At 40.0% G+C, this 254,191-nt stretch overlaps 4 protein-coding genes across 15 annotated transcripts in view; 2 read left to right on the top strand and 2 right to left on the bottom strand.

Moving 5' to 3' along the window:
- Positions 1–35,596, bottom strand: part of LOC108716231 (E1A-binding protein p400) — an 81,759-nt gene extending 46,163 nt beyond the window's left edge. For 3 of the 6 annotated variants that reach the window (XM_018262356.2, XM_018262367.2, XM_041567188.1), the window contains exons 1-22: positions 35,441–35,596; positions 31,220–32,569; positions 25,020–25,104; positions 23,509–23,595; positions 23,068–23,136; positions 21,787–22,109; positions 19,107–19,388; positions 18,776–18,961; positions 18,330–18,470; positions 18,134–18,212; positions 17,417–17,454; positions 16,595–16,637; positions 16,272–16,450; positions 14,333–14,510; positions 14,105–14,241; positions 13,240–13,409; positions 12,609–12,780; positions 10,733–10,869; positions 3,332–3,518; positions 2,977–3,143; positions 2,530–2,696; positions 1,181–1,345 (exon numbers count right to left, since the gene is read on the bottom strand). In XM_018262356.2, coding sequence (XP_018117845.1) covers positions 1,181–1,345; positions 2,530–2,696; positions 2,977–3,143; positions 3,332–3,518; positions 10,733–10,869; positions 12,609–12,780; positions 13,240–13,409; positions 14,105–14,241; positions 14,333–14,510; positions 16,272–16,450; positions 16,595–16,637; positions 17,417–17,454; positions 18,134–18,212; positions 18,330–18,470; positions 18,776–18,961; positions 19,107–19,388; positions 21,787–22,109; positions 23,068–23,136; positions 23,509–23,595; positions 25,020–25,104; positions 31,220–32,533 — 4,306 coding nt within the window. In that variant the 5' untranslated portion in view covers positions 32,534–32,569; positions 35,441–35,596. Of the gene's footprint in view, positions 1–1,180; positions 1,346–2,529; positions 2,697–2,976; positions 3,144–3,331; positions 3,519–10,732; positions 10,870–12,608; positions 12,781–13,239; positions 13,410–14,104; positions 14,242–14,332; positions 14,511–16,271; positions 16,451–16,594; positions 16,638–17,416; positions 17,455–18,133; positions 18,213–18,329; positions 18,471–18,775; positions 18,962–19,106; positions 19,389–21,786; positions 22,110–23,067; positions 23,137–23,508; positions 23,596–25,019; positions 25,105–31,219; positions 32,570–34,904; positions 35,390–35,440 lie in introns of those variants that run through there. The other 3 variants (XM_018262373.2, XM_018262381.2, XM_018262360.2) reach the window with 2 other exon arrangements.
- Positions 35,597–40,924: 5,328 nt separating this feature from the next.
- On the bottom strand, positions 40,925–46,180 carry pus1.L (pseudouridylate synthase 1 L homeolog; the record flags this gene model as incomplete). The annotated part of the gene is given in 4 exon segments (NM_001095519.1): positions 40,925–41,337; positions 43,297–43,399; positions 43,593–43,730; positions 45,916–46,180. Coding segments are annotated over 4 exon segments (504 nt in total). The 3' UTR covers positions 40,925–41,290.
- Positions 46,181–82,441: 36,261 nt separating this feature from the next.
- ep400.L (E1A binding protein p400 L homeolog) lies at positions 82,442–190,140 on the top strand. Of its 6 annotated transcripts, none has more exons than XM_041567169.1 (56): positions 82,442–82,668; positions 89,377–89,440; positions 103,115–103,199; positions 115,218–116,575; positions 121,033–121,143; positions 129,901–129,988; positions 130,466–130,573; positions 130,801–131,204; positions 131,963–132,256; positions 134,493–134,678; positions 134,947–135,087; positions 135,411–135,489; positions 136,626–136,675; positions 137,198–137,252; positions 138,220–138,309; positions 138,581–138,691; positions 138,772–138,977; positions 139,701–139,878; positions 140,406–140,542; positions 140,730–140,899; positions 141,388–141,562; positions 143,347–143,483; positions 144,289–144,475; positions 150,435–150,601; positions 150,872–151,032; positions 156,830–156,994; positions 157,422–157,589; positions 158,137–158,225; positions 160,416–160,705; positions 161,139–161,341; positions 162,972–163,141; positions 164,028–164,224; positions 164,338–164,449; positions 165,073–165,216; positions 165,706–165,861; positions 166,915–166,998; positions 167,993–168,124; positions 168,274–168,318; positions 168,554–168,707; positions 168,954–169,195; positions 170,575–170,748; positions 170,853–170,900; positions 171,187–171,323; positions 171,812–171,868; positions 172,389–172,467; positions 174,416–174,622; positions 174,996–175,041; positions 175,594–175,703; positions 178,454–178,646; positions 180,370–180,524; positions 180,613–180,846; positions 181,743–181,908; positions 182,126–182,259; positions 183,923–184,096; positions 184,773–184,894; positions 186,996–187,110. In XM_041567169.1, exons 4-55 carry the CDS (start codon positions 115,253–115,255, stop codon positions 184,875–184,877), a joined length of 8,928 nt encoding a protein of 2,975 aa, XP_041423103.1. In that variant the 5' UTR covers positions 82,442–82,668; positions 89,377–89,440; positions 103,115–103,199; positions 115,218–115,252; the 3' UTR covers positions 184,878–184,894; positions 186,996–187,110. The 6 variants fall into 6 exon arrangements, with proteins under 6 accessions (XP_041423103.1, XP_041423099.1, XP_041423100.1 ...); XM_041567165.1 differs by having other exon boundaries at positions 82,443–82,668; positions 167,996–168,124; positions 184,773–184,865; positions 186,996–190,140; XM_041567166.1 differs by having other exon boundaries at positions 82,443–82,668; positions 168,960–169,195; positions 184,773–184,865; positions 186,996–190,140.
- A 5,760-nt stretch (positions 190,141–195,900) lies between these two features.
- Positions 195,901–205,885, top strand: noc4l.L (nucleolar complex associated 4 homolog L homeolog). Of its 2 annotated transcripts, NM_001091223.1 has the most exon segments (15): positions 195,901–196,156; positions 197,512–197,632; positions 198,247–198,353; positions 198,630–198,737; positions 198,815–198,964; positions 200,213–200,315; positions 201,305–201,339; positions 201,426–201,476; positions 201,569–201,680; positions 201,855–201,915; positions 202,070–202,180; positions 202,255–202,415; positions 203,294–203,376; positions 204,810–204,923; positions 205,679–205,885. In NM_001091223.1, coding segments are annotated over 15 exon segments (1,578 nt in total). In that variant the 5' UTR covers positions 195,901–196,009; the 3' UTR covers positions 205,793–205,885.
- Positions 205,886–254,191: the final 48,306 nt, after the last annotated feature.

Below are 254,191 nucleotides of genomic sequence, written 5' to 3'. Positions count from 1 at the left end.
TTCCCCCATGACAGTATCCCTTTAAGGACTGTGGTTAGACTGAATTTGTTGGACTTTTATCAGACTGATCATGAGTCAGCTTCACTCACCAATGACTGGGTGTGGGGTTTGTGGTTTTAAATCATTTCTTGCATCGTTGTAATGACACAAACTCCTATTTCTATTGGCGCGTCTTCACTATGTCTATTTACACAGGCTGCGGTGGGAAACCTGGTTCAGAGGTCGTGGTGGTGGTGGTAGTTCCAAGGATTTCCCTGAGTCAATAGGTGCAAGCAGCTCTGAGTGCAACTTTACACAAGTGCAGGAGCGTATGTTGACACAAGTAATATAACTGAATGCTAGCAAAATGCGTGGGCCTGCAACTCATATTTGGTTAATAATTGACCCCCCTATTGTGTGATCTAGAAAACACTCCACATAATTCTGCAAGAAGGTCATACTTTTAATTATTTAACTTGTTTTTAGTAATTTTGTGCACCCTAGGTGGAAGTTACCAAAGAGAATAAAACCTGCACCGTTTAGCAAAAGTTCAGCTTTCTATAAATGATATACTTATACCATAAATACGGCGTGTCAATTTGTTTTGCCAAAACCAAATCATAATATAACAGATGGGATATGGGAGCTCATAATGAAGGCTGTGACCTAATAAAAGTGCAGCTAATGAAGTATAATAAAAGAGGCTGAAATAGCACAGGAATAGGGTGAACAAAGGAAGGGAAACAAGCGAAAAAACAATAAAGGGGAACGATTAAAATGTTTTAGGACCATTCCGACACACAAATCAATCATCGATATGACTATTTCAGTGGCCATTTAGGTTTGTAGCCCCGTTTACTGAATAACTCAGTGATTAAAAGCACAACCTACTGAATTCTGTTATTTGTATGTCACAAAAAGTCACAAAGAAGCTATTAAATGTAATTAAAAAGACTAGATTAAAAGAGAAAATGAGTATGAGGATTATCATCATACAAAATACAGAAAAAGGATGGCTAGTTTAAAAAGCAACTTGTAATCTGGGAGAAAGAGAGCGGACACAGCACTAAGCACAATTGCAAAAGTAAAGTTATACATAATGGAAAGCAACTTGGAGTGAATATAGTATTGCTTAATCATTTCGATTATTTTTTTTTCTCCAAGGAATGCAGACTATAAAAAAAAGTTATGACCCACATACTTGGCAATCGTGCCTGAGAGCTGAGAACCAGCCTTGGGGATGGTATGCTCTGCTGGGGTGGCTGGCTTAGCTGCCTTACTGGGGCAGCTGTGGCAAAAGCAACTGGAGCTTGAGGTCTTGGAGCTCCCACTTGCACATGAGGAGTGGAAATCTGGGTGGCAGGTGCTGAAAATAAAATCCTCAGATTAGTAATAAAATTATATGGTGAAAATATTAAAATAAAACGTGAGTGTGTTCTCAAAAGTCAGCATCCAAGAAACCAGAGCACAACTGTGCTTATAAAAGAGCTATAGCCATTTTTATAAAAATAGCAACATGGAGAATTTTGTGTATTTAGTAAATGTTTGGAACTTCTCACAATAGATTATCTGGAGAAAGAAAAGTATAAAAGCACAGTATACTTTGTTTTGAAAGTACACCCAACCACAACTTTCCTGCTGACTTTAGTTGTGTCAAGAGCGCTTCGCTTTGGATGAAATATGGAGGTGCACCATGGCGGGTTATGTCATTGTGACGTGAAAACTCAAAATAAAAGGACGACATAGACCCAAGTTCAATGCCCAAATATAGTTTCTACTCCTGAGTGTTCCTGGTGAGCTATAATTCTCTATTGACAGATTGCTGGATCCTAACTTTCTTGATTTGATTCCTGACCTATTGTGACTTATTCTCTGACTGCCCTGATCATTTGCCTGGATACTACTATGAACTTTCTTTACCATTTAGATATCATGACTTTCTGTATACAGCTTCCACCTTGGTCCCAACGCCAACCTTACAAGAGCCGCTAGGCCCTGACAAGTTGGTAGGCAAAATATCACAATGCAATGAAATGTGTAAAAGTAACTGATCCACCTGCATATAAATTGTCAACAAGGTCAACGTGTCACTGCTCCATTAGCATCACACTAGGCACTAGTCATTAATAAATGATCCTGATGGCAGAAGAACCCCGAGTTGTAGTCTTACCCTTCAGTGCGGCTGGAAACCCCCTGCTAACGCTAGTCTTTATCAATGCCCCTCAAAACCTCAAAACGTTTTGCTGCAGCATCAACAAAAAATCTCACTCATTTCCATGATCAGACTAGTGAATTGTCAGAGGGACAGTCAAGAGAGGAATATGTATGCCTCCCATTTAGTGCAAGGTGTCTAAACACCACTTTCCTGAAATGTGGAAGAAATGGCCGTTTTACAGAGCAAAGAATTAAACATTCACTAGAGGAATAAAAAACAATGAAATCTTGATTTATAGATAAACAAATTAGAGAACATAAAAAGCAACATAAAAAAATGATGTTATCTATACACAAATGCTCTGACTTCCAAATGGACTAAGAAACTAAAAATACCTTTAGCTCCCTGAGGTACAGCAGGTGTTGTGACTGGTGATCGCCTAACTTGTCCTTGCTGGGAGACAGTGGTTGTTGTAGGAGTTACTGTGCGTGTCTGTGAAGCACTTGGGAAATTAACTGTCCGTCCTTCTGGTTTTTGCCCATACAGAACTGGCTCAAACAGCCTACAATTAGAGAACATCATTTAAATAAATATTGAAAAGTTGCAGCTGCTTGGACTGGGTATAAGGTGTTAAAACTAAAACCTTGTTTGCTCTCAGTAACCCATTTACTTACATGTGCTAGCCTCTGATCAGCCACTGGTAAGTAAAGGGGGCTGCTTTTGCAACCTTAGATAGGTGTTAATTATGTTTTATAATCAGATACGGACACATTCCTGTAAAAACCTGGGAAGTGTATGACAAAATTTAAATAAAATCCTCGTAAAAACTAAGAATTAAATACCTGCTTGGTTTGATTTTAACATGACCGAGTCTAACTGCTGGATCAGGAGAATTATAGATCTCCTGAATCAATTTCCTGGTCACTTTCTGCTTAGGAAGCACTTGTGATTCATAACGAGTCATTTTATTCTCCATCCCAATCAAAAGAAACGAGGCCAAGTCCACATTCTAAATTTGAAGAGAAAGAAAGACAACTATCATGCATGGGACAATTAGAAAATATTTATATACTGAAAAACAATAAAATAAGCATGGGTGTGAGCCCATTTATTTAATCTACTCTCGAAAGACAATTCAGTTCCAATACTAAGAAAATATCAATTATTTATTTTGTTGTAGAATGTAAACTTCCCCACCTTCCATGGATCATGCAGCAATGCACGTAGTATCAGAGACGCTGTTTTGTATTTAATGGCTTCAGAAGCATAAGAGGAATGTTTAAGGCGGGGGTCCACTAGCTCTGGGTGGTTGCAAATTCTCTGCAATTGCATTAGAACATGGAGAACACTGACAAAATGCCCTCCTTTCAAAGCATCCTGTGTCCTATTTAATATAAAAAAAAAATTGTATTTATAAAGAACACACAAAGCAGTCAAACCAATTCCGACAAAACTGCAACATTTAAAAACGCAAAAAAGGAGATTTTGTGATACTCACCTCTTAAATCCTTTTCTCTTCAGATGTCTGTGGGACACAGGGACTGTAGGGTATAGCATCCACCACCAGGAGGCAGGACACTGAAGAAGCAGAAGACTCAACCCCTCTACCCTGTGCTACTAACATCAGTTTTGTTTAACAGATAACTATTAACTATATACAGTAGCAGGGACTGTGGGGTATAGCATCCACCACCAGGAGGCAGGACACTGAAGAAGCAGAAGACTCAACCCCTCTACCCTGTGCTACTAACATCAGTTTTGTTTAACAGATAACTATTAACTATATACAGTAGCAGGCTATTATACCTTGACTAAAGGCAACAGAGGGTCCGCTTCCAGGGAAGGGAGGCCCTGTGTCCCACAGACATCTGAAGAGAAAAGGGTTTAATGGGTAGTATCCCAAAATCTCCTTTTCTCTCTCAGAAATCGGTGGGACACAGGGACCGTGGGGACATACCAAAGCTGTCCCCTATTCTACGGGAGGGAGGAAGCGAGGCCTATGCAGAAACTGCGGCCTGCAGTACCTTCCTGCCAAAGTGTGCGTCAGATGCTGCAAAGACCTCAAAGTGGTAAAATTTTGCAAAGGAATGCAGGGACGACCATGTCGCAGCTCAGCAAACCTGGTCTCTGGAAGCACAGTTCCTGAACGCCTAAAGGTGGCCATAGACTCAAAGATCCGCTTGTTTGGCGACATCGCCGAACGAGCGGATCTTTCCCCGATATGCCACTAACGGCATGGCTATATCGGGGGTAATCGGACGTTCGTCCGTATGGCCAAACGATCGACTTACGATGCGCCAAGGGGCTTTGACGGGTCGGTTAAAAATCCAACCTTCCCGATCGATATAGTGGCCAGATATCGATCGGGAAGACCCGTCGGAAGCCCCCATACACGGGCAGATAAGCTGTCAAATCGGTCCAACCGACCTATTTCGGCAGCTTTATCTACCTGTGTATGGCCACCTTAAGATGTACTCAGTCCCCAACTGGAGTGAGCCTTAATGCGGAGCGGGGGGTTTTACCCTGTGCCACATATGCTCTACGAATGGTTTCCTTGATCCACCTAGAAATGGTGGCTTTCGACCCCAGTGAACCCTTCTTGCTCCCGGAGGGTAAGACCAGCAGTGTAGAGGTAGATCGAATCTCCTTAGTGCGGTCCAGATACAACTTAAGAGATCTCACGGATCTAGCGCATGAAGTGCTAGTTCCTTAGGATGTTTTGGCTGTGGACAGAATGTAGGAATAGTGATCTCCTGATTAATGTGAAACTCCAACACTACCTTCGGAAGGAAGGAGTAGTGCGTAGTACTGCCCTGTCTGAGTGAAAGATCAGGAACGACGCCTGACAAGAAAGTGCACTGAGTTCAGAGACTCGCCGTGCTGAGGAAATGGTGAGAAGGAAAGTCGTTTTCCATGTCAGCCATATGAGCGGAATAGAAGTTAGTGGTTCAAATGGAGGCTTCTGGAGCACTGAGAGGACCAAGTTGAGGTCCCAAGGTGGCAGAGGTTCCCGATAGGGGGGAACTAGGTGTGCCACCCCTTGGATGAAGGTACAGATATCTGGAATGATGGCCAGACGTCTTTGAGCAAGGACAGATAGAGCTGAAAGTTAGGACTTAAGAGATCCCAGAGATAGCCCTTTCTCCAGGCCATCTTGTAGAAATTGCATTATATTAGGAACGGAACATTTGTGGAAGGGGACGTTGTGGCAAGCACACCAGTCCCTATAGCAATTCCACACACTATAATACGCTTTAGAGGAAATAGGTTTCCTGGCAGTCACCATAGTTCGAGCGACAGATTCGGAGAACCCTTTGCGCTGTAGGGTTAAGAGCTCAAGAGCCATGCCGTCAAACACAACACGTTGGGTTTGGGGTGTAAAATTGGTCCTTGTGCCAGATTTGATTTAGCGTCACTAGGTCTGAGAACCAGGCCCGTCTCGGCCAGTGGGGAACGATCAGGATGATTGTGCAGCATTCTTTTGAGCACTCTTGGAGTGAGTGGAAGAGGAGGGAATAGGTAGGCTAGCTAAAAATCCCACGGTATCAAATTGCGTCTGCCTCTAGAGCCAGCGGGTCTCAGCAGCGAGCCATGAATTGAGGAACTTGGCGTTTGACCCCAGATGCCATGAGATCCACTTCTGGGAGCCCCCACTTGTGGACTATGGCTTGAAAGACGTCCTGTTTGAGAGACAATTCTCCTGGATCGAGTTGTTGGCGACTGAGATAATCTGCCTGCCAGTTTTCGAGGCCAGGGATGTAAATGGCCGTCAGAATCACCTTGTGATTTTCAGCCCACTTGCCCTGATGTCAGTGAGACAAACACTGCTCCCCATCCTTGTAGGCTGGCATCGGTTGTGATGAATTGCCATTGAGGTCCCTGCATCGGTTTGCCTCATGCTAGGCTCTGGTGGTGAAGTCATCAGGTGAGTGATCTTCATGTAGAAGGGGACAGAACTATTCTCTGTGTGAGGTTGACACGCTTCCATGGGGATAGTATATTCCACTGTAGTTCCTTGAGATGAAATTGGGCGTATGGAACTGCCTCGATAGAGGCCACCATGGAGCCCAGAACTTTCATTGCAAATTGGACTGAAGGTTGGTGATCTTGAAGGAGCTGTCGAATCTGTGTCTGAATTTTCACAATCTTGTCTTGTGGAAGGAAGAACTGCTGAGTCTTGGTGTTGAACACCATGCCAAGGAATGGCATTTGGTGGCTCGGCGTCAGGTGCGACTTTGCCAGGTTGATCTTCCAACCCAGCGTGGTCAGAGTCTGGATTGCCAGTGAGAGTTGGCGTTGGGCTTCTGGAATGGAGGGACCTTTGAAGAGGAGGTCGTCCAGATATGGTGTGATGGAGATTCCCTGTAGACGTAGTGCGGCTGCAGCCATCACCTTGGTAAAAACTTGTGGAGCCGAGGTGAGGCCAAAAGGTAGGGCTGTGAATTGGAAGTATTTGTTCTTGAAGGAAAAAACGCAAGAACTTTTGAAGCGGAGGGAAAATGGGGATGTGGAGGTAGGCGTCCCTGATGTCCAGTGCTGTGAGAAGATCCCCTGGGTTCATTGCCGCGATGACTGAGCGTAGAGACTCCATTTTGTGTGAGAATCGGATAATGGCATTGAGATATTTCAGATCCAGGACTGGTCTGTACGATAGGTCCTTTTTTGGGAAGATAAAAAGGTTGGAGTAGAAGCCTCAAAACCGTTCTCCTCTGGCAATGGGTATGATGACTTGCTCTTGAAGCAGATTTTGAACCACCGAAAGGAAGGCTGCTTGTTTTCTTGGCTCTGCAGGTATACGTGACATGAAAAAGCGAGGAGGGGGAGTGCTGATGAAATCTATGTGATAGCCTGAGGATATTAGATCGTGTACCCAGGGATCTTAGGTGAGGCTCATCTAAGCTTTCTGAACGTTGTGCAATCTTCCCCCTACTGGCTGGAAACAGTCATGCACTGGGAGATTTGTCAGAAGTCTTGGTTTGGGGACGCTTTCCTTGCCAATTAGGTCTAGCTCGGTGTTGGAAGTGATTTTTGGAACCAAATTGATTGGTGTAATCTCTGTCCGATGAACTCTTGGCAGAGTAGTGCCCTGCATTCTTGAAGGGACGAAAGGAGCAGCCCAGTCAAAAGTTCGTGCGGGACTTGGTTTGAGGAAGCAGAGTACTCTTGCCTCCAATAGCTTGGCTGATGATTTTGTCTAAATCGGGTAGAACTTGCCCGAGAAGGGGATAGTAGTTAAGGATTTGTTGGAACATAGATCAGCTGTCCACAGTTTAAGCCAAAGAGATTGGCGTGCTGCCACCAATAGGGCGGAAGTGCAACTCATCACCTGTGCTGCGTCTAGGGAGGTCTCTGAGATGTAGTCGTTTGCTTCTTTGATCTGTACGGCCAGGTTGAGAAATTCTTGTCTGAGCATTCCCGAACTGATTCCATCCACCAGGGTGGTGGACCAAGATTGTACTGCCTGGCTGACCCATGCCGAAGCCAAAACGGGGTGTAAGGATTTGCCTGTAGAGGTGAAAATAGAACATAGGAACCCCTCCAGTTTCTTGTCCATAGGGTCCTTGAAGGATTAGGCATCAGGCACTGGAAGCGCTGTGTTCTTTGAGAGACGAGAAACCGGTGCGTCTACTGCCGGAGGAGTCGTCCATTTCTCAATAGTTTCTGGTGGGAAGGGATAATGGCGTTTGAATCAGCGGTTCGACTGAAAACGCCGTTCAGGATGATCCCATTCGGATAATATTTTCCAATTGGGTGTGGGATGGAAAAGTGGAATAACTCTTCTTATGTCGCTTGAACAGTGCTTGTGAAGTTTTAGCATCTGTGTCTGCACTCTTAAGATCAAGACAAGTCAATACCCCCGATATTAGGGCGTCAATGTTGTCTGGGGTGGAATGGAGAGCATCCTCACCTTCCTCCGTCTCATCTTTAGATAGTTCAACTTCACTTAAGGACTGGTTATCCCACGAGGGGGAAACTCTAGGGGAAGTAGGTACACTGCCCTCATCAGAAGATGAAGGGGCTGGTCGCTTAGAGGGCCTAGCTCTGGATTCTATGGCCCCATGGTCAAGTTTGTCTAATAATTTATCAAGGCAGGTTGTCAGATTGGGAATGCCAGTGGACAAATTAACTGCCCAGGTTGGAGGATCCTGACTGGAAGCGGAGGGCTGGGCTATTGGGCCTGGTGAAGGGATAGCCTGGGGCCCAGGGTTAGCCTGCAATGCATCTTGAGACTCAGGGAGTGCTTCAGCAGAGGGTTTGGAACAAGCTGTGCATAATGGCTCCTTGCGTCCAGATGGGAGGCATTTACAGCATTTAGTGCATGCCAAATATCTTATTTTGGACTGAGAATGTGCCCCTCTGGTAAAGGGACCCTCTTGATTGTCATGGTATAATGCGTCTAAAGACTCAAGAGTTAGGGACAGGTTGGCTACTTTAAGGCAGAGTGGGATCCCTTGCCTTACCTACTACCTCAGTGTGTGCCTCCTGAGGAAGAAGCTGTTCCCCGTGGTACCTGTGTAATAGGAATGCTCCCTGCGGGAGATGACCTGTGCTCCGGTTGGCGAGTGATAACTGACTCTGCTTCAGGATGGAGAGCGGGAATGGCGCAAAGCTGATGTGCGTCACTCAACATAGGCGGGAAGTGACATAAGCGCTAGAGGCGCGAATAGGAAGTAACCACTGAGTTCCGCCCTGAAGGCATGCGGTTCCCATAGATAGTGTGTGTGCCCTTCCTGAAGCAGAGTTCTAACTGCCGCTGTTACCGCTTGCTACCACTGTTACCACTCGCTACCGAGTAACTGTGGGAGCTGCAGGGGGAGTATTGCGGCGCTTGTCGCAGTGCTTACCCATAGTTGGGAGTCAGGCCATTGCACTATGAAAAGCAGGGGCTTTCCCAGTTCCTTGTGTTGGCTAGTGCGGGTGGACAGCAATACTCCATATAATGAGGGATATGCTGGTTGCATGTAAGCTCTAGGAGCATCTCCCTCACCGAGCACTGCTAATCCCATGTAGGGGGAAGCCTCTATGGAGTGATTCCTCAGTGGAAGCTCTGGGTCAACCCCTAGTGCCAGAATTGGCTGTTGTGTCAATAAATCCTTGAGGACACTGAAAAAAACTGAAGTTAGTAGCACAGGGTAGAGGGGTATAGCCCCAGGGGAGGAGTATTCTGCTTCTTCAGTGTCCTGCCTCCTGGTGGTGGATGCTATACCCCACGGTCCCTGTGTCCCACAGATCTCTGTGAGAGAAAAAACCTTCAACAGATTCACCACAAAGCTTAAAAAATTAGAACTGCAAATGTAATAATCCTGTCCCTGGTGCAACAAATTATGTTAACTGTGGATTTACTGATTTTATATTGGGATGAATACAGAACACTCCACACAAAAATATTCAAAACCTAGTTTTAATATAGCAGGTATGGGGTTTATCATATTGAACATTTTAGGGACTGGTATGGTCTAATAAAAGGGTCTTTCTGTAATTGGGAGGACTACAACTTAAACTACTAAACAGATCAAAATCAAATAATTGTTGGATTGTTCAGCCATCAAGTTCAAGGTACTGTATCGTCATTAAAGGGATACTGTCGTGGGAAAATATGTTTATTTCAAAAATGCATCAGTTAATAGTGCTGCTCCAGCAGAATTCTACACTGAAATACATTTTTTAAAAGAGCAAAGAGATTTTTTTATATTTCATTTTGAAATTTGGCATGAAGCTAGACATATTGTCAGTTTCCCAGGAGCACTCAGGTCATGTGACTTGTGCTCCCCAACAGCCAATCGGCAGCCTGTCAACAGAACAATGGGCAGATAAACAGATAGCAGCTGACAACCTCTGCTGAAGGATTTGTTTGAATTGCTAAAACCTCATCTTTTTTTGTGCTTGGGTGATATTCTCTTGTCTACTACTAGGGGCTAGGGAGCACAACCCATATTACAGTGAATTATTTGCATGTAAACAGTGGAATTTAGAAATAAAAAGTAAGCATAAAAATCATGACAGTATCTTTTTGAAGGGAAAAACATATGAAAAAAACGGATTGTTTCAACAGGAATTTCCGATAACATATCCTTTGCCTGTAGCATGCACATGTAATTCTGAAAGTGTACAGTAAACTTCCTCTCTACTGACATGACCTACACTACAAAGTCATGATAATAATTGTTAAATTTAACAAAATGTTTCTAAATCCTGGAACAAATTCAGAATAACACATAAAAAAAGGAAAGTGTTTTCTATGCATTTAAATATAATTAACCATTACCCTGCACTGGTAAAACAACAGTATTATTGTTTACATAAATAAGAAACCATGTCCATGGGACAGCCATTCAAGCTGAATAGGGCATAAAAAGGAACATTTATGTGGCAGATAAGTTGTATAAAATACAATGGGCATGGGTAAACCAGCATTCATTGCTCTCTACAGGACTACATACTGGAAAATCTCTCTTTGTTACTAAAAATTGGATTATTTGAAGGTGATGGATACTTTAATTTTTTTTATTGTTACTGGCCCTTTAACTGCAAACATGGCCTTTTCAGAGTATCAAAGAACCTGTATTTCTAGCATTCACATTTCTTAGATGGTCTTACCCTGGCTGCATCATAACATCTTCATACAGGGCTCGTTGGCGGTTAGACAACTGGCACTTGAGAACATGCTCAGATTTCTTTGTTAATTGCCGTTCTACATCTCTCTTAGACCGGCGTAGTATAAATGGTTGTGTAGACTACAATTAGGAACACAAAAATATAGCACTGGTTAATAAGTTTAAATAAATGACTGCAGGAAGGGGATTCAGAGGGTAACAGGGTAACAGAGGGACCCTCACCCATGTGACATTACATTATGTGGGTCACATAGGGGGTGGTCCCAAAAATGTATTTTCATTTAAAGGAGCAGTTCACCTTCAAATTGATGCAACAAAAGTCAGTCAATTAGGCAGAATCCAGGGATTCGGTGCATTCCTTTTAAATTTCCAAAATCTGAATTGCATGTCCACCCAAATCAATTTTTTGCATAAAGAAAACGTAACTCTAAACTGTATTCACTCTTTGTTCTGACTCTTGAAACAATGTAACAGTAGTCCATTCTCCTCTGGATCTGCCATTGCCTACTGCTACATTGTTGCCAGAGCCAGAAGTGCAGAGAATACAATAGATATATACAGTCAGCCAGATACTGCTAATTGCATTTAAAAAAACTTTTAACACAATTGAATTTTTTACAAGTACAAGGAAACCCTAAGTTACTGGAGAATTAATCCGTTTTTCCCTGGGTTGTTGTACATTTGTGGAAAAAAAGCAGTTTCAAACTACCATCTTTGCCGTCCCTGCCAGGGACGTATGCGCAGTAGAGAACAGTTTTATTCTGTGCGTAAAAAGTCCCACAGGGAAATCGAATAAAATTCGCAAAGAGCAAAACTCTGCAAAAAAAAAATTCAACTATTTACCTTTTTTCAGGACAAAATGAGTTGTCAATAAATGTAACTGTTGATGGGTTTTTAAGAAGTAAAAAGTTCTTCAGCTGAAAACATTTTGAGAACTGAATTTATGAACTACAGCTATGTAACTAGGGTTGCCACCTCACCCCTTTAAAACCGAACACATATGGAATAAACAGTCTGCATGGCTAATAAGCAATTCATTTAGATGCATGATGCATGGCTGCACATAAAACAGTTCAGTCTGCAGAATGCATCTAAATGAATTGCTCATTAGCCATGCAGGCTGTGGATTCCATATGTGTTCAGTTTTAAAGGGGTGAGGTGGCAACCCTATATGTAACTGATCTTCTTCTGCTTCTTTTACATTCTATTTCTTAGGGAGAATGAAAATAGCAAACAAATTTGCTGGGAGACTAGATTTTTAAACTGTATTTATATAGTGCTGACACATTTACATATTATTATTACAAAAACAAGCTACAGAATTTATGTTAATATAAAATATATAAAGACAGCATGAATATAGAGTAGATTTCTTTTGATTTTTCACATTTACATAGTGGTTTACATAAACTGTTCATCATTCACATTAGTCTCTGCCCCAGCAGACCTTACATTCACAAATACATCAAATTATCACAACAAACTATGGTTAATCCCACCAGAAGATCCCTATACATGTACCTATCATATCACTTATACTTTGAAGGTATTCATTAACTGACTGGTTCTTCCAGGAACTAACCACCATTAACTATGTGATATCAGGGTAGCTTAAAGAATGCTAACACAAGGAGACAAGCATCTAATAATAAACTACATTTTTGCTTTAAAAAAAGAAAAAGTGTACTTAAAACTTTCACATTGTTAATGCAAATTTGTATATATGTTCACTTTAACCCACTAAGTGGCACTGGCACTTAAGTTATAGAGTACCAATACCATAGATGCTATATTTCTGGGTTACAGATTATTCATTTTAGTATGAATTCACAAGAGCACAAGTGCATGCTTTTATTTACCCTGTGCAATCGAATAGAAATTGTGTGTCTGTAGTCGTGATCTTGGTCACTGTCCTTCACTGGGAAATCCAAGTATGCCCTGGACAAGCCGGGAATGACGAAGTGCACCATGGTCCACAGTTCCTTCCATGTGTGGGGCAGTGGGTTGTCCCTGAGAAGCAGTCGGCGCTGACTATAATAATAATAATAAAAAAAAAAAAGTTAGGTGTTTTTTTTTTTACTTCATTTGAAGGTAATTTATGACTTTATGCCTGATGCATATATCAGTTTTATAAATTAAAATTTTCGTATTGCTAATTAAGGAAAGAATATTTTATTTTGGAATTTAATTCATTACAGATCTGTGCACACAATGTATGCTTTTCTTACTTTAATCACGCTGACAGGTACAACTAGAGACACAGGCCTGACCAGCATGCTGGGGGGTAGTGGGATCAGCTAGGCGAATTAACCTCCAACAGCAGCACTGCAGGAAGCCTAATTGTCCACATTCATTTTCCATCTGGCACTAAATACTTACTTTTGGCAACTTGCATACATAAAAGGCTTTGACACAGTCTTTACATTACTCTTAAATTCAATTTAAAAGGCTATTGATAAATAGTGAAGACAGATAAATATACCATCGCACCTTGGTAAATTTAAGATGGCTTCCCAGTGCTTTTCTGTCATGTTTTTGATCTGGTGTACTTCATCCAGAACTAAATATTTCCACCTCATTTTCATGAAAGCCTTATGGCCCTTGAAGAATTGCTTGTATGAGGTAATACAAACATTGAAGTTGTTTGGCTCATTCCACATCTGTACCAAAGGAGAATAAAAATACCGCATTATCATACAATTACTTTTTACATTTTTTTTTACTAAGTGACCTCTCATGTAAGTGGTTACTAAGCTCTGCTCAGTGCAGGAAGCTCCTTAAACTCAACCAATAGCAATGAGCCAACAATGATGGTTGTGATTTTAAAAGCTGCCCTATAAAGTGCTATTTGCACTAGGAACTTCAAAGGTCTGAAACACATCAATCTGAAACACAAAGTTTGCATATAAAAAACATCAGTTATTATCAACCATTATTTTAAATTACTATTTTATATTGCACCATCTAATTCAGCAGAGTTTTACAGAGATCACTCATCTGTCACATAAGTCACTGCCCTATTGGATCCTACCCGATTAAATTCACACAGCCCTGCAGACAATTTCACCTGGACAGGCTGGAACTGAACCCAAGATCCCATGTGGGCAAGGTAGCAATGCCAACAACATGCTGACCATGATTTTACTCAAAAGGAAATTAGAACAAACACCAAATTATGAGAGGACTGTTCTTTTTAAAACATTGACATGGCTAAGAGTAAATAAAATACTCTTTACAAGAACAAAAGTGACCAAGTTTTCAAAATAAGTTTCCCAGAGCCTGCAATAAATATTACACATTGTTTTTGGGACAAATAGATTTTGAAAAAAAGCGTTCTTTAAATATAATGCTCTACCTGTCTCTTTCTTCTGAGTTCACTCTGACTGCCAAAATACAAAAGAATCTTTAGTGATGGACACCAGCGTTTGAGTTCCAACTCCCATTTTAATATCTTACAGCTGCGTGCTACAATTAAGTAGGGTCCCCATACTCCTAGAAAAAAAAATTTAAAACCAGAATAAGAAAATGTTCTCTTGTATGCATATGAGCACAAATGCAATTTTCAGTATTACGAATTCCTCACCTTCATTACTGGCCAGATGTGCAAACAGTGCAATCACCTGAATGTTCTTCCCAAGACCTGTTTCATCAGCCAGGATCCCATTGAGGTTCTTCTTGTACTGCTTTACTAACCATTCCATCCCAACTTGTTGATACTCACGGAGGATGCCATGGAGTAGAGATAGCTGGCTGGTTTTCACCTTAGTTACAGACAAGCCAGAACAAATGTGTGTGATTGTGTGAAAAGCAAATTACCAGAGCAAATATTTGTCAAATCAGTCCTTAAAGGGATACTGTCATGGGAAAACTTTTTTTTTTTTTAAACGCATCAGTTAATAGTGCTGAAATCCATTTAATTTTGAAATCTAACATGGGGATAGACATATTGTCAGTTATTCAGCTGCCCCCAGTCATGTGAATTGTGCTCTGATAAACTTCAGTCACTCTTTACTGCAAGTTGGAGTGATATCAAAACACCCCCCCCGGCAGCCAAACAAAAGAACAATAGGAAGGTCACCAGATAGCAGCTCCCTAACACAAGATAACAGCTCCCTGGTAGATCCAAGAACAAAACTCAATAGTAAAAGCCAAGTCCAACTGAGACTGATTCAGTTACATAAAGTAGGCAAAATAGCCTGCCAGAAAGTAATTCCTTCCTAAAATGCAGGCACAAGTCACATGACTTGTCACAAAATGTCTATCCCCATGTCAGATTTCAAAATTGAATATAAAAAAATCTGTTTGCTCTTTTTAGAATTGGATTCCAGTGCAGAAGTTTGCACGATTAACTGATGTGTTTTTAAAAGTTTCCAAGTTTGATGTTTTCAAATCGCGATCACAGATTTAAAAAAAAACATTAAACCCCAGATATATACAGGTACTACCTAGCTAGAAGACTAGAGGCCATTTATTCATATACATGCCCCAACAGGGGAGCCATGGAAAGAAATTAGGAATCACTTCACAGCCCCACTACAATTAGCTCATTTATTCTGGGCACTCAAGGCATCCAGGGAAACCGCAATAGACCTCCTACCACATCGCAGCAAGCAATAGACCTGTGGGACACCACAATAGACCACCTATCACCATCTCAGCAAGCAATAGACCTGTGGCAACTCAGTAGCTATCAAGATGAAACTAAGCACCTCTAACAGCAGATACAGAATCATCTTCTATAATAAAGATTTCCCACCAGGCTGCACGCTAACAGACTTCAAAAATGGGAAGATGACCTAGACCTTAGCAATCTCTGAAAAGTTCTGGTCATACCTGTGAGATACGGTCAAAAAACATTGAATTTCAATAAATAAGTACTATCTTGTCAAAAACTTTCTATTGCATTGCGCACCTCTAGAAATAGTGTCTTTTTTACTGCTTTAATGAAAATCTCAAAAAAAAAAAACACCCCTTTAGCACATGGCAGCCATTCCACTTCCTGCTGGTTGCTTTCCCAGGTCATATTTCAAAAGCCATAAAACAGAAAACATGCACAGGCGGCCATGGTCAGGCCTATAGTCTTATTGTGTTACCATCTAAATCTGACTAAAAATAAGATAAAGCAAGCAGAGAGATGACAAAACCAAACATTTAGTTGCTCAGTCTGTACAATAATATATTTAAAACATTTGTTGCACAGTATTTCTTGTCCTAAAGGACATCCTCTTTGATATGGATCTCATGCTAGAGACCAGAGTTTGTTCCCCTGTGGTAAATCCTTGTAACCCTGGACATGTGTCTCAATCTCCTTGTGTCCCGGCATAATTAGTAAACCTATAATGGCCGTGTTGTTTTCTGTAAAGAAATTTGAATCCCAAGGGAGACAAGCACTATATAAACGATTCCCTTTTAGTTCCCTGTACAAAACAAGGCTTTAGCTTTCACTGTGTATTTTGGTATGTGCTAGGGCCCCTTATTTTTAATTAAGTTCAATTAGTACATAGCCTTCTGAATATACTTACAAGACAAGAGATGCGAGAGCTGCCCCGTGGAAGTAAAAGTTCAGCAGCAGCAGCAACCTCAGCAATGTCACGGCTATGTTTTCTTGCTCCTAGCTGAGCTGTATTGGTTCCTTCAATAGTCAAAAGGGCCTCAATTGAAACCACAGCTTTCTGGTTTGCATCCACATTCACAGCATTCTCTAAACATAATTAAAACAGTGGATTATCACAATTATGGTATGACTGTATTGAAAATTATATGAAACAAGTTACAAGCTTCTAAAGGCTTTACATATGCAAAGAAACATTTTCAACACATAGAATTTATAATAAAAGGTTCAAACCATTATTCTCTACATTTATCTTTGCCCCCGAAACAGCTGCATCCTAAAATGACAGAATGTTCAGTTAGTAAACGAGAAATAAAGTGTAAGAGTACATTTACTATAAAATGAAATGTGGCATTCTTAAAGGTTTGCTTTGAATAATTTCCACAAAAATTTTAAACATGGCGATTCCTGTAATCGTTAATGTCAAGGTATTTTCAGGTGCTTTGTTGCCCTTGAGGTTAACACTTTGGTGACAAAGCACCCTAATCAGACACTGCCCTAAGCAACAAGGGAAGGAAAGATGATTCAGGGGAAGAAACATTTTTCATGATTCAGTGCACGCGCCTATTTGTTGTCTTTTAGTCTTGTATAGTTCCTATGTAATCTTTAACAAGCTTGCTACTCCCCTTGCTGTAGATGTAGCATAAATAGCGTGAGCTCTGGAGCAAACTTTGTTCTGAAAACCCCTAACCATCCAAAAATCCATCTACCCGCAATGCATGGGAATTTGGGCAAATGGAAAGACAAAGAAAGAGGGACAGGAAATGCTGCTTGCATATATGTTTTTATTAGGTGGGGAGACAAGGCCTTTCAGCAGTTCTCTTGACAACTTTCAACATAATTTACTATAACTTCTCTGCACATTGTACGACATTTGGAACACAAAACATAGCGGGCAAGTAAGGAACAATCAACAACTTGCTGACAAGTGCAAATGCACAATGCAGTATTTACTGGTTATACAAATTATATATTCATTTTAAACTTAAAATAAGCTAGAAATTACAGTTATTAATACTAAGCACAAAAAAGACTCAAAAATGAATGAAAACTCACCACAATAATCTGTGAATCAAGCTTTTTAGGTTCAAGACCTAGAAAACAGAACATACAGAAAATTGTTTTCAATATAATGGTCAAATGTAATATATATTATAATATAGACAAAAATGTGTTAATCATTAGCACTGCTTGTATGTTATAAGGAAAAACTTAGTTAAATGTTAGACTTATTGCATCTGTCTTCATACACATAATACAATAGAGACAAAATAATATTTCTGCATAGTCTGAACTGTTTCTGTGTTTGCATTTATGAGTAGTTGGTGCAACAGTGGGTTAATAAACAGATGGCCAGTCAAATCTGATTCAACAGATTCAACATATAGCTGCCAACAAGGTGTGTTAGTTTGGTTACTCATTTTTGAAGACGTGGCTTTGTGTTTTCAGATTATTCAGGCATAGACTGTGCATTAATGACCCTTTCCAAATCTACGTTCTAGCAAATTAGTCTTGATTTTAGCATTACACAAAAGTAAAAGAAAAAAATATTTCTGGTTATTTTTTGTAATCACTCTCTTTTTATATTGGCCTGCCACTGTACTGCAGTGGAAATAGGGGAACCCCAAATCTCTGCCTTTTATGAGCACACACGAATACTCTAGCTTGACATCGAGGCAAATAAACTGCTAAGGAGAAATTTTATCTAAGCCTTAAACACGTGTTATAGACACCCCTATGAGAGAGACACACCTAAAGAGAAAAACACACTACCTTTTTGAGTTTTTTTTTGTGCGGAGAAAGCTCTTTTCATCTTTTCTTGTAATTCTACCTGTAGTTTTATCTCAACCACCTATTTAAAAAGAAGCCAAAAAGAAAAAAAAAATATATATACCAGCATTGAAATATATATACCAGCATTGAATACAAGTTCATGGTCTACTTATATGTTCTCAAAAAGACAATTTACCTGTTCAATATTGGACCAAAAGTACTGTATTTCCCGGGCTGCTAGCCATGCTATGCGTCGCAATCGGTCTTCATCCTCCTTCTTGGCTCTGGCATCCTTCTGCTCTTTCTCCTGGCAATGCCTAGCAGCTGTTCTGACCAGCTAGAAAAATGCAATATCATACTAAATACCCATGCCACACTAAAATCTCTTATGACTGACAAGTACCAACTTGAATAGCAGTGCAAATAAATATTATGAAAAAATTAAATGCAATGCAGGTCTACAACAGATTGCACTGACATATTGCATTTAATATTTACAGGTGTGTCTTGGCCTCTAGTGTTAGAACTTTAAGGTGCTGAATGGATCAAACATAAATATATCTCACTCCCAACTGTGTATCAGATACTTTTAATATTGGATTTTCCTCTTGTACACTAATGGAAATGAAAATTTCTAATTACCTTCTTTGCACAAGCCTGCTTCCAAATCCTCTCTTGGGCGAAATCTGCAGCCATCCATGACATTTCCTCCAGAAGATAGTCCCAGTGAGACTTAGTTCTACAAGGCTCTTGAAGTCTGGGCAGTCTTCTTGGAGACCACATGCCTTCCTTTCGCAGCTCTGCAATTCGCTGATGGATATAGCTTTCCTGCAAAAAAAAAAAAAGGGCCTCTTACCTCTAAGGAGCAACTGAAACTATTGAATCCAATAACCTTTTTCATTCCTAATGATTTTTTTTTTACTTCAAAACAAGTTTATAATTTTTTACTTGTAGTAAAAAGTAGTAGTTTTACCTGTTCTACTGGTTTTGGAATAAGAGCTTCTTGCTGAGCATCCCCAGGAACTGGTGCAAGGCTCTGAGATTCCTGAGACTGGGGCCCTGCCAATCCAGGGGACCGTGAGGCAGGAGATAATGCTTTGCTGGCACCAGGTGATAATATCCTCTTTGGTGAAACAGCCACAGAAGGTGGTAGAGAGTCAGGAATGCTGGGTGAGGAGGATGTTAAAGAAGCAGGTTTCAAACCTACAGGAACTGTGGTTTTAACGGAGTCTGACCCCATCTTAGATGCGGATGCCTGTAGCAGAAGTAGAACATTGATTTAGTTACAGTAATAGACTTATGGGGTTATGTAATAAAATACACTAAGTTTGCCCAGGTGCAGTAACCTATAGCAACCAATCAGCAGGTAGCATTTACTGGTCACCCATTTAAAAGCAAATGTAATTCCTAATTGTCCAACCTATAGTGCCTTGCAAAAGTATTCACCCCCTTGGCTTTTTACCCATTTTGTTACATTCCAACCTGTAATCTAAATGTTTCCTAATCTTATTTTATGTGATGCATCTGCACAAAATAGTCTAAGTTGAAGTGGTGAAGTGAAATGAGAAAAATATATATGAAAAATAATTTAAAAAAATAAATAAAAAACTGAAAAATGGCATGTGCAGATGTATTCACCCCCTTTGCCATGAAGCCCCCAAAAAATCCTGGTGCAACCAATTACGTTCAAAAGTCACATAATTAGTGAAATGAAGTCCCCCTGTGTACAATCTAAGTGTCACATGATCTGTCAGTATAAACACACAACTTTTCTGAAAGGCCCCAGAAGCTGCAACACCACTAAGCAAGAGGCATCACACCATGAAGACCAAGGGGCTCATGGGACAAAGTCAGGGACAAAGTTGTTGAGAAGTACAAGTCAGGCTTGGGTTATAAAAAAAATATACAAATTCTTGATGATCCCCCAGAGCACCATCAAATCCATCATCTTCAAATGGAAAGAACATGGTACCACAACAAACCTGCCAAGAGAGGGCTGCCCACCAAAACTCACAGACCGGGCAAGGAAGGCATTAATTAGAGAGGCAGCACAGAGACCAAAGGTAGCCCTGAAGGAGTTGCAGAGTTCCACATCAGAGACTGGAGTATCTGTCCATAGGACCACAATAAGCCATACACTCCATAGAGCTGTGCTTTATTGAAGAGTGGCCAGAAAAAAGCCATTACTTAAAGTTTAAAATAAGAAGGCACATTTGAGTTTGCCAAAAGGCATGTGGGCAACTCCCTAAATGTATGGAGGAAGGTGCTCTGGTCAGATAAGACTAAAATTGAACTTTTTGGCCACCAAGGAAAATGCTATGTCTGGAGCAAACCCAACACATCCCATCACCCCAAGAACACCATTGTCTCAGTGAAACATAGTGGTGGCAGCATCATGCTGTGGGGATATTTTTCAGCAGCAGGGACTCGGAAACTGGTCTAAGTCTAAGGGAAAGATGGATGGTGCTAAATACAGGCATAATCTACAGGGAAGATTGCTGTTCACAAGGGAAAACCATCCAATATGAAGGGGCTGGAGCAGTTTTGCCTTGAGGAATGGGCAAAAATCCCAGTGGCAAGATTTGGCAAGCTCATAGAGTCTTATCCAAAGCGACTTGCAGCTGTAATTGCTGCAAAAGGTGGCTCTACAAAGTACTGACTTTAGGGGGGGGGTGAACAGTAATGCACGCTGAAAATATCTGTTATTTTGTCCTATTTGTTGTTTGATTCACAATAAAAAAACAAAAAAAAAACATGTTCAAAGTTGTAGGCATGTTCTGTAAATGAAATGGTGCAAACTCTCAAACAATAAATTTTAATTCGAGGTTGTGAGGCAACAAAACATGAAAAATGCCAAGGGGGGGTGAATACTTTTGCAAGGCACTGTATATGAACTCTAATTGGGAATAATATAAGCTTTTTAGAGCATAAAGGAAGCTAATGTAAGCCCTAATGTCACAGCTCATTCTACTCAAGAGAGCCTTCATTTGTGTATTTTTTTTCTGTTGATGTATTAAATGCAATGTGGCAGACTGTACCGTTATACTTTAGAGCAGTGACTCCCAACCAGTATCTCGTGCACAACATGTTGCTCACTAACCACTTGGATTTTTCTCTCAGTGGTTTCAAAGCTGGTGCTTATTTTTGAATTTCTGGCTTAAAGGCAACTTTTGGTTGCATAAAAAATAGATGTACAGTTCTACGAAATATGTTGGGTGTTATATAAATACATGTTAATAATAATGTACTACTAAAAACAGCCTCCTGTAGGCTGCCAGTCTACATATGGGCTACCAAAAGCAAATCAAAGCACAAATCTAGCATCCCCATGGAGTTTTTTTTTAACGCTAACTTTTTAGAGAGAGAGAGAGAGATGGATAAAGCCAACACAGAACAGCAACATAAAAAATGAAGGGAATAAACTAAATAGAAGTAAAAAAAAAAAATAATGCTCTAATTAGCAAAAAACAATGTTATAAATGTTAAAATGTAAAATAAACCATGCTTTCAGTAATAAACCCACAAACCTAACCATATCAATCAACAACTTAAAATTCAGACATCTGGGTCCATTCTATTATTTGTTTTACTACTTCTTCTGAATTATTTGCCTCTACAGAATGTACCAGAGCACCCTTTTCATTCTTTCGTACCGGCACTGGAGGCGGCTTCAAGGAGGAGAAATGGTCTACCATCTTCTCTTGAGAAGGCTGAGAGTTTTGAGTGTGCAACAGTGTTTGGCTGACAATGCCAGGAGATTGCTGTTTTGCTATTGTATGGGACTGGGCCTCTGTAATAAGCTGTTGCTGCTGTGCAAGATGCATTGTAGTCTGCACAGAAGAGACTGGTGTTGTAGGCAGCTGGGTTCTGAATGGAGATTGTGCTCCGGCAGCATTCTGCAATATGGAAACTTTTGTTGGGTCCTTTAGTTTGCTACCAACAGAAGCAGATGTCTGTTTAGAAGGCGACATTCCAGCTGTAGAAGAGAAAGAACGGTATATCAAAACACAGAAAGTAAGATTGCAAACTAATCCCAAAAGTCAAAACTGGACATGCATTACTTACTAACAGGCTCGTGGCTGCACAATGCAGCAACAAATGAATCAACAAAAAAGGATAAATATCTTTTATTATCAGTTATTTAAAGTTAGGGTTGTGATTTAATTATGTCAATGGTTTTACTTTCCTATGTGCTAAATAGCAAAGTTTGGTGGGGCTTACAGCAAATTTTACCAGAAGCTGCAATAGTCTGTAGTTGTAGTGATGTACCTCAGTTTGAGGTGGGTGGGGTTTGCTTAGCTGAACCTGACACAGACTGTATAAATACTACCCCCTGGGAGCCCTCTCCTGTGAATAGCCACTTTGTAACGTGTTTAAAAAAGTCAAAAGAAAAAAAACAAGAGTTAAAGAAAAAGGTTTCGTTTTTATTTTCTGTTTTGTGCACTGTAACTAGGATAAGTGATAGCAAGATTGAACGTCTGACTCAGTGCACAGATAGCGATTTGAATGCAGATTTGGAACTGGAGTTCAAGTTAGAAATCTAGAACAGCAAAGCTAAAGTTGACTGACAATGTTGAGTCTCTTGCTCACTGAACAAGACCTAGTTGGATTAAATAGTATAGGGGATGTAGAAAATCAACAACATGATATACTAGAGAGGAGAACAACAGCAAGGTGATGAGGCAGCCAGTTGAGTAATAGTAAGAAAGCCTAGTGTGGGGAAAAAAAAAGAAAGAAGGCTGATCCGGGATTTGTGCATCCCAAGAAATTTGCCAGATTATGATTTACCTAATAGCTGGGAGACCAGCATCTCTAGTAGTGCTGGGGAAGAGAGCTAGTTTTAAACATATTGTTGTTATAGGGGATTTATTTATTAGAAGAGAATATGGTTATCTGTCATCAGGATTGATACAAGTAAATAGTTTGTGGCCTACCTAGTGCCTGGTACCTGTAGTTGATCAAATTATTGTGTGGGGTGGGGCATGACCCTGCAGGCTTGGTACCTATTGTTATGAATGACAAAAAAAAAAAAAACAGATTCTACCGTCTAAGACTTGAAGAACTGACCATGCATTTAAGCTCAAATGGTGAGAACACCATGAGGGCAGTGAGGTTTTGGAACATCATGCTGGGTGCTTCTTCTTCTTCAACAAGTGTATTGGACTATGTTGGACGGGTTTATTAATATATATGTATATAAACTGGTAGTCATTTGGAAGGGTTGAAAATAAAATTGATTACCTTTTGACCCAACACTTCCGTAATCATGATGGTGTGTTAAATACTGCACAAAGTTTATCTTTGAGAAAACAATTTTTCAGAAAATAATTTCCAGATGTATAGATCCCTATTTACTTTTTCTTTCATCAACTTACCATCCATGGCATTTCGGCCTGTAACAGGTGGAAGGAGAGGAAGACCAAGAGTTACCATTGGTGACTGGGACTGCTTCATTGCGGGATCTAGGAGTTTGTTATTAGATATTAGTTAGAATTGCCTTCATAGAAGGTTACTACTTTCATTTTGCTATAATAGTTCAGAAGAGATAGGAGTTTGTTATTAGATATTAGTTAGAATTGCCTTCATAGAAGGTTACTACTTTCATTTTGCTATAATAGTTCAGAAGAGATATAGTGGAACTGTATGGAATCTTTCCAAAATGGAGAGAATGGAAAACATTGTAGAGAGTTCATGATCAGTTTTTTAGTCAATAACCAGCAGTCCTCATCCATCCAACCATAACTTACTTATTATGCAGATCAAGGGAGGAGGATGCAACTATACACTAAAGGGGTTGTTCACCTTCCAACACTTTTTTCAGTTCAGTTGTTTTCACCAGAAATTTTCTATTTGTGACAGTGTCTCTAATATTAAAGTTTGAAGTTTTATTTTTCACCTTCTCATGTCTTCGTGAAGCAGCTTGGGGGGGGCTTGTGGTGTCATTGACTCTGTAAACAGTTCCAAATTGATGCATTACATTTTTTATTTGTTGTCCTTGCTGAGCAGAATCCCTTAGTTTCATTAAAGGCAGCATTTATAATTGATAGCAATTGAAACAGCCTCTATTTCTGGTGAAAAATCTGAAAACAACGGATAAGAAAAAAAAGTGTTTGGAAGGTGCACACCCCCTTTAAACGCCTGAATTAGGGGTTAAAAATTAAAAATTTGGGGGGGTTAAAGGTTATTAGGGGTGGCTTTTTGCTAATTAGTAAAGCTCCACCTGAGGGCAAGTTTTCATCTTTACTCATCGTAAAAAAACAGCAGACAAAAACAGATATTACAGACACATCCAATAACTCTTAATTAATAAGATTACTTCAGTAATTTAAACTTTTATTAGAATAATATATAGTACAGCTAAGGGGTTAATCTTAAACCAACCTCAAATAGCTAGTCTGTATTTTTTCTTTTTTTGCTTTCATAACAGTAGGACTGCACGGACGATTTTGGAGCGATCCGACATGGTGCGCAAAAACGCAGGCGTCAAATTGGATGTAACGGAAATAAGTAAGTGAATGCATTGTGGGATGAAGTCACAGTGTCAATCTGACGCGCCGCGACTGTCAGATGCAGACGCAGCACACAGCGTCGGATCGCTCCAAAATCTTCCGTGTAGTCCTTCACTTAGAGTTATAGGAATGTGATTATCTGAGAAAATGCCTTACATGCGGCTAAGAATTTTTTAAACTGGGTATGCTAATTTAATCAGTTCTTGTAATCTCTCTTATAGTTCCTTGCAATGTCTCCAGAACCTTTCTATACAAAAAGAATTATGAGAACATAAAGTAGTATGCAACTACCCATGCAAGACAAGGAAACATACTAAGCAACAAACATGTAAACTGGTGTAAAAGGGTATTATTAGGAATGCAAGAGCATGCATTACCACTTGCAGTCTCCAGCATATTGGAGACTTGGATTTCCATGTCAGCTGGAGTTTCTATCACCGAACTTGCAGAAGGATCTGGAGTCTAAAAACAAATAAGAAATGATTAGCTACAATTATATTCACACAAGGTAATTTATCATATTTTTAAATTTTTTTCAAACGCCCAGAAATATTAATTTTGTTGGGAGAAGGGAAAAGACAACTATTATACTATATTTATAAATGGGCGGTATATGAAATTGTTCAACAGGAGTACAATGAATAGTGCTTGAGCAAAACATAATTTTTTGCATACTACTTAAAAAGTAAAAAAAATCTATGGTTTAAAAAAAAATCTATTGTTTTTATTACTTCTTGAGATCAACAGGACTTAAAGCTACTTGCGAGGTAGAAAATTAGTCGACTACAGCAAAGAGACATAACAAATCGTGAAGGAAGGCAGGTGTAAACTAGTCATGTAATATTGTGTCACTGTTAACCAAGAGCCTATGTTGTTTTACATAAGTGAAATTGCACAAAAATTCCAAAACACAATGACTGCTTAGGCTGTCCTGAAAAATAGTTTTCCTAGGTAAGCTAAGGGACCCAGCTCCGTCCCCCAGGAAATGCCCTTAAAGGAGAATTCAACCCGTAGTTCGCGACAGCAATCTTCCTTTCTTCGTTAAACTTTGGAAGCAGAGCGGAGATTCGGTGTATGCGCAGTTGGAGTAATATTCCGGTCCTGAACAACTGCGCATGTGCCGAAAGTCATGAAAACGTACGAAAACCTTTTCTGAAAACTTTCGGCGCATGTGCAGTTATTTGGGACCAGAATATTACTCCAACTGTGCATGCGCCAAAAACGCTGCTCTGCTTCCGAATACGAAGAAAACAAAGAAAAAAGATGGCTGCCGTGAACTACAGAGGACAGAATCTGCACCGAGGGGTAAGTAAAAAGAGGTATTCGCCCGGGATGGCAGCAAGTCTGGGGGGGGGGAGGAGGCCTACATGGGGTAGGAGGATAGGGGTTTTTAATGATACGGATTGAATTCTCCTTTAAAGTAAAAGAGCACAAAATCTTCAGTGTCTGGCAGTATGCATAACCGGGATGCAAAATTCCTATGGCAGTGGATGAGTCTCTATTCATCTCTGTACAAACAAAGTTACAGTGACCTCTTAGTCCCATGGAAACTTCAACGGGGAACTACACAAAAACATAACTTAAAGGGGTGGTTCACCTTCAGGTTAACTTTAAGTATGTTCTAGAATGGCCAATTCTAAGCAAGTTTTCAATTGGTCTTCATTATTTATTTTAGTTTTTTAAATTATTTGCATTCTTCTCCTGTCTCTCTAGTTTTCAAAAGGGGGTCACTGACCCCCTGTAAAAACAAATCTTCTCTAAAGCTACATATTTATTGCTACTTTTATTGCTAATCTTTTTCCCCCATTAATATTCCATATTCTCATTTAAATCAATGCATGATTGCTAGGGTAATTTGGACCCTAGCAACCAGATTGCCGACACTGCAAACTGGAGAGCTGCTGAATAAAAAGCTAAATAACTCAAAAACCACAAATAATAAGAAATATAAACCAATTGCAAAATGTATCAGAATATCACTCTCTGTATCATACTAAAAGTTATCTCAAAGGTGAACAACCCCTTTAAAGCTTACAGGGGTTGTTCACCTTCCAAACACTTTTTTCAGTTCAGTTGTTTTCAGATTGTTCCCCAGAAATAAACACTTTTTTCAATAGCTTTCCATTATTTATTTTTTACTGCTTTTCCAAAATCTAAGTTGAATGTCCCTGACTCTGGTGTTTCAGTCTGACAGCTCAGTAATTCAGGTGCAGACGCTAAACTATTACAATTTTGCAACATTGAGTCGATACAATTCTCAGCAGCATCTCTGGAGTATTAGCAACTATTGTAACAATTCTAATGGCTGCCTTTGATGAAACTCAAGAGATTCTGCTCAGCAGGGACAAAGATAAGAAATGTACCCACTAAATGTATCAATTTAGAACAGTTTACAGGGGTCGGCGACCCCACCTCCAAGAGCTGATTTAGAAGGTGAAAAATTACACTTCAATATTAGAAAAACAGTCACATACAGAAAATAGAAAGTAATTGGAAAAAGTCATTATTTCTGGTGATCTATCTGAAAACAACTAGTTGTTTGAAGGTGAACAACCCCTTTAAGCTTTTTGAAAAGTAAACATAATTTCAAGCAACTGTGCAATATACATCAGTTAAAAAATATGCAGACTTTTTATGATTTTTAATGTTTTCTGACAGTTCCCTAAGTCTAGCCCCCTGCTCTCCTGCTCTTTCGGACTACTTTGTTTAGCTGGTCGACTACTGTGCTGAGCTGGCTGACTATTGTTACTTTGCATCAGCAGCCAGCTGTCCTCAGCCTGTATCCTCCAAACACCACAATTCCCTGCACACGTGATTTCAATAAAGAAAGAAACATCACAGTGTTTAGTCCCTGTTTCCCTGACAGGATTTCAAATGATGCAGAAAGAGAAGAACTTCTAACCAGCTGGATTTCAGTATAGAAAATGGCCTTTATTCATACTTTTTGAAGAAACAAGCAACTGTGATAGGTATATGTAGCACAGTGGATATTTTCTAATTTGATTAAATGATTTACAATATATATATCTGATTTATAGTGAATCAAACCTTAAGTTTGGGATAGTTATTTGAGTCCAATGTCCATGATGTAGTTATATTGCTGGGCAAACGTTCTATAGCAAACATAGGCACTGTTGCCCAACAAATATCTTTAAGAATGAATAAACAGACAGCAGACAGACAAGACAGAGTAAGAAAATGAGTCTTGGTGAAAGAGAAAGAAAGTTCTTGCTGATCTTTTAGAAGACCTAACAATATTACCTAGGTCAGCATTCAGGGTTAAAGGTCAGTTTAACTATTGGTTATAAAGCACACCTTCATTTTTGGATGGGTAGCTTTGCCTCTGACCCATGAGTGGGTGCCAGGATTTGGATCATCGTTTGATTATCGGGAACCTGAGGGTGATGAACCAAAGGTTGTGGGGCTCCCAGATTGTGCTGATTTGATGCAGAGCTGGCTATTCTTGTAATTACCATCATACAAAGCTAAGTAAATGTTTTTAAATTCTACTTTACTAGTGTGTGTGTGTAAGTTATTGCTCACAAGCAGTATACCAAAAGGTTTAATTATTGATCCTTATTGATCCTGTATATTTGTATTAATAGTTTTATTAATATTAATTAATACAATTATTATTATTATTGATAAAGGTTCACCCCTTTATTACAGTTTATTAGGGGATTCTGTGTTATGAGGGCCTCTTTATCAAATTTTAGTCTGGAAGCCGGAGTTCCCCTTTAAGTGAATACTGTACACTAATATATTACCATATAGAGTTCTGCTAAAAAAAAAGTCAACATTGAAGGAATCTAATAGGACTGTTTTGCCACAAATAGATTCATGCAGCTAAGTTACTATTAAAGGAGAAGGAAAGTCAAAACCACTTTAGGAGTAGAGTGGAAAGGCCGGCTTTTATTCTGTTAATGTTTGGCTTTTTTGAGTTAAAGTACTTTACTTTCATTTGCATGTGTGCACCCGCACAAAGAAAGAAGCAAGATTAGGATTCCTCCTTGGAGTTTACTGGAAGCACTCGGGCCAGGGATGATAGGAGAACCGGCCCGGGTAAGTGAATACAACCACTAGGGGGGTGTCTGATTTTTTTTTGGCACTGGGATCATTGTCTTTAATTCCCCTTTAAGTACAAGATATTCTTCTTATTACAGAACAAAAGGAAATAAGTTTTAAAAATGTTTGATCCCTTTCTATTTACCATTAAGCAATAATATATATTAGAAGGATGATTATTAAGAAATAATATTTATCATTATTAAGCAATTGGTAACTAGAATTATTTTGTGTTAGCTAACATAATCTGCCATTTTTTCCCCAAAGTCACAATAAACAGAATTTGTGTGACCATTAGATAGTAAAGGTCGGGAGAAATTTATAGCGATCAGTGCTATTTAGTCTGTTATGTGGGGGGGTCACATCTCATATGTGACTATCCAGCGTACAGATCAATCATCAGAATGAAACTATTGACCAATGCATGGACAACTGTGAAAGAAACTCATCTTAATTCAGCCTAATGAAGACTGTACATGCTAGTTCAAGTACCATTACTTCAAAGATGACCAAAGCTCAACAAATGTTCTACCCAATGGTTAAGCTGGCCATAGACTCAAAGATCTGATCGTACTAATCGAGGATTCATACGATTTTCGGACCGCGTGTGGAGAGTCCCGTCATTTTAGTGGCAGGTCGGGAGATGGGGAATTCCTTTGCGTCTATGGTCAGCTTAACTCAAGTACTTCTGCATGGGTTGTTATTCCAACAAAAATCAACCCAAAAATATGTGTCGTCTATAGAACTGAACATCCTAGGTAAAAGAATTTCTTCTATTTGTAATAGTACAGCTGCTCCAACAGCCAACTAATAATGCCTTTGGAGCAGTAAGGACACTAGCCACTTTTCCTATAATTCAGTGCTATCCAATAATTTTTATGCTATTCCCTACTTAACATGTTTGTAAAACAGATTATTTTAAAACAAAGATATTCTACAAATAGCTCAATGAAGATCTATGGAATACTGGGGGACTTTTGAACAAGTCTGCCCTAGCTTATAAAATATGTTCACAAGTTGGGGGCCACAAAAACAAAAAAAATGGGTTCTCAACCTAAAAAATCAGTTTGGGTAAGATTTAAGGAAAATGCTTATGTTATGTCATGGATAACATAAGAATGGAGAATTTTGACTTAAGAAGAATGGAGAACTTTGACCTAAGAATCAGTTTTGTGCCCCAGAATTGGATTAGTACTTATGCAACTAGGTTCAATTTCTATGACCGGTATCTATTATAAGAGGAAAATTTACTGTATTCGGGGGGGGGGGGGTCCTACTGGCCCACCCAAAACAGCACAGGACTAATTTGCGGATCCCAACCCACAGGTTAAGTATCCCTGAAACAAAAGGTACCGGAACCCAAACCTATATCAGTGATTAGCTTTTTAAAGCCAGCTGAAAGCAAAACAATGAATGCTATAGTTTGATTGGTTGTCATGGGTCTCTGCCCGTGGGCAAATTTGCCCAGTGTTGATAAATAAGCCCCAAGGTGTCTTATGATTTCAGCAACCAGCAAGAGCACTATTTTTTGCAGTTAAATTATTCTGTTATTATTAACATGTATTTATAGGGTGCCAACATATTGCGCAGCACTGAAGTGTTTTCCCGGTTCGGCTTTTCTGTGCCCACTGCTGTATAAATGATTTATATAGTGAATAAAGTACCCCCTCTTGTAAAATATAAGGATATTATAAGTTACCGAGGAGTTTCACGACCATATAAAAACACAAGGCCGAAGGCCGAGTGTTTTTATACAGGTTATGAAACTCCGAGGTAACTTATAATATCCTCATATTTTGCAACTGGGGGTACTTTATTATTATACACAAGTTTCAGTGAGTCATGTGACAGAAATGACATCAGAACTCACCGTTTATAAGGATATAATTTATAAGATATTCATGGCTTTTGTGAATTATATACATATAATACACAAAAGCCATGAATATCTTGTAAATTATATCCTTATAAACGGTGAGTACTGATGTCATCAGTTAAAAACGGTGAGTAGTGATGTAATTTCTGTCTCACTGAAACTTGTGTACTATAATAAATAAAGTATGCCCTGTTGCAAAGTATTAGGATATTAGAAGTTATCTTGGAGTTCCATGACCTGTATAAAAACACTCGGCCTTTATCCTCGTGTTTTTATATGGTCATGAAACTCCTTGGTAACTTATAATATCCTTATAATTTACAAGAGGGAGTACTTTATTCACTATATAAAAATATATATATACACACACACACACACATTTAACCAATGAACATAGCAAGACGAGATGTTCCATAACAATATATCTCTATAAATGGTCACTGTGTGAAATAGTTTGCTCAAATGCACAAATATTATGGAAAATAAAAATATAAAAAAATTACAGAAATGCTTCCTATAGCATCCTACTGCCTTACCAACACTACCTTTTTTGTACATCAAGTGTATACAATTAGAGCAAGTGTTCTTAAACAGTTATGTTATCTATGCACAGCACCCAATTTCCTGATAACTTACCTGCATATATATAGCCCGAGAGGAATTCTTGTCTGCTTCTTCCTCATCTACTTCCATATCCAAGTCATTTTGTCTAAGAAAGTTCTGATATATGTTGCGCTTCTTCTTAAAGGGCAAAAAATCCATCATGTTGCCTTGACAGTGTTGGAGGAAGAACAGCTCTATCAAATATTCAGTATAGGTCTCCTTAAGAGCTTGCATTTGTTGGTGATGATAATCAAAACAAAGCTTCCTTAGTAAAGCATCTTCTTGAGTAGCAGGTGGTATCTCCTCAAGCTTTCTTGCTTGCCTTTTCAATGTGGTGCCCAAGGTTGTAGTTAAGGGAAGACTAGAACGTGCCTGAGGACCTGTCACTCGTGATGGACTTGTTGGAGTAGCTGCAGACGTTATCCCAAAAGCCGATGTACCAGTAACACCAGCTATCATCCCACTGGAAGTCCCATCAAAGCTGAATGTTCTGCTAACCTGCTGTCCATGGAGTACCTGCTGCTGCTGTTGTTGCTGAATAAGCTGACCCTGGATAATACTGCTTAGCTGCTGTGATAAGTTGGTGGTTAATTGGCTTGGAGTTGATGGAGATTGTACATTCACTGAGCCTGTCACTGAATTTTGTGAACCAAACTGATGCACAGGGCCAACTGTTGGTGAACTGGAGTGAAGCAGATTGTGTGCTGGGACTGTCGGAGTTCCAGGTGAAAGATGTACCTGTGCACTTTGTGCAATCTGTGTTATTCCAGAACCCTCCTGAATAACAAAGGTCCCAGTATTAGAAGGACCAAGGCTAAGCTGCCTTACCAGTAAACCAGCATCCACAAAACCACGAGTAGGGCTCTGACTACACATACCCAAACTGGCTGATGAAGTTCCTGTTCGGACACCCTGTAGTGCTTGTATAGGCACAGTATTGGGTTGTGTAGAGTTCTGAGTCTGGACCTGTTGAGACACTGGTGAGGTAACCTGGATGTAAGATGGAGAACCATGCTCAAACCTTCTGGGCTGTGTGTTGAACTGGAAGCCTGGGGAAGCTGGACTGGTTATTGGCAATGAAGTAAGTGTTATCTGCTGGCTTCCTGGTACCACAGGACCTACATTCTGTAGGGTGATATTTACATTCTGACCAGGCATCGAATTCCTGCTCATTATGAGATGCTGAATTTGGTAACTCGGTGACTGTGGTGCAGGTGAGCTGACTGTTGGTGTAAACGACTGGGCAGGAGACGGTGGAGTAGTTTTCTGAGTCCTTTGCTGGTCTCCATCATTTCCTGAGCTGGGCTTGGGAGCTGGCTGGGTATCCTGGCCTTTGCCATGGAGCATTATAACCCACAACTACCACAAGTTTCTTTCGTGAACCTGCAAAAATGAAAGAAAGAAAATTAAAATCTGGCCCGACCTCCTCCAATGTTATTTAAGGGGGTAATTTCAAAGCTTAAGTGGTCCAACATTTGCATTAGACAATCAAAGTGCAATTTTGGCCCCTTTTGCTTAGGACGGTGTTTGAAGCTTGGAACAGTGAAAAATTATGCCGACAAAGGAACAAATAAGTTGAAAGTAAAGCAGATCAAATTTCGGTTTGGTGTGTGATTTTGGGGTGTGTGTATGTACAGAAAGAGGTTCAAACTCAGCAAGTGTTTCTGAGGGATCACACAGAAGGATTGAACTTGATGCACAATTATCTTTTTTTTTTCAACCCAAATTAGCAGGACTGTTTATGTTTGCAGAAACACCACTATACGCAATTATTTCTTATATATTTACTGAATGAGCATTCCCCCATGACAAGTCCATTAGGTAATTGATGGAAATTTGCTTATGTTGCATTATATAGGCTAAAGCACAACTCAACTTTGGCAATATTACACCATCAAAATACAGTAATGTAACAATTGTCAGTGCAACCACATTAAAAGCATTGTGCACATGAATAAAATTATGATTGTGTGATGCACCCTTCCAAGAATATCACATCTCCATCTGTTTGATTCTTGGCACAAGTCAAATATCAAAATTTGCCACCAATTCTAAAAAAATATATATATATATATATATATATATATATAATATTTTTTTTTCTTCGTCTTCTTTCTAATGTCATTGGGGCTCATTTATAAACACTGGGCAAATTTGCTCCTGGGCAGTAACCCATCGAAACCAATCAGATGATTGTTTTCAGTGTTCAACCTGCAGCTGACTGATAAAAGCTAATCACTGATTGGTTGCTATAGGTTACTACCCAAGTGCAAATTTACCCAGTGTTTCTAAATGACCCACAGAGTGTTTTGCCCACCAATGCCAACTACCAGAAAGCAGCATCGGTCAAAATACCCCTCTGCTTCCATCATCTCTTAAAACCAGTGAATTTAAGGTGCCCAATGAGATGTGCACAGAGCAGTGACTGGTGGAACTCAACAACAAAACGCCATGGCGCTGAGGTCCACTTGTCACCACATACCTCCCAACTGTCCCGTTTTCATTGGGACAGTCACGCTTTTGACAGCTCAACCCCTCTGTCCAGGGCTTGTAGTGGAAAGTCCAGATTTTCTGTGCACTGAACAGCTAAAAAAATTACAATATTTCTAACTTAATTGGCTTTTGGCAGAGAGCCCAGAAGAGCCACAGGTGCAGATAAGATACTTTTGTAACAAATTTGAGCTAAGCAAATAAGTAACTGTAACACTTTAAATAACAGGTCACATTGGAGAAGTTAGACTCACAGCTTAAAGGGTAATTCACCTTCATTAGCAAAACTGTAATAACTGGAAAAAAACCACAGAAATATGTTCAAACTTTCATAACCTGCCAAATTTTGTAAAATGAACATGGTTCATTAGGGGGTGTGGCCACAAACATAGGCATGGTCAAAAATTTAGAAAATGTTGGGATGTATGTCACCACTCTGTATGGGTCAGAGGGACAGACTCAGTGCAACAAAATTACAAGACATGGAGAAGGGAATTTTGTTTAGAAGTGTTTTTGATGGATGGCAATGGAGGACAAACTGCTCCATGTGACATAGCCCTAAGGAAACAGACTGATATAATACTTCTATAACAGAGAACAATATGGATTTACCAGAAAAGTTGCAGTCTGAAGAATAGGGTTATGCAACGGTGGAGTTTATTCTGTTGTTAATGATGTTAATGTTATAGATGGTGGCCAGATAGCTGCACTATTCCAGGACTACATTATGTGAATTAGCTTGTGTTAGACAAGATTTTGTTAAGATTTGTATCTCATCCCTTGTCATAGATTCAGCACCTCCTGTATCTCATCAAACGTAGGGGGTTCTTCACAGTCAGGACAGTGAGGTTGTGGAATGCACTGCCGGGTGATGTTGTGATGGCTGATTCAGTTAATGCCTTTAAGAATGGCTTGGATGATTTTTTGGACAGACATAATATCAAAGGCTATTGTGATACTCAACTCTATAGTTAGTATAGGTATGGGTATATAGAATTTAATTAAAAGTAGGGAGGGGTGTATGTATGGATGCTGGGTTTTCATTTGGAGGGGTTGAACTTGATGGACTTTGTCTTTTTTCAACCCAATTTAACTATGTAACTATGTAAATTGCAGTAGATTCAGCACCTTCAGTAACTCATCCCCTGCCATAGATTCAGCACCTTCTGTATGTCATTCCCTGCCATAGATTCAGCAATTTGCTGGCAAATAAACAGCGTTATTTTACCTCCTGGGGAATAAGCGATTAGGGCAGCAAATGAGGCAACGCTTTACTATTATATCATCTGCCACTGAAACGCTGCCCTCCCATCTGTGGCAGAACTGCAACTCTTAGCTGTGAAACGACCGTCTGTACAGAAACGCAGCTATTTTGTCGCATAGTCCGCATAGAAACACTTCCGCGCCCAGTTCGGGCTCCGTGCCCGAGAAGCAGTCATTTGCCAATGCAGGTACAGTCTGACGCTTCCCCAGTCCCAGTTGCTAGAAGTAGTGCGTGTAGAACACTGAATATAGTCGCACTCCTCCACGACACAATTATACCTCCAAAGCGAGGAGGCTGAAAGGCGCCGGCCCAGTAGGCTTTGGTTGCTCTCAGCCTGCACTACATGCGGGAGCGGATACACTCTACAAGGGGCAGCGGGACTTATTACTCCACCGCTTCCAAGTTTCCCACCGCCTCCCTCTTTAGTTCCCCCTACCCGAACCTCCCCCCAAAAACAGTTCTGGACACCCCAAACGAGGCAAAAAAAAAAGCACACTTACCCCAGGAAATAGTACGCCGCAGCTTCCGCCACCCTTTCTGTTCACAATAGACATTCACTGGCTGAAGCTATCCCCCGCTTACGGTGGCCGAGGGGAGTCAATGCTGATCAAAAGGCGGAGTTGCACTGTTCCAGTTATCTCGGCTGCCTGTAAGGGTCGCTGCGTAGGTATTTTCACTTGGTTTTGTGCAGACACTTATGCGTTCGTAAGTGCAGTGGAAATGCAGCACGGAGATGCAATTGAGAATACTCTGCTCCCGGTCACACGGTGCCAGTCAGGGAAAAAGAGAAGAGGTGTCCAGGGGGTCGCAGTTCCTCCCCTCCAAGCACCTCCTGTCTAGCCCGTATATAACCAGCCCTGGTCTCGGGTCACGTAAATAAATAAGAGATTGGTAGATGATTGGAGAGGGGAAATAACAGAAAAATCTGTAATATTAAAGAGATACCACAGAAGAAATGAAACCTTTTTTTAGCCATTGCATGCTATTTTTAATTTTGCTATAAAAGTATTTGACCAATGCTTTTACATATTAGGGTTGCCACCTTTTCTGCAAAAAAAAATATATATATATATATATATATATATATATATATATATATATATATATATATATATATATATATATATATATATATATATATATATATATATATATATATATATATATATATATATACTGGCCTTCTTATATATTTATCTTTTTCCCATATCAATAACATTGGGATCAACCATCATTTTTTACCGGCCAGGCCACTAAAATACCAGCCAGGTGGCAACTCTATTTACATTACCGATCTGATCCTCCATGTTCCTCTGTGAGAAGGCTGCCATATTTGAGCAGCAGTAATCCGTTAGCATGAGAAACTCTGACAGGTCAGTTTTTTTAGTAATTGTTAAGGCCCCCATACAAGTGCCGACAGACTGAGTCGGCAGCTTATTGGCCCATCCGACAGGCTTCCCCGATCGATCGATATCTGGCCATTTCAATCGCACAGGTTAAAAAATCCCGTAGGATCGCGGCCGCATGTGTGCGTTGATGCGGTCCCGCTATCTGACCACCCGTATCTCCTCCATTCTGATCCGATTGCTGGGCCCTAGGGCCCATGATGGGATTGGCCCGATATTGCCCACCTCAATGTGAACATAAAGGGAACGATCCGCCTATGGCCAGCTTTTCATGAAGATCCTAAACCAGACTGTTTTTCCAACCCGACCTACCAGTGAAAAACAATCAACACGACCTTTAGGCAGGGCTGCTCCTGCCATGAGTCAAGCTGAAAACCTTGCCTCAGGCAGCAGCGAGCAGCTAGTTACCAGTGACAGCAAATAAAGTCACCTCCTGTAACGTTAAAGGAGAATTCAACCCTAAAGTAGAAAAAAACCCTACCCTACATAAACTACCCCCAGCCTAGCTGATACCCCTGGCAAATGCCCCTACTTCTTTACTTACCCCTCGGTCGGATTCAGGGATCATAGTTCACGGCAGCCATCTTCTGGGTCTTCGGTAATCTGAGGATGCGAGCAGTGTATTGGCGCATGCACAGTTGGAGCAATTTCCCGGTACGCGACAACTACCCATGCACTGAAATTGACAGAAATTGCCGCAGCACCAGAAGACGACACAAAGATTACTGAAGACCCGAAGATGGCTGCCGTGAACTCTGATCCCTGAATCCATTTGCTAGGGGTAGCAGCTAGACTGGGGGGGAGGAGGGTCTATGTAGGCAGGGCCGCCATTAGAAATCACGGGGCCCCATACAACAATTTTTGGGGGCCCCGCCCACCACGGCCCCCAAGCCCCACTCCAGATCCCGCCCATTCCACCCACAGTAAAAAGACCACACAGACATCAGCGCAAATAGAGGTAACCCCCCCCCACACACACACACACAAGTTATAAAAAGCTATTGTTGATCAGGGCTCCCTTATAAGTTAAGAAAAACTGTGGTGCCAGGGTCCCCCATAAAAAGTTTTTTTTTTTTAAAAAAAATGGTGATCAGGGCCCCCCTACAAGTTAAAAAAAATAATTGGTGACCAGGGCCCCCCTATAAGTAAAAAAAAAAAACATTGGCAACAGGGCCCCCCATAAAAGTTTTTTTTAATAACATTGGTGCCAGAGCCCCCCTTACAAGTAAAAAAAAATTGGGGCCACAGAGAATATTTTTTTAAAAAACGTTGTTGGCAGGGGCCTATAGAATATTAAAATAATACATTGGTGGCCAGGGGATTAAAAAAAATTCAACTTCACCTCCTCTCGTGGCTTTGGGTTTTTTCGAAAGTTTCAGGACTTTGGCTGTTCGGCTTTTTTGGCACATCCATATTTCGGCTGTTCAGGACTTAAGAAGGAAGCAGCACGGCTTTGGCACTGTCAAGGGGGGCCCAGCTCTCTCGAAAAGTTCAGCTCTGCCGGGCCCCTCCAGTCCTGGGCCCCCATGCTTTAAAGCTTTCCATTTTCAAGGAATATCCTATAAGCTGAACTTGCCTCTGGCTGTGCTTAAAAACAGTGGGTTGGTGCTGATCTGATCCCAAAACAAATTAAATAAAATGTAAAAATGCAATGACATAAAACTGCTTATATTTAAAGGTGGCCAAAGACTTAGAAATCGACTCGTTTGGTGCTGTGGATCTCTCCCCAATATGCCCACATTGAGGTGAGAGATATCAGGCTGATCCGATCATGAGCCCGAGGGCCCAACAATCGGATCATAATGCATCTGATGTGGCCGCGATCCAACTGGATTTTTTAACCTGCCCGATCGAGATCTGGCTGACTTTCGGACAGATATCGATCCGGGAAGCCCGTTAGATGGCCCCACACACGGGAGTAGTAAGCTGCCAACTCGGTCCGTCTGCAGCTTTTATTGGCCCATGTATGGGGGCCTTAGGTTTCCTGGCACTTTTGATTAATATGCTAATCAGAAATCCTATTCAATTCAGTAGAGAGCTATGTGAGTGTGAACTGCACTTAACGAGTTGCAGAAAAGGGAAAAAAAAAACTGCGCATGCTATAGCTCATGTCACATAAGTGTATCGACCACTGCAGTTTCCATGGAGAGAAGTATGCACATTGCCTACTTCCCTCCACTGCCTTGAATGGGAAAGGCAAAAAAAAACCAAAAATCTGGTACAACAAAAGACAGCCTGTGACTGGGGCTTGATTACATCTAGATCTAGCTGCTGCACAGAGCATGGGGGCAGAGTCAGGAAGCGAGCAGGAACTTTCTGCACAAATCTCAGAGACTGTAGCTGTGCCTGAAAACTGAAGAAACAGCAATCCTAAGGGTAGGACTCCACAAGCTATTTTGTCGCAATCCGACGAGCTGCAACAAAACACATGCAAATTGTCGCATGCGACAAAAATAAGGTAAGAGATAGAATTGTCGCATGGTGTCGCATCGTTGATCCGACGCGACACGACTGTCGGATGCAGACGCTGCAATAAGGTAAGAGATAGAATTGTCGCATGGTGTAGCAGCGTTGATCCGAAGCGACTCCGACAGTCGTGACGCTTCGGATCAACACTGCGACACCATGCGACAATTCTATCTCTTACCTTATTTTGTTGCATGCGACAATTCACATGCATTTTGTCGCAGCGCGTCGGATCACGACAAAATCGCTCGTGGAGTCCTACCCTAAGGCTCACAGGTGGCAAACATCTCAATTTCTTGGTGAGGAGGGGTGCATGTGTTTGTTTAAGTATGTTTGGGTAGTAAAGGTGTAACTTCTAGTGTGAAATAGATTGTCCTATTTATAGCAACTTTGCAATTGGTCTTTATTTTTTAAGTGCTTTTTTTTATATATATATTTGCTGCCTCTTTCTGCTTTCAAATGGATGGTCACTTTCCCCAGCAGCCAAAATACTACTGTTAGATAAGGATATTAGAAGTCACTGAGGGGTTCTGTGACAATATAAAGGCACAAGACTGCAGGCTGAGTTATACAGGGAACTCTTGAGTATCACTTGCATAATATAAGAAATAATTTACCCCCTACTGTAATGGTAAACTATTGAATCCTTGTCATTTTTAAAGAAGATATTCAGGGCTTTTAATAAATGGCAAATCAACAAAATTGTTAATAACACACTAGATTTGTGTAGTGCCAGTAAAGAATATTTTACTGTACTGTAATGTAATAATAATTAATAACTGTAATATTACAGTTAAGCGAGAAAGGCAACTCTTTATGCCCATAGTTTTTGCAGTTTTACACCAATATATGTGTGGATGAGTACAAAACCATCGTAGGTTTACATGTGGGATGCTTTTTACTCCCAGTCCGGCCCTGCCCTGGTTTATACTATAGATATGCAGGCCCGGATTTGTGGCGAGGCCACATAGGTCCGGGCCTAGGGCGGCGAAAATTTTGGGGCGGCACGCCGCCCAGCCGCATCTTTGAAGCACTGGGGACTTAACGCTCCCCAGCACTTCTGCCTCAGCGAGCGCCACAGCCGGCGATAGGACCCTGCGCACACAGGGCAGTGCGACCGGAAGCATCAAGGGTATGGATCGTGCGGCCTTGTGGAGCCGCTTCGTTAAATCCGGCCCTGTAGATATGTAGACTGCTGATGGGCTCTAGCAGCAAAAATAAGCAACACAATACCACAAGAGAAGGTGACATTAATACACTGGTTGTAATTACAGACATACAGGGTGTTAGGACAGCAAGGAGGATAGAAAAGGTCAAAATGTCCTGGATGGGGGTGGGGGGGTGAGCAATCAATCGATCTCCATCGAATGTGGTACAGCTTCCCTATAATATAAGGGGATATCAAATGTGGGACCCATTATTCAGAATGCTCGGGATCTGTATAATGGATCTTTACATAATTTGGATCTTCATACCTTAGGTCTACTAGAAAATCATGGGAACATTAAATAAACCCAATAAGCTGGTTTTGCTTCCACAAAGGATTAATTATACCTTAGTTTGGATTAAGTACAAGGTACTGTTTTATTATTACAGAGAATTTTTAAAAATGTGGATTATTTGGATAAAATAGAGTCTATGGGAGACTACCATTCCATAAATCAGAACTTTCTGGGTAACGGGTTACCGGAAAACGGATCCAATACCTGTACCGATTTTTTTTTATGAAGCATCTAATCATCCTTATATCTGGCTAAATCCATAGGCTCAGCAATATTACAGCACATCTGTATTTTTGGGGGTTCAAGTGAACACAGAATCTTCCAAAAACCTGAATCCAAAACATAGTTTGTATTTTAAAAATTGAGGTAAATACCCAAAAATTGCATCCTCTTAAAAAAACAGTCAATTTCAGCTGTGCTATACTTTAAGTTACATGACAATTAAAGAAATTTGTTCAGCTATACAGAAATAACTCAGTCTAGAAAATAGTGCTGAAACTTAGGCAAAGTCCATACTGGATTTTGTTTTATCCCGAAGCAGACACTGGATTTGTTTTGTCCCTAATGCTATTTGAATTACTTTACAAGTACCTTCTGTTACAGTACTTTGTTAAAGTAGAATTATCTTTATTGCATAATATTTTACCTTTTTGTTTATGAAAAGCTATACTATTTTTTACTTCCAAGCCAATACAATAAAATATATAAAATATTGACAAACATTCCTTCTGTATGTCCATGAGACGTATAAAAAGCTTAAAAAAAAAAAAGTTTGAATGACATAAAATCAATGTAAAAAAAATGTCATCCTCTCATCAGTGTGGAAATGCTGTGCAGACAAATCACACAGTATTGTTAATGCACGTCAAGCAGACAATATAGTAAATAGTAGTAATAGTAGTAATAGTAAAAGTAACAGCAGCTTTGACTCCTTGAGCATCTCCAGCTTCTTAAAACAAAAAAAGCCAAACTGAAATCAATCCGATTCTTCTTCTTCATCACTGATTCCAGGCATTGCTCCTACTGCCGGTAAACAAAAGAGTTTTATATAAGAAAGACGTCCCAAAGAAACCCTCAGCTTGATATTTCCTCTTTTAACAATAAAAAAAAAAAAACTTTCCTAAAAGTGTGAATTTATGAACAGCCCATAAAGTTCAAAGCTGAATACCATTCTATTCTATTTATAGGGTTTTTAGCTGCACTGACAACTAAAACTCAATCTTTATTCCTGATGCAAATTGTAGACCAGAAGACCAAGAATTTGCACAATTTGTTTGTGGTGACAAAATCACAGATCTTTTTACCCCCATTTCCTGCATGACCTGCAACAGAACAGTTTAATACAGTAGAAACCAGATTTTACATTTTCCCAGAATTTATGCCTTTTACATGGTCCCATACTGACAAGTGGCATTATTGGGTTTTTATTAGCTGGTAAGCATACATACATGTTCTTAAATTCATATATCCTTATCTCAGGCCTAGCCTCTTGTTATGTTGTAAAGATGTGGCATCATTATCATGGATGGGCAGAGTGGCAAGCCAAGTAAGCATAGACTTCTCTTTAACAGTCTGAATAATAGTGGGGTAAATGTGCTCCTTCTTAAAGGCCTCAATTTTTTCTTCTTCTTCTGCCCAATTTAGAGACTCATGAAGTCCATCATTCCCAAAGTGCCTATTGTATTTTTCAAAGTGAACCCTCTCAAATACCAGACCTAAACCAGGAGCTTTGGGAATGTCCACTTTTTCTTCTCCCCAGCTACGTTCTATAATGGATGTGGGAGCATAGCCCTTCACCACAGCAATGACCAATCTGATCATCTTGCGGATCTGGTGCATCATAAAGCTTTGGCCTTTCACCTTGATCACTGCCAACACCAACCCTCCCTGCTGGAAGGGAGGCTCACAATGCATTTCCATGATATAACGCTTTGCGCTAGGATCCCTTGGTCCTTTCTGTGAGGTAAAGTTGTGAAAGTTGTGAGTGCCTTTGTAAATAGCAAGAAGCTCATTTACTCTGTTTAAAGTTTCTTGGTTCAGTCGAAAGTTGTCATCTGGTGTCTATTTGTCTTTATGTGAGAAAGCGAAGGTTGGCAATGTGTAAGAATAGGTGCGAGCATCACAGGAGTTCTTTGACTTAAACTTGCCTGTCACCCTCTTCAGTCCTTCGAGGGGTAAGTATAAAGTATGGGGCATTTCCCCGGGGGATGGGGCAGTTAGGCTGGGGGGAGGAGGGGTCTACGGGTTTTTTTATTACAGGATAAACCATTGGAACATGTATATGGTTATCAGACAAACAAACATGCACAGAATGTCGCTACACTGCTCCAGGATATGGTTCATCATATCAGGAATAGCCCTGTGACTTTTCTTGAGATGGAGACTAATGGCATTGACAAGTCTACTTCAACAACATACACAAAATAGGCATCCTGTGACTGTGTAAGGCCCAAAGGCTTCAGGAGTAGTGAGGACCAGAGGAGGAGGTAGCAATGTCCAAGTTCGCAGTACAAATTAGGATGAGACGAGAGAATGGTCAAACAGGCAACAAGATCAGTCCAGGCAGAAGAGGTTCAAGGTCGAGGAATTCAGGCAAAAGGTCGGTACACAATAGCAAAGTTTCACAAGATCACACCCAGGAGTAGCAAGCTAAAACCTATAATTGGGCACTGATGAATTTCCAGAGCTCCTTAATAGAGGCCTAGATTTGGCGCCAATTTTGGACGCATCGGCGTCATGACGTGTGCGCGGACGCGCTGGCGTCAGCGACCGACGCACTGGCGTCAGCGACCGACGCCGGCGCCGGCGACCAATCAGAGTGCGGGAAGAAGCAGGCATCATCCGGCTGCGTCCGTGAGGAACCAGGGAGCCACCATCTTGGACGCCATCTTGGGAACTGTTTTCGGATTCCATTACAGACTGTTCCTTATTGTGCAAAAAAAAGGTATAATCATATCGGCTATACATTCAAATGTTACTTACCAAGTATCCTGATATGAGAGGGCAGATTTTCATTGATCTTTTCAACTACATTGTCTATCAACCAAATCTTTAGCGATACAACTTGCCCAGCAGCAGAAACCCCCTGGAAAAAGGCAAAATGATATTAAGACAAATCATCTTGGTGTACTTTTTCTAATTATAAAAAAACAAAAAAAAACAAAGTGTAAACATGTAATTATGTATTAACATGGTAATTTGAGTATTAACAAGGTTCTGTCAAAGATCTGCTTCTAAGCAAGTCTGCAATTACAGGACAAACCATCCAGTTTACTTACCTTATCTGTACGAGCACAACGCTGAAAAGACATCTTCTTCATGTCTTCTGCATGATTGTCAGGAATACATTCTGATAAAACCAATGCTTGAACAAGTTCATCCTCTATGGTCTTGAACTGGGAGGTACCCACATTTCTCTGCAAAACATACAGTCATTATACAGATGTCAGAAAATATTCAGTTGCTCAATCAATAGGGGAACATTAACTAGCCTATAAGGTATTGGGCTACCCTCCATGAAATTGCAAGCAAAAAAGATATCCGGCTAGTAGTAACAAAAAATAAAACTGCACTACATGTAGCTGCACAATTTTTTATTCAAAAGTATCTATACAATATTTCTGTAGGGTTTTACACATAATTGACTCACTTTTAGTCTGCACTGAACATGACAAACTGAATGGAACTTTTAGGCAACAGATGAAAGATATCTGCACACAGCAAAGCTTTTTCTTCTTTACAGTTGTTGACTATATTGGGAGTCCCTCAACAAACATTTTTGCAGCAGCAAAACGAATGCGGCAAGTAGCTGAAAGTTCACAGAAGTCTGAAGCTGGGCATACTTTACAAAAGGCAAGGTCACCATGATGTGGTCACCATACAACACCAACAAATCTGATCTTTAACCAATATGGCCATCAATACACTGAGCCAATTAGGGTTAACCATAATGGGGACCTAGGGAAACCTGTTGGGAGAGAACAAGATCAATGCGCGGATATAGTTCTCACTCATCCATAATCCACCCAACAGATATCTAACAGCCAAATTCAGCCCCATACATGGACCAGTAAGCTACCACCATGTCTGGAAGTGCCAAGTCGGTAGTTTTAATTGGCTATTGTATAGCCCACTTAACTCTATAATGGCAGCATTAGTCAGCAGTTTGTAGTGCACTGATGACACGTCTGTAGCAGGGAAGAATGTTTAGCTTGACAAAGCATACTAATAAACCAATCCAATCTCTAAAATAAGAAATACAATTTTAAAGAAGTAAATGTTAAAACTAATTAAGCTTTATCAGAAAGGTCTATATAAATACACCAGTAAATCCTCAAAATAATGCTGCTCTGAGTCCTCTGTCAAAATAAACACAGTATTTCTTTCCTTCTATTGTGTATACGTGGGCTTCTGTATCAAACTTCCTGTATTTAGCATGAACCTCAAGGGCTAGGGCTTGAGCATGCTCTGTTTGCTACTTTCTCCCTCTTCATTTCCCCCCTCCCTGCAGATACCTGAGCCCAGGGCTATGAGTGAACAGGGAGAGACTCAAGCAGAAAGTGATGTCAGACCAAGCTAATATGGCAGCTGTTATCCTAAACAAACAGAAAGAGCTTCAAGTGCTTTTTACTCAGGTATGGTAAAGCATTCTGCAGAATAAATATAGTCTTATAGCTTGCACTATTGTGGCTAATCTATTGGCAATAAACTGCTTCTGTAGCTTTCCTCCTCCTTTAAAACATATTATTAAAAATTATAAAGTACCCTACAGTTTAGCAACAATCAATGACAGCGCTACTTGAGGGTCTTAAAGGAGAAGGAAACCTCCTTGGCGCTAACCCCCCACCCCCCCTCCCGTGTATTGCCCCCCCTCCCTCCTCCCCCCTGGCCTACCCCTCCCGCTGGGCAAATGCCCCTAACTTGTTACTTACCCTTCTGCGCAGGTCCAGTCCAGGGAGTTCACAGGCGACATCTTCTTCCACGCGATCTTCTTCCTCCTTTGACCGGCGTTTTGGCGCATGCGCAGTAGGAGCATTTCGCCGGTACGGATCTACTGCGCATGCGCCAAAAGTCACGCGCATGCGCAGTAGATCGGACCGGCGAAATGATCCTACTGCGCATGCGCCGGTCAAAGGAGGAAGAAGATCGCGTGGAAGAAGATGTCGCCTGTGAACTCCCTGGACTGGACCTGCGCAGAAGGGTAAGTAACAAGTTAGGGGCATTTGCCCAGCGGGAGGGGTAGGCCAGATTGGAGCACCGGCCCGGGGTTTCAGGTAAGTCAATACAATCACTTGGGGGTGCCTAACATTTGCCACCCCCAAGTGCTAACAAACTTTCCTTCTCCTTTAAGGGGGTTATGTAATCTAAGGTTCCTGCACATTTTTTTTATATTACATGCGGGTTAAAATGCTTCTAAACAAATGAAAAATGAAATTAAAAAATTTTAAACGGTACAAAGATAATTGGCAATATAATGATTAAGCCATACATGCATATACATATAGAGCAGCCATGTGTATTTTAGAAAGGTTATTGTAAGGATAATCTTTTAAACCTGTAATATAATTCCAATACATTAACACATTTTGCTTTTCTTCTTACCTGCATGCCATGGTAGCCTTTCCCAGAGTAGGCGATTAAGAAGACTACTTTCCATTTAGGATGCTTCTTACTCAGCTCCTCTTCGTCTCCCATAAATTTCTTAGCTTGGTGTCCATTTTCTTTCTGTGCACCTGACCCCTCCAGAAGAACACACACCTTCCGGACTTCCCCTGGGGTAACAGTTTCTAACACAGACTCTTTCTCAAGATCATCCATGAGAACTGATTAGGCTTTTCGTACTACACAAAAATGCAGATGAGACCTGACCAAGGAAAAGAATAGCATGTTATAAAAGCAGCAATGCATTATAAGCACCAGGGTATATTCTGCCAGTTTTTAAACTATCTTTATGTCTTGCACAAAGATGCACTTCATGCAACCCCACCACCCTTGTGCTAAACATACTTACCTTTTATTTTAAGTGAAAAAATATGTATGAGTTTTTATTGTGACGTTACTTTCAGTTGCACATTTTGGCATGTAAATAAAAAAACAAAACATAGATATATCCTATTTATCCTATTTAAAACAATAGGCAAAAACTTATGGCAAGGACAATCCCTATTAACTAAAATCATTTTGAAATCGGGGTTCTATTATTCTGAAGTGGTTTCATATGCAGTACCGGTGCCAGTGGAACCAGCGTTAGGAAACTATCCTTTATGTCATGATTCAGTCATGGTTTTCACATTAGTAAGTAGAGAGCTGGTTGAGGGACATAGGGGTTTAATATATAAGCTGCAAGCCCTTTCTGTACAGGGATATCCCATACCTTGTCTTTAGTGCAGTCTCTGGTGAGAGAATGGTGATGTACCGTAAGCATCAATTGAGATACCCAGTAACAATGCACACGTCCGTGCTTACACTTTGCAGAATCAAGCTTAATGTGATCGCCAATCATATGCTGGTATGATAGCGCAGAGGGCACACAGGGATTGTAAGGGGCAGACTGCCGGTTCAATGCATTGCCGAGGCACATATCAAATCACACGGGAAATATGAATGGAACACTCAGATAAATATATGCCTCTTTCTGTGATAACAGCCTCCCTCTGCTACCCTCCCTCTGTTCCCCTTTCAAACAGCCACCACCAGCTTGTATTTTCCATCTGGCTTCAACAAGTGGGAAAGACAGTTCTCACTCTTGAACACTACGGTTCCTGCAGTGAGTCAAACTACGCCCAACCTCATAAAGCGCACAGTGGGCGGGTTCTGACGAAGTAGAGCTACTTGTGTGGCAGAGTTAAGCTGGCCATAGATGTTGAGATTTTTAAAAGATCCAATCCTTATCGTGAGACAACTTTTATCTCGGAACGATTGTACGAATTGTTCATCAACTAGAAAGATCAATTTGCCAGGAAAACAAAGGGTAGCTGCCTGCTTGGTCCTGCAAACATAGATAGATTGCACTGGGGCCGACAAAGACCTGGCCAATCAATTTCCTGACAGACGTCGGCCGAAAAATCGTTGGAATCCCACTAACCGCACGATAATTTCGAAGGCTTGGTTGGACTTCGCTAAAATCTTTGCGTCTATGGGGACCTTTAGTCGTGGTCACATGCATGGAGATAAATGTTCACATATATTTTATATTAAAGGGGTTGTTCGCCATCACGTTAAATTTTTTTTTGTTCAGGTAGAGTTTATTTACAGTTCTGGAGTAACCATGTCTGGACTGAAAATCAAAATTGGTGCTGGCATTTCAGGCAGACAGAGGTCCAAACAGACCACACAGAGGCCCACACAGATGGGCGCGCACCGAGTGCTCAAAAAATGTTTTTAGCTGCTACCTCTGACAAAGGGGGTCGCGAAATTAAGAAGATGTGGGTGCGGACCTGGGCCAGCGGGGCCCACAAGAGTCTGGGGCCCACAGGGTTTTTTCCGGTGCCCCGCCGACTCAGTCCGACCCTGCACACAGAGGGGCAAATTCACTAAGATGCGAAGCGCCGAACGCTAGCGTTAATTCGCTAGCGTTTGGCATTTTCGCTACTGCGCAAATTCACTAACGAACGCTGGCGTAGTTTTGCTAGTGTTACTTTGCAACCTTATGCCAGGCGAAGTTTCGCTAGCGACGAAACTACGCAAATTAACTAACTTGCGCAGTGTACTGAACGCTACCTTTTACGCTAGACTTCCTTCGTCACCTCAGACCTGGCGAAGCGCAATAGAGTAGATAGGGATTGTTTAAAAAAAAGTAAATTTTTTTTCTAAGTCCCAAAAAAATGCTGGCGTGTTTTCTACATGATGGCTGATAGGCTGAAAAAGATCGAAAAATTTTTGGGGCTCCCCTTCCTCCCCCCTACATTTCCTGACTCATGGCAACTTACCTAGACAGTGGGCACATGTGTAGGGCAAAATAAAATTTTTATTTGCAGATTTGAAGGTTTTCTAGGCATTTGTAGTGCAGATACGTGTTCCTCCATTGAAATTTGAATTTCGCGCCGTATGCAAATTAGCCTTCGCTAGCGTAACTTCACTTTATATAGCGAATCAACGCTAGCGCAACTTCGCAACCTTACGCTACCCCTGTGCGCAACTTCGGATTTTAGTGAATTTGCGGAGCCCTGGCGAAACTACGCCTGGCGAAGTGCGGCGAAGTTCCGCCTGGCGCAACTTCGCATCTTAGTGAATTTGCCCCAGAGTCCCCACAAGCCCACACAAAAGAGTCCCCCACCAGCCCAATAAATAGTGACTGTCTACAGCGACTTACAGCAGCCCATCTGGTATTTGCCAGAACTCATAGATTGCCAGTCCAGGCCTGAGTGTAACAACATTGAGAAGGTAATGCTACAACATCCAGTAAACAGTAAGGTTTGGATAGCTGTGAGTCAGCACTGAAAGCTCGGGGAAATAAGCACATAGCATAAAGATAACATAGTGTATTATGTTATATAACTTTATAGCGTGGTTCTGCAACTCCAAACACCGCTAATTTACACTACCATGGGGTATACACTCTCTGAACACACCATTTACATTCAACATATACAGGTTTTTGATGGATACTCAAAGTTTTGCCTAAAATCTTGCCTACATCGAAGGATCAAACTCAAATTGCCAGAAGTTGCTTTCTGCTGTTGTAAAATATACAGAGCGCAAAAATAGTGTAAAACCTTTAGTACATAAACAGATTTGTTTAAAATTACACTCACAATTGTGTTTAAAATGGCACAGTTCAAATACATTCAGCATTTACACTTTATTGCATTATGGTCAGTAACGTAGCTAGAGGGGGGCGGACCCTGGCGTGGGACGTGCAGCCAGTCCCCCCTCGTACGCCCAGAAACACCTGGAATTACAAAGAAGTCAGTGGCGTCCTGGCCCAATCGCACCCCCTGCCCCCCGGTAGTTACGCCACTGATTATGGTTCCCCTTAGGTGAGTACGACGGAGGGAGTGTGCCTGGTTACTAGGGTTGCATTGGAAGAGAGTCGCACAAACACCATATATTGACCCATTGTGTGACTGGTGGGGCCTCTGTCTCTCCAGTTTAAGATTATGAGCCTCCTCGTCTGAAATAGGGCCTTGATTAGAAATGCAGCTGTTGTGGAGCAGTTACCTTTTGGGAGCTCTAGTAACAGGATACAGACCTTGGGGTCTAGGGAGATTTTTCCAGGTAGGAGATCATTCAAAGTAGAGACTATTTTAGTGCTGTGCATTCCCACATGGTGTGAATATGGTTGCCACCTGCCCAGTATTTTAAATTAAGCTTGATCCCAATGTTATTAATAGGGAAAATGCATAAAAATACAAGAAGGGCGGTATCTTTTTCAAGAAAAGGTGGCAACCCTGGGTGTGAAGCAGAGTGCCAATATGTGATTTACACCAAAGTCAGTATGGTGAAATCTCTGGATCTCTTGAGTGTAATACACCCTATGTATAAGGTATAGCTGTAGAATCATATGCCTACAGTTAATTGACAATTGTGTGGGAGAGGATCTCTTTACATTGTGAATCTGTGCGATCCCCAGCTCCTTTTCCCATCTTTCCCTGCCCTTGAAAGTAGATGTATTATTTATATACTCCTGGATACATTTATACTACAGTTAGATCTTACATTTAGAATGACCTTTTTTCACAAGTGCAACAAGGGGTTTTCCTCCATTTTATGGAGGGCAGCTTCTGAAGATTTTCTCGCTGTTACCATAATGGGATTAGGTTGTGGTATCACCGACTTGGAGGGGTGCAGGAGATTTTGATAGCCAATATCTCCGGGTTAATGAGGCCCAGGTCTCCCGCAGGGCTGTGCAGGGGCTGTTCGGGGTAACAGAACTAACCTCTGCAACTTGGAGGGTTGCAATGCCAAGTGACTTCTCCCTGTTCCCCAAATACATTTTTTGAACAATGACTTTTGGAAGAATAGTTGTGACATGCCAGAAATTATACATCTGCTCAATGGCAGGCCAAGCTGACCGTGTGCCCTAGGCAACCGGTAGTGACTAGTTCCTATCCCTGGAAAGGACCTAATGGCTCTAGTAGTGAGGTACAAGGAAAGGATAGGAATTAGTACAGTCTATAATGACAAAGCTAAATGCCATCCAGTACAAGGACCTTCAAAGCAAGGTCCCAAATAAGTATAGAGTCTCGTCTGTTTTTATAGAGATAGCTATTTCCCATCCTTATAAAGGCCCTAAGAATTTATTAACCTTTTGGTATGTTAAATAGATAACTAATTTGCAACTCATTAAATAACCTATTTCTGCTATCTTTAGAGATAGTACTTTTTCATATATAAGATTATAAGATGTGTGAAATCCATCATCCTGTGTTCAACTGTTTTACTACTTCCTATGAGGTCCAGTATAGGGATAGAAACTAGTCAGTTCATAAGAAGCAGCTAATTTCTATTCTGTCCTTCTCTAACAGTACAGGAACTATCCGTACTGGGCACTTAGCTGACAGGTCCAGTCAGTGGCGGAACTAACGGGGGAGCAGGGGGTGCGAGCGGGCCAGGGCCCGCACCCCCTCAGAGCCCCCCAGCAGCCCGCTCGCCACTGACAAATGCGGCCAAATGCAGCCGTACGGAGGGGGGTGGGGCCCAGCTGCGCGTCACGCACCAGGGCCCGCCCCCTCTAGTGACGCTACTGGGTCCAGTACAGGGATAGAAACTAGTCAGTTCATATAGGAACAAGCTAATTCCTATCCTGCCTAAGGACATTTTTTAACAGTACCGGAACCATCTGTATTAGGCACTTACCTGACAGGTCCAGTATAGGGATAGAAACTAGTCAATTTGTATACTGTAAGAAGCAGCTAATTTCTATCCTATCTAAGGACCTTCTCTAACAGAACAGGAACAATCTGTATTAGGCAAATACCGGACAGGTCGAGTATAGGGATAGAAACTAGGCAGTTCATACAAGGGCCCGCACCCCCTCAGAGCCCCCCAGCAGCCCGCTCGCCACTGACAAATGCGGCCAAATGCAGCCGTACGGAGGGGGGTGGGGCCCAGCTGCGCGTCACGCACCAGGGCCCGCCCCCTCTAGTGACGCTACTGGGTCCAGTACAGGGATAGAAACTAGTCAGTTCATATAGGAACAAGCTAATTCCTATCCTGCCTAAGGACATTTTTTAACAGTACCGGAACCATCTGTATTAGGCACTTACCTGACAGGTCCAGTATAGGGATAGAAACTAGTCAATTTGTATACTGTAAGAAGCAGCTAATTTCTATCCTATCTAAGGACCTTCTCTAACAGAACAGGAACAATCTGTATTAGGCAAATACCGGACAGGTCGAGTATAGGGATAGAAACTAGGCAGTTCATACAAGAACAAGCTAATTCCCATCCTGCCTAAGGACCTTCTCTAACAGTACAGGAACTACATTGCCTCCTGTTCCACCCGAGCAATTGTTTTCTAATCTCCTGCAACATTTGAACGCGCAAGGGTTGGGCAAATTTTTTCACCTTGTTTCGCCTCAAAAATGACGCCCATAGACTTGTATGGCGTCGTGCGTAAAAAAAAAAAGGCGTGCGTCAAAACAATTTCACTGCGCGTCAAAATTTTTTTGACACCCATAGACTTTAATGGGCATCAGCGACATTTCGACGGCGGTGAATTTTTGGCGAAACTAAACGGGACAAATTCGCCCATCCCTAAGAATCAGGATCAAATAGTCCAGTTCATGCAACTCCGAACTGCTTGTGTGGGTGCCTTGCAACAAGTGCCTGAAGTGCCTGCCATTTTAGAGCTAGAACCCAAGATTCCCTTTCCCAGTTTTTTGCATTCCAACCTATAAGTTTTTAAGTATAAGTTATTTCAAATTACAGGATGATCCGTTATCCGGAAAACCGAAGGTTCAGGATAACAGGTCCCATACCTGTACTTTGACATGTGTAACATTCTGGGAGCTGAGGGAAGTACGAACAGAGTCTCCATATTCCTGAAAGATTTGGTACAGGAAACTTAAGTCTTAAGTGCCCGGACAACGTCCAAGCGATGGAGCTTTTTTATATACAATGTAAAATAAAGACTTTTTTCTACTATTCATAATTTTAAGCTTGTCCTTTTACCTGAATTATACATGCTTCCTATGACTCTTATGTGTAAACTTTCATGTGAGAAGGCAGAGGTCAACCGAGTCAAGTGGTTTGAATGGAGGGTCCAGTATGGCATTAAGGACCAGATTGAGGTCCCAAGGAGCAAACTTCCTGATTTAAGGCCAAACGCTTCTGAAAGAGCACAGAGAGGGCGGAAATCTGGGATTTCAAGGACCCAAGACAGAGCCCCTTTCGACAATTCAGATTGTAGGAACTGTAGGACCAAGGAGATAACAGTCCCACGTTCTGTGGTAGATCTTGGAGGTGGCTGGCTTGTGATCATGGTTAGGATCACGTCCTCTGAAAGGCCTTTTTCTCTTAGGATGGTGACCTCAGGAGCCATCCCGTTAAGGTGAAGAGCTGAGGGTTGTGGTGCCGAATTGGCCCCTGTTAGACAAGGTCATCTCAGGGGGGCAGGCCACTGGAGGTTCCAGGGACAGAGCCAGGAGATTGGAGTACCAGGATCTCCTGGGCCAGCACAGAGTGACTATGATGACTGTGGATGTGTCTCTGCGTATCTTTTTGAGAAGCTTATGGAATACATAGGCGAAAGTGCCAAGGGATGGTCATGGCATCTGCTCTGTCTGCCATAGGGTCCCTGTACCTTGCGAGGATCAGAAGAAGCTTGCGATTGTGCCTGGTGGCAATGAGATCGATCTGCGAATCCTCCCATTCTCCAGCAGCCAAACGGTGTCTAGCAAGAAAATCTCCCTCCCAGTTGGACATGCCGGTGATGTGGGTGGCAGACAGGTGTGGAATATTGTGTTCCGCCCAGGTCAAGATAGGAGTCATCACCACATTCACTGCCGAGCTTCATGTGCCGACCTGTCTGTGCATTGTCTGTCCGTATGCACACTGGTTTGGGTTTGAGGAGGCCCTGCCAGAACTGGAGGGCCAGGCGTATTGCTAGAATCTCAAGAAGGTTTATTGGGAGTAGGGATTCCACGGACCACCTGCCTTGAGCGACCGCCCCTGGAAGGTCACTCGTTAGCCGTAAAGGCTAGTGTCTGTTGTGACTATCTGCCGGTTCTGTGAATGTCAGGCCTTGTGAGAGGTGGTTGGGAGTTAACCTACCTATTCAGAGTCCTTCTGACTCCAGTTGATAGTGAGATCCGTTGGAGCAGGGAGGTTTTGCGCCGTCTGAGAATCGTTGCTTGAAGCAAGCGAAAGGTGAAATTGAGCGAATTGCACAGCCTCCATGGAGGAGACCATCAGGCCCAATACCTTCATACAGAATTTGCTTTTCTTCTTCTCTGGCAAGAACACCTTCTGTTGAAGCGTTATGAATCGGAGTCCCAGAAAGGTCATGTCCTGACTGGGGAATGGAGTTGACTTCTGGATATTGATTTTCCAACCTAAGTCCTGGTATGTGTGGATACACCACAGAGAAGGGCTGCCATGATCTTTGTGAATACCCGCGGTGTGGATGACAGGCCGAAGGGCAGGGCAACAAACTAGAAGTGACAGTTCTGATATGCAAACCTTAGGAACTGATGATGTTAAGGAGCAATTTTTACATGGAGATAGGCGTCTTTGATGTCCAGGGATGCCAGGAACTCCCTGGGCTCCATGGCCCAGATGACGGAGGCAGGGATGACATGAAAAAAATGACACGGGGGAAGACTGTGGAATTCGAGCCGGTACTTGGAAAAAATGGTTTTGAGGACCCAGGCGTCATTGGTGTGACAGGCCCAGGTGTCTGTAAAAAGGCGAAGTCTGCCCTAAAATTCTGGGAGAACGGCCTCCCCATGGCATAATCAGGAGGAGAAGACCTTGTCCCCAGTGGGTCTGAACTGGATGTCCGTGACTACCAAGGGGACTTGCCATTGTTGGAGAACTGCAGCTTGAAGTAGGAGCAGGAAGGCAAGCCGGTCTTGTAACTGCGGGCTCCCTGATTGCAAAAGGAGCTGCCTCTCCTGGGAGCAAATGTCGATTATGGCTTGTTATGGGGAAGCTGTGTGCTCTTTCCTCCCGTTGCCTGTGAGATAATCTTTTCCAGTTCCTCTCCAAATAGCTTGGAATGAGAATCAGTGACTTTTTAGAACTGAGGTCTGCTGACCACAGTTTTAACCAGAGGGATCTGCAGGCAGCCACGGAGAGGGCAGAAGACAGAGCGACTGACTTGGCTGCATCCAAGACCACCTCCCCTATGAAGGCATTGGGCTCCAGTATATATCAGACCAGCTGGGAGACTTGAGGTGATGCATCATCATCCTGAGTCAGTTGGAGGAGGGAGTTGATCCATGCGTCAATGGCCCTGCTCACCCACACAGATGCCAAGATCTGGAGAAGCGCTGAGCCGGAGGCTGAGAAGGTGGTCCTGAGGAAACCTTTGAGTTTTTTATCGGTGGGGTTTTTAAACGCCAAAGCGTTGGGAACCAGCAGCGTCGTGGCTTTGGAAAGCCTAGATACCAGGGCATACACTATGGGAGGAGTGCTCCATTTGTCAATAAACTCCCTGGTAAAGGGATGCTGTTTGGTGAAATGCCTGGTAACCTGAAATTTTCTTTCAGGTGCCTGCCACTCTGCGTGTTTCTTAGAGAGGTTTTTAGATGTGCTCTATGCAAAGCCTTCAATTTGTAATACCTCCAAAACCACCCCTATAAGGTGGTCGACATTGGAGGGGGGCTCAAGGGAGCTCTCAACCCCTTCAGAGTCTGAATGGGTCAAAGAAACCACCTCCCCTTCACTGATCTCGTCCTCAGAGGGGGAAGGACTGAGGGAAAGGGACTTAGGAATGGCGACCTTTCTACCAGCATCATGCTTACGTTTGGTTGCGGGAGCTGGGGCTTCTGCCAGTCTGTGTAGCATTTTATCAATTGAGGAAACTAATTGTGGAATACACGGCAGACCTTATGGAGAAAATGAGACTGCCCATACTGGTGCATCTGAGGAGGCCTGATCCAAAGAGGCCCCTGTGTGGGAAGCACATGCAGTGGGCTGGTCTGAGGTACCCACTGAAGACAGTGGTCTGTTTGGTACGCAGGCTACAGGTTGGGCAAAGTGGGTTAGCTATAAAAGTTGTATAATAAAAGTCCATTTCAATTTAAACAAGAAACCCACATTCTTTTTTTTTATGAAAGCATTCATAGCTGTTGTAAACTCATTTAAAAATCTCAGCTGTCAATCAAATATTGCCTGCCCCTCCTCTATGCCTTAGCCCTTAGGGTCAGGAAAAACCTCTTCCTTTAGAGACCACTCGTCTGGGTCTAGGGATTGTCTGCTGAGGAAGTCTGCTTCCCAATTTAACAGCCCTGGAATGTAAAAAAGATTGAAAAAAGACACATGTCCATCAAGTTCAACCTTTTAACTTTTTTTTTACCTGCCTAACTGCTAGTTAAGAGGAAGGCAAAAAAAAACCTCTCCTGAAGCCTCCCAAATTTGCCTCAGAGGGAGAAAAAATTCCTTCCTGACTCCAAAATTGTAATCGGACTAGTCCCTGGATCAACTTGTACTATGAGCTATCTTCCATAACCCTGTATTCCCTCACTTGCTAAAAAGCCATCCAATCCCTTCTTAAAGCTATCTAATGTACCAGCCTGTACCACTGATTCAGGGAAAGAATTCCACATCTTCACAGCTCTCAATGTAAAAAACCCCTTCCGAATATTTAGCCAGAACCTCTTTTCTAGTAATCAGTAGGGATGTAGCGAACGTCGGAAAAAAAGTTCGCGAACATATTCGCGAACTTGCGCAAAAATGCGAGCGGTTTGCGAACGGTTCGCGAACCCCATAGACTTCAATGGGAAGGCGAACTTTAACATCTAGAAAAGACATTTCTGGCCAGAAAAATGATTTTAAAGTTGTTTAAAGGGTGCAACGACCTGGACAGTGGCATGCCAGAGGGGGATCAAGGGCAAAAATGTATCTGAAAAATCTGCCTGTGTGTGCTTGGAAGAGATAGTGTAGGGGGAGAGCTGTTAGTGATTTCAGGGACAGATGATAGTAAGTTTGCTGGCTAGTAATCTGCTTGATACTGCTCTGTATTGGAGGGACAGAAGTCTGCAGGGATTTGAGGGACATTTTAGCTTAGGTAGCTTTGCTGGCTAGTAATCTACTGTTCTCTTTAAACAACTGCCATACGTTGACCTTGTAGGCATTGTTTGCCCAGTTTTTTTGGACGCAGCCACTGAAGCACAGTTGCCAGAAAAAATATGCCATATAAATGCTGAAAATAGTCATTTTTCGCCATACGTTGACCTTGTAGACATTGTTTGCCCAGTTTTTTTGGACGCAGCCACTGAAGCACAGTTGCCAGAAAAAATATGCCATATAAATGCTGAAAATAGTAATTTTTCGCCATACGTTGACCTTGTAGACATTGTTTGCCCAGTTTTTTTGGTTGCAGCCACTGAAGCACAGTTGCCAGAAAAAATATGCCACATAAATGCTGAAAATAGTCATTTTTTGCCATATACGTTGAGTCAACGTATGGCAAAAAATGACTATTTTCAGCATTTATATGGCATATTTTTTCTGGCCTCTGTGCTTCAGTGGCTGTGGCCAAAAAAACTGGGCAAACAATGCCTACAAGGTCAACGTCGTTGACCTTGTAGGCATTGTTTGCCCAGTTTTTTGGCCACAGCCACTGAAGCACAGAGGCCAGAAAAAATATGCCATATAAATGCTGAAAATAGTCATTTTTTTGGTCGCAGCCACTGAAGCACAGTTGCCAGAAAAATTATGCCATATAAATGCTGAAAATATAAATTTTTTTGGTTGCAGCCACTGAAGCACAGAGGCCAGAAAAATTATGCCATATAAATGCAGAAAATATGCATTTTTTTGGTCGCAGCCACTGAAGCACAGTTGACAGAAAAATTATGCCATATAAATGCTGAAAATATAAATTTTTTTGGTTGCAGCCACTGAAGCACAGAGGCCAGAAAAATTATGCCATATAAATGCAGAAAATATGCATTTTTTTGGTCGCAGCCACTGAAGCACAGTTGCCAGAAAAATTATGCCATATAAATGCTGAAAATAGTAATTTTTTTGGTTGCAGCCACTGAAGCACAGAGGCCAGAAAAATTATGCCATATAAATGCAGAAAATATGCATTTTTTTGGTCGCAGCCACTGAAGCACAGTTGACAGAAAAATTATGCCATATAAATGCTGAAAATATAAATTTTTTTGGTTGCAGCCACTGAAGCACAGAGGCCAGAAAAATTATGTCATATAAATGCAGAAAATAGGCATTTTTTTGGTCGCAGCCACTGAAGCACAGAGGCCAGAAAAAATTAAACCAGTAGGGTTTGCACCCTAGTTTGTAACGGTGGCGGAGGGAGGAGGAGGACGCTAAAGGACAGCTGTGTGTGGAGTCATGAGGCTTGAAGAGAAGGACAGCTGCATAGAAGTCAGAACAAGTCTTCCGGCGTGCAGTAACCCTCCGAGATCCACCCCTCATTCATTTTAATAAAGGTCAGGTAATCGACACTTTTGTGACCTAGGCGAGTTCTCTTCTCAGTTACAATCCCTCCTGCTGCACTGAAGGTCCTTTCTGAGAGCACACTTGAGGCTGGGCAAGACAAGAGGTTCATGGCAAATTGTGACAGCTCTGGCCACAGATCAAGCCTGCGCACCCAGTAGTCCAGGGGTTCATCGCTCCTCAGAGTGTCGATATCTGCAGTTAATGCCAGGTAGTCCGCTACCTGCCGGTCGAGGCGTTCTTTGAGGGTGGATCCAGAAGGGTTGTGGCGCTGCCTTGGACAGAAAAACATTTGCATGTCTGACGTTACAGACTGGCCAAAGGGCTTTGTCCTTGCAGGTGTGCTCGTGGCAGGATTACTGGCACCTCTGCCCCTGGAATGTTGATGAGTTCCTGAAGTGACATCACCCTTAAAAGCATTGTACAACATGTTTTGCAGGCTGGTTTGTAAATGCCGCATCTTTTCGGACTTGTGGTATGTTGGTAACATTTCTGACACTTTATGCTTGTACCGAGGGTCTAGTAGCGTTGCGACCCAGTACAGGTCCTTCTCCTTAAGCCTCTTGATACGGGGGTCCTTCAACAGGCATGACAGCATGAAAGACCCCATTCTCACAAGGTTGGATGCAGAGCTATCCATCTCCGCTTCCTCATTATCAAGGACTGCATCATCCACGGTCTCCTCCCCCCAGCCACGTACAAGACCAGGGGTCCCCAAAAGGTCACCACTTGCCCCCTGGGAAGCCTGCTCCTGTTGGTCCTCCTCCTCCTCCTCCACAAAGCCACCTTCCTCCTCTGACTCCACTTCTGGCACCTCTCCCTGCGTTGCAGCATGTGCCTGGGTTCGTTCTGGTGATTCCGACCAGAAATCGTGCGCTTCCAGCTCCTCGTCACGCTGGTCTACAGCCTCATCTGTCACTCGTCGCACGGCACGCTCCAGGAATAAAGCGAAGGGTATTAGGTCGCTGATGGTGCCTTCGGTGCGACTGACCATATTTGTCACCTCTTCAAAAGGTCGCATGAGCCTGCAGGCATCGCGCATAAGCACCCAGTAACGGGGGAAAAAAATCCCCAGCTGTGCAGATCCAGTCCTACCACCCAGTTCAAAAAGGTACTCGTTGACGGCCCTTTGTTGTTGCAGCAGACGTTCCAACATAAGGAGCGTTGAATTCCAGCGAGTCTGGCTGTCAGAAATCAAACGCCTGACTGGCATGTTGTAGCGCTGCTGAATGTCAGCAAGGCGTGCCATGGCTATGTAGGAACGTCTGAAATGGGCCGACACCTTTCTGGACTGGGTGAGAACGTCCTGGAATCCTGGGTACTTGGAGACAAAACGTTGGACTATTAAATTTAACACATGTGCCATGCAGGGCACATGTGTTAAATTGCCTAGTCTCAACGCTGCCAACAGATTGCTTCCATTGTCACACACCACTTTTCCGATCTGCAGTTGGTGTGGGGTCAGCCACCGATCGGCCTGTGACTGCAGAGATGACAGGAGTACAGATCCGGTATGGTTTTTGCTTTCCAGGCACGTCATCCCCAAGACAGCGTGACAACGGCGTACCTGGCACGTCGAATAGCCTAGGGGGAGCTGGGGGTGCACAGGTGTGGAGGAGGAGAAGGAGGACCCAGCAGCAGAGTAAGAAGAAGAAGAAGACGAGGTAGAGAGCGATGGAGGAGTAGAGGTGGTGGCAGAACCGCGTGCAATCCGTGGCGGTGACACCAACTCCACTGTTGTTGTTGAGCTACCCATTCCCTGCTTCCCAGCCATTACCAAGTTCACCCAGTGGGCAGTGTAGGTGACATACCTGCCCTGACCATGCTTGGAGGACCATGCGTCAGTAGTCATATGGACCTTTGGCCCAACACTAAGTGACAGAGATGCGGTAACTTGGCTCTGCACATGTTGGTACAGGTGTGGTATTCCCTTTTTAGAAAAAAAATTGCGGCTGGGTACCTTCCACTGCGGTGTCCCAATTGCTACAAATTTGCGGAAGGCCTCAGAGTCCACCAGCTGGTATGGTAAAAGCTGGCGGGCTAAGAGTGCAGACAAGCCAGCTGTCAGACGCCGGGCAAGGGGGTGACAGTCAGACATTGGCTTCTTACGCTCAAACATGGCCTTCACAGAAACTTGGCTGGTGGCAGATGACTGGGAATGGGAACAGGTGGTCAAGGTGGAAGGCGGAGTGGAGGGTGGTTCAGACGGGTCAAGGAGAGCAGAGGTAGAGCAGTAAGATGCTGGACCAGAAGGAGTGTGGCTTTTAGTTTGCCTGTTGCCTTTGAGGTGTTGCTCCCAAAGTGCTTTGTGCTTGCCGCTCATGTGCCTTCGCATAGAAGTTGTACCTATGTGGCTGTTGGGCTTACCAAGGCTCAGTTTCTGACTGCACTCATTGCAAATTACAATGCTTTTGTCAGAGGCACACACATTAAAAAAATCCCACACTGCTGACTTTTTGGAAGTGTGCGATCTGGCGGTAACAGTAGAAGTTGGCGGAGTTGGCGGTATTGGCGGCAATGGCGGGTGCGTTGGCCGGCTGAACACAGGTGCCGATACATGTTGTTGCCCTACTGATCCCTGCGGGCTGTCCTCCCTGCTTCTTCTAAGTCTTATTCTCCTACTGCCTCTCTGACTCTCCGTCTCTCCATCTGAACTACCCTCCTCTTGCTCTCTTCTACTAGGCACCCACAAAACATCAATCTCCTCATCATCATTCTCCTCAGATGCATCAATTTCTTCTGACACATCACAGAAGGAAGCAGCAGCGGGGACCTCCTCCTCATCACTCATTATGTCCATCTCTATCGTGTTCTCTGCCAGAATTAAATCTGGTGTAAGGTCCTCATCTCCTTCATCTTCTTCTGGCAATAATGGTTGCGCATTACTCAGTTCAAGAAACTCATGGGAAAATAACTCCTCTGACCCCAGTGAAGAAGGGGCACCGGTGGTGGAGGAAGTGTTACGTGGGGTGGCCATAGCAGTGGAGGATGAGGAGGATGTTGTGGTAAAGTTAGAAATGGTAGAGGATGGGGTGTGCTGTGTAAGCCAGTCAACTACCTCTTCAGCATTTTGGGAGTTCAGGGTCATTGGCTTTTTAAAACTGGGCAATTTGCTAGGGCCACAGGATTGCATAGCAGCACGGCCCCTAGCACGGCCTCTGCGTGGCGGCCTGCCTTTGCCTGGCATTATTTTTAAAAAAACAACAACAACAACAAAAACTCAGTTGGTTTTTCTGGAAACGATAATACACACAGCTAGATGGCGGGTTGAAGAAAACACTGTGCAAATAATGCCTACAAAGTCAACGTATACACTACTACAGCGGTGGATACGGATTACGTAAAATATATGAATGCTGCTTGAAAAAAAGTAACTCAAGTGGTTTTTCTAGAGACGATAATATTATCAATATTTAGACAAAATGTGAACAAGGTCACACAGCTCGATGGCGGGTTGAAGAAAACACTGTGCAAATAATGCCTACAAGGTCAACGTATACACTACTACAGCGGTGGATACGGATTACGTAAAATATATGAATGCTGCTTGAAAAAAGTGACTCCGGTGTTTTTTCTGGAGACGGTAATATTATGGATATTTAGACAGAATGTGAACAAGGTCACACAGCTCGATGGCGGGTTGAAGAAAACAGTGTGCAAATAATGCCTACAAGGCCAACGTATACACTACTACAGCGGTGGATACGGATTACGTAAAATATATGAATGCTGCTTTAAAAAAGTGACTCCGGTGTTTTTTCTGGAGACGGTAATATTATGGATATTTAGACAGAATGTGAACAAGGTCACACAGCTCGATGGCGGGTTGAAGAAAACAGTGTGCAAATAATGCCTACAAGGCCAACGTATACACTACTACAGCGGTGGATACGGATTACGTAAAATATATGAATGCTGCTTGAAAAAAAGTAACTCAAGTGGTTTTTCTAGAGACGATAATATTATCAATATTTAGACAAAATGTGAACAAGCTCACACAGCTCGATGGCGGGTTGAAGAAAACACTGTGCAAATAATGCCTACAAGGTCAACGTATACACTACTACAGCGGTGGATACGGATTACGTAAAATATATGAATGCTGCTTGAAAAAAAGTAACTCAAGTGGTTTTTCTAGAGACGATAATATTATCAATATTTAGACAAAATGTGAACAAGGTCACACAGCTCGATGGCGGGTTGAAGAAAACAGTGTGCAAATAATGCCTACAAGGTCAACGTATACACTACTACAGCGGTGGATACGGATTACGTAAAATATATTATGGCTGCTTGAAAAAAGTGACTCCGGTGTTTTTTCTGGAGACGGTAATATTATGGATATTTAGACAGAATGTGAACAAGGTCACACAGCTCGATGGCGGGTTGAAGAAAACAGTGTGCAAATAATGCCTACAAGGCCAACGTATACACTACTACAGCGGTGGATACGGATTACGTAAAATATATGAATGCTGCTTGAAAAAAGTGACTCCGGTGTTTTTTCTGGAGACGGTAATATTATGGATATTTAGACAGAATGTGAACAAGGTCACACAGCTCGATGGCGGGTTGAAGAAAACAGTGTGCAAATAATGCCTACAAGGCCAACGTATACACTACTACAGCGGTGGATACGGATTACGTAAAATATATGAATGCTGCTTGAAAAAAGTGACTCCGGTGTTTTTCTGGAGACGGTAATATTATGGATATTTAGACAGAATGTGAACAAGGTCACACAGCTCGATGGCGGGTTGAAGAAAACAGTGTGCAAATAATGCCTACAAGGCCAACGTATACACTACTACAGCGGTGGATACGGATTACGTAAAATATATGAATGCTGCTTGAAAAAAGTGACTCCGGTGTTTTTTCTGGAGACGGTAATATTATGGATATTTAGACAGAATGTGAACAAGGTCACACAGCTCGATGGCGGGTTGAAGAAAACAGTGTGCAAATAATGCCTACAAGGCCAACGTATACACTACTACAGCGGTGGATACGGATTACGTAAAATATATGAATGCTGCTTGAAAAAAGTGACTCCGGTGTTTTTTCTGGAGACGGTAATATTATGGATATTTAGACAGAATGTGAACAAGGTCACACAGCTCGATGGCGGGTTGAAGAAAACAGTGTGCAAATAATGCCTACAAGGCCAACGTATACACTACTACAGCGGTGGATACGGATTACGTAAAATATATGAATGCTGCTTGAAAAAAGTGACTCCGGTGTTTTTTCTGGAGACGGTAATATTATGGATATTTAGACAGAATGTGAACAAGGTCACACAGCTCGATGGCGGGTTGAAGAAAACAGTGTGCAAATAATGCCTACAAGGCCAACGTATACACTACTACAGCGGTGGATACGGATTACGTAAAATATATGAATGCTGCTTGAAAAAAGTGACTCCGGTGTTTTTTCTGGAGACGGTAATATTATGGATATTTAGACAGAATGGGAACAAGGTCACACAGCTCGATGGCGGGTTGAAGAAAACAGTGTGCAAATAATGCCTACAAGGCCAACGTATACACTACTACAGCGGTGGATACGGATTACTTAAAATATATTATGGCTGCTTGAAAAAAGTGACTCCGGTGTTTTTTCTGGAGACGGTAATATTATGGATATTTAGACAGAATGTGAACAAGGTCACACAGCTCGATGGCGGGTTGAAGAAAACAGTGTGCAAATAATGCCTACAGGGCAAATAATGCCTAAAAGGTCAACTTATACACTACTACAGCGGTAGTAAAATAAAAAAAAGTAAAATAAAAAAAAAATGAATATTAAAAAAAAAAAATTAAAGTTGGTGCTGCTGAACTACTAGGAGCAGCAGATTAGCACACCAGTCCCACTCCCCAACACTGCTAGACTAATAGCACTGGGCTCTTATAGTAGTAGTAGTAGTAGTAGTAGTAAAACAACAAAAAAATAAATAAAAGCAGTCCTTACAAGGACTACTGTTATTGCAGCAGTCAGCAGATGAGATCAGAAGCAGGACAGCTGCCCACTACAGCTACATACAGAGCACTGCAGTAGAAGGTAGATTACTAGCCAGCAAAGCTACCTAAGCTTAAATGTCCCTCAAACCCCTGCAGACTTCTGTCCCTCCAATAACAGAGCAGTATCAAAACGATTACTAGCCAGCAAACTTTCAACTGTCCCTGAAATCACTAACAGGCAGCAGCTCTCTCCCTACACTATCTCTTCAGCACACACAGGCAGAGTGAAAAAACGCTGCAGGGCTTCGGTTTTTATAGGGAAGGGGAGTGGTCCAGGGGAGAGCTTCCTGATTGGCTGCCATGTACCTGCTGGTCTGGGGTGAGAGGGCAAAAAAAAGCGCCAACAATGGCGAACCCAAAATGGCGAACGTCGCGCGACGTTCGCGAACTTCCGGCGAGCGCGAACACCCGATGTTCGCGCGAACAAGTTCGCCGGCGAACAGTTCGCGACATCTCTAGTAATCAGAATGGATGACCTTGTGTCTGCTGGAAAGACCTACTGGTAAATAAAGCACTAGAGAGATTATTATATTAACCCCCTTATGTATTTATACATAGTTGTCCTATCACCCCTTAAGCGCCTCTTCTCCAGCTTGAACATCCCCAATGCAGCCAGTCTTTCCTCATAGTTAAGATTTCCCATACCTTTTACCAGCTTAGTTGCCCTTCTCTGTACCCTCTCTAATACAGTGATGGAGACCAAAACTGTACGGCATATTCTAGACGGAGCCTTACCAGTGCTCTATAAAGTGGAAGAATGACCCCCTCCTCCCATGACTTTATGCCCCTTTTAATACAGCCCAAGACCTTATTTGCCCTTGATGCTGCTGATTGGCATTGCTTTCTACAGCCAAGTTTATCATCCACAAGGACTCCAAGGTCCTTTTCCATAATGGATTTGACTAGTGCAGTCCCATTAAGGGTATAAGTGGCTTGGATATTTTTACATCCCAGGTGCATGACTTTACATTTATCAACATTGAATCTCATTTGTCACTTAGCTGCCCAGATTGCCAGTTTGTCAAGATTCTGTTGCAAGGATGCCACATCCTGGATGGAATTAATTGGGCTGGATAGTTTTGTGTCATCTGCAAACACCGATACATTACTTGCAATACCCTCCCCATAGTCATTAATGAACAAGTTAAATAAAAGTGGACCCAATACTGAGCCCCGAGGGACCCCACTAATAACCTTACTCCAAGTAAAGAATGTATCATTAACAACCACCCTCTGTACCCGATTATGTAGCCAGTTTCCTATCCATGTGCAAACAACTTAAGCCCAACAGACCTTAGTTTAGAAAGCAGTCGTTTGTGGGGCACGGTATCAAATGCTTTGGCAAAATCCAAATAGATCACATCTACTGCCCCCCCACTGTCCAGCATCTTACTTACCTCATCATAAAAAGCAATCAAGTTTGTCTGACATGACCTATCCTTCATAAAGCCATACTGATTGCTGCTCATAATGCTATTCATTAGGACAAAATTTTGAATGTGATCCCTTAACAAGCCTTCAAATAATTTGCCCACCAAAGATGTCAAACTTAATGGCCTATAATTGCAAGGCTGAGATCGAAATCCCTTTTTAAATTTTGGATTGACATCAGCTTTTCTCTAATCCATAGGCACCATATCAGATGGAAGCGAATCTGAGAAAATCAGAAATAGGGGCTGGTCTAAAACTGAACTAAGTTCTCTTAGAACCTGGGAGTGTATGCTATCAGGCCCTGGAGCCTTGTTTACATTAATTTTTATTAAAGCTTTATGAATCTTATCCTGAGTCAGCCACTGAATAGATTGAATTCCCAGGCTCACTTCATAGCTGCACTTATGGCTCAGCTGTTACCATACTGGTACCATTTTTTAAAGGAGCAACACTCTTAACCTGCATCTTTTTAATATTAATATATTTAAAAAAAACTTTTTGGGTTTAGTTTTCGCCTCCTCCGCAATGCACTCTTCATTTCCTTTCTTTGCCTTCCGGATTGCTGATTTACATTTATTATAGTGTTTATATTCATTAAATGCAGCTTCTGTCCCAACAGACTTGTAGTTTTTAAATGCCTTTCTATTATTTCCTATTAACTTTTTTACTTCTGTATTAAGCCACATAGGGTGGTTCTTAGAGCTTCTACATTTACTCCTTAAGGGAATAAATTGAGAACAGTTATGATTTAATATCATTTTAAATGACAACCATTTATTTTCTGTGTTTTTAGCTGAAAAGCCCCAAATCCATGCTGTGAAGGGCAGCCCTCAATGCCCTAAAATGAGCTTTTCTGAAATTCATGGTTTTTGTTGCCCCAGTATATATTTGTTTTTTGCACCAGACATGAAATTATATAACATTGTGGTCACTATTACCCAGGGGTTCTATGACTTGTAAATTTGCTTTGAGTTCTGGGTCATTTGAGATCACTAGATTCAGAATAGCATTTTTTTCTGGTTGGCTCCTCAACAACCTGTGCCATAAAATTGTCATGCAACAAGTTTATAAACTTGTTCCCATTAACTGACCTGACTGTTGCTCCAGTCAACATCTGGGTAATTAAAATCCCCCATTATCATAACTTTACCCAAACTAGCAGCCTTTTCTATTTGCATCAGGAGCTTAGCCTCCTCTTCCTCACTTACATTAGGGGGTCTATAGCATACCCCTACAATTAATTTGCTGGACTCTTTACAATTGGTGAAGAACCCATACGACTTCTGCCCCCTCATTTTGTAACATAACCTCCTCCTTTATATAAGCTTTTAAATCCTGCCTAACAAACAGACATACCCCTCCTCCTTTTCTATTGCCTCTGTCCCTTCGAAACGAAGTATAGCCGCTGATATTAACTGCCCAGTCATGCAACTCATTCAGCCATGTTTCGGCCACACCAATCACATCATATTTTCCCTCCAGCTCTCCCATTTTGCCAGTCAGTATATCACTGACAGTTACATCTGGTGTGTTTCTGGCCAGTGAAGTATGAGCCCGACCTCGTTTAGTGCCCTCCTGCTTCATGTGCCCTATTTGTGATTTATGTAGGCCACCGCTGTGGCATTGTCGGTCTGCCTGTCGCGAAAGGTCTTGCTGCCAGTGGAGTAAGCCATGGTGGACAACTCGAATCTCTAGTAGATTGATAGGAAGAAGGTGTTCTTCTGGGGACCAACGACTTTGTGCTGAGCGCCCCTCCAGCACTGCTCCCCAGCTGAAGAGGATTGCGTAGGTTGTAAGAAGGCACCACTGGGGATCCCCCAGAGGTCTGCCCCCGGATAGGTGGTTGGTTTGCAACCACCATTGGAAAGATGTTTATGGCTTGAGAGAGAGACAAATTTCCTGCAATAGGGATTTTCTCTTCCAGACTGACCATATGTTCCACTGTAGTTCTTTGAGGTGGCGTTGTGTAAATGGCACCGCTTCCATGGTCGAGACCATGACTCCCAGGATTCTGATGCAGAATTTGGCTGTGTGAGTCGGTCTCAAAAGAAGAGACTGAACCTGTGCTAGGAGATGAAGAACCTTGTCTGGTGGGAGAGAGACTGTGTTTGTCTGAGTATTGAAGTGCATTCACAGGAAATCCATAGATTGGTTCGGAGTGAGGAAAGACTTGTCCAGATTTAGGCACCAGCCAAGGTCTCGCAGCCTTTATATGGTGACATGAAGGGCCTGTCTGGCCTCTGCAAGGAAAGGTGCTTTGATTAGAAGGTCGCCTAGATAGGGAGTTATGGAAATATCAGAGCTGCGCACATGCACTGTGGCTACTGCCATTATCTTGGTAAAAGACGCTGGGGGCTGAGGTCAGGCCGAAGGGAAGAGCTGTGAACTAATAGTGGTGTCTTTGAAAGGCAAATTGCAAGTATTTCTGATGTGGAGGGAAAATAGGCATGTGTAGGTAGGCGTCTTTTATGTTCAGCGAGGCCAGGAACTGATTGGGTGACATTGCTGCAATGAACGACCTGAGGGATTACATCTTGAATCTTCGAGGGTGAATGAGCTTGTTGAGCTCTTTTAGGTCGAGGATTGGGCGGGCAGAGCTGTCCTTCTAGGGAACTACGAATGAGTTTGAATAGAAGCCCTTGAATCTTTCTCCAGGAGGTACAGGAGTGAGTAATTCTGATTGTAGCAGATTGGATATCACTTCTTGGAAGGCTCTTCGCTTGTGACTTTCCTGGGGAAGCCTGAAGATAAAGAAATGGTGGGGAGGGAGGAAGTTGAATTTTAGAGGATAGCCTCGGGTCACCACCTCGTATACCCAGAAATCTTGAGTTAGGGTCAGTCATGCATGGCCGAAATGACGGCCATGCATGACTACCGCCACTTTGATTGAGGGTGATGTGACACCGTCATGCTGAAAAGGGTTTACCTGCAGGCTTGAAGGAGGGCTTCCAGTTCTGCCAGGAGAATCTGGGCTTTCCTCCAAAGCATGGTTTTCCAGAGGAAGAGTGTAGTGGTGGTGAGGATCTTGTGCTTTTATTCTGGGGGCCATGAAAAAATTTTCCTCTGCGGAAAGATGACCGTGCCTTGGGCTGTGGAGAAGGGTACAAATTACCGCCGGTAACTTGGCTTATGATCTTGTCGAGATCTGGGCCAAAAAAAAAAGTGAAGTCTGCTGACCATAGCTTTATCCAGAGGGACCTGTGGGCTGCCACGAGAGTGCTGAAGTACTGCTAATCACCTGAGCTGAATCAAGGGATGCCTCACAGTCGTTTGCTTCTTTGAACTGTAATGCCCATTGTGATAGCTCCTGACTGGAACCCCCTGAGAGGATTGCCCGACACAAGGAATCAGACCAGGATTGGATAGCTCTACTCACCCAGGCTGTGGCTAGGACTGGGCAGAGAGAGGTGCCAGTGAACAGAGAGCGAAGAATACCCTCTAGTTTCCTAACCATAGAGTCCTTGAAGGATGCTGCATCCAGGACAGGTAGAGCTGTGTTTCTGGAGAGTCATGATACCGGGGCATCCACAGATAGAGGTGGAGTCCACTTGTCTGTAAACTCAGATTGAAAAGGATATAGCTTTAGAAAATGTTGGTTTGCTTGGAAGCACCTCTCTCTGGCTTGTCCCATTCCTGTTGGATGATTTGATCTAGTTGGGCATGCGTTGGGAACATGGGAGAGAAACTGCTCTGATGCTTAAACAGAGTAGAGGAGGAATTAGCACTGGACTCTGGTTCCTGTAGGCGAAGGGTTTCCAGGAATGAGATGATCAGGGCATCAATTGCCTCAGAAGAGAGTTTAGTAGGTTCATCATCTTCTGGATCTGAACTGTGGGATAGTTCACCATCTGAAAGTGCCTGCTCATAGTCTGGGGGCAGAGGTGATAAATTGGTGGAGTGTCCCTCGCTCTCGGAGTGGGAGGGTGCACTGCATTTAGAAGGTTTGTCTTTAGGGTTGTCTAGGTGGGACAGGAGTCTGTCTAGTGAAAGGGACAACTTTGGAATACCGGCTGCCAATTGGGCTGCCCACTCAGGGGCAGGTTGTGCAGGGTCCTGGGCTGGACGTGATGGGTCAATCCGTGAAGGGAGACTAACCTGAGAGAGAGTAGGTCCTAGAATCTCCAACCCTGGGTCCACAGGTTTGCAAGAGGAGCAAAGTGTGTCTGTATGGCCTGGTGGCAAACATTTGCTGCATTTGGAGCAGGCCATAAACTTTACCTTATAGGAGAAGGAAAGCTACTGAAGCAGTTTATTGCCAATAGATTAGCCACAATAGTGCAAGCCTAAGACTATATTTATTCTGCAGAATGCTTTACCATATCTGAGTAAACAGCTCTAGAAGCTCTCTCTGTTTGTTTAGAATAGCAGCTGCCATATTCCCTTGGTGTGACATCACTTCCTGCCTGAGTCTTTCCCTGCTCACTGATAGCTCTGGGCTCAGATTACAGCAGGGAGGGGAGGAGGGAGGGGGAGCGGAGCAAACTGAGCATGCTCATGCCCTGCCCTGGAGGTTTAAGCTGAAAACAGGAAGTCTGATACAGTGTACACAATAGAAGGAAAAAAAATGTGGTGTTTCTTTTGACAGAGGACTCAGAGCATCATTACTTTGAGGGTTTAGGTGTATTTATATAGACCTTTCTGATAAAGCTTACTTAATTTTAGTCTTTTCTTCTCCTGTAAAGGAAAAGATAAGGGGTGTGCTCAAAAAAAAAACCCTGTGGAAAAAAAGATACTGTGCCCAGAGTACTGACCTGCAGGTGGCAGAGGGGAGAAAAGGAGCTATGGGAATGTCTGCTGATAAATGGCACAGGTAATCCCAGATGCCTTCATTGCTGTGGCACTTAGTTCCCAGCTAGTGAGGCCGGGCCTGTGTAACAGCAGGAATGGCGCCAACCGAGCCGTCTGCGCTGAAGCTGAGAGGAGCAGGAGTGACGAGAGTGCTAAAGCAGGGCCAGAAGCCCCTAGATGCAAACTGGCGGAGGAGAGCTAGTTCCCTTCTTTTTCATATTGTGTCCTGCCTCCTAGTGGTACCAGCTATACCCACAGTCCCTGTGTCCCCCAAGCTTAAAATGGAAAAAGCAGAATCACCTATCTTAGTGGAGGGGATATTCCGTGAAGGGGGCTGACACCTGGAGCACAGGCCAGGTGCTCACACCAGTTGTCAGTGCTAAGCACCAACCAAAGTTATCCTTGTATAGGGCCTTACTAAAGGCAAGTCCTAACCTTCTGTACAAGGACACTGGTATTACAAATTTACCGGCAATGTAGTTGAAGGTAATTTGTAATACCCTTAAAGGAACAGTAACACCAACAAATTTAAGTGTTTTAAAGTAATGAAAATATCATGTACTGTTGCCCTGCACTGGTAAAACTGATCTGTTTGCTTCAGAAACACTACTATAGTTCATATAAACCAGCTGCTGTGGAGCAATGGCGGAAATTGAAAAACGGCTATATGGCACAGGTTAACTAATGGATAACAGATAACAGCATTAGACAGACAGAGCTTATTTGCTATCTGCTGTGTAACTTGAGCTTTTTCTCCTTTAAATGGCTGCTTATTTATATAAACAATAGTAGTGTTTCTTAAGCAAACACAGCAGTTTTACCAGTGCAGGGCAACACTGCATTATATTTTCCTTACTTTAAAACACTTATTTTTTGACGTTATTGTTCCTTTAAGAAAAAGCCCTTGGCCCGCCCCCAATTCGCTCAGTACTTACCTTTTTTTTCAGGTTTCTGTCCAACGCATGTTGCTCTGCCCCCTTTTGCGTCACTGTGGGTGACTCCGGCCCTTTTACGTCACGGCCCACCCCTTTTATGTTCCCGCCCCCCACCGGCTGGTAAATTTTTTTAGGTGTTCGCATTTAGGACAAATCGGCTGGCAGGGAAAGGGATAAGAGACCCCACCTCATGGACATTAAGAGGCACAGTGACCCCCCTCAAGAAGGGAAGATGTAGGCTAGATCGAAGTGGCAATTCTGAGTCATGGCATCCACCCCTACTGCAAGGGGATCACGTGAGCGTGAGAAGAATTCCTTCACCTTGCGTTTGGTTCTGGAGGCCATCAGGTCAATCTGGGCACACTTTTATTTACAAAATTGGCGCCACTTTAGCGCAGGTGTTGTGAAGCGGTGCGCATCGTCTGATGCTGCGCCCTAACTTCATTGCGCTGGCGCCGCTACCCACGTGGCGGCCATTGGCGTCGCCATTTTGGGAGCGACGCCGAAGAGAGGAGACGAGCTCCGGGCGGCGCTCGTGACAGTACCCCCTCCCCACAGGGGGCCACTGGACCACCAAGACTAGGCTTTTGAGGAAACTTCTTCAGGACCGAAGCCCTTCCACTTGATGAGGTATTGGAGAGATCCCCTGGAGAATCTAGAATCTAAGATCTTTTCTATTTCATATTCCTGTTTGCCGTCCATGGAAATGGCAGAAGGAGGAGACTGGTTAGAAGAGAAGCGGTTGGAAACAACTGGTTTCACCAGGGAGACATGAAACACATTGGGAATTTGCATCTCAGGGGGAAGTTGAAGCCGAATAGCCACAGGATTAATAATCTCAGAGATGAGAAAAGGACCAATGAATTTTGGGCCTAATTTGGGAGAAGGAATCTTTAAACAAATGTTCTTAGAAGAAAGCCACACTTTGTCCCCAACTTTATATGGTGGTGAGGATCTTCTTCTGCGGTCTGCAAAAGTCTTATGCACCAAAGCACTCTTTTCAAGATTAGATTTGGTTGCAGCCCAAATAACAGACATATGGGCCACGTGATCAGCAGCAGCTGGGACGTCAGATAGTTCTTAGAAGAAAGCCACACTTTGTCCCCAACTTTATATGGTGGTGAGGATCTTCTTCTGGGGTCCGCAAAAGTCTTATGCACCAGAGCACTCTTTTCAAGATTAGATTTGGTTGCAGCCCAAATAACAGACATATGGTCCGCGTGATCATCAGCAGCTGGGACGTCAGATAGTGAAGTGAAGTGGAGAGAGATACCCAAAGCTTTGCATAAGGAACGCCGGAACCTGGATATGAACTGGGATCCTCTGTCAGAGACTATTTCCACAGGAAAGCCATGTAGTCGGAAAATATACTGGATGAAGAGCTGGGAAAGGTCCATCGCAGAGGGAAGTTTTCGCAGGGGAATGAAATGTGCCATTTTGCTAAAGCGATCAATAACTACTCAGATCACAGTGTTCCCTCTTGAGGGAGGTAACTCTACGATAAAGTCCATTGCTAAGTGAATACATGGACGAGAGGGAATGGATAGAGGTTGTAATAACCCGCTAGGGCGAGTATGGCTAGCCTTGGAAGTGGCACAAATGGTACAGGCTGCAACAAAGTCTTTGACGTCTTTACGGATAGTCGGCCACCAAACTAGATGTCGTAGCAACTCTAGAGTCTTTTCTTTACCAGGATGTCCAGCTTGTCTGGAACAATGAGTCTGTTGTAGGATGGGCAGACGAAACTCAGAGGGTACAAACGCCATCCCAATGGGAGTATCAGCAGGAGCAGAAGACTGGCCAGCCAAGATTTGTTCAGCAAATTGAGGAAACAGGGATGCAATGATCTTGACAGGAGGAACAATAGGTTCTTGCTTTTCAGAACAATGATCAGCCAGGAAGAAGCTTCGGGAAAGAGCATCAGCTTTACGATTCTTAGCGCCAGGGCAATAAGTCAGGATAAAGTTGAAGCGGGAAAAGAAGAGAGCCCACCTTGCCTGTCGAGGATTCAATCTCTTGAGAGCTTGTATGACCTCTAAATTCTTATGGTCAGTATATGGTCAAAGATCCTTCAAGGAGGTGACGCCACTCCTCGAGAGCAAGCTTGATTGCCAAGAGTTCACGATTCCCCACATCGTAATTCTGCTCTGCAGGAGAAAACTTTTTGGAGAAATAGGCACAAGGGTGTAGTTTCCCATCGGCAGAATGTCTTTGGGACAGGATAGTGCCAGCTCCAACTTCAGAGGCATCCACCTCAATGAAAAAGGGTAATTCTGTATCAGGATTACGGAGGACTGAGGCAGAAGTGAAGGCATCCTTCAGGGACTGAAATGCTTCTACAGCCGACGGGGGCCAAGAGTTAGGTTTACCCTCTTTTCGGATAAGGGTAAGGATAGGTGCAATGCGAGAGGAGAACCCCTTAATAAACTGTCGATAATAATTGGCAAATCCAATGAATCTCTGAATTACCTTAGTACTCAGCAGAAGGGGCCACTCCTGAATTGCGGACACTTTGATGGGATCCATCTCGAAACCCTCTGGGGAGATGATGTAACATAGAAAAGGGATCTTGGACACCTCAAATACACATTTCTCCAGCTTGGCAAAGAGAGAGTTCTTCCTCAGATGAGAGAGTACTTCCTTTACCTGGGAGCGATGGCTTTCTAGGTCCCTGGAGAAGATCAGGATGTCATCTAGGTACACAACCACGGATTTTCCCAAAAGATCCCAGAATATGTTGTTCACAAATTCTGAAAGATGGCGGGGGCATTACAGAGTCCAGAGGGCATCACGAGATATTCATAGTGCCCATCTCGAGTGTTGAAGGCCATCTTCCATTCATCACCTTCACGAATGCGGATGAGATTGTACCCCCCATGTAGATCGAACTTTGTAAAGATTTTAGCCCCTTTCAGCTGGTCAAAAAGTTCTGCAATCAAAGGCAAAGGATATTGGTTTTAACCGTAATTTTATTATGTCCACGATAATCAATGCAGTGTCGCAGACCACCATCCTTCTTCTCCACGAAGAAGAAACCAGCCCCTGCCGGAGTGGTAGAAGGACGAATAAATCCCCGCTGGAAATTTTCTTGAATATAATCCTTCATGGCGGTAGTCTCTGCAGGAGAGAGCTGATAAGTGCGACCTCTGGGGGGCATGGCTCCAGGAAGGAGATCGAATGGGCAGTCGTAGTGTCGATGAGGATGGAGAAATTCTGCAGACTTTTTACAGAAAACGTCAGAGAATTCCTTGTAGACAGATGGCAGAGTTTTCAGATCCATCGAAGAGACATTCTCCAGGAACCTGACGTCATTACGCCGGCGCCACTACCCACGTGACGGCCATGGGCGCCACCATTTTGGGAGCGACGCCGCAGAGAGGAGACGCGCTGCCCGGAGCTCGGGGCAGCACTCATGACATACGAGTAGCTACGGATAGTGCTGATGTGCAAGCGACAATCTACGCAGCGTCCAGGGTAGCGTCACACAAATAGGTTGAAGACTCTGCTATTGCCTGTGCCGTGGGGAGAAGTTCAGATCTGGGAACTCCGTCTTGAATGTCCTTCAGAATTCGGCCCATGTCTGTATGGCCCTGGATATCCAGGTAGATGCTAGTACCGGGTGTAGAGTGGATCCAGAGGATAAATATATTGCTCTCAAGAACCCCTCTAGCCATCTGTCAGACGGATCTTTAAATGTTGCCGCATTTGTGTGGTAGGGCTCTGGTCTTGGAAATTCTGGATACCGGTGCATCAACCATTGGTGGCATTGACCACTTGTCCACCAATTCCTTGGGAAAGGGATAAGACTTAGAAAATTTATGAGTAGTTTGAAATTTTCGTTCAGGTGAATTCCACTCGCCACGAATGATAGTTGATCATGAGAAAAACTGTTGATGATTTATGTTGTCTTTTGAATAAACTCGTAGATTGAGCTTGTTGATCAGTGGAGGAAGAAATATTTAGAACCTCCAGTACACCCTTGATGATACGATCAATATCATGTTGTGGCTCACGGCCTTTTGAATCCTCGCTTTCCTCTTCACCAGAAAAAACGTTGGATGGTGGGAGTTCGCCCTCTAACTGAGATGACTCCTCTCCTGCTGACGAAACCTCTGAGGGAGTATGTATAGTGTCCCCTTTTGAGGTGTCCATTCTTTGCGTTTCCCGCTGGTCTTCTGGCCCAGTTTGGCTAAGGCATTACCTAAATTGTCTGCGATGGATGGCAAGCTCTGCAGGGAAGCCAATGACTGTGAAAGCTGGACAGCCCAAAGGGGTGGTGGTGGGTCTGTGGAAGTGCCAGCTAACTCGTCATGAGGATTGTTGTCTGGGGAGAGGTTGTCAGACTGTGGGAATGGGTATGATCCCTGGGCTGGTGCAACTCCCTGCCCCATAGAACATGATCTACAGAGGGGCTCGGCCTGACCCCCTGGAATCTTAGAATTGCAGTTACATAGTTACATAGTTAGTTACATAGTTAAATTGGGTTTAAAAAAGACAAAGTCCCTCAAGTTCAACCCCTCCAAATGAAAACCCAGCATCCATACACACACCCCTCCCTACTTTTAATTAAATTCTATATACCCATACCTATACTAACTATAGAGCTTAGTATCACAATAGCCTTTGATATTATGTCTGTCCAAAAAATCATCCAAGCCATTCTTAAAGGCATTAACTGAATCAGCCATCACAACATCACCCGGCAGTGCATTCCACAACCTCACTGTCCTGACTGTGAAGAACCCCCTACGTTGCTTCAAATGAAAGTTATTTTCTTCTAGTCTAAAGGGGTGGCCTCTGGTACGGTGATCCACTTTATGGGTAGCTTCCGTGCTCTCATTCCGTGCTCTACATTCCTTGTAAAGTGTAATCATGTCCCCTTGCAAGTGCCTTTTTTCCAGAGAAAACAACCCCAACCTTGACAGTCTACCCTCATAATTTAATTCTTCCATCGATCTAACCAATTTAGAGCTGTCCGCCTGTCTCTCCCTTCCCTGCTTACCTCGTCATTTTGAAAAATTTTGCGCCGAATACAGAGCACATCCTGCCTGAGCGCTGCCAAATAACCTCCTTTTGGGCTCAACGGTAAGACGGTCGCGAAGACCCTAAGGCCATCTCCTCACTCATCCTCAGGGCAGGAGCGCTTATAACCATCGGTATCAGCTTCTCCTGCACAACAAGCATCAGGGCAAAAATCATTCCCGCACCTACCTATCCTATTCAGCAGGTATTCTAGACACTCTAATGGCAGAAGGTAAATCAGGGGGTTTATTGGGGGAGAGCACCAGCAGAGGCAGCAGCACAGATCACTTATTTCAAGTGTGCTGCCAATTTGCAGAGTGATTTGTCTAAACTGGAAAGCTGGGCAGCAAACTGGAAAATGAGGTTCAATGTTGATAAATGCAAGGTTATGCACTTTGGCAAAAATAATATAAATGCAAGTTATACAGTTATAAGGGGTCTATGTAGATAACACGTTGTCTAATTCTGGGCAGTGTCATTCTGTGGCTACTAAAGCAAATAATGTTCTGTCTTCAATCATGGGATATGGAAATCAGAGGCAAACAGCAGAATACCTGCTAATCAGTGCTTTATTGTGCGTCCACACGACATGTTTCGGGCAGCAAAAGGCCCTTTTTCAAGTGTGTACAAATCACAGTGAAAGGTTGCTTTAAAGATCCACACAGGAAGTCCCACCTCTTAATTAATCAATCAATGTATCACATTTAACCATTAAAATTATTACAATTGGCTCTTAACAGTATCACCAATGCCTATCTGGATATATAACATATAAAAAGTGTTGTAAAATCCGTAGAAAAAGTTGCAATGGTGTTAAAAAATTCTGCATTGTGTTCCAGGAAATTCCCAATGGTGTAATAGAATCAACCTGTATATACAATAAAAACAGTAAAAATAAACACCTGAAGGAACTGCTCACAAAAGAGCCTACCTATAGAGTACCTTGTTACAACTGCCCTTTTCATATTACATTGTTTCAAATTGCTCATATTTACCAGTAAATCTTACCCTTTAGACATTTTCTAAAGTCGCTGCTCGCAACTATGTATTCTAAATCAGGGCAGTAATCAGTATCTGTGAAAGAAAGAGGTACATGTATCAATCATTTAGTTACAAAAAGGGATATAAGCTCCAATAGTCATTCAAACCCAAAGGGGCCATTGTATTCATTTTTTTAATCCAGTATGCCTCTCGTTGTCCCAGTATTTTTTTCCTATCTCCTCCTCTTTTGGGCTGGACTATATTTTCAAGAACCAGCCATCTGAGTTGGCTTAGATTGTGACCTTGATTATGGAAATGTCTGGAGACGGGTGTGTCAGTAGCTGTATCCATTTTAAAGTTTCTGATGTTATTCCTATGCTCTTTAATTCGCATCTTCACCGATCTAATAGTTTGTCCTATATATGCCATGCAGCATGGACATTTTAACATATACACAACATATTTGGTATCACAGGTAGAATAGTCATTTAGCTTAAACGGGGTACCTTTAGTAGGATGGTTAACCATATTACCTTTAAGAGCAGCAAATGCAATTTGTCCCTCTGGAATGCTGCCAATCGTAGCCCTCCTCCACGCTGTACTCCTCTCTCCTCTCATGCGTCCCCCCGTATCCGGGAGGAGAGAGGAGTACAGCGTGGAGGAGGGCTACGATTGGCAGCGTTCCAGAGGGAGAGCACGGACCAGACTGCCTGCCCGACAGTGGAGACCACGCCAAAAGCAAAACTCCCAACGCAGAGATTGGAGGGATATGCCTAGCAGTAGCGATGAGGCAAGTTCCTCTCCTTCCCCGCACCATTTTTTAGAACGGGACTCAGAGGAGATAGGGCGGACAACGCAACACCAGTACAGGAAACCCCGAGCCCCGATACCCCGCGAGGATTATCCCCAGAGGACACGCACCAGCAGGAGGTGAATGACTTATGCATTAACATTTCCTCCCATATTCTTACATCAGCTGAACGTTCGGTGCTGAATAGAGGTCTAGGTTTTGTTCCCTACTATGAGAACGATTATACCAGTTGGGAAATTGAGTTTCTTAAGTATATTAGGAGATTGAAACTCAAAATGCATTTTTTAGGGGAGCCAAAAGTGGATACCTTACAGAAACCTAGTACCCTAAAAAAGCCCAGCACCTTTTCACCACAAATTGACAACCCTTCTATTATTACATTTGAGAATGTTGTAATCAATGAAGTGTCACATATTTGGGATGCCCATCATAAGCAGGTTAAACGAAACCTTACCAATTCAGAAAAAGAAGCATTATCTATCTTAAAAAATAATAAAGAGATAATTATAAAACAGGCTGATAAAGGTGGGGCTATTGTGATCATGAATAGACAGGAGTATATGGCAGAGGCTTATAGGCAATTAAGTGTGGTTGAAAACTATGAGAAAATTGGGCAGGATCCAGTGTTTGAGATCAAAAGGGAAATAGACTGTTTAATTAATGATGCAATGCTTAATGGGGTAATTACTAAATACGAGCAAGAATTCTTATGTACAGAACATCCTCGCACCCCAATATAATATCTACTCACCAAAGTACACAAAGCACTTAAGAATCCACCGGGAAGGCCTATTATTTCACACATTGGCTCAGTTCTTGAACCCTTATCGAGGTTTGTTGATCAGTACTTACAACCCCTAGTGTTAAAAATACCTACTTGTTTAAGGGATACAACAGATCTATTAAATAAACTGCAGGATACTACACTGCCACAAGGGGGAGTCTATCTATGTAGTATAGACATTCAAAGCTTATATACGTCCATACCACAAAAAGAGGGTATTGATTGTATTGAGGAAGCCCTTTTGGAAACCAATTTATCACACCATCTTATATACTTTTTGCTGGACTGTTTAACATTGGTCTTACAAAAAAATTATTTCAGATTTGATGAACAATATTTCTGGCAACGCCAGGGCACATCGATGGGGGCAGCGGTCGCCCCATCATTTGCAAATATTTTTGTTTATAATTTGGAACAAAAACTATTCATAAAAGGACCATATAACAGTCACATCATCAAGTATTGGAGGTTTGTGGATGATGTCTTGGTCATTTGGAAGGGAACGGAGATGGAGTTCCACCAAATGATTGATGAAGCCAATCAAAAGCATCCCACGATTAAGTTTACTAGTGAGATCTCTGCCTCCTCCATTAATTTCCTTGATGTAAACATAAGTATTTGTGATCAGCAGATTGTTACGCAAATGTTCTCTAAACCCACAGACCGCAACACTCCGCTTTCGTATGATAGCTTTCATAACCCTAGCATTGTAAATGCGATCCCCAAAAGTCAGTATATAAGGGCGAGACGAATTTCCTCAGATAATGGTCGATTTCAGTCTTCCATGCGAAATTTGACTAAGAAATTCCTCACTAGAGGGTATAGAATGAAGAGATTAGCACCGCTGATGGAGGAGGTTAGCCAATTAGATCGGAGTGAGCTTTTACGGACCAAAAAGAAGGAAAGAGGTGATTTGGAAAGAGTGCCTTTTGTAACTAGATTTGGAAAACAAAGTAAACAAATTGAAAAAATTATCAAACAATACTGGCCAATTTTGAGACAAGATCCCCAATATGGGTGCCTATAGAAACAACCCCCCCTTTTTTGCTATACTAAAGGGCGATCAATAAGAGACATAGTATGTCCCTCTGACTGTCTTAGTAAACCCACTAAGTATGTAGGAAAACCTAAAAAAGGCACCTTTCCATGTCTAAATTGCATTTGCTGCTCTTCGGTCATTAAAGGTAATATGGTTAACCATCCTACTAAAGGTACCCCGCTTAAGCTAAATGACTTTTGTACCTGTGATACCAAATATGTTGTGTATATGTTAAAATGTCCATGCGGCATGGCATATATAGGACAAACTATTAGATCGGTGAAGATGCGAATTAAAGAGCATAGGAATAACATCAGAAACTTTAAAATGGATACAGCTACTGACACACCCGTCTCCAGACATTTCCATAATCAAGGTCACAATCTAAGCCAACTCAGATGGCTGGTTCTTGAAAATATAGTCCAGCCCAAAAGAGGAGGAGATAGGAAAAAAATACTGGGACAACGAGAGGCATACTGGATTAAAAAAATGAATACAATGGCCCCTTTGGGTTTGAATGACTATTGGAGCTTATATCCCTTTTTGTAACTAAATGATTGATACATGTACCTCTTTCTTTCACAGATACTGATTACTGCCCTGATTTAGAATACATAGTTGCGAGCAGCGACTTTAGAAAATGTCTAAAGGGTAAGATTTACTGGTAAATATGAGCAATTTGAAACAATGTAATATGAAAAGGGCAGTTGTAACAAGGTACTCTATAGGTAGGCTCTTTTGTGAGCAGTTCCTTCAGGTGTTTATTTTTACTGTTTTTATTGTATATACAGGTTGATTCTATTACACCATTCGGAATTTCCTGGAACACAATGCACAATTTTTTAACACCATTGCGACACGATGGATGGATTTGGAGGCCATTATATGTATTTTTCACAATAATATGAACTTTTAACGTTTAACTTTTTCTATGGATTTTACAACACTTTTTATATGTTATATATCCAGATAGGCATTGGTGATACTGTTAAGAGCCAATTGTAATAATTTTAAGGGTTAAATGTGATACATTGATTGATTAATTGATTAAGAGGTGGGACTTCCTGTGTGGATCTTTAAAGCAACCTTTCACTGTGATTTGTACACACTTGAAAAAGGGCCTTTTGCTGCCCGAAACATGTCGTGTGGACCGACAATAAAGCACTGATTAGCAGGTATTCTGCTGTTTGCCTCTGATTTCCATATCCCATGATTGAAGTATTCTTGTGGTGACTTGACGGAACACCAGAGGGAATCAAGGCTTGCAAATAATGCTTGGCGTTCTGTGTGTTACCCTGTGAGAGATAAAGTTCTGTCTTGCATAAAAAAGGGCATTAACTCAAGGGATGAAAACATAATTATGCCTCTTTATAGGTCCCTGGTAAGGCCTCATCTGGAGTATGCATTGCAGTTTTGGACTCCAGTCCATAAGAGGGATATAAATGAGCTGGAGAGAGTGCAGAGACGTGCAACTAAATTGGTTAGAGTGATGGAAGAATTAAATTATGAGGGTAGACTGTCAAGGTTGGGGTTGTTTTCTCTGGAAAAAAGGCGCTTGCAAGGGGACATGATTACACTTTACAAGTACATTAGAGGACATTATAGACAAATAGCAGGGGACCCAACATGCTATGTAGTATGCCTGACGCGACTACTTACATTGACTTCACACCAAGAGGTCCTCTGCACTCAACCCATTAACAATATATTTAAGACAGCGACATTTTGTGCATACTGCTACTGAAAAATGCCTTACCCTTTAAACTAAACAGGGATTGTTTGTCCATATATTGAAATATATTTAAGCTGGCCAACTACATCAGTCATCCCATATCTGGCCAGTCCTACACTCAATTTTATCTGATTCATTAAGAATTCTATTGCTTCATTATACATTTTACAAAGGGACTAAGTTTTACCTGCAACTTACTAGCTGCTTTCAAAGTAAAACTCCAAAACTTGGCTGCCCTTTTATTAGACACAAGTGGGATCACCTGACTATAGCTGGGAAGGGTGGGAGCTACAACATGGAGCTGGTCACTGCTCCTGTATAAATTATAACAAACAAGGGAAAGTTGTGCTCACCACTAATTTTTAAAACCATTAGGCGGGGGTGCAATGAGGGTGTGACCACAAAATACATATAGACAAATACAAGAGTCCTCTGCACTCAACCCATTATCAATATATTTAAAACAGAGACGTTTTGTGCATACTGCTACTGAAAAATGCCTTACCCTTTAAACAAAACAGGGATTGTTTGTAATTTTTCAGTAGCAGTATGCACAAAATGTCTCTGTCTTAAATATATTGATAATGGGTTGAGTGCTGAGGACCTCTTGTAGTTGACTATATGTATTTTGTGGTCACAGCCTCATTGCACCCCCACCTAATGGTTTTAAAAATTAGTGGTGAGCACAACTTTTCCTTGTTTGTTACTGTCTTCACACCAGCCACTTCTGCAACCCTGTCGGGAGCAGGCACGTCATGGCTATCCCACGAAAGAGGTCCCTTTAGGATACAGGTAACCCTGTTGCTAAGGGACTTCTCGTTGCCAGCCTGTGCTGTTGAGGATAGGCTGTCCGACCTCCTAGCATAGGTTGGTGTAGCACCGGGTTAAGCATTACCTTGGGTCACGCCCCTTTAATAAATGATCCAAGTGTCCTGCCTCCGGAGGGTGGAGCTTAACCCCCAGCTGTTCCCTGTGTCCCCCAAAGATGACAGAGAAAATGGGTACTGCGCAATGGAGCGGTCACATGGTAATATCACATGACCGTGACGTCCCGGAGGTCCTTTCCGAGGATAGGAACTAGCCGCTTCTGTTTAAAGCAAGCTGCCTGGGTTTGGAACTTCTTTCTAAGGCTGGTGCAGCGGAGTGATATGAATCAGCCCGACGCCTAGCGGAGGTATCCTTTACGTGCTTTCCTGTCAGCCCGTCCCCATAGAGACCGCCCGGATCCATCGCCGTGCAGTTAAGTGACCGATTTTATGTCTGTCCTTCGAGTCCCGTCACCTCCTAGTTGCTAGACCTGGCGGGCGAGAGAGATAAGGTGGCGAGACTAGGTCTTGTGGCTGGGGGAGGGGGCATAATTATTAATAACACACATATGTTTACTTATATGAATACATCCCAGAGAAGACGTAGTGCAGAGAGTAGGCGCACATAGCACAGGGCGCAGTGCAGCGACATTACCGTATATACTGCCAGTGTTCCTCTGGGCGCATGTCACAGAGCCTGTGTATGTTGTGCGGGCATGGCTTAGGTACGGACATTATGCGGCCCTCCGGCTATTGGCTGAAGACAAATTCAAGCAATCTCGCACTGTCCTTAGTTGTCGGTGTTGCTGGGAGTTACTCTGTGTAGTAACAGCTGGAAGGCCGCAGATTGGCTATCTCTGGTCCAAGGGAAGAGCAACAGGAATGTGCAGCCTGATGAGGAAATCCCTTAGTTGGAATCTTGTTCTGTCACAGATTTTAAGAGTCTGTGTGTATTGTCTGCACATCTTTTTCATCTGCCAGACTGGTCTTCGCTATTGGCTGACGTGCCTGCTAGGAATGAAATGTTTAAAGAGAAATCATATTTACAAAACAGGCTTTCTATCTGCAGGTGACGATACAGGAGAAAGAAACATTTCACTCACTTGTATTTAATCTCTCTGTTCATGTTAATTGTTGAGAGGAATCCCCCCCCCCCAAATGTCTAGTAGTATTCCTCTGTGTCTGCAGTGCACTTACACTCACCAGTGACATGAACTTGTATTTGGGGGAATGCCAAGGTGCCTGTGTCTTATGTAATGTAATCATCATGTGGCAGTAGAGGCTAAGCAAGATGGTTGGTCAGTTTAGGTGATTGGCCCAAGTTGGGCATTGCTTCTCTATCTGTGGGCTTCCCAGCAAACAGTTGGACTCACTCATGTTAGAAGAAAATGGACAAAGCAACTGTAAATCTTGTTCATGGTTTTACAAAATAAATTAAAAAAAAAAAACAAAAAAACTACCTAGTACATTATAATATATCTAAAGCACTGCGTAACTTGACAGCGCTATATAAATAAATGATAATGATGATGATGATTATCCTCCCAAAAAAAAAAATATATATAATTTGGATTCACCTAATGCAACTGCAGTCATATGGATAAAAAATGGTAGAGAACAGACCAATCAGATCAGTAATATATTCCATCTGTTTGCATGGTTGCCTAGCTCACAATTTGTCATCCTGCGTTAAAGGGATTCTGTCATGGGGAAAAAAAAAATATATTTTTTTATATTTAATTGTGAAATCTGACATGGGGCTAGACATATTCAGTTTCCCAGCTGCCCCAAGTCATGTGACTTGTGCTCTGATAAGCTTCAGTCACTCTTTACTGCAAGATGGAGTGATATCCACCCTCTCCCCCCCCAGCAGCCCATCAGCAGAACAATGGGGAGGTAACCAGATAGCAGCTCCCTGACACAAGATAACAGATCCCTGGTAGATCTAAGAACAGCACTCAATAGTAAAAGCCAGGTCCCACTGCATCACATTCAGTTACATTGAGTACATTAAGACAACAGCTTGCCAGAAAGCAGTTCCATTCTAAAGTGCTGGCTCTTTCTGAAAGCACATGACCAGGCAAAATGACCTGAGATGGCTGCCTACACACCAATATTACAACTTAAAAAAAAATACACTTGCTGGTTCAGGGATGAAATTTTATATTGTAGAGTGAATTATTTGCAGTGTAAACAGTGTAATTTAGAAATAAAAAATACATAATAAAAATCATGACCGAATCCCTTTAAGGGAAAAGTTGCAACTACGTAGGATCTAATGATTTGAATGACAAGGAACACAAAGTACAAGTGAAATCTTTATTTAAAGTGTGCCTGGCATATTATCCACATGACAGGTGATAGTGTATACACAATATAAAGCTCCATAACATCCCCACAAAGCTACTCTTTAATGAACAGCTGGGTTCATTATCTTTTCTCCGGTGAACAGTACTGCCAATTGGTGCATTAATAGTGCATTCTAATGCCTGTGCCCAGAGCTATACATGTGATTGGTGAACAAAAGAAGTAGGCTGTGCCATTGGTAAGAGGCCAAACTGTTACCCTGAGCTGAATGCAATATTTAATCTGCTGTATGTCCTTTATATTTTTCGAACGCAACATAGGTTCTCATGGTTTGCAGAATAAAGGCCTTATTTTCCCATGTTCTGTCGGTGTACTTTTTTCCTTGGACAATGCCTAATAATGTGTGTAGCTGATTGTATGAAGCCAATTCTTTTCAATTTACTAATGAAACTATTTAATTACAATACAGCAAGTAAGGTGTAACAAAAGCCTTTTATGCTCCTAGGTGTTGGCCAAGTGGTTATAGTGTGTTTTGCTAACAACATGGCTAGGCCACTTTTCCAGGCAATAGTTGCTAGATGTGTGCAGTTTCAAGGACCAAGTGGTTTCCATACAAGTCCCTGGAGGGGCAATTCCCAGCAAATAAATGAATTTCCATTTGCATTAAAATGAACCCTAGGACTCATTGGAGTAATTTGCTTTCTAATTAATTTCTATGGGATTTTTATAGGCGTATTTATCAAAGGGTGAACTTTCACTTTCACCCATTGATAAATACGCCTTTCAAAATCCCATAGAAATGAATTGAGAGCTGCGGAATTTCACTCTAGTGGCGGAACTTCACTCTTTGATAAATTTACCCCATTGTACCCACAGTCCAACTTTTTAAAGTCACCTGCTCTTCAGGGTTATTTTAGCACTGTTTGTGCCAGTGTACATTTCTGCTCTTTGTCATGGATGGGGAAGCATTGGACTTGGGCATTGTTCTGCAAAAAATAAAAGCATGACTAATGCATAGAGTGTCAAAATAAATGCTAAATGGTCATTGATCCAACAGCCCTGTAATCTCTACTACTGGTTCTTATAAAGTCAAATATCATATGCTGTCACAGTGTACAAAGCAAGGGTAGCTTCATCTACTATTTAATGTCTCTAATGAAGGCAACTTCGATAATTCTTTACGATCAAAAAAAGGAGGGCACTCCAGAAAAAAGCAGGTTTATTGCAGTATCCTGCGAACAACAATCGCCTTACCGTAAGTTCGCCAGATACTGCAATAAACCTGCTTTTTTCCGGAGTGCCGTCCTTTTTTTTGATCGTGGAGATTGTGTGGACGCTGTGGACAGAGCACCCGGAGTCTTAATGGAGAGCAGCCAAGGGAGCGTGAGTTTTTGAGCGGTGCCTTTATATTTTTCTATAATTCTTGCTCTTGAAGTTAAATTGTAATAAATGTCCCTTATGCATCCTACTCACAAGGGCCATTTCAGTTGACACTTGGAATTTGTAGGTCAGTTTGTGAACCCATACAATACATTGCAGGTAGAGAATGCATGAGGTAGGCGATTGAGTAGTGAAATAGAGATGCCAGTTCATGTCACAAATCAGGTAGTGTTTGTCCCTGGACACCTCCCAGTGCAACCAAATGTGTGGTTTAGAATTGTTCTTTAAAATAGGATGCTCTTGATCGTAGGGGGCAGATTTACATAGGTTCGAATATTGAGGGTTAATTAAAATCGAATATTGAAATTGAAGGATTTAGCGCTATTCCTACGATCGAATGATCGAAGCAATAATCGTTTGATCGAATGATTAAATCCTTCGAATTGAATGATTCGAAGGATTTTTTAATCCATCGATCGAAGGATATTCCTTCGATCAGAAAATTGTTAGGAAGCCTATGGGGACCTTCCCCATAGGCTAACATTGGCCTCGGTAGGTTTTAGGTGGCGAACTAGGGGTTGAAGTATTTTTTAAAGAGACAGTACTTCGACTATCGAATGGTTGAATAGTCGAACGATTTTTAGTTCGAATCGTTCGATTCAAAGTCGTAGTCGAAGGTCGAAGTAGCCATATTCGACAATTCGAAGTATTTTTTCTTCTATCCATTCACTCGAGCTAAGTAAATGGGCCCCTCAGTGTCACACTCATTTCGTATTGCACATAACCGAGCCATTTAGAGCAGACTTTCCTCTCTGCAGCCACCAAATGATTGCAGGCACTAGTGAGTTTGCTAGTGACCACTGTCAGCGTCTATTCAAAGCACCCAATTATTTATTTTCTAACATAGTCATTATACAGAATGCTGCTCAGCTTGTTGCTAGACATGCTGGCAGTGTGTGATGGGAGATTGCCAAATGGAATGTCTCTGCAAAATGAATCACAAGTGCTTTGCTCATCTCTAGTCACAAACCAGTACAACAGTGGTCACCCACTCTGTGAGTTGCTCTAAACTGTGAGCTGCTCTAAATTGATACATTTAGTTGATTCATATCTTGTCTTAGTCCCTGCTGAGCAGAATCTCTGGTTTTTATTACAGGTAGTTGTTAGAATTGATACAATAGTTGCTAATATTAGAGATGCTGCTGAGAAATGTATCAACTAAATGTTGCAAAATTGTAACAGTTTAGAGTTGGTGCCTGAGTTACTGAGCTGCCAGACTCAAACACCAGAGACACGAACATTTAACTTTAAACTTAAATTTTGGAAAAACAGTTAAAAATAAATAGTGGAAAGTAATTGAAAAAGGTCTTTATTTCTTGGGAAAAACATGAAAACAGCTGAACTGAAAAAAAGTGTTTGGAAGGTGAACAACTCCCTTAAAGAGCCGGATTATACCGAAATGATGTCTCGAAAAAGATGGTTCATTTTGTTTTTGGATAGACTAGGGGCCATAAAGATCAACTGCAGGAAAATTGTGGTCAGGCTTGCATTGGTATAGTAAAGTACTCTAAACCAGAATTTACCTTAGACCGTCATATGAACAATGACTACATTTTGACTATACTTTTATAGTCTCTACTAGACCTGGTGAAATTACAGGTACTGTACTCAACTAGCGTGCTGAATGTAGATGGTGTCTAGACAAAAAAGTTAAGAGATGCATTTGGTACAGGAATCCAGGGAAGACCTAGCATCAGCAATCACAAAGATGTTGCACATCAGACATCTTGCTATTTTGTTCTATATAGGGAATACTGTACTCCCTGATGTAAATTATATTATATGTCACATAAAAGTTCCATGATCATATTAAGGCACAAAGCTATATGCTGAGAGCTTGTATATACAGGTCATGGAACCATGGAACAGAGGGTACCTTAGTTTTTTATAATACACACGTTTCAGTGAGTCGTGTGACATAAATTACATCACATTATCCTGTCAGGAAACACAGTTGCATATAATAGTTTTTAAGTTAAAGGAAACTTAGATATATTTTACAGTGATTCCCATCTTACTTAACTAGACAATAATTGTGAGCCTGCATTGGATGTAGTAAGCAAGCTATGTCTAAGGATCTGCTGAAGTTTCAAAGCAACCCTGATGCTGTCCTGTGTCTTATAGCAGGGATAGGAATGATGTGTCACTGTGCACACAGATGCACAACAAGTAATTTTTATTTATTGTGGGATAGGAGAGGTTGTATCTATTTTTTATATATATATATATATATATATAATTCAATATATGTATAATTGAATATATATATATATATATATATATATATATATATATATATAATATTGAATCTAGTAAAGTTTAATTTTTCACTTTCTTTTGTCTTTCTAAAGCAGCCGGCTATGCAACTGTTCTAAATTGAAAACATTTAGTTGATACATTTCATCTTTAGCCCTGCTGAGCAGAATCCCTGAGTTTCATTAAAGGCAGCTGTTAGAATTGATACAATAGTTGCTCATATTCCACAGATACTGGTGAGCAATGTATCAATTAAATATAGCAAAATTGTAACCGTTTAGTTTCTGCGCCTTGAATTAATGAGCTGCCAGACTGAAACACCAGAGACAGGAACATTCAACTTAAAACTGAGATTTTGGAAAAACTGTAAAAAATGCAAAGCAACTGAAAAAAAGTCTTTATTTCTGGGGAACAATCTGAAAACAATTGAACTGAAAAGGTGTTTGGAAGGTGAACAACCCCTTGAATTCATACACACAAATAACTTGCACCAGGAATACTCTGAACTTTAGTAAATATCTTCAGTAATAACAATGTCATGGTCTTTAGTTAAAGGAGAAACAAACCCATAATTAAGAAATACCCTACCTCCCTACTCTACATAGACCCCCCTCCCTCTTCCCCCCCAGCCTAGCTGCCCCCCCTGGGTAAATGCCCCTAACTCTTTACTTACCCCTCCATGCAGATTCTGTCCAGTGGAGTTCACGGCCACCATCTTCGGCTGATTCGGTACTCTTCGGAATGAAACCGGCGCTTCTGCAATTTTTGTGAGTTTTGGAGCATGCGCAGTTGTTGCGCCAATACATCGGTCTCATTCCGAAGATTACAGAAGAGAAGATGGTGGCCATGAACTCTGCTGGACAGAATCTGCATGGAGGGGTAAGTAAATAGCCAGCTAGGCTGGGGGGGAGGAGGGAGGCGGGGCTATGTAGGTTAGGGGAGGTAAGGTTTTTTTTATTACGGGTTTGTTTCTTCTTTAAGGGGAACAATCACTCTTATAACACTATTCCACAACTACAGTAGATGCCTCAGATTTTTTTTAAAATTAATATCTATTTATAATTTTTCTTATTAGTTATATGTGTGCTTCCTCAACCTATTTGTTTTTTTTATAATTAGAATTTTTATTTATTTTCAGATAACATCTAAGGTCTCAGGATAGAGAAGTAAGAAGAAGGAGAAGAAGTACTGAAATGAGGAAGGTGAGTAGAGAACTGGGAGAGAGGGGGTTATTGGGAGGGGTTGGGAGTTATGATTGTCCATTGTTCAATGAAATATGGTTGGGGGGCTTTGACTGCTGAAGTTTTGTTGCTGATATTAAGCTTGCCATAGACGTAAATAAACGATTGTACGAATCGCGGATTCATACGATTTTCAGGCGGTATGTGGAGAGTCCCGTAATTTTTCGTCCCACGGAGATCGGTCGTTTGGTCGATGGGCCAGCTTAAAAGATTTCTGTTGGCTGCTGATAATATCTCTGCATGTATTGCCGATCGGACGATTTTCAGTGGGAGACTTTCACCAGCTTTGTCGGACATAACTTTCGTATAATTGCTGTCAGGGGCAGAACATCTGTTCTTTTACTACTTTATTTAATCGGAATGGTTAGTGGCAGGTTGGGAGATGGGGAAGTCCGATCGTTCGAGGATTTGAATGATCACATCTTTGCATCTATGGCCAGCTGAAGGCTGAGTATTTTAAAGTTCATTCCTTGTAGGCTCTGTTGGTTCTTTTTCTTTATAGTTGCATTAGGTTATTTGGTGCTTATGTTTCCGTTATTGCCATAGCTGGTAGGTGGATAGATCTTTAGTTATTTGGGTGAGAGTTGTTGCTACATGTTTTTCAAAGGAGAGGTTGGATTCTATGAGGTTAGTTAGGTTATCTCTGTTGGGTATTTCTGTAGATTTCCAATGTCTTGGTATTAGGAGGTGAGCCGAGGTGAGGATATGGAAGGTTAGCTTCCTTATTTCAGGGGCTGTAATCCATGTTCAGTAGTGCCATTGTTGGTGTTTGAAATACTTATGAAAATACTTTCATAACCTCTTGCCAAAATGGGGTTCGCGATTGGCAGCTCCACCAGATATGTAGCATATCTGGTTGCATCTCCAACATTTGTCCGATGTGTTTTGGAACATTTTGCTAAGTGTCAAGGGTGTTTTATACCACCTGTATAGTATCTCCTTTTAGTTGTCTATATGATTAGTAAATTATGTATATTTGGAGGCTGTGTATGCTAGTTGAGACCATTGTGGTAGTGCAAGTTCTATATTGAGATCTTGCTCCCATTTTTGAATGTGCTGCGGTTTTAGATCATCTAGGCCTGGTGACATGGTGACATGGCTTACATGGTATACTTTAGATAAGCCTTTTTTCCTCCCTGCTGCTTGAAAGAAAATTTGCTTGAAAGGTGTCTGGAAATATTTCCTAAATATGGGATTAGAAAGTGCCTGTCCGTGTATGTTTTCAGTCTGTTTCAGTCCGTGTATGTTTTCAGTCTGTTGTGTGAAAACAACTGTGCTATTTTTTTAAGTCCAAGTGTTTCCCAATTGTTTAGGTAGAGGTCAGGAATTATTGTTCCCATTGTTTTAGTGGGTGAGTTTTTTGCTGGGAATACGTGAATATGTTGGTTCCATATTCTAAGGGCTGTTGTTGTAGTATGGTACAGGTTTTCTGTTCTTGTTAGTTGCAGTGGTGATTGGGACCACATTAGTTGCTGTAGTGTTAGTGGGTGTGTTTGTTCCTGTTCTATCTGCAGCCAGTGTTTGTGGCTTGTTGGACGGTTCCATAAAGTTAGTTGTTCTAATATAGAGGCTTTGTAGTAATTTTCTATATTTGGGACTCCAAATCCTCCCTCTTTTAAGCCTTGTTTTTTTGTCCCTCCCCAGATGAATGTGTCTAAGGCTTTCTGCTTCTGTTGGAGGAAAGTTTTAGGTATTGTGATCGGAAGAGTCCTAAATAGGTATAACCGCTTTGGTAGTGACGTCATCCTTTTTTTTTTAAATTTTTTTTTTTAACTTTCTCTTTATTGGTATTTCACATTTTCATTTATAATAAAGCATTGGATTTTTCACATTTTCTTTTACAGTAAAGCCTTCATTTTACATCCTAGAAGCTTATATCTATTCGCTGAATGGTACAGTCAAGAGGTATTTGTCATTACCAAAGACATAATCAGGCAAACAACCAAAAATGATGAGTGAGCCATGCGTGCTCAAGTATCGGCAGCTAACTCAAAATAGAAAAATGTAAACCAACAGAAATAGGGCAAAAACTCTTCCTTGGGCAAGTTCCTTACAAAGGTATAGCTGTGGTATTTGTTCTGAAATATTGGTGGCTATAGCTATGGCTCCCCCCCATAGTTGGCCCTCTCCATCCTGGATCTCGTTCCGTTTGATCATGAATGTCGAAATGAAAAAATGACTGAACAATTGGTCCTGGCCAGGTCTGTTCCAGTAAGAGCCCTATATGGTCTGAGTAGAGTCCCATGCAGACCTAGTGACGTCATCTTGATTGTGGCTGTTCTGCCCATCCAGGCTATATATAGTGGTTTCCATTTTTCTAGCTGCGTTTGTATTTCCCTCAAGATTTTTGGGAAGTTACTGCTGTAGGTTTTTGCCACCGTGTTCCCAATTTCTGTTCCTAGGTAGGTGATTGTTTCTTGTCTCCACTGGAATGGGTGTGCCCTCTTCAATTCTTCCTTCTTATCTTTTGTAACGTTTAGCAGAAGGGCTTGTGTTTTGTTTACGTTCAATTTTGTAATATGTGACTTGACTATAATTTGCTAGTATTCTGCAAATTTGTCTACTATTGCTTTGGGGTTGGTTATTATACCATTGTTTTTGTTAAGTATGTGGTCTATAACTTGGGTCTTCTGTTTATGCCTGAGTATATTTGCTAGTAGTTTTTTTTTAACTTTTATTTACCATTTTGACAGTATGTTGAAAAAGCAAAATAATCATTACACCTGTATCTTCAAGCATTGGAATACACATACTGTGTCTGCAAGGTGTATCAAATGTTAGTTTACCGACTGTAATATTAAGAACAAAAGAAAAAGAAAGTAAGAAAAAGAAAGAAAAGAAGAGAAAGAAATTCAAGTAGTGAAAGAGAAGAAAGAAAAAGGAAAGAATATAGGGAAGGAAGAACGAGGGGGGATACGACTCACGCCGGATAAATATACATATTTACTAAGTGCTGTATTAAAGTTTATATAATCATCATAATTATCATGCTGAAACTATTTATAACATTATTATTTGCTAGTAGTTTTGATGCTTTATTGCCTTTTGTGTAGTGGGTGAATCGTAGACGTTGGAGATGTTTGGTGTTTCTAGGTCTTGCAGTTGTTTTGTTATTTCTCTCTGCTATTTAATTAGCGAGCCAATCACTGCTTTGTGTGCGCTCCATACTGTGGTCGCCGGAACCTCGCCATTTGCATTAAGAGTAAAGTACTCCTGTATAGTTTGGCTACATTGCTGGGTTACTTCTTTGTTGAGTAATAGGGATTCATTTAGTTTCCAGTGGGTAGTGGTCGGGGTAGTTTTATTTAGGTTGCTTATAATGGTTACAGGTGCATGGTCTGTCCATGTTATCAGTCCAATTTTAGCTTGTTCTATTGTTTGAAGGGAGTTTTTGTCTGTGAAGATATAGTCTATTCTGGAGTATTTTGCATGTGTGTGTAAATAGTGTGTCAAGTCTTTTTCTGTTGGGTGATGTGTTCTCCATGAGCCGAAGAGATTATGGCATTTTAAATGGTTCTTTAAGTTTGATGCATGGATGAGGGTTTTCTGTGTTTTTGGTTCCTCTCCTATTTAATGTCCAAAGTGGTATTTTAAAGGGATCCTGTCATCGGAAAACATGTTTTTTTCAAAACACATCAGTTAATAGTGCTACTCCAGCAGAATTTAGCACTGAAATCCATTTCTCAAAAGAGCAAACAGATTTTTTTATATTCAATTTTGAAATCTGACATGGGGCTAGACATTTTGTCAATTTCCCAGCTGCCCCTGGTCATGTGACTTGTGCCTGCACTTTAGGAGTTCTGGCAGGCTAGTGTTTTTCCTTCTCAATGTAACTGAATGTGTCTCAGTGGGACATGGGATTTTACTATTGAGTGTTGTTCTTAGATCTACCAGGCAGCTGTTATCTTGTGTTAGGGAGCTGTTATCTGGTTACCTTCCCATTGTTCTTTTGTTTGGCTGCTGGGTGGAAAAGGGAGGGGGGTGATATCACTCTAACTTGCAGTACAGCAGTAAAGAGTGATTGAAGTTTATCAGAGCACAAGTCGCATGACTTGGGGCAGCTGGGAAATTCACAATATGTCTAACGCCAGATTTCAAAATTGAATATAAAAAAATCCGTTTGCTCTTTTGAGAAATAGATTTCAGTGCAGACTTCTGCTGGAGCAGCACTATTAACTGATTCATTTTGAAAAATGTTTTTTCCCATGACAGTATCCCTTTAAAGTCACCTCCTATTATCACTCTGTCTTGCTTTATTAGTCCAGTGCTCTGAAGAAGGTGCGATAAAAGGAGGATTGTTTTTCTGTTGGAGCATATACTGATGCTGTAATGTAGAAAATGAACAGCACCATCGATTTGGATGTGGTTTAAAAAGCCTTTATTTGTGCTCTTGTGGGCATCCCCCGCGACGTTTCAGGCCATGTGGCCTTTTATCAAGCTTACTGACCAGTATTTCCATACAACCATTTATACCCTTTAACTCCATCTAGTGGTCAATAAAGTGCATCAGTTATTTTTAAACAAAAAACAAAACAAGCAATTACAATAATTCATAATATAGTGAAAATTACCAATTACATCAATCGAGTGACACCAATAAATAGAAGCTTGATACGATAAAAAATGTCATAGTGTATCTGTAAAAGAATAAAGACATAGATCATAATTAAAACCCATAATCAATTAAATATAGAATAAAAGAGCCATTCAAGATCACCTAAAAATGGGACTTAAATCATATTCTTTATTCAATCCCCATGGCTCTAAAGTTTCCAATTTCCTAATCCAGAATGCTTCTCGATACAATAGATCCTTGTGTCTATTACCTCCTCGTTGTTTTATATCTACTGTCTCCAACATTTGGAATTTCAATTGGTTTACTCTATGAGAATGCTCAATAAAATGGCCTGCTACTGCCTGATCTCTTTTTCCAGTATTAATAGCGGACTTATGTTCCCTCATGCGTTCACGAACTGTTCTTTTTGTTTGACCCACATATGCAAGCCCGCAGGGGCATTTGATTATATATATATAGCATATGTTGAACTACAGGAATAACGATCTTTGATCTTTATAGGGTATCCTTTCCTAGGATGAAAAACCACATCTCCCTGTTGAACATTGGAGCAACAGTTGCATTTATAGCAGGGAAAAGTCCCTGCTTTACTGTTCCTGCTCACACTCCTTTGTCTCATATCGGTGTGAACCAGCATAGAGCCTAACGATCTACCCTTTTTGTAGGCTATTATAGGTGGTCTAGTGAACGCATTAATTTGGGGTAAATTGTTTTTTATAAGCGGCCAATGATGCCGTAAAATATTGGCAATTTGTTTACTCAAGGTATTATATTGAGTAACGAAAGTAACATTGTTCTCTCTGTTTTTTGGTTTACCTTTTAACATTTCCTTTCTACTTTAATTTTTAATTTCATTCAATTGCGTCCTAAGGAGGTTATCTGGATATTCTCTTTCACGAAATTTATTGCACATTTCATCCAACCTTTTATCCACTATATCTTCAGATGCGACTATACGTTTAACTCTGCTTAATTGTGATTTCGGCAGAGCTTTCTTTAGCTGTGGTGGATGGAAGGATTTATAATGTAGCAGCAAATTGCGGTCTGTCGATTTTGTATATAAATCAGTTAATAAACCCCCCTCTGCTTTGTATACCTTGGTATCCAGAAATGGAATTTCATCCAAATGTGAGTTTAGGGTAAACCTTATACAGGGTAAGGCATTATTGATTTCCTGAACGAATAATTCAAGGGTCCAAGGTGGCCCCGCCCATAACGCAAACACGTCATCGATATAACGCATCCATTTCTTGCAATATATTTTAAATAATTCATGTACATAGACAAATTTTGTCTCAAATTGATTCATGAATATGTTTGCGTAGGCGGGGGCCACATTAGACCCCATTGCCGTACCACGTATTTGCATGTAGAATTCTTCGTCAAATTGGAAGTAATTGTTATGAAGGAGGAGTTCCAAACACTGGATCACAAATTTTTTTTGAGATCCATCAAGACTTTCGTCCTTTAGTAACTCCAATGAGACTGCCTCGACACCCCCATCATGTGGGATGGAGGTGTAGAGGCTCTCTACATCTAGAGTCACCAACCATACCCCTTCCATATCTTTAGAAAAAACAGATATTTTGTTTAAAAAATCACTAGTGTCTCTCACATATGATACATGCGCTTCCACATATGGTCTGATGATCTTATCAACAAAAATAGCAATAGGTGATAGAACAGAATCCACACAGGACACTATAGGTCTCCCGGGGGGACTTTCAAGATTTTTGTGAATTTTGGGAAGTATATAAAATAAAGGTGTTAGAGGAAACTGTTGCTGTAAGAAAACTGCCAATTTTCCATCTATTATCTTTAATTGTGTGGCTTCATCCACCAAATTTTTAATTTTCGTTTGAATTTCAATCAACGGATTGTTTCTTAATTTGTGATATGTAGTATTATCATCTACTTGGCGTTTTATTTCAGCAACATAATCATCTCTATTCATAACAACCAGTGCGCCCCCTTTATCTGCAGACTTGATGATAATCTCTGTATTATCCATTAAATCCAACAGTGACTGATATTCTGATTTACTTAAATTATTCGGAAGTACATGTGTATCACCTCTACGATATTTATCTTCTAACATCTTAATTTCCCTGGTTACATGTTTAATATACGCTTCCACAAAGACATTATCACATTTGGGCATATATGTACTAAGGGGTTTAAGATCTAATTGATCACCACAGAAGGTATTTATAGAGTGAACTACACCTCCCACCTCTTGTTTGTTGTCAAATTGGGCCTTCAATCTTAATGTCCTGAAAAGTCTAAACAGTTCTAGATCTAGTTTAAAGAAATCGGGTTTGTTCACCAAGCTGAAAGAAAGTCCCTTATGCAATACCTGCAGTTCAACATCGGTAAGCGTTCTGCTGGAGATATTCACCACCGCATCCGTCGGCGTTTGTATTGTCGGTGCTGCTTGTTTCTTGCGGTGCTTGCGGCCCCCTCGTTTGCGTCTTCTGGGTCTGCCGTGAGTGAACTTTGTGATCCACCTAAAAAAGGCAGGGAAGTATCTTGCGAGTCGGAGGTTTCAGTCGATGCACGGACTCTTCGCGTCTCCCTGGGTTTATTACGGAATCCTCGTGGGTCCCTCCCTTGGAAGCCTCCTCGGTCATTGCGGTTAGTTTCCCATCGGTACACTGCACCCTCCTCGTAATCAGCCGCATCGCGTTGAAACTTTGTGCGTTTGCGCGCCTGCAGCTCCATGCGGAAACTTTGTAGATGGTCCGCCAGCTTTCTCTTTCCCTCTGTAAACACCTGAGGGCTCGCCTGGTTCCGCAACTTTGTTTCCATTTCGTTTCCGCTCTGTGATACTTTTGGTAACTCTTTATGTATCTCTTCTATAATTGCCACCATAAGATCAATCGAGCATTTATTCAGGATAGCTTCCCATTTATTACAAAATTGCTCATTATTGGAAAACATTGTAGGTCTTAAATGTGAACGCAGGCCTCGTGGAATTCGTTTGCACTTAACATATTCTCCCAATGTTTGTGCATGTAACTCATATGCAATGAATTTACGTTTGGTTTTCTCCAATTCTTTGAAGTCAATCGTTATATCCGGCTGATTCAGGAAATTATCGGTTTGTCCAATCATGCCAGTAATTCGGGTGATGTCCTCATCAGTATATGCAAAAGTCATTTTGAATCTCTTTTAAGTGTGCAAGACTTACGTGGAACAGTAATTGGAGAACAAATTTAGTCAGCACACCGATTCTTAGTATCTTGCCTTGATGGTGCACGTTCTGCAACGACCACTTTCCATTGACAGACCATGTAATGTAGAAAATGAACAGCACCATCGATTTGGATGTGGTTTAAAAAGCCTTTATTTGTGCTCTTGTGGGCATCCCCCGCGACGTTTCAGGCCATGTGGCCTTTTATCAAGCTTACTGACCAGTATTTCCATACAACCATTTATACCCCATAAAGAATATGATTTAAGTCCCATTTTTAGGTGATCTTGAATGGCTCTTTTATTCTATATTTAATTGATTATGGGTTTTAATTATGATCTATGTCTTTATTCTTTTACAGATACACTATGACATTTTTTATCGTATCAAGCTTCTATTTATTGGTGTCACTCGATTGATGTAATTGGTAATTTTCACTATATTATGAATTATTGTAATTGCTTGTTTTGTTTTTTGTTTAAAAATAACTGATGCACTTTATTGACCACTAGATGGAGTTAAAGGGTATAAATGGTTGTATGGAAATACTGGTCAGTAAGCTTGATAAAAGGCCACATGGCCTGAAACGTCGCGGGGGATGCCCACAAGAGCACAAATAAAGGCTTTTTAAACCACATCCAAATCGATGGTGCTGTTCATTTTCTACATTACATGGTCTGTCAATGGAAAGTGGTCGTTGCAGAACGTGCACCATCAAGGCAAGATACTAAGAATCGGTGTGCTGACTAAATTTGTTCTCCTGCATATACTGATGCTGTCATATAAATTTGGTCTTGCATCTCTATTATGGCGATGATATATCTGCCTTGTGGGTCAGCTTGATTAGTTGTTGAGTGAAACCTAATCGCTACTCCATTTTTCTTTATGGGACTGCTCGTCAGGTCGGACTGGCCCAGCAGGACACTGGGAAAAAACCCGGTGGGGCCAGACCCCCTCTCCTGATAATTCTATTTTGGGGAAAAAAGTTTTCGGCGATGCGCAATGTCTTCTGCGCATGCGCGGTGAGCAACACCGTTCATGCATTCACATGGTAGCGCAGAGGTCATGGTGTTGCAGTAGGGGGCCATGGGGCCGGAGGGGTGGGCCCCTGGCCCCCCAGTCCGACCCTGCTGCTCGTGTATAATTGTAATGGGTACTCTTTACAGTCAAGTCTAGTGGGCTGCCCTGTGTTTCCTTTAGGCACAATATGGTTATTTTCGCTAGTTTGGCCCACATTATTAGTTGTGATCTTTTATTGGGACTGTTTAGCCCGTTTACGTTTGAAGTTGTTATTGAGACTGCCATTTTGTTATGGTGTGGGTATGATGTTTTTGTATGGTACTCATTCTTTGTAGTTTGATGCAGGTTGTCCTCTGTAGTGGAGTGTGGTTAGTATTCACAGTTTTCTTGGTTTCTTCTTTGTGTGGTCTCAGCGCAGCCCAAGTTGTAGTAGCAGTCAGAGGCTGGTTGGAAGTGTGTGTGTGTGGGGGGGAAGTGTGAAAAAGGTGTGAAAAGTAAGGAAGAAAAACAAAGTTAAAGATATCAGTATCATAACGTTTACAAATTTAGGGTCTGGCCACACAAGCAGATTCAGGGAGATAAGTCGCCCCAGCGACTCTTCTTCGGGGTGACAATCTCCCCGAACTGCCTTCCCTGTGCCCTCCGCTGGCTTAATTAAAAATGTCTGCGGCAGTGCACACACGGCGTTTCGTTTTCTGAAGGCGCCCGAAGTTGCCTCACGAGGAAACTTCGGGCGACTTCGGAAAAGAAGCTCTGCATGTGCAATTGCCACAGGCGATTTCCATTTTAGCTGGGGGAAGGCAGTTCGGTGACCCTTAAACTTATTTACAGCAATACTATTTATAGCATCATGTGGGGTGGCTTCGTGTTATGTATGTTTGCTTTTATCCTTTTTTTCAGTTATATTTGTTGTAATCGTATTGTGAAGCCATGGTCGTGGGTAGGTATTAAAAAAAAAGCAACTTTCAGGGGGTTAAAGTTCATTTGAAGTTAATATTGTCAGGTTTGGATTCTTGTTTGACATTGTCTATTGACATACGACTATTGTAACAGTTCAGGTGTTGTCGTTGGGTCCCGTTTCTGCATTGTCATGTGCAGCATTTCTGCTTGTCCTGCGATATGTGGATTTTCTCATTTGCTCTTGTGGAAGTCTGGGCATTTTGGTAGATTTTTTTGTGTGATATGTTGTCATTTTTTTAACCCTTGTAGAATGTCACATTTTTGGTTACGCGAAATGCCAGCCGTTTTTAAGCATTTTGTTCTTGTTCAGTTTAACCAGGTTTTTTTTGTAGGAAAACCTCCATGAAACTAGGAAAATTATATATTGTTTTTTGTTGTTGCAAATTGGGCTTTGAAATGCAAGTGGAATTTTGCAACTTTTCTGGAGAATGAATGTGTATTTTGGGTAAAATATGTAAAACTAAAATAAAGTTATTAAAAAATTGTCTATATTGAGGTTTTTTTTCATAAAAAAGTACATTTTACATTAAAATTTTGCATTTTGTGTTTGTAAAAACCCTGATCCTGCCAAGTCCAGGTTATAAATGATAAAACCACAGATAATTTGAAAGACAAACTTCCCCTGAATAAAATGATACCCAATAAGTATGAATACACATAGAGACGCAGCCACCAAGCACCCCAAAACAGGAGCAATGCATAAGGACAAATGCACTTGAAAATCTGGGGGCTGCGCTCTATGTGTACTACTTACACTTTTTCGGTCTAAACAACCCCAAACTGTGAAATAACTCCCACATACCATGTATTTACAAAAAGTACACTTCTTCAGCTATTCAAAGATTCCATTCTCACTTTTCTACACTGAGAATTGTGGACACAGTCATTCGTAGAAGTCAGCAATTTGGTCTGAAATAAAGGAGAAAAAGTGATCCAACGTTAGATTTTTCCCTAAGTTTCCATAGCAACTAACAAAAACCTGCTCAATAACAATCTGCATGCTCCCCTGAATAAAACAATACCCCATATGTATGGATACACGTAGAGATGCAGCCACCAAACACCCCAAAACAGGGACAATGCGTAATATTCGAGCTCTGAATAGAAGTGCATGTATCCATATTTCATCCTAAACCGTCCATTACAATGAAATAACCCCCACAAACTATAGATTTCTTGAAAATAAACACCTTCAACTATTCAGAGATGCCATTCATGCTTTACTACGTGGCCACATTCCTTTGCAGAACTCTGTGCTTTGGTCTGAAATAAAGAAAAAGACAATATACAAAGTTAGATTTATCCCCAAGAATTCTCCCGGATAATTTTGTTCTACTCTATGTGGGTGTTTTTGAGTTTCATCTGTCCTGTGGTGTTACAATGCCAATTTGTTTACTTCTTCATACATTATTTCACCAATGACAAAATCTGTACCACATTTACAAATATATTTACAAACAGAATCCATAGTAAATTTGGCCCATAAAGTATGCAGGTGTCCAAAGAAGTTTAGGAATTTAGGTGGCAACAATAAGGATTGGATAATTAACAGCTGAGATAAAATCATGTACACCAGAAGTTTGTAAAAAAGCTGGTGCCCCACTGGTGACAGGCATGGCACGTGATCAAAGTGCTATTCCTATTCAGAGAGCCACTGTAACTTTTCAGGAAAAAAATGCTGAATGCCTACACTAAGAACAAATCTAAATGGAAGACCATAGTGTTTTGGTCACCCTGTGCTCAAATACCTTTACTACTCAAGAAAACTGAAGACATACTACCCACAAATCCAGAGATGCCTAAATCTGCAAAAACAAATGAAAATGTTGCCCAGAAATACAGACACACCTATAGATAACTATGCTGATAGATGAGCTTTTGAGGTGCCAGTAAAACAAAAAAGACTTGTGGCATCAGCATTAGAGATGCACATCATCCCATGTATTCATCACGCACCACAAGTTCTATTGTGCGCCCTCTCGGCCAACCAGCACCTCAGTTCGCTATACCACCAGCGTAAAACAAGTGCAATCCATAACACTACAACTGGCCTAAAACACCATAGCTCAACACAAAGCTGAATGCCTAGACTAATGAAAATGTTGCCCAGAAATACAGACACAACTATAGATAACTGTGCTGATAGATGTTGAGGTGCCAGTAAAATAAAAAGACTTGTAGCATCAGAATTAAAGATGCACATCATCCCACATATTCATCACGCACCACAAGTTCTATTGTGCTCCCTCTTGGCCAACCAGCACCTCAGTTCACTATACCTCCACCGCAATACAAGTGCTATCTATAGCACTACAACTGGCTTAAAGCACCATAGCTCAACACAAAAGCTGAATGCCTAGACTAAGAACAAACCTACGTACAATTGTTTTTACTGCTACATTGCACAAAAAAATTGCTCACCCTGTGCCAAATCCTCCTACACCATAAATCAGAGATCACTACTATACAAAAAAAAACTTCCAACTTTTGGTGTGTCAAACTTTTTTTTTATTTTTTTTATTACCAAAATCTATAACTTGATTATAAGCGAAGTAAGGACCTGCCAAAATGTTAGATCTCAATGGGGGGGGGGGGGGACTTGAATCTAAAAAAACACTGCACAAAAAAAGCATTACTTTGCCAGCACACCTGACCAGTTACTGCTTGCAAGTGCATAAAACCTAGAGCGTGAAATGTTAGATCTCAATGGGGGACTTGAATCTGAAAAACCACTGCACAATCACAACTTCAAAAAACACAAAATAAAAAGCATCACTTTGCCAGTATACCAAACCAGTTACTGCTAGCGTGTATAATAACCTAGAGCATGCCAAGTTTACTATACAGATTTACTAAATCCTTTTACCACTAACAAACCCAAAGAGCCCTAACCTACCAACACAACACAGAAATCCTCTCGTAGTGTACCACAGTATGGTACACCTCAAAACAGGGTTGGAAACACAAAGCAGGCTTGCTATGACACTTGGGACAAAAATACCGTACATCTTTCCTAAAACCCCTGGAACGGCAAACCTTACAAGCTCGTTGGGCATATTTTTTATTAGGAGTTGGTGGCAATGAAATTCTTACCCACCATTCGGGCAACATTGTCATTGTCAGGCACATCTGGAACCTCCTCAACAGTGGAGTTATGAGCTCCAAGACAATTCTACCACTGGCAATCAAATCAAGGGGACAACCGGGAGGGGGGTCCACATTAGAGTCCTTTCCCTCATAGAGCGTGAAAAAACTAGTATAGCCTGTGCGGCTTTTGCAGAGTTTGTAAAATATTATTCCATAGCGAGCCAGCTTATTAGGGATGTATTGGCGAAAACTTAGCCGCCCTTTGAAGAGCAAAAGGGACGTATCCACACAGATATTTTGGGAGAAATCTCTCTGAAAGGCAGCAGGAGGGCTCCAGCATTGACAAGTGCTCAGCAGCAGTGAAAGAGGCGGTGTTTGGGGGGTGTGATTTATTGGGGGAGGAGTGGAGGCGTCATCAGTATCTGCCACGTGTCTCCACTGCCCCCATTGCATGCTGGGAACCGATCTCTCACCGGATCGGTGCCTAGGGGGATCTGCAGCCGTTAGAAGCGATGCACCGCTTTTTAAGGCGCATCACTGTCTGCAGGGAGGAAAATGCTGCAGGTCGTAGAATCTACGATCTGTGGCATTTCAAGAGACTTTGCTGGAAAGATATCCTGCATCATGCTGTTTAGGTATTGGTATAGTTCCTCCATTTTCACTAGCTCTGGTATTCCTCTCAACCTGATATTATTCCTTCTATTTCTGTCCTCTATATCCACCATTTTATTATAAGTTGGTGTATTTCATGTTCTAGTGCAGTATTTGAGTCTATTAGTTCCGCTATTTTGTTTTCTAGGTGATCAGTGCGGCCTCCTATCTGTTTAACTTCTCTATGAAGTTCTGCTCCTCTGATGTCTGCCTGGAGATCAGACCTTAACGTGGTAAGTAGATCTTTGAGTATAGGCAGAGTTATGGCATGTGGGGATCGTGCATCTAAATGTATTCGCACTGCTGTACCTGCCTCTTCCCATGTGCGCGTTGGGCTGCTATTCCCGGACTCAGCGCCATCTCGGAGGGAGAGAAGCGCGCCCATCCCCCCCCCAACCTGATATTTTTTTAGTGGAAACATATAAATCAGCTACAGTACTTGCCCATATTTCAAATGAGGGATGGGCAAGCCTCATTTTGCCCAATACTTACAAACCCCCAGGTTTTTTCCTGGTGTCCCTCCGGCCCCGTCCGACCCTGATTGCTAATTATTTCAGTAGTCAGCTCTCCTTCAGCCAAAACTTCAATTCCAACCATGCCTTGTGTGTTCTGTGGTTATCATACACGCAAAGAATAAGAGGCTAGAGGTGAGTTAATTCCTGATAAGTTGTTTCTGTAATGGCAAAATGATAGAGAAAGGACAGACAGAAATGACTTTGAGTTGCATTTTTATTTACAAATTCTAACTGAATTTTTAAATAAATATATATTGCTTCATTGTGCAAAATCTCCCCCTTCCCCCTTTTATTACACAATTTTTAAATTGTGTAATAAAATGAAATGAATGATTTATTACAAAAAGAACATGTTGAGCAATTCTTCATAGGTAAAGATGTAACAATCATTTAGATTTATGTTTATGGTAATGATAACAGTAAGTAAAGAAAAACAAAAAAGAAGAATGATTTTGTTTTAGCTGGAAGGTGAGGGTATTTGAAATGTAATTTTCTCCAATTTAAATAGAAATATAAATGTATTAACCATGGGCTCCATTTTTTTGTGTAATGTACTAGATTTAATATCCATCACTGTTTTTCCTGTACAGTCTTGAGTTTACTGTTCCTTACCATAACAAAATTAATTCTCACAAGTATGGAACACATGGTCTAGTGAAGGAGCCCAGAAGATGCGTGAAATTAATAAATAGGAATGCTCTGGACCAACATTTATTTCAGGATTCAATCCAAGATTTTTTTTTTAAATTTTAATATGCAAGTTTGACTTTGATGTTGGCTTGGCCAAATCCTTTGTGAACAAGTCAGTATTCAGGCGAGTCCAAATATTATGGATTCAGTGCGTTACCTATAATAAAATAGATCAATGTGAAGTCAATGCATACCTATAATAAAATGGATCAATGTAAAGTATATAATATAATGTTGCAGTTTATGAGTTCTCCCCATGCCTGTGTATGTTTCCTCCCACACTCCAAAAAAGCAGGTTAATTAACTTCTAATTGAAAATTGACCTGTGTGTTAAAGGGATACTGTCATGGGAAAACATGTTTTTTCCAAAACACGTTAATAGTGCTGCTCCAGCAGAATTCTGCACTGAAATCCATTTTTTAAAAGAGCAAACAGATTTATTTTTATTCAATTTTGAAATCTGACATGGGGCTAGACATGTCCGTTTCCCAGCTGCCCCAGTCATGTTTTCCCATGACAGTATCCCTTTAATGTGACAGGGATTAATGTGAATGATGTATAATCTCTGTAAAGCATTGTGTCAGTGCTATAGAAATAACAGATAATAATGCTTGCTCAAAGGGTCAGTTTTAACTGTTAGTGTTTATTGAAAACCCACTAGTGAGCAGGGCAGAAAAATGAAACTGAACATTGACTTACATCTACCATTTATAACCACCTGTACCGCAATCTACAAAATATTTCAGTTTTTTTTTTATCACATCCCATTCAAAGAAAGGAAGTGGATGAAAACGACAAAGGATACAGCCTTTCTCATGATGTGCAATCCTGGGGTCGCCACCACCACCCTAACTTGCATAGGTAGTATAGCTAAACGCTGCACTACCTGAGCTTTGGATTAAATAGGTTTTTTACTTATATTTTATTTGCAGTTGATAGTAATTTAATCTAAATTTTCCATTTAGAAACTAAACCAGCATTGTCATTCAATATTAAAAACAAGTTCCCTCCTGCTATACACAACTGCACTGGTATACAAGCAATGTCCATATTGCTGGGTATTAGAAGGGGATCACTGTAGTTCTGCAGTCCTATGACAAACTGGCCTTTGTTCTGATTGAAGCAGAGCAGCTAATACTTAAAAATTTATCAAGTCCTGCAAAATAAAAATAAAAGTAATCTAATAGTAAAAGTAAACTAATCTAAGAGAGATCCCAAATCCCAGCTTTTTACAAGTTAGAATTTTTGTAAAGAAAAAAACAGTAACATTTTGGAATCTCTTTATTTGTATGATTTGTATTCAAGGTTATACATTTTTACTTTTACATTCACACTGTATGTCCTGATGAAAGTGTTGTCAAGTTGACAATATTATTTAGTGCCCATAAGGTACGGAACGCATAAGACTACATCATTTGAGTTGTTTTTTGTTCAATAAAATATACTTTTAAATTGCATCAAGCATTGGAGTGAAGTCCAGTTTGTGCCGTTCCTACTACGAAAATTATATTGCATTTATTGCCTCCCATAAGATGAAGGTCTGGGGCTTTTGCACCTGGACCACCATCTTTATTGGTAAATCAACCCTGATATACACTAATACCATCACTGGATATTTGTCTCTACTTGCTTAATAATACATTTCAACCCTGTACAGTATATGACGGATCGGCCCAAAAGCAGCACTCCTCTTAACTTCATCATGTACCGATGTTCCATACACTGACAGTGATGCATCAGATTAAACCAATTATTGCACAAATATCCACAGTATATGAATATTTGTTGCGGGCCATTATTTTGCAATGTAGATAATTATGGAGAAGACACCGGACTGTTAGTTTAAAAATTGAGAATTTGCGTGTTTCGGGCACAACTGCCCTTAATCATAAGCATGAACAAGAGCACGTTAAGAACATTGTTTATATAGTATGTACTGACAGTGACCCCTGATGGCAGAATTAAGTAATGAATTCCTAAATGAATGGATAACTATAATAAAGTGAATAACATACTACCCTATTGTAAAATATAAGGATATTATAAGTCACAGACGAGTTCCATGACCATATAAAAGCACGAGGCCAAAGGCCATTTAACTCTGAGGTTACTGCTAATATCCTCATGTTTTCCAACAAGGGGTACTTTATTTAGTATAATACACAAGTTTAAGTGAGTCATGTGACAAAAATGACCTTCTCACCGTTTATAACTGATGACATCACTAGTCACCATTTATAAGGATATAATTTACAGGATATTCATGGCTTTTGTGTATTATATAGTGAATAAAGTACCCCCTCTTGTAAAATATAAGGATATTATAAGTTACCGAGGAGTTTCATGACCATATAAAAAAAAAACTCAGAGTTAACTTCTAATATCCTGATATTTTGCAACTGGGGGTACTTTATATATTATAATACACAAGTTTCAGTGAGTCATGTGACAGAAATGACATCAGAACTCACCGTTTATAACTGATGACATCAGAACTCACCGTTTATAAGGATATCATGGCTCTTGTGTATTATATACATATACGCCTCATATGGCGTGATGACATTTGCTCTACGGGAAACTCGGAAAAGTCCATCTATGGACTTCAATATGGACACAAGCACTCTGGACTATAGGAAGTCAAAAAACTACAAACCTCCTATTCAAGGACGAATGTCTACCGAAACAGAGAATAAGTCAGCCAAATGGAGAAGGGGGAATTACGACAAGACAAGGAGAGGAGGAAAGAAACACCACGGATACAAGATAACATCTAGGAGATGCTCGTCCCGGGAGGGGGAGGAAATATTAAATGTGGTTAACCTGTCTTCTTTCCCCCTTACAGCCAATCAACAAGAGGTTTTAAGTAAGGTCTTATCTTTTGTGCCAGACTGTCACTAATGTTTTCCATACACTTATTGATGTTAACAAATTGGTAAGGAAATTAACATTACGCAGACATTTTTATAATGACTCTGTAAGTGATACACATCTGGCCATACCAGATATGGATTCTCTTGTCACTCCAGTCTCTGATAATAGGGGTGCAGATAATGATAGTTTGTCTATGGGGTCTGATCAGCTTAACACTGATTTATTTGATTTCTCTGGTCAAGTATGTTTACAAAACTTAGAAGATATATATTTTGAAGGAAATAGCCCTAACCAAAATACCATAACACAAATCTCATTAGGTTTAAGATCGAAAAGTAACTTTTACCCTATTAATTCTCGTTGTCCATCTATGGATATTTTCCAGGACCTGATTGAACAGGACCTATGGAAACTGTCTAAATATAGGGGCAAAAATCAGTCCCCAAACTTTAACATAAATGACAAAAAGGCACTGAAACAATTATACGATAATCCAAATATCACTAAAAGCCAAACTGATAAAGGCGGATCAGTGGTAGTGCTTAATACTGGGGATTATATTATGGAAGCCACCCGCCAATTATCGGATGATGATAACATATCTTAAATTGACTAAAAATCCAATTGAGAAGTTCCAATCTGAGTTTGTTAATTTGGTCAAATTTGGTGTATCCTTGTGGGTGGTAGATCTGAAGGATTTGCCCTTTTTACTTCGGGATTTTCAGTTTACCCCGGTATTCCATCATCTGACAAAAATCCACAAATCTCTAACATACCCCCAGGGTAGACCATTAGTCTCAAGTATTGATTCCCTGAATGTGTGACTTTCAATCTGGATTGACCAGTGTCTTCAACCAATAGTAAAAAATGTAAAATCTTACCTAAAGGACACGGTCATTTATTATCAATTTTAAAGGACATACCATGGTCCAGTAATTACACTTGGTTAACCATGGATGTCCAATCATTATACTCTTCTTTCTGTCATCTCAGGGGGACACAGGGAACGATGGGGTTAAGCTCCATCCTCCGGAGGCATGACACTTGAATAAGTGGGCGTGGCCATCTGGCTTACCCACACACACAATATACTACCATAATTTTTTTTAAGTGTCCTGCGCACGGGAGGATGGACCTGCACGAGACAGAAAGAGTCTCAACAGACTATCTACGTTCAGCTTCGGCTGATACTCTGGGTAATACCCAAGGCAGGGCCACCTGACTTGAAGAGGTTAACCCCCCATTCTCTGCAATCTCAGGTGGGCGTTTTAAAAGAGCGTGAATGAGAAACCGTCTGGGCGCTCGTCATTGGAACCCACGCTGCGTGTCAGCTGCCATTGCTTGCAGGTTTTCTCCAGATACCTGCTAGAGCGCAGAGGGGACATGGAGTACCAGCTGGTGAACTCTGCACACTTACCTCACATTCCTAACATGGCAGAAGTTGGGCCAGTGGCTTTTTTCACCAGGGCGGGGGGAAAAGTCTCCGCTACAGCACAGGTGAGGTATTTGGCCTGTACCAAGTGTCAGCATATGTTTTCAGGGGGCCAAGGTGAGCCGCTGTGCAGGTCATGCACCATGGAGCAGCTAGTGCTTCAGGGGGGCCACCAGAAACCCAAGCAGTTAATGTCGCAGACTAGTTCCAAGGTCAGCCCTCACAGCCAAGGGTCTGGGACTTCAGTAGAACCCCCTCCCCCACTCTGAGCAGTGCAGCTTTCCCAGTCTCTCGCCTCCATACAAGGATCACCTGCCATCGCAGATAATTTGGGAAAAGCAAAGCTTAGCCACAAATCCTCTGGTAAGCGCAAATGGGGAGAAGATGCAAAAGGCTATACTGCCAACCTGTCTAACTCTGAGGAGTCTTCTCCTGAACAACCCTCAAAGACATACAAGATGGAATTCCCCAACAGGATCTACTAGCATCCACACAATCAATCGCTGAGGCATCCAGTTATCTCTGTGACCTCGTTAGACACATCGCAGATCACAGCTCGCACTTCCGCATTATCCATAGTGGCAGGCAGAACACTGGCTCAAAAACTGGTCGGCGGACTTGAGTTCTAAGAAAGCACTAACATCAATTTTAAGGGCCAACGACTGTTTGGGGAAGAACTGGAGAAAATCATCTCCCAAGCAACGGGAGGAAACGGGAGTACCTTCCTCCCACAGGCCAAGAGCAGAGCCGCCACTAGTAACTGAAGGGGAAGATTTTTTCGAGGTTCTCGAGATGGAACAATTCACCAAAAAGGTCTCACTTTCGTTCCAAAGGCGGTGAGAAGAACCGTACCCCATGGAAGACCAACAGGCCACATAACAAGCCTTCAGGAGAGAAGACTACTTCAAAATGATGGAGCACCCCCTCCGGAATCGTTGCAGCAAATGGGGAAAATTGTGACGATTCCAGGAGGTCTGGATTCAGCATTCTTCAGATGCATGGGTCAACAAAACTGTTACGGAAGGATATCATCTTGACTTTATAACCACCCCTCCTAGGAAGTTCATAATGTCCAGGGTTCCCACCAACCCCAGAAAGAATCAAGCCTTTTTGGATTGCATGGAAAAGATGGTGACAGCTGGAGTAATCGTCCCCGTTCCGTCCTGTGGAGAGATTCTCTGGTTTTTACTCCAATCTGTTCACAGTACCCAAGAAGAACGGCTCATTCAGACCAGTGCTTGACCTCAAGGGCCTCAACAGATTTATTCGATCAGTATGGTTCAAGATGGAAACATTGCAATCAGTGATCCGAGGGATGGAGCAGGGACAGCTAATGATGTCCTTGGACATCAAGGACGCCTATCTACATGTTCCAATATGGCCCCCTCATCACCGGTACCTTCACTTTGCCTTCTCGAACATATACTATCAATTTGTAGCACTGCTGTTCAGACTATCGTCTGCCCCCAGGGTGTTTACCAAATTAATGGCAGTGATGGCAGCCACACTGAGGATACAAGGGATCTCTGTGACACCGTACCTGAACGACCTCCTCCTCAAGGCCAGATTCAAAGTGAGAGCCGATTAGCCTACTTTAGGACTTCGGTTGGACCATCAATTTGTCGAAATCCAACCTGAGTCCCAGTCACAGAATGACATTCCTAGGCCTAGAATTCGACACAATGACTCCTACCTCAGGAAAAGCAGTGCAAAATCAGAGAGCAAATCAGCTCTCTAATCAGCAACCACAAAACGACAGTACACACAGCAATGCAGGTACTGGGAACAATGGTGTCGGCAATAGAAGCAGTCCCATTTGCTCAAATACACCTCCGTCCACTTCAAGCCAGCATCTTAAAAACATGGAAGGGGGACCGTTGTCCCAACCTCTAGTCCTACCTCAACCGACAAGAACGTCACTGCAGTGGTGGCTGAAGCCGAACAATTTAGCCACAGGCCAATCATGGGTGATGTCCACAGACGCCAGTCTCCAGGGCTGGGGTGCAGTATGGGAACATCGGTCTGCACAAGGTCAGTGGTCTCCCAGGGAGTCCAAACTGCCCATAAATATACTGGAACTAAGAGGCGTAAAACTAGCGTTAAACCAATGGACGCAGGTACGCCAAGGGGGAACGCAAACTCAAGCGGCGCTGGCGGATGCCAGACAGATTCTTTATGGGGCAGACCTCAACCTAGTAAAGTTGTCTGCAATACACATCCTGGGAGTGCCCAACACAAAGGCGGACTTCCTTAGCCAAAACCAGCTAGACCCAGGGGAGTGGGAATTCCACCCAGAGATGTTCAAACAGCTAGTAGATCTCTGGGGACAGCCAAGCATAGACCTATGGCATCCAGATCCAATCGCAAAGTAAAAAGATTTTTCGCTCGCTACCATGACCCCATAGCAGCAGGGGTGGATGCCATGACACAACATTGGCAGTTCAACCTCGCATACATTTTCCCTCCTCTTTCTATGTTACCATGAGTCCTCAAAAAGATCAAGCAGTCTCGATCCACAATAATAGCAGTGGCCCCATTTTGGCTGCGGAGGACCTGGTTCACTGACCTTCAGGAGATGTCAGTGGCACAACCAATCCGGCTAGAGACCAGACCTGCAACAGGGACCGATACTTCATCACAATCCAGGACTGTTCACTTTGACAGGATGGCTGTTGACACATCCATCTGGCGAAGCTGAGGTCTAGCTGAAGATGTTATAGGCACATGTTAAAAACTCGCAAGCCTTCATCATCCAAATCATAGGGTATGACACTCTTATTTCAAATGGTGTAACAAGTCTGGATTTCCCTTCCTTGAGCTTGAGATCTCCGTGCATTAGTATGTGAATCATCCCGGGGTCACTGCTAGTGGTGCTATGGTCTGAGGTCGATGTGAGTGGTGCTGGATCATTATCACCCTCATGACTTGTATATTTCCATACCAGCAAAGAGAAGGAACCCATTCATATCTGCTTTCAGGCATGTATGGGCAAAGGTAATGGCTAATTGTCTGCTGTGGGTTGTTCCATTTTTGGGCAATTTTTTAACCAGGATAGATTTGATGCCCCAGTTCATGTCACACTGCCTCTATAGCCACTGCATTGGCTTTTTAGAACTTACCAAGTTTCTCTGTGTCTTGGGCTGTTGGAGTGTTCAAGGGATACTCAATATGTAGTTCCTCACTACTGCACGACTAATATTATAAAATATTCCAATTCTGCTCACACTGAAACAGGATCTGTGCCCCAAAACTGTTTCTTTTATTCTTGAATATCTGTTGAGTCCCCCCACACCCACTGCAGACTCTACATGGTATGATCCACTAATTTAGCAATGTTGCCAAATGAGCAGAATTTCCCCCCATTTGGACAGCAGTACCGTGGACCAGGTCAGAACAAATGGAAAATAAAAGCGAAGACCAATTGAGAGAGGGCAGTTTCAGGGCAGTTTCAATTTGCTGTGCTCCTCCCCAACAGGACTTTCAAACTTGCTCAATAGATATCTGCTAGAGAGAAGCACTAAAAGAACCCAAACGCAAGCCAATAAGCTGCTAACAGCCTGCAGGGGCTAAGTGGGCAGTTTGTATCAGCCTGTGTAAGGCTAGCTTTACACCCCATGTGTAAGTTATTATTTAGAGTTAAAAAATGGGGTTTGTGTTTACTGGTAACACACAATGCTGTTTTAGTTGTCATTTTTTTCTAAGAAGAAATTCGTATTACTGATTTACAGCCTATTGTCAACCAGCAACACGATTTACCTTACAGTTGAAAAATGTTCTAATGTTGCTAAATGTGATCATTTGTAATACCCATTCCCTCACAGTCCTTATCCAGGCATGCAAATGTTTCTGCTTTTAATAACATTACATTTCTATTCCTGATTGGGGATCTTTCTGTAATTTGGTCATCCATGCTTAAAGTCAACAAAAAATTAATTTGAACATTAAGTAAACTCAATAGGTCTTTGCTTCCAATAAGGATTAATTATGTCTTAGTCTGGATCCAGTACAAGGTACTGTTTTTTATATTACGGAGAAAAAGGAAATACTTTTTAAAAATTTTAATTATTTACATGTTTCCCTATAACGGATGCCATATCTGTATATCATATAATTTTAAAGGGAAATTTAAGAAAATGCAGTTGTAAGCAACTTTGTAATGTACATCAATTAAAAAAAAAAACTAAAAGTTAACTTTTAGTATGTTATAGAATGTATCTAGCAATTTTGTAATTGGGCTTCACTAGCCCCAGCAGCCAAAAAACGATTCCTTTGCGAGGTCACAATTTTATTATTATTGTTACTTTTTATTACTTATCTTTTTTTCAGTCCTGCGTAATTCTTACTCGGTCATAATCCAGTATATCATTCACACAGCTACCTAATTGCTAGGTAAATAAGACAATAGCAACCAGATAGCTACTGAAATACCCGACTTCATAGCTGCTGAATAAAAAGCTAAATAACTGAAAAAACACATAAGATAAAAAGTTGGTGAATTACCTCTTAAAGGGGACCTGTCACCCGAAAAAATATTACAAATCCATTTTATCACGTTAGTCAAGCAAAATAAACTTTGATTACACTATATAAATTATTTGAATATTGTTTCCTTCAGTCTGGAAATGTATAATTATAATTTGCAAGCAGACAGAAGCCATTTTGTGGACACTGTTATTAATGCAAGCCTTGTTATCATCTTAAAATCGTTTGTGCACCAGTATGGGGGACCTGACATCCATTCCCATGCACTTGCTACACAATTAAATGGTAAAAAGAGAGGGGGACTGTGGGGAGTGCAGTAACATCTAGGAAGTACTGAATGGAAAGTGCAAGTACTTGCCTAAGGCATAGAGGAGGGTAAGGCAATATTTGATTGACAGCTGAGATTGACATCTATGAATACTTTCATAAAAAAACTAATTTGGATTTCATGTTTACGTTGAATAGGACTTTTATTATGCAACTTTTTATATCTGGGTGAGTGGTCCCCTTTAAAATTTTACAAAGATTTTAAAGTTATTCGTAAATGTAATTACTTAAGAAAATATCTGTCTGTCCTTTGTTATTCTGTCTACTGCTTTTCTTTACATGTACCACTGAAGCAATCTAGCAGTGGTCAGCTCTCCTACAGCTAAGACTCCACCTCCCACAGTGAACATAATCACATGCATGCATACATTCACACTCTCTCTCTTTCTCTGTCTCATCTGCTTGTACCAGGTGACTGGTGTACCCTATGTGCATGTGTGCCCAAAGGAAATAATTCCAATATTTAACATGCTTATTTAAAATTGACTATTTACATTGGGGCTCATTTATAAACAGTGGGCAAAATTGCACCTGGGCAGTAACCCATAGCAGCTAGTCAGTGATAAGCTTTTTAAGCCAGTTGCAGGTTGAGCACTGAAAGCATCTGATTGGTTGTCATGGGTTACTGCCCAGGTGCAAATTTGCCCACTGTTTATAAATAAGGGTATCAAAGTAATTAAATTATAATGTACTATTGCTCTGCACTGGTAAAACCATGGGGACAGCCATTCAGTCGCAGTTGTTCTATGTAGGGTTGAGGGGTAGGGTTTTTTAAATCAGGGGTTGAATTCTCATTTAACTTAAACAATTTGTGTAACGTATGCATAAACTTCTGTATCAAACAATGACATTCTCAGGAAAGAGTGTAGGGCTTAAATGTAGGGGGAGTTCCAATGACCTCCAATGAGTATTTCAGAGCATTGGGTCCCTAAATATATGCAATTTACCTAACTTATGGAATCAGTGTCAGTTTTAAAGAAACTTATCTAGCTTGAGTATCAAACAATGAGAGCTCAGAACAGAGTGACATCAACTATTTAAACAGGTATGGAACCTATTATCCAGAATTCTCAGGACCTGGGGTTTTCTGGATAATGGATCTTTCTGTAATTGGTTCTTCATACTTTGTCTATTAGAAAATCATGTAACATTAAATAAGCCCAATAGGCTGGTTTAAATTAAAACTTAGTTTGGAGCAAGCGCAAGCTACTGTTTTATCATTACAGAGAAAAAGGAAATCATTTATAACATTTTGGATTATCTGGATAAAAGAAAGGCTATGGGAGACTGCCTTTCCATAAGTTGGAGCTTTCTGGATAACAGGTTTCTGGATAACAGATCCTATACCTGTATTGGGATCTGTTTACTGAATAATATGAGTATATCCTACATGAATTTTTATCAATGGAATGACTGTTTATTGGGCCACGCAACAACATCATTGGGCCCCTAAACTTTGGCAAAAGATTATGAACATATATTGCAGCTGCTTATCAGTCTCACATGACTCCGTATAGTTTCTTGGCTCCCGCAGTTGCAGTTTACTCTATAGTTATACCCCAAATTTTCAGTAACGTGAGTTTGTATCAGAGTAGCTGTGGTTGAGAAAAGTACATTCAAAATTTTGGCCCTGCAAAACCTCCCTACTTGTTAGATGGTCATTTGTGTAGCACTCACAAAGGGTGTGACCTATTGTTCTCTCTGTGTTGGTCATGTTATGTATTTGGGAATACCTCCCCCACCCACCAAGTTCACTTAGCAAACTTGTGGCAATAGCAGTGGTAAATAGTGAATACCGCAGTGAAAGGACTTGTATTTTATTACTTACTATTCAGTTCTGTTGATGATAGTAACTTATATTCTAATTATTAGTATTATCTTTTTTAAAACTTCTTTTTAAAACTCTTTTTTTGTTTCTTTTTTTGTGTAAGAACTCTGCACACGTTAGATAAAAAATACAACAACAATGCATCATGGAAATGGACCAACGTCGACCCCTCGCCAGTTGCAGAGGTCCAGATCCTTCACAGGAAATGAAGGGGAAGAAGCAACCATGCAGACAAGTTTACCCCAGTCACCTGCTCCATCATTTACCCCGGCTGTTAGTTCTCCTGCACCCCAGTCACCAAGTTACCAAATACAACAACTAATCATGAGCCGGAATCCAGTGGCTGGTCAAAATGTAAATATAACTTTACAAAATGTAGGGCCTGTGGTTGCAGGAAACCAACAGATTACACTTACACCACTGCCAATTCCTAATCCTGCTTCACCTGGCTTTCAGTTCAGCTCCCAGCCAAGAAGATTTGAACATGGTTCGCCATCTTACATTCAAGTTACCTCCCCAATGTCTCAACAGGTACAGACTCAAAGCCCCACGCAACCCAGTGCAATGCCAATTCAAGCATTACAGAGTGTAAGGACTGGGACTGCAGGGGCTAGTTTGAGCATGTGCAGCCAGAGTCCTACACGTGGGTTTGTTGATGCCAGTGTGCTGGTGAGACAGATAAGTTTAAGCCCATCTAATGGAGGACATTTTGTTTTTCAAGAAGGCACTGGTATTGCACAAATTGCACAGGGGGCCACAGCACAAGTACAACTTCCTGCAGGAGCGACACAGGCTACCATGCATGAACGCAGACTTTCCCAGCCCCATTCTCAAACAGGTGGAACCATCCATCATCTTGGACCACAAAGTCCTGTAGCAAGTGGTGCCAATATGCAGGCTTTAGCTACTCCTAGCCACATAACAACTACCAACTTACCACCACAGATAAGTAGCATAATTCAGGGTCAGCTAATCCAACAGCAGCAGGTGCTTCATGGACAGCAGCTGGGCAGGGCTATCAGCTTTGACAGAACTGCTGGAGGGATGATAGCTGGAGTGGCTGGTGCATCATTTGGAATGAGCACACCCCCTACTCCAACAAGTCCATCCCGTGCTGCAGGTCCCCAGGGTCTTTCTAATCTTCTCATTACCACAACAGTGAGCACCACTCACAAAAAACAAAGTAAGAAGCTGGAAGAAATCCCCCCTGCTACTCAAGAGGATGCTCGAATGAGGAAGCAATGCTTGGATCATCACCAAAAAAATATGAAGGCCCTAAAGGAAAACTTTAAGGAGTATCTGATTGAGCTTTTCTTCCTGCAACACTTTCAGGGGAACATGATGGATTTTCTGGCATTTAAGAAAAAGCCCACCTTGGGTCTCCAAGGTTACCTTCGACAGAATGACTTAGATGTAGAAGAGGAAGAAGAGGAAGAGCAGTCAGAGGTTATCAATGATGAGGTAAGATGCATATTTTCTTTTTTTAAATTAGGTATGATCGATGTAATTTTTGGGACTTGCATACAGAAATATAATACAGTATTCCATCCTTGTAGCAGACTGTCTCTAATTTTAATTTTGTTGATGAGTAAACATTTGCTTTCTAACTTTTTTCATGTTTCAGAACTGCCATACAGTCATTCTTATGTTTTGGCAAACTAATGAATGGACTAAATGGTTAAAATAATGAATACAATGCCTAAAAGTTATAATTTGTATTTTAATTTTGCATAAGTCATTTTGTAGATTTGTTTACCAGGTTCTTTGGCACAGTGACCTCTTTCCCTGCAGAACAATAAGTTTTGGTGTCTGATGTACAGGGCTATGGTGAGACATTACTACACAAGGAGTAAAGTTATTTCATGTTTTTAAAATGATACTCCTGGTAGCAGGAGCAATGGGTTGTGCAAAGTACAGATTGTTAGGCTGATGACATGTGGCCCTGCCAAGTAGAATGGATCCCCAATAAAAACATATTCTATGTGTATGACTGGTCATGCACCGGATCTTTCACATCCAATCCACACATTATGTTGAACCCATAACCGACCCAAATCCTGCCCACTTCCATACAAGCCCCACTCCAACTGGGGGCCCTAACTGGAGTACCCAGCTGCCCCCCCCCCCCATGGTGGCCCTGCCATTACGAGTCATGGAATACCAAATTGCCAGACAGGATTATTTGCATTTACATTATGTGTTGGCATACTAAACAATGTTAATACCTCAAAAACTTTTTGTGAAGTGTGATTTTGTGAACTAAAAATTATAGTATCATTGAATTTAGTGCCCTTTCATGTAAAGTTCTGGGAAGAATATAAAATATATCTGCTGAATTTGACACTAAAGTGGCTATTAATATAATAATATAGCATATATAATATCAGTTTAAAAAAAACTGCAAGCACAGTTTATTCTGCACAACAGGGTGCTACTGGGCCTATTGCCCCCTGATGCCACTATTCACTCTTAAGGGCAAGGCAATCCTAAAATAATAATTTGCCCAATAAAAGAAAACATAATTCTGAGCAACATTCCTGTAACCGCATCTTGGCCACCCCCTGTGCCATAGGATATACAACATTACTTTCTTACCATCCACAAGTTCCTTTGCTATATGAAAGGGTACTGGGAATTTCTCTCATGGCAGTGCCTCCACATGTGAGATTCCAGGATAAACCTATGGGTGGCCCCACTAAAACAAATAGAACTTTCTATAACTGGAAAAGTGCAGACTAACCCCTGCCGCGTGGAACCCGTGTGGTACAGTCCTTACCAGGCAAAGTCCCACACTCCACTCCTGGTGGATAAAGAGAATCACAGACATTTTTCTCCCAAAGAGCTCTTAACTTTCCCCAGGCAGCACTACCTGCCCAAATACCTCTTCTATTGGACAGAGGTAGTTGCTTCCACATAGCAGGCACACAAACAACACTTGTTTTCTCAAACAGGGGACATGCTGGAGCCTTTCACTACCATCCCTCAGGCAGACACACGTGGGGGCTCACACAGAGCTGGCACAGGCATCCGCAACAATTCAATCCCCAGACTGGGCTCCAAAGCTTTCCTAGCCAAGCACACAAAACTTGCTTAAATCTTTTTGGCACGCATCTCTTATCAGGGTCTCGTTATCCCCAAACCCACACAGGGCATCACCACCCAGGTGGTTCCGCCATAGTTGAGCTCACAAAGCTCGGGGCCCTATACCCCATGACCCTCAGAGAAGCTTGAATTCCTTAGATTCCCCTTACATCTTAGCTACAGTCCTGCATTTCTGACTGGAGGGAAATCAGGAAGTAGACTGAACACTGAGGACATGGCTGCACAGTTATATGAAGAAGTTACACAACAGTGACACATTCTGGCCAAACCAAAGATTTGCCAAAGCACACTGCATTAGGGACTAAGGACTCGCTCCCCCTCCCTTATCCAGTTTAGGTCCAGAACTTAGCTGGCCAAGCAGGGGATTTCCAACCATGCGGTACTTTTAGGACCATAGGGAAACTTAATCCTATGGATCCCTACATTCCAATATAGACTTATTAAAGTGTTTTAGTGCTTTTAAAGTTATTTGTAAAAACAATTGCAATTAAAAGCAGCTTTTTCTTAACTCCTGGTTGTTACTTTTCAAGCAATGTTACAAAAGTCTTCTTGAAGAAACGTTGTGTATGATTTGCAATTTGGAGTGATGTTGAATCATATAGAATAAATACACACTTTTTCAAGAGCAAGTGGATCTGTGCAAAGTTTCTAGGCTATGTGCAAAACTATGTAAATAGAATAAGTATAGGTGTATGTATAAAGTGGTGCATGTCTGGTGCAAAAATTAAAGGATACTGAAAACATTTTATGGGGATGTATCATACAGTCTCTATAAAACAGAAAATATGCCAGTCCTTGCCAATCAGGTCCTGGGAATGAAAGGGAAGGATAATCATAAAAGTGTCTGTAGCCATTTAATGCATCAATATATACTGTACATGGAAAGTTTGTGCCATTGGGACAAGACTGGTGTAGAATGTTGCCTTCATTACATTGCTTTAAATTAGTTCAAGGTTATGCATAGAGTGAGCCTAAAATAAGTGTCTTGCTCACCAACACAACACCACTGTGAAGAAACCTGCTAAGTTTTAAACAAATTATTATATTTTTTACTCCTGTTTTTATTCTCTTAACCTGGGAACAGGCAAACAAAGTGCTTTTTCTTCACTAGGAGATCCATCTGAATATTCTACAGAAAATCCCACTTATCATACAGAGTTTGTATGCTTTTGGGCATCCTATGCTGAATTAGACTATTATTCTCTGATTTCTGGAAGATAATAAATTCATCAGTCATCAACACCTAGACACATTTATAATAATGTGTAAAGATGGCTTTGGTGCTTATTTAGTGAAATGTATATTTAGTTGAAATATACCAGATCAGTTTATCACAATAATTCAGCTTGTAACCTCATGTTTATTTATAAAGTTGTGTAATGATAAAAATGTGTAACGGAATGTACAATTTTGGCATAAAAAGAGGTGTTTGTTTAAAGTGCAAGTCAACCCCAAAATAAAAATTTTCCTAATAAAAGAGAAAACAATTCTATGCAACGTTCCCATATACTCTTCATGTATTCAGTGCTTTTAAAGTTATTTGTAAAACAATTGCTATTGAAAGCAGCCTTTGCTTACTTTTTAAACAATGTTGCAAAAGTCTTAGTTCTAAGACAGGTCTGTTAATTAGCTGCCTTGCCTTACATTGTATTACAAGGACAGAGAATTGAAAGGGACAGACAGACTCTGCTTTCAATAGCAATACATATACAAATAACTTAAAAACCACAGAAAAATGTAATGAATGTGTATTGCAAAGTTGCTTGGAATGATGTTTTCTTTTATTAGACTAAATTTTAATTGGGATTGACTTGCCCTTTAAAAGAAGCATGGCATTCTCCCCAACTTTAGACTATTGACATCAATGAGATATGCCAGGTCTACAGCAATATAAAATACTAATGCAATGTTCTGCTTGTCTTGAAGTGAATATATTGTTTCTATATTCACCTATTAGCTGGTTTTAAGGCATTCATTTATAAAAAATACCTTTAAGACTTCAGCGTCTTTTAAGAAAATGCTTTTATATGTTGTGCCAAGTGTTGCTGTTTTTGTCGCTGTCAGTGGGAGAGGTTTCCGGCTTACCTATGCAAAGATCAACAACATGGCAGCTATATTACAAATATGGAGAACTGGTGGGTAATATGTTATGCACATATATGTTACTGTTTGAGGGAACATACGTGAATGATAAATCATGTTTAAAATAGGATATATTTCTTTTGAATGTTATCAAACTTTATGTGAAAATATCCACATGGTGTAGAATAGCCAGGATATATAATGGAAAGGTGCTTTGTATGTCACTTCCTCCTCTTTCTTTTTCCTTTCTGTTTTTCTCTCCTTTTCTTCCTTGCCCACTTCCTGCTAATGCAGTACACCTCACCCTTTCCCTGGAAGTTGTCGCTGTTCCAAGGGTTGTATGGTGAGACATTTGCTCCTGCATCCATTGCTTACTGTGTTGGGAGCTCCTTTGAATGAAACCCGTCTGTCATGCCAATTTGCCTTCCTTTAGACGACAAGGTCAGAAGCAACTCTTGACTCCAGCTTGGATGGGCACAAACAATCTGGCATCAAGGGCTGTGTACTGTTCTGTGTTCCAAAATCAGGGCCTCCTAGACTCCAATTTCATATTTGCTAATCCTTCACAAGCATCTTAAACTACTTCAGAATCAAGCCAGTCCAAATCAAATTCCAAACATTTAAATTGGTTACTACAAAAAACAATACGTTTATTCATTCATTCAAATCCATGAGAAAACACAAAAATCAAAAAAGAAAGTGATTTTCCCTCTTCTTGAAATATTTTCTCTCAGGTAAAGATTGTGACAGGAAAAGATGGGCAGACTGGTACTCCTGTTGCTATAGCAACCCAGCTTCCTCCTAATGTTTCTGCTGCTTTTTCATCTCAGCAGCAGCCATTCCAGGTACCTTTTTGATGGTTCTAAAATGTGGCCTCATCTCAGATTTGATTTTTTTCCATCCATTTTCTTTTTATGAACAGATATTGTATCTGTATTTTCATTTTTAAAGGCCATCATTCTCTCATTTAACTCCTTCACCCCGAGAGAGACTCCTTGGTGGTAGACAAAGACACACGTTGTGTTAAAACACTGCATATTACACAGTGGTTGCAAGAGGGCCTAAAATGTGATCCCATTTTTCAGATCCTCTTTGGCAGTGCTCTGTCAACAGCTAAAATGCTTCATCACATGGTGGCCACCATACTCAGGGGTGAAAGGGCCCAAATTGATGTCTTCAGACCAAATGCATGAGCAAACATTTGTGATAATGAGCAGCTTGTGTATATCCTGCATTTGTCTCCTATAACTGTTTATTTTTTGTCATTACTCTTGTCAAGCATTCCCTTTGTTTCCACCACTTTCATAAACTGAAGTCTGAGGACCCTTCAAATTAATGGTGAACTAAACCTGCAAATTGATGGCCTATTCAGTGATCTGTAGACTAGCAGAGAGCATCCTCTTTTAGGATCAAGCCAACAAATTGCGAGGACTGTAGCATTGCACCATTATTAGTACACAGTTCTCAAGAGTATTGCTTATATATAGAAGCACACATATCTGCATTCTTTAGATTTTAAAATAAATAGATCTTTATTGCCTCTGTGTTTTGGACAAGTTCATATATACATACATATGTAACAATATCTCTGGGGTTTCCTGTAGTCACATTCAGTCCTTGTTCTGGAAACAGAATGTAAAAATAATAAAACTAAACAAATTATCAGGAGTATAAGCAATAACTTTTTTTTATTTTTGCATAATAATAGAAAACAAAACTATAAACATCTTCCAACATGCATTAATAACCAAATTAGGCAAGATTTAAAGGGAGCATTTTTGCATAATGAAAGAAAATAAAACAATATAAACTGATTAACTGTGGTGTGTGTCTCTACTGCTGAAACATTGTCCAAAAATAAGTGTAGATTCCTGAAAAATTCCTCATTCCATAAATAAAGTTATTCACAGTAGTCTAATCCCAAGCAGAGCCCCAGTCCAAGGGCCATGTAATTTAATGTAATCAAGAAAAAAACAAAAGCGGGATAGACTGTTGAGAAAGGAGCCCAGATGACATATTCAAACCTGACACGTTTCGTGCCAAGGGTGGGCATTTACTCATAGGTCAGCCTTGCTTGATTAAAATAAAACAATAATCAACTTTTGATATTCATGAGTTGCAAATATGCAACGGTTTTAGAGTTGTTTGAATATATGATTGCAGTTGAAAGCAGTATTATTCATTTGTGCATTGCTGATTCTTAATATAATGTAGCACAAGTCAGCTTTCCTGGAGCCATGATTCCATTTTCCACAATGTCTTGAATACTTCTAACAAGTAATTTATGGAAGACTCTTTCTCTGTGAGCAGAATAACTGATCAAATCAAATTGGGTTAGACTTGTGACCATCTATTCTCCAAGCCACTGATCCAGGCCGAGTCCATGTAAGCCGTTTATTGTCTGCATACTGTAAATGTCCACATGGTTACCCAGCAGGTATTCTGCACACGTTTCATGAACTGCCAAAACAATGGCCAGTAATTCCAATTTGATTGAATCCACAGATGACAACTCTCGCAGGCCACAACTCTTTCTGCTATCCGTTAACACCGCCTAGTCCTTGTAAGCTTACACCCGTATGGAGCTGGAAAGGTCACAGTCTTACCAAGATGGTTATTAAGGAAGCCTTCAGCCAGCCACTGCCAAATTCACTCCATCAAATCAGGTACACTGGCCAGTACATCGTTCATTGGCTAGAATGCTACCACAGCCACCTGTAACAAGTACTTTTTGGAAGAATTTCTCTTTTAGTAGAACAACAACTAGGAACAGTAGGAAACACTGATCAATGGGTCACACTTTGGGGCAGATTTATCAAAATGTGAGATTAGAGCTCTCCACATAAAAACACCCAATTTGTATTCATTCATATGGGATTTTTAGAGGCATATTTATCAAATGGTGAACTCTAAATCCCATGATTAATACGGTTCTAAATATCCCATAGGATTGAATAGAAAATTGGTGAGTTTTTCTGTGAAGAGCGCTAATCTCACATTTTGATTAATCTGCTCCAAAATTGTGTGTGTAGTGTATAAACTCTTTTATGGCCAATGTAACATAAACAGTCCATTACCTAGCCTCACCCTTACAAGAGGCTGTCCCTATCTACATAGCATACCTCCCAACTGTCACGTTTTTCGCAGGACAGTCCCGATTTTGACCTGCAGTCTTGGATTGTTACTGAAATGTCCTGACTTTCTCTTTGATCTCATGCACTGAACATCCAGAAAACAGATACATTTCGTAAACTAAATTAATTAAGAGGCTTTTGGCAGAGAGCCCAAAATACATGGCAGCTGCACTTAGATACATTTGTAACAGAAAAGAAACAATTGTAACTATTTAAGATGAGCAGGTCTCTTGGGGAGACTGTGACTTGCAGCTTAAAGGCAATTAACCTTCATTAGCAAAATTGTAACCATAAACCTGACCCTAAAACCCCTAGAAATGTGTCAAACTTTCCATAACCTGCCAAATTTTGTAATATGAAGTGGTATTTAGGGGGTGTGGCCATAAAATGGGCATGGTCAAAAATGTTTGGCCCACCTCATGTGGCAAATCTTTTTGTCCCTCTCTCTATTTTCCAAATGTTGTGAGGTATGACATAGCCAAAACAGCCCGTCAAATTCCTCTTCCTCCAGCAGAGAAACTCTCCTTCAAGAAACTTTATTAGTCACATAAAAATATGAACACCAACCAGAAAAGAACAGAAGCATCTTTACAGGTCTGTTTTCAAGGAACAGACAAATACTGCTTTTAGTGGCAATTACATTTTCAAACAACTATAAATTGAAAAGTTTAAATTAATGTATATTGTAAACTTGCTTAGAATTAAGGGCTGTGGTAGCAGAGCTCCTGGTCTTTGTAAAACCCAGCAAAGAAGGTTATTTTATTTATTTATTTATTTATTTATTTTGAAAAGGGCAGAAAAAAATATACACAAAGAGCAAACATTGCTAACATAATTATTTAAGGTATGAAACAGTGTCAGGGGATGGAATATCAGTGGGTGGGGAACGCAGTGGCACAGGGCCAATATATATATATACACACACAGTATGTCTTTGGTCATGCTTAAAAGGAGCAATGGCCCAGCACACTGTGGTTGTGGCTGCAGCAAATACTGCTGATGGCCACACTCGAGTAGCCACAGCAGACCAGAAAATTATCTTCTGTGCTTATTTTGCTTTGCTTATTTTCAAGGACGAAAACAAAGACCTTAATTATACTTCAGTTCATTTATTCTGAGTATCTGCAGACTGCTGCATATTTAGGGTGTGGGGTTCCATTTTTATATTTTATATACTAACTAATAATTATAGACCTCTTAAATTAGTAGCTGTTTATTGGTCCTCGGGCCTCTGCTGGAGAATTCCTAATCCAGCTCCAGATATTATCCAGTCATTTTTGCTACTACCTGTTTACTACTACCTATTTTAAGACCAACTAAGCATTAGTTTAATGCCATTGCATCACAAGTGGATATAAGATTAATATTATCCTTTATTGATATAGCACTTCACAGATTATAGATTATTCACATCAGTCCTTGTTCCTGAGGAGTTTACAGTCTAAATTCCTTCACACACTATGGGTAATATTATCATTCGCCAATTAAAATGTCTGTATGTTTTTGAAGTGTGGGATGAATCTGAAGTCCTCAGATGAAACCCATGCAGAACATATAAACATCTTGCAGATAGTGCCCCTAATGGAATCACACCTAGTACCCTTAGCTTGGGCTGCCACCTTTTCTGAAAAAAAACCTGCCTTCCTGTATTTTTTTTCTTTTTCGAACATCGATTTTACTGGCAGGCTGGTAAAATATTGTCAAGGCTGCAATCCTAACCCCAGTGAGGCAAATCAGCAATTTTAAGCAGTGCCCCATTACAGTATATATACATTAAATTAAAAAAAATTATGTTTTACTATTCTCTCAGGGGTCCATTGGCTTCTGTTATGCTTTGCCTATGTCACATCAGCTGTGTGTTGGCTTTCTCTTTGCTGCTTTTGTACCCGATACTTCCTTCTCTGTACTGTCTTTGCCCATTCTCTGTAATCTCTCCCTTCTGGTCTGAACAAGTATCTGTTGGCAGTTAGATAAATAACCACAGTGAATATACAAGGCTCTCCTTTAGCACAAAGGGGCAAACAAAATGTAAAATGTGTATGTTTTATGCAGTAATTGTGGGGTTCTGGGAATGTCCAAATCCACAATATCATGCATAGAATACATATAGCCATTATACAGGGCATTCACAGGGCTTGTAATGCATAGGTAAAAAATATTCAAGCAGCCAATGAACTGTTGCCAACAGAATCACTGACCTGTGAATTTTAGTTAGCAGACACATTGTTTACTATTATAAATATATATATATATATATATATATATATATATATATATATATATATATGTATATATATATATATGAAAAAGAGCTGCTGTATATAGCCAGAGCTACTGCAAGTGCTGAGTGCAGTTTCATCTGCAAATCGCCATAATGCAGCATTTTTTGCCATAATTCCAGCAACAACCCATCTGCCAGTGCCCTGAAAATTCAGTTTGGTGTCATTTAGGGATGCACCAAATCCACTATTTGGGATTCGGCCGAATCCTTGATGAAAGATTCGGCCGAATACCGAACCGAATCCGAATCCTAATTTGCATATGCAAATTAGGGGCAGAAAAGAAAATTAGTGCTCCTCATCTGCACCTAAAGATGGCAGTGGCTTCAGAGTTCCCCTATGTTATCAGCGGAGAGCTTGGCACCACAACATGCAAATGAAAGGTATGGCTTTGGCCTCATGTACCTTTAATGAATTGCATAAATTCATGCAACAACTGAGGGAAACTTTGTACAGCAACTACATTTGTGAAGAAATGAGCCCTAATGTATTTAGATTTTACACTACTAGACTAGATTTAGTGGCCACATTACTGAACATGTTTATCAAAGGGTGAAAGGACAGTTCATACCATATACCTGAGGAGATCTATTTGAAGTGTTATTCCGTTTTATGATTTACTATTCCATAGTTCCTGCCATTTGAGTTTTAAAGTGAAAGGACACCAGATCCACCTGACCATGCCTAGTTGCAACCTCACATGTCCCAATACACCAAAACACACACACACTTTCTGTATTTGCCACCCTTTTGAGGGCCATGGTTTGTGACATGACCTTTAAGTTATAATATTCTGTTCTTATGATACATATGGGCATTTCATTTGCATTTTCAAATGCAAAATACATAGTGCACACTTTGATGCAATTTACACAATACACATTGTTTAGCACTTAGAGGCAAGTGCATAGCAGCTGTTCAGCCTGCACTGATGTACTCTGCAAAGTACAGGTTAGCGTCTACACAACTAACTCAATTTACTTAAGTGGACCCTTCTTTGCAACCATATTAGTGAACTGCACAGATGTTGCAGCAAACATTTTGTTTACCAGAGCCACACACAATGTCTGCGTTGTAAGCCTTAAGGGCTCTTACACACGGGCCGTATTTCCTGCACTTCCCGGCGTTGCGCTTTCTTCCGTTCAACCGCAGGGGAGCGCAGGAGTAGACGCACTCCATTATTGTGAAGGGGGCTGTACTCAAACAGACACATGTATCCACCGAACGCAGGTGAAATGCAACATGCTGCATCCCACCTGCGTTTGGCTTTTACATGCGTCTGCGTGAGTACAGCCCCCTTCGCAGTAATTGAGTACGTCTAGTCCTGCGCTCACCTGCGGCTGAACGGAAGAAAGCGCAACGCAGGGGAGCACAGGAACAACCACCCGTGTAAGAGCCCTTAATTGTTTTGTATTGCCACAGATTTTGAGGTAAAATGACTGACAATTGTTTGAAAGCAAAGGCATCTGCACAATTAAATTTGGTATTGATTCTTTCTCCGCAAAGCAATTGTTGGTGCTGCTTCTATTCTTGCAAACAATCACATACAGTAATCCTTATATGAACTATTCTGATTGTAATTCAGGGCTATATATAATGTTGCTTTCAGATTTATTTAGCAGCCTACAGGTCCATATTCTAAGAAGAAATGCAATTGATTATTTTTTTTTGTTTTCAATTGTTTCCTGTTCATCCTTTCTTCATCTTTAAATTAAAAATGCTTTCTGGATACTAGAGCCACTAGCCCCAGCATCCAGGAAGCAGATTATTCTTGGGTCTTTGTTTTTATAGTTTTATTAATATTATCCATAAGTTCAGGCCTTTCCTATTCATTCTATTCATCTTTTCAGTTTGCCATTTAGACTTTTGCATGGTTTCTGGGTAAGTGGAACAATAGCAACCAGGTTACAGTTTATATCACAGAATCAAAAGCTGCAGAACAAAATGTCAAATAATCTAAAAAAAAAAAAAAAAAATTACCTCATACAGCATTCAAAGTAAACTACCCCAGGATAGTAATTTGTTATTTTCTGGGGCGTTCTATTCAGAACAATTTGAGGTTACAGTTGTTATTGAATTTTTCTGCTAAAACCAGGCTTTTCTTATATAGTTAGCTTTGTTTGTTTGTACAAGAATGCGAAATGGAAATGCACTGAAGAAATATATAGCTTATCAGTATATCAGTGTAGTACAAAATTCCTGTAATTCCTTCTATGAAAGTAATAGGGATGCACTGAATCCAATATTTGGGATTCAACCCAATCCCTGAATCTATCATGAAAGCTTCGGGACGGATACCAAACCAAATCCGAATTCTACTTTGCATGCAAATTATGGATGGGAAAGGAAAAAGTGGGGAAGAAATTTTTTACATTTGTGTCAAAAAGTCACGTGATTCCCTTTCCCGCCCCCAATTTACATATGCAAATTAGGATTTGGTTTGGCCTGGCACAATCCAATCCACTATACACAGAATCCTGCATTCGGTGTATCCCTAGAAAGTGCTTTGCTGCTCAGTCACTGTTTTGGAGATGCAGCACCAGGACTTGTGTGTGAAGCATTCAGAAGTAAACACAGGGGTATTTGTGTGTCATTCTGCACTATGCATGTTGTCTACATGCACATGTTAAATTACAAATGCATTCAAACCATCTTCTACATGCCTCACTTTCCACTTTGTGTTAAATTTAGATGTATTCCAATGACACTGTTAAGTAATGCCTAATAATAAAGCATGCGAGAATATGCAATATATTTGTTGGTGCCCAATATAGAGTATATTATGCAGATATACTTTTACAATATACCAACACTGAAATGCAGGCTATGATCAGCAAATTGCATGTTTGAACATTTACTCATACTCCATAACTTTATAAAAGATAACAATTTCCCACTGCTTGCTTTACAGCTTGACATTATCACTTTCCCTTATGCCTGAACTACTCATTTACAATATGAGTCTAACCAAAGACATCTGCTTCCCCTATCCTTATGAAATAATGTGAATTATATACATTGTATTGACATAATTAATTTCTCTTAATATCTATAAATGTGCCAGTGCAATATCTTAATTGTTATATTTTCATGGTAGTTTTTTTTAAATCACCTTTAAGTTAACTTTTAATATGTTACAGAATGGCCAATAAGCAACCTTTTAAGTGGTCTTTGTTCGTTTTTTTTATATAGTTTTTTTAATTATTTGCCTTCTTCTTCTGACTCTTTCAACTTTCAAATGGGGTCACTGATCCCAGCAGCCATAAAAACTATTTCTATGTAAGACTACATGTTATTGTTGTAGTTACTTTTCATTACTTATTTTTTCTATTCAGGTTCTCTCCTATTCCGATTCAAATCTATCATTCAAACTAGTCCAGGTTGCTATGGTAATTTGAACCCATGCAACCAGATAGCTGCAAACTGAAGAGCTGCTGAACAAAAACTGGTATAATTAAAAGATAACATAATAAAAAACATAAACCAATTGCAAAATATGTTAGAATATTACTCTCTTCATCATACTAAAAGTTAACTCAAAGGTGAACAACCCTTTTAAGGTACCATAATTACCCCTTTTCCGTGTTGTCTGTACATTTTTTCATGAAGTGCTGTAAGTCTGTTCAGGTTTTTAAATAAAAGGATACTGGTAGGATTCTGTCATGTCAACCCCCCTTCCCCAAACTCAATGATGTAACTGATGCAAAATTTAAATTTTTCATTAAAAAAACCCTCGAATTTTTAAGATTCTGCAAAAAGCCTGAATCTGAAAATCCGCCATCTCAAGCATGTCGAGGTCATGTATAAGTCAATGTCCCTATTCCAGTTTGAAGATATTGTAGTTTGTGCTGGGTTTGGCCTGATATTGTGAAAAACTTGTGGTTTTTGGGCAATAACCTGAAAAAAATTGAGGGATTTGGAATAAAAGTCTGATAAAATAGTATGATTAGTTTTTTTTTTGTTCCATTTTATTGAATTTTTCCCCGATCCGATTTATTGTAATGATAAATCAGTCAAAATCGTGGATGGAAGTGTGGTCGAGCTTTGTTTAATAAGAAAATTAGATAAATTCAGATTTTAGTAAATAACCTCCTGTATATTCAGACTATCAGGTCCTAGGAATGGAGCTTTTAAGAAATACTCCCTTCCTTTTAACTGCAATTGTATTTGTCTTTCTTTTCACAAATAGCAAGCACTCACAGGGAGTGGTGCAGTAGGAGCAGCAAATACAATAGATATTGAAGCCTTTAAGAGGCAGCAAGTGCTTACACAAACAGGTATGTTCTTGCAAAGTGCATGTATGTTGAATGTGTTTTTTTGTTAAAGAATACATTTTTTCTGCCGTCCAGTTTCTGGAACTTGCAGGCTCGAATTTCTTTAGCAGTGATGGAAGTTGGGCTATTGATAGATTGGGTCAGGGTGAGATACAGCTGAAAGGTCAGAGGGAATATAGCGGAAAAAATATTAGGCTTGGGTGATGGTATGCATACAGTTTTTTGAAATCTGTTTATACATATTACACCACTGTTTGTTGAAATCTGTGTATATATATATATATATATATATATATATATATATATATATCTATCTGTATATACTGCTCAGTGGCAACAAAATTTTGTGTGGCTGCCAGATTCTTCAGCTAATTATGGTCATTATTTTAGTTTTAAAATGGTCTTGTGCTTTTGATAGCTGTGTATACCAGTTGGTATTATTGTTGCTGTTTATGAAACAAGTGTTTCTAACACCTGCAGACCCCAGTAAGAGGCCGCGCCTTGATGTGTCTAGGCATGGAATGGTGTTCCAGCATCCAGGGGTGACATCGGGGGTGCCACTTCAGCAACTCATGCCTACTGCACAAGGTACAGCCGACAAAATGGTTTCTTTCATAATTTCCAAGTTCATACTTTAGGAAAAGAAGGTTTAAATGGTACTGAAGCTTTGTCAATGGACAGTATGTATTAGTGTACATTAGTGTACATGGCTACACCTGTATATATTTATGTTTAACCCCCCTGCAGAAAAACAAAGACACCACATTTGAATTTATACTGTAACCTAAATGTAACATTTTACTTTTTTTGTCTAGGAGGAATGCCACCAACTCCTCAGACTGTACAGCTAACAGGGCAGAAGCAAAATCAACAGCAATATGATCCCTCAAAAGGTCCACCAGTGCAAAATGCAGCTAGCCTGCACACACCACCTCCTCAGCTCCCTAGCAGGGTACAGGCCTCTAATATCCCTATTTCTTCTCTCCCTACTGCTTTGCACCTGGCACAGCAGCAGCAACAACAGCAGCAGCAGCAAATCACTGAAACTCAAATTCAGCCCCAAATTCAGGTACAAGTTAAATCCCAGCCTGCTAGTGTACAGATCCCAGCTTCTCCACAGAATCAATTGCCTTCGCAGATATCACAGCCACTGCAATCTGGCTTCCACACTCAGATGCAAACCGCTGTATCACAACCACAAGCAGCCATTCAGCAGCAGGTAGTTTACATTCTGCTTTTGTGCATTTTAAAAATCATGCTAACTGAATGAAAGGTTACAGTGGTGCATAATACTTTATCTAAATGTTTGTTTTCCTTTAAAGGAAAGATTCATATTTGCTCAACTGTCTATAGCAGTGATCCCCAACCAGTAGCTCGTGAGCAACATGTTGCTCTCCAACCCCTTGGATGTTGCTCCCAGTGGCCTCAAAGCAGGAGCTTATTTTTGAATTTCAGGCTTGGAAGGAAGTTTCGGTTGCATAAAAACCAGGAGTACTGCCAAACAGAGCCTCAATGTACATTGACAATCTACACATTGGCTACCAAATGGGCAATCACAGCATTTATTTGGCACCCCAAGAACATTTTTCATGCTTGCGTTGCTCCTCAACCACTTTTGCTTCGGAATGTTGCTCACGGGTTCAAAAGGGTGGAGATCCCTGGTCTATAGTAATCACTTGCTTTATTTTGCTATGTAAAATATTGTTCTAAGACCTGTAGTGTTAATACTAATAATCAGTACACCATAACATTTTTTTGGACTAATAAATTGTTGTAGATTACTGTGAGGATGCACCTTGTTACACTAGCGCTACATTCACATAAAGCATTTTATGCATTTATATACTGTATGTGATTAAAAGCACAACATTTTATAAGAAAGGAAAATTATACACTTTACTTATTGAGTTGACTGTAAAACAAACAAAGACAATGAATTCAAATGGACAAATATGTATCTTTGTTTTATTTTGTTAGACTGTAACTCTGGTGAGACCAGGTATTGACTCTCCACAGCAACGCCTTACAGGCAACACACAAACCAACGCATTTGTTGCTCCTGCAGCCATCTCCACTGCTAACCCTATTGCATCCTTCTCGCTGCCAACAAACAGAGCTTTGCCTGCCACAAGCAAGTCTATGATAGCCTCTGTCTCCAAAGCACCAGGCTCTGCTGGAACTGCTGGCACTAAAATTCAGGGTCAGTTACAGATTCCGTCTGGATTAACATCTGAAAACTCTCAGGATAAATTGGCTGAGCAGGTTAAACTGGTAAGAAAACAATCATTGCATTTGCCTCCATTGTTTTTCCTAAACAAATCTATAATTTTCAATGCTATTTTAAAGTGGACCTGTCACCCAGACACAAAAAGCTGTATAATAAAAGTCCTTTTCAAATTAAACATGAAATCCAATTTCTATTTTTTATTAAAGCATTCATAGCTCTTGTAAGCTCATTTAAACATCTCAGCTGTCAATCAAATATTGTCTTCCCCTCCTCTATGCCCTGGGCATAGAGGCGGGGCAGACAATTACTTTCACTTTCAATTCAGCACTTCCTAGAAATTGCTGCTCTCCCAACATTCCCCCATTCTTTTCACCATTTAATTGTGTAGCCAGGGCATGGGGATGGACATCGGGTCCCCGATTCTGGTGCACAAACGAGATTCTAAGCTGATGCAAAGCTTGCCTTAATAACAGTGTGCACAAAATGGCTCCTGCCTGCTTGCTATAATCCCAGACTGAAGTAAACAAGATTCAAATAATTGATATAATGTAATTAATGTTCATTTTGCTTGACTGATGTGATAAAATGAATAATCTTTTTGGATGACAGGTCCCCTTTAATTATGTTGGGACAAAACATATTGTATAAATAAAATTGTATAAATAAATTGCTATATGTCTATGTATGTGAGCCCACCCTGTTTTTATTATTTTTTGTTGGGTTACTGGAAATTGTTCGATCATCTTTTTTTTTTCAGATCAAGACAATGGATTTGCTATTTGATTCTAATTGCACACAAAATGTTCAGGTGATGGTAGAGGTTAACTATTAAAGCATTTAAGTACAACACTGATCTGGATAATCTCAGTCATCCTCAGTTGCTTTTGTTAATGTGCAAATTTGGCTGACTGATTTTGTTGCAGGGAATTCCAAAAAACAGGCAGAAGCTTGGGAAAAGCCTTGCTTGAGAGGAGAAGAGAGGCAAACATCATGAGCAGAGCATAGGTTGTGTGAACAAGTGTATTTTGAGATCAGAGCTGAGATCTAGGGAACAGCTTAATTGTTCAAGGTCTGGAATATGAATGCTCCATAGTAATGTGAATTTGATTTGAGAGGACATTGGGAGCCAGTGAAAGGAATTGCATAGTGGCGCTTCTCATATGGAGGGATGAAATATATGAAAGAGATATGAGATAAAGGTTACATTTTGCAGTTTACAATTGGCAATTTGAGAAGTGATTCACGGTAGTGCAACCTTTGTTTTGTGCTTTGTAAATGAGTACAGGCAGTCTTAAGTTTTAGCATACAGAGGATTTTCTCTAAAATGATAAAGAACAAATTTCACTTGACTGAAGTTTGTGGAAGATTAGGTATTCACCCAAATCTGAAAAAGTGGATTTGGTGCATCCATGCTCAAGATAACATCTTGATAATGAAATAGAAGTGGAGGAAATGTTTTCTTAGAAGTGGAGGAAATGTTTTCTTAGAAGACAGCAGATGCTTTGTAGAGGACAAAAAACATGCATTGGAATACTAGAAAATATGCAATCTCCACTACAAAAACAAATTTAAAGCGGTGGTTCACCTTTACAATAAAATTCATATATGGCTTTCATGTGCCAAAATAATCATTCTTGCAATATAAATGCATTAGTGAAAATAAGGGTTTAGAAAATATTCACACTGGTAGTTCTCAGCAAACTGCAATAAACATATCTGACGATTGCTTACCATTTCTCAGTCCTCCTCAGCTCTGCTTACATCACACACAGGTTGGCACAGCGAGCTTCAAGCACTGATGTTCATGTCCCCCGTACCTCTTCAGTTGTGTATGCTGTGATTCACTGGGCAGCATCGGAGCTTGAAGCTGTGCGTGTGATGTAAACTGTGCTAAGGACTGCCAAAGGGTGTCTCAATCCCCTGCATCACTTCAGTCTTTAGAAATAATAGTGTGATGAATATCCCCTTAAACCCTTTATTTTAACTAATGCATTTACCGTATATTGCAAAAACAATTACTTTAGCACATCAAAAGCCATATATATACATTTTATTGTGAAGGTGAACCACCCCTTTAAATGTGATTCACAAAAATAGTCTGCCAATTTGTTCCTGTATTGGTACATCTTGGCACAATTTGCATCTGAGGGTTCCTTTTTACTTTCTGGAGGTAGTACTGTTTTAAGCTTAAATCCAAATGTAACGAGGCTTTGAAATGAGTAATGTGTAATTGCTTGCTTGTGGGCTGAGATTTCCAGTTTTTAAACATTTGCTTTACAGGAAAACCATGTTCATCAACGCATTGCAGACCTGCGGAAGGAAGGTTTATGGTCCTTAAGAAGGTTACCTAAGATTCAGGAGCCCTCTAGAGCAAAATCCCACTGGGATTACCTGCTGGAAGAGATGCAGTGGATGGCTGCAGACTTTGCTCAAGAGAGGATGTGGAAACAGGCCAGTGCTAAGAAGGTAACATGAGAAACAAATATTAGACCTCCATATGTTGTCCTTTTTGGAATGACTTGCAAAATTTGAAGGATCTGAAACTAAAAAACTGTATATAAAATAAAATGTAGTTTTGATTACTACCTGTAGCCTCTAGAGCTCTCTAGATGCAACAGACACTGTATTTGTGTTTGCACTTGGACAACGAGCAGTTCTCCTATATAAGGTTGTGTATAAAATAATACCATTATAGTTCTTTTACTGAAACCGCAGTTCTTCCTTTTCTTTGTAGCTGGTCAGAAAGGCAGCTCGTTATCATGAAGAAAAGAAGGTACATTTTGAAATGGCGCAGAAAGAGGAAGAAAACAAACTGAAACGTATTGCTTCTTCAATTGCCAGAGAAATTGAGTATTTTTGGTCTAATATTGAACAGGTAGTTGTTTTTAGATTTATTATTATTGTTTCTAATATCCTTCTAATATATCCGGTATATTCCCTATATAATGCTCTGTATAGGTTTAGTTCTTTCCATGCAAGAAAAGTAAATTCGTTGTATATACAATATATATATATATATATATATATATATATATATATATATATATATATATATATATATATATATATATATATATATATATTTATTATTATTATTATTTTTCCCCAAAAACAACATTTCACTGGCTCTGGAACTGACAAATTACTCAGAATGTGACAGCCTCAGTTTCATCAGATTGTGCATTTTGTTTATTATAGGTGGTGGAAATAAAGTTACAAATGGAGTTTCAAGAAAAAAGAAGGAAAGCACTGAATTTAAACACTGAGTCCATGAAAGGTAAATCTCAAGATTATTTAAGAGTCTGCTAAGCCTGTTCACAGGGAGTAGAAAAGGTGTATTCACTTCTAGTACAATTTTTTTTTTAGCTATGTGGTTTTTACATATATGAGCATGTGCTGGGTTAGAATTAGAGTGCATTAAATATATTATTTTTTGTGTATAAGAAAAATCACATTAACATTAAAACTGACAGAAAGGGTTTGATTTATTAAAGTTTGAATTTTCCCTTTGAAAATTTGAATAAAAATAGTTTATTTCTGCAAGTACTTTTTTCTCAGAATCACAAGTGTTGAATTGAATTTAGAGAGTAAATATACAGACTGCCATGATTCTAAATGCCAATGCAGTAATACATTCCAGCTGGAGCTTAAAGGGCAACTAAAGTCTAAAATAGAATAATGCTAGAAATGCTGTATTTTGTATACAAAACATGAAGTTACTGCACCACAATAATAAAACAAATGATTTATGCTTTCAAAGTTGGCAGCAGGGGGTCATCATCTTGTAACTTTGTTAAACATCTTTGCAAGACCAAGACCATGCACATGCTCAAGTGTGGTCTGGGCTTTTGCTGAGAGGCTAAGTCAAATAATATCTGCCAGAAGCTGATGCAGCAAGACTGATTAATAATCAGAATATGCAGACTGCATTGGGTCCTGTGTTGTCATATAATCTAATGTGGATTTTATAGTTTTTGTATTGTTTAATACAAACTTTCTCCAGCTCTGCAGAACCAGTGGCTACAGCAAAATAATCCTTTGTTTTTGCAATAGTTTCCCTTTAAAGGGGATAAAAAGGCAAAAATAAAATCCAATTCGAATCTCTACACTGTTGCCAATTGCTCTACTATTTTATAAAATGGTCCACAGTTTATAATTAAAATATATTGGAGATAGGTTTCTTTTTCATGAAAGAAAGTAATAATGGGATTTGTTTGCCTTTGCATGCCCTTTAAAGGGCCAGTGTTTTTGAGCAGGGTTTATCCTAGGTTGCATTTTCCAATACATTTCCACATTTGCTATAATAATGTATCTTCATTCACACTGTAATGAAAAGTGTTGTTAAAAAAGTGTAATTAAAAACTATTATTAATAGTTAATAATAGTGTAACTTGTAATTTTTGTTATCACTAGGTCCCCTGAAGGCAATAGAAGAGGCATGTGTGAAACATGACATCAGTAAGGTATGCTAATATAATCTAGATGCCAATATTTACTTTTTTTTAATTTTACTTTTGTGTTATGCACCTCAAACTTTTCTGAACTCTTAAAATGCCCCTACCTGTGTGAAACATGCCTAAAGAGAAGATAAAAAAAAAGCTTGGAGGATATTTATTCAGCTTTCACCTTAAAACAATATGAGAGCTATTTTATATAACCTCGTTGCTGCAAAAAGTACAACTGGGCAGTGCTTAACGTGGAGTAACGATCTTGTTATTGTTTTAGCTTTGCATGGGTTGCTTTGTCTCAATATGACTGAAAAAGAGCATATGTTTGAGGCTACTTCTGAAGATAGATTATTTAAATCTGCAAACTGAAAATGTCTATTTTTCATCCCTGCAATTGTTTTTAAATGGGGGGGGGGGGCAAAGTTGCAAATGGCAAATGTGTCAGTCATGTTTGTGATTTCAGCAAGTTTGCTTATAACAATAACTCTGGCAACACAATATCTGAATTTGAAAAACAGCTTTACTTATTTCTTTCAGTCTCCATGTACATGGAGAAAGAGAAAAGCAAGTTCATCATGGAGTGATGGGGCAGGTTAGTTCATTTTCATCATCCCTTTGCAATCAGGATCAGATATTCCAATTCAATGAATTTCAGAGTAACTATTGTTTAAAAGAAAAATATAACGCCTATAACCTGACATGCTCAAGACCTTCAGTAGTCTAGTTATTAGCCTGTTATTACTGAAACAGGATCATATAATTTCTGGGAGCTGTTTAGGTTTTTATTATTAAGATTATCTATTGTAGGCTATGGAAAATATTACAGTAAAAAAAACTGTGGCTCTATCCAAAAATGAAACAATTGCTGATATAGAAAATCAATGGTCTGGGCTTGTGAATCTCAGAGCACTAAATTAAATATCAAGCAGAAAGTGAAAACCAAAGCTCACCCAATACAAGGCTTGACCTGGGTGTAGATACTCCAGGTCCGTCACTCACGGGCACAGCATACTTGGCAAATAAATTAGGCAAATTGTAAAGAATTCGCAGTACTATTATTGTACTGGCAGACCTATTATTTTATTCAGCTTGGAGGGCTCTACAGTGTGTGTGTTTTTGAGAAAAAAACCAACATGCACTACTTCTTTTTTAATAACTGCTTCTTAGTAATTAGACCAAAATGTCCCTGCCTTGTATTACAGCTACTAAATAAACCTACATTTTTTTTCAAGTACAGTACAATTTTAAACTTTTTCATGGAAATTTAACTTCACTTCAGGAACTGCCAGGTAACCATCAGCTGCTTTATCAATCCAATATTTTCACCAACTGAGCTGCTTTTGATTTACAGGATTTGGTTAATCCCAGTCTTCCTTAGCTTTTTATATTATTATAGTGCCTGTGATTTTCTGACTTAGCAATAATAAATTATCTGTCTCTGTGTTTTTATATTTTAGTTTTATTCGCAACATAACTGTAAAAGGGAACCTTAAGGGTATGTGCACAAAAGGCTATTGGTTAGAAGGTCTGCTTACCTTGTTGTTAAAACTTGTTCCTAGTTGAAGATGAGGAGGAAACAATTGCAGAGCAAGAGAGTAAAGAAGGAAACATTGACCATCATGCTGAACTGTGTGAATTAGCTCGGGAAGGTAAAAATTAGTTATTGTGATGGTGCTAACAGCTGAAGATACTTGCATAGCATATGTTTATTATTTGATGATTGATTTTTCTCTTGGTGCTTATTACTACTTATGATGTTTTATTATTACCGGTTTAAAATTTGCTCTAAGTACACTTTCATTTGACATTTCGTAACATTTTTGTCATATACACCTATACAACAGGCCCACTCACAAACTGCTTGCTATCTTAACATTATACTTGTGTATTTCTAGTTCATAACATGTTTGCTTCTTGCAGCGGATCTACCCCTTGATGATTTAGTGAAGCAGTATGAAGGGGCATATGATCAGAATTTTCACTGGCCTCAGACTTTGCCACAAAGCAAAGAAAGCAATAATGCAAAAAATGGTATGACTTCCTGCGGTAATGATTTAAAATCTATTTGAACTAATCTTCAAAACTAGACAACTGTTTTAACTTTCCTCTAGAATCTGAAGAGGCCACAATGGAGTCAGTTGACTCTCAGAACCCCACAGTACTGATTGACTTTCTCCCCTGCGCTGATCAATACCGAACAGCAGATGTAGCAAGTTCTGGACACTTAGGCTCCAGGAAACACACAAGAGACATTGGAGATGTGGCTAGAGCAGCGGAACTGCTTCTTCCTAATGGCATTGCCCGAATTACTTCTACAGTAAGACAATTTCCTCATCGCTTACACAGTTGTAGTGGTTTTGGGTATTCTGTCTTTATTCTGTCATGTCTTTTATATTCCCACTCACAAAACACTCCATCAAAACACATAAAATGGTCCTCCATTGCTGGCTATCGGAATCCTACAATATCACCGTGGGAAATGTTCTCATTTAAAAACCTTTTAAAACTGGAAACGTATGAAATCAACATTGTTAATTAGCAGTTACTTTACATTAATCCTGGCAATTGCATTGGTAATTCTGTAGCCAAGCTATTATGGCATTATGTGTCCATGAGCTCAAGCAGTGAGATGGAAGTAAGCAGCAGATTTCAGAGGAGTGCCCTGAACAAGTTTACATTTTTTATCCTTTAACTTTTAACATGTTGTCCTATTAGTTACTTTTTAATTTGTTTTTATTTTACTTTTTAAATTTTTTAAATTATTTGCCTTCCTCTTCTGCCTCTTTGCCAGCTTTCAAATGGGGGGGTCACTAAATAATTTTAGCGAAGGTATTTCAGACAGGTTGTGTGTTTAAGTGGGAGTAACAGAAAGGTGCCACCTGCAGTGGCCTCTTTAAATCAGCAAGAATAGCTCTTGACCATAATTATTCTAAAAATTGTATTATCCCATAGAAGTATATGGGAAGAAATATGGAATAAGATATTTTATTTTCTGAAAGTATTTATTAAGTATTATTTAGATGCTTATGGTTGTATGTAGGAAAAGAAAAATCCTCCTTGCCTTCTTCATGGCAGTCTCCGGGATTACCAGCAGGTTGGATTGGACTGGCTGGAGAAGCAGTACAAAAAGAACCTTAATGGAATTTTGGCTGATGAGACAGGGCTTGGGAAAAATATCCAAGTGATAGCGCTAATGGCACACTTGGCGAGCAGTGAAGGTGGGTAATAGTAACTTTATTGCATTGTGAAACTGTATCCATGGTACTGGTATGGGATCTGTTATCCATAATGCTCAGGGCCTGGGTTTTTCCGGACAAGGGGTCTTTTAGAATATGTTAAAAAGGATTTTTTTTTTTTTATAAATGTGAATTATTTGATTAAAGAGGATTGTATGGATAATGGATCCTATAACTGCAAACATATTTTTTGATATCACAAGCCCCTGTGGCACTACTGAACTAGCATTTGCTGATTTTTACATCAGTACTGTTGTTGAGTTGGTTCAGTCCCTGGTCCTTGTAGCAAATCTGTGTTTGCATAATACCCCAGAAAATAAATAAAGTCCTTGAAAGGTAAGTTTACAACAATAAACATCCTCAGAATCAATCTAGGTTTTGGTTGCTGGGATCGCTGACCCTCGCAGTGAATACCAGCGTTTTCATTATATTTCTAAAATAAAACATTTTGAAATGTCAAGACTTAAGGTAGCGTCATTGATTCCATAAATATTAATAATGTATTTCAGGTAATTGGGGCCCTCATCTCGTTGTGGTGAGAAGTTGTAAGATTTTAAAGTGGGAGCTGGAGTTTAAGCGCTGGTGTCCAGGATTAAAACTTCTTCTATATTTCGGCAAGCAAAGAGAGCTCAGAAAAAAGAGACAGGTATGACAGAGTATTCATATTTAATAGTTTCATGTGTAACACTTCACAATGTGCAGCAGAAAATGAGTTTGATCACTAAATCAAAATATAAATATCATTAGTATTAAAATATAAGGATTGGATACCCTTTTATTCTTATTTTCTTAAGCAGTTTAAATAAATGCATGTTATTTTATTTGTGTCGCAGAAATGGGACGAGCCAAATAATTTCAATGTGTGTATCACCTCATATAAACACTTATTCAAGAGCCATCAGACCTTCATGAAAAAGAGGTGGAAATATTTGGTTCTGGATGAAGTACATCAAATCAAAAACATGACAGAAAAACACTGGGATGCTGTCTTCAAATTACCAAGGTTTGAAAAAAGTGTTTTGACTGTTCTTTCTCTTTAATATAAACAATAATGAGATCAGGTATTAATCCATATCTTACATAATGCATTTCTACATAAAGCCTGCAGATTTTATCAATCGTTGTTATTGTGCATATGCAAAGTCCGAGTTTATGAAACTGACATCTGCTGGCAGATTTAAGATGGGGATTTGTCCCCTTCAGACCAATTCTCCAGCTTATCTGCCTATCCTACCGATATATACGGCCAAAAACTGGGCAGATTTCGATTGGGTGGGCTTGTCTGTGTCAAGCCTCTTTGTGCAGCTTAGCTTTATGTCATTTGTGATCAAAGTAATATAAATATAACTCTTGCATGTGAATGTATCTCCTTAGTAGACATTTAAAATGTATTTATCATATATACTTTAGGTTAAATGGGGACATCCAGAAATAATTATTCCAATTATGCTATTGATTTTATTGAATGTAGACATTTTATTATCTTCACAGCCAAAATCGTCTGCTTTTGAGGGACACTCCCCTCATGAACACATGGAGGGATCATTGGACCATGGTGCATTTCCTAATTCCGAAACTATCTCAACCATACCTGGACTTCCCACTTAAAATTAGTACTGAAGAAAACCAAGAAAATTGCCACAAGCTTTTCATAACTTTGCACAGGGTAAGTCATGTATAGAGTTATATCTGACCGTTATTTATTAGCATAATTGGTTGTGCAGAGGGGCTTTATTGTATAATTAAACTAAAGAAAATAATGTATTGGCATCTTGGGAATAAAGGATCAGGATCATTTTTTTTCTGGAACAAGCTGATGCTACGTGAAGTAAAGAACACTGTGTGGCCCTTCACTTCCCTATATTAAACTAGGATCATGTACCTCCTTGGAACAGTCCTACTGGTCTATCATGATTCTGTTATGTGCCACCTGTAAACTCTGAATATATATTGAGCGTTTTCTATTTACTCATCATTGCAAGTTTCCAGAGGTGAGGCAGTAAGGAAAATCTAAAGTAGGGATGCACCAAATCCACTATTTTGGGATTCGGCCAAACACCGAATCCTTCATGAAAAATTAAGATGAATCCAAAATTGGCATATGGTAATTAGGGACAGGAAGGGTAAAAATGAACCGGTTGGCTGGACTGGTGCACTTAAAAAATCTCTTACTTCCTTTTTTTTTTTTTTACTTCCTTCCATTTTAAGGATTTAGATTTGGTTCAGCCAGGCACGAGGATTCGGTCGAATCCGAATTCTGATGAAAAAGGCTTAATCCTGGCCAAATATCAAACTGAATACGGGATTTGGTGCCTCCCTTAAGTATCATTTTGGGGGGTTATTTACTAAAACTCTAATTTATCTCATCTTTTTATTAAACCAAGCTCAACCAAACTTCCAATCACGATTTTAACTTATTTATTAACTTATTTATTAATAAAATAACTCGAAGAATTTGGTGCGGGAAAAGATTTGATAAAATCGAGCGAAAACTCAAATCGTACAAATTTTCGGATCGGAAATCGGATCAGACGAATCGTAAAAATTCAAGTTTCCCCCCCCAAACACCTTGATCTGGAAAAAAAATAGAGATTTAGTAAATAACCCCCTTTATGTCATTGCTTGATCCTCGAGGTGAGTTATTCTTAGATGGGTGTTTGGCATATGTAATGTAAGGAGGTGAAGAATTGTTTATGATTTTGCAGAATGCAGCCGTTCATTTTCATATATGTTAATTAAAATGAGTTATATGTATATATAGTTATTAGTATAAAAGCTGAAGTATATTTTTGGACTTCTCTTAAAGTGGACCTGTCACCCAGACACAAAAATCTGTACAATAAAAGTCCTTTTCAAATTAAACATGAAATCCAATTTCTATTTTTTATTAAAGCATTCATAGCTGTTGTAAACTCATTTAAAAATCTCAGCTGTCAATCAAATATTGTCTGCCACTCCTCTATGCCAGTGGCATAGAGGCGGGGCAGACAATTACTTTCACTTTCCATTCAGCACTTCCTACATGTCACTGCTGTCCACATATTCCCCCGTTCTCTTTACTATTTAATTGTGTAGCCAGGGCATGGGAATGGACATCGGGTCCCCCATTCTGGTGCACAAACAAGATTCTGAGATGATACAAGTCTTGTCTTAATAACAGTGTCCACAAAATGGCTCCTGCCTGCTTGCTATAATTATGAATTCCCAGACTGAAAGAAGCAAGATTTATATAATTTATATAGTGTAATTAAAGTTAATTTTGCTTGACTAATGTGATAAAATAGGATTTTGAATAATTTTTTTGGGTGACGGGTCCCCTTTAAATCCTTGTATTATCGTTTGCGTATTTTAAGTTCAGCTCTGGTAGGTTTGACCTGTGCTCTATAAACCAAAAGTTAGAACATCAATCCCGCTTTTAATTTGCGTGATACTTTGTTCTGTACCTCTCAGACAGTTCGGCCATTTATCCTAAGAAGGTCAAAGAAGGATGTGGAAAAGCAGCTGACTAAAAAATATGAGCATGTCTTAAAATGCCGCCTTTCTAATCGTCAGAAAGCTCTGTATGAGGATGTCATTTTACAACCAGGGTAGGTTATCCTTTAATCTAAATTGTTGAGCAATTGCCATGTTTTCTAATAGACTGTGTTGTCCTCCCTACGTATTACCCTGGGGCAGTGTGTAGTTCAACATGCAGCTTAACCTCCCCCACAATCCATTAAAGAGACTTAGACTGGAATAGAGGTGAAACTGTAGCAAATAACAGAAAATACAATAAGCGTTTGCAATAAACTGTACAATATACAAACGTAACATATGATCATATAACTGCAGTATAAACACATATACTGGTGCAAAATATGTATGCAGCAGTGTCTTTGAGGTGCTGGCAGCGGAAGGTGGCTTAATGCACATTTTAAGTCCATTTGCTAACCAGCGATGCTACCATAAAGGGTGAATGCAAAACTGTGTGCTTCTTCCACAGCATGGGCTGTAAAATGGAGTCTTAGCACCCACAAGGCACTGTGTTAGGTCACGATTAGTACAAATGTAGTGTTATTACTTGCCTTATTGAGCTGTTGGATAGATCCCTGAAATGGCCAGCAGAGGGAGTTCACCACAAGTGAGCAATCAAATATAACAGAGACATGACATAGCCAATAATATGTGATGTAGAGATGTAATTAAAGCAGTTACAAAGTAGGATGATTTGTCCGGTATAATTTGTTAAGTCATCTCTATTACAACAGACAGTTGAGTCTTTCTTTATCGTGATATTTAGAAGGGATCAAGAATGTTGCACGCAACATCTCAGAATCATAGCCTGTCTCGTGTCTCAACCAATAGCTTCCTCCATTATGTTATTTCATATGATATTTTACTTTTCTTCAACAGGACACAGGATGCTTTGAAGGGAGGACATTTTGTGAGTGTCCTTCATGTTCTAATGCAGCTACAAAGAATATGCAACCACCCGGATTTAGTCGATCCTCGTCCCGAGCATTCTTCTTATTTATGTGATACGCTCCAGTACAGGACAGCCTCTCTTATTTTGCGGGGTTTGGAAAGAAACCCATGGAAGGTGATGGCAAAACAGTTTTATATTAAAGCCATACATCCAACCATTTGTTGACTGAAATATTAACTTTACCCAGGAAATATTATACTTGGGGGAAGGGGAGATACATTTTATTTAAAAAAATAAAAGCTGTCTTATGAGTGGTACAACCACTTACAAAAGATACTACTGTCCAAAGTGAAGGGTTATTATCTATCTATCTATCTATCTTTGGAAGCAGCTTCCCTCCTGGAAATGGTGCCAGATGACATGTATTATATATTAGAAATAGCTTTCTCTGTCGTCTTAGGGGGACACAGGGACGATGGGGTTAAGCTCCATCCTCCAGGAGGCAGGACACTTAAATAAAAATTAAAGGGGGCGTGCCCTATTGGGCTTAACCCCGCACACTGTGCTCTAGCCTTCAGTTTTTTAAGTGTCCTGCTACCAGGAGGTTGGACTACGCACTCTATCTAGGAATAGATGATTCTACGGTCAGCCCTGTCTGACACCTGGGGTGATACTAAGAGCAGGGTTACCTGTCTCTTCTACAGTTAGCCCCCAACATGGAGTAGCACACCGGGGTCAAATCCTAGCCTTGAAGGCTATAACGACCATCCAGACGTTGCCTGCGCCTCACTGGAGGGTAGAGGGTCTGGCCGGTGGTAGCCCTTAGTAATTATGGGCAGAGGGCTCCAGCGGTGCTATTCTGCTGCAGAATTCCCTCCCTCCTAACCCACCTCCGAAGAGTTTTCCCCTGGTTGCGGGTTAAACCTCACTTCAGGTGACGGAGGACCAACATGTCTGTCTCCTTCCATCCACGGAACAGCGCTCAACTGGTCCCTCAGTGCCGGCTATTACCTCTCCTGGATGGCTTCCTGCATCATGCCGGTCAGTAACCGAATGCGCTGCTAGCATTCATATCGCCAGGAGAGGAGGCGAGGTGAGCGTCTTCATTCTGGAGAGACTTAGCGTTCCGCGCCATTATGCATTGCCGCGCGCCGCTGGAATGCATATGCGTTCCATCGGCCATTTTGAAATAATAGCGGCGCAGAGCGGCTGCTTCCTGCATATTTACCGGTCGGTAAACAAATGCGCTGCTAGCATTCATATCGGCAGAAAAGGAGGCTGAGGTGAGGTCCTTTACTCTGGAGGGTCTGAGAGTCCGGCGCCATTTGCATTGCCGCACGCGCTGCTGGAACGCAAATGCGTTCCAGCGGCCATTTTGTAAAAATAGCGGTGCACGTCGGCTGCGAGCTACATGGGGGTGTTTTGGCTATGCAGCTACTGCCACAAAGATACCGAGCACGTTCTGGCGGTGCAAAAAGGTCAATCCGCAGTGCCTAAGGCTCTCCTGTACCAGCATCAGTTATTCAACTCATACATGCATGATCACCAGCAGGGGCCCACAAATGACAGCAGGTAGGTCAGTGGGCTACAGCTAAGCCCGGGGAGGAGAGAGAGTACCCCCCACAGCACGGGTGGTTATTGCATGTGCGGTGCTGTTCAGTGGGGCAAGGGGCCAAATCTGCTTCAGATAGCAACCCCAGTCCAGTAGCAGTACCAATCAAGGTATTCCACTAAAGACTATATACAGGAACCGGGAGGCAGCTTGTTGTATCACCATAAGATTCTTTTGGCAAGTCACCTCCCTAATTCCTTAGCATCACGACAAGGATTGCCTGTTTTTTGCTGTAAAATTAGGAAAAGACTGGCAGTCATTAGTCTTCAGGTAGCACATGAACTAACCCTAGGATGACTTCACTGTAATTATCAGTCAGGTCAATTCCTGACTGGGCATTTTCCCTGTGGGGGAAAAACTTTCACCTTCCAATAATTCTGGTAGGGAAGTATAAATTCATGATGCGAGTAAGGAAAGAGAGAGTCAATATGAAATTGACGGAATCATAAAGGTGTGTTTGAGATTCTAAGTCTCTCATAAACAGTCTACTGCAAGAGGAATGTAATGCTCCTGAGAGAAAATTCCGAGCTAAAATGAAGTTGTAATATCCATTTCCAAAGGAACTGGTAGGCAAGTAGCCAGATCCCTTGGCAATACGAAGGCTCCGTATAGATAATCCGGAATCCAGACTGTAAAAATTACCACGTGCCAATAACTAAAGGCGGCAGCATCAGGGACCCGGCAGTTAAACGGTTAAAATGCTGTTAAGAGCAAATTATCTTCGTGTCAGCACTACAATGAAGGATTCTGAGAAGGGAGTACTGAGAAGTGATCTGTAAGCCACTCAGGAAACAGCAGATGCATTGATTTATCTAGGTGTTACCTCCTTAGATACTTCTCAAAATATGGCCCGCATTTGGTTCTGTCTGTTGCTGTGGGAAGAACCTGTGCATCAAAAACTGCTCAAGCAGACCCCCGTTCAAAGACATCTGTCATTTTCAGTCCTAGGGCAATGGTTATGTGGAGAAGAACTTGCGTAAATCATTGCTCAATTTACAGGCGAACTACCCTCCTGGCCCAACCTAGATCCAGATTTCCAGGATCGGCTAAGCGTCAAAATTGTTGTGGCCAAGGTGCATTCAAGTACTCAGAGAACAAGACTACTTCACGACGGGGCATCTCCTTCAAAATCGGGGGAACAGATATGGGGCAAGTTACTTCCATAACAACCGACCATCTAGAAGATCGAAGCCTTCATTCCTTGGTTGCATGAGTCAACAAAGGGTGACAGAAGGATAACTCCTAGACGCCACATCCCTAAACCCCACCCCTCCCGGAAGTTCATTTACCAGGAGGGCCATCGCACCCCGCCTCCCCCTCTTTAAACTTATTGCCAGGATGGAGCAGTCTAGAACTATTGTACAGGTACCACAGCCGAAGAAATCTGGTGGTGTAAAACCAACGCTTCATAGTTCCCAACTGTGGTTCGGCTTCAAACAATTTGAACAAGCAAATGCGTTCCAAAATGGAAACCCTACAATAACTGATTCAATGCAACTAATGATGTCAGTAGACATCCAGGGGGTTTATCTGCACGTTCCCATATGGCCATCTCACCAGAGGGATATTCGATTTTCCTCGCGAATCGCCACTACCGGTTGGTAGCACTACAGTTTTGACTCTCTTCTTATTCTGATGGCAAGATCTGCAGAAACCTTGCGACTGCAGGGGAGTTCTGTCACCCACACCTGGACGATCCTTATTCAAGACCAGGTCGGAAGACAAGGCCAGGAAGGCTCGGTATCCGAACCATGCTTAGGAAGTCCAGTGGGCTATCAAGCGGTAAAGAATCCAACTTACAACCCAGCTCCCAGATACCATGTCCACAACACATTTACACAGTCGCTATGTTTCCCATGGGACAAACAGGACAGGGTCAGACGTCAAATCGTTTTCACTGTTTTTTCCATTCAGAGACCAACAAGTCTCTTCGTAATGAGAGAGCTGGGGCCAATGGTCTTGACCACAGAAGCGGTTCCATTCGCATAGATACACTTGCGTCCTCTTCAGACAAAATGAATCACCATGAAAAAGGGGATCCTCTGTCCAGAATCATCAACCTGTTTCTACTAGAACGGCTCTCCAGTAATGGTTACAGCCAAACAACCTAACCATAGGGCAGTCTTCAAATGGAATGTGATACCCACATGTGCCAGTCTGCAAGACCGGAATTGCAATATAGAACAACCTGTCCGCGCAGGTATCCAGAAGAGCTCATGCTGACAATCAATACCTTGCCGTTACGAGCTGTAAAACTAGCACTAAACATATGGGCACATCGGTTACAAACAAAACTGGTGTATGTCTGCAGCAAAGACGTCACCATTGTAGTCTACATCAATTCACAAGCAGAAACGGGCAGCAGAGAAGCACTAGCAGCAGTGGACAAAGCCTGAGCTTGGGTGGAAGGAAGCTTGTAAGACTATCAGCTATACACATGCTACGAATGCCCGACATTGTAGCAAACTTTCTCAGACGAAACCAGGTATATCCAAGTGAAGCGGAGCTTTCACCAGAAGCATTCTCGGAACCTGCGAATCGCTGGGGACAGTCTCAGATATATCTACCGGGTTTCAATGCCAACAGACGACTTCCAGGATTCTCACTGGCTGCCTAGATACATTGGCATCTAGATTGGATGCCATGACACTTCGAGGGGGAGTTTGATCCAACGCAATCCTCCCTCTTCTCACTATACTACCTCGGGTCCGCTAGAAAATCAGACCGTTATCTCCACGGCATTAGTAGTAGTTCTATACAGGCTCTAGACACAACGTGTTGCGGATTACAGTACGGGCATAGGTACAACCTATCTGACGAGAGGGCAGCACTGAATTTCCTGTGGCAAGGTCCAATGTACCTCACTCCGGGTCTATTCGACTTGACGGGATGTCTGCGTACAGCTGGTGAAGACAAGGGCAAGCAGAAGAATTCATATATGCAATACTCATGGCACTCAAATCTACTTCTCGAGATCCTATTACAAGATGTAGCACTTGTACATTAACTGATGTGAAGAGGCTGACTTGTCCTTCCTGGAACTCCACATTCCATGGGTATCATTATTTTTGCAGCGGAGTTTACAGCTAGCTCTCTAAGGTTACAGGTATCTGTCTCACCAGCCTCTGTTAGCGGTGACAGATGCATTGTGCATTTCTGCAAGGAGTAGCACATGTAGCTCCGTCCTTTTTCGCCCACCTGTCAAAGGTTAGGATCTTATCTCGTACCTAAGTCTTACTGGACCCAGCATTTGAATATCGGAACTCAATCTTTGTAAATGGCTCATTTGCAAGGTGGCATTTTTGTTGACATTTCATCAACCAGGAGAGTGTCTGAGCTGAGGGCACCGTTCCATAATCCAGCTTCTCTGGTTCACAAAGATAGAGCAATAGTACGTACAGTTCCTTCATTCTTCCATCTCATATTAATCAGGAGATTTTAGTGCCATCGCTGCGCCCAACTTCTACAAACAACGAAATCCGAGCACTCCGCGGATAGAGGAAACGGTTACGTTCTTCCGCAATTCACACTCTCTCTTCTTACCAGCGGGACCTCGCAGAGGTCAGGCAACTTCCATGATTCCTTTGCCAAGTACATCCGATTATCGCTTATCAGACATATTTTCTAACTAAGGTCTCTACTAGAAGGTATCCGAGCCCTTTTAAGCAGTGGGATCTTCTTGGGCGTGATACATTCTGACCCACTGGGCCACAGCTACAAGGCAGCTGCCTGGTTGTAGATACCTGCAAGATTACAGACTCAACACTCCCTCCTGAGCCCAGGCTTCCCTCGGTCAAGAGTGTTACAGTCTACCTTTCACTATTGGGTCTATTTAAGCTCGTTCCCACCCTGCGGTTCTGGGACTGCTTTGTTAAGTCCCCATCGTCCCTGTGTCCCCCTAAGACGACAGAGAAAACAGGATTTTTGATACTCACCGTTAAATCCTTTTCTCTGTAGTCAAAAGGGGGACACAGGGCTTCCCGCCCATTAGAACGAGCTTAACCATTGTTCGTTCCAGGATAGTTCCTGGTTTACCTCGGCTTATGGTTACTGTTCTTATTGTTCTGGTTGCAGAGTCTTTGGGACAAACTGAAGGCTAGAGCACAGTGTGCGGGGTTAAGCCCAATAGGGCACGCCCCCTTTAATTTTTATTTAAGTGTCCTGCCTCCTGGAGGATGGAGCTTAACCCCATCGTCCCTGTGTCCCCCTTTTGACTACAGAGAAAAGGATTTAACGGTGAGTATCAAAAATCCTGTTATCCCTTATTTATCCATATAACATAAAACATTGCATACATCTAAGCATCTTCCCCACCAGACACCGTTAGTATATCCACTATATATTTCTATACTTGATTTCCAGCACTTGAGTATCTGTTTGTTTGCACCTTTGTACAGGAATTTAGAATGCATACTATAGTTATATAAAGAGATTGTTCTCTTTATAAAAATGTATTATTTGCAATGGATTTATATCCAGCATGTAACGAAGCACTCATTACTAATATTTATTTAAAAACAGAATACAGATATGTCTTTGTTTGACCTATTTGGTGTGGAGGATAAAATGACTCGCTATGAAGTCCAATTGCTTCCTGCTCAAAAAGTAACCAGAAAACAGATGGAAGAAATTTATTGCTCATCTGAGCCTACGCCTCGACCAACTCCAGTAAAAATGAAGCCCAGCAGGTATGTCCTGTCATGGAGAAACATCAAGGATACCATAATCAAAATAAATGTTTTTTTATTTCTGCCTAAACAATGGGTCTTATTCAATAACACATGGAATGTATGTCTGAGTGCAAAAACCTTTTGCAACTAATTAGCAATTAGCTTTAAGCACTCTGCTGCATATTTTTGGTTATTACGTATTATTAAGTAGTATTTATTTATTATACATTACGATTACAGTATGTCTGGGTATATTCTAATTTACATTATGTTTGGCTATATTCCAAGGTTATTTCAGCCAGTTCAATATGGGCAGAAGCCAGAGGGAAGAACGGTCACATTCTCAAATGTTCCATCATCTCGCATGGTGACTACAACTACAGCAACGGTTACTCAGCAAGGGCAAGCTAGAGGGCGTTCTCCAATTACCACTGCCTCCTGCAATCAGGGCAAGAATTTTTTTTTTATATATTTTATTTTTTGTGACAGATTTTACTTAAGCACGCAATCCACTTTCTTCTTTTCAATACATTTTATTTGCATTTTAACTTTACAGAATGGATGTTAAAATAACAATTCACTTTCTTACTTTTGGCTCAACCAGGCCAACAGTCTAGGCAAAACTCCAAATTCTCCATACAACATTTGAGAACAATATTGCTATATATATATATATATATATATATATATATATATATATATATATATATATATATATATATATATATATATATATATATATATATATATATATATATTGCCAAAGATAACAGGATACAGTGTCCAGATCCAAAGGGCATAGTAAATCACATTATATATGAAACTGTTTGCCTTCCTATTACTCTCTATTGCAAAAATCTGTCTAGTAGCCATGGTCACTGACTTTCTGGATGCTAGGAAAAGTAATTTTAATTTAAAGTCCAAACTATTCTGATTAAAATGTTACTCAAGCTCTTTGTCCTCTTTGTGCTTGTATTTTGGCTTTTCATGTATGGTCTACTTCTAGTAACCCTTATGTTGCATTACAGATTTCCAGGGGAGGTCCATCTGTCAGTGCAGACATCTGGGGTTAAGCTGGTCACCTCTGGAGGCAGGACAAAAGAATTGAAGTGTGTAGCTCCTCCCTTCCCTCAGTATCACGGGATCTCTCTCCAATAATGAGTTTTCTTTTGTCCTGCTACAGGAGGTTAGGACTCTGGGGATTCTCCCCATTAAAATGTAATATTTTAGAGTAGCTAGGTTAATTTAGCTAGGGGAAATGTGTTGGTTGCCATTTTCCAGGGATCTGGGCTGAATTCCCCCTCCTTTCCAGTCTCTGCCAAGTGGGGAATTAAAAAGTTGCTGCGTTCTGTTACGGCAGGTTAGCCCAGACAGTTAGGCCTCAGAGCACGAAGAGGATTTTGCATTACACCCTGTTCCAACAGAGGCTGCTATGCTATTATTAAAGTCCGGTCATGGTTTCCCTGCTTGTGGCGCTTTCTGGGAACAGTTGGCTGTGATTAAGTTTTTTTCACATTACTAAAAACTGGCGCTGTCTGTAACGCACCAGTTTCCATGACAACCGGAACTTCACGCTTCACTCAGACTTCTGGTTCCTCACTGTGCAAACAGCACTTAAAGAACCAATATAAAAAAAAACGCACATTCCGGCCTAGTCAACAAACTAAGGCAGCATGTCTGTACCTCAGGCATAGTTGGAATTAATCAAAGATATGCCAACTTCAGTTACCAAACCCAGGAAGGTCAAATCTAAGCAAAGAGGGCCAGGAGGGCAGAAAAGGAAGACTCCCCGCCTACATTAAAGCCAGAGTCACTGTTAGATGCTCCAATGAGGGGCATAGTTTCTGACTCACAGGCACCTCAGCACAATTTGTCTGACGCTACCTCTGACCCCACAGAGGAACAGCCTGGCTTAGCACAAGCTATCCCTTCAGAGAGCAGGCCCAGTACTTCAAGGGATAAAGGGCAACATGGCCAACTTACTGACCTGCTTTGTTGGTTTAAAACCACTATCGAACAGTCATGAGATCATCAACAAAATCCAGACGGAGAACACGGTCTCCATCTAATTCAGATTCTGACCTATCTTCAGGAGAAATTCCTCAACACTCTTCTGACTCACTGAGTGTAAACTCAGATGGTTCAAATTCAGATTTAGAGACCCATACCCATGTCAGTTCTTTACAGGGGCGCAGGCTTCTAAAAGACATGCTCCAAACCCTGGACATTAAAGATACTTCTGAACCAGTCTCAAAGGCCGACAAGGTCCTAGGGATGCAAGCAAAGAAAACCAAGTGCTTCTCTGTATTTAAATCCATCATTCAGGACATCGAAACTGAGTGGCGTATGCCAGAAAGACGCATGAATCTTAGGAAGAAGTTCCCTGTCCCCCAAGAATATGGGGCGAAATGGGACAAACCACCAAAAGTTGATTCAGCCATTTCTAGACTATCTAAGTACACTGGAATTTCTAGACTATCTAAGTACACTGAAATAAAAGCATATTCCATCTACCGGAGTGCCGTCCTTCTTTCTTGATGTCTAAGGGTATCTAAGTACACCACTCTTCCAATGGAAGATGCTATAGCTTTCAAGGACCATATGGATAAACGTATGAAAAATAATCTCAGGAGGAGTTATGTCAGTATGGCAGCTACTTTTAGACCAGCAACAGCAGGGTTAGCTCGCACGGCTAAGTTCTGGACTCAGGAACTTCTGAACCACTATGACCAAGATACATTTCTCCAAGCCGAGCTGGGTCACATTGCGGCCGCATTAAATTTTATAAGCGACGCTGCCATGGAAAGCATTGACTTACAGCAAGAACATCAGCTAACACTATAGTAGCCAGAAGAGCTTTGTGGCTACGTCACTGGTCCAGGGACAATGCTTCTAAAGGAAGACTCATTACATTACCATTCTCCGGTGAACATCTTTTTGGGCCAGAATTAAAACAGATCATTATTGAAGTAACGGGAGGAAAGAGTGCCTTCCTCCCCTAGGGGAGACGACCCTGACCAGAGACCAACCGCATAGGTTGGGGAGCCCAAAACACCAGACAATGGGGTTCTTCTTCTTGTTCCTTTCGCAATTAGAAAACACAGCACCAGGGCCAGTCAACATCGGGCTCCTATTCTAATCGAAAGACCACTACCTTGCCATCCCGTCAAAGACAGAACAGGAAACCAGGCCCTCAAAAGACTAATGACTCATGAAGTTCTGACCACACCGGGAACAACAGGGACCGTCGGGGGAAGCCTACTTCTGTTTCCAGGTGTGGCAAGGCAGCATCCAGGACGAGTGGGTGCTCCAGATCGTGCGAGAGGGCTACAAAATTCCATTTGCAGCGTTTCCCCCCAGAAGAGCATTCATGCCCTCCTCTATCCCTCGCAAACCGACAAAGAGAAAAGCACTCCAGTCATGTTTGCAAGAACTGTTACAAAGCAATGCCATTTTACGAGTTCCAAGGCTTCTACACCAACATCTTTCTAGTCTGCAAGCAAGGAGGTCAATACAGACCAGTCCTCAATCTAAAACCTTTGAACAAGTTCATAAAGAAACAGCGCTTCAAGATGGAAACTTTGCGTTCAGTCATCAACGCAATGGAACCAAAGCATTTCATGAGTACAATAGATCTCAAAGACGCGTACTTACACGTACCTATTCATCAAAGTCATCAGAGATTCCTTCGATTTGCAGTAGCACAAGAGTATTTCCAATTTTGCCCTCTGCACCTCGGGTTTTTACAAAAGTTCTAGCGCCAATAATAGCCATTCTAAGAAGTCGAGGCATTATGGCACTACCTTACCTGGACGACATATTAATAAAAGGACCATCATTCGAAGTGGCAGTTCAACACACTCATCAGACCCTGCAGGTGCTAGAGCAGTTCGGGTGGGTCATCAACAAAAAAAAGAGCAACCTGCATCCTTCCCAACAGATTTGTTTTCTGGAATGATGTTCAATTCAGAAGCACAGACTGTATCGCTTCCGGACGACAAGAGGACCGACCTGCAGTTCGCAACCAGGAGATTTTTGGAAAAACAGACAACCTCAGCAGAGGATTGCCTAATATTGCTAGGCCTCATGGTCTCATCACTGGAGGCAATTCCGTACTGGCATTTTTAAAGGAGACCACTTCAGACAGCATTTCTCCAGGTTTGGGACAAGAACCACAAGGATCTTTCACAACTCATACATCTCAATACGGAAGTAAGACAACAGTTGACATGGTGGCTAGACACTCACAACTTGACTCGGGGCTGTCTTTGGGCACTTCCTTCATGGAGAGTAATCAGCACGGATGCCAGCCTGACAGGTTGGGGAGCACACATGGAAGATCTAGCTTGCCAGGGCCAGTGGTCTGAAGAGGAGGCAAGCCTCCACATAAACATCTTGGAGCTTCGGGCAGTTCACAGGGCACTTTACCACTGGTCGCATCTTCTAGGTCCCAACCCAATACGAGTGCAGTCGGACAATGCGACTACAGTAGCATACCTCAACCACCATATACACCATATACATCCCAGGAGTAGAGAACTGGGAGGCAGACTACCTCAGCAGGAACACCTTAGACCAGGCCGAATGGTCAGTCAACATGGAGGTGTTCCAAGCACTAATCCACAGATGGGGCAACCTAGAGATAGACCTCATGGCATCTCACAGGAACAGGAAACTGCCCAGATATTGTGCAAGGTCCAGGGACCCAGGAGCAGAGGCCATAGATACCCTGGTCATTCCTTGGTCATTCCGACTGGTATACATCTTTCCACCATTTCAACTGCTACCATAGGTGATCAGAAAAATAAAGAACGACAGGGTGCCTGCGATTCTAGTAGCCCCAGACTGGCTGAGACGAACCTGGTATACAGACCTAGTGGCCATGTCGGCATCCCCACCATGGCACCTAACAATGCGGAAGGACCTTCTGACCCAGGGGCCAGAACTTCACAATAACTTGGAATGCTGAATCTTTTGGCGTGGAACTTGAGGCCAAACTCTGGAGATGGTTTTCAGATTGTGTGATACGCTGCTTAAAGGAAGGAAGCAGACCACGTCAAGATCGTACCACAGAATTTGTAAGATTTTCAACACGTGGTGTAAAGAGAATAGTTGATGGTGGCAAGATTGCTCTACTCCGCAGTTCCTCACGTTCCTTCAAAGGGGGCTAGGGCCGCCTCAGCCTGGCGGCCCTAAAGACCCAAACTTCGGCCTTATCCGTTCTATTTCACTTCCAGAGGGCCCTCGTACCAGAAGTCAAGCAATTCTTCCAAGCGGTATTACACATCAAACCACCGTTTAAAGATCCTACACCACCTTGGGATCTAAATTTAGTCCTCAAAGCATTACAGTGTGAGCCCTTTGAACCCTTACCTGGAAAGTGACATTCCATCTAGCGATTTGCTCGGCAAGAAGAGTTTCGGAACTTCAGGCCTTGTTATTCAAGGAACCATGGTTAGTTTTTCATAAAGACAAGGCGGTCCTCAGAACACCACCAACATTTCTTCCAAAGGTGGTATCTCAATTCCACATCAATCAAGAAATTATATTTCCTTCTCTCTGCCCTGAGCCAAGGAACGAGGCAGAAAAATGCCTTCACTACCTAGATGTGGTTAGAGCACTCCGGATTTACATTAAAAGATCTTCTTTTCGATGCACCGATTCCATTCTAGTCACTTATGGACCGGTCAAAAAGGGCTTAGGAGCCTCAAAACGTACAATCGTTTTTTGGAGAAAAGTGCTCCAAGCAGTAGTTACTGCATGAGTTACTACCCTCCCGGTCTGGGCACAAACTGCTTTTGAACGTCCCCAGACGGGCCGCCCCTGGAAAAAGTGATTTTCTTACTGGTAAATCCTTTTCTCCTGGGCCCTTACTGTCAGTGCAGTAAGTCCCTCCCCTCTTTTGTTATGGAAGTGTTGGCTATTGCCAAGGGTACTGTTATTATTGATGTTCAAATCAGTTCCTCTATACTGTTCACTGTTATGTGTTAAATGTTTTGCTACCTGTCTACGCTCCTCTCTATCTCTCTCTATTCCTGTCTATGTTACGAAAACTGATTATTGGAGGAGAGAGATCCCGTGATACTGAGGGAAGGGAGGAGCTACACACTTCAATTCTTTTGTCCTGCCTCCAGAGGTGACCAGCTTAGCCCGAGACATCTGCACTGACAGTATGGGCCCAGGAGAAAAGGATTTACCTGTAAGAAAATCCCTTTTTCTGATTTGCTTATTGACTGTTCTCATCAGGTGGTGACGTAGTAAAAATTGCTCAGCTGGGAGCGAGTGGTGGAACCCAAGGCAGAATAGCACAGCCCAAGACCCCAGTGACCCTTCAGTTTCAAGGCAACACATTTACCCTGTCTCAAAGCCAACTCCGTCAACTTACTGCAGGCCAGCCTCTTCAGCTACAAGGTAAATTGTTTAATTCAGTAAATGCCTTATGGGTTTGGACTGAGGTCAGATAAAAAATAGGTGCAAATGTCTTTTGGGCAATGAGATTAGTCACCTGCAATAAATTTCCTCTACTGTGAATGACTAATCTCCTACAAATGTTTTCCCACCAAAGTTTCCTTGCAAGGAAACTTTGGGTGACTATGGAAAAACGAAGAAGTATGTTTTCGCACAGGCTATTTTACTTTATTGCTGGTGTTAAAGCATTTGCAGAAGATAAGTCACTAGCAGTAGAGGAGATTAATCGCAGACAATGAATCTTGCCTAAAGCATATTGCAATGTCGCTTCATTTCATTTAATAATATATAAGTGTTGCAGAGTATTATTCTAACATAGTACTTACGAAATATAACATCTTCTACATCTACCTTCATGCCATCAACACAGGCAGTGTACTTCAGATTGTGTCAGCCCCAGGACAACCATACCTGCGGCCTCCAGGCCAAATGATAATGCAAACTGTGCCTCAGAGTGGTGCCATCCAAAATGCAATAAATGCTCTCGGGAACCAACTTCCAGCAGGCATGTCCTGTGTCACTTCAGCCCAACAAACAGGTAATATTCTACGGAAGTATAGTAGGGCAGAAGGGAAAATTTTTTTATTTTATGGGATGATTTATGGATTTACTTTCTTATATATAAGTATAAAAAGTCTATTCCAGGGTAATATTTCTCTATGCATCTGTCAAGTAGAACACAGGACAGTGTTTCTTAGATTTCCATAGGAGTTACAAATATGATTTACTTGGCTGGTTGTATGTTGTATGACAATGAATCCAGAGCACATAATAGCAGCCTTATAACAGGTGAAAAAGATGGTAGCCTAACAATTGCAGAGGAAACCAAGGTAACGCAAAACTGTTTTTCAACAAAACTTAAAAATTAAATCTTAATATATTAAAAATGAAAAAAAGAACAAAATATAAACATACATTTCCATTGTGCTTGGATTCCATAATAACTTAAGTCTGAGGCATAGATGCAGTAAAATGAAAGAACTGTATTTCATAGCAGGCCAAATAGCTCTTTCCTGTCTTGTCTATCCATTAAACTTAAATTACGCCATTTCAAAATATTGACATGTTTGTAATACTTTATGCAGGAATACCTGGACGAACCATAATGCCCCATGGATGTGTAGATCCAAGCGTTGCTCTAAAATCATCACCTACGTCCCTAACTCCAGCTCAGGTAAAGCATGTTCATGTTTAAATGAAATCAACACAACAGCTGAAAGATAGATATTACCTGACAACTTGACCTCTCATGGCATGGCTTAAAGGGATACTGTCATGCGAAAACGCATCATTAGTGCTTCTCCAACAGAGTTCGACACTGAAATTGGTTACTCAAAAGCGCAAACAGTTTTTTTTTTTATATTTCATTTTGAAATCTGACATGGTGCTAGACATATTGTCAGTTTCCCACCTGCCCCCAATGTGTCATGTGATTTGTGCTCTGATAAACTTCAGTCACTCTTAACTGCTGTACTGCAAGTTGGAGTGATATTGCCCCCTTCCTTTCCCTCTCCCATAGCTTAAAGGAAAAGGAAAGTTAAACTAAAAAAGTAGGCTAGAAATGCTGTACATTATGTTCTGGGCTTCTTTGCCAGCCACAGACAACCAAAGCCCTTTAGCAGTAAAGATCTGTGTCTCCAAAGATGCCCCAGTAGCTCCCCATCTTCTTTTCTGCTGATTCGCTGCACATGCTCCATGCTGCTGTCATTTACTGAGCTTAGGGACCCATTATTGTACCAGGCACAGATAGTTTGGGGAGTTAAGGGGGGCCCGGCCATGCTGCATTTGCATTGCCGGCCCCTGCCATCAGTGAGCTGCAGCCTTCTGAAGGGAAGGGCGGGCTGGTGATCAGATGATTGCATCTTGCTTCCTGTGCTGTGATTCCCCATGAAGTGTAAGTCCTGGTAAAGCCGCATGGTGATTGCATGGGTGTAGTTTGAACCACCCCTTCTACTTCTGCCATGCGGCTTTACCGGGACTTACATTTCACTGGCCAATCAGAGCACAGGAAACTGAAAATATCGGCATCTGAACTCCCTGGCTAAGGTAAGTGCAATTTTCTTTTTTTCTTTTAACTTGTAGGGGCCCTGGCCAATTGTTGTTTTTTTTTTTAATAAATTGTAGGGGCACTGGCTAATTGTTTTTTTTTTAATAAATTGTAGGGGCATTGGCCAATTGTTTTATTTAAATAACTTGTAGGGGCTCTGACCACTAATGCTTTTTTTTTTTAAATACACTTGTAGGGGGTCCTTGGCCACCAAAACTTGTAGGGGTCCCTGAGCACCAAAGTTCTCTTTTAACTTGTAGGGGGGCACTTAATGTTTAAACGCTTGTGTCTTATGTGGGCTTCATACTGATGGTTGAGGGAGGGGTGGCGTGGGGGCCCAGAAAATGTTGTGTGGTGCCCAGTGATTTCTGTTGGCAGCCCTGTGACCAGGCAAAATGACCTGAGATGGCTGCCTGCCAATTTTTTCAACAAAAAAAAACACTTGCTGGTTGAGGAATTACATTTTTTATCGTAGAGTGAATTATTTGCACAGTGTAATTTAGAAATAAAAACTACATCATAAAAAACATGACAGAATCTCTTTAAAAACAGAAAACTGCATCTAACAGATGCTGCACATTACTGGTCAGCACAGGTGACCAAATGATAGTGGCCAAATTGTGAAAAAATCTGTTTATTTGGCAAACTCACCAAACTAACAGATCATATACATATTTTCCACTTGAAGAAAGAACATTCATTTTAGGATGGGTAAATCCAAAGTACAGCTGATATGCCAAATAGGTATGATTATAGATTTGCTGTGACATGAAAATAACAGTGAGCTGAACTGTGCATTTTTAAATGATTATGTCCCAAAAAGGAACAAAATACATTCAATGTATTGTATTTTATTTTACTTTCATAACCAAAACGCATAAGGCAGAGCCTCCGCAGCTTCTAGCCAAATAAACTACACAAATACCACACATGGTGATTATGACTTCTGTTGCTGAGGTAGTAATACATGGTTGGGGATAAAATTGCACTGGAGTCTTATTCTGCTGATAGAAAGTTTAGAAGCCCTAACTTTTCTATTATCAGAATAATCAGAAATTCTTGGTCTGGTTGTGCTGTGGTTTATATGAACACATATTCATTGCTCAGCAACAGTAGGACATTTGCATTAATGGAGCTAGCTGTTGCATTAACCCTGGTACAATGTGTACATGGTTGTAGTAGGATTTGGTCCAGTTCGTAGAGGAGTGATCAAAGGTACCACCTTATATAAACTAATGTATATGTTTGTTGTTACACTGATTAAGCGGCTGCACATGCCAGCAAGTGTAAGTCAATCAGTATTTATTTTTTGCTCAGGAGTTTGCAGAAGAAAAGCAGCGTTTAATTAAAGAGCGTCTAGACCGCCTTTTCTCCTCTAATGAGCGGAACTGCGGGCGAGCCCCGGTGTATGGAGCAGACTTGCTGTCCATCTGCTGTTTAAATCCTGCAGGAGCTCAGCCTTCCATTTCAGAATCGCAGTGGGGCTGGGCAGGTTTTGCGAACTGTCTACGTTCTTCCCGGTTAAGTGATGATACCGGCGATCCTTTGCACCATCTTATCCTGTCTTCTTGTCAAGATAAGGCAGCTCAAGAATTTCTTACAAAAAGGTGTTTTTTTAGTTAAACAGTAAAACATCATCTTCCTATTATTTTTCTTAGCATTCTAATAATAATATAACGTAATAATTATAATAATATATAATAATAATATCATATATAATAATTATACAGCATAATAATTATATTTCCCATAGTTTGATACTAGTAACAAAAGTGATAGTATATTGGTTTATTGTAATTTAATTTTTAAAAGAATTTGTTCATTTACTATACTGTATGTGAGATGTGAAATGCAAAAAACAGATTGAAACCGCCATGTTTTCAAAACACTAGGTACCATATTTTTGCTACACAAACAAGGTAGCAAAATGGTAGTGGTGCTATTACCATAAAGGTCTGTCTTAAATTATATCAGGGTATTTATAAAGAGTATTTATTTACCTTTTTTGGATGACTGATATTATTTATCTACATTATGCAGGACACTTTGTGTGGTCCCAGCTGTGATTTCCGCTCCGCCAGTTCTGACTATGCCGCATCCACCTCCTCAATACACTCACAGTATGAATATTCTGCGGGATGGTTTGAAGGAGCAGGTAGCTCCACATTTACATCATCTTCTGAAGCAAACTTCCCCTCATTGCATGCAGTTCCCCGATTTAAGGCTCATTCAGTGGGACTCTGGTAAGTTTCAGCAAACAAATATTATTTGTCTCTAGTCTCTCACACTGGGAACTTCTTCTTGTTGAAACTTCAACTGAAAACAAAATTTAGCTTGCATCACGTGGGTGCAAAGATTTTAATGCAGGTATAGGATCCGTTATCCGGAAACCCATTATCCAGAAAGCTCTGAGTTATGGAAAGGCTGTCTTCCATAGACTCCATTATAATCATATAGTTCAAATACTGTAAAGGATTTCCTTTTTCTCTGTAGTAATGAAATTGTAGCTTGTACTTGATTCCAACTAAGATCTAATACAGATGAAGCCACTTTGGTTTCCGTGTTTGACACAGAATAACTAAACCCAGATATTCCAGTTATCTCATTTAACACAGAAAATTGCGTCACAGCAATTTAAAGCATTCACTATTGTAAACAATGGTGCTTTGGTATGCTAAAGAAAAGTTTAAATGCATTGAATGTGTTAAGATGACTTTAGATAACACAGTTTCTTCAATTAATTCATTTAACACACAAATTCAAGTGGCTTCATCTGTAAGTCCTAACTGGATGCAAAACAACCCTATATAATGTTTAAATTATTTTTTAGTAGACTTAAGCTATTTAGATCTAAATTACGTAAAGATCCATTATCTGGAAAACCCCAGGCCCCAAGTTCTGGATAACAGCTCGCATACCTGTATATGAAAATATGTTAAGGGGTCTTTATGAACAACAAAAAAAGCTTGTTTTTTTAGAGGAAGGAAGAGCAATGAATAATCTGCAGATATTCCCTAGGCTAGTGCAGTTATTAGTTTTCTGTGAACAGGAACACCAGCATGGGCTATCGGGTAAGCAATTACAATCACCGGGGGGATATTCGAAGTCGAAGGACTTTACTTCGAGGGTCGAATATCGAGGGTTAATTAACCCTCGATATTTGACACTTAGTAATTGTGCCCCTAGTTCTCCATTAAAGTTTTTGCAACCTGTCCTGCTGTCAGTAGGCTACAAGCACCCAAGCTGATGGCTAGTGGGTTGGGTTTCTAAATAATATAAGAAATATACAAGTCACCACCATTTGTAGATTTGGTCAAACCAACTTTTATATTGTGAAGGGGTAGTTCACCTTTGACCATCACCTTTTAGTATGATGTGCTAAAATAGATATTCTGAGAAAGTTTGCAATTGGTCTCCGTTTTTTATTTTTTGAGGCTTTTCAGGTATGTAGCTTTTTGTTCAGCAAATCTCCAGCTTGGTATATTATCAGCTATCTGGTTGCTAGGGTACTATTTACCGTAGCAACCAGGCAGTGATGTGAACGACAAACTGGAATATGAATAGGAGAGGGTCTAAACAGGCGGATAAGCAATGAAAATTAACAATAACAATACATTTGTAGCCTCACAGAAAAATAGATTTTTATAGCTGTCGAGGCCAGTGACCCCCATATAAGGAAGGCAAATAATGAAATCACTATCAAAAATAAATAATAAAGACAGTTGAAAAGTTGCTAGGAATGGCACATTCTATAGCAAACTAAAAATATCATAAAGGTGACCCACCACGTTTTCTGTATAAACTAAAGTTTAATTTCAAGCTCTGTGAATTCAACGTAGTAGTACCTGTGCTGTCCTTTCTATTAATACACAGGAAAGCTGGATGCCCTTGCCGTCCTTCTGAGGAAGCTAAGGTCTGAAGGCCGGAGGGTTCTTATATTTTCCCAAATGCTTCTGATGCTGGACATCTTGGAGCTCTTTCTGGACTTCCATTCTCTGACCTTTCTGAGGATTGATGAATTTGCCAGTTATGACCAATGCTATGTATGTAATGTCTTCTGTATATATTTTTTGTGTATTCTTATCCTAACATTACACTTTTTATGTGATCTATAACATTCACCCACTCTGTTCTGCTGAATACAGTTATATAAATTATAGATTGTTTTCCAGAGAATTGCTGCTCTTTTATTTGTTTTTTTTATAAAGTAGTAGATGTTTATGACCTAGGTATAGTGCTAAATTACACCCACAAAAAATCCAGAGGTGCTTACAGCTCTTTGTGATTATTTTAATCCCTGATTTGACAGTTATACCTTCTTTGATGCCTATAGTGCTCTATACATTTCTGTATGCCACTAAGCTCTACCTGCCTTTCCAGGACAGATGCATGATGTGCCTACAGGTGTTCATGCAAATAACATTATTACCCTATATCCTTAGGGTATGCTCCTATATCCTTACCATCTTAACTTGTGTCTCTTTTATCAAACAGGCGTTTGCCTGCCTTCACAAATAAGGCACATCTTTTTTCATGGCAAGTGCAGTTATGCTGGAATGTGAATGTAATATAGGCCTATTATAGTTTGTGATCTAAAAGTTCATTCCACAAATAAAAAGTATATACTTTTTATTGGTGACAACATTTTCTCAGCATAAAATGCATTCTGTTTGAGGCTACTGTGATTGTGTTTGTAAAATTAGTTTTGTGCTAAAAAAAATTCATTCATAACTAGAATTCTTCTGTATAATTTTGTGATCCTAAAATATATTTTGTAATCACTAAAGTAATTTTATCAGCAGCAGGCTTATTTTTTCTAGTTTACAACTGGCACCTTTTAGAATAGTGTAACTTCACTTAAAAGTCAATGACACATCTTATATAGTTAATGTTGTCTCAGTTTGTACTTACTGATGTATAATATCACAGGACCTTATGAAGAGCTTTAACCAAGACCCCCGAATCTTCTGCTTACTGATATCCACGCACAGCCACTCTCTTGGGGTTCCCTATGTGGAAGCAAATACAGCAATATTTTATGACAGTGATTTAAATCCTGTGATGGATTCAAAAGCCCAAGCCTGGTGTGACCGTATTGGCAGAACAAAAGATGTTCACATTTACAGGTAAGTCAAGATATATGTTTCTTTTTTTACTCCAGGACACACTAAATACATAATAAGGCATGAATCCTTAGAAAATACCTCATTGCCAAGTGACTTCACTTCTTTATTTGCAGGCTAGTAAGTGCAAATTCCATTGAAGAGAAGCTGTTGAAGAATGGTACTAAGGATTTGATCAGAGAAGTTGCTGCTCAGGGAAATGATTTTTCTATGGCTTTCTTAACACAGGTATATCTTTTTCAATGAATAACAATAAGCAAAACAGAATCCAAAGCAAATAAATATGAGAAAATGTAAAAAAAATGAAACAGAAATCCGGGCTGGAAGAGCTTGCATTTGGTAGCCCCTATGTGGATTGTCAACATGCATTGAGAATCTATTTGGCAGAGCACCTGGTTTTTATACAACCAAAACTTGCCTCCAAGCCTGGAATTCAAAAATAAGCTCCTGCTTTGATGCCACTGGGAGCAACATCCAAGGGGTTGGAGAGCAACATGTTGCTCACGAGCTACTGGTTGGGGATCACTGCCCTATAAGATCTCTGTTAAATCAGATAAACACAGACACGAGTGTGTTTGTATTTTAAAGCCATTTAAAATAGACATAGATTTTAACAAAGCCTATGTATCTGAGCTGAAGGTGGTGCAGGCCGTTTTATAGCTCACAGACACCAGACAAGCTGGGGATCTACCACAGGAGGAATAGAAGCATGTCCGGTGTACATATAACAACATCTTTGATAACATATAGCAGTGTAGCTATGAAACACCGTAGATTTTTACTGTATTTTGAGTTTTGACTGGTAAATTACAGTTTTTGATTTTAAACACGACTTATCTTTTGTTTCCTAGCAAACAATTCATGAATTATTTGAGCTTTATTCACCTCTAGAGGACACAGGATTTGGTGAGAAAGCAGAGGAGTTCATAATGCTCTCTCAAGAACCATCTCATACTGAGACAATAGCTACAAAGTTTGCCAAACCTTTTATAGAGGTAAGGAGCAGCTACAAATGTAAATGATCAGTAGAGTTATACAATACTACATTACTTTATTTAAAGGAACTCAGGTGCTCTTATTTGATATCACATGGCCTGATATTCAGTTTCAGTACCTTACTGATACCATAAAATATCTAATATTATCTTTAATATCCAGAACCAAAGCGAGCACTCTCAGGTCTTATTAGTCCAATAAAAGTGTTTTTAGTTAGCAAACAGAAGCTGACGTTTCGGCTAGCACTCTAGCCTTTCTCAAAGTTATTATATACGTCTATATATTATCTTTATATACGTCTTGCATAAATGTGTACAAATATTTTGCATTGATTCTGTGTGGTAATGCAATCTCAGTGTGATAATCTTACCTAAATGTAACAGATTCTTAAAAATATGGTCATTTTTGTAATGCATCTATTTCTTCTTTAGTATAGATTACTTTTAAAACATAGCTTTAAGATAGATAATGACTATGTTTATCCAAAGGCTCTTAAAAGCATAGAGCATGGAGCTGAACAAGAAGAAGAATTTTCAGAAGCAGCTGCTCTGGGGGAACAATACAAAAAGGACTTTGCTGTAGATGGTTGCTGCAGCTCTATAGAAGCATCAGAATTAATGGAACTGGCCGCTGTTGTGGAGCAGGTACAATTGTTCCTTCATCTTAGTTTTATTTAGTGCAGTACTAAAGCTGGTGGGAAGAACAGGATATTTAGTTATGCTACTTTGGCATTTTTGATGAACTAACTGACTGACCATTGCTCTGTGTGTGGGGCCCCAGATATGCTATTTTTATCAACTGCATTTGGCAAAATCTGAAACTACCCTTGATTATTGATAAAGAAACATTTAGGGTTTTCAGCCTATAGGTCTGACAGAGCCTTATTGCCTGAGATATTTTCCTGCTGTAGCGCTAATGTTATGCTCCCTGTCCTTTTTTAACATGTGTGGAGATTTGCGCAAATCGGTATTGGTAGCGTTAAGGCAGACAGGATCAGGGATGCCAAGTTGCAGATTTAAAGCAATTCAAAAACTTAAATGCATATTTCTTCTGCAGCATGTATTAATATTTTTCCAAAAATAAACACTGCTCAGGGTACAGTGTTTCTGTTAAAGGTGGTTCCCCTTTAAGTTAACTTTTAGTATGTTATAGAATAGCCAATTCTAAGAAACTTTACAATTGGTCTTCATTTTTTCTTTTTTATAGTTTTTGAATGATTTGCCTTCTTCTTTCCTCTTTCCAGCTTTCAATTGGGAGTCACTGACCCTATCTAAAAACAAATGTTCTATAAGCCTACACTTTATTGTTATTGCTACTTTTGATTACTCCTCTTTCATAAGCTCCTCTCCTATTCATATTCCAGTCTCTTATTCATATCAGTGCATGGTTGCTAGGGTAATTATGACTCTGGCAACCAGATTGCTGACATTACAAACAGGAGAGCTGCTGAATAAAAATAACCCAAAAACAAACAACATAAAATGAAAACCAATTGCACTCTCTACATCATACTAAACGTTCATTTAAACCCCTTTAAATATATGGCAAAATAATTTGGACAGTTTTGTTGTTCTAAATACAATTTAATTACACATTTGATAAGAGTGCCGATTATTATGTAGTATACATTAACTGTAGATTTCTTGACTGAATCTTTTAAAAAAAAAAATGCTATGTTCCTGCTCTTTACTTTTCAGCTTACTCCCATTGAAAAGTATGCTTTGAACTATCTGGAGGAATTCTACACATCCAGTGCCAATGGAAAGGCAGAAATAATAGAGGTTTGGATTTCTTATGTCTTGTATATAATTATGTACCTTATATTTTTTTACCAACAGAAAAAGTAAAATTTAAGGGGGTTATTTACAAAAACTCGATTTAATCTCAGTTTATTATGAAAAAAAAATCTAGAAAATTCCTTTCCATGAATTTTTCTTGGACAAAACATTGTGGCAAAATTGACAACTCCAGGGACATCTATCATTGACTTTAGATTTTTAGCAGCTTTAGGGTATGATATAAATCTCTAAAGATTCGAGTTTTTATTTTCCACAAAATAAACTATATATATGAAAACTAGGTATTATTGGTCATTTCCAACCATCTGAGCTGTGTGTGCAAAGTTCAGAATAGGAGCACAATGCTATTGCTCTAGAAATTGATCACAGAGCTTACCCCCTTGAATGGAGCACTGCCTGTGTTTGACAATGTTCTATTCCAGTTGCGCAGGTGGGATGAGGCACATAGGCATTTGATCTAATTTGATGTTCTTCCATATCCACAAGTTATGGAGTGGAAGCGGCCGCAGCTCACAGTCCTTATCAGCTGCCCTATGGCTGCCTGTCTACTGAGCTATGCAGTGGATTTTTTATCTGGTGGAGGTGCACAGTATAGTCATTTACCCAGGCAGAATTGCTTTCTGAATGAGCACTAAGGAGTATACTCTTGTACTTCTGCAGGGGGCAATAGTAAATGATCCCTATTGTTTTTTTGTTGACAAACTAAGCTGCATGTGATAATGTGATAACATTGCCCCAAAAAGATCACTGAAATCGGTAGTCAAAATCCCAGTTCCACTAATCAATCTTTTATTGGCACAACCGAGCAATCAGTAGCATTGCGGAACTCTTACCGAGGGTTGTGTATGTGCTGTTCTAGCTGAAGCAATTATGTTCACAATAGCACATACACAGTGTAAATTGACAATTGACAGTCCTTGAGTATCCAACATTAGTTAATTGCAATTCTTAGTTAAATATATTCTTGTATTTCCAGCAGCTAAAATCCACCAAGTCAAAATGGGAGGTACAGAATTTAAAAGAGACAAAGGAGTGGGAAGAGGAAATGGTTTTGGAGGAATCAGGGGAAGATCTCTTGACTTATACAAGAGAAGATGCATATAATAAGGTAGGTGACTGGTCTATGATTTATAATCCCACATATTTTCTCTGTTTTGAATTAGGTTGTATGTCTTTTACAATAAACCAGGTTTTGCTTTGTAGCAAGGATCAGTAACCAAGTAATTGGTTCTGAAAGCTTTCTCTTTTTACCCTCAGGAGTTTATTTATGACAGTCCAGATGGGCAAACTGAAATCATGCCAGTAAGTGCTACCTCTTGGATAGATGTTTGATATAGTGCAGATTTCAAATGCCACAATAATAGCATACTGTTTGCCCCCTATGCACCAATACCTCACATTTGTAGCTTGCACCCTCTTCGCTCTAGAATGTTTTTAGGTGCATATTGTTGTGGGCTTTTTCACTTCTTTGTTTTAGTGAAAGATTACCAGACACCTTCAAGAGTTATGGATTTTTTTGTTCTTCTGTTGTACACAGATTTGGACTCCTCCTACCCCTCCTCAAGATGAGAATGATATCTATATTGATTCTGTTATGTGTCTGATGTATGACAGCAACCCTATCCCAGAGTCTAAACTGCCCCCAGTCTATGTGAGAAAGGAGCGTAAAAGACATAAAACAGATCCCGGAGGTATGTGACTTTGCTTTTGTAATCAACACCTTTCTTTTTGTCTTTAAAATTATCAATCTTTTTTTTAATGTTTGTGTTTGTACACTACTTTTTTTTACACACAAAAGTATTCTATACTGTGCAAAAATAGATAAGTAGTATTGGATTGACTCAAGTTGCAGCTTCAGTGATTGTTATTGCTATTGCTATACTGTTTCATTTTGGAACAAAAATTTAGATGGAAACTACAGTTTGTGTTTTCATCAGCTGCAGGTCGGAAAAAAAAGCAGAGACATGGAGAATCTGTTGTACCTCCCCGCTCACTCTTTGATAGAGCCACACCAGGCATGCTGAAGGTCCGAAGGGAAGGCAAAGAACAGAAAAAGAACATCCTTCTGAAGCAGCAAACCCAGTTTGCTAAACCTCTTCCAACTCTTGTAAAACCAGCAACAGAATCTGGACCAGACAACCCAGAGTGGCTGATAAGTGAGGACTGGGCTCTGTTGCAGGTGAGCAGGTTCTCTGCAATAGTAATAGCTATAATAGAAATGTCATTCCTTAGACCAGTGTTCCTCAACCAGTAGCTTTGCGAGCAACATGTGCTCACCAACCCCTTGGATGTTGCTCCCAGTGGTCTCAAAGCAGGTGCTTATTTTTGAATTCCTGGCTTAGAGGCAAGTTTGGTTTTATACTCTGAGGAGGCATATGAATTGGAACGGGAAAATGTACTTTTAAGAACTAAATAATACTAAATAACTCTAAGTTGACTTAAAAATTCTTTACTGCAAATTCACTGACCCTGACTCTGTTTCGGACACAATCGCCATGTTTTATTCATACCTTTTTACCAGATTTCTTGCTTCATTGCATGTACAATGTGGGCTTTGAATTGGATGCAATTGCACTTGTGTGCTTCTTCCAGCACAATTGCATTTGATTTGTCAAAATAGACACAACTGCATGTTGTGGGAAGCAGTTGCACTGAATATTTTCAGAGTCATGGTTTTCAGTGTTTGGCATGTGAGTGATGTGTGATCCTGATTCTTTAGGCACAACTACCAGGGCTGGATTTCTTCTGAGGGCTCCTGGAGGCCAGAGTCCTCTGTGGCTCCTACCTCCTACACGATTGCACACATGTGCATCCTTTTTGTACCGGAACACTAAGCACATTACCATTGCGGACCCTTAATTTATGCCGGCCTAGGCTGGGGCCTTTGTGGCTTCATCACAAAACCAGCCTGGCAACTGCACTGCGGCTGTTGACACAGAGCACTGATGGAAACCTGAAGCTACCACATGGTCAGGAGGTGATGGGGTTTGGTGTGTCAGTAGGTGCAGCAGCTCAGTTTGGTACAGAAGGCAGAACAGACTGATCACTGCTGGGCACAAGTATATGAAAGTGCACAGAGTGCATTTATTAACCATTAACGAAAGCTGCCAAGTGCATCTGCTGATGTAAACGAGCCCTATATGAGCCTAGGATAGTTTTTCACTTTAGGTTCATATACTGTAGTGTGAGGGGTGCCTCACAACCTACCTTTTCCAGGTTTCCCTATTGCAGACTTAGACACCCATATAGTAAAAAAAATTCTACTCTACTGCACATTTGCATGTCTGAGTGTGGCAAAGATTGAGTGTGAACGTAAAAAAAAAAGATAGTGGATACTTTCTTTTTCTTTTCTGTGTTAATTTCTTTTTTTTTTTTAAAAGAGAAACAGCAGTGTAAAAAATACTTCACATTCACATAACATATTGGCACACCCTGTAAATAAGTGCATTTGCAATTGTTCTTATATTTTCTTGTTTTTAATATGGTCCCTCAGTGTGGGGTGAGGTGTTTTTGTACTAAGCATCAGTGATTTTGTTATTTCATTATTTAAATATATAGGCAGTGAAGCATCTCTTGGAACTCCCCCTCAACCTTACAGTAGTTTCACCAGCACATACTCCCAACTGGGATCTGGTGAGCGATGTGGTGAACTCCTGCAGCAGAATATACCGATCATCCAAACAATGCCGCAGCCGCTACGAAAACGTCATCATTCCAAGAGAAGAAGGAAAAGTGAGAAACTGACCCCAACTGATTCTGTTTTCAGTTTCTATGTCATTTATGAACATAAAATGTATGTAATGTACAATTGATCAACTTCTCCCTTCTTCCGGTAGCTCATGTTTGAAGCCAACCCTAAGAAGAAAACAAAAAGTATTTACAAGGTTTGTCCAATATACATTTGTTTGTTACAGATCTTTGAAATCTCACTCGTATAAATGCTTGATAAATTGTTGTTAGCTTGTATAAATGTATAAATATTATGCATAGCTTGGCGCTAACTGTTTAGTTTTAAAATGTTAAGTGCAGTGTCTGCGCTGATGACTGTGGGGAGAAAATGAGCCATGAAAGGAGAAACTCTAATCATTACTGTGATCCATTAGTAAAATATAGTCTGTTATATTTTTGTTCTTTTAACACTCCTTGTTCATTGCAACATATTTTTTCAAGACAAAGAACAGCCGTCCCCTTCGCACCAGTCAGATTTATGCCCAGGATGAAGGTGTGACACACACACAACTGTACAACAATCGCTTTGAGTTGATGAAAATGACTGCAGGAAAGAGAAGCCCACCAATCAAACCATTGTAAGCATTAATTTTAAATTCATAAAGAACACGGCTATCATCCAGTCTCTATATGGTTTTTCCTCCACTGTAAATACTGTATTCCAAATCCCTTCACTATATATTTTATGTTGTAAACCAATCATTTAATTAGATTATAATTTCTTGTGATAGAGTGTATGACTACCATGTAATGTAGAAATTAATTCCACTGCACCACTTGCACTGTTGGTATGTTCATTTACATTGCTATATTGTTATATGTTATTGTGCTCATGCACAATAGGTATAATAGGGAATACAGGGATGGGGAAAATGAGTATGGCTGACAGGGATGGCAATGAAATAAAATATATACTAAGGTAGCAAATGTTACCCTCCTTGCAGTAAACATTTCCTCTTAGTCATTGTCTGTAGCACTCACTACAAAGTATGACTTACTATTTTTATATGCCATTCACTCTAATTTGTAGTCTGTGTGATTAATACTAGTTATAATTTTTTTGTAGGTTGGGGATGAACCCCTTCCAGAAGAATCCAAAGCATGCATCTGTCCTTGCAGAAAGGTGAGTGCCGCAAATTATAAGCATGTATTAATGGGGACAAGATAAAGTAAATATGCAGAGTTCCCCTTGAGCACCGATTCAATTAATTTAAAATTAGTTGGTGAGCTTTCCAGTCATCAGAAGATAATTTCATAGGGAACCCTTCTTCCCAACACTATTTATTGTACTAGGCTCTGGATACATAGAGTGATGTCCAAAGTTGTGTTTGAGCCCCATCATATTGGTAGAGTAATCTCTAGGACACAATATACGAAATTCATGCGACTGGACGGCACTCTGGTTAAAAACGATTTTATTGCAGCAGGCTATGGAAATAATGCATCTCTAGGACACAATACTTACAATAATGTACACTGTGAAAAGCACTATGGTAAAGGTGCTTCTGAAATGATCATATCACATGGAAATGCATGCCATTGCTTGTATTGGTCATCGCTAGAGAACTCTCTAGTTGAAAAGTCCCAGAGAAAAATATAGTGTGCACCCCTTTTTTTGAATCACGTTTTATGTTTTTCTGCAGTGGAATTAATTATGACAAGCCCCTGCCTCCAATTCAAGTGGCATCTCTCCGAGCCGAGCGCATTGCCAAGGAAAAGAAGGTATTTTACCTCCAACAATATCCCTATTTCATCTTACATCTGTTAGCCACACAAAAATCTATTTAACCCTGATGCTTGTAGCACATCAATAGTAAATCTAGAGGTGTGTGTGTCAGTAGGGTGTAGTGTTACTGGTGATACCAGGGGCAGTTTACAGAGGACATACTTTATGAGAACAGGTTAATACTAAGGGTTGAGAGATGGTATTAGGTAGACTGCTATTGCACACAAAAATCTAAATGGTGCTTATTCTAGGGATCAACTGGAAACTCCCCATTGGTTCACACAGTTGGATAGCAGGGCACTCACATCAACGCAAAATAAATAAATAGTAAATACATACATGTTTCACCCCTCTTCATCAGACGAACATACAGAATTTCAATCAACGGAAAATGAAATACAGATACATATATTTTGCTAATAAGAGGGCTTGGTACACTTGGAGTGTACTCAGCATGTTCTATATGTCATAGTCTACAAAAGCAAATTTTCATATGTAGGGCATCAGCAGTGTCCTGCTTTTGTCTATAGAATTTTAAGTAGAGTGTGAGATGTAGAAGGGACATGGTCTCTGGAATTTTAGTGTGCCAACACTTGCCATATTCATTTAAATAAAAGGATATGTATCATTGGACATCACAGTGGCACAATGGTTTGCACTGCTACCTTGCAGTACGTAGGTCTTAGGCTTCATTCCAGCCACAGCACTATTTGCAAAGAGTGAGTCTACGTACTACAGGTTCCTCCAACACTGCAAAAACATATGGACAGGTTAAGTGATTCCTGATAAAATTGGCCATACAGTGAATGAATGTGAAAGAGACCATAGACTGTAATCTCCACTGGGGCAGAACCTGGTGTTACATATTTATAATCTCTGTGAAGCTCTGCAGAATATGCCAGCAATAAATAAAGATATTGGGGCAGATTTACTAAAGGGCGAAGTGCCCGTCGCTAGCAAAGATTCGCCAGAAATCTCATCTGCAGGGACATCAGCAATTTGCAGGCATAGAGGACAATTCACTAGCGCAGTTTCACATCCTATCGCCAGGTGAATTTTTGCTCAGGAGAATGATCGTTACACCTCAAATTCACTTCATCTTATGTCAGTGACATCATATCCTGTATGCCGGAAACTCATAAAAGTTGTAAAAAATGCTGAAGTTTTTTCATTTTTAAAAGCTGGATTGTCTTCAAAAGTCCTTAATATTAAAAAATTTTGTGTTAACATTTCTTTCCCAAACATTTGAGGGGGCATGCCATATTTGTTGTAGGGTGGGTCATGTCTAGGGCCTTAGAGGATCTCTTTTGTTTTTGTTATGCTTCCTTGGACATTTGTAATAAAAAGTGGCAACTTCAAGCATTTGCACCAACATCTCTAATAATGACATATATATGACCTATATGTACTTGACCTGTTCAAATTGACCGAAGCGGAAGAGTACTAACGAAGTTCCGCTAGGCAGAAACGAATGCTAGCTAAAGTTCGCTATGAAATGCTCGGGCTGACAAATTAGCGTTAGGGAAACTTCGTCAGTGTATGGCTGCCCTGAAGCAGCTTCGCATTTTAGTGAATTGGCATAGTGGTAGCAAATTTTCGACTGTCAAAATGGAGCGAAGTGTGGCGCATCGTCCGCTGTCAAAAATTCACCCCTTTAGTGAATTTGGCCCAATAACTTTTCCTGCCACTGGTATACTTGGTCGCCTCTGTATATCAGGGGCATTTGTTTGCACACTATACCCATATTTTGACTTAAAAAGCCTAAAATCTATAAATTCATTAATACCTGTTTACTTAACTCTCAGTAAATAAACTGTAAAAAAAAACACTTCCAGATCATTATGCAAAGTGTTTAGTATCGTAGATTTGTTTGCTATCTGATAGATAGAGCTTTCTTTTATACATTACATAGAAAATTGTATTACAGTTTTTAATGTTTTGTAGGCTTTAGTAGAGCAGCATCACAGAGCCCAACAACAAACAGGCTCACAAACTACACAACAGTCACAGCAAAATGGACAGCAGGCATCGTCTCCAGTTGTCCAACCCACCCAGGCACAGCCGCAGCAAGTGGTACAGCAGCAAGTGATTCAGCAGTCACAACCAGTGGTTCCAACAGCCACGTCAGCTGTACCAGCCACAGCAGTTCTGGTGAGTAGTAAACAAAGCATTCCATTCAGAGTTGGTTTTATATAATGTTTATTCTGTGTGGAATAGTGTAAGGGGAATAGCGTCACGTAATGTGATTATTTTACCAGTTATTAAAATAATCACCATTTTTTTTTTTAAAAAAAAATCCTAATGAAATCTTTCTTTACTAAATAAACATGCAAATATTCATAAGCAATATGTAGGCACATATAAGTGGTTGTTTGAAACAGCAGACATAATTGTCAGCAAATCTTTGCCCATGCTTATTATGGAGTAATAAAAATATATTGCAAAAATAATTTTTTATTGGTATAGAATGAAATATGTGGAGCTTTATCTCCACTTAAACAGACATTATTTTATGCCCATTCAGGCTGGAGCCATCAAAACCGCAGTGACCGGAGCAAGTATACAAGCAGGTAAGTGAGCACATTTAATTCAAGAATGACATTGATGAAAACAAGAAAGAAAGAGTAAGACATTTCAAATGAAGGCAGTGAACTCTTGCAATAATAGCAATTTTCCATTTAACCAAGAAGAGTAATATATCTCAAAATGCTACTTTATAGTCTCTCTCTCTGTTTCATTATTAAAGGTATAATACATGTCTTGGTAATGTACTTCGGAATTTGTAATCCATTCATGGTTGTAATATTTGGCAAAAGGATTGATATTTACTCAAGGAAATACTAGTAAGTTTCTCATTGGATAACATCCAAGGGTGATTTTCAGGACTTGACACCCACCTGCCATGCAGCCAGGAATATACCATTAGACAATCGCCGCTGTTTCATTAACTCTCCCTTGGAGATCACTCCTAAAAGAACTTCAAGAGGGTCCCATTTTAGATTATGTAGAATGGAAAATATACAATTATAAACTCTGGTGGGCATGTGCACCGTATGTGAAAAATTGTTCCAGAGGAGGAGCAGCCTCTAACTAAACACCATGTGATAAACCTATCCTTACAGCCGCTGTCAGTGGGAATGGTATCGTCAACACTGTTGCAGGAGTCCCCTCGGCTACTTTCCAGCCTATTAACAAGAGATTGGCATCACCTGTCATACCTGGAACCCTTACGGTAAATTTTAGCATGTGGATATTTTTAATAGCAGAACCAAGTGTATTCAGATGATAAGTTATCTCCCATAATGCCTCCAGTTCATTAAAGGGGAACTAAAGTCTAAAGTACAATAATGCTAGAAATGCTGTATTTTGTATACTAAAAATAAACATGCACTTACTGCACCAGAAGCCCAATTAAACAAATGATTTATGCAATCAAAGGGGGCTGTCATATTGTATCTATGTTAAACATCTTTGCAAGATCAAGAATATGCACATGCTCAGTGTGATCTGGGCTTCAGTTGGGAGGCTAAGCTTGGGTTTTGTCGTAAATTATCAAAACAGCACTTGTCAAATAATTTCTGCCATAGTAGCTGATACAACAAGACTGATTAATAATCAGAATATGCAGACTGTACTGGGTCTGTGGATACGAATCTCTACACAGTCGCTGACTGCTCTACAGGGAAACAAACAAAGCTGTTTGAGTTCTGGGAAGTAAGGTGGGGGGAGCTCCCCCCTGCTGTTTGAAAGTATGATCGTTTCCCTGCAGAGCAGTTAGGGACCGTCTGAAGTTTCCTATCTGTAGCAGTCAGAGAAAGTAGAACGAAGGGGGAATTTCACTGCATACAGGTGGTTTTCTTTTAAAAACAGTACACATTTTTTAATTAAAATATATTGGAAATAGATTTCTTTTCCATTAAAAAAAGTAAAAATGGGATTTTATTTTTTTGCCTTTACATCCCCTTTAAGTTATCAGTTCCTCAAAAATAAGGAAGCTCTGCTATATGGTGAAGAGCCAGGTCAGGTCTCTACACATGAAAGTAGAAGCTTTTTGTATTATCAGCCATTTTTATACACCTGGCCACATATACAGTGGTGTGAAAAACTATTTGCCCCCTTCCTTATTTCTTATTCTTTTGCATGTTTGTCACACTTAAATGTTTCTGCTCATCAAAAACCGTTAACTATTAGTCAAAGATAACATAATTGAACACAAAATGCAGTTTTTAAATGAAGGTTTACGTTATTAAGGGAGAAAAAAAACTCCAAATCTACATGGGCCTGTGTGAAAAAGTTATTGCCCCCCTTGTTAAAAAATAACTTAACTGTGGTTTATCACACCTGAGTTCAATTTCAAAGGTTATAAAGCCATTTCTAAAGCTTTGGGACTCCAGCGAACCACAGTGAGAGCCATTATCCACAAATGGCAAAAACATGGAACAGTGGTGAACCTTCCCAGGAGTGGCCGGCCGACCAAAATTACCCCAAGAGCGCAGAGACAACTCATCCGAGAGGCCACAAAAGACCCCAGGACAACATCTAAAGAACTGCAGGCTTCACTTGCCTCAATTAAGGTCAGTGTTCACGGCTCCACCATAAGAAAGAGACTGGGCAAAAACGGCCTGCATGGCACATTTCCAAGGCGCAAACCACTTTTAAGCAAAAAGAACATTAAGGCTCGTCTCAATTTTGCTAAAAAACATCTCAATGATTGCCAAGACTTTTGGGAAAATACCTTGTGTACCGACGAGACAAAAGTTGAACTTTTTGGAAGGTGCGCGTCCCGTTACATCTGGCGTAAAAGTAACACAGCATTTCAGAAAAAGAAAATCATACCAACAGTAAAATATGGTGGTGGTAGTGTGATGGTCTGGGGTTGTTTTGCTGCTTCAGGACCTGGAAGACTTGCTGTGATAGATGGAACCATGAATTCTACTGTCTACCAAAAAATCCTGAAGGAGAATGTCCGGCCATCTGTTCGTCAACTCAAGCTGAAGCGATCTTGGGTGCTGCAGCAGGACAATGACCCAAAACACACCAGCAAATCCACCTCTAAATGGCTGAAGAAAAACAAAATGAAGACTTTGGAGTGGCCTAGTCAAAGTCCTGACCTGAATCCTATTGAGATGTTGTGGCATGACCTTAAAAAGGTGGTTCAGGCTAGAAAACCCTCAAATAAAGCTGAATTACAACAATTCTGCAAAGATGAGTGGGCCAAAATTCCTCCAGAGCGCTGTAAAAGACTTGTTGCAAGTTATCGCAAACGCTTGATTGCAGTTATTGCTGCTAAGGGTGGCCCAACCAGTTATTAGGTTCAGGGGGCAATTACTTTTTCACACAGGTTTGGATTTCTTTTCTCCCTAAATAATAAAAACCCTCATTTAAAAACTGCATTTTGTGTTTACTTGTGTTATCTTTGACTAATAGTTAAATGTGTTTGATGATCAGAAACATTTTGTGTGACAAACATGCAAAAGAATAAGAAATCAGGAAGGGGGCAAATAGTTTTTCACACCACTGTATTTATTGTGGCTACAAAGTGAAATACTCATTTCAGTGTGTTATTTCTGTTTTTAACTTACTCACCCTGGGCCAATTGGGAAGAGAAATAGGTTTTTACTTGGGATGGGGATGCTGTCAGAAGGGTGTCCTGTCAGTGAAACAGAAATAAACAGGGTCACCATCAAAAATTCAGAGGACCCATAATTGTATTGGTCCTTGGGATTTTTGATGGTGGCCCTGTTTATTTCTGTCGGCACTGATACAGTTATGTCTAGCAACTGGCTTCACCTACTAGTTACAGTGAATAGATACTAATATTGATGCTTGAATTGCAATATGTTGGCCCACTGTGACAAGTAATTATGTACTTACAATATAATGTGTTATTTAGCAAGTGCAGCTCCGTTTACACATATGTATGTTTTGACTGATAATCAGTATGTTATTTTAGAACAAGCACCATTGCATTTCTCTTCACAGGCTTCGAGTGGATCTCAACAGGTAGTTCATACACAACAAAGGGCTGCAACAGCCTCAGCTGCTCCTGCAGAGATGGTCACGATAGCAACAAACCAGGGGGTACGAGCCCTGACCCCAGTGACAGGAGGTACTGTAGTTTGCAGCAGCATTACCCCTGCCCAGACCAGGCCCATAGTGACGCAAGTGACAACAGGTAATCATTTTAGGTACTTCTGTTACTTCATTGTTGAATGCAAAATCAAATGTCCAGTTGTAAGGAAATATTTCTTATCCTGACGTGCCATAAAGTTCCCTTTTAATGCATCTGACGCATATGTTTACATAGTTTTCTTTTCTCAGCAGTGTCAGACTGGCCCTCCAGTTTTCTCTCTCTCCTCCGCAGTGTCAGACTGGCCCTCCAGTTTTCTCTTTTTCCTCAGACTGGCCCTCAAGCTTTATCTCTTTCATCAGCAGTGTCAGACTGGCCCTCCAGTTTTCTCTCTTTCCTCAGACTGACCCTCCAGCTTTCTCTCTTTCCTCAGCAGTGTCAGACTGATCCTCCAGCTTTCTGTCTTTCCTTAGCAGTGTTAGACTGGCCCTCCAGTTCTCTCTTTTTCCTCAGACTGGCCCTCAAACGTTATCTCTTTCATCAGCAGTGTCAGACTGGCCCAGTAGCGATCCTAGAGGGGGACGGGCCCTGGTGCGTGACGCGCAGCCGGGCCCCGCCCCCTCCGTACGGCCGCATTTGTTAGTGGCGCACGGACTGCCGGGGGCCCTGAGGGGGTGCGGCCCCTGCTCCAGTTTTCTCTCTTTCCTCAGACTGGCCCTCCAGCTTTCTCTCTTTCCTCAGCAGTGTTAGACTGGCCCTCCAGTTCTCTCTTTTTCCTCAGACTGGCTCTCAAACTTTATCTCTTTTATCAGCAGTGTCAGACTGGCCCTCCAGTTTTCTCTCTTTCCTCAGACTGGCCCTCCAGCTTTCTCTCTTTCCTCAGCAGTGTCAGACTGGCCCTCAAGCTTTTTCTCTTTCCTAAGCAGTGTCAGACTGGCCCTCCAGCAGGCCCAGACTGGCAGTCTGTGAGTTCTGGCAAATGCCAGATGGGCTGATATAAGGTGCCTTAGAAAGTCAGTATTTAGTGGGCTGGTGGGGGCTGTTTGGGGCTCTGCGTGGGCTGATTGGACTTCTGTGTACCTCAAATGCCAGGGCCTATTTTTATTCTCAGTCCAGACCTGCCCTCCAGTTTTCTCTCCTTCCTCACACTGATCCTCCAACTTTCTCTCTTTCCTCAGCAGTGTCAGACTGGCCCTCCAGTTTTCTCTTCTTCCTCAGACTGGCCATCAAGCTTTCTCTCTTTCCTCAGCAGTGTCAGACATGGTTTAAGTGGGACCTCCAGCTCACCCAACCATATGACACCTTGTATACCTATATATAATACACGAGAGCCATATCCATTGGTTATAATTGGTTATAATTGCAGTTTAGTGATGTCATTTCTGTCACATGACTCACACTTCTGTATTATAATACACAAAAATATGAGGATATTAGAAGTTTCTTAACCTGTATAAAAAATGGCCTTTGGCCTTGTGCTTTTATATGGTCGTGGAACTTCTTGGTAACTTATAATATCCTTATATTTTACAAGAGGGGGTACTTTATTCACTATATCTTTGCCATTGTCCATTTCTGTATAAGAAAAAAGTGGAGAAATAGAGGGAAGGATAGATGATAATGTGTAAAGAGAAGAGAACATACAAGCCGAGTAGAGTAGAGGGTGGAATAAAGTGTGTACAATGGGCCTGTTGTAAGGGTGTTCTGGTGGGCTTCTGGTATCTCAGTCTGACTCTGTTCCTCAGTGCTTTTTTTTCTAACCACAAACTCTTTATCATTCTGCTTTCACATTTTTCTCACTCTGTATTAATTTATTTGCCCCTTTAAGCGACTACAGCCGGGGTTCAGCTGGCCAGTAAAGCAATGACCCCTGCTCAGCTTCAGATGCTTAGACAACAGCAGGCAGCCCAGGTTCAGGTCCCACAGATCCAGGCTCAAACACAGTCGCCAGGGCAGATTAAAGCTGTTGGTAAAATATCCCAGGTGAGATGGGCTAAAAACCTACACCATTTAACCAAGAAAGGACTTTGGTGTCTAAAATTTAAGCACTGTCCACAATGTTATACTCTAGGAACAGCTTCTCAAGTTGCAAAAACAGAAGATGCAGCTTCCTCAGCAGATTACTCAGGCTACTGCTCAGCAGTCACAACCAGGAGCACCACCAGCAGCACCTGTGCAGGGCCAACAACAACCGCAGCAGACCCAAGCGCAGCAGCAAACTCAGCAGCTCGCTGCCGTCACTGCGCCAAGAGCCGGAGCTGTACTAACAGGGGCCACTGTCGCAAACCTGCAAGTGGCTCGTCTGGTGAGTTTTTACTGTACCATTTGTATATACTGTATTTGGGCTCTAAACCTTTTCATTGAGTAAATGTTTTCATCAAAAATGACTGCATTGAGAAATTATGTCAGCCTCCTCGATGAATTTATGTGCCTTGACTAGTTATTGAATGATCGGGGCAGACATTTATTATTAGAAGGCAAAACTTTTTAGGCTTTACAATAGTGAAAGAACTTTTGGAATTAATGGAAGATATGAATAATGATAACACAATGTATACAAAATAAAATGGCGGTAAATGCAAAAGAACATCTTCATCTTTTTAGAAGTTTAAACTGTTCTCGATAACACATACAGACTGTAGCAGAAGAATATCAGATTGTACTGTTTGATTTGATTATATTCCACGGTTGTTACCTATGTTTGCAGTGTCTGTGTGCAGAACAGAATGAAAGAGACTTGTTGTTGTATAGTATTCTTCCTTTTCACAGCAGGGCCACCACCTGCATTTGCTCTACTCTTAGGGTCAGGGCACACAGGCAGCTTCAGCGAGATTAGTCACCCAGCGACTAATCTCCTCTTCTCTAGGGCGACTAATCTGCCTGAGCTGCCTCCCGCTGGCTAAAATGTAAATCGCCGGTGGGATTGCACTTGGAGCAATTTGTTTTCCAAAGTTGCCTGATTAGGAAACTTCGGGGGACTTCGGAAAACAAATCGCTCCAAATGCCATCCCGCCGGTGATTTTACATTTTAGCCGGTGGGAATTCAGGGGAGGCAGTTCGGGGAGATTAGTCGCCCCGAAGAAGAGGAGATTTGTTGACTAATCTTCCCGAATCTGCCTGTGTGCCCTGACCCTTAGTCTCTAGATAATGTAAATGCCTCTATACTGGAAAGCTGAATATTAAATTAATTCTTTCTGCCAGCTTCAGACTCAAGGGCAAATACAGACCCAGCCAGGACAAGCAGCACAAGTCACTCTGACAAAGCCTCCCGTAGTATCTGCTGTAGTGTCATCTGCTGGAGTCACCACTCTTCCGGTTACAGTAGCTGGAATCAGTGTTGCTATTGGGCAAAACCAGAAAGCTGCAGGTATGGAACACATTCTTGTAGTACATATAAAAACTGTTTTGTGGCAATGTTGTTATAAATATGCAGTTGTATGTGCAGTGTACCCAACAGACTTCATACAAGTAATGGGCAGCTCACACAAATATCTTTAAGGATCAAAGTTTCAGTTACTGTATATCATAAAGAGGACATTTACCTATTCATGTATCTGCATATTTTTCTGCTGTTTTTTCTATAGGTGGTCAGGCAGTGGTTGCTCAGCCTTTGAATGTCCAGCAGCTTCTAAAGCTAAAGCAACAACAACAACAACAACAGCAAAAAGCTCTACAATCCCAGGCTGCTACAGGACAAGTTGCAGTGCAACAACCAAAGGTACCACTACTGCATCTCTTCATATAGCAAAGCCATGTGTCCCAGAGAAATATCCTGATTATCCTTTATTTCAACACATTTATGCGGCATCTTAGAGAGATTGTTCATCATTTAATCAGTCCTGGCCCGGTGGAGATTTCACATTCAAAAAAAACACACACTAGGGTCAATTTCAAATAACTTTACTTCCTATTTACTTTTTATGTACATTTATGCTTATTTTGTTTAAAAGAAACAGTGCCTACGGTGGGCATTTTAGCATGCAAATTAGAACATTCTTGCTTAGATTTACCAAGAAACAACTTAGTCCCTCTGTTGTGGATGCTACAATAGCCCTAATGAAGACCCAGTTGCCATGCAATATAGTAAGAATAGTTCTGTGGTCAAATGAGACCACATCATCATTGGGAAGTTGCTCTCTTGTTAAGGTAGGGTAGGACTACACGCCGGTGTCAAATCACATGTGACGGAAATGCGTCGGATCAACGTTGCGACTTCATCTGACATTTCTATCTCTTACCTTATTTCTGTCTCATGCAATTTGACACCTTTGTTTTGTCACAACGCGTCGGATCATACCGAAAAAGTCCGTGTAGTCCTACCTGTAGAAGATAGAATGGAGCAGGTTACTCTGTTTAGTCTAATAAACAAGGCCAAAATAACCTTGGTGTATCACAAGACCACGGGGGCCATAAAGTCTTACAATGGCCCCAGTCAAAATCTCAAACCACCTGTTGAGGTCAGTGCCACCTGACCTCAACAGCCTGGAGCAAATCTGTCTGAAAGAGTCGCCCAACATCACTGGTGCTCATTTAGAAACACTGGGCAAATTTGTACCTGGGAAGTAACCCATATCAACCAATCAGTGATTAGCTTTTTTCAGCCAGCTGCAGGTTGAACACTGAAAGCAATCATCTGATTATGATTGCCCTGGTGCAAATTTGCCCAGTGTTTATAAATAACCCCCACTGTGTGCAAAGCTGGAACATAAAGCAAATGACATACAGCAAAGGTAGCTGTACAAAATATAAATACATTTGGTATTAAAGGAAAACTATACCCCCCAAACAATGTAGGTCTCTATTAAAAGATACTGAGTAAAACAGCTGTAAAACCCTGCTTCATGTAAATGAACCATTATCATAATAATATACTTTTTTAGTAGTATGTGCCATTGGGTAATCATAAATAGAAAATTGCCATTTTAAAAAATAAGGGCCGCCCCCTGGGATCGTAAGATTCACTGTGCACACATACAAACCACATGTAAGGTCACATGAGCCAATTAACAGACAGAGTTCTGCCTTTTGCTTCCTCACTTCTTCCTGTTACAGTTAGTGTTGTAGTATTTCTGGTCAGGTGATCTCTGAGGCAGCACAGATAGAGTCACGAAATGGTGGTTCAAGGCAAGAGATGTAAAAGGGCAATATTTATGTAAATATATATTCCAGTTTGGTAAGATTCTTTAATATGTCATTCAATTTGATATAAACTATCTGTTGCTTAAGTATTCATTTTGGGGGTATAGTTTTCCTTTAAGTAAAACAAGAAACTTGGTAAAAGGAATGAATCATTTTGCAATACGAGTGATGTGATAACCTGTGTCCCCAATGTTATTGGGGCTGTGTTGATTTAAATCTCATTAGTATTTATTTTTTTACAGATCACAGCTCCGCAAGTAGCCATCCAAGCCCAGCAACAACAGTCACAGCAACAGGGGCAACAGCAGAAAGTGACATATGCTGCCCAGCCAGCCATTAAAACTCAGTTCCTAGCTGCCCCTATTAACCAGGCTCAGAAGTCACCAGGAGCCCAGCAGATGCAGGCACAGCTTCAGGTAAAGGTGACATTCTGGTTCATAGTTGATTGTAGAACGGTTAGCAAGAGTGTGGGCTTTGTTCCTATTCTTATTTAGTAGGGTTGAGTATCAGGCCTGGCTCTCATCATCCCACATGTGTCCAGTTGAGCTGAGGTCAGGCTCTGTGCAGGCCAATCAAGTTCTCTCATCTCTGCAAACCCATTCTGTAGCACATTGCTGTGTGTATGGGGTTATTATAATGCTGAAACATGAATGGGCTTTCCTCAAACAGTTGCCACAAAGTAGGAAGCACAGAATTACAACTATTACTCTTATCAAGAATGTCATTGTATGATGTGGCAGCACCTGTATGTCGTGGTTTCTCAGGTGTCTCTCATCTCATGACATGGTGCAGATAGAAAACATTACTTATCAGATTACATTGTGGTAAGCAGAACAGTGGCATGACTTGTCTTCAAAATACCGGAGTTATTAGCACAATCATTGAAAGGGTCTGCCACCCAAAAGTGTTTTTGCATTTTGGAAGAAAATGTAATTGTGTGTTTCTCGTATGCATTCCCAGCAGCACTATAGTGTGTTTCAATGTAATTGAAAATAAAACCCTCAATGTTAAACATGGGAAGATACGAGAGTGTTGACTCGGCACTTAACATCATTATGGGGTCATTTATCTGCTCTATTTATTCTGTGGTAGGTTGCAAAGCTTCCTCAGGTGGTCCAGCAGCAGACAGCAGCAGCACAAGTGGCAGTTGCAAATATTCCACAGATGGTACCGGCATCCCAGCAGGTCGGTTTTTGACTGCGACCCACATTCAGGTTTTTCATTGAACATTCCAAATACATGAATAAATATGCTAGAACTTTTAGTATGTTATAGAATGCCCAATTCTAAGCAACTTTTCAATTGTTTTTTTTTTTTAGTGTTTGAATTATTTGCCTTATTCTTCTGATTCTTTCCAGCTTTCAAATGGGGGTCACTGACCCCATCTAAAAAACAAACGCTCTGTAAGGCTCCACATGTATTGTTATTGCTACTTTTTATTACTTACCTTTATATTCAGGCCTCTCCTATTCATAATCCAGTCTCTTTTTAAAATCATTGCATGGTTGCAAGGGTAATTTGGACCCTAGCAACTGAAATTGCAAACTGGAGAGCTGCTGAATAAAAAAACGAAATAACTCAAAAACCACAAATAATAAAAAATGAAAACCAATTGCAAATTGTCTCAGAATATCACTCTCTACGTTATACCAAAAGTAAATTTAAAGGCGAACAACCCCTTTAAGCTTCCCAAAAGTGTTGATAACTGCCTTCATTCCCAGTAGAGAGTTGTAGTTCATATTACTGGGTGTCAGTTGCTTGTTATGACACAAACGTAAACCGAAAACTTCTATAATGTTGCCCTTTTGTATACCTGCAAATTGCACTGTATGTAAATTATAACAAAATGTGCATTTATTGACTCATTTATCAGTGTTAAAACCCATAAAACAGTAGCTTGTACTTGATCCAAACTAAGATATAATTAATCCTTATTGGAAGCAAAACCAGCCTATTGGGCTTATTTAAAGTTGACATAATTTTTTAAGGAGTTAAGACATGAAAATCCAAATTACTGAAAGACCCCTTATTGGAAACCCCCAGGTCCAAGCACTCTGGATAACAGATCCCATACCTGTACTACTACGTGAAGACTTTGCTGTTAGAATGTAGTTTATAGTGATGCTTTACCAGTGTAATAGCCCCTTCCATTTCTTTAACTGTCTAATCCCTGCAGCCCCTTCCATTTCTTTAACTGTCTCATCCATGCAGCCCCTTTCATTTCTTTAACTGTCTCATTCCTGCAGCCCCTTTCATTTCTTTAACTGTCTCATCCCTGCAGCCCCTTTCATTTCTTTAACTGTCTCATCCCTGCTGCCCCTTCCATTTCTTTAACTGTCTCATCCCTGCAACCCCTTTCATTTCTTTAACTGTCTCATTCCTGCAGCCCCTTTCATTTCTTTAACTGTCTCATCCCTGCAGCCCCTTTCATTTCTTTAACTGTCTCATCCCTGCTGCCCCTTCCATTTCTTTAACTGTCTCATCCCTGCAGCCCCTTACGTTTCTTTAACTGCTTCATCCCTGCAGCCCCTTCCATTTCTTGAACTGTCTCATCCCTGCTGTCCCTTTCATTTCTTGAACTGTTGCATCCCTGCTGTCCCTTTCATTTCTTTAACTGTCTCATCCCTGCAGCCCCTTCCATTTCTTTAACTGTCTCATCCCTGCTGCCCCTTCCATTTCTTGAACTGTCTCATCCTTGCTGTCCCTTCCATTTCTTTAACTGTCTCATCCCTGCAGCCCCTTCCATTTCTTTAACTGTCTCATCCCTGCTGCCCCTTTCATTTCTTGAACTGTTGCATCCCTGCTGTCCCTTTCATTTCTTGAACTGTTGCATCCCTGCTGTCCCTTTCATTTCTTTAACTGCCTCATCCCTGCTGCCCCTTCCATTTCTTTAACTCTCTCATCCCTGCAGCCCTTTCCATTTCTTTAACTGTCTCATCCCTGCTGCCCCTTTCATTTCTTGAACTGTCTCATCCCTACTGCCCCTTTCATTTCTTGAACTGCCTCATCCCTGCTGCCCCTTCCATTTCTTTAACTCTCTCATCCCTGCAGCCCTTTCCATTTCTTTAACTGTCTCATCCCTGCTGCCCCTTTCATTTCTTGAACTGTCTCATCCCTGCTGCCCCTTTCATTTCTTGAACTGTCTCATCCCTACTGCCCCTTTCATTTCTTGAACTGTGTCATCCCTGCTGTCCCTTCCGTTTCTTTAACTGTCTCATCCCTGCAGCCCCTTCCATTTCTTGAACTGTCTCATTCCTGCTGCCCCTTACATTTCTCATCCCTGCTGTTTATCTTTATACACCAACTCTGTTACAGGTCCCTCCACAAACCATGACTTTGACCCAGGCAACAGCAGCAGGACAGCAGCAGGTTCAGGTATTGCCTGCAGGTTCAGCAGCAGCCCAAGCAGTACAACAAAAGATGGTCCAACAGCAGCAACAGGTGGTGTCGAGTGCACAACAGATCCAGGCTTCAGTGAGTCAGAGCACAACCCCAGCACTAGGTGCAAATGATACACAAGCCCAGCAGGCCAAGCTGCAGGTACGAACTCCAACCGTGAGGATAAAAGCTCCCACTAAGCCCAGCTGAATGTCTCAACCCCAGCTTTCAAGGATCAAGACTCCATGGAAGTTTCACAGAAACCAATGACATTTTCCATTAAGTATAAATAGAGCAGCGGGAACACAAAAGAAAGCTAGAAATGTGCATTTTGGAACATTTCTCTTTCACGCTCATAGAAACTGACCTTCCAAGTAGTTGTCTGGGCAGAACAAACAGAGGCCTGATACATGAATATGCATGCTTTCAATATTGCATTGGACTCAAGAGTTTTCATTTTTACTCTTCGTCAGCTCTTGTTTGATCCAGACCTGTAGGCTGGATCATTGTGAAAAGCTTCCTACAAGGGTGTCAGAAAAACATGAATTTGTAAAATGTGGGGTATAATTCCCACCTTCAAATTACTGCTATACTTTGCTGTGGGCTCACAGTTTTGCAAACAGGACTTTAACTGGAAACAGTTAAAGGATAATTCAACCCTAAAGTAAAAAAAAATACCCCTACCCTACGTAGACTCCTCCCCCAGCCTAGCTGCTACCCCGGGCAAATGCCACGGAGTTCGTGGGCGCCATCTTCTCCTCTTCGGAAATCTTTAGAATGAGACTGGTGTGGCAGCGCATGTTCAGTTGGAGCAATTTTCTGTTTCATGATAACGGCGCATGCACCAAAACTCCCGAAAATTGCTGAAGCACCTGTCTCATTCCGAAAATTTCTGAAGAGAAGAAGATGACGCCCGCGAACTCCGATGCCTGAATTTGCACTGAGGGGTAAGTAAAACGTTAGGGAAATTTGCCCAGGGTAACACTTAGGCTAGGGGGAGGAGTCTATGTAGGCCATTAGGGTTGAATTCTCCTTTAAATAAGAATAACACAGTCCCTTGCATTGCTTCAAACAATAATAATGCAGAACTTAAAACATGCACTTTCCATTGATGAAATAATATAGCTGAAACCATTGCCTAGGTCACATGTAAACTAATATTTGTCAGAAAAGAAAGAAATATGAGTGTAATTTTACTAAAGTAACAAGACTGGATAGATGAGGGTCCTATACCATCCTTTGGACTGTATAGCCCTACCCTGCTCACATATTAATTGCAGATAGTTCCACCTTGCTCCAGTATTTGCATTACACATACTATAGATATTTGTATTGATACTACACATACTATAGATATTTGTATTGATACTACACATACTATAGATATTTGTATTGATACTACACATACTATAGATATTTGTATTGCTTGCAAACGTGCTCATTTTTAGCCCCTATACCCGTCTCTGGCTATGATAAATGATATACAAGTGACGTTCATTTGGATTAAAACAAATGAGCACTAACACATATCAGTCTTTTTAAGATGTTCAGTTTGTTTTCCACATTCGCAGTCTCCAACATTTCATACCGAGCAGCTGTTTGTTAGAGAAAAAAATGACTTTCATTTGTCCATGTTCTGTAGGCAACCGGCAGGATGAAGTAGTGGCCTCCTGTCTAATGGACATTTTATGTTCTTTGAGTTCTCGTGTACAGATTGTTACATGTCGAGTTTTTGATGTAGTGAATTTATAACATTTTGCACTTTTTACACTTTGTACTTCCCTCCCCCTTTCTCTCCCATGAGCCATGAGGACACTTTAGATGTAATTTAAACCCCCTCCCATTTTCTTTTCATTTGCATGTAATCCTTAGTCCATTTTAGCTGCGGCTAAATATTGCACTTGGGTCAATGAGTTTCTCCCTTATGGCAAATAAGCAATGACTTATTTCTTAATAAGGAATGTCTGGGCATTCTTAACTGTAGTCTTGAATACACCAGGCAAACACTACTTTATCCAATTGGCCCTTCAGTATATTGAAATATTATTATCAATTTGATAATAGGTAAATCTATCAAAAGTGTTGCAGCCTTTAGCTGTTGCCCTTATTTGTTTTACTTTAAAAGTAAAAATAGGGGTAAATCAGTTATGGGCACCCTGCGGCCCTCCTCACATTCAATTCCCCGTACCCCGTGACAGCCTTGCTACCCTCCTCCCCATTTCTTGTAAACCTTATGACTGTAGATGTGCGGCGTGAAATGTAATACGTAGTAGATGATGTCAATGTATGTAACACTGCAATATCCTAGACTTGCCAGTCACTTGTTTGAAGAACTGACAACCACATCATTGGGGCTCATTTATAAACACTGGGCAAATTTGCACCTGGGCAGTAACCCATGGCAACCAATCAGATGTTTGCTTTCGCTGTTCAACCTGCAGCTGGCTGAAAAAAAAGCTTATCACTGATTGGTTGCTATGGGTTACTGCCCAGGTGCAAATTCGCTCAGTGTTTATAAATGATCCCCACTGTTGAGAGGCTAAAATTTCTTCTACCCAAGTCACGGACCATGGCACTTTAGTAAAAGGATATATTTAAGTTGAATTAATAGAAATTCAAATGAAGTATGTTGTACATCTTGTCCCCATGTAACCTGCTTTTAAAAGTGTTATTGCTTATGCATGGATGTCTGTAATGTTGTGTCACTGTTGTTTTTTTCCTGTTTGCCAATGTCAATGTTTTTGTTACATATAAATATATATATAGTTTTATATATACACAGGCTCGGATTTTGGGCTTTGGCACCCCTAGGCCACTAGGTCCTAGCATCACCACAAATCCGGGCCTGTATATATACACACACACATGTATTATTTAAAATATGACCCCCCCCTTGACTTGCTAGAGGCACTTGCATCTGTTTGTTACGTGTCTGCGGCTGTGAGAAGGATGAAGGTCGGAGCTTTTGAACCATACTGAGTTCAACATGTAAATAGTTTGTGAAGACACATTTGTACGTGTTGTAGAACCATAGTGAGTCATGCATTGCATATTGCCAGTGTAATAAAGGAGACTTTTTTTTTAAATATAAAAAAGTAGCTTTCTTTTAATGAAATTCTCTTAATAAGGGCAGATGGGTGAATGCATTCAAAGGGTGATAAAACTCTGCCTATTTATATGGAAACCATCGATTACAAGCTTTGCCTGGTGATAACTTTAAAGGACAGGTAAACTCAAAAAAAATTTTTTTTGCTTAATAAAAGAAAACACAAGTTTAAGCGACTTTCCAATATATTTTCAATTTATTAAAAATGATTAGTGCTTTAAAAGTTATTGGTAAAATCAATTGCTATTGAAAGCAGCATTTGCTCCTGGATTTTACTTTTTAAACAATGTTGCAAAAGTTAATAAAAACTGAAAAAGCAGTAAATAGATAGGCTGTGCAAAATAAAAAATGTTTCTAATATAGTTAGTTAGCCAAAAATGTAATATATAAAGGCTGGAGTGAACAGATGTCTAATAAAACAGCCAGAATCCAACTTCCTGCTTTTCAGCTCTATAACTCTGAGTTAGTCAGCGACTTGAAGGGGGGCCACATGGGACATTTCTGTTCAGTGAGTTTGTAATTGATCCTCAGCATTCAGCTCAGATTCAAAAGCAACAGATATGACCCATGTGCCCCCCCCCCCTCAAGTCTCTGATTGGTTACTGCCTGGTAGCCAGCGTAACCAGTCAGTGTAAACCAAGAGAGCTGAAAAGCAGGAAGTAGTGTCCTGACTGACTTGTTATACATCAAATCACATTACATTTTTGGCTAACTAACTATATTAGAAACATTTTTTATTTTGCACAGCCTATCTATTTACCCAGTTTTTATTTTTACACTGAACAATTCCTTTAAAGATGGCTGTTTAAATCGAATTGCTGATTGGTTGCCATGGGCAACATCTCCAGAAATATCTCCAGATATTTATCTCCAATGTTAGTAAACGCGCCCCTAGAAGTTATAAGCTACTTCATGCCCCTCCAGGTGAAATTTCTTCAGTGTGTAAGTTCGAACAACTAACATGGGGTTGCTGCCTGTTGAAAAGCACTGACTGAATACTCACTGATTTTTTTTGTAACATTCATTTTCAGTGTTGGCAATCACTACAGACAAATAAGATGAATCAGTGTGAAGTGCCACTTGCCAACCCTGCTCCACTACTCTTTATCTTATACAAGTCAATATAGAGCTGCAGAGATCTTCTCCAGCAAACTGTGCTGAACTATCCTTTCATGACCTTATTATAGGCCCTGCATTGACATATATATATATATATATAATTTGTACAAAATGGAGTGGAGCTGGAGTCCCTATCTGTGACTTAGTTCACACTGTGGACAAATCATATATAAAAACAAAAAAGTCCAGACTTCAAAATTGCATGAAAAAAATATCTTTGAAACATGAAATATCTTTATCGAGGTTCAACACAAGGCTTGGTAATTAGAGTTTTCCAATACAGTCGGTGTAATCCCATTTATACATGTCATGTCTTATTACAGCATACATAAATTGTACATCAATTAGATCAAACCTCATATGTAGTGCTTAGCTATTCTGTGTGCTAAAACAAACAATGTCCCAATAGCCACCCACTGTATTCAGTATCATATTTACATAAAAGCATACAGATCATATTCTCTATTGAGTCCCTTAGGATACAATGTCTGTATGATCCCCCGAATCCTCCGCTAAAGATTCGGCCGAATATTGAACCGAATCCTAATTTGCATATGCAAATTAGAGATGGGAAGGGGGAAACTTTTTTTACTTCCTTGTTTTGTGACAAAAAGTCACGGATTTGGTTTGGCCAGGCAGAAGGATTCAGTGCATCCCTAATATACTCTCGATATAGATTGTTCATTTGCCTGAGTGTAAGATCAATGAATAATCTCCATACACTTCAGAAAAAGATCAGTACTCTCAGGTCTTAAAAATATAGAAAAAATGTTATTAATAAAATGGCTCAAGACTGACGTTTCGGCCTACCCTAAGGCCTTTCTCAAAGTGCCAAAATCAACTATGATCATGCTTTAAAACTACAAACTGGTGGGAAAACAACAGCTGCAGTGTTATCATGTGATCAGCATCATTAGCAAACCCCAATTAAGTATTTTGCTAAACATACATACATTGCATAAGTGAACAATACACTCACTATTAATCATCTTTCATAATACAAACAAAGGTTAAAACCAAATCTGGCTGCTGCATCTTGATCTTTGGGACGCAGTTCTACCATTACCGTACAATAAGTAGGCAAATAGGTTCTCATGCACCAGTCCTACTAATAAACTAGCATGAACATAAGCAATTTCATGAGTCTGCAATGAAGGAAATTTTTCCACCATTTATTTAATTACAAAAACAATGATTTATGTACAAAAATAATGATTTCTGGAGACGTAGTTACAGTGGTTCTTCAGAATCTGACTCTTCCTCCTCTGCTTTGTGCTTTTCAATCAGATCAGCAAGGGTAAGAAAAAAATAGATTAAGAGAAACAAGAAAGGCAAAAGAACAAATATTTTTACTTCGAGTCCTTGTGTACATAATAATAAAATGTGGTCATCATCATGGGCTTGTATACATAGGGATAATGGGTTAGAAATCTTTACTACTGTAACATTGAGCTACAGTCATTCAATAGATACAAATGTAGCAAGATAAGTATCCTAAGGCTGGCAGCTTCCCCACATTGCTACATATGGACAGTGATTTATGTAGACACGTCTTCATAAGAAAAACGAAAAAAGAAGAAGACAGAAAAAATTCAGTGTTGTATAGATATGGAAAAAATGAAAAGGAATAAAAAAATAATACTAATAAAAATTAAAAATAATAAAATGAAAAATTCAAAAAAATAAAATGTGAAAATTACAAAAAGATGAAGACTAATGTCTCTAATTATTGTGATGCTGTAATCGAGTTATACATTAAAGGCATGCGGAATTAACATGTCCTCTGGCCTGTCCATATTTGTGCAGAGCAAAATGATGCAACAAGTATGACAGGGTCATGAACAGCAGCTATTCCACTTGGCCTTACCAGAGACCCACAGACCTGCATACAAGAAACAATGCGTGTTTAGAAAAGATATTTCTCTGAAAAATGTTTTTAGAAAAAAGGAGACATAGGTAGGGTTTCATTCAGTCCTTTGGGAGCCAGGGTTTCTAATTTGAATATCCACATGGACTCCTTTTGTGTTAATAACAAGTCTCTATTACCCCCCCTGCGAGGCACAGGTATGTGATCTATTAACATATGGCGAAACTGCGGCAATGTATGTTTGTATTGTAACCAATGTTTAGGCACAGTTTGATCCGCTTTTCCCGTGGTCAATGCCAACCTGATCACACTTCTGTGATTGTTCATCCTTTCTCTGTAAGTGGTCGTGGTTTTGCATATGTAGTGTAGTCCGCAGGGACACCACGCCATTTAAATGACATGGTCCGGAGTATCCCCTGCAACGGAACTGGTCAGCTAGATCAGAGAGTTGTAGTTCAGCCGTATTAGGATCTGTATTATTCCTAATAATTTTGAGGAACTGTGAATATAAGACCCCTCAGGACATGTGTGAAAGGTGATGTGAAATGGCATAAATCAAGCTGTTCCTATCTGTGGGTTTCTTATACAAAGTAGTTCCCAAACCCCCTTAATGCCCGGGCCACTTGTACCCCCTGATGGCGGCCCTGCCACGCAAATGTAAACCCAATGATATACCAGTGATATAAGTATACAGTGATTGCGAACAGTAAATAAGCCTGTTAGGCTGTGTGATTAGTTCTTCTTGGTTGATGTTTTGTTATATTTATTATGGGATTGCTGGTGACCTGTGATTTCTGGGGGGCCAAAAGCAATTTTGCAGGGAGGCCTGGGCCGCATAAGCCACTGTCAGTACTTTTAAGTACAAATAATGGTTGCTATTATAATGTACATATTATATGCCCTCTTATTTCCTACTGATCTCTAATGGCCAGTGAATTCAGTAGTGATGTGCAGGTGAACAAAAACCTGGGACAAGGGTCTGGTGGCTTTGGGTTGAAATTTGTGTAATCATTGTGGTTCAGGTTGGGTGCAGGTTAAACTGAGGAAGTAATTTCCTCTGATCCCAAAGATTTCCTTTCTTGGACTCAGAGGTGCGTACAAAACGGAGATTTGGTACCTGGTAAATCTCTTTTGCATAGGCCTGTACTGTCAGTGCAGGACGTATGGGGTTAAGTTCTCCTCTCTGGAGGCAGGACAAATTCTAAGTGTTTTCTTAGGCTCCTCCACTTACCCTCAGTTGAATGTAAAGTCTGTGAATGGAGACACCTGATATGCCCACTACCGGCTGGGCAATATTGGGTGAATCTGAACGATCAGATTTCAATGCTATGAATGGGCACCGATGGGTCGTAGGATGGTAAGAACTAGCCGATGCAGTCTTGGATTGTGGAAAAAAATCAAACTTGACCACTCGATATCTGCCCGATTTCTGGCCCGATATTGATCAGGAGGACCCGTCGGGAACCCCCACACACGGGCAGATAAGCTGCCGAATTGGTCTAAAAGACCGATTTCGGCAGCTTTAATCTGCCCGTGTATGGCCACCTTAAGAGTTTGTCCTGCCTCCAGAGAGAACTTAACCCCATACGTCCTGCACTGACAGGTAGGGCCGTATGTAAAAAGTAGTGTACTGAATATGAAGACACAGGTACAGGTTGGGCATAGGTCCTGCAATGGCACATTTTGCAGGTTAGGGTCAGGTGTGGGTTGTTTCCTCTGAAACCGCACATCACTAGTATTCAGCCATTAGTATAGCCATTCCCTTAGGGAAGGTAGTGGTGATGAATGTGGAACAAAAACGCCTTACTGGTTGCGGCTACTGGCAACTGAACTTGTGCAGTTTAGCACTTACGTTGGTAAATGAGAGTCTGGTGGCACTTCTGATCATAACACACAGGCAGCAGATAGAGGCAGTACATCATTTATTACAGATCAGCTGAGCAGTATTCTGAGGAATGTTTATCTGACAATGTGTTTGTCCCGCTTAATAGGGTCACTCCACTTTCTTCCATATTTAATGCATCGCCCCCAGCAACACTTTGCCAAATTGTATTATCAAAATGCGTACATACAACAGGTTTCGCTCATAGGGAATTATAATACATACATTGGTATACCTCCATCTAAAAACAGGACAGTCCCTCTTTTGACAGCTCAACCCGCAGTCCCTCATTTGTACTGGAAAGTCCAGTTTTTCTCTGCACTGAACAGCCAGAAAAAGAAACAAAGTTTCTAACTTAATTGGCTTTTGGCAGAGAGCCCAGAACAGCTACAGCAGCAGATAAGATACTTTTGTTACATTTTGAGATAAGCAAATAAGTAATTGTAACAATAGAAGATAACAGGTCCCTTGGGAGAAGTTAAACTCACAGCTGCCTTAAAGGGCAATTCACCTTCATTAGCAAAACTGTAATAAATGAGGGAAAAAAACAGAAATATGTTCAAACTTTCGTAACCTGCCAAATTTTGTAAAATGAACATGTTAATTAAGGGGTGTGGCCACAAAAATGGGTGTGTTCAAAAAATTGGCAGCACTTACTGCGGAAACTTTGTTGTATCTCTTTTTTATTTCCAAAATGTTGGGAGGTATGTATTTGAATTCCCACAGGTTCCTTTTCACCCGTCTCACCAGTTTCCCATTCTTTGCATTTCCCTCCTGCGAATTTTCGCCCACTTTTCTTAAACACACAAAACTGCAAACAGGGGTATATATAGTCCGCCATGTTTTCCATGAAAACAGACTAGATACAGATCACACTCATAGGCTAGAACGCCACTTCCGGATTGCCTACAACACGCACGCCAGTTCCTGGCAGTCGCGTTTTCCTAGTTTGGGCACGTGACCATTGGACGGACAAGATGGCTGCGCGCAAAGCCAAACATGCGTTTCGGAGCCAGGCCACGCAAAGTGATGCTGAGCGCCAGGATTTGGACTCCAAACTCGCAGCCGTACTGGAAAGTAGAGGCAATGCTAACGCGGTATTCGATATACTGGAGCATTTGGAGGTGAGGGGCTTGTCAGTGTTTGGTTTGCACTGTGCTAGTTCTGCTTCCCAAACCGTGGGACTGTCTCCGACCCCAGGGAGATTTAGACTAAAGGCCGGTTAGGGTGAGATTATAGTCATGTCACTTTGCAAGTTTTACCCCCATATGTAATAAAAAGACACTACATTTGCCCAGGAGCAGTAATCCATAGTAACCAATAAAATGTTTGCTTTTAAACAGGTGACCGGTAAATTCTATCTACCTGATTGGTTGCTATTGGTTACTGCTCCTGGGCAAACTTAGTGTCTTTTTATTACATACCCCCCCATGTCTTAATCACGCGAGATATATTTTCTGCAAGGAAAATGCCCTTTCTTCACAATTTCATAGTTCTTTAAAGGTTATCCGAATACTCCTGTTTCATTTATAACTTGATAATGGCCACTTCTGGGAACTCAGCAGTTCTCTTCATATGAGTTCGCATAGTAATGCTCCTCCATGGGATTATCACTTTCTTTACTGTTTTACCAGCTGGAACAGTAGACTTTTAACCCCCAGGGATGAGCTCTGTGTCCACTTTGCTATTGCTGCCTCTTTCTGGACTCCGGTGTCTTGTGTAGTGAGTCCTCTAGCTTAGCCCCCCTTAAGCTGGCCATAGATGCAAAGATCTCATCGTACGAATCGAGGATTCGTACGATTTTCGAAACGCGTGTGGAGAGTCCCGACATTTTTCGTCCGGCGGAGATCGGTCGATCGGACAGGTTAGAAAATTTCTGTCGGCTGGCAATAATATCTCTGCGTGTATTGCCGGTGTACGATTTTCAGTGGGAGACTTTCACTAGCTTTGTCTATTGTACGATTGCTGTCAGGAGCAGAACATCGGCTTTAACTACTTTATTTGGTCGGAATGGTAAGACTTTGATCTGAATGGTTAGTGACAGGTCTGGAGATGGGAAAGTCCGATCATACGTTGATTCATACGCAGTGTCGGACTGGAACACCAGGGGCCCACCCAAAAACCTTTAGACCAGGGGCCCACTCTATATATTTTCTTCCTCTCCTCACTCAACCTCTATTCTCCTATTCTCTTTTCTTTATACACTATAACCTATAATTCCATCTATTTAGCCTTTTTATTCTCATAGAAATATGCAATAACCATGAAATAGGCCAAATGTTTAGAAGCAGGAGGGCCCACTGACACATGGGCCCACCGGGAGTTTTCCTGGTATCCCGGTGGGCCAGTCCGACACTGTTCGTAGGATCGGATCTTTGCATCTGTGGCCAGCTTTAGTCTGTTACACAACTACATATAGATATTTATAAAAATAGTTTATTCCCTCAGCCCTCTAAAAATCTACATTTGCTATTCTTAGTCCAAAAAGGAAGATGTTGTGCAAGCTGCTATTCGAACGACTTCTAAGTTATTTGAAGTTTTGTTGGAGAAAAGAGAACTTTACATAGGAGATTTGCCTGCAGAAGATGACAGCCCTCCAGGTAAACATGGCCTCAACATTAGTTAATTATGTGTAGGATTGACATCAAATTTACCTAAATTTCTCTTAACTGAAATAAATCTGCACCATGTTCTGTATAGTGTATATAAAAGTAAAGTACTCATTTGGTTGCTAAAGGACAAGAAAAGCCTTATACACAGGGGAATACTACTTTGTTATGCACCCGTCGCTAATTTGCTTAGCAAATTGTTTTTCCTCTGGGCTAGTTTTTTTTTTTTAAATCCACCAGTAGCAATGTGCTGTCATTTTACCTTCTCTTCTGAGGCAGCCCTTTCACCCTACTAAACTTGCATCTTAAATGGAAAATGTATCATACTGCACACGTGCAAGTCTAGGTATCCGAATGAGGCACAAGAGATCCCTGGGAAAAGGTGGTGATGCAGCACTTTATTATGGGATGATCGATGTAATTTACTGAGGGATGCCTAACAACGTGGCACTATCAAGAGATAGGACTTTCCTTGTCCAAGTATCTTACACTTACAGAATCACTGGATTCTAGGAACTGTAATTGCTAAAAGCTAAAGTACTTGGTTCTTTTTTCATTTTTGCAGTTAAAATGTGCCTAACAGCCTCTTTCTTTGTATGCCACAGACACATGCAGTGCAGAAGACAAGTATAAAATGTGGATGAGAAATCGCTATAATAGCTGTGTGTCCTGCCTGCTGGATCTCTTGCAATACAGCTCTTTTTCTGTCCAGGTCAGTGGTGTTTCCCTTTATGCGAGTAAAACTGTCTTTTGTATTTAGTAATGCGGACAATCCCAGTCTTTCATTAATAAGGTGGATATTTTGACCAAATAAATCAGATGTGTGTGATGTTGCATATACCTTCCATCCATGGATAATAGAAGCGTAAATGTACAGGGGCTGGGTGTTTTACATCTTTATTTTCAAATCCCTTCCCTTGTTCTAGTTATCTTTGAAACCTGGTGAGGAGTGCTGCATTTGACCAAATGTCATCTCTTCTTCCTAAAGGAACTTGTCCTGTGCACACTGATGAAGTTCATTCAGCTGGAAGGAAAATTCCCACTGGAAAATTCAGAATGGAGAGACAGCTACCGGTTTCCTAGAGAACTGTTAAAAGTAAGATAATCATCGGTGTGGAGGTTTTGCTACTTACTGTTTAGTTTCTGGTCATTGCTGATCGCTGTGTATGTTAGTTTGTTGTAGATAATTTGCTGCAGGAGGAAGCAGACTGTACCCTATTGATCACACGTTTCCAGGAATACTTGGAATACGACGATGTCCGTTATTATACAATGACTGTGACTACTGAATGTGTTTCAAGAATACAGCAAAAGAACAAACAGGTACATGAGCTATCCTTCTCTGTAGTAGCCATGCTCCTACTTTAAATTATGTCATTGACTTGTTAGGTGAACTGGAAGGAAAGGTGCCCCATATATTGCATCTATACATGATTTCTGAAAGACTTTTTGTAAGTGTTGTATTACAGGGGTATGGGGACTTCAGTGGAGCACCTTGCCTAAAATATACTAAATAACTAAAATATACTATAAATAATAAAATATACTAAATAACTAAACCATATACAATGGCTTTATGCTGGGTTATTTAACATAAATCACATTGTCTTATAGGGGTGGTTCACCTTAAAGTTTACTTTTAGTATGTTATAGAATAGCTAATTCTAAGCATTGTATCAATTAGTCTTCATTATTTATTTTTTATAGTTTTTAATTGTTTGCCTTATTCTTCCAGCTTTCAAATAGGGGTCATTGACCCCATCTCTCCTATTCACAGTCCAGTCTCTTATTAAAACCAATGCTTGCTAGGGTAATTTGGATCCTAGCAACTAGATTGCTAAAATGGCTATAAACAGCAGAGCCTCTGAATATTAAGCTAAATAACTCAAAAACCACAATTAATAAAACATTAAAACCAATTGTAAATTGTCTCATATCTAAATACTATACTAAACTCTATTGTTAATATAGATATGGGTATAAATAATTTGTGTAAAAAGTATGGAGGGGTGTGTGTATGGCTGCTGGGTTTTCATTTGGAGGGGTTGAACCTGATGTACTTTTTTCAACCTGATTTATCTATACTATATGTAACTACGGTATATCACTCTCTACATCATAACTAAAAGTTAACACAAAGACGAGCAACCCCTTTTAATTTTTAATCAAGTAAAAAAGTATAAACCGTATTAATGATATTGCTGCTTTGTAAACCATTTCCTTCTCTACTTTTCGTAATTTTAGGACCTGGTTTATAATACACAATGACATGGGAAGTATTTTCTAAAAGTATGCTTCAACGGGTGCTGAGCTTTATCCCTGACTGAATTCCTTTGTACATAACATTGATGAAACTCATTCAGTTTAATTTAGCATTAAGGCAGTGGCACATTGCTTGATCTCAATGATTTTGTCATTGGTGGTTTTAATTGCTTGCTGGGTGGGAACCAAAATAGCCGGAATTGTTCCTCATGGGTTTTTAATAGCAAACACTTGTGGCATTGTTTTTGGTCTCTATGAGATTTCTCACAACACATCCAATTTAGGATTTGTTTTTTTTTCTGTTCTCAGGTCTTACCACCAGTTTTCCAAACCAATGTATTTTGCTTGCTTTCCTCTATTAACATGCCCGTTGAGGAGAGTACTTTGGGAAATTTCCTAGTAACCAAGAATGGTAAGAGGATTCCTCAGTCTACTGCTTTCCAAGATTTCTGTTTATTACATTTTTGTTGCATTGCGCTTAGAGCAAAGGGCAGCCTATGCTAGGCCCCCTAGTTTTATGTGATCTACCTGTGGACTACTGACAAAATTACCAGTTTGTTCACACACCCAGTGACTTCAAACCATGCCTTATATTGGTTTCTATAGCTGCTGACGGCTGTGGGAGTCTTAACCGAAAACTACCAGCTGTGCAAAGTCAACACATCCACAGAAACTAAGGCAACTAAGCAAGAGGGCGATCATTTTGTATTAACCTTATAATTATGTTGTAAGCCCAACAATTTTGACAAAAACATAATCCTAAACACTTTTCCAGCATATATTGATTAGATTTTCAGTAGCCATATGCACTCATGTTGAACAAGAGGATATACTGCCACCTTAAAATAATGTAGCTGAAGTCAGACTTGCTACTATACCAGGGCATACAATAGCAATTATAGAAAGTTCCAGTAGCTATTATATTTACTAATAACTTTAAAACTACTGCAGAGTTGTAGTAAATGTATTTCAGGAATTTGCTATCGGGCAAATTATATTTTTGCATTTCCCAAACCAGTAAAAAGTCCATCAATAAGGCCATTAAGTGATACTGTTAACACCCACTCTTGTTGGCCACAAGACTTAGAACATAAGTTTTTTTTTTTTTGTTTTTTTTGGTGTATATTTTGTGTGTAAAAACATATACAGCTTAATATTGTGTGAACTGACAGGGAGAACCCGTTAACACTGAAGTAACTATTGAGGAAGCAGACCTCAAGAGAATGGGAGGGGTAGGACTGCTTATTCTCTAGTCACCTACAGGGGGGTTGCAAATGACCACACACAATCTCAGCAAGTGTCCCTGAAGTTACATCCATGACTGATAAATTACAATCTGACCTGAGAATACATTGATGTGCAAAGGATATGTTAAAAAAAACATTTTTTTCAACCCAACAGAAAACCATGAAGAGTGGAAACCATCAAAACTAAAGGTAAATGTTTGTTTCATCATATTGTGCCAGGAAACTAGTCCTTATTGCTGTTATTATACGGTCATTATTTTTATTCTTGTCTTTAGGAACAAAAAAGAGTATTTGAGAGGGTCTGGATGAGCTTCCTGAAGCACCAAGTGAGTGCAGTATATGCCTTTACTAATCCTGATTCTGATTTGAGGGTGATTGAGTTGCAGCAAGTAGCTCTGTCTGTTTTATATCATTCCAGCTCTCTGTCAGTCTGTACAAGAAGGTGCTTTTGATCCTGCATGAAAGTATCTTGCCACATATGAGCAAACCCTCCCTAATGATTGACTTTCTAACTGCAGCCTATGATGTTGGTAAGTGACAATAAGAGTTACGTAATAAATATTGAAAAATTTGAACCAGGTCTAGTAAACCATGTCAACCGGTAGTATTTACTGAGCACTTGTTGAAAGAATTTGCTTCTTTGCATTTCTTGGCCCATTGTACTTAAATGTAATTAATAAATATATAACTTTTATTTTTGGCAGGGGGAGCCATCAGCCTACTAGCCCTTAATGGACTATTCATTTTGATTCATCAGCATAATCTGTAAGTTTAAGTGTTCTAGATAATAATTACTGGTAACAGATGTTAACATATAATTCACTATTGGGGTGATATTCACACACTAGCATTATCATCTCTTTATTTGGAGCATATTATGTGATGTTCATTAAGCTGTTTGTGTGGTTTTTTTTATTAGGGAATACCCAGATTTTTACAAGAAGCTTTACTCTCTTTTGGAGCCCTCAGTCTTCCATGTAAAATACCGTGCCCGTTTCTTCCACCTGGCCAACCTGTTTTTGTCCTCCACGTAAGTTCAAAGACATGGAATGAGTCTGACTGTCTTTAAGGCTACCTTGCTTATTTTTTTCTTATATCGCCAAGGCATTTACCAGTTTACCTTGTTGCTGCATTTGCAAAGCGCCTGGCCCGGCTCGCCCTGACAGCCCCTCCGCAAGTGCTTCTGATGATCATCCCATTTATCTGTAACCTGATCCGCAGGCACCCAGCTTGTCGTGTTCTTATTCATCGCCCCAGTGCTGGAGGTGAGTGTTCAGTCAAGATAGAGTTTTTACATTATTGTGCTGTGTTCCTTAAAGGAACAGTAACGTCAAAAAATAAGTGTTTTAACGTAATGAAAATACAATGCAGTGTTGCCCTGCACTGGTAAAACTGCTATGTTTGCTTAAGAAACATTAAGAAAGCCATTCAAAGGAGAAAAGGCTCAGGTTACACAGCAGATAGCAGATAAACTCTGTCTGTCTAATGGTGTTATCTGTTATCCATTAGTTAACCTGTGCCATATAGCCGTTTTTCAATTTCCGCCATTGCTCCACAGCAGCTTGTTAATATGAACCATAGTAGTGTTTCTGAAGCAAACAGATCAGTTTTACCAGTGCAGGGCAACGCTACATGATATTTTCATTACTTTATAGCGCTTTCATTTTTTGGTGTTACTGTTCCTTTAAGGCGTTCAAGAAATTTTGAATTATCATATATTTCAAAGTGCATTGTGGAAAGATTACTGAATGGTTTTACTGTAGCATTGCCGCCTGTACTATTATTTACTTTCTGCAGGGGGAGTCTTAATCCTGCACATTATTTGGGAAATAAAGCTACAACCTTAGTTACAGTAGTTTTTAGACCTCTTGAGTTCATGACCTCTTTGTAGTCCAGCATTTGGCTGGCTCCTTTTTATATCATATCTTGGTTACTGATCTATATACCACTACCCTAATGCTTTAGCTCCATCAATACTGAATAAACAGACAATAAGGGTTCACACCAAATTTCAGCCTATGCTGTAAGGAAAAAACAAACTGTAAAAGGTACAGTCTTTATTAAGAGCCATCTATCCACTGCTTTGTTGTACCCTTCAGTCTGATAAAGCTGGGAAAGAATTATCTTTTTGTATTTATTTTAGATCTGGTAACTGATCCTTACATCATGGAAGAGCAAGATCCTGCCAAGAGCCAAGCATTAGAAAGCTGTCTGTGGGAGCTGGAGGTAAGAGATGCAATTTTTGGCCACGGAAGCCTTTTATTTATATATATATATATATATATATATATATATATATATATATATATATATATATATATATATATATATATATATATATATATATATATATATATATATATATATATATATATATATATATATATATATATATATATATATATATATATATTTTGACATGTCTGGGATTACAATATATACTTCTGTATTATGTATTGTTTATGAAACTGTATGCTGTGGTATAGATATTGGGTAGTTGGTCTCTTCTATAACTTGCTCAGATATGAACATTTAAAGGCATGACTGCAGTAAGGGGTTCATGCTTTTGGCAACACACACATGTAGTCATGGTAGAGGCTGGACATCTTCTGATGCCAGTCACAACACAGAAGATGCTGCTGTCGCCGTTGCTACAGAAGAAGGAAAACCAAATTGTTAGTTAAAAAAAACAAACAAACATTCTTTGTCTTGACTGCAGTCTGTTCTGATACCTAGATTTTTTTTTGTCCAGGGGTACCGTATATATTTGAGTATAAGCCGACCCGAGTATAAGCCGAGGTACCTAATTTTACCTACGAAAACTGGGAAAAGTTATTGACTCTAGTATAAGCCTAGAAACAACTACAGCCCTGTCTCCCAGCAGCGCACATTCCGCCAAAGCGTCCCCCCCCCCCCCATCGATCAACCGGACTTCGTTGCAAAGTTGATGGTGACAGAGAATTGCCAAACAGATTACTGTGTGCATTGTCCCACTACCATGTGCAGAGGGTGCTGTGTGATATTGCCATCACTGTTAATCTTTCGTATAACCAACAGAGGGCGCTGTGTGATATTGCCATCACTGTTATTCTTTCATATAACCAACAGAGGGTGCTGTGTGATATTGCAGTCACTGTTGTTCTTTCATATAACCAACAGAGGGCGCTGTGTGATATTGCAGTCACTGTTATTCTTTCATATAACCAACAGAGGGCGCTGTGTGATATTGCAGTCTCTCCCCACGTGAACTTTTGGTATAGGAATGATTAAAAGTGACTGCAATCTCAGCTACTGCCCGCTGACCCGAGTATAAGCCGAGGTAGACTTTTTCAGCACATTTTGGATGCTGAAAAACTCTGCTTATACTCGAGTATATACAGTAAATGGTTGTGTGCGGCCAATAAGGACTCTAACTGCAGACATCCAATCAGAGGGGACAGATGACACACCTCTTTAGCTTGTTACTTTATTCATGGATGCTGACAAAGTTTGAGATGAAAAGCAATGAAAACACTGAGAAAAATTCAGTATCTGCACATGTCCACATTTATTTCTAAAGGATAGTAAACATGTCTCCTAATGCTGTGGTGTTGTCTAAGCTAGCACTGCCTGTGTTTCACTCAGTAGTGATATTTAAGTGTTGGGTTTTTATTTTACAGGTTCTACAGCAGCACTATCATGGCGATGTTGTGAGAGCTGCCAATGTGATCAGCAGGGCACTGTCTGCACAGGAAAGTGATGTATCTGGGCTGTTAGAGATGTCATCCTGTGAGGTAAGAAGAACTCCAGAAGCAACACCTTAAAGAAATTAAAAAGTAGCGAAAGTATAGTTGTTCCCACAGCATTCAGTTCAGAGTCTGCTTGCTTTAATACCAGCAGTTCTCTTATTCTTATAGAACTTAAAAAGAGTATAGATTAAACTACTCCAATTAAACCAAACAATTTTTCATGCATTTACTTTCAGATCTGTTGAGAGAACTGCATATGGTAGTGAGTCCTATGAGCCCCAATCCCATACCACACACATGGTGGCCTATTTATCATGCTGTGTATAACCGTGGAGAAAGACCTCATTGGTGGTTGTACCCATAGCGACTGATCAGAACTTTGCTTTTGTTTTCTAACTTGTAGGTGCTGATTGGTTGCTATGGGCAACATCACTGGTAATCTTTTTCTCCACTGTCTTACACAGCATGATAAACAGGCCCCTTAGTTGTATTACACTGAGTTTAGTGCCTAGTAATAGAAAGTAAACCTGTATATCTGTGTACAATTTCCTGGTACAAGAAATAACATATGAACCTGACCTTTTTCTCCTTTGAATAGCTGCCCCAATGGCTATTCAGCAGCTTATTTACATACTATTATATAACAATAATAGTGTTTTGAAGAAAACGCACCAGTGCAGTGCAACACTACGTTCTATGCTAATTACTTTAAAACACCACTTTCGTTTTTTGGCATTACTGTACCTTTAACAAAGTTACTTTCTCTTGGGATAACCTTTTTATTTCCTCTTTAACTCAAGCTCTTTGACAAGGAGATGAAGAAGAAGTTCAAGTCTGTTCCTTTAGAATATGAACCAGTTCGTGGCCTTCTTGGATTAAAATCCGATATTACTGCCGAACATTTCACATTTTGAATTTGATTAGTATGTAATAAATATTGACAAAATATGTTCTTTTTTTGTCGTCCTGCTTTCAGTAAAAGGGGAATAAACTAAATGTAATAATTACTCAATAGATGCATTCAACACTTTTATTATGGAAGACCTCAATGCCAGGCTTTGTTGCAGTTGAACATAGGTATTTCTCAAGGCTTCAGCATGCTTCCCAAGACCAGCAAGCATGCTTATGCCCATTGAACCATCACTGCTGTGATGCAGAAAATAGCTGAGCAATTGCATTAATACGTTTTAGACTGTAAGGCAAGTTGCAATGAGGTTTGTCTCATAGCTGTGGGAACTGATATAGGTTGATATGATATAGGTTGATATGATATAGGTTGATATGATATAGGTTGCTTGAGACTCCTAAATCTGTTTTAGGCCTGCCTCAGACAAGTAGTGAATGACTGGATCTATCCCAGTGTTAACAATTGAGTGTCCTTATACTAGTGGTCTGAGCAGCTCGTTACTGCAGTTGGACTTCTCTGAAAGCGAGTAATCCATGCTCCTGTTTTTGGTTTGTGTATACACAGCAGTACATGCACCCAAACACAGGTCCCTACCAATCATTTTATACTGGTAAATCTCGCATTCCAACATATGTCTTTGACAAATTGTATTTGTAACTAACATTCAACTCTGAGGCTCTTGACTTCTTGTGGCAGTCAGATTTTTTTTGGTTCTCTTACCTTCTAATAAGCTTACAGATGTAGCAAATCCGTGTGTATCAGCTGCAGTGCCAAGAAGCTGTAAGATGGTGGTGTCTCATGGTTTCTAACAACATATGAGTTGGGGAGGAAATGTTGAAGAAATAGTGACACACAAAAGAAACAATGAAATGATACTCACAAGCAAGCACAATGTATCCTTTACACTGCTCAGAAATCCTGTTTGTGCATTGATCTTGGTAATGAATTCATTCTTAAATTTAGCCTTAGAACATGTGTTTTGTAGAGCTCATTACAATGTCATAAGCATAGGTATGTATGTTCAGTTCCTTAGCAATATTAGCCAGTTGCTGCAGTGGGGCAGCATTCCCAATCAGTTTCAGTAGTATAAATGCTCAACATCATTTGCTCTGCGGTATTACTACGTACTTTAAGGTTTCACTCAGCTGCAAGGTGCACTAATTTGGAGAATTGTTGCAAAAACAATGGTGAGTTGAACTAATCAACAAGTGTACCGCTGTATTTAGTTGCATGTTCTATATATTTTTCATTAGGTACTGCATCATTTTGTCCCCACACACTTTTTCACGGACCATTATTTATCCGTCAAAGGAGAACTTTGTCTCCTGCAGGTCATTAGTTAGCTTTATCAATGGATGATCTTGAAAAACAAACATCATGTCCCCTTATCAAAGCCAGCAGCTAACTTCTCTGTGTGCCTGACACCTCCACACATAATTGATGCTTCAATAACACTGCATATTAACTAGGAGACTGCGATGGTAAATCTGGTGCTTAGAACAACATAAATCAATTCTGCTTTTATTTAATTGTATCTGATTTTCACACTGGGAAATACAGGGTGCTGAGCAAAAATTAGATTCAAGGATTTTTTATCAAATGGTGTTTAACTGTAATAAGTAAGTTTTTTTTTTTTTCTATGCAATTCTTTCCCACTTGCTACCAATGCCTCTTTTTCTCAAATCATTAAAAAACAATATTATGGGGGTTATTTATCAAAGGTTGAGTTTTAGAAGTTTGTGAGGTTTTTTTTTATATACCTCAAATGAACTCACAACTCAAATGTTTTCTTATTTATGAAAAAACTCGAATCTAAAAACCTATACCATCAGTCGGGTTGAAAACTTCGAATATTTGAATTGATAGTTTTCTGTGGAAAAAAAAATCGAAACACTTCAGTTCAAGCGAAGCCCACCAAAAAAAAAAAAAAAATCATGAAGGCTATTAACATCTTTAAATGGTTCAAGGGTGCTCTGCCATTGACTTGTACTTGTGGTTTTAGTTGTATTTTCGGATTCAAGCTATTTCCAGCTACGGGTATAAAAAAAAAATTTAGAAAAATGCAAGGTTTAAAAAAAAAAAAAATCGAAAAATTCTATTTTTTTTTTTAACCCGAAAATTTGAACTTTGACTGAAACAAACCCTCAAAAACCCGATTTTTCAGGTAAAAATCAATGCGACCTTTGATAAATAACTCCCTATATGTATATACAGGAATGGGACCTGTTATCCAGAATGCTCTGGATCTGGAGTTTTCTGGATAACATCTTTCTATAATTTGGATATTCCTTAAATCTACCAGAAAATCATATAAACATTAAGGATTAATTATATTTTTAGACTGGATCAAGTACAAAGTACTTTTTTTTTTTTTTCATTTATTTTTTTGAATAATATGGAGTCTATAGGAGATGACCTTCGCATAATTCATAGCTTTCCGAACAACAGTTCTCCAATTGAGATATATATATATATATATATATATATATATATATATATATATATCTCATTGATTTAACCTTTTCTTCTCCTTTAAGGGAGGGGGTTCATCTTCAAACAACTAGTTGTTATCAGATAGATCACCAGAAATAACGACTTTTTCCAATGACTTTCTATTTTCTATGTGTGGCTGTTTTTCTAATATTGAAGTGTAAAGTGTCATTTTTCACCATCTGAAGCAGCTCTGGGAGGGGGGTTCGCCGACCCTGTAAACTGTTCTAAATGGATACATTTAGTTGATACATTTCTTATCTTTGTCCCTGCTGAGCAGAATCTCTGGATTTCATTACAGGTAGTTATTAGAATTGATACAATAGTTGCTAATACTCCAGAGATGCTGCTGAGACGTGTCAACTAAATGTTGCAAAATTGTAACCGTTTAGAGTCTGTGCCTGAATTACTGAGCTGCCAGACTCAAACACCACAGACCGGGACATTCACCTTTAAACTTAGATTTTGGAAAAACAGTAAAAAACAAATAATGTAATTGAATATAAGTCTTTATTTTTGGAGAAAAATCTAAAAACAACTGAACTGAAAAAAGTCTTTGGAAGGTAAAGATATCCAAAGTACAGAAAGATCTGGGAAACCCCCATTATTCTGGATAATCGATCCTATACCTGTATTAAACATTGTAGCTGTAATGTAGTTTACATCTACCCCCGCAGTTTAACTGGTAATTAGGATTCCAATTATTTGAATTTGTCACTAAATTGGTGTATAGCTGACAATTGTATTCATGTTTTTCCTGGTCAGTGCTTGTATATAGTGGTCAGAGCTTATTGTATAGAAACATGGTTGGGCTGCAATTGCAACATTTTACTCTGATCTCTTCCGAGGCCCCATTGGTTGGTTTCTTGGAGTGCACATAAGGACACAGGACCTGCCTGATTCATGCATCTAGGCTACTTTGTTTGCTGGCGAGTGATAAATCACATCATATTCATTTAAAGTTTGTTTACAACTGGGCAGAGCAACTGCCAGCTCAGAATAAACTGTCCCTTAATGGAAAAAATCCCCAGCTGGTTTTTATCTGCTCCCCAGTCTGTCAGCTGCTGTGAAATGACAGGGGAAAATCAATCTTCTCCCTGGATCTGTCGTTGCAACAGCCAAAACCAAGTCTATTATTAAAAGACATGGCAGTACAGCTTTTAGTTTTCTGTATTATTTCCTGCTAATATAAGCCATGATGCACATTATCCTGGGTCATAATATTATTGTGGTTTGTTCCTTTGTGCCCAGCAGGAGTGACTTTCATAGATGATGTACTGGGTCCTTTCTACAAAGTAGGCAACCTATAATTTTCTATCTGAAAGTTTATCTCAACTCCATTACAAATAATGCCTTCCACACTTCTCTGATGAACATGTTAACATGCAAGGAATGGGAATAGGAGTCCCTAGACATCCTATTTATTTTCAGGCAACTGCACATGAGCTCACCATTTGGGAAGGAAAGTACATCGATGTTCCTAGAAGACTGGAGGAATAGGTTTAAACTCCCACTAATTTTGCCAGAGGAATGGCTGCACTGTGCATCTCATGCCAGCCCTGCCTTTACACCCAGACTGATTCATAAGTTAGTTGTCTTCTATTATTTTCTACCCCATTTAATATAGGACAACATTTTTATGGTTTCATGCCATTTAGACAGACCATGTTTTTCAGGTTCCGCTTACTGCCTGCAGGTGCAGACATACATGTATTCCATACCACTGAGCTAAACAGATTTTCACTGATATATTGGTTCTTTCAAATTGAAACAAATGCCACCAACAAAATCTGTAAAGGGCTTTTCCCAGGCTCTTTCTCTGTATGCTGTTGCATTGGGATTTACTTTCACTGGGCTTTAGCTGAAAAACAGGAAAATCAGCCCCAGGATGGCATGGACGTAATTTGTACAAACTCTTAGGGGCAGATTCATTAAGGGTCGAATTTCGAAGTTAAAAATACTTCGAAATTCGACCCTCGAATTGAAATCCTTCGACTTCGAATATCGAAGTCGAAGGATTTAGCGCTAATCCTGCGATCGATCGATCGAAGGATTTTTCGTTCGATCGAACGATTAAATCCTTCGAATCGAACGATTCGAAGGATTTTAATCCAACAATCGAAGGAAAATCCTTCGATCAAAAAATCACAGGCAAGCCTATGGGGACCTTCCCCATAGGCTAACATTGACTTCGGTAGGTTTTACCTGCCGAAGTAGAGGGTCGAAGTTTTTTTTAAAGGGGAAGTACTTCGACTATCGAATGGTCGAATAGTCGAACGATTTTTCGTTCGATTCGTTCGATTTCGTTCGAATTCGAACGAATTTAACCAATTCGATGGTCGAAGTACCAAAAAAATACTTCGAAATTCGAATTTTTTTCATTCGAATCCTTCACTCGAGCTTAGTGAATCGGCCCTTTAGTAAGAAATTATTTTAGGAACATAAGAGATAAGAACAAAACTAGTTGACTAACCCATATATGTAATAAAAGGCACTAAGTATACCCAGGAGGGGACCAATAAGATGTTTGTTTTTAAACAGATGACCAGATTTAAAACATTGAAACATCTTCTCTGTCTACATTTTCATTTTTTGTGATGGAATTAGTGTTTTTAGAGCAGAGAAGCAGCTGCAGTACCTCTCGAATACCACCTTTGCCTTATTCCTCTATTGTAGAACTAAAATGCCTGTTCAGGGAGCTTGCAGTTTCTGTGGCAGACACATGAAATAGCTGCAGAGAGGTTTTTTTCACTGCAAAATCTGCATAAATCTAATCTGTACAGATCAGTAGCATCCTGCTGTTGGCAGAGACACCCTGGTGCGATATTAATAATTCAACAAGCAGATTGCTTACCTGAAGGGACACATGTCTGAATTGCTGTTTTGTTATTTCCAGATCCGGTCAGAAAATAATAGGATGGTATTTAAGACTGTGATTTCCTGCTGGGTTGCACCTATTAAATGCTATCAGCGGACTAATAGGAAGGATATTATTTGCTTCTTATCTTGACCTTTTACTCTCCGAAAATTGTTATTTTTTAAATAACCCGTTCATGGTGACTGACTTTATTTGTATCAATCACATTCAATACTATACTTTATTTTGGGCTCACTTTGAGGGGTATATAGTCCAATAACAAGCGGAGGATCACAGGTAGCCCAGCCATGATATAGTGTATGTGTAATACTTTCCATACCTACCCGTCTCTACTACTAATGGCATATTCCACTCCAGAAGAACCATATGGTCTATGGAAAATAGGGGTCAGCTAAAGCAAAGTTATATTGAGAATTTTGGCCAGCACCTGGGTGGGGATATAGTGGCAAAATGCTAGGGAATCATTGCTTGTGCTATTTCAGTTTACTGACTCCAATCCAGTGGGCTGTTTAATTATTACTAAGCATGCCATAGGCTTTAGCATACCTTCTTATAACATTGCTCTGTGTGCAGATCCCATGCTAGACAGGGAGAAGACATTAAAACCAGCATTAACACTCTACATTATAGCTATTAGGCTAATGCCTGGTCTGTTATTGCCCGAGATCAGTTCACTGTATGTTCTTGTATGTAGACTTAATTCATGTTAAACTAGTTTCATCCTGAAAAATGATGGAAAAATCCATGCAAAGTTGTGTCACTTCATCTCCACTAGTTTTATTCCCAGAGATATCTTGCTGATACACGCTTAGATGTAAGGAGAATATATGTAACCTTCTGAATTTGCTAAATCAATTCTTGGCATAATATCTTTAATGGCGTCTACATCTTATTTTGAGCCAACACCTAGGACCCTTGCACTGAATGAGGAGAATCTGAAACATCAAACTGGGAATAACAAGAGGTGAAGGAGTGAAGTTATTGCCCCTTTTCCATTTCATGTACATAGTAGTTTAAGAACCAAATTCATTTCTTTAGTGTTTTGCTAGTCGTTTATTGGTTTTAAATGGAAACTGTCCCAGTTCCATAGTGGTAGGCTTTGACTGCAAGCAAGTGTCTTTAAGGTGTCGTTCACCTTTATATTCATTTTTAATATATGTAGGGAGTGATATTCGGAGACAATTTGCAACGATTTTCATTTTTTATTATTTGTGGTTTTTGAGTTATTTAGCTTTTTATTCAGCAGTTCTACAGTTTGCAATTTTAGCTATCGGCTTACTAGAGTCCAAATTACCCTAGCAACCATGTACAGATTTGAAGAGACTGGGGTATGAATAGGAGACGGACTGAATAGAAAGATGAGTAATATAAAGTACCAATAGCAATAAATGTGTAGCCTTACAGAGCATTTGCTTTAAGATGGGGGGTCAGTGACCCCCATTTAAAAGCTGGAAAAAGTCAGAAGAAGGCAAATAATTCAGAAACTTTACAAAATAAAAAATGAAGGCTAATTGAAAAGATGCTTAGAATTAGTCATTCTATAACATACTAAAAGTTAACTTAAAGTTAAGCGTAGGACTGGCCAGATATGGGATGACTTTGACGTAGTTGGCCAGCTTAAATATATTGCAATATATGGACAAACAGTCCCTGTGTTGTTTAAAGGGTAAGGCATTTTTTAGTAGCAGTATGCACAAAATATCTCTGTCTTAAATATATTGATAATGGGTTGAGTGACCTCTTGTAGTTGACTATATGTATTTTGTGGTCACACCCTCATTGCACCTCCGCCTAATGGTTTTAAAAAATAGTGGTGAGCACAACTTTCCCTTGTTTGTTATAGTTTATACAGGAGCAGTGACCAGCTCCATGTTGTAGCCCCCACCCTTCCCAGCTATAGTCAGGTGATCCCACTGGTGTCTAATAAAAGGGCAGCCAAGTTTGGGAGTTTTACTTTGAAAGCAGCTAGTAAGTTGCAGGTAAAACTTAGTCCCTTTGTAAAATGTATAATTAAGCAATTGAATTCTTAATGAATCAGATGAAAATTAAGTGTAGGACTGGCCAGATATGGGATGACTTTGACGTAGTTGGCCAGCTTAAATATATTGCAATATATGGACAAACAATCCCTGTGTTGTTTAAAGGGTAAGGCATTTTTTAGTAGCAGTATGCACAAAATGTCTCTGTCTTAAATATATTGATAATGGGTTGAGTGCAGAGGACCTCTTGTAGTTGACTATATGTATTTTGTGGTCACACCCTCATTGCACCCCCGCCTAATGGTTTTAAAAAATAGTGGTGAGCACAACTTTCCCTTCTTTGTTAACTTAAAGTTGAACCACCCCTTTAAAGTTACATGCCAGTTAATATATGACTGAGCAATACTGTGAGACTCCTCTACTAATAAAGGTGGACGTGTTTAGTGCTAATATGGATGGACAAATGAACCTGTTTCTTATACATGCTTCTATCAACTTGGTGTAGTGCAGATGATCCCCTCCAGCCTAATTAAATGTGTGCAGTTGTGAGCAAGGTAAGGGAGGTCTGAGGGAGTGTTACTTCCAATGTTCCCATAGCAGGCTCCCACACACACAAGTGACTTGCATCCGGGGAATCAGACTTTAATGCTGTTTCTGATGTTCGTGGGCTGGAAGTGATGCCTTTCTGGCACTCTATAATTTCAGAATGCAGACACATGCATTATAAATCAAGCACAAGTTTAGGTGGACGGTACCTAGCGGTCACATGCTATAACATCGGATTTCTGGGAGTAATATTTGCATTATGGGTAAAAAGAAAAACAATTTGCATGCATCTTTTGTATTTTGCATTTAGAGAGTAAAAATATTGGGATGCATACGTTATGAAAGAAGCAGTAACATAAGAAAAGAATTAGAGGTCTTCTGATTTGTAGAAACAGATTTTACTCTGCAAATACTACGCTGCTGGATTTCACTTGTAATTTCAGAAGTTCTAATAACTTATAGTTGTTTTGTGCCAGGGAATTTAATTTAATTATTTTCCTATAAATCCCATAAGGTGCCTTGGCTTGTTTGCAGTAAGTGAAGGTCTTGAATGATTTTGTGATCATTGCAATCATTATTAGGTGCCGATTCACTAACTTCAAGTGAAGGATTCGAAGTAAAAAAACTTCGAATTTCGAAGGTTTTTTTGGGCTAATTCGACCATCGAATGGGCTACTTCGACTACGACTTCGAATCGAAGGATTCGAACTAAGAATCGTTCGACTATTCCACTATTCGATAGTCGAAGTACTGTCTCTTTAAAAAAATCTTCGACCCCCTAGTTCACCATCTAAAAGCTACCGAAGTCAATGTTAGCCTATGGGGAAGGTCCCCATAGGCTTGCCTAACTTTTTTTGATCGAAAGATATTCCTTCGATTTGTTCGATTCGAAGGATTTAATCGTTCGATTGAAGGAATAATCCTTTGATCGTACGATCGCACTATTTGCGCTAAATCCTTCGACTTCGATATTCAAAGTCGAAGGATTTCAATTCCCAGTTGAATATCTAGGGTTAATTAACCCTCGATACTCGACCCTTAGTGAATCAGCCCCTTAGTGTTACTAACCCGTATTTAGAATGTATGCACTTGCAGAGAGTGGGCTGCTTAATTATGCATGGCACTGATAATGAAATTAAATATTTTGCTTGGCAGAAACTGTAATATTTGAATGTTTATAAGAACAGTGTGTGTCTTTGTCCATTTACATTGCTATCACTTAAATATGTACTGTATCAGATGCCACATATGGATTCTTTTCATATTCATCCCCTTATGATGATGCATTTTACCCCGTAAGCAAGACAAATCTAATGGTGGGACTCAGATTATATCTGGGTCAAAGTCCTCTCCATGAGAATTGCATTAAGTGAGTACAACATAATGGAAATTGATTAGACGAGTCTATCATCCATTTTCTCAAGGATTACGAGCTGAATGATGGTGAAGCGCAAAAACGGTCGCCGGCGTCTAAGAATAGTCGCCGGCGTCTAAGAATAGTCGCTGGCGTCTAAGAATAGTTGCCGGTGTCTAAGAATAGTCGCCGGCGTCCAAGAATAGTCACCGGCGTCCAAGAATATTCTCCAAGAATATTCGCCAGCGTCCAAGAATGGTCACCGACATCCAAAAACGAAACGCTGGCACCTCCAATGGGAGCAGAAACCCTCAACTTTTTGATTGAAACTTACCAGAAGCTGCTGCATTTCTCACCTAGGCTTATACTCGAGTCAGTAAGCTTTCCCAGTTTTTGGAGGTAAAATTAGGTACCTCGGCTTATACTCGGGACGGCTTATACTCGAGTATATACGGTAAGTCTTTCATATGTAGTAGGGGATTTTTTTGGAGACAGAAAGAGTTATATCCAGAAATATATTACAGTTTAATGGGAAATCAAACATTTCATGAATGATGATTGCTGTGCCAGAAGGAAAAAGCTTATTGAGGAGCTGCTGTAATCAGCAATTGGACTGGATCACTGTTAGATTATATCAGGAGCCTTAATGGGGCTTTGTCAGTAACGGACAAGGTATCTTCTGAGTTGAGTCTAATAACAGAAAAATAAAAATGAAATGTCTGATAGTATATTCTAAGGAAGCCAATCCTGCTGCCTGTGTACCAGTATCATAGAATAAAGAATCTCTGCCGTGGACTGATGGAAAGATTGATTTTCACTCAATGATTGGCACATGACAGATGTGGGGTGACAGTAGATGTATCATTTTAGGAGTTCTGATTAATGCCTGACTTGTTGCCCCTTTGCTTTCGGGAGACCAAACCCTAAATATGATTCCGTGGAGTGCTAGAGAAGGAACAAAATCCCCGGATCCAACTTTAGATACAGTAAAGGTTTAAGATTCTAAAAATCATGTTATTTGCTGAATAAATCATTGCAATGTGTGTGTCTTCCACATATAAATGCAAGACATGACCTACTATTGTACAGAAAAAAATTGTATTTCTTTAAAAGTTTCTTTTTAACAGGAAAGGTGTTATAAATGAGTCTTTCATATACTCCAAGACAGTGAGATCTGCTGATTGGTGATGATTAAGGCCAGTCTGACAAACGTGTCCTTAGACTTGTAGAGTTGCTGATCTGAAGATCCATATTTCTTCTGTAATGTTGACTGTAAATAGGAAGGTTACCATTTCTGTGTAAGAGGCAGAAAATTCTTTTAAAAAGAGACCATCCATCAGATTCAGAGAGTTTGTACTAATAATGCCTGAGAAGTGAAACTGCTTGTAATAAACCTGCAGCTAAAGTGATTTAAAGATGAAAAATGCAATCTCACTGGAAGAAAACATATAAACAGTAAATATAACCCTTTCTTGGCGCTAGTTTCTAGGGATGCACCGGGGTGTTTACAGTGTAGATTCCAAGTGGGAGATTTGCAGGGTATGGACAAAATAAGTGCCTCCACCCGGGGCTAAAAACCAGGGGCTGGCTCTTATACAACTCATTGAGACTGCAGGAACAGTGATTACTATACCCAATATAATAAGCAATAAACCACACAGTATACACCCAGTAAAATGTACTATATTATAAAGATATGGCTGAAGCAATAACCAACGAGAGGAATGAAATGATTATTATTCCAATAACTCAAGGTGTAGAATACCAAGGATTATAACCATACTTTATTTACTGTATATGGCTGAAATGACAATAAAATCCACTTGAAAAGAAACAAACAGCGTGACACCAAGACACAAGGCTTCCTGAGGTCCTTGCTTTTCAGGGTTTGGACAAATTCCTGAATCCAGGGTTACAGATTTGGCCGAATACAGATTCTTATATGACTGCATATATTCTTAGATATTGGTGCTTAATGCACCAATATACACCATTTACACTATAAATATCATGTATGCTAATATTTTATTTAAAGGGGAACTATCACAAAAATTTAAATGTAATATAAGCTTCATCATACTGAAATAATAAACTTTGTAAATACAATCAATTACATATTTTGCATCGTTTCTGAAATAATCAAGTTTATCTTCACTATCCCTCTCTCAGCATCTGTTTCTCTTCATTCTGTTTTCTTGCAGCAGTTGGCCGTCAGATAGTCATTGACAATAAGATCCAATATATCTTATAGGGCGGGCTCCCTTTCCTAGCAGATACATTAGAGCTCACTCAAATAACTGATTCCAGTACAAACAAAATCTAACAAAATTACTGCCTAGTGTACAAATCCTGCATGTAGAGAGACATGATATCTGGTGATTTTAATAGAGTGAGCTCTAATACATCTTCTACGCAAAAGGAGCCCCCCTATAAGATATATTGGATCTAACCGTCAATGAATATCTGATACCCAACTCCTGCATGAAGACAGAATGAGGAGAAACAGATGCTGAGAGAGGGATAATGAACATAAACTTGATTATTTCAGAAATGGTACAATTTATTTTTATATAAAATTTTCATTTTCGCGATAGTCCCCCTTTAATAAAAAATACGAGGATAGTAAACGTTAGAGTATAATGACTTTTATATCGCAATTTTTCATACGATATACAGTGTGTGGATATTGGTCGGCTCGTCGATCAGGCTGGCAGTAAGTTTTGATCATGCGCCTTTGAAGGCACCCAAACATCGGCCATTGTAAGTGCTGTATCATCAGATACAGGTAGAATTCTATTGTTTCTACAGCTGTAGCTGTATATCTGACAATTCTTGGAAACATCTTTTCCAGGAAAGATCGTAATAGTAACGTCTACGGCCACCTGAAGAGTCAATGCAAGTTCTTTTTCAGTTTCCAAATGTTATTTTCACTTGTTATTATTTATCTATTTAGACTCTCTCCTATATATAATACAGCCTAGTTGTTAGGGTAGATAGGAGCCTTGCAACTAGATAGCTGATGGAATTCAAAAGTGGGGATCTGTTTAACAAAATGCTAAATAATTTAAAAAAAAAAATAACAAATATGCAAAAATAAATACCAATTGCAATTGGTCTCAGAATATCACTGCAGCATGCCATTGTGGGTCCCACAACCAATATTTTATCTGCAGTTATGAAAAGCTCCCTGGTACTTTGTGCTACTCATGCCTATATGGCTCGGTATATTTATATACACATACTGTATTTTGCCTGTGTTCAGCAGTAGGATTAGTGTGTTTAACCCCCGGGTATTTAATTTGATTTAATAGCAGCATGGACTTTCTGAAAACCCAATTTCCACAGGGCAGGTTCTTGCCAAGACTAGAAATGGCATCACAAGTAAAATAAACCATGACAGCAGCACTAAGGTTGAATCAAGTTCTTTAAATACTATGAAAGCAATTGAACTGAGAAACCAATGAATAATAATTTTTAACACAGGAACTGCTCATCAGTGAAAAGGAACACACAGGAGTTTGCAGGCATACATATGGAATAAGTGATACAGTGTGGTTAGAAATACAAAGAAGAGAAGCAGTGCCCAATGTACCTCTGGTATAGGCACAATGATTTCTGTCTGTCTCTGAAGAAGTGAGAGCTTTGGTGGGACATGATGACTTTTTTGGGGCAGATTTTTCAAAGGTCAAGTTGAATTTTCAAATGAAAGAAGTTTTAAATTTCGAACTATTTTTTGTGTACTTCGACTAGGGAATAGTCCAAATTCGATTTGAATCTGAAAAAAATTAAAATATCGAAATTTATCATGTACTGTCTCTTCGTCAGTAAAATTCGACTTCGACCATTCACTATCTAAAACCTGCCGAATTGCTGTTTTAGCCTATGGGGGACCTCCTATTACCTATTTGGAGTCACTTTGGTGGACTTTGAAAAAAATCTAAGTTTTTTTTGGGAAAAACTTTGAATCGAATTTGATCAAATGCCCTATTCCTTCGATTCATACGATTCTAATTCGGACGAATACGGACCTACTCGATCAAAAACGGACCTATTCGACCAAAAAAAAACTTGATTTCGGTTGGTCTGTTTGAATTAGAATTTTTTAATTCGAAATTCAACCCTTGATAAATATGCCCCCTAGAGGTTTTCAGATTTTTCGTTCAGTAGGAAACACGTTTGTTGAAGGTTTTGAAGTATTCTGATTTTTTAGCGCTGAGTTCGGCTTCATTTTCCGTTCTGACTTTTTTTATTCAGATTTTGTAATAAATCTCACAACATTCGTAGTTTTAAAGTTTGTGAGTTTAGTCCTGGTTTCAAAAACCTATAAAATCATGAAGATGAGACTGTTGATAAATAGGACCCTACTGTATGTGCCAGATGTGCTCTCAGAGGTGAAAGTGTGCAGAATGGAGTAGTTGGACCAGGCAGAAATACTTCATTTATTGTACTTTGATGGGAGCAATTTTCACCCATCATCACCCAATGATGGTAAATAAGCCCTATCATATCAATCTCACCCACAGTAGTCTGGCATGGAACAGACTTGTTCTGCTATATCACCTATATGTCTTTCACTAAGAAGCTGCATCTGCTGCTGAATTTCCTACACTAATTGGCAGAATGTGTTTCTTCAACAATTAGATGTATAACGCTCTGACGTTTCCTAGGCAACTTGAAAACACGAAACATTAAAAAAATTGCATTCAACATGTATATAGTGCTATTTCTATATGTTACCACGCTCTGACACAACATCAGAAGGAATTTGGACACTGAGTAGGATGCAACTCTAATTAGATAGTGAGCTCCAAATAACAGGTAAAGTAGATGCAGAGGATTGCATGCTGGGAGCATACAGGTCTGCCTACTGGTGTTGCATGAATGCTCCCAATTATTGGGCTCCCTTGTTTATGGCAGTGCTTATTCTTTTATGGAGCAACCTCTAAATCTATAATAAACATAATTTCACAAAGAGCAGTTTTACATGTTAAAATTCATTTTAATTACCTGTGTGCAATTGAGCCTGTATTTAACTGGACTCTGAATCAATAAGCTCAGGTTTATTTCTCTTACCAGGATCTACATATACAGCTGTGGGATCTGTTATCCAGAATGCTCAAGACCTGGGATTTTCCAGATAACAGATATTTCTGTAATTTGGATCTTCATACCTTACGTCTACTAAAAAATCCTGTAAACATTAAATTAAATACACCTAATAGGCTGGTTTTGCTTCCAATAAGGATTAATTATATCTTAGTTACAAGATACAACGTACTGTTTTTATATTACAGAGAAAAAGGAAATCATTTTAAAAATTTGAATTATTTGGATAAAATGGAGTCTATGGGAGATGGCCTTTCCTTAATTCAGAGCTTTCTGGATAACGGATCCTATACCTGTATAAAAGCAGTGTTCCCAATGGGCAAATTGCTTTGAGAATAGAGTCTGGATTACTGTGTTTGTGTAGCACATATGTGCCGTGTTTCACTTGCGCTCCTGGCACATGACAGCTTGGGAAACTGTCAATAAAATATCAATAAACTGATTTTCTGGTCTTCCATCATGGCTTCTTTTAATGGTTCCTCTGCCCATCTCCTTAGTGTGCAAACAATAATACTTCTGCCAAATAAAAAAAACTTCCATTCTCAACTTCTGTCTCTGCCAGTTCCTCCCTTTCTTTCTTTTCTTAATGTCACATTAACACAGAAAAATAAAGGGCCCATTTACCAAAGATATTTCTAATACTCTAAGAATTTGAGATGTATTAAGTGTAAAAGCCACAAAAAACTCTAATACAAAAGTTCGGCAAATAAAAGCAGCCGAAGTCCTATAGAAGTCGGAGGGAACTCCTCTGTTCCAATTTTCTTTACCGATTCAGACTTTTAGAGTTTTTTTTTTTCACTAGTAATTGTCCGAACAACTCACATTTTTAGAGGTTTCTGTATTTGTTAATGCATTGTTTTTTTATATATATTTAGATCTCATTCCGTCAGCTCTTTTTTTTGTCACAATCACAACACCTTTGTTAATACCAAAGGTGTTAATACCATCTGTATTCTGAGTTTATGCATAATGTATCAGTTGTACACAGCAGCAGGGTTTACTTGACCTATTTCACAAAATATTCACAGGGATGTACAGTTTAGCCTAACATAAATTCCACTCCGACTTGCATATACATCTACCATATATCCTTTCTTTTCCATTATAGTTACTAAATAGTTAATAAGCAGGTGGCACTGTATCCTGTATTGAAGTGATAAAGAGATTATAAGGCATCTCAACTGATACAGTAAAAGCGTTTCTTTCACTGCAACCTAAATACCAATAATGGCCACAAATTCTATATTATATCACAATTAACCGTGACTATTACAAGCCTAGGAAATTTGTCGGTGTTGCTAAATAATAAGGAGGAAATGTTATTTTGATTAGTTTTGCTCTCAGGAGACTTTAAATAAATGTCTCGGCAGGACTGGAACAGCAGCAGTATTGTGATAAATGGAGCCTTACTTTGTGGAAAGTCATTTACCTATTACCTTCAGTGGAATGCCAGTATATTGGATATTTATTTATTTATGGGGCTTTCCCTAGATGGTATTTATGAACTGTCTGAAAGATAAATCTTCCCATTTGGCTGTCTAGTGATATGAAACCTGTTGACGAAGGAAAGTAGAAGGAGTTTAAAGAAAAGCAGCAAAAATCAATAGTATATTAGAAATACATTATGTAGTCTTTATTTAACCCATTTGGTGGCCTCAGTATCACTTGACCATGGCATCACGTTAATGCCAGGTCCCAGTTGATTTATTGTAACTTATTGCAGATGGAATAAAACCTTTGTATGGATTCCACCACTCCATCACTCCATCAATCCACCAATTACCCCATCTTGCCCCCAATGCAAAAAAAAATACTTTTTTTTTCTAGAACATCTGTAATTCCTACAGAAACCATGTTGTTGGAAAGTCGCCCCTGCCAATTTCCCCTGTGGTACACTATAACAGCATCGCTTTTCGAGTTTGCAGAGAATAATGTAGATACAGATCCTGAAACTGGACAACCCATTGGAATATACAGTATATTTCCCTTCTGCTTCTGCTACTTGCTAATGTTTGGTTTAAAGTTTCTAAACAGAAGCTGATAGAAAGGTCGTTATGGATGTGGCTTTTGATTGTCCAGCACACACTCTGTATTGATTAACATTTCCTACATAGTTAATAGCCAAGATTGATAATTGGTAAGAAGTATTGGGCTTTATTTTAGCCGGCATTGACCAAGTTGCTATATCCCCTTCATTTACTCCAGGCATTCTGGTTTGATTCCATGCACACTGGTATGCTACTTTAAATGAAACTGGCCCTTATGCGTCTGTGAAAATATACCATAAATATTGTATTACTACTATCTCAAAGCCAGAATAAAGAATTATGTACAATACCATTTTAATGGATTTTGCACTTTATTCCTCCTGCACTTCTTGCTTCAAATAAAGCTGCTAGATAAAACCCACTTTTTCTGGTGATATCTTGACTAATTCTGGTCCTTTCTCTAATTACAGCCAAATATTTACTACTTATTCTCTTTTATTTTGTTCTGTAACTAATATACTAGGATATCTGCACCATTTATAAAGTTTTATAGCCATGTAACCGGGGTTTTTAAGGTTACTGAGTTTGATTATGCAGTAAATTAGTCATGTACGGGTCGAAAAAAAGTAGACTCGCACCCGTCCACTCCTAACCCGCACCCAACCTGAACCCTACAGGCAGTAACGTAACTAGAGGGGGGCGGGCCCTGGTGCGTGACGCGCAGCCGTGCCCCCCGCCCCCCTCTGTACGCGTATTTTCGGCCCACATTTCAGTGGCGCAGGTTGCCGGGGGGCCCTGAGGGGGTGCGGGCCCTGGTAGTTCCGCCACTGCCTACAGGCACTTCTATTTAAAAACCTGAACCGACCCGCATGATGTAGTGAAAACAGTGTCCCGTGGGTATCGGGAAAATTCACACATCACTACAGTAAGGGGCTGATTTATCAAGGGTCAAATTTAGAATTTAAAATACTTTGAAATTCTAATTAAAAAAGACCAATCAAAATTTATTTAAAAAAAAAACGTTTTTTTTTTGGCTGAATAGGTCAGTTTTCGTTCAAATAGGTTCATTTTCGAATTCAAATTGTATGGATCGAAGTAACATCGCATTCAACCAAATTCGATTTGAAGTTTTTCAAAAAAAAACCTTTGATTTTATCAAAGTCCACCAATTAATTCCGAATAGGTTCTAGGAGGTCCTGCATAGTCTAAAACAGCAATTCGGCAGGTTTTTTATGACGAATGGTTGAAGTCGACAGTACATGGTAAATTACAATATCTAAATTTTTTTAAAAATTAGAATCAAATTAGGACTATTCCCTAGTCGAAGTACACAAAAATTAGCTCGAAAATAGATGTCACTGTGTACTCAACATATAAACATAGTACTTTTTCTATTGCTAGGAGTGTTAGAAGTTCTTGCTAGCAGTTGTAAGCACTGAACCAAGCTGTTATTAAAGTACTTTTCTAACATTTTGATTCCAAAAATAATACTCAGCTGATTTCTTGGCAATGATGGGTGCAGGCCGACCTACCTCTCTGATCAATTAGTTTCAGAATCTGAACAGTTATGATTCAGGTCTGTATTCATCATATTTATTCATCATATTGTGCATTGGTCCCTAAGCTCAGTAACTGACAGTTGCACAGAGCATGTGCAGTGAAAAGAAGACGGGGAGCTACTGGGAACACTTTAGAGCCACAGATCTTCCCTACTAAAGGGCTGGTCCAGAAGCCCAAAACATAATATAAAGCATTTCTACCCTACTTATTTGTTAAGCTTTAGTTCTCTTTTAACAGACCTGTGTATAGTATAGTAATCTAAGGATACATGAAACGACTACATTTTTTACCCACCTTCTTCATAAGAATATGGAACTACTGGGGCAAATTCAGTTAGATAGTAGAAACCTGAAATATTTTTGTTTAAACTAAACCTAACTGGTGTCATGTCAAAGATGGGAACATTATAGATCCCAGACAGACAATATATCCATTCATACAGTGGGCTGCATGAACACGTCTATACATGAGCATTACTGTGGCTAAAGATAGAAGTCAGGCTCTAGGCACACCAAAACCATTGTGACTAACGCTCAATTCCAGTTCAGTAAAGAAGGGAGGGAAAAAAGTGTATGATATCACTATGTAATAAATTGTAGCTTTTATTGTTAATAAAAAGAAATATTAAAAAGTACTTATAAGGTTATAAGCACCTCACTCTCATTTATATACCAATGCATAAATGTCATTGCTTTATATTTGTATCTATATAGATAGATATATAGATAGATATCAAATGTCCTAATAAATTGGGTGTAGCAAATACAGTCTAATAAAGTGAATTGAATTTCTATAAAGCACTTACTGGAATCAGCCCATTAATTCAATAAGACAGACTGAATGGCAACCCTTTGAATAACTACAACCTGATTAGTAGCAGGCCTAATCAAATGCACTTGCAGTGAGGTCGAAGAATCTAATGGTGATGTCTCCGAGGTAATACAAAATCTCAGCACCATAGGGCTCATTTAACAATGGAGGAACGAGTTGCAAAGTGTAAGAAACCAAACTGCCATATTTTTGTAATTTACATCTTCCCTGCTGTGAAAACCTGTGGGTGAAGGTCTTTGCCCTCCAGAATGGAGCAGAAGAACGTGTGCCTTTTGGACAAATACAGTGCTACCTGTATTCAACAGATCTGAATTCATGATGAGTGGTTAAGGTGGCATGCATATATCCCCAATCCCTCCTTCTAATGCTCCAGATATAAGTATTGGGTACATGAACACTAAATGGTATGTTTTTGTGCTCTTTGGATCTGGGGCGTTAGTAAATGACCTCTCATGCCCCCTCATATCAAGTACTTTGGTAGGAAAAACCTCGGAGAAACTGTCCTTCTTAATTAACAGGTTTAGCTCCATTTTATGCTAGTAGAACACTACTATCCTATCTGCCTTTCTCTCCTAGAGAGACTATAACAAGTCTGCCCTAGTGTATCTGTTCCTCATTCACGGGGTTACCTGGTCCCCGACTTGGACACATGCCTTCTTCTGGGCCTATTGCACTCAGTCCCCCTGAGCACATCCAGCTGGAATCACATCCAGAGGCAAAAGAGGAAGAGGCCACTCCCTGCACACACTATATAGGAGTGTGTCAGAGCAGTGTCATCAAATCTCTCAGCCTATCACTGTAAAGGTTATTTTGTAACAGGGATTCTACCCAATAACCCAAGGAAATGGGGGAAAAGATTAACTCTATAGGGCCTGTATCCCTATAGGGCCCTACATATCACAGATATGTGACCTTCTCTCTTAAGCATTTGTTGTCTGGGTATCCAGAATACTTTCTGGATAAGGAATATTTCTGTAATTTGGATGCACTCTATGGGAGACAGCTTTCCCATAATTTGGAGCTTTATGGATAACAGGTTTCTGGATAAGTGAACTCATACCTGTGTTTTATACACAGTAACATCGGATATTTTGGGAGATCAGAGTTGAATGAATTTTAAGAGTACATGGTATATTTGTAATTCACAAAACATGTAAAGTGCAATTTGAGTAACATGTCTAGTTACCTATAGGAACCAATCAACACAGAGCATTCACAAAAACTCAAAAAATCAGTCAAAAGACAAAAATCTTATTGGTTGCTGTGGTTTACTGCACCTGGGCAAACTTAGTGCAGTTGATTTACATTGACCTAGATATAGATCCATACCTCCCAGCATTTGGAAAATAGAAGAAGGGGCAAAACCATCTGGCACGCCTAGTACGGCAAACATTTTTCGCCACACTTAATACCACACCCTTTTTACAAAATTTGTCAGGTTATGGAAGGTTTGAAAACTTTTCTGTGGGTTTTTGGAAGTTTTTGGTAGGGATGCACCGAATCCAGGATTCGGTTTTGGAATTGGCCAGGATTCAGCCATTTTCAGCAGGATTCAGATTTGGCCGAATCCTTGTGCCTGGTAGAACCGAATCCTTAAAATCATGTGACTTTTCGTCACAAAACAAGGAAGTACAAAAATTTTTAGCAGTTCACCTGCGCGGCTCTCTTTTTCCCTCCCCCTTACTGATTTGCATATGCAAATTAGGGTTCGGATTCATATTGGTATTTGGCTGAATCTTTCACAAAGGATTCGGGGGTTCAGCCGAATCCAAAATAGTGGATTCAGTGCATCCCTAGTTTTAAGATTCAGGTTTTATGTGTTGTTACAGTTTTGCTAATGAAGGTGAATTGTCGTTTAAGCTGCAAGTCACAGTTTCCCCAAGAGACCTGCTTATATTAAAGGGGTTGTTCACCTTCAGACACCAAGTTGGTTTCAGAAAGTTCACCAGAAATAACGTCTTTTTCCAATTACTTTCTATTTTCCATGTGCGACTGTTTTTCTAATATTTAAGTATAATGTGTAATTTTTCACCTTCTAAAGCAGCTCTGGGGGGGGGGGAACTGTTCTAAATTGATACAATTAGTTGATACATTTCTAATCTTTGTCCTTGCTGAGCAGAATCCCTTCAATAATGCAGCTGTTACAATTGATACCATAATTGCTAATACTCCAGAGATGCTGCTGAGAAATGTATCAACTCAATGTTGCAAAATTATAACAGTTTAGTATCTGCACCTGAATTACTGAGCTGCCAGACTGAACACCAGAGACACAAACATTTAGCTTTAAACTTTTGAAAAAACTGTTAAAAAAAAATAATGGAAATAAATTGAAAAAGTCTTTATTTCTGGGGAAAAAATGTTTGGAAGGTGAACAACCCCTTTAAATAGCTACAATTATTTTATTGCTTATATTAAAATTGTTACAAAAGTGCACCTGCCATACTGGGCTCTCTGCCAAAAGCCTCAGTTTTAGAAGCTTTGTATCTTTTTCTGGCTGTTCAGTGCAGGTGATCAAAGAGAAAGTTGGGAAATTTCAGTAACATTCCTAGACTGCGTGTTGAACTGTCAAAATCAGGACTGTCCCATGAAAAACGAGACAGTTGGGAGGTATGTAGACCTGAGAATATAACAGCAAACACACAGAGGAGCTAATGATTTTACTTACTTACAGGTGGATGCAAGAATGTAGATAACATAGGCCACAAACTATCTTTGCTTAGCAGAAGCTTTTCACAATAGAACATTTTAGTGAATACATATCTTACTATACATAACTGCATTTGTTATTCAAGAGTGCCAAAAAATCAGGCTAAATTTAGCAAAATGCTTATTTTATCCTTCAGCTCAATTACCTCCTTCAAACAGCCCACACACTGCATACACATATTTTCATAAACATATTTGATTGAATCACTAGATTCTTTCCTCCAGTGCTGTGAACACTTCCCCGCTGATACGCAATCCACAATTAAGCAATATTAGGCAAAATGTGCCTGCTTCTCTTCTGTTGTCAGGGTAAACTGGCATGTGAAACCCACTGCAGACATGTTAACATATTGGGGAATATTGGGGTAAAGAAATGGTCTGAATAACATCTGTCTCAGTGGCTCATCTATGGGTCTTGGCTCACCTAAGGGAAGATGATTTTTATGTACATTTATTGTCTGATAAGGGCTCATTTACTTATGAGTAGGGGCAAGTCCACCATAAACTAAGCATCTATACAATTGGGTGGTAAAAATCCTATATTTAATGACTTGAGTAGGTATAAAGTGAAAATGCATGTTGTGCCTGGAAGCATTAAAGCTGTAGTTAGACTTAACTGTGCTCCACACTGGAGGTGCAAAGAGTTGTGCCAACAGCACTAGATGCAATTAAATGAAAATTATGCCCCCAAACTATGTAGGTGTCTACAACAATATATTACATAAAACAGCTCATACTGTATGTAAAACCATTTTCATAAAAATATACTTTTTAGGGTGCCATTGGGTAATCCTAAATAGAATATTGCCAGTACTATGGGCCACCCCCTGGGACCATATGTCACCATATGCACACAAACAAACCAAGGGCACGCATACATGTTTCATCAGCCAATTAATGGACAAAATTCTGTCTTTTATTCACACACTTCTTCCTATTACAGTTAGAGCTGCAGTATTTCTGGTCAGGTGATCCCAGATGCAGCACACAGACCATCAAATATCAAAATAGTGACTCAAGGTAAAATATGTAAAAGGTGAATATTTATTGATATTTATATAAAATCTTGCTCGTGAGCCGCCCTCAGGAAGTGCAGGCAACATTCAAACAAACATTGTATACATTCTGTTACAAAAATTAGCGCCAAAACCAGCACTGGTGATGTCAAAGTAATGGGCGTGTGGATTAATTGTGTGATCATTTGTGTTAACCCAATAGGGCATCTATTTCCTGTGTATCTCATCAAGAGATGTAAAGCAAGGAGCATATCCACACACCCCTTGCGTGTAATTAATATCAAAGTGCAAATAACTGACAAACAGAAAAAACGTATTATGCAATGTGAGATAAAAAGCCGAATCTTCCTACTGTACCAGTGCAGGTACGGAGGTTCACGTATTAAGTTACAGAGCATGCCCTTCTGATATTTCGCTGGATGCCACATCGCGTCTGTACAGCTAGATGTTATTAGCGCAACCACTATGCAAAACTACGACCACGTATTGAGAGAGGATGGACAACCACAGAAGTGTTATCAGGTTGGCACTATCGACGGGTAAAGCGGATCAACCTGTGTCGAGAAACTGGTTAGAATACATACACACTTTACCACAGTTCCGCCACATGCTTATAGACCATATACCGGCACCCGGTTGGGGTGGCATAGAGACTTGTTGTTAACCCAAAGAGAGTCTATGTGGATATTTAAGTTAGAAACCTTGGCCCCCAAAGGTCTCAATGAAACTTTACCGATGTCTCCCTTTTTCTAGGTACTAATGACTCTGTGTTTGAGGGTTCCCATTGAGCTTGCCCAGAGGACCAGTGATATGATGATATGTATAATTCATATCGGATTACAGAGATGATTTTTTGCCACCTGAGGATATGGCCAAGGACTATAGTTGACCTATATAGTAGCAAAATATGAAACGGCTTTCCTTGTCCTTTAATATGATGTAAACTAGTGCGATGGCACACAAGACGTATTCATTAGTCCACAATTCCCATTGAAACCGTTTTTTTATTATTTCATTTACATATATTTTCCAATTGCTGTCAAAGTCATTAGTGCTGAGCCTGCTGATCAGTGATGCCACATGTAGTCATAAGCATATATATACAAAACAAGAGAAAACTTACATGCCTTTTAAATTGAGTCTCTTGTATTGTATATTTATACTTATACCTATGACTTACATATGACATACATATGTGAAATATGTGTGTGAAATAAAGCTGCTTTTAACTTCACCGCTACCTGTCCGTGGAGCGTGCGTCTTTTTCTTGTGGATTGACTGGTTCGCCCCGTGCTGCACCCGGACTACCAATTTGGAGCAGTGAGTGACCTGCAATTATAAGATGTACTGAACACATTGTTTTCAGTGAGAGGTTTGGGCCATAAGCACCTGAACCCTCCTACCAATTAGGTGAGACCTTTAAGAAATGAAGATGTGAAATAGATAGTCACCTAAATGTGAATGTTTTTATTAGGGAATCAGCTTTTGGGTTTAAGCACATCTGAATGTTGTGTGTATTGTGTGTGCACATACTGTATGTGTGTGCAATTATGTATTATTTCTGTTTCAAGGACATTATTGTTATAAATATGGCTCTTAATCCACAGTTTAATCTGTTTACCACCAACAAGGCTTACTGTTCCTGCTTCTCTTTCCAGCTGTTGTTGAACTACATCATCAATAATTGTTACGCAGTGCAACGTGGACTTTTTAAATGTAATTATGTTTTTGCAGTTCATCGTGTCCCTCTTTTTTTGCGGGCGCAGGTGAAATACCCTTTTTGCCCTACACTAGGACTGGCCCTGAGCCCCATAGCTGTTTTTATGTTTTATTTTTTTTTATTGTGGTTACTGCAGTGAGAGTGTGACTGTCCCCATCCCCTCGCTCATCCCTCTGGATCCTGTTGTGCGGATTAAAGGCAATACATATGCACAGAGCTTTATCAGCCAGCAGCACCTGCTAAGGATACAAATTACAGGATGGTTTAGAAACGTTGCAGCACTTACAGTGATTCATCTTACCTGTGTAATGACTTAAGGTGCCTGGGTTTAGATATTAACGCTCTACTATCTATTCTATTAACAAGGTGTCGCACTGAGAACCTGTCTGCTTGGACAGGTGCAGAGGTTAATGGCTAACATAACTAGCAGCGACAGATTCATTCTGACTTCTAAAGAATACATTTCTTCTCAAGTATTATGTGTCATTCAGTGCAATAAAAGGCAACATAAAACCACAGTAATAAGTATAATTCTCACGTTTAGTACAATCCAATTGTTCTTTCTGTCCGCACACCATTACCAATTTTCATTTCTGAAATGGATAAATCCTCCGATTTATGCTGGCCACCTAATATGTTTTTTGTCAGATATGGGGGCATGCCAGTTTCTGTGCCAGGCAGGAACTGAAGAGTTCTGACTGTGAATTAACTGCCAGGCATGCTAGGAAAAAATGGGAAAATTGGTATACTTACCATCGAAATTTTCCTTTCCATTAGTCCGTAAGGTAGCACATCAAGGGTTAATACCCCATGCCTCCTGGTAGGACAGGTAGTAAATAGTTAAACACAGCCTTTAAACCCCACAGAAAGCCCCTCCCACTCATGTTATTTTCCTAGCTCCTTTCTTATAATAAACACACGCACTCAATGCTTAAATATATTTATTCGGGTAGGGTATATTTGTGCTGCCTTACGGACTAATGGAAAGGAAAATTTCGATGGTAAGTATACCAATTTTCCCATTCCATTACGTCCTACAGGCAGCACATCAAGGGGATTTACTAGCTTCCCTAATTTGGGAGGGACATTATTAACCGCTTGGAGTACTTTGCTACCAAAGGCTGTATCTTGCATGGAAAGGATGTCAAGTTTGTAGTGTTTTGCAAACGTATGAAGGTTGGACCAAGTAGCCGCTTTACATATCTCTTGTGGTGAAGCATAAGCTCTCTCTGCCCATGACGTTGTCATTCCTCTTGTTGAATGAGCTTTTAAGATTTCTGGTGGACTTTTATCCTCTAGCTCATAGCACAACAGAATTGCTTGTTTAATCCATCTTGCAATTGTAGCTTTCGAAGCTTTTTTCCCCCTGTTCTTTCCACTGATCAGGATAAAAAGATGATCAGATTTGCTGAAAACTTTTGTCTTGTCTAAGTAGACTAGTAAACATCTTTTTAAGTCCAGCCTATGTAAATTTTCTTGCATCTCATTTTCGGGTTCTGCATAAAAAGTAGGTAGATTTATCTCAGCATTAACACACCAAGATGTGGGCACTTTAGGTACAAAATATGGTAAGGTCCTCAGACATACTTTATCTTGGCAGAATCTGATATATGGTTCTGTTGCTCCCAAAGCTTGTATCTCACCAACTCTTCTAACCAAAGTTATTGCTATCAAAAACACCACCTTAAGGGGCAAATTCACTAAGATTCGTAGTTGCGCCAGGCGTAACTTCGCCGCACTTCGCCAGGTGTAGTTTCGCCAGCGCTTCGCAAATTCACTAAAATCCGAAGTTGCATAAGGTTGCGAAGTTGCGCTAGCGTTGATTCGCTAAGTAAAGCGAAGTTACGCTAGCGAAGGCTAATTTGCATACGGCGCAAAATTCAAATTTCAATGGAGGAATACGTATCAGCACTACAAATGGCTAGAAAACCTTCAAATCATCAAATAAAAATTTTATTTTGCTCTACACATGTGCCCACTGTATAGGTAAGTTGCCATGAGTCAGGAAATGTAGGGGGGAAGGAGGGGAGCCCTAAAAAAATTTACGATCTTTTTCAGCCTATCACCCATAATGTAGAAAACACGCCAGCGTTTTTTGGGACTTAGAAAAATTTTGGACTTTTTTTAAACAATCCCTATCTACTCTATTGCGCTTCGCCAGGTCTGAGGTGGCGAAGGAAGTCTAGCGTAAAAGGTAGCGTTCAGTACACTGCGCGCGTTAGTGAATTTGCGTAGTTAGTGAGTTTGCGTAGAAACTTCGCCAGGCGTAAGGGTGTGAAGTAACACTAGCGAAACTACGCCAGCGTTCGTTAGTGAATTTGCTCAGTAACTAAAATGACAAACGCTAGCGAAGTAACGCTAGCGTTCGGCGCTTCGGCGCTTAGTGAATTTGCCCCTAAGAGTCAACATTTTCAACTCCACTTGATCTAATGGTTCAAACGGTATTCCACACAATTTATTCAATACAAGATTTAGGTCCCAGGGAGGAACGTATGGTTTTGCCCGAGGTCTCAACCGAGACACTGCTTTCAAAAACCTCATTATCAAGGTATTTGCCGACAGTCTTAAACTTAAATACACTGACAAAGCAGAGACTTGCACCTTCAGCGTACTGGGCTGTAGAATTTTTCAAACCCTTCTTGTAAAAACTGAAGTATTTGAGGTATTGTCGTCTGTAATGCAATTAATTCTTTTTGAACACACCAGGAATTGTATCTTTTCCAAATTCTCTCATAGGTACTGGATGTAGACTTCTTCCTGGCTAACAACATTATCTCCACCACCTCCTGCGACAGTCCTTGTTCTAGCAATGTCGTGCGTTCAGTAACCAAGCCGTTAATTTGAGCTTGCTGAGATCTGGGAAATATATCCCCTTCTGTGCAATCAGATCTGGCTTCAATGGTAGTATCCAATAGTTCCCCTTCGAAAGATACATTAGCTCCGGAAACCAAGCTCTCCTGGGCCACCCCGGTAATATGGCTATTACCTTTGCTTGGTCCCTTTTCACTTTCTTTAGTACCCTCTGTATCATTGGAACTAGAGGGAATATGTATGCTAGTCGGTGATCCCAGTTTATTGAGAACGCATCCAAATGCGTTGGTCTGTCTTTTCTGTAAATCGAACAGAACTTCTTACATTTTGGTATTCTGTCTGGTTGCCATCAGATCTATCTGTGGATAACCCCATCTCTTCACTATTTGACAGAAAGTCTCCTGATTCAGGGACCACTCGCCCGGCATGATTGTCTGTCGGCTGAGCTTGTCTGCCCATTTGTTGTTCACTCCCCTGATGTGTAAAGCTGATATATGAATCAGTTTCATTTGGGCCCACTGCATTATTTTCACACATAGTTTGATCAATTTCCTCGATCTGGTACCACCTTGGTGATTTATATAGGAAACTACAGCAATATTGTCCGATTGAATCAGGACATTTTTGTTGCTGATCTCTTTCTGAAACTCTTTCAGAGCTCTCCACACTGCTTTCAATTCTTTGTAATTCGAGGATGTTTTCCTCTCATGTGGAGACCATAGACCTTGAGCCAAAAGATTCCCCATATGGGCTCCCCATCCTCGTAATGATGCATCCGTGGTTACCACCACTGGGGGGGGGAAGATGAAAAGATAAGCCTTTGTTGAGGTTGCAAATCTTTGTCCACCATCTCAAAGACTTCTTTAGGCTGACTGAGACTTTCATCAATCTGTCCAAGCCTGAATTCTTCCGATTCCATGCCATCAGTATTTTGTTTTGAAAATATCTCATCTGTGCTTTTGCCCACGGAACTGCCTCTATTGCCGCCGTCATGTGTCCCAGGACTCTCATTGCTTGATGAATCGAACTTACTTTGGCCTGAAGCAATTGTTGAGTTTCTTGAATCAACTTTTGTATCTTTTCCTGTGGAAGACTTATTTTTCTTCTGACTGAATCTACGATTAAACCCAGAAATTTTACACAAGTGGATGGTTGAAGATTTGACTTTTGTTTGTTTATAATCCATCCAAGTTTTTCCAGAAAATATATCGTCTGTTCCAGATGGTCTTTTATTTCTTCTAGACTTGACGCCTTTAGAAACCAGTCGTCTAGATAAGGAAAAATATATATTCCTCTTTTTCTGAGAGCTGCTGCTAGGACCACAACTATTTTGGTAAAAACCCTTGGCGCCGAGGTTATTCCAAATGGCAGAGCTCTGAACTGCAGATGTCTTAACTTGCCTCTGATCTTCACTGCTACTCTGAGGAATTTTCTGCTGCTGTGATGAATCGGAACATGCAGATAAGCATCTTTCAAGTCTATTGTGGCCATCAAATCCACCTTGTTGAGGATACTGTACACTGACTTGATCTATTCCATCCTGAACTTTTCCTTTTGGATATATTTGTTCAAATATCTGAGATCTATTACTAATCTCATTTTCCCCCCTTGTTTTGGAACAAGAAACATTCTTGAATAGATTCCTTGCTTCCATTCGTGTGCTGGAACGTCTTCTAACACCTTCATCTCTATAAATTCTTCCACAGCTCTCTGCAAATTTTCTTCTTTTTGCACTGACTGTAAGAATCTGCTTATTGGACGATGACAAAATTTTATCTGATATCCTCCTCTTATTATATTCAATACCCATTCGTCTGTTGTCGATCTCTCCCATTGGTCGTAAAAGAGAGAGAGTCTGCCCCCTACTTCTTTGCAAAAGGGCCTGGCATCAGAAACACAACTTTCTGTTCTTGCCATCTTTGGCTTTGGATTGTCTTCTATTATTTCGGTCATATTCATTGACTTTATACTGTCTTGGTCTTCTGAAGAAATCTCTATTTCTTGCTGCATATCTTGGTTGTTTTGCTCTGGGTGAACAACTTCTGGACTTGTGACGAAAAAATGGTCTTTTAAAACCTTTTGGTCTGTCTTGTGGTAATGTTTTTGCTTTCTCACCTTGGAGACTCTCGATCAATGAATCCAACTTGGTTCCAAACAACCTTCCGGCTTCAAAGGGAAGTGAACACAAACTGTTTTTTGATGTTACATCTGCCTTCCAAGCTTTCACCCACAGAGTCCTGCGGCCCACTGCTGACAATGCCATGAGTCTTGCTGATAATTTTACCATTTCTACAGCAGAATCACAGAGAAAATCTGTGGCCAACTTAATATATTTAAATTAGTCTAATATTTCATCTCTTGATACACCGGAATTAATATCTTCCTCTATATTGTTAATCTAGCACTTCAGTGTTCTTGAGACTGACACTGAAGCAATTTCAGGTTTTGCCACTGCTGCTGCTGTTATATGTGACCTTCTGAGCGATGTTTCTGCTCTTCTGTCCATTGGATCTTTCAGCCCTGCTGTGTCTTCCACTGGGATTGTTGTTCTTTTTGATAATCTAGCAATAGAAATATCCACTTTAGGAGGCTCTTCCCAAGATACTATATCTTGCTTATGTAATAGAAACATTTGTTTAAATCTTCTGGACAATTCTGGCCTCCTGGTAGGATCCTTCCATTCCGCTTCCATCATCTCCTTAATCACTCGATTGACAGGAAATGTATCGGCTCTTTGTTTAGAGAAAAACAGCAGTGAATCTTTAGAAGTACCTTGTTCTTTCTTTTTGTCTTGATCTTCCACTACTTTATTTACAGCTCAAATCAGCTTTTGGGTTTTGTCTGTCGGAAAGAGATATACACCTTCTCTTTTCTCCTTTTTTCCAGATGAAAAGGAAGAAGATGATAATTCGCCAGATTCTGAATCCCCTGACACTTGATCCAAAATTAGATCATCGTTATTATCTGATGTAGAAGGACCCACAGCTTGTTTCATCTCCTCAAAAGTCTGTGACATCATACCTTTAAACCAGTCAATAAAGTGTTCTGACTGTTTCACCTGATCTTCTTCCAAAGTGTTTTTCATACAAGTCAAACATAGTCTTTGAATATGTTCATCTGGCAATGGTTATTTGCATGCTGCACATAGTCTATGCTTCATTTTTTGATGACGCTTGGATGGTGACTTAGACATCTAAAATGAATATATATGTGTATATATATTAATATATAACAAACAAGGGAAAGTTGTGCTCACCACTATTTTTTTAAAACCATTAGGCGGGGGTGCAATGAGGCTGTGACCACAAAATACATATAGACAAATACAAGAGTCCTCTGCACTCAACCCATTATCAATATATTTAAGACAGAGACATTTTGTGCATACTGCTACTTACCCTTTAAACAAAACAGGGATTGTTTGTCCATATATTGCAATATATTTAAGCTGGCCAACTACGTCAAAGTCATCCCATATCTGGCCAGTCCTATGCTCAATTCTATCACAGCCTCATTGCACCCCTGCCTAATGGTTTTAAAAAAATCTTAAATGTGCATTTACAGGGAAACAGATAACATAAGTATATATGTGCATACCTTTCCCTTTTTCCACAGAGCCTCCAGCCTGGTAGCATCCAGCCAATTTTGCTCCTTACAGACCTCTGAAGTAGAGAAGGAGTACTATGTCAGTATGTGTGTCCCAAATACTTTCTTTTGGCGTTCTCGACATTTTGGCGCATGTAACTGGAAGTGACGTCATTGCGTGTCATAACCGGAAGTGAAGCTTTCCTCAACCGCTCCGCTCCGGTACAATCTGCTGATGCGCAATGGATATGCACATAACATCTTACTTAATTTTCAAATAATGGGTGCCAGTGATTCTTTGAACATTAACCAGACCTGATTTATTAGAATACATCCACATAGGACAATATGATAGCAGTACAGAGCACATTGTCATTGAGTAGTCAATATATACTCACAAGCAGGCATATGAACAGCAGAGCATACCCTTTAATAAAGCACACAGAAGGAACAAACACCATAAACCCAGTGTTTCTCTTCTTCCTCTGGGGACTCCTCTGTCAGGTGAACCCAGGTGGGAAACTATCTAGTCCCTAAAACCTGCACACTGGTTCCTCCATGGCTCATTCGATATACAGTATATTATTACACAGGGCAAACGGCTGACTAAACTTGGGAAAGCTAGGGGTCAGGCTTTGACCCAGGAAGGGTCACTTTAGTTCACGTTCACTGTTATTCTTATTTTTGTTAATAATCCAAAAAATATATTACCCACAGATAACGATGAAAATAAAGATATTGACCCTGAGCTACTTTGCCATTCCTCTGATGTTGAGCTATCGATTTGTTTAGAGGTGATACAAGCTTGAGCTATCCACATTAGATGAACTACAATAGGAAACATCATTCATTCTGTACACATTTTCTCATTATGTGACTGTGATGCCTTCCTTGCACGTGAGCACAAACTTTCCCTAGTTTAGGAAATAAATCTCAGTAGGGAAAAAATTTAAAATATCTACTGGGTTTTCCTTTGCTTTCACTACAAAGGATTACCTTAACTCCAGTGATAATTAGGTCACTAAACAAATTATTAAAGACTCAAAGAAAAAGCATGAAACACCGCATTTCTGTGGCTGTGAGACATTCAGTACATCAGCACAACACTATGTTCTCCAAATAAGTACTAATTAGCTTTACAGCCCCTGCCTAGATATATGCCCTAAAGAGATAGTATATACCCATTTTCATCATGGACTGAATATGTAGGGCTTGTGCTGAACAAACTTTTTTCCTATTGCTTTAATTAAGAAATATCTATAGTTTCTAATATTTCTGGCACTAAACAAAAATTTTCAGAAAAATTTTCAGAGGGCCTGGGCTCCATAGTTGCTCCCCTCTGCAACCCCTATCCATCCATGTGTGGTGGCTTAGATGCAAGCGCGTCAGTTAAAATAAATAGAAAGCAGCGGGGGAGGGGTATTAATGCAATAGAGGAAACAGACCCTGCGGTCCTGGCCCCCCATTCCTACAGGCCCCCTGTGACAGCGGGGTCTGCTTCTGCTACACTTACACCACTGCTTTTGGTCCCTCAGAATTTCAGAGAAGTTAATAAAACAAATTACCGGTTCACTGAGAAGCCCCTGATAATAAGCTACTCAAAGGCTGCTGCTTAGACAGGGCAGTTTGGTTACTGTGCTTAGGTGAACCACGGACAAATGAATAGATCAGTGCCATCACTGATCTTATAGTCCAAATCAAACAATAATCCTACACATTTATAGTTTCTGTAACTATAGCACAATACATGCCAGGTAGCTTTGCAATGACTGTCTTTTTTGACAGCTGTGAGCTTAATCATTCATCATTAAAGAATGTCAGAATTTTGACATTTGTTATACAGTAGAATTGAATAATATAATAAAGATTCTGAAAAGCAAATGTGTTAGAGTTTACATATGGCAAAGCCATCCTCCTTGATGAATTCTGAGTTATTGCAGCTTTTGCCCCAGTGGATGTTCAAGTAAAACCCCAAAATATTCATACAACAACCTTCCATATGGACACGCAGAATAATCAATGGCATGTGCAGGTACAGGTACAAATGAGATGTTGAGGCTCTTGTATTGTGGATGTGCAAAATTCAAAATGCAGCAAATTGCCTTCTGCATTAAATGTATAATGATATGAATGCTTGCCTCAGTGGATAGTTATACACTGGCAGTGTTTCGTCTCCTCATTTGTAAAAAAAATTGTACTCTGTAGAAGATGAAAATCTTTCAGGTTAATCCTAGCATCAGGGGTTACTCTTGTCTGTCTCATTTATTAATGATCTATCAGTAGGTCTGGCACGAGGCTGAAAGCTAAGTGCTTTATATTTGTAGAAAAAGAGGTCTTAGGGTTATGCCACATCGGGCAATTTGACTGCTATGGTACTCAAACTTCCCTTTATCACTTCATGATACTGCTGGAGCTGCATGCTAGTGAGTGCTCCCCAATAGCATATGTCACAGTCAGTAAAGGTGGCCATACACTATAAGATCCACTCGTTTGGCACGGTCGCCAAACGAGTGGATCTTAACCCGATATGTCCACTAACGACTGGGTGATATCGGGTTGATTCGAACGTTTGGCCCTGGGGCCGAGCGATCGGATTGCAATGCTACAAATAGGCGCTGACAGTCGCAGGACCTCATCAACTAGCTGATGCAGTCCTGTATCATTAAAAAAATAAAACTTGTTAAAGTTTTACAGAAAATAAAAATCTTTAAATAAAAAAATAAAACTTGACCAACGATATCTGCCCGATTTTTGGCCTGATATCGATCAGGAGGACCTGTCAGGAGCCCCCACACACAGGCAGATAAGGTGCCGAATCTGTTTAAAGGACCAATATCGGCAGCTTTAATCTGCCCCTGTATGGCCACCTTAAAGGGATCCTGTCATCGGAAAACATGTCACATGACTGGGGGCAGCTGGGAAATTGACAAAATGTCTAGTCCCATGTCAGATTTCAAAAATGAATATAAAAAATCTGTTTGCTCTTTTGAGAAATGGATTTCAGTGCAGAATTCTGCTGGAGCAGCACTATTAACTGATGCATTTTTAAAAAAACATTTTTTCCCCATGACAGTATCCCTATAAGTCTCATTCATTTGAAAGGCAAAAGAGGGAAACTGGGATGTGTTGTGCCTGTATGGAAGTAGCGGCGGATTCTGGAAGAATATATAAGAATTTATATATTGAATTTTGCACCTACTAAAGTTGTTCAAGTTTATAGATGTGGAGCTGAAAAATGATTTTGCAAGTCAGTACCCTAGTTGTGCATCATGCTTTTTCCATAAACCTTTCATGTCAAGCTTTATAATTCTGTAACAATATACAGTGTGCTTTCCAACAGTAAATAAATGTCCTGCAATTCATCTGCTACATCAGCAGATGTCACTTTTGTTCCTCATACAAAGCCATTAAGAAAGTAGCTTTCTCCAAAACTGGTAAGAATTATTGTCACAATGACTGGGAGAAAAATACTGTATTGTGACATTGTAGGGCCTATTTATTAAAGCTCAGAATTTTCTGGTCGAGTTTTTAAAGGGAAAAGCTCAAAGTTTTAGAGATTTATTATACCCCAAAAGCTGCTAAAAATCAAAAAATAGTCCAGCTAAAATCTGTTGAGGTCATGTAGAAGTCAATGGAAGATGTACTTGAATATATTTCTTGACATTGTGATCTGCACTGGTTTTCGTCTGATAATATGATAAATTTAAGATGTTGCGACTACAATTCGATAAGGTCAAGAGACAATTTGAAAAAGTCAGACGATTCGAATTGATGCACGATTTTGTCGCAACATTCTTTTCTCACTAACGTTTTCAAGAAGAATTATTGATAAATGAGTTAAATTCGTGGATGGGATTTCGGTTGACTTTGTTTTAATAAAAGAACGAGATAAATTCTAGTTTTAGAAAATACCCCTGTATGCACATTAAGGGGTAGAATTATCAAGGGTCAATTTGAAAATTCGAATTTGAAACTCGAATTTTTGAATTTTTTTATGGTCAAAACTGTCAAATTCGACTAGGGAGTTATTCAAATTAGATTCAAGTTTTTAAAAAAATTTGAATTCAATTTTTGAGATTTATCATACGTTGGCTCTTTAAGAACTCAAATTCACCACCTAAAACCTGCCAAATTACTGTTTAAGTCAATGGGAGATGTCCAGGGATCAATTTGGAGTTGTTTGCAGCCTTCCTGACATTTAGGTCTTGTCTTGTCATGTATTTCAGGTCAATTTAATTCTCTCGAGTTTGAAAAATTAGATTCTTTTTAAATACATTAAGATTGTTCAAATTTCGAATTTAAGGGAGTTTAGGGAAGTTTTTAGAAATTCGACCTTTGATAAATGTGCCTCTATTTGCATTTTCCTCCTTCACAGCTCCAAATAAATAACATTTTGAAGAATACTAATTACAAACTGTTGCCTTAATGGGTGTACAACTTCTTGTACATGTAATTCTGTATTAATATATTGCCTGTTTTCTCTCAAGATAAGATGGATTTAATTACTGTGTAGGCTCAGTGTACAGATATTAAAGTTGAAAGAGTTGCAGATAATATATTTACTTGCATGTAGAAATACTACTATTCTATAGAACAACAAACATAATGTATGCATATATCCACTCCTGCATTATGGCTGGATTTCTTATAATATTACAGTATGGGATCCCTTATGTCCCTTATGTCGAAACCCATTATTCAGAAAGCCCTGAATTTTGGGAAGGCCATCTCCCACGGTGTCCGATTTAAGCGAATAATTTTACTTTTCTTTTAATTATTTCCTTTTTCTCTGTAATAATAAAACAGTACCTTGTATTTGATGGTAACTAAGATGCATACGTCTGTAATGATAGCAAAACAATCCTATTGGACTTATTTAATGTTTATATATTTTTTAGTAGTGATAAGATATGATGATCCATTAAGGAAAGAATAGACCCCTTATTCAGAAAAACCCCAGGTTTCATGCATTCCAGATAATAGGTGACAATAAAATAATGATATAGAATAATGAGAAACACCCTATTCCATGACGGGTAATGGCTGGTATTCAGGATTACTAATATAAATGAAAGATCAAGACCCCTCATCCTGGTACTTACAGTGGCCAGACTTAAGACAGATAGGGGGAGAAGGGAAAGCTGATGGTAGTGGTCTCAGGTAATCATACAATGGCATGCTGACCAAAGGTATAGACTCTCCAGTCAAACAGCAGTTAGATACAGAAGTGTTGCTTCAGAACTACAGACGCCCATCCTGTCTCAAACTAGCAGACATAGATTTTATGGTTTGTGTATGTTGGAATCAAGGAACAATAAAATGGTGCAATAGGTATTGCAATATTTACTATAGATACTATAGATACTATATATTTACTGTACAGACCTTCCAGTATAGAAGGAGGGCTTTGACCATGCATGGTATATCCGTGTACCCTTTGCTCTTATGCCTGTAAAAAGGTATAAAAGCTTGTTGTAAGAGAGTGTCTTTGGGAAGTTCTCCTGTCACATTTAAGTTCTACACTGTGGTGTGATTGTGACAACTTCCTAGGCAAAATTCTTGTCTAGTTTTTCTTTGTCTAATTAATGACCTTACTTATTTGTGTAGCTTTCTCTCTGAGTTTTGCTTTCTAAACAAGGTCTGGGTACTAAAAATACCTTCATAGGTTCCATACCTGTATAAGGGCGGTAATATTATAGTACCTTTGCAATTCACTATGTAAGATATTAATTTCATCATGAAATAATATGGTTGAGGCTTGACCTGTTGCAGTGAATCGTCAATTAGCTGTAATCACTCTCACACAGTTGTAATAAGTGGCAAGGGTTTTATACCAATACCACATAAGGCTTCTAGAGGTTTAGCTTTTCTGCCTCTCTATCCCAAACCCTTGCTTCTGGCTCCTAGTTATTCACACATGCAGCTTCACCATTAGGAGATTGAAATGCATTGTGCCGTATCCTCTGTATAGTTTGCTCATATAGATTGTCAGTTAGGCAATTACTTAAGTGAATGCAAAGAACATAACCTGAAGTGATGCTCATTATGAAAAATGTAAATATCTCTAGTAGGATCTTTTGTCCCATTTTTATCTTATGTATAGCTTAATTTATAAAGTGCTACTAGGATACTCGATGCTGTACAATATTACAGAATAGAAAAATACACACATGGAAGACAGCATAAAAATAATCAAACAGTGATGTGAAATGTGGCAAAACACATTAGGAAGGAATCCCTACCCCGTAGAGCTTACAGTCTAAGCGTGTGGATAACATAAAAGCACAAATAAAAGGCAGCGTGCACAAAGGTTTGGGCAGCATTTGTGCACTTTAGAAGAAAGTTAAACAGAAGTGCTAAACTTTAATACTAACGGGATACATTTTATACTGCTGCAAATGTACAATTTTTTTAAACCCATCTCTTCTCAATTATTTTTATTCTTTTTTTTCTCTCGGGTTTCAAGATATTATAAATCACAAAGGAGTCCTGGGAGCATTTAAAAGCAGAGGGCCATGGGATAAGTGCTCTTATACGGATCATGGACGTCCACTTGGTTTGTATTGGGCTTAATACAATCCGATGATCTGGTCAATTGTAAAAACTTTAAATAAGAATAAGGCAATGTATCAGTTTAAGAGCAGGACTGGAATAAGGATGGGTCAAAAACATCTGCATCAATGGCATCTGCATCAATTTCTACATTGATGTCACTGGGAGGCAGAACAGACAGAACTGCAATGATGATGTTACAGCACACTCGCCAGCCTGTTACAAAATGATCTTTGCAAACATTTGACATTTTGATACTAAGGGGCACATTTACTAAGCTCGAGTGAATGATTAGAATAAAAAATACTTCAAATTTCGAAGTTTTTTTGGCTACTTCGACCTTCGACTACGACTTCGACTTCGAATCGAACGATTCAAACTAAAAATCGTTCGACTATTCGACAAAAAAAGGGTTATCGAGGGTTAATTAACCCTCAATATTCAACCAATAGTAAATGTGCCCCTACATGTACATCTTCAAATTTAAATGCCTTTACTAAAGCAACGGTTCATTATTCGCTCGTTTCAGAATAGCCCCTGGAGGTTGTGCAGCATTGCCCATTGTGATAAATAGCCCACTGTGATGTCATTACCAGCCAAGTACCCAGCCTTTCAGATTTACATACATTGCTTCTAGTATGTGTGATGGTCTTTGTGATGGATTTTAAAATTCACGGAGCTGAATATCTTTTGAAATTAGATCTATGTAGCCTCATTACATTTGCATCAGATTAAATGGAAACCATAAGACTGAGTAAAGCAGGTCTCTGTAAAAATAAATCACTTAACGGTGCAAATCATTTCATGAAAATATATTTTTTATTATATTTTCCAACTAGAATGTTCCATTGGATGATCCCATATCGAAACACTGCCATTTTAACCATATTTTCTATCTATGCCTATCTAGTTGGTATGCTTGTCCTTGTGTCATTGGCCCTCTTCATAGAAAATTATTGGGATTCAATTCTTTTGAAAAGTTTCCAAATATAAATATATATTTTTAGCACTAGAGAAAAGAGTCAGCCCTTAATTAAATACTTCAGTTATCAGGTATACAGAAAGGAAGTCCATTATTAATACCAGAACACCAACACCTAGTGAGGAACTACCTACAAATAATTTTTTTTTATAGAAATTCAGTCTTTTATGTCCTGATAATGAGACTAATGTAAGTTTTTTTATTGACGCCAGACACCTCTACCCATGACCCATCTGTTGATCCATACATAAGGTTCCTTGATGCCTCATAGTATGTTTGAGCCTCCCCGTTGAGAATCATTTCCCTCTTTATCAGATTGATTTACTTTGCTGATTAATATCAGCAGCTGGATATCGCTTATCTAATAAAGAATTCAATAAGGCCCATATGTTTATCACCTCCCAGGAATAGTGCAGCTGGGATATGTTGGAACTGCATTACAAAATTGTCATGAAACTGACAGAGGAAAATTAACAAATGTCATACTATTTAGATATCCCATCACACAGGACCTTCTGTATAATCTAATTTATTCTTATTTGACACTCATTACCTCTCATATTGAAATGCAATGGAAATGATCTGCAAATGATCTTATTAATAGGCAGGCTGGGGATTCCTACTAGGCTCTATCACTTCTTAAAGGAAAACTATACCCCCAAACAATGCAGCTCTCTATAAAAAGATATTGCATAAAACAACTTATATGTAAAACCCTGCTTCATGTAAATAAACCATTTCCATAATAATATACTTTTCTAGTAGTATGTGCCATTGGGTAATCATAAATAGAAAATTGCCATTTTTAAAGAATCCCCTGGTATCGTAGGATTCACTGTGCACACAAACATACCAACAAACTATACTTGTTAGGTCACATGAGCCAATTAACAGACAGAGTTCTGTATTTTGCTTCATCACTTCTTCCTGTTACAGTTAGAGCTGCAGTATTTCTGGTCAGGTGATCTCTGAGACAGCACACAGACCATCACGAAATGGTGGCTCAAGGCAAGAGATGTAAAAGGGCAGTTTTTGCTTAAATATATATTGTAGTTTGGTAAGATTATTTCATATGCCACTTAATTTGATATAAACTATCTGTTGCTTAAGTATTCAGTTTGGGGGTATAATTTTCCTTTAACTAGCAGTCTATGCTGTGGGCAGTGTGTTTTTCTAAACCCAGGAACACGAGACAAACATTGCTGCATCCTAAATACTAGTGATAGGCAAATCGGTGTGCGAAATGGTGAAAAAATTGTGAAACGTATTGAAGTCAATGGGTGCCCGAATAATTCTGACACACGACAATTTTTATACGTGTGACTATTTGGTCCAAATGCATAAAAGTCAATGGGCCTCCAAATAATTTTGACACACGACAATTTTGACACAGCGGATTTTTCGTGGGCGAATTGTCGTCGCAGTTTTACAAATTAATTTGCTTGCGGCGAAATTCGGAAAATCGCTGCAAAATCATTCCTGGTGAATTTATTTGCCCATCACTAATAAAGACCCAACAGACAAACATGAGTGAAGCAAAAATAGTGAGAAGCTTACAGACTTGTACATTGTGGAATCTAAACAACCACTCAAGCACATGGTCTAACGTAGAAGGGCTATCTCTGTTTTGCCAAGTTTATCGGCACCTAAACGACAGTGGACACTAAGGGCCAGATTTATCAAGGGTCGAATTTCGAAGTTAAAAATACTTCGAAATTCGACCATCGAATTAAAATACTTCGAATATCGAAGTCGAAGTTTTTTTCATCGAATTTGAGGTCCCTGCGGTCGAAGTAAAATCAAACGAGCGAACGATTAAATCGTTCGAATCAAACGATTTGAACTATTTTATCGATCAATCGAATGATTTCACTTCGACTTCCAAAAACTTTAAAATATGCATTAGAAGGTCCCAATAGGCTAACATAGCACTTCGGCAGGTTTAATTTGGCGAACTATTGAAGTCGAAGTTTTTTTAAAGAGACAGTACTTCGATTGACGAATATTCGAATATTCAAACTATCTTACTTCGAATCGAATTAGAAGTAAATTCGAAGTCGTAGTATCCTATTCGATGGTCGAAATATCCAAAAAATTACTTCGAATTTGTTTACTTCGAAAAATTCCCTCGAATTCACTTCGACCCTTGATAAATCTGCCCCTAAATAGAGGACGGAAAGTTACAAAGAAAATAGAACATAATTGGTTTGAATAATGTAATAAAGCAAACGTTCTTAAGCAGGGGTACAACCACCCTTCAGCTACAGATCATGATGTTCTTAACTTTTACCCTATGGTTTCACAACAATTCACATTTTCAGTCATGTAAATCCCATAATAAAAACCTGCCTTGGTTTATGAAAACATAAGGGCAATGACAATTTAGAGGGCTGATGACAAAATACCCCTTGTGGAATTACCCACCAGCCACCACTCAGTAAAACTGAAGAAGCCACATGGATGTTTTCAAGATTACTCCAAGTCCATTTAAGTTAGATTCTTTTTAGATGTTAACATTGGAAGCACTTTCAAAATATTTTTATATTTTCCCAATGAGTGAATAACGGCTGTATTAATATTTTACATTTTTGCCGCATGAGGACATCTGTCAGCTCTTTTCACAGCTGACATATGAGTTTTTCATTTTTCATTTAATGCAGGGTACAGTAGTTTGTACGTACATTTTGCTGAAACAACATTTTCCCTAAAGTATTGGTTTGATTTGTTTGTGCATTGGTGAAGCTTGTATGTTACAGTGTCACAGGGAAAAGTTTAATTATGAAACTAGAAAAGTTGGGAGTCATTTTGTGTGTCTATAAATGTTACATTCTGATATTGTGTGTATGTATAACTGCTTTACCTCTGCCATCTACCTATTAAAGGGGATGAAAAAAAAATAAATTTTCCATAATGAAATGTAATTATCAGCAACTTTCCAATACACTTTCATTAAAAGTTATTTGTAAATGTTATTACAGTTCAAAGCAGTATTTCTTTCCCTATCTGCACTGCTGGTTCTGTCTCTTGAAACAATGTGCTAGAAGTCAGTATTGCATGGCTCTTCACGTGTCTATCCATCAGCTAACTCTTGGTACATTGTTTCAGCTACTGTCATTAGTTGGTATATTTACAATAACTGAAAAGTTGCATACAAATTACGTTTATGGCATTAGTCAAAATGTTATTTTTGGGTTTACTTTACCATTAATCATGTGCTTTCCCTATTCTTTTGCTATATCCCTATAATTGTTGCTTTGACAAGGTGAAAGGCAAGAAAAGAAAGTTTTTGTGGCACATTGTTTGGACTCCTGGTCTGCATATGGAAACTGTAGTGTCTTTAAAATTGTCCTGTCTTCTTTTTGGGTCTTCCATGTGGCATTCTCAGTGGCATATTCATGGTTGTTGTGTCACGTACGGCTCCCTAAATTCAGAACAAGTGCTAGGCTCCCTGGTAATGGCTCAATCTTCTGCCTTTAGCAGCCGCTTTTGGCTTCGGGAGGAGTCCTTAGCTACTCAGATGCCGCCAGGTCTTAAACTTGAGAGGAGCCAAGTAAGTGTTCTGAACAAGCAAAGGGGCACGTACGTTACCAAGGTTAGGACGGAAGGCAACACCGGCTTCAAAGAATAGATAATATAGTAAGGTCAGGCAGTGGTCGGTACAGGCAGAGTTCAAGCAAGGTCAGACAGGCCTGGTCGGGGCAGGCAGAGTTCAGGAATAGTCAGGCAGGCAGAGGTCAGTAAAGGCAGATTTCAGAATAGTCAGACAGGCAGGGATCAAAAACCAGATAGTAACAGACAAAATTTCACCCAGGAATTAACAGAATTACACCTAACAATGGGCCATGAGTTTCAGCCCAAATCCCCTTTAAATATTTAAACTTTGCACCAAAGCTGATGTCATCTGTGTATAATGCACCACGCGCGCCAAGGACTAGGACTGCAGGCATCCCCACTAGCCCCTAGTCTCCACTGGACCACCAGGTCCAAACATGTTGTGGTTGAGTCTATTCATTAGTCTTTCACCATCAACATTGTTGAGCGTAATTGTCTTTTCTAATGAGTCTTCTTGTAATGGGCCAGATGCAATTAACAAGGAAACTTTATCTCTTTGTATATCACATGAAAACAATAAGATTCAATTTGAGGAGAAAAAACTTTTCTACAAATTCCGTTCTAGTTTGTTCAATAGAGTTTTCCAGTGATTAACACAGAGATGTTTTTCTGAACTGAATTGTATCTCGTCCATGAGCTGTCACACAATTAAAGTTTTTCTCTCTGAATTGAATTTGCCCCAATGTGTCTAAAATAAGGCACCTTCGGTCTTATCATTGGTGCTCTAAATGGAAGGTCAGGCTTAATTTGTTCAATAATTCTTTCGTTTGTTTTTTCAGGTTCATACTGTAGATATGTGAAAATTCAAGGTAAGCAGAACAGAGTGAGATTTGTGGTTGCAGAGCAAATTTTGCTGTCTTTGGAGGGGGGTGATTAGGGAGAAAAGGAAGAAGTCTTTTTAAACTTCTAGCAACTGGGGAAGTGGTTACACCAGCACAGAAGGAAATGGAAGACTGAGTTGGCAGCTTATCTGCCTGCCTGACCGATAATTTGTTGAAAATTTGTCACCTGTTGATTGGCAGGTTTAAAAGTCACATTGGCGTAGGGTCCGCATTGGCTCATTGATGCAGGCCTGTATCCCCATTGTTATGATTTGATCATATAGGCATATAGCCAAATAATTGGATATACTCAATATCACCCACCTCAATATAGGCATTGAGATTTCCTTATTTGGTAATTTCACCAAAGAGTGGATATTTCCATGTGTGGCCAGCTGTGGTCTTAGGAAATCCCAATGTTTAATAATGTGTGTTATGCAAGGATTTAGGAAGAATGGATCGACAAAATAATTGAAGGGGCTATGGAAAGAACAACAGTCACCTATAAGATGTATTCCAAAGATTTTGTATCTATTAGGATAGTCATGAGGGCATTATTTCATGCAGTTTAATGGAGAACAAGCACATATTAAAGAATGACAGGTTCTAGTGACATGTGTTGTGCTTTCTCACAATATGTTGATGATATATTCCTTATCTGAAATTGCTCAAAATAGTACCGGATGGAATGTTGCCATTATTGAATGAACAGCATCAAGTATTACGATTTACTGCTGAGTATGATTTCCCTGAAATGAATTACCCCAATGTGAAAGTCATTAATAGCAGTAGTACGTACAGAGTCCAGAGCGCTATAATAAACAAGCAAAGGCAAACTATGTTGTTTGCCTAAATATTTATCATACCATAAAAATGATCAAGGGTACCCAAAAAAGACAAATTACAGCCAATGACGATAGTAAAGCAAAATATGCAATGTAGTATATAATTATATATATAATTATATCTCACATGCATATATTATTGAAGCTTTACTTATTGGTTGAAAATGCTGGTTACTACATTTTTCATGAACTGTGGAAAAAACACTTTGAATCACCATGTTTGCCATTGCCCTACAGGTAAAAAAATCCCTTTATGGCATTAACAGTGCCTAAAGAACAGTGCCTCCTTGCAGCCCATTTGGCACCAGGTTTGCTTCTGATCTACACATGGGTTACAACATCTCAGTGCCAGAATATTTAAACCACTAAATTAAAGTTATTATTAAGCACCTTTGTCCTGTCTATACATTATGTGGTCTACATCGGGCCCTTCACCTTTAGAGAAAATTAGGATTAAATGATAATCCCTGAGCTATCCGTAACAATGAGGGATAGGTATATACAAATAAAGTACTTAAACAGGGTGTATTTAACTCCTTACCGTATAGCAGAAATCTATGACAATGTCTGATCAATGCCCTAAATGCAGCGATTAAATGGGCTCTATGTTTTATGTTTTCTGGTCTTGTCCAAAGATTTAAATTCAAAGTTATCGGAGTAATGTTCTCCGGTACATAAATAAAAAGCTCCCTTTTCCAAATATCCGCTCCCCAGAGTTTTGTTGGTTAGCTTTAACAGGGTGCCTTCAGCTCCGGTCCTACTCCAGAATGTGCTATCTGCAGTTGTTATACTAGAAATAATATGGGAAATCCAAAAAGGAAAAATTGTGATGCTCTTATGCCGGGAGGCTTTAGCATTTGAAATTATGACCAGAGGTAAATAGTTAGGGACCGCCATATGGGTTTTACCTTGACGTGGTATGGTGGCTTATCAATCTTATGATCATAATTTTGTAACTAAAAAACCCCCTGTCTTTGTAAATACATGCATCTGCATAGATTACTGATATGACAGGGGCCCAGGGAATGTGCATTGATCAATTTTTCTTCTTTTTTTCTATGTCTGTAGTTAATTTGGCCAGATCAGTAGCACTTCCAATGTATTTTAGTACATTTTTATTTAGCCATGGAGTGCTCTCACAATTTTTCCTTTTTGTATTTTGTATTGTAGCAGATTTATTCTGTTTGGAAGTTCAGCAGCTATGCTGCAGGCCAGGCTTCCATGTGGTTGTAGCACCCCCATACCTGTCTCTTTAAATGGTGTAACAATGCCTTTGGAAATGGGTGTTGGTCTGGGCAGTTTCTCTCTCTTAAAAGCCGCAAGCGGGGGAGGATTAATCTCATGGAACCAATGCTGGGGTCTAGGTTATCTCTCCCCTTTGAAAGCTAATGGCGGGGGAGGACTAAGCCCTATGATGAAAACCAATGCCCAGGTCGGGAGACCTTATTTTTCAGGTAATGCTCTTATGCCGGGAGGCTTTAGCATTTGAAATTATGACCAGAGGTAAATAGTTAGGGACCGCCATATGGGTTTTACCTTGACGTGGTATGGTGGCTTATCAATCTTATGATCATAATTTTGTAACTAAAAAACCCCCTGTCTTTGTAAATACATGCATCTGCATAGATTACTGATATGACAGGGGCCCAGGGAATGTGCATTGATCAATTTTTCTTCTTTTTTTCTATGTCTGTAATATGGGAAATCCATTGCCATCCTCCTACAATTCTGTCAAAAGTTAGGGAATGATTCTCTTTCACTTCCGAAACTCACTTATCTACCGAGAGGTTGTCCAGAGAAATTTGATGGGGGGACCTGCCTGGATTTGCAAAATAAATTGACTCTACTCGAGTCCAAAGAAGTCATAATATAATTTGTACGACTTTCTTTCTCTCCCTTCCTCTCTTCTTTAGTTTCTTTCTTTTCTCTTCTTCGCTGTTGTAAGTTTTTGTTGTTGAGAAAAATGAAAAAGAAAATCTTGTAAAAAAAAAAGTTATTATTAAGCTATAGTTACATTTTCTATTTTTCTTTAACCACTTCAATAAGTAATGGTTGAAGTGGTAGTAATGTTGCCTAGTACAGATATGGAATCCATTATCTGGAAACCCGTTATCCAGAAAGCTCCGAATTATGTAAAGGCCATCTCCCATAGACTCTATTTTATCCAAATCATTCATATTTTTAAAGCGTATTACTTTTTTCTCTGTAATAATAAAACAGTAGCTTGTACTTGATCCAAACTAAGATATAGTTAATCCTTATTGGAGGCAAAACAATACTTTTGGGGTTATTTAATGTTTAAGTGTTTTTCTAGTAGACTAAAGGTATGGATATCCAAATTACGGAAATACCTATTATCTGGAAAGCCCCAGGTCCAAAGCATTCTGGATAAAAGGTCCCATACTTGTATCTAGTTGAGAGAGATCAGGGAACCTGCGAGCGATGACTAAATTATTCATCAACATATTCTTTTATTTATCTTTGTGCATTTCTTTTTGAAAAGAAGCATATGAGGCAGTCAGGATTAAAGTACTCTGTAATACGTGGTTTTGCAGTGTTGTATTTTTAACTGTTCTTTATGGTAATAAAATAGAAAATCAGACGTCACATACAGGTATCTGTCTCATTAAATAGACAGTAATGCGCCAGACGAGATTTGTTTCTGATTGCCAATCTGCCATCACCGGACCTATGTACAATGCTTTTGCCACTGATCTCACTATAATTTTACCTCCAGAGCTTTTCTGTAGAAGAATATGATTAGACAAGTTAAAGAATGAAAGAAAAGATCTATGACATCTCAAGATATCTCAAATCAAAGTGAAACTAACAAGGGAGATATGGGGCAGTTGATAAGTTCCTGTGTTTAAACCCATCCACTGGTGACGGCTATGATGATATTTCACAGCCAGGTATCTATGCAGATGTCTATTTATAGTTTAGAAATGCTGCTAGCATGGCTAATGACCATCTCTGGGAACACTGGTTTGTCAGAGAAGCTTTTGGGCATAAATTGAGTTTTGCTGGCTGTCGATTTTTCACTTTTTTTGCACAATGCCTCCATTCCTTCTTCTCTACCTTCTTTTTCTCTTCTGCTACTATCCGTTCTTATGCATTTATTTATTTTTCTTTCTCTGCTTTTTCTCCATCTTTTATATCTCTTATTCTCCAGCCACACACACTTAAATCTGTTTATTAGTTTTCTATTTCTAATTTACCTTTTTTCCATGTCTCTACCACTCACACTCCTAAAGCCTTTTCTCTTGTCTTTCTTCCCCATTTCTCCATCTTACATCCGTTCACCTCTGTTTCCGTTCCCTCTCATTTTCTTTTTTCCCTTGTATTTATTTATTAATTTGTTACATTTTATTCTTTTCTATATAATGTTTACTATATATTACTTTAGTGGTTGAGAACTTTCTAATGTCAGGAAAGACATACTGATGTAGGTGACTTATTCTGCAATTAAAACATAGATTGTTTTCAATTAAAAATGAACTAATTGAAATGCTTTTTCAACAAATGGTTACTGGACAGTTCCTTATAGAAATATTCTGAAGGTTTCCTGCAAAGAGGATACAAGAACTGTGGGAAAAGGTCTGTTGAAGTTTTGATTTATACAGTATATACCTCTAAATACATGAAAGGAAACGTTACCCCAAAATACTATTTCTGCCTAATAAAATAAATCATAATTCTAAGCAACTTTGCAATATACATTTATTACATTTTTTCTTTAGTTTTTAAGTTATTTGTATATGTATTGCTATTGAAAGCAGAGTCTGTCCATTTCTATTCTCTGTCCTGATGGCTCAGACTGTTGATACAATGTAAGACAAGGCAGCTGATTAACAGATCTGTCTTTGCTGGAGAACTTTTGCAACATTGTTTAAAAAATAACAACTATGAGCAAATACTGCTTTCAGAAGAAATTGCCTTTAGAAATACTGTAAGTTAAAGGGGAACTATTGCTAAAATAAAAATTTTATATAAGCTTTCTCATAGTAAAATATGAAACTTTCTAAATACAATCAATTAAAAATTCTGCATTGTTTCTGAAATAATCAAGTTTATCTTCATTATTCCTCTCTCTTATTTTAGTATGAGGAAGCTTATACTACATTTTTATTTTCGTGATATTTCCCCTTTAAAAACCACTAAAAGTTTGTAATAAATGTATATTGGAAAGTTGCTTAAAATTATATTTTCTTTTAATAGGCAAATATTTATATTTTCTTTAAATAGGCAAATATTTTTTTTGGAATTTTGGAATTGACTTGCCCTTTAAACAATACATTTGGTGTTTATCACATTTCCAATTCTTCAAGGAACACTTAGGGGCAGATTTACTAAGCTCAAGTGAATGGTTTGAATGGCAAAAATTTCGAAGTAAATTTTTGGGTACTTTGACCATCAAATAGGCTATATTCGACCATTCGACTTCGATTCGAACGATTCGAAGTAAAAATCGTTGGACTATTCGACCATTCAATAATCGAAGTACTATCTCTTTAAAAAAAACTTTGACTTCATACTTCGCCAAATTAAAGCTACCGAAGTGCAATGTTAGCCTATGGGGACCTTCCACAGCACTACTCTTAAGTTTTTTTGGTTGAATAGAAATCCTTCGATCGATCGCTAAAAATCGTTCGAATTGTTCGATCGAATGATTCTTATTCGACCACAGGATTGTCAAATTTGTTGAAAAAACGTTGAATTCGATATTTGAATTCAAAGTTTTTTAATTCGTTGGTCGAATTTCAAAGTTTTTTGTACTTCGAAATCCGACCCTTAGTAAATCTGCCCCTTAGAGGTCTGTTTCTGAAGTAACAATTTTTTTCTAGTTGAGTTTTTTACGTGGAAACCATCGAAAACCATCGAACCTCGAGATTTATTATACCCCAAAGCTGCTAAAAGTCAACAACAGATGTCCCTGGTTGTTTCTTGACATTGTGATCTGCACTGGTTTTCATTTGATAATCCAATAAATTCGGGTTTTCACTGCGACAATTTGATAAAGT

Source organism: Xenopus laevis, chromosome 1L (genome assembly GCF_017654675.1).
Source record: "Xenopus laevis strain J_2021 chromosome 1L, Xenopus_laevis_v10.1, whole genome shotgun sequence".
Lineage (NCBI taxonomy): Eukaryota > Metazoa > Chordata > Amphibia > Anura > Pipidae > Xenopus > Xenopus laevis.
The sequence above is the reverse complement of the archived record's forward strand: the minus strand, read 5'-3'. Positions and strand labels throughout refer to the sequence as shown.

Coding starts and splice junctions, on each gene's coding strand:
- ep400.L (XM_041567163.1), top strand. CDS start 115,253: ATGCATCATGGAAATGGACCAACGTCGACCCCTCGCCAGTTGCAGAGG. Junction 160,706..161,138: donor CAAGAATTTCTTACAAAAAG/GTGTTTTTTTAG, acceptor TACATTATGCAG/GACACTTTGTGTGGTCCCAG. Junction 182,260..183,922: donor TTGCAGTGCAACAACCAAAG/GTACCACTACTG, acceptor ATTTTTTTACAG/ATCACAGCTCCGCAAGTAGC.
- noc4l.L (XM_018243973.2), top strand. CDS start 198,276: ATGTGGATGAGAAATCGCTATAATAGCTGTGTGTCCTGCCTGCTGGAT. Junction 201,681..201,854: donor AACTGCAGCCTATGATGTTG/GTAAGTGACAAT, acceptor TATTTTTGGCAG/GGGGAGCCATCAGCCTACTA. Junction 204,924..205,678: donor TAGAGATGTCATCCTGTGAG/GTAAGAAGAACT, acceptor CTTTAACTCAAG/CTCTTTGACAAGGAGATGAA.